Consider the following 288358-nt stretch of genomic DNA (forward strand, 5'->3'; position numbering starts at 1 on the left):
TCCGAAGCTATTTTATGAGTCGATCATCCGAATCATCAAAATGAGTGATTCGGATCGCAAAAAGGGGCGGGGCCAGGAGCGACACGCCCCCTCTCAGCAGGCAGCGGGGCCCTGGAAGCAGAGGTGAGATGGATCGCTCTGTTGGATGGGAGGCAGCCTTGCAGGGGGACAGGTAGATGAGAGAGAGGGGACATCGGTGCCACTGCCAGATATGTGTAGAGCACACAGACTGGCTATAATGTGCTGCCCATTATAGGCTGCCTGTTCCATAGTGCTGCACACTGAACACATGGGAAGCTTTTGGCTCAGCACAGCTCAGTAACTTTGCAGGCACTGTGATTGCTGGGCAATATGATCCTCCTGCACTCTGCACTAACCAGCTGCACTTATCTTCTGGGAATGCTTTGGGAAATGCTTTCTTTCACTGTGAGACGTTTCCATTCAAGGTATACAGATGAACATGTAGGTGAAATATATGTAAAGCATATGATTGCAGCATTGTGGGTATTGTGTGCAAACAAACATTTCTGCTCTCTGCTCGTCCCCCCTCCCCTTCTCTGTCCACTCCCTGCCCTCTGTCCATCTTCTCCCCTTCTCTGTGTGTCCACCCCCCTCCCCTTCTCTGTCCACTCCCTGCCCTCTGTCCATCTTCTCCCCTTCTCTGTGTGTCCACCCCCCTCCCCTTCTCCTGTCCACATACCTGTCCTGCTATTCATTTCACCCCCGAATGCTTCGGTAGTAAAATGATCCGAGATTCGGATCAAAGATCCGGATCTTTTCAATGATCCGATTCGAATCATCCGGATCATTGAAAAGATCCGAACTTCCCATCTCTGCCCATTCTGACATTACACCGCCTCTACGGCGCTCAGTGTGGGCAGATCGTGTATTGCGCCCTCTGTGAGGCAGCGCAGCCTGATAAGCTGCAGCCCATCCTGACAGAACGCTCTGCATACACTCAGCTTCCTTCTCCTCTAGCCACGCCTACCTCACGTGACATGCTGATCAGCTGCGGCCAATAAGCCGCGGCTTCGCATCACAGCGGAATGTACCATTGCCCGAGGGGGAGAAATAAAAGTTGATCGTTAATTATACGTACATACAGTGTCTACTTCACCTCTTTTCTTTACCAGATAGGTACATGTAGGTCACCCCGGTCACTGTGTGTAGCGGAACGGCAGAGCCCGCCCATACTCTGTGGTCTCCATTCCCACCATCCCTTCCCGTAATGCAGAGCGCCCGTCACGTGACACAGCTCAGCTCGCGCTCAAACTTCAGGCGGGAAGAGTGACGTGGCATCGCCTGCGGGGTCTCCTGCCAGCCAGGTATGAGGGGCCCATCCTCTTATAATCACATATGGGGGGAGGGTGGGGCAAGTAGTGCAGGTTCTGCTTCTTCAGTGTCACCAGTAGCAGCTGGGACTACACCTCCCCCTCCTTTTTTTTTCTTTCAGTCTGCTGCCAGTGTAGTAAAACATTTAGCAACTTTGTCAAATGTTGCAACCAGTTGCATTCATTATAGCTATTAGAAAGTGCAACCTAACCATCGACTTAAAGAGAACTCAAGATGGGTTCTAAGAACGCTAATTGCACACAGAGGCTGAGTATTATATGCAGACCTTGTTGCTATCCTGTTCCCCCCCACAGACCCGCCCCTGCGCTCTGCTATGCCTCCATAAATCACACAGTCGTGCTAGCGACGCGCAGCGTGTTACCAGCTGACTGTTTACCTTTGGCAGTGTCACTCTCGCCGCTCCCCCGCCTCCTCCATAGCTCCAGTCCCCGCCTGCATCCCTTCCCTCAAATCAGTGGGGAGGGAAGGGCCGCGGGCATGGACCGGCGCTATGGAGGAGGCGGGGGAGCGGCGAGAGTGACAGTTGCAAGGTAAACAGCCTGCTGCGTGTTGACAGCTCAGCGTATAATTTATGGGGGATAGCAGAGCACAGGGGGGCCTGTGGGGGAAGAAGTATAGCAACAGAGGCTGTGCAGTATAGGCAGACCCAGCCTCTTTGTGCAATTAGCGTTCTTAGAAGAGGCTTATCAAGTTAGAACCCACCTCAGGTTATCTTTAAAGGAAGGATCCGAGCAAAATAATAAAAAAAAAAAGTTTCAATTACCTGGGGCTTTCTGCAGCCCCTGGCAGCCAATATGCCAATATGTCCCTCGCCGCAGCTCCGGTGTCCCGGGATGAATCCATCTGAAAATGGCGCCTGCGAATAATGGTGCACGGTGTTGCCGCTAATCTGTTTGCCGCTTATCGCTATTTAACGTTAAATCCTTGTTGTTATTTAGCGTTAAAGAGACTCTGAAGCGAGAATAAATCTCGCTTCAGAGCTCAGTTAGCTGGGGCACGTGTGCCCCTGCTAAACCGCCGCTATCGCGCCGCGCAAAGGGGGTACCCTTCACCCCCAAACCCACCCCCGCACGACTTGGTCGTGCATTTGGTCGCTCCTGGAGGCAGGGCTAACGGCTGCAGCCCTGCCTTCAGTCGCGTCTATCAGCGGCGCATCGCCGCCTCTCCCCCGCCCCTCTCAGTGAAGGAAGACTGAGAGGGGCGGGGGAGAGGCGGAGATACGCGCTGACAGACGCGCGTGGGGCAGGGCTGCGGCGGTTAGCCCTGCCCCAATGCGGAAGCGCTCCCCCGCATTATGGAGGGGGATTTGGGGGTGAAGGGACCCCCATTAAGCCGCGGGATAGCGGCGTTTTAGCAGGGGCACACAAGCCCCTGCTAACTCTGAGGTCTGAAGCGAGATTTATTCTCGCTTCAGACTCTCTTTAAAGGATATATATATATGCACAAGAAAAAGAGTTGACTCTTGGGTGCATGTGAGGTAGAAAAAATTATTAGTACTTTATTAGAACACTAAATAGTAATGGTAAAAAACATTTAACCACTTCTGTGCCAGGGGGGTATATTGCTGATCGGTGCTGCGTGGGCTCTCCAGCCCGCAGCACCGATCAGCTGGCAGCCAGGGCGATCAGACTTCCCCCCCCCCCCCTTTTTTCCCCACTAGGGGGATGTCCTGCTGGGGGGGTCTGATCGCCGCCGGCTGCATGCGCTTGCGGGGGCTCTCTTCAAAGCCCCCCTCCGCAGTGCTTCCTGGCCTCCTTCCCTCCCTCTCTCTCCCTTTGTGAGCGGCGCAGGACGGAATTCCGTCCTGCGCCGGATAGGATAGGCTTCAGCCTATCAGGTGCCGGCAGTCCCCGGCCAATCAGAGGCCGGGGATCGCCGATCTCTGCCACGGCGCTGCTGCGCAGCAGCGCCGTATATATGTAAACACCGGGGAAGATCTTCCCCGTGTGTTTACATTTACCCTGCGAGCTGTGATCGGCGGCTCGCAGGGTGTTCACAGAGACACGCTCCGTGAACTGACATGGAACGGCTGCTCAAACGAGCGGCCGTTTCCATGGCATCCACTTCAGGATTCAGGGGCGTAGTTATGCGTACGCCGAATCCTGAAGTGGTTAAATCATCAATAAACACATACAATAACATATACCATAAACATGTTAAAAATGGAGGCAAGAAAAGTGCTGTGCAACATGAAGAATATGAATAGAAAAGGGGGCTGCAGTCCCCAAACTCCACAGGACTAAATGACCCAAACAGGCCTGTGTTGACAGAAGACTTGTTGAGACCTGCTTCAATATAGAGTACTAGCTGACCCACGGCGTAGCATACGCCACATAAGAGGGTAGAGGGCAGGAAGGGGGTATTGGCACAGTGGCGGGGAGGGGGGTTGGACCCCCCCTCACCTGGGTCCCCCATGTGTGCTCTACCTCCAGCTTAAGCTCAGCAGGAACCCCCCCTCACCTTGGTCCCCCATGTGTGCTCTACCTCCAGCTTAAGCTCAGCAGGAACCCCCCCTCACCTGGGTCCCCCATGTGCACTCCCCCTCCTGCTTAAACACAGTCGCAGCCGCCACTATTAGTAAGAGGCAGCGGGCGTGGATGACTCACCTCTTCCGTGTTCCATCGTGTGTTCCACTGTCGTCACTTCCCGCAATTCCGCACACTGTGTTGGTGTAATTTGGCTTTTTTAAAACAGAAGGAAATCTGCAATAATTCAGCTATAAGTGAACATTTGTGGTTACCAACAATGTACTGCTACTAAATACGTAAATTACCCCTTTTCCCCCTTGGTAAGCCAAGCAAGCATCTAGAGCTGCTGGTGTATAGCATAGCTTTAAATTTTACACTGTCATATCAAACCCAATGTAGACAGCCTGTTTCAGACTTTTGATCCTCATCAGTACATGGCAGGGACTGATACAGCTGTATGAGATAGGGCTTGGACCAGTACAACAGAGTAACCAAGCAGCTCAGGGTGACCCAAACCACTCGGAATGTATAAGTGGATAAATTGGACCAAAAAGACCTTCTACTAAAAGAATTAAAGCTTGGTGTAATTTGCCTTCTTAAAACAGAAGAAAATCTGCAATAATTCAGCTATAAGTAAACATTTGTGATTACCTACAATGCACCGCTACGAAACATGCAAATTATTACTTTTCACCCTTAGTAAGCCAAGCAAGCCTATAGCTTTACGTTTTACACAGTCATATCAAACCCACATGTGACAGCCTATTTCAGACATTTGGGTCTCATCAGTACATAGCAGGGATTGATATGGCTGTATGAGATAGGGCTTGGACCAGTACAACAGAGTAACCAAGCAGCTCAGGGTGACCCAAACTACTAAGAATGTATAGGGGGATACAAGAGACCAAAAAGCCCTCCTACTAAAAAAAAGCAAAGCTTGGTGTAATTTGTCTTCTTAAAATAGAAGCAAATCTGCAATAAATCAGCTATAAGTGAACATTTGTTGTTACCCACAATGCACTGCTACTGAATATGCAAATTATCCCTCTTTGCCCTTGGTTTGATATGACACTACTACTTCTTCTTGCTTGGACCGGCCCCTTCTTCTTGCTTGGACCGGCCCTGGGGGCAGGGCACTACTTCTTCTTGCTTGGACCGGCCCCTTCTTCTTGCTTGGACCGGCCCTGAGGCAGGGCGCTACTTTTTCTTCTTGCTTGGACCAGCCCCTTATTCTTGCTTGGACCGGCCCTGGGGGCAGGGCGCTACTTCTTCTTCTTGCTTGGACCAGCCCCTTCTTCTTTCCTGGGCCGGCCCTGGGGGCAGGGCGCTACTTCTTCTTCTTGCTTGAAGGTTGAGGCACTTACTCTAATATATATATATATATATATATATATATATATATATATATATATATATATATATATATATATATATATATATATATATATATATAGATGAGTTTCACTTACCTGGGGCTTCTACCAGCCCCATGCAGCCATCCTGTGCCCTCGTAGTCACTCACTGCTGCTCCAGTCCCCCGCTGGCAGCTTGCCGACCTCAGAAGTCGGCGGACCACATTGGCTATCATTCATAAAGCATTTCCGCATGCGGAAATGCTAAAAACAGCTGACTTTACCGACCACTCGGCAAAGTCAGCATTCATAAAGGCTCTTTCCGCATGAAAAAATGACACTAACGAGCAGAGTGATAAATCACCGCCTTGTGCGGTGATTATCGGAACAAATGTAGCAAAATGTTCATTCATGAAGAACACCGCAAGCGGTGTCAGGTCGGGAAGTCCCGCTCCCTCTGATGTGGCGATACCAATGCAAGTGAATGGAGACACACAGACCTCCCAGGCAGCTGCAGCAGAGCGGAACACGGAGAAATGTATCAACTCTGCAGCTTCCGTGTCTCCACCTGCCTACCGCCTGCCTATCGCCAGCCTAGTTCGGGGAATCTCCGCAGTGCTACCGCACATGGATACTTTTCTGTGAATGCCCACCCAGAAGTCTAAAATACCGCCAGCGGTGTTTTCCCGCACTGATTCCCCTTACCGACAGCCTCTTTATGAATGATAGCCATTGCGTACATTTTTACACATTCCTGCTAGTGCAGGAACATTAACACATACATTTTTACGCATTACTGGTTCAGGGTGGCTGCATGGGGCTGGTAGAAGTCCCAGGTAAGTGAAACACATTTTTTTATTTTGCTTGAACCTTCCCTTTAAAACAGAAGAAAATCTGCAATAATTCAGCTATAAGTGAACATTTGTGATTACCCACAATGCACCGCTACTAAATATGCAAATTATTCCTTTTCACTCTTGATAAGTCAAGCAAGCTTATAGCTTTAAGTTTCACACAATTATATCAAACCCACATGTGACAGCCTATTTCAGACACTTGGTCCTCATCAGTACATAGCAGGGATTGATATGGGTGTTTTTAGATAGGGCTTGGACCAGTACAACAGAGTGACCAAGCAGCTCAGTGTGACCCATACTACTGAGAATGTATAGGAGGATAAAAGAGACCAAAAACCCTCCTACTAAAAAAAAAAGCAAAGCTTGGTGTAATTTGCCTTCTTAAAACAGAAGCAAATCTGCAATAATTCAGCTATAACTGAACATTTGTGGTTACCCACAATGCACTGCTACTGAATATGCAAATTATCCCTCTTTGCCCTTGGTTTGATATGACACTACTACTTCTTCTTGCTTGGACCGGCCCCTTCTTCTTGCTTGGACCGGCCCTGGGGGCAGGGCGCTACTTCTTCTTGCTTGAAGGTTGAGGCACTTACTCTATTATATATATAGATAGACCTGATAGCAGGTATACATCTGTCAGATAATGCAATTCAAACAGCCCAGCAGGCTAATGACTCTTTTGAGCTGAACACACGGCTCCCAAACTAGGCAGTTCATAAATGATTCCCACTCGCAGAATCTTCAAAAGTAGCAAGCCAGAAGCCAATGGAAATTAATTCAGTGCAGCATGCTGGAGCCAGCAATAGATTAGCATAATAGCATAGTAGGCAGAAGCAAGTTTGTTATTGAGCCAGCATCTTATAAAGCTTAAACATAGTTCATGGCCTCAGTACAAGTGATTGATATTGCCAGACATAGTTTACCCGTCCTGGAATCTTGAAATAAAGTCAGGTCATATAGTCTGAAGCGATCACACCAAGAGCGTAGAAGGGCACTTTAAAGTCCATCCTTGCACAGCAAAAATCAAACCTCCATGTAGGGGGGGAGGCCTATAGCTCGACATGTTTCGCTGCTATAAACAGAGCAGCCTCATCAGGAGCAAGCGAACCCCAAAGAAAGATAGCGGTGGTGCCTAACCCTAACCACCCCCCTGGTGGTGCCTAACCCTAAGACCCCCTGGTGGTGCCTAACCCTAACCACCCCCCTGGTGGTGCCTAACCCTAAGACCCCCTGGTGGTGCCTAACCCTAACCACCCCCCTGGTGGTGCCTAACCCTAAGACCCCCTGGTGGTGCCTAACCCTAACCACCCCCCTGGTGGTGCCTAACCTTAACCTTGACAGTGTTACATTAAATCCATTCACCGTTTTGCAGTTAAATAACGTCTGCAGTTATATAGGGCGCTATTGATAAATAACGTTACTGTGCGCAATAACGTCTGCTGTTTCGCAAATAAACGGCACTATTGATAAATAACGTTAGTGTGTGCCACTATTGATAAATAACGTTAGTGTGTGCCATTTTTCTTCTTTTTTCCCTGTGCGCCATTATTATGCAGTACTAACGATAACTATGAGCTATGATTAAGGGCCTGAATGGCTCGAAACATGTCAGCTCTCTGATGCTTGTCCTAATGTCTTGCTGATGTATATGTCCGAATAAAGCTTGGAACCTTGGACTGGTGCGGACCTTCTGTTTTTTCTGTATTCCTGTGGGCCTGCTGACCTGGTCGTGCACAGCCTCGGCTCCTGTGGGTGACAGCGGTGTTCACAGACTTTATCACTAACGATAACTAGCGATAAGCGTATTTTTTTAATGCTGCGACTTTTTTAATGCATAGGCGCTGTGAGCCATTATTCACTGATCCGTCCCCGGGTACCCTTTGTTGCAGATGCCGACCATGGCAGATCGGCATCTACTGCGCCTGCGCAGAACACTTTAAACCACGTGAGGGAACAGTCCTCACTGGCTGTAATCCTATGACAGAAATATCTTCAGATTGATAGAAAGCAGAAATATAGCATCAAATAATGTGTCAATAAAACTTTAGCTGTTCCTGTGCCTTGTAAGGGTTTTTTCGCCTTCCTCTGGATCAGCAGGGATATGTGAGGGAGCAGGCTGGTGTTGTGCCTTCCTCTGGATCAGCAGGGATATGTGAGGGTGCAGGCTGGTGTTGTACCTTCCTCTGGATCAGCAGGGATATGTGAGGGAGCAGGCTGGTGCTGTGCCTTCCTCTGGATCAGCAGGGATATGTGAGGGTGCAGGCTGGTGTTGTGCCTTCCTCTGGATCAGCAGGGATATGTGAGGGTGGAGGCTGGTGTTGTGCCTTCCTCTGGATCAGCAGGGATATGTGAGGGAGTAGGCTGGTCTTGTACCTTCCTTTGGATCAGCAGGGATATGTGAGGGTGCAGGCTGGTGTTGTGCCTTCCTCTGGATAAGCAGGGATATGTGAGGGCACAGGCTAGTGTTGTACTTTCCTCTGGATCAGCAGAGATATGTGAGGGAGCAGGCTGGTGTTGTGCCTTCCTCTGGATCAGCAGGGATATGTGAGGGAGCAGGCCGGTGTTGTACCTTCCTCTGGATCAGCAGGGACATGTGAGGGAGCAGGCTGGTGTTGTGCCCTCCTCTGGATCAGCAGGGATATGTGAGGGAGCAGGCCGGTGTTGTACCTTCCTCTGGATCAGCAGGGATATGTGAGGGAGCAGGCTGGTGTTGTGCCCTCCTCTGGATCAGCAGGGATATGTGAGGGAGCAGGCTGGTGTTGTACCTTCCTCTGGATCAGCAGGGATATGTGAGGGAGCAGGCTGGTGCTGTGCCTTCCTCTGGATCAGCAGGGAAGGGATATGTGAGGGAGCAGGCTGGTGTTGTGCCCTCCTCTGGATCAGCAGGGATATGTGAGGGAGCAGGCTGGTGTTGTGCCTTCCTCTGGATCAGCAGGGATATGTGAGGGAGCAGGCTGGTGTTGTACCTTCCTCTGGATCAGCAGGGATATGTGAGGGTACAGGCTGGTGTTGTGCCCTCCTCTGGATCAGCAGGGATATGTGAGGGAGCAGGCTGGTGTTGTGCCTTCCTCTGGATCAGCAGGGATATGTGAGGGAGCAGGCTGGTGTTGTACCTTCCTCTGGATCAGCAGGGATATGTGAGGGAGCAGGCTGGTGTTGTGCCTTCCTCTGGATCAGCAGGGATATGTGAGGGAGCAGGCTGGTGTGCCTTCCTCTGGATCAGCAGTGATATGTGAGGGAGCAGGCTGGTGCTGTACCTTCCTCTGGATCAGCAGGGATATATGAGGGAGCAGGCTGGTGTTGTGCCTTCCTCTGGATCAGCAGGGATATATGAGGCTCCCTCCAGGCTGCTCCAGGCTGGTGTTGTGCCTTCCTCTGGATCAGCAGGGATATGTCAGGGTGCAGGCTGGTGTTGTGTCTTCCTCTGGATCAGCAGGGATATGTGAGGGAGCAGGCTGGTGTTGTACCTTACTCTGGATCAGCAGGGATATATGAGGGAGCAGGCTGGTTTTGTGCCTTCCTCTGGATCAGCAGGGATATGTGAGGAAGCAGGCTGGTGTTGTGCCTTCCTCTGGATCAGTAGGGATATGTGAGGGAGCAGGCTGGTGTTGTGCCTTCCTCTGGATCAGCAGGGATATGTGAGGGAGCAGGCTGGTGCTGTACCTTCCTCTGGATCAGCAGGGATATGTGAGGGCGCAGGCTGGTGCTGTACCCTCCTCTGGATCAGCAGGGATATGTGAGGGAGCAGGCTGGTGTTGTGCCTTCCTCTGGATCAGCAGGGATATGTGAGGGTGCAGGCTGGTGTTGTGTCTTCCTCTGGATCAGCAGGGGTATGTTAGGGAGCAGGCTGGTGTTGTACCTTACTCTGGATCAGCAGGGATATATGAGGGAGCAGGCTGGTGTTGTGCCTTCCTCTGGATCAGCAGGGATATGTGAGGGAGCAGGCTGGTGTTGTGCCTTCCTCTGGATCAGTAGGGATATGTGAGGGAGCAGGCTGGTGTTGTGCCTTCCTCGGGATCAGCAGGGATATGTGAGGGAGCAGGCTGGTGCTGTACCTTCCTCTGGATCAGCAGGGATATGTGAGGGTGCAGGCTGGTGCTGTACCTTCCTCTGGATCAGCAGGGATATGTTAGGGTGCAGGCTGGTGTTGTACCTGCCTCTGGATCAGCAGGGATATGTGAGGGAGCAGGCTGGTGTTGTGCCTTCCTCTGGATCAGCAGGGATATGTGAGGGAGCAGGCTGGTGTTGTGCCTTTCTCTGGATCAGCAGGGATATGTCAGGGAGCAGGCTGGTGTTATGCCTTCCTCTGGGTCAGCAGGAATATGTGAGGGTGCAGGCTGGTGTTGTGTCTTCCTCTGGATCAGCAGGGATATGTGAGGGAGCAGGCTGGTGTTGTGCCTTCCTCTGGATCAGCAGGGATATGTGAGGGAGCAGGCTGGTGTTGTGCCTTCCTCTGGATCAGCAGGGATATGTGAGGGAGCAGGCTGGGGTTGTGCCTTCCTCTGGATCAGCAGGGATATGTGAGGGAGCAGGCTGGTGTTGTGCCTTCCTCTGGATCAGCAGGGATATGTGAGGGAGCAGGCTGGTGCTGTGCCTTCCTCTGGATCAGCAGGGATATGTGAGGGAGCAGGCTGGTGTTGTGCCCTCCTCTGGATCAGCAGGGATATGTGAGGGAGCAGGCTAGTGTTGTACCTTCCTCTGGATCAGCAGGGATATGTGAGGGAGCAGGCTGGTGTTGTGCCTTCCTCTGGATCAGCAGGGATATGTGAGGGAGCAGGCTGGTGTTGTACTTTGTTCTCTGGTTGAACTCGATGGACGTATGTCTTTTTTCAACCAAAATAACTATGTAACTGTGTCTCTCTGCCTTACGCAGTCTAAAGTAAAAAGCTTTTCAAAAGTCTCTGATCACAGCCTGTGTGGAAAAAAAAAAACAACCTTGTGCATCAGCTTGGGTCGGCATCGGGGCTAGAGCTGTACCATATAGAAAGGTTCCACTTCCCTGTCACTATTTACAGAGGAATTACTGTTTTTTTTTCTGCTCTTCTCACACAACCTGCTTTCTCACAGATCATAAGCTGAGAGATTTTTCAGCTACAGAGAAGGCGGAGCAGTGCTTTTCAGCGCTGCTAGATTTGGGCGCAGCCAGCGCCACCATAGACTATAATGAGAATCAGTCTTTAGCGGCGCTCAGTGAGTAACGTCGGCGCCGTCAGAAGACGGAGCCGAGGTTGCTTAAAAATCACAATAATTCGGCCTCCAGCAATCTCTGGAAGCCTAATTATTTCATTCTTCCGCTATCCATGGCGGCCTGGAGGGGGAATAGTAATTAACATGGCCGGTACTTGTGGGGAAGCAGGATAAGCCATATACTTGGCTGTATCCTGCGCCCAAGTCTACCGGCGCCATTTCAAATGTATTCCAGAGAAGGATCTGAAGAGAAGAACCTGTACTTTTTCCTGTACTTGCATGCCTCCCTCTCATTCAGAATGAGCTTTTCCTGGTTGTATACTCTGTTTGTTACTGTTTGAAAGCTCTATAGGTATGTGGGGGTTTACAGAAGCACAGTTTATTTGATGGTTCCTCTTTAAAGCTATTAGTATCAGAAAATGCATCCCAATCTAACCCTTCTCTAACACACAACCCTCCCTTACCGATGCCTAACCTTAACCTCCCTAGCAGTTAAAGGATACCTTAGCCCTGGTTTAATTCAAAATGATGCCCTTTGTTTGTGTGGGGAGGTCTGTATAGGCTTACTGCACCTCCCTTAGCCCGGTGTAATGTCTGATTGTGCTGCCCGGAAGCTCCCTTCCACACTGAGTAGCACGCATGCTCAATGTGAAGTTAATTATGCTGTTGGTGGTAAAATACTAAATATCTTCGCTTCCACACATCCTACAATCCTCAAATTTTCAGGGTAGGGAGAGGATCCCCCGAACGACCTCTATGCCAAATTGCAGCCCCTGAGACCCACTGGTTCAGGAGATAGATTAGAGAAACCTATCTCGGGAACCAGTGGGTCTCGGGGGCTGCAATTTGGCATAGAGGTAGTTCGGGGGTCCCCTCCCTACCATGAAAATTTTGGGAGTGTAGGATGTTTAGTAGCGGAGATATTTAGTATTTTACCATCAGCCGCATAATTCAATAGGAACTGTGGCCGCACAGTCTCCTACTGCGCATGCGGGGCAGCGCAAATCCACAGGCAGCGTAATCAGACACAACACCGGCATCTTCCCCGGTCTTTTATTGCTCCTGTTTTCTATTTCCTGGTCAGCGACCTTTGACCCCGACATACTGTGTTGCCCATGTGTAGTATGTCCTATTGAGCTGCCTGTGACTGCGCTTGCCTGGGACCAGTATACTGTAGAAGGCGCTCACGCACTCCACTGGCGAGCACATTCACAGGCAGCCCAATAGGTGCATGCGCAGCCCAGTATGTCGGGGTCAAAGGGCGCCAACCAGGAAATAGAGAACCGGAGACATAACGCACCTTCCCCCACACAGGGCGTCATTTTGAAATTTAAATCGGGGCTAAAGTATCCGATAAGGACGAGTTAAGCTCATCCAATAATTACATTTACTTACCTGCAGCATTGCTGGTGCGCAGGATCCCTCACCAACACCTTGCATATTCCTGTCATCTTAGCAGCGATCCCCGTCTGCAAACTGATCTGCTTCCTTCTTTATCAGCTTCCTGCCCTCCGGCGTGTCCCTCTTACAATGCTGTATGTGCCCCTTGAGTTGTGCGCATGCAGCATCATCACAAGTTCACATTTTTGGTATTGGATTCCATCAGAGCCGCCTCAGGACAGTGATTTACGGCCCTGACTTTCTTCCTCCAAAAGCAAAGAATTCACAAAGAATACAAAACTGTGTGCCTCCGATTAAAGAGAACCCGAAGTGGGTTCTAAGGATCCTAATTGCACACAGAGGCTGGGTCTGCATATAATGCCCAGCCTCTGTTGCTATACTGTCTACCCTGACCAGATGTCCAGTTTTACCTGGGACACGTCCCAGGTTCAGGGTCCCCTGTCCCAGGCTGCAATGTGTCCCAGGTTATATCCCACTTCTGGCCACCGGGTGTCCCAGCCGTGGGACTCTGTGGCCGCATGAGAAAATGTTTGCCTCATTTACCGTTTGTGGAGTCGTTTTCTGCTACATTCCATGTGTAATGGCAGTGTTGCCAAACTTTCACCTTATTTTTTACTGACAAATACCTAAAAATGTACTGACAAAATTCCCTGCGCCGCGCACAGCGAGGCACGCCGAAAAAATGGGCGTGGCCACGCAACAGAATGTGGGCGTGGTCATGGGTGGGGCCAAATATACATGATTTTAGTATTGCTGTAAAAGGTCTGCCAGGGAAGTTTGAGCTCTGCCATAGTGTCCCCCCCCCCTCCCCCACAATACATGTAATCTTACAGCATTTCACCAAAAATCCACGCAATCTGGCAGAGGTTCTTCCAAAATACAGATAATATGGCAGTGGTTCCCAAAAAATAGATGTAATCTGGCAGCAGTTCCCCCAACATACACATAATCTGACAGCAGTGGTTCCCCAAAAATAGGTAGCCCCAGGTCTATAGGTGTCCCCAGAACAGGTAGCCAGGGGTAGAGATGTCCCCAGAACAGGTAGCCAGGGGTATATGTGCCCAGTATATGTAGTCAGGTGTATATATGCCTAGTATATGTAGCCAGGTGTATATATGCCTAGTATATGTAGTCAGGGGTATATGTGCCCACTATATGTAGTCAGGGGTATATGTGCCTAGTATATGTAGCCAGGGGTATATGTAGCCAGGGGTATATGTAGCCAGGGGTATATGTAGCCAGGGGTATATGTAGCCAGGGGTATATGTAGCCAGGGGTATATGTAGCCAGGGGTATATGTAGCCAGGGGTATATGTAGCCAGGGGTATATGTAGCCAGGGGTATATGTAGCCAGGGGTATATGTAGCCAGGGGTATATGTGCCCAGTATATGTAGTTGGGGGTATATGTGCCCAGTATATGTAGTTGGGGGTATATGTGCCCAGTATATGTAGTTGGGGGTATATGTGCCCAGTATATGTAGTCGGGGGTATATGTGCCCAGTATATGTAGTCGGGGGTATATGTGCCCAGTATATGTAGTCGGGGGTATATGTGCCCAGTATATGTAGTCGGGGGTATATGTGCCCAGTATATGTAGTCGGGGGTATATGTGCCCAGTATATGTAGTCGGGGGTATATGTGCCCACTATATGTAGTCGGGGGTATATGTGCCCAGTATATGTAGTCAGGGGTATATGTGCCCAGTATATGTAGCCAGAGGTATATGTGCCCAGTATATGTAGTCAGGGTTATATGTCCCCAGTATATGTAGGCAGAGGTATATGTGCCCAGTATATGTAGGCAGGTGTATATGTGCCCAGTATATGTAGGCAGGGGTATATGTGCCCAGTATATGTAGGCAGGGGTATATGTCCCCAGTATATGTAGTCAGGGGTATATGTGCCCAGTGTATGTAGGCAGGTGTATATGTCCCCAGTATATATAGGCAGAGCTATACTGTATGTCCCCAGAATAGGTAGCTAGGTGTCCCCCCAGCAGGAGGGGAGCAGCGCAGTGGAGGGAGAGTAGTGGGCAGCGGTGGAGAAGGGGGGCCATCTCCCCCCTCCTTACCTCACCTTAGGGCTCTCCATCCCTCGCTCGCTCTCCCCTCCAGAACTACGTGTTGTGCGGTGGCTGGGCAGCGGGCGGAACTTACCTACGTCTCGTTGCAGGCGTGGGATGGATTTGCCGCTAGTCTGGTCTGGACCAGACCAGAGCGGAGGCACCAGAACTTCCGGCGCTTGGATCGAGACGGAGGTAAGTTCCGCCCGCTGCCAAACGCCACTCAGCACTTAGTTCCGGAGGGGAGAGCGAGGGATGGAGAGCCCTAAGGTGAGGGAAGGGGAAGGGGGGGATGTTCCCCCTTGTCCACTGCTGCCCACTACTCTCCCTCCACTGCGGTGCTGCCCTCCTGCTCACAGGCAGCACTTTACAGAGAATGTAGTAGTCATGTCCTTTACTGAGCTCACAATCTAATCCTACCATAGTCAAAGTCTAATGTCCTGCCATATCATTATAATGTGTTTATGCCAGGGCTGTGGAGTCGGAGTCGTGGAGTCGGAGTCGTGGAGTCGGGCAATTTTGGGTGCCTGGAGTCGGAGTCGGGGAAAAAATGCACCGACTCCGACTCCTAATGAATTTGTAACTGTAATTAAAATAGAAAATATGATAAAATGTTCTATTTCTCAGATAATAGTCATTAAAAATAATGTATATATACAGTAATAGCTGTGCTTAGTCCACAAAAATGAAATAAACCAATCAAAATTAGTTACTTGTGCTGCTTCATTAAAGCAGTCCCCGTATTTTTAAAGTCAGATATACATATCTGATTGTGACTGTATATATGATGTGTACACAGGAATCTCTTATATATACTAAATAACATCTATGCTGTAAGAATAAAGCCTGATGTGTAGCTGTGTCACTAATAGAGATGGTCAACGAGATGGAAATAATTCTGCATTGATGCTGATTTATGCAAATGTATGCACTCCCTTTGCTGATGAAATCAAATAATTTGATATGTTATTAAAATTTGGTTTGGTGACTACAAATTAAAGGGTAACTGAGACGGATGAAAAGTAAAGTTTTATACATACCTGGGGCTTCCTCCAGCCCCCTTCAGGCTAATCAGTCCCTCACTGTCCTCCACCACCCGGATCTTCTGCTATGAGTCCTGGTAATTCAGCCAGTCAGCGATGTCCGGCCGCATGCCGCTCCCACAGCCAGGAACATTCTGCACCTGCGCAATAGTGCTGCACAGGTGTAGTATGCTCCTGGCGGCGGAGTGTGTGCATGCGCACTACACCTGAGTGGCTCAAGTACCTGGACTCATAGCAGAAGATCCAGGTGGTGGAGGAGGACAACGAGGGACTGATTATCCTGAAGGAGGCTGGAGGAAGCCCCAGGTATGTATAAAACTTTAATTTCATCTGTCTCAGGTTTACTTTGTTACACAGTAGTACTATACTCTACATATGCACTCCCCACAGAGCTGCAGGGAATCCACTGAGAATGCTGTGCACATTGAACACAGAGGTGTTGTCTGTTTACAATCTCCTCATTCCCCTGCAGAGTGCCTGCACATCATTCTTACATGTACCCACACTTACATTGCCTAGGGCCTGATAGATGTTCTTTGTTCCGGTTTGTACCTTTTACAAGTACTCTTACCAAGGACTAGTTTTAGTCTAAAGGGAATAAATATAGTAGTCTACATATCCTTCTCACTTCAGTTGTCTTGTAAAATTCCTAAGCGTTGGCAGTTAAGAGACAAATTTCATGTTACATACTTTTAATCAACAAAATTGTAATATGCAAATTAGAGGAGTCGGAGTCGTGGAGTCGGAGTCGGTGGAATCCTAAACTGAGGAGTCGGAGTCGGGAGTCGGAGTCGGTGGATTTTTGGACCGACTCCACAGCCCTGGTTTATGCAGCACTTGCATCTTTTGCAGCACTTTACAGACTACATACACATGTCATGGACTCACATCCATGATGCAAATCTCCCATTTCACTACATCACTGTGGGAACACTGCTTTCTTATGTGTTTGGGGAACATTGCCTAATTAGCTTTAGGGTCACTTTGCCTATCTGTGTTTTGGAAGGAAACTCTGGCCCCCTTACATTACAGTTCAGTCTGTTCACACCATGTACATGGACACGCCCATTTTTCCACCGTGATCATGCACATGCCCGTTTTTTTGGCACCACACTATTCCCTGTCCCAGGTTCAGCAAAGAAAAATCTGGTCAATGTACTACTGTCTACCCCCCTTGCCCCCCTGCGCTCTGCTTTGCCCCCCATAAATAAAACTGCTGTGCTAACGACACGACACGTCGCTAGCAAGCTGTTTACATGTAAACTGTCTCACTCTCCGCCGATCCCCTGCCTCCTCTATAGCGCCGCTTCCCCGCCTCCTCTATTTCTTCGCTCCGCGCCTGCGTCCCTTCCCTCCAATCAGCATGGAGGGAAGGGACGCAGGCGGGGAGCAGTGATTATAGAGGAGGCGGGGGAGCGGCGAGAGTGACAGTGCAGATGTAAACAGCCGGCTAGCGATGTCACTAGCACGGCTGTGTGATTTATGGGGGACAGCAGAGCACGGGGGGGGGGGGGGGGGCCTGGGAGGGAGACGGTACAGCAACAGAGGCTGGGCAGTATATATTTCTTCAAAAAGGATGTAAAGAATGCAGGACACAGCTATAGCACTTGTGCCTGCTAAAGCTAGCCGCTGAAAATCTGCGCATAAGCGGAGAGCTGGTCTCCACAGCGACAGACAACAACCGGTGTCCATGCTTGTGCCGGCTTCTTTGAAGGGGGCTTCAGTGTGCAGCATCTTTTCATCAGAGCCGTAAAACACTTTCCTGAGGCGGCTCTGATGAGCTGTAAAACTGCTTGAGTGTGCCTTTAAAAGTAGCAGGAATCCTCTCCAGGATCATCAAAGGGGGGAAAGATTAACGGAAAAAAAACAAACAGCTGGCCGGGCTGCCTCCTACTCCACAATGATCAGAAGGATAAGAGCGCCTATCGGGCTGATGAGCCCAGCGGTTTCACCCCCTCCGGTGGCGTCAGCATCCTGCTCCTCCACCGCTCCGTGCCCGCTTTCTCGATCTCCATTGCTTTATTATTAATGATATTTAGGTGATATAGCCCAATGGATGCACTTTATTAGGGGGGTTAAATTTTGAGTTGAATGCATGCTGAGAGTTTTGTTGCCTGGACGTACACACTTTTTTTCACTACCACTACATATAGATTTAGGGGTTTAATTAATAAAAAAAAGGGGAGCATAGAGGCCCCAATGGGACAAGGAGTCAATTTTGGGGGCAAACAAAATTCTCCCTCTTTAGGGCACCCCATTTATTGGGGTAGACCATGTAAACAGAGGCATTAGGGGTAATGCATATGATTTGTTATTGTACTACAATGGCCCTGGTGCGATCAACATTAGTGCTCAGAGATCATAGCAACAATATAGTATATGGTTCAAGGCAGACAGCCCAGCGGTTTGTTAAATTATGCTCAGCATGGAAACGTCATTGGCCTCAGTAGGAGTTGAAAATTCCCCATTATACAAAACATGACAAAATTTTTCTATATGGAGTGAGATCTATGTGTGAGCTGTTCTATACATCAAATTGCTATGAGACGCTATCAAATTGTATTTATTGTTTTAACATTCTATTAAGTCCGTTTTATTAGCTTTTTATAAATTTATTTTATTGTTCTTTAAAAGTTGATTTTAGCAGGCAGATATATATGTATGTATGTATGTATGTATGTATTACTTAGCCCCCACAGTTAGCCTAACAACAGCTAGATGGCGCTGACTTGCAGAGTGAGGCTAATGACAGATCCTGCAGAACAGAGAGGCTTGGTTGTGGGTTCCAGCCTCACCACTAATCCTATTGGGCGATTGCGTTCCATCAAGTAACGGTGGTGTGATGATTTGCTCAGCTGCCTGTGCAGGCAGGCAGCTTTTTGACCATTGTTTAGGTTTGCATGCTGCAGGACTCTGGAAAGAAGAGCTTCTGTCAGTTTTGCAGCTTGTGCTTGCTGAGGAATTTGCATACGTTGTCATGCAAATTGCCTGGCCACATTCATTGGAGGCGTGTACTATAAGTACTATGTCTTTCCCACGGTGCTTGGCTGGTCATAAGGATTTCGTCCTGTGAAACACTCTGGAGAGTGTCAGCCATGCTCTTTGTTTGAAGTTCAGCTTAGAGTAATTCCTGGAAACTGTACTAGGCAGATTTCCCTAGTGCAGTTAGGATTGTTTATCTGTTTTGTTTGTCTGTTTGCAATTGTCCTGTCCCAGCGGTGGTCGATAGGAAGTCGTTCTGATCTCTGTTCTTGGAGTATAGCTGGTGCAGCGGTTGCTACCAGCTATCTCTTCTGTTCTGCCTCTCTGGATCGCGCTAGCCACTTTTCGCTAGCGCTGTGGATCCTTCTGTTTCCTGGGATCGCGCTAGCCACTTTTCGCTAGCGCTGTGGATCCTTCTGTTCTGTTTCCTGGGATCGCGCTAGCCACTTTTCGCTGGTGCTGTCAGGGCTGTGGAGTCGGAGTCGTGGAGTCGGAGTCGTGGAGTCGGGCAATTTTGGGTGCCTGGAGTCGGAGTCGGGAAAAAATGCTAATGAATTTGTAGCTGTAATTAAAATAGAAAATATGATAAAATGTTCTATTTCTCAGATAAAAGTCATTAAAAATAATGTATATATACAGTATATATACAGTAATAGCTGTGCTTAGTCTACAAAAATGAAATAAACCAATCAAAATTAGTTACTTGTGCTGCTTCAATAAAGCAGTCCCCGTATTTTTAAAGTCAGATATACATATCTGATTGTGACTGTATATATGATGTGTACACAGGAATCTCTTCTATACACTAAATAACATCTATGCTGTAAGTATAAAGCCTGATGTGTAGCCATGTCACTAATAGAGATGGTCAACGAGATGGAAATAATTCTGCACTGATGCTGATTTATGCAAATGTATGCACTCCCTTTGCTGATGAAATCAAATAATTTGATATGTTATTAAAATTTGGTTTGGTGACTACAAATTAAAGGGAAACTGAGACAGATGAAAAGTAAAGTTTTATACATACCTGGGGCTTCCTCCAGCCCCCTTCAGGCTAATCAGTCCCTCACTGTCTTCCACCACCCGGATCTTCTGCTATGAGTCCTGGTAATTCAGCCAGTCAGCGCTGTCCGGCCGCATGCCGCTCCCACAGCCAGGAACATTCTGCACCTGCGCAATAGTGCTGCACAGGTGTAGTATGCTCCTGGCGGCGGAGTGTGTGCATGCGCACTACGCCTGACTGGCTCAAGTACCTGGACTCATAGCAGAAGATCCAGGTGGTGGAGGAGGACAACGAGGGACTGATTATCCTGAAGGAGGCTGGAGGAAGCCCCAGGTATGTATAAAACTTTAATTTCATCTGTCTCAGGTTTACTTTGTTACACAGTAGTACTATACTCTACATATGCACTCCCCACAGAGCTGCAGGGAATCCACTGAGAATGCTGTGCACATTGAACACAGAGGTGTTGTCTGTTTACAATCTCCTCATTCCCCTGCAGAGTACCTGCACATCATTCTTACATGTACCCACACTTACATTGCCTAGGGCCTGATAGATGTTCTTTGTTCCGGTTTGTACCTTTTACAAGTACTCTTACCAAGGACTAGTTTTAGTCTAAAGGGAATAAATATAGTAGTCTACATATCCTTCTCACTTCAGTTGTCTTGTAAAATTCCTAAGCGTTGGCAGTTAAGAGACGAATTTCATGTTACATACTTTTAATCAACAAAATTGTAATATGCAAATTAGAGGAGTCGGAGTCGTGGAGTCGGAGTCGGTGGAATCCTAAACTGAGGAGTCGGAGTCGGTGGATTTTTGGACCGACTCCACAGCCCTGGGTGCTGTGGATCCTTCTGTTCTGTTTCCTGGGATCGCACTAGCCACTTTTCGCTAGCGCTGTGGATCCTTCTGTTCTGTTTCCTGGGATCGCGCTAGCCACTTTTCGCTAGCGCTGTGGATCCTTCTGTTCTGTCTCCTGGGATCGCACTAGCCACTTTTCGCTGGTGCTGTAGATCCTTCTGTTCTGCTACTCTGTACCTGGATCGCGCTAGCCACTTTTCGCTAGTGCTGTGGATCCTATCTCTCGCTTGTCCCTGTTTTCGTGTGTCTGTCTTGCTGGAGGCTCGGTGAGGTAACCGTTAAGCAAGCGTTCGCGTCCTCTGTTTCATGTTTGTCTGTCGATGGTTAGTTAGGCGTGCTTGTCTCTATTGTGCTTATCACGTGGAGACCGCGCATAACCGCGTGCACTGTTGCGAATGAGTGCGGTGTTCGCGGTTAGCTAGCGTTTGTTATTTTCCGCATCTTCTCATTGTATTATTTGCTGTGCCTTTGCTACCCTCGTATTCTGTTCTGATCTGCCTTGTGTCACGTCTGGCGATCGCACCTCTCGCAATTGTGTTCCTATTTCATATCTGCTGTTGTGTGTGCGCGGTCGCGGAGTGGCGACTGGATTGGCGCACACACACACACAACCTGTCCCTTTGCTCGTTCTCATTCGCAATCGCCTCTCTTGCGATTGCGTTCTGCGCTTCGTACAATTCCTGTCTGGCATTTGTGGAGGTACAGAGGATTGGTTCCTCTGCACTCCCCAGCGCCATCTGCCGACAGGAATTTCCCTCTACAGGTGCGTAGCACCTTTGCTGGGTGCCTGCAATTACACGCTTGTGGAGGATTTCCGCCGTGTCAGCGCACGCGTTGTGCGCTGATCACGGAGAAAGTTCCACAATCGTTACAGGTGGATGCAGAGTTTGGAGCTACATAGGACGTCGGCCGCACCTGTGACGTCAACCCCTGATGAGTCCGCACGGATGAACCGCGTAGGGCGGAGCCAGGTGCGTCTGACGTCACTGGATGCGAAAGTACACGCAGGCCGGCGGGGAAATATCGATCGAGAAAGCGGGCACGGAGCGGTGGAGGAGCGTGACGTCAACGCCACCGTAGGGGGTGAAACCGATGGGCTCATCAGCCCGATAGGCGCTCTTATCCTTCTGATCATGAAAGTGCGCTGGATGGTGCAGGACATGTTGCAGATGCTTTTTAATGTTACGCTATGAGCAATCTTTTATATTTGTGTCTTTTATGGAAACTGGATTAAAACTTTTTGGCTACGAGGAAAAGAAAGAATCAGTGTTGCTTGGTTTACTATTACATTAAGCGTTAGACCCACCTGGATTTGAGGTGGAGACAATCTGGTGAGCAGCTTTTATTGTAAGCACTGTCCTTCCTGGTCAAATAGCCTTACACAGCCTGGAGGTGTGTTTGGGGTCATCGTCCTGTTGAAAAATAAATGATGGTCCAACTAAACGCAAACCGGATGGAATAGCATGCCGCTGCAAGATGCTGTGGTAGCCATGCTGGTTCAGTATGCCTTCAATTTTGAATAAATCCCCAACAGTGTCACCAGCAAAGCACCCGCACACCATCACACCTCCTCCTCCATGCTTCACGGTGGGAACCAGGCATGTAGAGACACCTTTTCTGTGTTGCATAACCAACAATCTCAAATTTGGACTCATCAGACCAAAGCACAGATTTCCACTGGTCTAATGTCCATTCCTTGTGTTCTTTATCCCAAACAAGTCTCTTCTGCTTGTTGCCTGTCCTTAGCAGAGGTTTCCTATCAGATATTCTACCATGAAGTCCTGATTCACACAGTCTCCTCTTAACAGTTGTTCTAGAGATGTGTCTGCTGCTAGAACTCTGTGTGGCATTGGCCTGGTCTCTAATCTGAGCTGCTGTTAATTTGCGATTTCTGAGGCTGGTGACTCGGATGAACTTATCCTCCGCAGCAGAGGTGACTCTTGGTCTTCCTTTCCCGGGGGCAGTCCGTATGCGAGCCAGTTTCTTTGTAGCGTTTGATGGTTTTTGAGACTGCACTTGGGGACACTTTTCAAATTTTTCGACTGACTGACCTTAGAGTGTGAAAAGCAGTAATCAAAGCAAAAGGTGGCTACTTTGAAGAACCTAGAATATGACATATTTTCAGTTGTTTCACATGTTTTGGTTATGTACTATACTTCCACATGTGTTAATTCATAGTTTGGATGCATCCAGTGTGAATCTACAATGTTCATAGTCATGAAAATAAAGAAAACTCTTTGAAACACACACGGTGTGTGTGTGTGTTTCAAAGAGTTTTCTTTATTTTTATTTTTACACACCATACACACACGCACCACATACTCTCTCTCCTCTCTCTCTCTCTCTCTCTCTCTCTCTCTCTCTCCCCCTATTGTATTGCATTCTACTCCACAATGGTGTACTGTATAAGCTAACTCTGTCACTGATTGTGGCTGATGCAATATTGTACAGGTAGTCCCCGGTTAACGATCGAGATAGAGACTGTAGGTTCATTCTTAACCTAAATCTGTTGGAACACTGTGCCATCTCTGTCCCCTGTAGCTACTCTGTGCCCCCCTATGCCTCCAGTGTCCCCCTTTGTGTCACCTCTGCCCTCTGTACCTGCTCATACAAGTTTAAAAGCCATTTTTTCTTTGAATTTTTTTACATCGATTTTCTCAAAAACTGCAAGTTCAATTTGAAAAAAAAAAAAAAAATTTGACTTGTTCCCATAGAATCCATGCCGTTCGTAAGTCGTGGATTTCCTGAAATTGACTTATATTTTTCAAAAATACAAACCTAAAACATTGCTCCACTTAGAAAAATGTTATATTAAACGATCTTATAATAAGTAAATTCGGTACTTATCCGTTAGCCGGGCGCATCCGGCAGGTGGCGCTGTTGTTGCTAATTTCAATGATAATTACTTCACGTAACAAAACTGTGACTGTAAACGCAGCGGGTGGCGCTAATTGCATTCATAGTTAAGATAACAATATGTGTATCAAAAAAAGTGATTTAATTAAATGAGAAATAAGCCGGCGGCAATGTAACAGATCAAGCCGCCGGCTTCGTGTCTCGCTCTCCTCCCCCCTTGCCCTCTCTCGTATACAACACTGGCAGCCCTGGGGGGCTCGTTCGTCGCAATAAAACAGGCAGGATTGCCTGCCGCGACGAACGACTCTGGGGGACACGCATGTCCTCCCCCCCAGGGCTCTATACGAGAGAGGGCAAAGGGGGAGGAGAGCGAGACACGAAGCCGGCGGCTTGATCTGTTACATTGCCGCCGGCTTATTTCTCATTTAATTAAATCACTTTTTTTTGATACACATATTGTTATCTTAAAGGGAATGTCCAAGCAAAATAAAAAAATGAGTTTCACTTACCTGGGGCTTCTACCAGCCCCATGCAGCCATCCTGTACCCTCGTAGTCACTCACTGCTGCTCCAGTCCCCCGCCGCCAGCTAGTTCTGCTTCTACCAGCCCCATGCAGCCATCCTGTGCCCTCGTAGTCACTCACTGCTGCTCCAGTCCCCGCCACCAGCTAGTTCTGCTTCTACCAGCCCCATGCAGCCATCCTGTGCCCTCGTAGTCACTCACTGCTGCTCCAGTCCCCCGCCACCAGCTAGTTCTGCTTCTACCAGCCCCATGCAGCCATCCTGTGCCCTCGTAGTCACTCACTGCTGCTCCAGTCCCCCGCCTCCAGCTAGTTCTGCTTCTACCAGCCCCATGCAGCCATCCTGTGCCCTCGTAGTCACTCACTGCTGCTCCAGTCCCCGCCACCAGCTAGTTCTGCTTCTACCAGCCCCATGCAGCTATCCTGTGCCCTCGTAGTCACTCACTGCTGCTCCAGTCCCCCGCCACCAGCTAGTTCTGCTTCTACCAGCCCCATGCAGCCATCCTGTGCCCTCGTAGTCACTCACTGCTGCTCCAGTCCCCCGCCTCCAGCTAGTTCTGCTTCTACCAGCCCCATGCAGCCATCCTGTGCCCTCGTAGTCACTCACTGCTGCTCCAGTCCCCTTCCACCAGCTAGTTCTGCTTCTACCAGCCCCATGCAGCCATCCTGTACCCTCGTAGTCACTCACTGCTGCTCCAGTCCCCCTCCACCAGCTAGTTCTGCTTCTACCAGCCCCATGCAGCCATCCTGTACCCTCGTAGTCACTCACTGCTGCTCCAGTCCCCCTCCGCCAGCTAGTTCTGCTTCTACCAGCCCCCTGCAGCCATCCTGTGCCCTCGTAGTCACTCACTGCTGCTCCAGTCCCCCGCCTCCAGCTAGTTCTGCTTCTACCAGCCCCATGCAGCCATCCTGTGCCCTCGTAGTCACTCACTGCTGCTCCAGTCCCCTTCCACCAGCTAGTTCTGCTTCTACCAGCCCCATGCAGCCATCCTGTACCCTCGTAGTCACTCACTGCTGCTCCAGTCTCCTCCGCCAGCTAGTTCTGCTTCTACCAGCCCCCTGCAGCCATCCTGTGCCCTCGTAGTCACTCACTGCTGCTCCAGTCCCCCGCCTCCAGCTAGTTCTGCTTCTACCAGCCCCATGCAGCCATCCTGTGCCCTCGTAGTCACTCACTGCTGCTCCAGTCCTCCTCCACCAGCTAGTTCTGCTTCTACCAGCCCCATGCAGCCATCCTGTGCCCTCATAGTCACTCACTGCTGCTCCAGTCCCCCGCCTCCAGCTAGTTCTGCTTCTACCAGCCCCCTGCAGCCATCCTGTGCCCTCGTAGTCACTCACTGCTGCTCCAGTCCCCCGCCTCCAGCTAGTTCTGCTTCTACCAGCCCCATGCAGCCATCCTGTGCCCTCGTAGTCACTCACTGCTGCCCCAGTCCCCCTCCACCAGCTAGTTCTGCTTCTACCAGCCCCATGCAGCCATCCTGTGCCCTCATAGTCACTCACTGCTGCTCCAGTCCCCCGCCACCAGCTAGTTCTGCTTCTACCAGCCCCATGCAGCCATCCTGTGCCCTCGTAGTCACTGCTGCTCCAGTCCCCCTCCGCCAGCTAGTTCTGCTTCTACCAGCCCCATGCAGCCATCCTGTGCCCTCGTAGTCACTCACTGCTGCTCCAGTCCCCCGCCTCCAGCTAGTTCTGCTTCTACCAGCCCCATGCAGCCATCCTGTGCCCTCGTAGTCACTCACTGCTGCCCCAGTCCCCCTCCACCAGCTAGTTCTGCTTCTACCAGCCCCATGCAGCCATCCTGTACCCTCGTAGTCACTGCTGCTCCAGTCCCCCTCCGCCAGCTAGTTCTGCTTCTACCAGCCCCATGCAGCCATCCTGTGCCCTCGTAGTCACTCACTGCTGCTCCAGTCCCCCGCCACCAGCTAGTTCTGCTTCTACCAGCCCCCTGCAGCCATCCTGTGCCCTCGTAGTCACTCACTACTGCTCCAGTCCCCCGCTGCCAGCTAGTTCTGCTTCTACCAGCCCCATGCAGCCATCCTGTGCCCTCGCAGTCACTCACTGCTGCTCCAGTCCCCCGCCACCAGCTGGTTCTGCTTCTACCAGCCTCATGCAGCCATCCTGTGCCCTCGTAGTCACTCACTGCTGCTCCAGTCCCCCGCTGGCAGCTAGTTCTGCTTCTACCAGCCCCATGCAGCCATCCTGTGCCCTCGCAGTCACTCACTGCTGCTCCAGTCCCCCTCCACCAGCTAGTTCTGCTTCTACCAGCCCCGTGCAGCCATCCTGTGCCCTCGCAGTCACTCACTGCTGCTCCAGTCCCCCTCCACCAGCTAGTTCTGCTTCTACCAGCCCCATGCAGCCATCCTGTGCCCTCGTAGTCACTCACTGCTGCTCCAGTCCCCCGCTGGCAGCTTGCCGACCTCGGAGGTCGGCGGGACGCATTGCGTACATTTTTACGCATTCCCGCTAGTGCAGGAACAATAACACATACGTTTTTACGCATTACTGGTTCAATGCATAAAAATGTACGCATTGAACCAGCAATGCTTAAAAAGTATGTGTTAATGTTCCTGCACTAGCGGGAATGTGTAAAAATGTACGCAATGCGTCCCGCCGACCTCCGAGGTCGGCAAGCTGCCAGCGGGGGACTGGAGCGGCAGTGAGTGACTACGAGGGCACAGGATGGCTGCATGGGGCTGGTAGAAGCCCCAGGTAAGTGAAACTCATTTTTTTATTTTGCTTGGACATTCCCTTTAACTATGAATGCAATTAGCGCCACCCGCGGCGTTTACATTCATAGTTTTGTTACGTGAAGTAATTATCATTGAAATTAGCAACAACAGCGCCACCTGCCGGATGCGCCCGGCTAACGGATAAGTACCGTAAATTCACTATAACCTGTGCCCCTTTAACCGCTTACCTCCAGCTGCAAACCTGCCGCCCCCCCCCCCCCCCCCCTCACAAAAAATATCAGTTAGGTGCTGGTAGTTGCAAACAATTACAGCCAGACTTACTGAAAGAAGCAGTGCAGTTATGCACAACGCAGGCAAGTTACAAAATCTGTTGCGTCTCAAAATTTTTCAACACACCAGTTGACCTTTCTTATGTTTGCGGCCACGTTCCCCTCCGTGTATGAGTGTGACCACATTGTGCAGGAGCATGGATCCGCAGAGTTTGAAAGTGGTGTACCAGCGGCTCTGTGCTATTGTGCAGGCACCGGCCATGCTCTGCGTCTACGCAGTGCGGCCACACTTGTGTACTTAGTGGGTCACGGCTGCAATCTATCTTTAACCTCTTGAGTGTTACGCTGCTCAGGAGGTTTTGCAGCCTTTGAGTCCCCCATTATAAAGTTAACAGATCGCACACTTGTAAAAGGTTTAGCTACTAGCACTAGGCTTGCTAGTAAAGGTGTCTGGCACCCTCCGATCTCTGCTGCTCCCCCGTTTATACATTACCCAATCTGGCTCGGACAGCTCCGGTCTTCTCTATGGGGAGGATCGCACATGACCTCATGCGCAAACCCGATCCTCTCCATAGAGAGACCGGAGCTGTGCAGGGAGGCTGCGCCGATCGCTGGATCCAGGCTGGGTAATGTATAAACGGCTGGATCGAGGGCAATCGGGGGGTGCCGGCCATCTGTACTAGCTAAAGGTAAAAGAGTCCCAAAGCAACCTCTCTCCCAGGGCTTACAGCCTGGTCCACCGGTGCTCAATCCCTCTGTGGATCACCACTTCCACACAACGATTCCAAATATAGGTATGAAGGAGGCACTCAACAGGTGATGATTAAACTTGCGTTTAATATAGTAGCTTAACACGACATGTTTCAGGGTTTCCCCTTTCCTCAGGTGTATAAGCACCCTCCAGAACACAGCAAATATATACTCATATGAATGCACCACACCCTCAAGTGAAGACTCCACCCACCAGGTCAGCTGACCATAGAGTCCAAAAAATCCATATTAACCCTTTCAGGTCAGTCCATAGAATCTTACTGGGCACTACACTTCAAGTGTCTACCCACATAACCACCTAGTAAACAATAGTATTAGCAAAACATTATGCAATCCCCACAAGGATATACAATATACATGTTACATGACATCATGACAGCTTAGCCACTACACAGCTTAGACTCACTGCCCCAGGGATACGATTGCTCCCTCTCTTTACCTCCCACCAACTGATGACATGGTATCAAGGCCTAAAAAGGAGAAAGGAGACAATAAACATTGTAAGTTTACAGGAAACATTTTAGACTAAACATATCATTCAGCCCCCGAGTGGTTATACAGTCTAGTTTCCTCATCCACTTGGCTTCTCTCTGAAGCAAAAGTCTGTCCCTGTCACCTCCTCTACTCAAGGGTGGTAAATGGTCCAGTACCATCCACCTGAGTTGTGACACCCCATGTCAAGAGGCAAAAAAGTGTTTGCCTACCGGGGTGTGACTCTCAGGTTTGGATGGATCATAACCACGAATAGACCCTCTATGTTCCTGAATCCTTCTTTTAACTTCTCTGGTTGTTTTCCCTACATACATCAGACCGCAGGGACACTTCAGTGCATAGACTACAAAACTGCTATTACACGTGTACATCGACCGAATCCCGATTTTCGTTCCCGCATGAGGGTGCATCACATGCTCACCCTTCATGATCGATCCGCAGCAGTTGCAGCCTAAGCACGGAAATGTCCCTCGTTTTCTGGTTAATTTGCTCATCTCCACACACCTAGTCGATAAGTCAACATTGCTCACCAGATTCTTTATTGTTTTCCCTCTCTTGTAGGAAAATAACGGAAGCTCTTTAAACAGCATACCATAAGTAGGGTCCTGCTGGAGGACCGGCCAATACCTGCTGACCACTTCTCTTACCAGGCTAGATTGCCTGCAATACGTCTGCACGAATGGTATGCGTTCAGACTTTCCGTCCATTTTAGTTTGTTTACTTAATAGGGTAGACCTCTCGACTACCCCCACTTCAGTTCTCACTTTATTTAGATGTTGAAGATCATATCCCTTTGCTTCAAATTTCTTTACCAGCAGATCGGATGCTGTTAAATAGCCTTGCTCAGTGGACGCTATCCGCCTGGCGCGCAAAAATTGCCCCTTGGGGATAGCTTTAATCACGTTCCTGTTATGGAAACTGTCCACTCTGAGCAAGTTGTTCCGATCCGTTGGTTTCGTATAGAGATCCGTTTTAAACCCATCATCTGTCACTGTGATAGCTACATCTAGGTAATGGATGACTTTATCAGAACACTCCATAGTGAACTTGATGGTCGGATGTGCTAAATTCGCTTCCTCCACCATCAACTCGAGTTCATCTCTCTCCCCTTTCCAGAGGATCAAGATGTCATCCACAAACCTATAATAGTCAACGATATTAGAGCAATATTTAGAATGATTGACAAACATTTTTCTCTCCAACTTGTGCATGAAAAGATTTGCAAATGACGGGGCCACAGGGGACCCCATACTCGTTCCCTGTCTCTGTAAAAAGAAATCGTTTTCAAATTTGAAGTAGTTATTATTCAATACCATTTCTAAACAGTCCAATAGGAAATAAATCAAGTGATGTTCCAATGGGGTGTCCAATAATAGCTCTTCCATATACCTCATTCCCTCCTCATGAGGGATTGAAGTGAACAGACTCTGGACATCTAATGTCACCAACCACAATTTCTATTTAGTCATGGGAACCTTCAGCAACCTTTGGAGTAAATCCGTGGTGTCTTTAAGACATTCTGGGATCCCTTTAACCAGTTCTTGGAGATACGAATCCACATACTTAGACAAGGGGTACATCACAGATCCAATTGCTGACACTATTGGGCGACCTGGAGGGTTAGTCATACTCTTATGTATTTTGGGCAACAAATACAGCAATGGAACCTGTGGATGTACAACCTCTAAAAAGTCAGCAGTACCTTTGTCAATGAGACCTAAAAGTAAGGCCTCATTAACCATATGATCCACTTTAGATTTGATCACCCAGGTGGGATCACTCCTGCACTTTTCGTAATGTCCTGCAACTTGTAGCTGTCTCTGTGCTTCACTCAAGTATTGCATTTTATCCATCACTACTGTCGCCCCACCTTTATCTGCTTTGATAACAACAATATCTTCATTATGCTTAAGGGATTGCACTGCTTTTTTCTCCAGCAACGTAAGATTCGATTTAACAGTATTTCTCTTGTGTCCCCACTGCTTATTCACATCAGCAAACACTAATTTTTTAAACATCTGTAAAGCGGGGCTACTCAAATCTGGCATCCACGTACTCTTTTTCCGTAGCTGGTTAACCCCCCTACTCTCACTGGAGTCTTTAAAGCACATTTTTAATTGTAAATTTCTAATGAATCTCTCAAAATCAATTTCCCAGTCAAACAAATCGTGATCAAAAACTGGTATGAAGCCCAAGCCTTTATCCAACACAGACTGTTCTTCGGCTGTTAATGAATAGCTAGAGATATTGACAACAAGGGTGCTTACCTCTATTTGTTCACTGATTTGTCTCTGCGGGAGGGATACTGGTCCCGAGGCGCCGGTGCTCGTGGATTCCGGCGAGGTTTTGTTGTGCCTATCCCTTTTCCTGCCCCTCCTTTGCCGCTGGGTCCGCCTGTATCCACCGGAGTGTGGTCCCCGTGAAAATCCTGCGGACTGAGCTCCGGTCCCTCCGATGCAGAACTGCTGTAACCCCCAGCACTCCCTCCACTGCCCGCTGAAGGTAACCCTCCGTGCGGCCTGTTCCTCGGCTACTCGATCGTAAATACCCCAAGAAACTACTTAAAGATGCTAGTCATAAAGCCAAAACAATAAAAAATCCCCCAAATACGATTAATACCAAGACCACAGAACCCGTACCAAGATTCATTACAAAATACAGTGCGCAACACCAGAATATACGAAAAATCCTCAATAATAGATGGGAAATCCTCCTACAGGATCCACACCTCCGTTCCATCATTCCCACCGCACCAGCCATCACTTACCGACGAGCACCCAACCTTCGCAACATTCTGGCCCCCAGTCGTTTACACTCCGACACCCACTGCATCAACCCCAGTCCATCAACCGACTCACCAGGTTGCTCGGCCTGCAACCACTCAAGATGCCAAGCCTGCAAGTTTATTACCCCTACCAACACTTTTCAATCTAAAATTACAGAATTGACCTATCCAATAAAGAACACCATCACCTGTGAATCTAAATTTGTCATTTACATCATCACCTGCCCCTGCCAACTTCAGTATGTGGGCAGAACCACCCAATTGGCAAGATGCAGAATCGGTCAACATAAACGCAACATCCTCAATAAATACCCACTGCACAGCGTATCACGACACTTCACCACGATACACAATAGTAATCCAGACCTATTCCGGATAACCCTCATTGAAACCATACCACAAAAATGTTTGAATTCCTTTGACATGCTAAAAAAACGTGAGATGTTCTGGATACAGATGTTGAGAACCCTAGCTCCAGAAGGTCTCAACGAACAACTGGGAAAAATTCATTAATACTCATCCAATATTAGTTTCTTTTAATGGTCCTCTCTTTTAAATTAAACTTCATCTTATACAACCTTTTTTTTTTTTTTTTTTTTTTTATATTTTTCTTTTTATACCTGTACATACTTTTACAACGATTTCATATGTCTTATATTATACCTTTTATATTATATTTATTTTTTTATATGTAGACTTTTATTATATCATTGTATGTTAACAATTAATTATGTCTTCTATGCCTACAGTCTGTTAGGGCGCAATTATGCACCAATATGCACTTTATGTCTGTTAAAATGAATATTTGTTATCTGCACTTTCTTTCCCCAAGCAGTCTATAAAAAATAACCTCTTGGGGACGTGCTCATGAGGCGACCCAGCAATATTAGGGTGTCTTTCCTTTAAACTCCTTACTAAATAGGTACTGGCCCTGGCCAGGATTCGAACCCTGGTCTCCTGTGCCAGAGGCAGAGCCCTTGACCACTACTCTATTCAGCCTCTGAATAGATACACTTTGCACATATTTGTTTATTTTCTGTTCCCTGAACTTATACAACCACATCCCCTCTTGCTATTGGCCCAACATAGGTTACATAACCTGTCCCCTGCTCCTATTGGACCAAAATAGGTTACATAACCTGTCCCCTGCTCCTATTGGCCCACAAACACGCCCCCCATCTTGCCTCCTCCCCACCCATAGAAACACATTACCTGCCCATCACACAGCCTCCACCCCTTATGAACCATGTAATTGGTCCACCTATATACTCTTAGGTATATAAACCTTGATCTTCAGACTCACCAGTACAGAGGCGCTATTCGTGACCTTGAGACTATACTGGTGAGTCTGTTTTACTGCGTTTTTACTGCATTTTACTACATCTGATTGCATTGTGTTTTGCCACCCTTATTTTCTCCCTAACCCTCCCCCCACCTATAGTCCCCCCCCCCCCCCCCACCCCTTTTTTTTTTCTTTCCCACTACGATTTTTACTCTTATAACAATCCCCGCACAGCCCCTCACCCCCTCTTCCAATATACCTCTAACCACAGCATTGTTTACCCATTATTCACGTTAACATAACTATACACCAAAAACCATCAGCACACATATACATTGGTCTAAGGACACGCTATCTGTCTCTGTCTTTACAGTGTACTCCTATCTGTTTATTGCCTGAGGAAGCGGGAACATACCCGTGAAACGCGTTGCACTGTTTGTTTTGGAGTACCGTATATTAATAAACCTGTTGTCATAAAACTGACGGTATCTTGTCTGCTTCGGGAAGGCGAGTCCACCACCACCTCCTGAGGGATTTTAAGCCTTTTAGAACCTTTTATCCTGCTGGCGCCTCTGTTCACTCTTACATTATCAATATCCACCTCTGGTGGAGGGGTGTTGCCCCTTATTTCCTTATCTACAGAGAGCGACTTTTAATCCTGAGTGAGGACAGGTCTAATCTCCTCACCTGCCTATACAGTGGTTACCTAGGAGGTAACCCACGTTTGTGAGTATATACATTATATACTTTTCATTTCCAACCCTTTGTTTTGCATACTACACTATATTGGGCTCTCGGTATTTCTTTTGTCTTTTCAATGCTGTCACTTTTGTTTTTTTTTACAAGTATTTATTTAGGGGTATAGAGTACATAAAAACAACAGTTTTATTGCTTTCATTCAGTTTTCCCGTAAAAAAAAATCACATGACTTAGCCCTCAGTTGTCAAACAACACAAAATCTATTCTCTCACTTGTCACGGTTAAAATGATACCCTATATACATAATCAGATACCTTATTGGGCATACAGCACACTGTTTACCACAAGTACGCATATTTACTCCCCTGAGCTTTAGATGAAGTTTTGTGGGGAGTAGATAAGCGTAGCAAGGGATTCAAAGTGGTTAACCAACCATGGTCATGAATAGTCTGATGTGCTTGTAGCAGGCTATTGTCCCAGTACACATCTGGGCTGTCTGCTGTCTCAAAGGGACTGCAGGAAACTCTGATCGTCGCATGAGAATTAAGCCTGGATGTAACAACCATGATGTCACTTTTTTTATTTTTTTTGGTAGGATGTGAGGAAAGTAGATTAATTTTGGTTAGCTCACAGGGCATATTTTGTCCTATAAGGAAGCAGCTCTCAGGGCCAGTCCTGAAGGTAGCTCTTGAGCTAGAGAAGTCCCTGATTCCTGATCAGAACCCCCTTGTCCTTCCATAAATAAGTTTGGACCTTTATGCTGGTTAAGTTCAATTTCTGTTTTATTCCCTTTTCATTTTGATAAGCAAATTGTCTTGTGTGTCTTTGTACCTTTTTACTTTGTTTTTTTGTAAATATCTTTGTACATTTCCTTTTCCATCGTTACTCCTTTTTTTTTTGGAATATTAAATGTTTATTTAATAATTAGTCTTCTGAGTGCTAAGCAGAGCTTTACATCTCCTAGAGAGAGACTGCAGTGTAATTGTGTAATAAGTTCAGTGCCTGATTGTGTGATTGGATTGTTCATTGCTTCTGTGTGAAATTGCACTATGTGTGTGGCATTCTCGTACTTTGGCCTAAAGCCTGGGGCTGAACCTAAAATATGTGAATGCCAGCCTGAGTGCGAGCAGCTCGACAGCAGTGTATGAAATACTTGTTGCGTCTAGCAAGTATTGTTGCGGACGACTGCTGGTGGTGGCTGAGTCTTGCAGAGTGTGGTTGAGGGGCAACAGCATTATGTTAGCTTGAATAAGGCGGCTCCCCCTCTCGATCAGGTCGAACCCCCCCTGTCTGAAACTGTCTCTGCAGGCTTGCCGTGGGGTTGGTTCCTGACAACAGTGATCACAAGTCAGTTCATATCACTATAGATCAGTGATGGCTAACCTTGGCACTCCAGCTGTGGTGAAACTACAAGTCCCATGAGGCATTGCAATACTTTGACAGCTGTAAGCATAACTCGGGGAGGCAGAGGCATGATGGGATTTGTAGTTTTGTCACAGCTGTGATACAGCTGAGAACACCGCTTTGATGGATTTATCCAGGTGCTCTAAATTAAATGTTAATATCTGTTTCTATGCATGCATTTAGAAACCTTGAATCAAAGAGACACGGAGACCATATCTATTAGATTCATAATTTACAAGTGTCTTTATTGGGACGTAGCCCTTGATTTTATAGATTACATGAAGTAACGATTAATGTTTGTTTATTTGAGGGACGGGTTATGGTTAGTAGAGGGTGTACATAATTAAGTATGATGCTAAATTAATTGCAGCACATTACACAAGAGAATAAGTAGTATGAAACAATATATATATATATATATATATATATATATATATATATATATATATATATATATATATATATATATATATATATATATATATATATTACAGATAGAGAGAGAGAGATATGAGCAGTGACTGTTTGCGGGGGGGGGGGGGGGGGGTCTAAACAACCAATCCTAGATTTAATCAATAACCTATGCGGTAAATAATGTTATTCAATACCCAGTCAATAATATGCCCATGACAGCTGGAGTGCCAAGGTCAGCCATCACTGCTTTAGATTTATATCAAACAAACCAAGGAAAATCAGTGGAAACAAAACGATTGCTGCTGAATAATGATTTGTCCCAATTAATCTATAAGTACATATACATAGAAGGATTCAGCACATGTGTATTACATAAGATTATGTTAAATAGCGCTGCAATGTTCATATAAGTAGTCCCACTTCAGTTCTTATACAAGTCTCTGTGTGTGCACTTCTCTATAGGGTATAGCAAGGCCCTTCTGTAGTCTTTCTGTGTGAAGTAGCGCTCCACATTGGTGAATAAAAGATGAAAGATGATTGTCCCCTTAGCCTTCCTGGCGGTAAGCCGCGCAGGAGGTTTTCTCAGGCCCTGCTGGGCCGATTTGCGCAATTTGTTTTTTTTTTGCTGCACGCAGCTAGCACTTTGCTAGCTGCATGAGCGCACCAATCGCCGCTGCCCTGCGCCGATTCGCCGCTATCCACATCGCTGCACAGCCACCCCCCCTAGACCCCTGCGCTGCCTGGCCTATCAGCGCCAGGCAGCACTGAGGGGCGGAACGGGACTCCCTTAGACGTCATGACGTCGGTGACGTCATCCCGCCCTCCAGGAAATCCCGTTCTTTGAACGGGATTTCCTGATCGCCGATCACCGGAGGCGATCGAAGAGGGTAGGGGATGCCGCTTCCCCAGTGGCTATCATGTAGCGAGCCCTAGGCTCGCTACATGATTTAAAAAAAAAAAAAACCGGCTGCGCTGCCCCCTGGCGGTTTTTAATAGACCGCCAGGAGGATTAGGAACCGCATTCACCCGTCCTGGATGACCAGTATTCGACTGGTCTAGAGGTTCTCCTTCGATCCGTCTAGTTGTCCAGGCTGTGCTGTCCAGATGGGATAACTTCTCCGATGAGGATGTGCTTCACAATGTAAAGCATTCAGAGTATTAACAGGCTCTCCCCCGTGGAGCAAAGCGGCAGTCTCTACAGGCCTTACCCGGGAGGCACAGGGGAGAGCCTGTTAATACTCTGTATGCTGTACCAAACCGCCATGTTTGTGAGTATTTTTATGGAATAAACATTTATATTTTTATACGGAGTCACGCTATGGGATGTTCATTCTTCTCATGAGGTACATTGTGAAGCACATCCTTATCGGAGAAGTTATCCCATCTGGACAGCACAGCCTGGACAACTAGACGGATCGAATAAAGCGAACCTCTAGAGCGCTATTGACCAGTCTAATAGTGGTCATCCAGGATGGGTGGGTGCGGTTCCTAAGGGGACAATCATCTTTCATCTTTTATTCACCAATGTGGAGCGCTACTTCACACAGAAAGATGTGTATTACATAGCCTTACTAACACTAATAAGAATATTAAATCTAAACTACACGTAGATCTTTTGTTATTTATTTATACACTTGTTTATATACATGCTTCATTCAGGTTTATGTGAATTACTACTAATGGACTTGTCTTCTTTATTTCAGAGTCACAAGATGACATCTCAAGAAGAAAGGTGAGGAGGCGTTACCACGTTAGAGATTACATTTATTTGTAATGTTATTTTGGGCTATTTATTACACATCGCTGTACAGTTAATCCATAATAATGTAATTAAATGTTTTACTGTGCTTTATATTTTCAAACACATTGAGAAGGTGTTAGAGCTTCTATCCCATGTGTTGTGCTGCCATTAGAAGGATTATCTGCTCCCCTTCTATCCTGGAGATTCTCAGGCCATCAGTGTGGCATCATTCAGCTATCCAAAGGGATTTATTGGAAATTGTTGCACGTGGTGAGCAAGCAAAGATCTCAGCAGAGCTGTGACCCATGATGGGGAGGGGAAATGTGGTTGCTTACGTCAGTAGTTGGAAGCCTCTAGAGCAGGCATGGGCAAACTCGGCCCTCCAGCTGTTAAGGAACTACAAGTCCCACAATGCATTTGCCTTTATGAGTCATGACTGTGGCTGTCAGACTCCTGCAATGCATTGTGGGACTTGTAGTTCCTAACAGCTGGAGGGCCAAGTTTGCCCATGCCTGCTCTAGATGGTTTGAAGGGTTCCCAGATCCTCCTCAGACCCACCAATCCTCCACAGGATCCTTTTCATATTTTGGCTGCGGTCCTCGCCATGTATGAGCATCGGCATGCATGAGTAAGGTCCTCTTATGCTCAGTAGAACTAAGCGCTCAGGTATGGAGGAAAAAGGCCATACACAAGCTATTTCATTCTACAAGGCATGCCTACTACATGGCGGGAGCATGGCCATGAGAAACAGATTCAACAAGCTCTTGTCAAATAGGTTTAGAGGGAACCTGGGCCTGGAATGGTGAACTGAAGGAGCATCCAGGAAACCTCTGGACTTTCCAGAGGCTTCCCAATGCTGAGGTAACTGAAAAATGTTTTTATGTTTGTTTTTGTTTTGTTTTTTTGCTCTAGGTACGCTTTAAAGGAGGCAAACCATATATACTTACCTGGGGCTTCCTCCAGCCCCCTTCAGGCCATGGGCTCCCTTGCTGTCTCTCCGGGCCGCTCCAGTTGCCTGCTACCCGTCTGCTTATCCCCAGCAGTGTTCTGTGCCTGCACAATACACTCCTGGCCCCGTGCTACACAGAGCAGGCTGATGCGGCTAGCGGATGACTGGAGCTGCCCGGGAGGATGGCGAGGGAGCCCACGGCCCCCCAGGTAAGTATAAATGTTTTGCCTTTTTTTTGTCTCAGGTATACTTTATGTGAAATAAAGGTGATCAGGTTAACTTACCTGACACTTCTTCCTGCCCCTTTCAGTACTTCTGGTCGCCTTTAGTGGTTCAGATCAGCAGCTGTGCCCCTCCGAAAGCTGCATGCGTGGCCTCCTGATCACGCTCCTGTGGAGCATCTACTAAAATTTGCAGCTGCGTAGGGGCGCATGTGCGCCTTGATGCCGTTGCATCTTTTGTGAGCTCCGCTCACGGTCTCAGCCAAACTTACTGCAGTACCCCAACGAGTAGTAAATACTAGTCATCCTAGCTCCCACGCTCTGCCAATCACCCGTGGATGCCAGTAATGTCTTCCTTGCAGCCCCAGAAGAGAGATCTTTCAGCCAAAGCCCTTGACTTTTTCAGGCCTAGGGAAAGCTCTGCATCCAAGATGGTGCCTGGACGGTCCGCGGACAACAAGGCCCAGCCAGAGACAGAGCGAGCTCCTAAACCTGCCTGCCCGCTGAAAAAATCACAGAGCTAGTGGCTGACTTAGGGCTGGTTCACACTTCTTTTAAAAACTTATCCGGGGGATACAGTTTTAAAAACGCAGGAAGCGGATCCTATGTTAAAAATAGGACCCGCTTCCACTCGTGCAGAAACACGGATTGCTCACAGATCCGTGTTGCAAGGAAAGAAAATGTTGCATAGAGTCTGGATTTGACACGTTTTCCCTACTGGATGGGAAAACATGACCAATGCAAGCCTATGAGAACGGACACTGTCCACTCTCAGTAGGCTAGTCGCTGCATCCGTGTCCCCCATTTTCGTCATACGCGTCCCGCCGTCCATCGCTGCCGCTCGGCCCTTCTAAACAGCCCGGAGGCTGACAAAAGCATGGGGATTCTCCATTGAGCTGCAACAGACCAATGGTAATCCTCAGCAACACAGAGAATTTTCATTGGTTCATGTTGAGCCAATGAAAATTCTCCCTGTTGCTAGGCAGAATTGGCCTGTTGCAGCCTATGGAGAGCCATGCTCCTGCTGGCCTCCAGGCTGTGGAAAAAAACGAGCGGTGGGACGTGCCGTGGCGGTGAGAGGTGAGCAGCACAGCATACATACTGACGCGATCGATGCGTGGACCGAAACGTGTCTGCCATCCAGATCAGGTCCCTGTCAACCAAATCCATTTTTCAGAAAAACGGATCAGTTTGAGGCTCCTTGCACATTGCAAATCCGTTTTGCGATTCCGATTCAGTTTCCGATTCCGATTTGTAATTCCGACTTTCCCTGAATACAATCAACAGAAAAAGAGAGGAAAAAACGCAGCATGCAGTAACAATTAAAAATCGGAAATTGGATGTAAAAAACGATTAAAAATCTGTAGCTACCAAGGCCTCAGATATAATCAAGTGATCTAATACAAGAATCTCTTGGGACTTCAGCTACTCATTCACCATTCACCAACTTTTCCACATACTGACCTACGCCTCTTCTCTACTAAAGCTTATAGGATTTACGGGTTTCTAGATGTTATAAAATTGACGCTTTTTGTTTGGTTGTTATTGTTCTTTACTCACTACAAACAGTGTTCTACAGTATTTTGGACTAGCTGATAACCTGGCGTTGCCCAGGTATGTATTTGACTGGTGTTGGCTCCACCCACTTTTTCTAACCCTAACACACAATTACTTAATGACCAAGTTTGTGAGCTTTGTGGTCTTTGTTATCAATAATCTGCATTGAAATGAAACAAATCTGATGGGCTGTGTGTGGCTCCACCCCCTTTTCTGAATTTGAACCCCAGTCACCCAATAACCAACTGTACCAGGTTTGAGGCCTGTGCCATTAACAGTTCAACAATGGCAGCAATTAAATATTCCCCTTGAAAAGCAACAGGTGAAGTTTGATTCACTTTTGTAGGCTCCACCCACTTTTCTGAATATTAATCCCAGTCACCCAGTGACCAACTGGCTGCAGTTTACATTTTCCCAGTGAAATTTGTATTTGTCTCCAGCCACTGATGACCCGGCATTGCCCGTGTATGTATTTGACTGGTGTTGGCTCCGCCCACTTTCTAACCCTAACGCACAAACACTCAATGACCAAGTTTGTGTGCTTTGCGGTCCTTGGCATCCAGTAATTTGTGTATTCCCATAGAAATTAAACAAATCAGATACGCGGTTTGTGGCTCCATGTGAACCCCAGTCACCCAATGACCAACTGTAGCAGGTTTGAGGCATCTGCTATTAACAGTATAAAAATGGCAGCAATTTAAATATTCCACTTGAAAATCAACAGGTGAATTTTTATTGGCTATTATAGGCTCCACCCACTTCCCTGAATATTAATCTCAGTCACCCAGTGACCATCTGGGCAAAGATTGGGAACCCTGAAATAAACAGTGTAAGAAGGGCTGCAGTTTACACTTTCCCAGTGAAATTTGTTTTTGGCTCCGCCCACTTTTTGTAACCTGGACACACAGTCACTCAATGACCAAGTTTGTGAGCTTTGGGGTCCTTGGCATCAATCATTTGTATTTTCCCATGAAATGAAACAAATCTGATTCACTGTTTGTGGCTCTGTCCCCTTTTCTGAATTTGAACCCCAGTGACCCAATTACCAACTGTACCAGGTTTGAGGCTTGTGCCATTAACAGTGTAAGAATGGCAGCAATTTTAATATTCTCCTTGAAAAGCGACATGTGATTTTTGATTGGCATTTTTAGGCTCCACCCACTTTCCTGAATATTAATCCCAGTCACCCAGTAACCAGCTATGCTAAGTTTGAGAACCCTGCCATTAACAGTGAAGAAGGGCTGCAGTTTACAATTTCCCAGAAAAAAACTGTTTTTAACTCCACCCACTTTTTGTAACCTGGACACACAGTCACTACTCAATGACCAAGCCGGATACAGCACATGTAAGCCTGCCTACCAGGGCAAGATTTTTAGCAGCTATGGGGATAAGACTTTTTTTCCATTAACCTCCAGGACAGGTCCACCATGAGAACGACAGGCTCCTCCCAGGAACAGGAAACGTCCAGATAGAGTACTCTATAAATCTTTGTTCAACCCCTCGATCACCAGTTGACGTTTCCTGTTCCAGGGAACAAGGAGTGCTCTAGTCGCTCGCCGGTCCGTCAGACCAGGTGTGTTTGGGACCCGGTTGGCGGCGAATGGTGGACCTGCCTAGAGAGGTGTTGAGGTCTGGTAAGGAGAAGCAAGGGGTACCTTCTCCTATGGCTGTCCTGGCTGCCCAAGTTGTGGTGGATCCGGAGGACACGCGCGGCGTCCATGATTCCCCTAAAGCGGAGGCTAATGGCGCGCCGGAGGTGACGTGGTGGGCATGTGGGTCTCCAGAGGGTAGGCAGCTGATTGCCCTCAATGGCGGCGTACGCATGACGTACTTCCGCCCTTACGTAGCGTCACTTCCGGTCGCGTGGGTGAAGAGACGCCGGAAGCCTGCATGGTTCGGCAGTTCGTTTGCTGAACGGAGCGGGATGGACGCTAAGCAGGAGCCAGGAAAGGTAAGAGTGGCGGAGGCTTGGTGACCTATATGGTATGAGCTGTACGCCTTATGCCGCGTCTGTACTGAGGTCTGTTACTAAATTTTGGACTATGCAGTATAATATAACAGCCTGCTTAGCGTCTGATCTGAGGTCTGTATAAACTATGCATATAGAGGGAACTTATGCTGGTGCAGATTATTCAGGGGGATATGCTGTATGTATGATGTATATATATTTGATATTAATATAATATATATAGATGTGTATATTTGTAAAAGCAACATAGGATTAGTGTGCGGGCAACATGAGAGTTTTTAAACTGTTGTCTTCCTATATGGAATCTTCCCTTGACTACTATATGCAAAGGGGGATTATATATATATATATATATAGTCACAGGAGCCCTCAGTGGCTGACCGCACTTAGCCTTCTAAACGGTGCCAGCGCACAGATCGTGCGAACTCTGGTCGCAGTCAATGCGCAGGAACCGTTAAGAATTAGCCGCAGACAACTCAGAAGGGAGCCTGTGAGACACGGGTGATTACAACGTCACCTACTGGTTCAGAGTAAACTGCCACCACCGCGGTTACTATGGGACCGTGGGGCCCACTAACTGACTGACTAATCCTGCGAATAAAACGGTTAAACACACGATATTCTGTCTAGCCAACAACAAACAAACAGTAGCGTATCTTCAGAGACCCGGGATCATTTCTGTGTGTGCTGATAAGCAGGGTAGCGAAACAGTGAATGACTTGGGGAAGTCGTTTATTCACGCAATATAAATAATTAATATATACAGACAATTATGAAAATCAACAATTATGAAAACAGTAATAGCCAGTATGAAAAATAAAAGAAGGGAGAAAAATACTTAGTTCCTGGAAAGATGTCCTTATTGTGGGAAGAATCATAAAGTCCTTGGTTTCAAAGTCCAGAGTTCAGAGTTCAGACCAGGTGGATGCCAGCATATCCTCAAGCTGGCATCTCATGAGTTCAAGATGGTTCAGTGTGGAGGACTCCAGCCCGCCTGCTGGCTCTGTGCTTTTGATGAAGCTGGTTTGGGGGTGTGGCAGTGCCAGCCCCCTCTGAGCTACCAGCAAATGACAGTTCATTCCCTCTGAGAGATTTTAGAGCTAAACTTATGAATTGCTGTAACTCCTGAACCATACATGTTACATTTAGGGGGGTAACAGCTTCAGACTTGTTGGAAAATACAGATTAATATGACATCAGACACGGCTAAGCCAGCGGGTCAGGCTCCTGAGAAGATTCATATCTCGATAACCGGACGGTCTATCCCAAGGAATTTCATATCAGCACGATGGCCAGATTTTACCGGACAAGACGATATGAATTTTATAGCTGTGCGACATACGGTTTTCGTATGCCGACAGGAAATCATATCACCCATGCTTTCCTTATGGCCCATGCTCGGTGCCGGATCGGCTGGCTTTCTATGGCCCCCCCTGTGGAGACAGTTTCCTGGTCCTTTTCATGGGGACATCTGCTGTAGGGGGAATGAGCTGGGCCCCACAGGGAGTCCAGCCACGTGCGACATTCCGGAGGGTTGAGGGGACTGCTTTGGCTCACAGGGGAACAGATCTCTGGATTTAAAACAACACAAAAATGTCATTTTCGGATCGCTTGCCTGACTACACAGATCCGACAGGGAGCGATCAGGAAAGCGACTGTGAATTCTCTAGATTCACCTGCGTTTCTCACGGCTATTCCGTGACATATATATATATATATATATATATATATATATATATATATATATATATATATATATATATATATATATATATATATATATCAGATGGCTTATATGTATATGATATGCCTATACATGTTCCTTCCCTTCCTGGTCTTAAGGTTGCTTATTACTCGTGAGATTTGTGCACCAGGGTGATTCTTTCTTTATGTTTGGGAAAGAAAGGTGACATTATTTTTGTTTTTCTGATTGTTATAGGGCCCGGAGTCTACAGAGCCGACAAAGCCAAGAAGGCGGTGCTCACTCTGTGATACAAAAATGGCCCATAATTATAATAAGCAGTTTTGCCAACCTTGTCTGGTAAAACTAATACAGGAACAATCAGGGGGGTTAAAAGAAGAATTAATGTCAGCTGTAAAAAGGGAAATGGCTGACACAATTAAGTCATTAAAGGAAGTATTTGCCTCTGCTATCACCCCAGCAACAGAGGCAGTAATTCCAGGTACTAGTACGACCGTGCCGGCCGTGGAGATACCAAATGCAGAGTCTCAACCTATTAAAAATATTGTATCTTCCTCGGAGGAAGAAGATATGGAGGGTGAATATGAGGATAATGATGATGAATCAGACTCTTCTTCTAAAAGTATAGACAGCCAGACTGAAATTAAGAAGATCTCCAGGTTTAGATTTCCGGCTGATGAGACTGAGCAGCTTATCTTAGTTATTAATAAGACTTTAAATATTAAATCCAAGAAGTCTGAGGAGGTATCCATGCATGATAAGTTGTATCAGGGAATGGAGCCAAAAGAATCCTTGACTTTCCCTATACATAGATCTACAAAGAATACCATATTAAGTCAGTGGAAATACCCGGACAGGAAGTTGTTTATGTCAAAGGGATTTATGAAAAGGTTTCCGTTTACAGAAGAAGAGGTCAAAACTTGGGATAGATGTCCCAAGCTTGATGCAGCATTCTCACAGGTTAATAAAGACAACGAATTAGCCTTTGAGGATCTAGGGTATCTAAAAGACCCACAAGATAAGAAAGTAGAATTTGCTCTTAAAGAGGCCTGGACAGCAGCAGGTGCAAATTTTCGACCAGCAGCAGCCACAACAGGTATAGCAAGAGTTCTATCCCTATGGGTTAAAAAAGTAGAAGAAAAGGTGGAGAAGGGAGCTTCTAAGGAGGAGATTCTAGAATCATTAGAAGTAGTTTCCAAAGCTACAGACTATATAACTGATGCAGCAGCCGAGAACATCAGAGTAAACGCAAGAACCTCAGCATTAATTAATACAGCAAGGCGAAATGTATGGCAACACCACAGCAGTGGACTATTTAAATCGGCAAGGGGGTACAAGGTCAAGAAAGCTGATGGACCTGGCCATGGACATATTAATAATAGAAAATGAGGCTGGAGGGTCCAGTGAGAATTCCGCACAGGGAAGTACTAGCTCAGGGGTCAGGAGGAACTGGAAGCTCTATTACCAAATCTAAACCTGTCAGCCTGGCTTCTGAGAGGTCTCCTCTGAGGAGAAGGGGAGTTTCAGAAAGAGTCATAAGTACTTTGCTAGACTGCAGGAAAAAGGTGACAAGGAAAATATACCTAAAATATTGGAAGACTTTCAATATGTGGCAGGAAGAATCTGGATTCAAGGGTGAATTAGTACCGACAGTGTTAGAGTTTCTACAAGATGGTGTAGAAAAGAATATTTCATTAAGTACTTTAAAGGTACAAGTAGCAGCAATATCTACCTTTTTGGATGTAAGGTTAGCAAGGGACCCCCTTATCATCCAATATTTCAAGTCATTAGAAAGAAAAAAGCCTATGGCAAATAGAAAAGTTCCCAGTTGGGATTTATCCTTAGTTTTGAAGGTATTAAAAGGAGAGCCCTTTGAACCCAGATCAGAAATTCCTTACAGACTTCTAACAATGAAAATTGTGTTTCTCATAGCTATTACCTCAGCTAGACGTGTGAGTGAGTTAGAGGCCCTATGTTGCGATGAACCTTTTTGTATAATACTTAAGGATGAAGTAATACTGAAAACCTGTGATGAATTTCTACCTAAAGTAGCTACAAATTTTCATAGATCTCAAGAGATTGTGTTACCATCATTTAAAGAAGAGCCGGGTTTAGATGTCAGAAGATGTCTTATATGCTATTTAGAGAGGGTAGCGGAGTTTAGGAGTTCTAGAGCCCTGCTAATCAACACTTCAGGTGCTACAAAAGGCGGAAAAATGTCAAAAAGAACAATAGCTAAATGGATAAAGCTGTGTATAGAGGAATCCTATAAGATCACAGGAGATACGGTATTAGCTACAGTTAGAGCCCATTCAGCTAGAGCAGCGGCCACTTCATGGGCTTACAGAGCGGGTGCTACGCCAGAAGAGATCTGCAGAGCAGCTACGTGGTCAAGTCTAAGCACCTTCTCTAGACACTACAAAGTAAACCTGATGTCTGCAAGACAGCAATCATTTGGGAGAAAAGTCCTGCAGGCAGTCGGCCCACCCTAATTTGGTAAGATTCTTGCTCATCTTCTCATGGTGGACCTGTCCTGGAGGTTAATGGAAAAAAACAATGTTAGTTACCTGGTAACATCCTTTTTAGTAACCTCCAGGACAGGTCCGTAACCCACCCTATTAAGGGTTTATATGTATATATGTATATGTATAAATATTGAGATGTGTATGTATATGTATATGCAGAATGGATATTAAAACCCCTTTTTTTTAGGTGAACAGTTCTTGGAATTGACTGGTGATCGAGGGGTTGAACAAAGATTTATAGAGTACTCTATCTGGACGTTTCCTGTTCCTGGGAGGAGCCTGTCGTTCTCATGGTGGACCTGTCCTGGAGGTTACTAAAAAGGATGTTACCAGGTAACTAACATTGGTTTTCTGATTTCTGTCATGGACACGGGTCTTCTTCCAGCTTAAGGCTAAGGAAGATGTGTCTAACCATTGTCAACATCCAATGCTAATGCTGTTTACCAGTTGGGTTGATGACTACTAACGCTTATGCTACATGGCTGTTGTATGGAGTAATTGCTAACTATAAATGCTGGTGCTGCTAATGTGTGGATGATCACCAACGCTTATGCTTCATGGCTGTTTAAAGGAACTGTTTGCTCTACTGATTCATATCTACATTTATGCTCCTTTTCTGTTTATGGAACTGCTAGCTGCTTATCTGGCTACTGCTTGCTTGTCCTCCTTTCACATGACTAGCCATTGGAACATTTTGTCACAAACATATGGCTGGCATTGCTAGTTCATGAACTATATTTAAAAGATTACCTTCAATTGTGACTCTATGCTAATATCATTCCTTACGTGAAGCTGCAACACATGCTTCACTGTCACTACATATTTTTTTGTGCTATAGCCATATTTTTTGCCGGCTGTTAGGCAGGTGGGGTTGTGGGGGCTGTCTGGGGGTTGCGGGGGGTGTTCCCGGGGTGGGGGTAGTAGGGTGCTCGGGGTGACGCACACTTTTAATGTACTTTTTTTTTTATATATGATTGTCGAATAAATTATCTTTTTGATTAAAAACAGTTGGCAATTTATTTGTGTTCGATCGGGTCATACCCACCTCCTTCCTAATCTCAACAAATTTTCTGTACATACTCAATGACCAAGTATGTGAGCTTTTGGGATCCTGGCATCAAAATTGTGCTACTGGAAGCAGTTTATACAGCAAAGAAATCTGACTGTTTTTGGCTCCGCCCCTTTACTGAATTTGAACCCCAAACACTTAACAACCGACTGTAGCAGGTTTGAGGCCTCTGCTATTAAGTGTGAGAATGACTGCAGTTTCAATATTCCCCTTGAAAATCAACAGGTGAATTTTGATTGGCTCTTGTAGGCTCCACCTACTTTTCCGAATATTAATCCTAGTCTCCCAGTGACCAACTGTGTGAAGTTTGAGAACCCTGCCATTAACAGTGTAAGAATAGCTGCAGTTTACATTTCCCCATGTAAAAAGTTAGTTGTTTTGGCTCCGCCCACTATTTCTAATCTTGACATACAGTCACTCAATGACCAAGTTTATGAGATGTGGGGTCTTTGGCATCAATAAGTTGCATTTTACCATTGAATTAAACAAATCTGATTGGCTGTTTTTGGCCCGCTCCCTTCAGAATTTAAACCTCAGTCTCCCTGTGACTGACTGTACCAGATTTAAGGCCTCTGCCATTAAGAGTGCATGAATGGCAGCAATGTAAATATTCCCCTTGAAAATCAAAAGATGAATTTTGATTGGCTGCTGTAGGCTCCACCCACTTTTCTGAATATTAGTCCCAGTCACCCAGTGGCCAACTGTGTCACGTTTGAGAACCCTGCCTATAACAGAATGGCTGAAATCAATCTAACAAATCTGATTGGCTGTTTGTGGCTCCACCCCTTTAGTGAATTTGGACCCCAGTCACCCAATGACTGACTGTATCAGGTTTGAGGCCTCTGCCAGTAACAGTGTAAGAATGGTAGCAATGTGAATATTCCCCGTGAAAATCAATAGGTACATTTTGATTGGCTGTTGTAGGCTCCACCCACATTTCTGAATATTCATCCTAGTCACCTAGTGGGCAATTGTGTAAAGTTTGGGAACCCTGCAATGTAAAAAAATGAAGTTGTTGGCACCGCCCACTTTTTCTAACCTTGACATACAGTCACTCAATTATCAAGTTTATCAGCTTTGGGGTCCTTGGTATCAATACTTTGTATATTCCCATTGAAAAATAAACAAATCTGGCTGTTTGTGGCTCCGCCCCCTTCCTGAATTTGGACCCTAGTCAAGCAGTGACCAACTGTACCAGGTTTGAGGCATCTGCTTTTACCAGTATAAGAGAATGGTAGCAGATGAAAAATTCCCTTTGAAAATCAAAAGGTGAATTTTTATTGGCTGTGGTAGGCTCCACCCACCTTCCAAAATCTTAATCTGTCACCCAATGACCAACTGTGCAAAGTTTGAGAACCCTGCCATTAACGGTGTAAGAATGGCTGCAGTTTATATTTTCCCAGTAAAAGTTGTTTTGGCTCTGCCTACTTTTTGTAACCTTGACACACAGTCACTCAATGGCCAAGTGTGTGAGCTGTCAGGTTCCTGGCATCAAAAATGTGTGAATGGAAGCAGTTTATCCACCAAGGAAATCTGATTGGCTGTATGTGGCCCCGCCCCTTTAGTGAATTTGGACCCCAGTCACCCAATGACCGACTGTAGCAAGTTTGAAGCCTCTGCCATTAAAAATATAAGAATAGCAGCAGTTTCAATATTCCCCTTGAAAATCAATAGGTGAATTTTGATTGGCTGTTGTAGGCTCCACCCACTCTCTTGAATCTTAATCACATTCACCCAGTGACCAAGTGTGGCAAGTTTGAGAACCCTGCGATTAACAGTCTAAAGCTACGTACAGACATGCGATAACGATCGTTCGTAAGCAACGACGAACGATCAATTAAGGAGAGAAATGAAAAGGTCGTTAGTAAAGAGGTGTTGAAAGTGGCAAACGATCAGATCGTTTCCGAACGAACGATGCGGAAGTGACGAACGTATGATGCAGCGCATCTATTATGCTAAACGTTATTCAGATCAATGAACCCGGAACGAACGTCATTGTTAATGGCCAGTAGGAAAGAGGAAGTTGCGTACAGACCGTTCGCCCAACGAAAGTTCAGTCAGTAGATTTCAGGAAGTGACGTAAAGCCATCTTATAAAAGGCTTACCAGCAGTATAGAGGTTGCTGCATTTGGTGTGGACGTTCGTTCGTTATTGTCGTGTTTCCTGTTTATTATACACCTTTGAATTAACATTTATTATTATATAGTGAGCACAAAATAACACTTTATCAAATAAATATCACATAGTGTTTACTACACAATCACACACACAAACACATATCTATGTGTATATACATATATACATATATATATATATATATATATATATATATATATATATATATATATATATATATATATATATATATATATATATATACACAGAGAGAGAGAGAGAGATATAGGTAGATATATCTCTATCTATGTCAACATATATCTATATATCTATATACATCTATCTACATCTATATATACATATATATATATATATCTATATACATATATCTATATACATCTCTCTGTCTCTCTCTCTCTGTCTGTGCATGTACGGTACTTAACGAACGATCGTTTTTGTAACGATCAGCATACACACGTACTTTTGCTAACGATCGTCGTTACAAAAAATCCGCCAGGACGGATTTCCAGTTTGCAACGACTTCGGTCGCTGATCGTTACCCTTAACGATCGTTAGCGGTTATTTTGTAACGATCGTCGTTATAAACGATCGTTAGTCGTTCGTTACCAACGACTTTAGTCGCATGTCTGTATGCCCCTTAAGAATGGCTGCAGTTTATTTTCCCATTCAAAATGAACGGCTGAAATTTGATTGGCTGTTTTATGCTCCGCCCACTTTTCCTGGATTTGTATCCTCGGTCACCAAGTGACCAACTGTGCCAAGTGTGGGGACTCTGGCTCGATTACTGGGATCTGTGTACCAAGTTTCGTTCAAATCGGTCAAGCTGTTTTCGTGTGATCGCGGCACATGCATACACACACACACACACACACATACATCCGATTTTATATATATACGGTACATACAATTAAAATCATTTGTGTAAGTGCTTGTTCTGAATATCTCTGCAAAGAGTCCTGCTTTGCTGAAGAGAATGTTACATAACTTTTTTTATTTACATTGTGGTATTTTGCTATTTCTAAAAAGATTGTTAAAATAACCCTTTTCCTACAGGATTTAGCTACAGTTTTGCAGAATTGCATATTCACACGCTAATGCAAATTGGTGGCAGCTACCTGATCTCTATAGATGATCGCAGATTGTACCTAATGCACATGCAATCAAAATTGCATTGTGTGTGAATTCGCCAACCAATCCAAAAGGTTACTTTGCCTGCAGTGCTGACTGCCTTCAGGATTCCCTCAGGGTCTGAGGCTGAATGGTTAACTGCGGCAAAGGGAACAGGAATTGGAGGATGATGTCTCTGTATTGTATTGTCCTTCTTGCTTTTGTTTTTCTTTATTCTTTTTACAAATATCAGCATTCAAAAGGGGTATTCTAATTTTCGATTGTCTTTGTTTTTTAGTTATTTTTGTTCAAATCTGTTCCCCTACCCTGACATCATTTTGGATGCGGGTGAAGCCACCCTTGGTGAACAACAGAGGAACAAAATGAAGGACAAGACAAAGAAGGAGAAACAGAGAGAAGCAATAGCCAGAGCTGTGTGCGCCTTATTAAATTCCGGAGGAGGAATTGTAGTAGTGAGAAGTGACGACCCAGATTACCAGTACATGAAGCATGGGTTAGGGATGGACATTGAAAACGAATTAAAAAAACTGATTTCTTCTTCTAAATGCGAGTACTGTGACTTCCAGCAACACGGGTCATATTTACTGATGTTTATCAAAACCTGGATTGTTCGAAATCACAATCCAAAACTCTGTACTTTAGAGTCTGGAGCGTTCATTAGATTTTTGACCTTAAAAAAGAAGTTGGAGCCGGCAGAAGTTTGCGAACATATGGAGAAGAAAACGAGAGGAGAAGGAAAGAAGCCTCGTCTCTCCGTAGACACCAGCCCCCTGCCTTATATTAAAAAGTTACTAAAAGAACCCTTTCTACTCCTGGATGAGGAACTTGATGTGGGAGAATCAGACGTTGTGGAATTCAAAAATTTTGCATCATTAAAGCTGATAGAGCGAATGAAAGAAATAATTAAAGAGTATGTTTCAGCATTTGCTAACAACAATGGAGGGTTTCTTATTATTGGTGTAGATGACAAAACACATAGAGTTAAAGGCTGTGAAGCGCAATTTACTGAAGAAAAACTTCAATCTGTTATAGAGCATAGCCTTTCAACCTTGACACATGTTCACTTTGATAACTGCAACCCTGACAGATCCAACTCTACTCAAGATTTTTACAACATAACCTTTAAACCTGTCAAAGATGTAAATGATGAAGACAAAGGCTTCGTAATTTTTTTGAAAATCAAGCCTTTTTGCTGCCTCATTTTTGAAACTGACCCTCAGTCTTGGATATTGGATGATAATTGTAATATAAAGAGACTGAGTGCATCTGAATGGACAAAGATGATAACAAAAAGTTCAGGTAAATTATTCTTAATTGTATCTATAGATTACTGTAGCACTCTTTGACCCTTATTTAATTCATTTTAAGTTTCCTCCAAGGTGACTGTTTCGCACTCTATCAATAAAATGCCTTTTAAGCCACCAGTAAGTAGGAAAATCAAGAATGTTTTCAGTACTTTGTCACCTACTTTGTGACCCTTTAGTAATTGCAGAATGCTGAAAAGTTATTTTAAATAGAAGGTAAGAAATTATCTCCTAGGAGAAAACTCAGGGGGAAAAGTTAATTGAATAAGGGTTTTTATGTTTCATCTAATTTCCCAAATATCAGTCACCTCTGACATTTTGTCCACTACCTGCCCAGTGCACAAAGATTCTAGCTCCTGATTCTACCAGGAACCTATAAATCTGTACATAACACAATCTCTTGCTGTCCTAATTTCCGTATGCCAAGCAAATTGTATTATTGTATTAAAGAGGTACTGTAACATCAAAGACAACTTATTGCCAGCAGATAGCCATACCTAATTTATGGGGGAAACCCCAGTATTTCCTCATATAAAGCCAGCATTTTGCTGGAATTTCACCTTTAAATGCTAAGCCACGCCCCCTCCATAAGTTTCCTCCGCGGATGTATAAATTAGTTGTGCGCACTGCCCCCTGGGTAGTGACATCACCAGCAGTAGTTGGGAGAGAAAAAAAAAACTGTTGTCCTCACCGTCATCAAGGAAAGACATGTGCACTAGTTGTGCACGAGGGGAGGCAGAAGCAGCCGATGTTGCAGCCTCAGCTGCTGTGACAGATCTTCCTCCTCTCTGCCCCCCTGAATCTGCGCTGCCACTCTCAGCTCCACGTCCTGCAGATCAGCTGGTATGTGTAAGGAACTTCATTGGAGCTGGAAGCCCTGTGCTTTCAGCACACACTTCCTACAGCTCTCCTGCAATCTCTGTGTTATCTTTGTCCCGTCTGCCTCTGCATCTCAGGTGAACTCACATGGCAGGCAGAGCAGAGATAGAGCTACTGAAATGGAGGGCTGTAGGAAGAGCTGATAAGGGAGGACTTCCAGCTGGGATGAAGTGAGTAAAACAAGCTGATATGGGAGAGGTGGGGGCTGCAAGGCTGCACAGCTACCCATAGTAAACAACACATTGGGCTCTATTCTCAAAGACTTCCCGCATGCGGTAAAGTACATGCGGGAAGTTTGCACCCAAAATACCGGCAAGTTGGAATTCTCAAAATGTTCTGCATGTTTTTTCCGCATGCGGAAAAAGTGTGATAAAAGTGCGGGATTCATGCGGTAAAATTTCCGCAAAAGTCGGTATTTTCCGCAATAAAAGATCAATTCTCAAAGATGTTCAGGCGCATCATTTCTTCGTTAATTACCGAATTTTTATCACCTACAAGTAGTAGGTGATATATTCCGCATCCCATTGACTTTAATGAAGTGTGGAGGCTTAACGGCTGTGCTTGGTGGACTTTAACTTTTTTTTTTTAAACACTTTTTCATGCGACTTTTTTACCGCATGATTCCCGCATGAATAATGCCTGTTTCCGCATCTTTTTTCCCGCATGCGGCAAACATGCGGAAAATGTTAGTGAATGCTGAAAAAATGCGGAGTTTACCGCTGGCGGAAATTTAGCGCTAAAATTTTGCGGTACTTTTGGCTCTTTGAGAATAGAGCCCATTCTGACAAATGCAGGCTTCTGCTTGTTTGTTTCCCCTTCTGCAGTCATTTGTCTGTGGGTGTTGACCTCTCCCTTTGTAAAGACATACCTTTAGCACAATCCTCCTCCTCCCCAACCCCCTACACTACAGGGGGTCCACTCAGCACTGTAAATATTCTGTCCAGAAAAAAAGTATTTTTCTTCAGTCTTGAAAGACTGACAACTAATGCTAGGTACACATGATGCACTTATCTGCCAGATTTACAGTCATCGATTATTTCTGACATGTCTGATCGGATTTCTGATGGATTTCCAATAGAAGTAAATGGGAAATTGATCAGAAATCAGATTGGACATGTTGGAAATAATCGATCCGACAGAAAAATCTGTCAGAAAATTGCAACGTGTGTACCTAGCATTAAGGTAGCCATATCGCTTAGAGAGGGTTTTGTCTCTTGGTCGAATCTGCCCATCATTGCTAGCGATATGGCTACCTTAATGCTAGGTACACATCTGTCAGCTGCCTATACACCACAGACCGATTTCCGATCGATTTCAGCATGAAATCTTGGGAATTGGCCGAGCCCACCTTGTCCACCGCCTCTCCACTGTACATATGTATGTGTGTGTGTAATGTGTAAATGTGCATTTATACATTACCTGTTCTGTGTTGCAGTGCCCGTGCATTTTCCAACACTCTTCTGCTTGCCGCATAGCACGCCAGCGTGGTTTATGCAGCTAATAGAAGAGCAGCAGAAGACAGACGGGCACCCGCAACACAGGACAGGTAATGTGTAAACGCGCACTTACATATTACGTACATACACATTGTGGGAACAGCGCCGGGGTTTCATCGCATTCGTCGCTCTTGCAAAATTTCGTAATTTCATGTCCTATACAGAAACAAAGTTATTTGAATTAACAAAATGGACATAATTTCATTTCTCAGGCCCGGGGCACACCAAAACCCGCTAGCAGATCCGCAAAATGCTAGCAGATTTTTAAACGCTTTTTTTTATTTTTCTGAGGCATTTTGCGGATTGCTGCTGCGGATTTCAGTGTAGTACATTTCATATATTGTTACAGTAAAGCTGTTACTGAACAGCTTCTGTAACAAAACCGCCTGGCAAACTGCTCTGATGTGCTGTTTTACAGAGCGGTTTGCGTTTGTCCTATACTTAACATTGAGGCAGAAACGTCTCCGCAATCCAAAAAATGCCTCACCCCGGGAGAATTAGTTTCTGCAAAACGCCTCCCAGTGTGGTGTGCACACCCCCATTGAAATGCATTACCCTAGCGTATCCGCAGCTGCAAGCGGCTGCAGAAACACTCAAAAAGCCGCTCGGTGTGCCCCAGCCCTAATAGTAATTATGCACATTTAGGTAATGACTAAACTCAGGAAAGTCACTCATCGATTGCAATTAATGATAATGCAAAGGACCCTACATGTGCTGTCGCTTTAAATGTATCAGGAGGCTCTATCTGCAGCCACTTCTAAGACGTGCTCTTTGGCCCAGTGCACACCAAAAACCGCTAGCAGATCCGCAACGCGCTAGATGTTTTTGAAGCAGATTTCAGAGCGATTCTAGGTATGTTTAGAGGTTTTCTAAACATGCCTAGCAATTTTTGGAGGGTTTTTGTGTAGCAGATTACAAATATTGTTACAGTAAAGCTGTTACTGAACAGCTACTGTAACAAAAACGTCTGGAAATCCGCTCTGATCTAGCGTTTTTCAGAGCGGTTTTCCACTCTCCTATACTTTAACATTGAGGCAGACACGCCTCAGAAATCTACAAAATGCTGCAGGACCTGAGTTTGCATTTGTGGAAAAAAACGAGCCGCTCTGGTGTGCACCATCCCATTGAAATACATTACCCAAGCGGTTTTCTATCCCCAAGCATTTTTAAAAACGCTCATGAACCGCTCTGGGGTGCACCAGCCCTTTGTCAAGGTGCATTTAGTGATCATGACACTTGGTTTTGCAATATCTGATGATGCAAAGGTCCCTGCAAGTGCTGTCGCTTTAAATGTATCAGGAGGCTCTGGACTGGAACACAATTTCAAGAACTGAAGGATTTTCGTGTTAAACACAAGATTCTGATTTGCTTGTGTTAAGTAAATGATCCTACTTATGAAAAATCTATTGTAATTACAAAATTCCCCATAGACGCGAAATTTCATGTAATTTTGTGAAATTTGCAAAATTTCTATTATGGCCATAATCTTAATTTCGCGAATTACGCGACATTTCGCGTAAACGTAATTAGGTCATTGCGCTCATCACTATTCTCCATTCATTTACCCTGCTACAATTACTTTACTAAAGCTGCTTTACAACAACCATTCAATTTTGTTTGTATATACAAACTACTTTTAGCCTCCTTCAGCTAGTTCTCTAACTGCACTTCTCTCTCCACACATGCATTGGGCACCTTCAGATGACATCAGTCAGTAAAAAAAAGGTGGTTACAACCTTCACTGTATAACAGTTACAACTACTGGAATAAAGAAAAAAATAACGGTTACTCTGCCAGGAGTAAAAATGGTTCGTCCCAGGCATTTTTACTGGACATTGCTGAGAGGATTTTTTTTCTGTTTACAGTTCCTCTTTAAGGTTGTTGCATTATATTTAAGGGGAGGCAGGTGTATCATATAAGAACAAAAAATGCTATCCATATCCAATATCCATGCTTATTTCTTGATTCACAGTTTTAAACCTTTGCATAATATTTATTCCCACATCACTCTATCGCTTTCATATGAGTTTGTTTATAAGATCTGTTGCCTAAAGATTGCTCAACTGTGTCACTGACTACAGAATTGTGCAATGTTGCATATAAATCCCCTGTCTGACACGAGGACACTAATGCACGTGTTGTGTGGAAAAATTTTGCACTGCTTCCTACCCAAATTTCTGAGCCTATACTTTCAGCCCAGGATAAGATTTACAAGGGTCTGAAATTACAACCATGTAAGTTCTTTCCAGTTCATTCCTCACTGAAAGAAATAGTTTCAGGTCAATTGAAAGAACCAGAGCATATAGGATTCATCCCAAATTCTTTTAAACAACATTTTCCCTTTGGTGAAAAAGACGAGGCGCATTGGGCTAAATGTCCTAAGATTGACATGGCTATTTCTTAATATTTGAAGGATGCAGATCTTTTATTCAAAGACACAAGTTTATTGCAAGATCCCATAAATAGAAAAATCAGATGTTTTGATTAAAAAAAAGCTTGGGCGGAGACTATGTTCTGTTTCAATCCAGAGATTTTGTCTATGTGTAGCCTGCAACCTAATGTCTTGGGTTGAAGCAGTGGAGGTGGATTTAGTCAAAGGATTTCCTTATGAAACTGTATTACAGTCTATTCCTTTGATTTCTAATGCAGTAGCTTTTTTTTATCGGGTGCAGTGGCTGAAGCACCTCGCTACAAGGAGGTCTATTTGGTTGAAGACATCATGCTGTTTGAGGGTGATCTACTTTTTGGCAAAGATTTGGAGTCTGTTTTAACTAGGTCAGCTGAGAAAGGTAAAAAATTGCCAGATAAAAAAAAAAAAAATTATCCCCAGGAAACGGTTTCGTCCAAGGTCAAGTTTTTTTTTTTTTTTTGCCAGGGTGAGGTGCAGTCAGGTGTTAGAGGTAGATGGGCATTTTGCAGGTAGAGGTCCCTCAGGAGTTGGTAGACCAGGGAACCCTAAGCCGCATGAAGATAACTGGCAACCAAGGTTCTGTGGAGGGCAGACTTCAATCATTCTCTGCAGTGGGTTCGTATCGCAGAAAAAAAGTTTATTTTGAGTCTAATAGAAGAAGGTTACCAATTAGAGTTTCACTCCCTGCCCCCAACACAAAATTAATCACGACTCTACCCAGAAATCGGGACAAAGCAGACAAATTATGGGGGGCCATTGCAAAGATGATGGCTAAACAAACAAATATAATAGTGGCATATAGTTACATAGTTATTTGGGTTCTATCGATATGAACCAGAATCAATCAAGTTCAATCAGAAAGCAAAGTATAACACCAGCCTGCTCCCTCACATACCCCTGCTGATCCAGAGGAAGGCACAACACCAGTCTGCTCCCTCACATATCCCTGCTGATCCAGAGGAAGGGACAACACCAGCCTGCACCCTCACATATCCCTGCTGATCCAGAGGAAGGCACAACACCAGTCTGCTCCCTCACATATCCCTGCTCATCCAGAGGAAGGGAAAACACCAGCCTGCACCCTCACATATCCCGGCTGATCCAGAGGAAGACACAACACCAGCCTGCACCCTCACATATCCCTGCTGATCCAGAGGAAGGTACAACACCAGCCTGCACTCTCACATATCTCTGCTGATCCAGAGGAAGGCACAACACCAGCCTGCACCCTCACATATCCCGGCTGATCCAGAGGAAGGCACAACACCAGCCTGCACCCTCACATATCCCTGCTGATCCAGCGGAAGGCACAACACCAGCCTGCACCCTCACATATCCCTGCTGATCCACAGGAAGGCACAACACCAGCCTGCACCCTCACATATCCCTGCTGATCCAGAGGAAGCCACAACACCAGCCTGCACTCTCACATATCCCTGCTGATCCAGAGGAAGGCACAACACCAGCCTGCACCCTCACATATCCCGGCTGATCCAGAGGAAGGCACAACACCAGCCTGCTCCCACACATATCCCTGCTGATCCAGAGGAAGGCACAACACCAGCCTGCACCCTCACATATCCCTGCTGATCCAGAGGAAGCCACAGCACCAGCCTGCTCCCTCACATATCCCTGCTCATCCAGAGGAAGGCACAACACCAGCCTGCACCCTCACATATCCCTGCTGATCCAGAGGAAGCCACAACACCAGCCTCCTCCCTCACATATACCCTGCTGATCCAGAGGAAGGTACAACACCAGCCTGCTCCCTCACATACCCCTGCTGATCCAGAGGGAGGCACAACACCAGCCTGCTCCCTCACATATCCCTGCTGATCCAGAGGAAGGCACAACACCAGTCTGCTCCCTCACATATCCCTGCTCATCCAGAGGAAGGGACAACACCAGCCTGCACCCTCACATATCCCTGCTGATCCAGAGGAAGGCACAACACCAGCCTGCACCCTCACATATCTCTGCTGATCCAGAGGAAGGCACAACACCAGCCTGCTCCCTCACATATCCCTGCTGATCCAGAGGAAGGTACAACACCAGTCTGCTTCCTCACATATCCCTGCTCATCCAGAGGAAGGGACAACACCAGCCTGCACCCTCACATATCCCTGCTGATCCAGAGGAAGGCACAACACCAGTCTGTACCCTCACATATCCCTGCTGATCCAGAGAAAGGCACAACACCAGCCTGCTCCTGCACATATCCCTGCTGATCCAGAGGAAGGCACAACACCAGCCTGCACCCTCACATATCCCTGCTGATCCAGAGGAAGGCACAACACCATCCTGCACCCTCACATATCCCTGCTGATCCAAAGGAAAGCACAACACCAGCTTGCTCCCTCACATATCCCTGCTGATCCAGAGGAAGGCACAACACCAGCCTGCTCCCTCACATATCCCTGCTGATCCAGAGGAAGGCACAACACCAGCCTGCTCCCTCACATATCCCTGCTGATGCAGAGGAAGGCACAACACCAGCCTGCACCCTCACATAGCCCTGCTGATCCAGAGGAAGGCACAACACTAGCCTGCTCCCTCACATACCCCTGCTCGTCCAGAGGAAGGCACAACACCAGCCTGCACCCTCACATATCCCTGCTGATCCAGAGGAAGGCACGACACCAGTCTGTACCCTCACATATCCCTGCTGATCCAGAGAAAGGCACAACACCAGCCTGCTCCTGCACATATCCCTGCTGATCCAGAGGAAGGCACAACACCAGCCTGCACCCTCACATATCCCTGCTGATCCAGAGGAAGGCACAACACCATCCTGCACCCTCACATATCCCTGCTGATCCAAAGGAAGGCACAACACCAGCCTGCTCCCTCACATATCCCTGCTGATCCAGAGGAAGGCACAACACCAGCCTGCTCCCTCACATATCCCTGCTGATCCAGAGGAAGGCACAACACCAGCCTGCTCCCTCACATATCCCTGCTGATCCAGAGGAAGGCACAACACCAGCCTGCACCCTCACATATCCCTGCTGATCCAGAGGAAGGCACAACACTAGCCTGCTCCCTCACATACCCCTGCTGATCCAGAGGAAGGCACAACACCAGCCTGCTCCCTCACATATCCCTGCTGATCCAGAGGAAGACACAACACCAGCCTGCACCCTCACATATCCCTGCTGATCCAGAGGAAGGCACAACACTAGCCTGCTCCCTCACATACCCCTGCTGATCCAGAGGAAGGCACAACACCAGCCTGCTCCATCACATATCCCTGTTGATCCAGAGGAAGGCACAACACCAGCCTGCTCCCTCACATATCCCTGCTGATCCAGAGGAAGGCACAACACCAGCCTGCTCCCTCACGTATCCCTGCTGATCCAGAGGAAGGCACAACACCAGCCTGCTCCCTCACATATCCCTGCTGATCCAGAGGAAGGCACAACACCAGCCTCCTCCCTCACATATCCATGTTGATCCAGAGGAAGGCACAACACCAGCCTGCTCCCTCACATATCCATGTTGATCCAGAGGAAGGCACAACACCAGCCTGCACCCTCACATATCACTGCTGATCCAGAGGAAGATACAACACCAGCCTGCACCCTCACATATCCCTGCTGATCCAGAGGAAGGTACAACACCAGCCTGCATCCTCACATATCCCTGCTGATCCAGAAGAAGGCACAACACCAGCCTGCTCCCTCACATATCCCTTCTGATCCAGTGGAAGGCACAACACCAGCCTGCACCCTCACATATCCCTGCTGATCCAGAGGAAGACACAACAACAGCCTGCTCCCTCACATATCCCTGTTGATCCAGAGGAAGGCACAACACCAGCCTGCTACCTCACATGTCCCTGCTGATCCAGAGGAAGGTACAACACCAGCCTGCACCCTCACATATCCCTGCTGATCCAGAGGAAGGCACAACACCAGCCTGCTCCCTCACATATCCCTGCTGATCCAGAGGAAGGCACAACACCAGCCTGCTCCCTCACATATCCCTGCTGATCCAGAGGAAGGCACAACACCAGCCTGCTCTCTCACATATCCCTGCTGATCCAGAGGAAGGCACAACACCAGCGTGCTCCCTCACATATCCTTGCTGATCCAGAGGAAGGCACAACACCAGCCTCCTCCCTCACATATCCATGTTGATCCAGAGGAAGGCGCAATACCAGCCTGCTCCCTCACATATCCCTGCTGATCCAGAGGAAGGTACAACACTAGCCTGCTCCCTCACATATCCATGTTGATCCAGAGGAAGACACAACACCAGCCTGCACTCTCACATATCCGTGCTGATCCAGAGGAAGATACAACACCAGCCTGCTCCCTCACATATCCCTGCTGATCCAGAGGAAGGCACAACACCAGCCTGCACCCTCACATATCCCTGCTGATCCAGCGGAAGGCACAACACCAGCCTGCACCCTCACATATCCCTGCTGATCCAGAGGAAGGCACAACACCAGCCTGCACCCTCACATATCCCTGCTGATCCAGAGGAAGCCACAACACCAGCCTGCACTCTCACATATCCCTGCTGATCCAGAGGAAGGCACAACACCAGCCTGCACCCTCACATATCCCGGCTGATCCAGAGGAAGGCACAACACCAGCCTGCTCCCTCACATATCCCTGCTGATCCAGAGGAAGGCACAACACCAGCCTGCACCCTCACATATCCCTGCTGATCCAGAGGAAGCCACAGCACCAGCCTGCTCCCTCACATATCCCTACTCATCCAGAGGAAGGCACAACACCAGCCTGCACCCTCACATATCCCTGCGGATCCAGTGGAAGCCACAACACCAGCCTGCTCCCTCACATATCCCTGCTGATCCAGAGAAAGGTACAACACCAGCCTGCTCCCTCACATACCCCTGCTGATCCAGAGGAAGGCACAACACCAGCCTGCTCCCTCACATATCCCTGCTGATCCAGAGGAAGGCACAACACCAGTCTGCTCCCTCACATATCCCTGCTCATCCAGAGGAAGGGACAACACCAGCCTGCACCCTCACATATCCCTGCTGATCCAGAGGAAGGCACAACACCAGTCTGTACCCTCACATATCCCTGCTGATCCAGAGAAAGGCACAACACCAGCCTGCTCCTGCACATATCCCTGCTGATCCAGAGGAAGGCACAACACCAGCCTGCACCCTCACATATCCCTGCTGATCCAGAGGAAGGCACAACACCATCCTGCACCCTCACATATCCCTGCTGATCCAAAGGAAGGCACAACACCAGCCTGCTCCCTCACATATCCCTGCTGATCCAGAGGAAGGCACAACACCAGCCTGCTCCCTCACATATCCCTGCTGATCCAGAGGAAGGCACAACACCAGCCTGCTCCCTCACATATCCCTGCTGATCCAGAGGAAGGCACAACACCAGCCTCCTCCCTCACATATCCATGTTGATCCAGAGGAAGGCACAACACCAGCCTGCTCCCTCACATATCCATGTTGATCCAGAGGAAGGCACAACACCAGCCTGCACCCTCACATATCACTGCTGATCCAGAGGAAGATACAACACCAGCCTGCACCCTCACATATCCCTGCTGATCCAGAGGAAGGTACAACACCAGCCTGCATCCTCACATATCCCTGCTGATCCAGAAGAAGGCACAACACCAGCCTGCTCCCTCACATATACCTTCTGATCCAGTGGAAGGCACAACACCAGCCTGCACCCTCACATATCCCTGCTGATCCAGAGGAAGACACAACAACAGCCTGCTCCCTCACATATCCCTGTTGATCCAGAGGAAGGCACAACACCAGCCTGCTACCTCACATGTCCCTGCTGATCCAGAGGAAGGTACAACACCAGCCTGCACCCTCACATATCCCTGCTGATCCAGAGGAAGGCACAACACCAGCCTGCTCCCTCACATATCCCTGCTGATCCAGAGGAAGGCACAACACCAGCCTGCTCCCTCACATATCCCTGCTGATCCAGAGGAAGGCACAACACCAGCCTGCTCTCTCACATATCCCTGCTGATCCAGAGGAAGGCACAACACCAGCGTGCTCCCTCACATATCCTTGCTGATCCAGAGGAAGGCACAACACCAGCCTCCTCCCTCACATATCCATGTTGATCCAGAGGAAGGCGCAATACCAGCCTGCTCCCTCACATATCCCTGCTGATCCAGAGGAAGGTACAACACTAGCCTGCTCCCTCACATATCCATGTTGATCCAGAGGAAGACACAACACCAGCCTGCACTCTCACATATCCGTGCTGATCCAGAGGAAGATACAACACCAGCCTGCTCCCTCACATATCCCTGCTGATCCAGAGGAAGGCACAACACCAGCCTGCACCCTCACATATCCCTGCTGATCCAGCGGAAGGCACAACACCAGCCTGCACCCTCACATATCCCTGCTGATCCAGAGGAAGGCACAACACCAGCCTGCACCCTCACATATCCCTGCTGATCCAGAGGAAGCCACAACACCAGCCTGCACTCTCACATATCCCTGCTGATCCAGAGGAAGGCACAACACCAGCCTGCACCCTCACATATCCCGGCTGATCCAGAGGAAGGCACAACACCAGCCTGCTCCCTCACATATCCCTGCTGATCCAGAGGAAGGCACAACACCAGCCTGCACCCTCACATATCCCTGCTGATCCAGAGGAAGCCACAGCACCAGCCTGCTCCCTCACATATCCCTACTCATCCAGAGGAAGGCACAACACCAGCCTGCACCCTCACATATCCCTGCGGATCCAGTGGAAGCCACAACACCAGCCTGCTCCCTCACATATCCCTGCTGATCCAGAGAAAGGTACAACACCAGCCTGCTCCCTCACATACCCCTGCTGATCCAGAGGAAGGCACAACACCAGCCTGCTCCCTCACATATCCCTGCTGATCCAGAGGAAGGCACAACACCAGTCTGCTCCCTCACATATCCCTGCTCATCCAGAGGAAGGGACAACACCAGCCTGCACCCTCACATATCCCTGCTGATCCAGAGGAAGGCACAACACCAGTCTGTACCCTCACATATCCCTGCTGATCCAGAGAAAGGCACAACACCAGCCTGCTCCTGCACATATCCCTGCTGATCCAGAGGAAGGCACAACACCAGCCTGCACCCTCACATATCCCTGCTGATCCAGAGGAAGGCACAACACCATCCTGCACCCTCACATATCCCTGCTGATCCAAAGGAAGGCACAACACCAGCCTGCTCCCTCACATATCCCTGCTGATCCAGAGGAAGGCACAACACCAGCCTGCTCCCTCACATATCCCTGCTGATCCAGAGGAAGGCACAACACCAGCCTGCTCCCTCACATATCCCTGCTAATGCAGAGGAAGGCACTGTCACAGGATCCCCACTGGCCGTGAACACGCAAAACCTTCCGATCCGATTCTAGCGCACAGATTGAGAGCTATGGACGCAATCTGCGTAGAATTGGCGGAGTTTGAGCGTCACGACGCAGTAGGGAGCCTGTGAGGTTACGAAAATACACTTTTACTCCAACCCAGGGGTAGTTCTGCCACCATCTCTGTTTTCTATCAGCCCAGAGAAAACTGCTAACTGGCTATAGACCTGTGAAACAAACAAACGGTTAAAACTGTGCAATTCCTATCTATCTATCAAAACAGTAGCGTCCCTTCGGAAGTTTAGGTCTCGTCTGTGTATACTGAATAGAAGGTTTTACTGAGAGGTAAAGACCTTTTAAGAAGCCTTTATTTGTTACAATATAAATAATTAATATATACAGACAATCGTGAACAATTAAACGATGAGAGACAGTGATAACACAGTACATAAAAGAAAAAGGGATAAAAAGAACGAATACTTATGATTCTGTGGAAAGTCCGTTCGGGAAAAGACAAAGTTCCTTTGTTGCAGTTAGTTCGCAATATGGCCGAACCACATGGCCGTTGCTCCGCCTGCAAGATGGCCACTGCTATTTCCCCAAGCAGTGGCAGTCTTTTCGGTATGATGGAAAGTGGGGGAATTGGCTGGGAGTCCTCATGCAATCAGTTTTGAGCACTGACATTTCTGGGCGGAGTCTCAAGCTCAGCCCAGGGGCGTGTCAGGCAGTGAGTTCTCAGGGGAGGAACTTCCAACCATCCACAAAATATGTCCAATTTCATATCCCGCCGGGGTTTTGTCGCACATGCAAACCGATTTCATATTCAGATTGGGCTGAGAATACACGTTCATAGGACATCAAACTTGCAATATTTGGGGCGCACGGGGACCCCATTATTCATATCTCAGCCCCTGCTCGGGTTACCTGGCTATGTCTAGTATCACCATATTCTACAGAATTAGGGAAACGAAATTACGTAATTTTCATATTCCTCCTATGGATGGTATTTGCAAAATGTGACAAGTTATCAACACCATGCATTCCATATCCAGTCTAGTCGGTGCCGTCAAGACTGGGAGAAATGTAGTGGTCAATAGACCTCATGCTGTGCTAGCTTCCCCTGTTGAATAGACTCTGTTGGTATTTCAGCTCTGCCCAATTAGCACATTAGTGTCACCAGAGCTTTTCCGGGAGCCTTAAAAGGACTTCTTGCTAAACCAGGTTGCTTTAGCAATATGCTAACGCAGGCCCATTCAGCCCTCATGGCAAAAGGGGGGGAAGGCAGGAAGGAAAAACTTCTATTTAAAAATAAAGAATGTCAGTTTTCCGATCACGGTTGCGATCGGACAATCGGCCGCGAATCCTCGGACGACTGGGCGTCGCCCGGCGTCACACCTCCCCCTTCCCGAGCTCTGCTCAGGGAGGTGTCAACAGGACGCCTTCCGTAGCAGCTATTGGCGCTGTTGGGTCGGGTTCCCCCTGACACCGCGACAGCCCATCAGCGTTTTGGTGTCGGCTGCCTGCTTTGTGTTGGATCGTAAAGTCGTACTGCTGCAATGACAGGCTCCACCGTAGGAGCTTGCCGTTGGTTCCAGCAGTACGGTTTAGCCAACTCAGGGGATTGTGATCAGTGACGATCGTGAAGGAGCGGCCGTACAGATACGACTGCAGTTTCTGTAGGGCCCACACGATCGCCAGGCACTCCTTTTCAGTTGTGGAGTAGGCTACCTCTCGGGGCAGGAGCTTCCGGCTCAGGTAGAGGATAGGGTGTTCATCCCCCTTTCCATCCACCTGGCTGAGGACTGCGCCGAGACCGTAGTCAGAGGCATCGGTTTGCACCACAAACCGACGACTGAAGTCTGGGGCCTGAAGCACAGGGGCGCTTGCGAGGGCCTGCTTCAAGGCCTGGAAGGCATTCTCGCAAGCGGGGGTCCAGCTAACCACCTTGGGGTGCTTCTTGCTAGTGGCATCGGTCAGGGGCTTCGCCAGTGTACTATAGGCGGGAACAAATTTCCTATAGTAGCCGGCGGTCCCCAGGAACGCCTGGACCTGCTTTTTCGTGATAGGTCGAGGCCATGCCAGGATGGCGTCCACCTTTCCCGTGTCAGGTTTCAGGGTGTTACCCCCCACCCGGTGACCTAAGTACTGCACCTCGGTCATGCCAATCTGACACTTACTCGGTTTAACCGTCAGATTGGCCATGGCCAGCCTCTCTAGTACCTGGGACAGGTGTTTGAGGTGTTCTTCCCAGGTGGGGCTGAACACCGCAATGTCATCCAGATACGCTACAGCGAACCCTTGCATTCCCTCTAGCAGGTCGTTCACGGCCCGCTGAAACGTGGCCGGGGCGTTCTTCATCCCAAAGGGCATCATCGTGAACTCGAAGAGGCCGAAAGGGGTGATGAAGGCCGACTTTTGCCTCGCGTCAGGTGCAAGTGGTATCTGCCAATACCCCCGGCTCAGATCCATGATTGATAGGTACCTGGCTGATGCCAGTGTATCTAGCAGCTCATCAATGCGAGGCATGGGGTAGGCGTCTGTAGTGGTGATGGCGTTCAGTTTCCTGTAGTCTACGCAGAACCGAGTTGTCTGGTCCTTCTTGGGGACCAGGACAACAGGGGCTGCCCAGGCACTACTGGACTTTTGAACCACCCCTAACTCCAGCATCTCCCTCACCTCCTTCTGCATGTCCGCCTGTACCTCGGGAGAGACACGGTAAGCGGATTGCCTGATGGGGGGGATGGGTACCTGTATCTACCCCATGCACCGCCATACTGGTCCGCCCCGGGATACCGGAGAAGGTGTGCTGGTACTGGCCCAGCACCTTCTGTAACCGCTCTTGCTGGGCTGAGGCGAGCTGTGGATTGACGTTTAGGTCGCCGTCCACATCTCGTACGTCAGCCAGCAGGTCTAACAGGGGGTCTGCCTCTCCCTGCTCTAACCGGCTGCACACTGGCAGCGCATACTGGGTCCTGTCATGGTGGGCCTTCAGCATGTTTACATGAAAGCTCTTCTGCTTCCTGCCCCCCATGTTCACTAGATACGTCAGAGGGTTTAACCGCTGCACTACAGTAAAAGGCCCCTCCCAGGCTGCTTGCAGCTTGTTCTGCCTCACGGGAAGAAGGGCATATACCTTGTCACCCACATCAAATGACCGCTCTCCAGCAGTGCGGTCGTACCATGCTTTTTGTTTGGCCTGAGCCTGGGCCAGGTTGTTGGTCACTACTGCGGACAGGGACTCCATTTTGTCCCTGAACTTGAGGACGTAATCGACCACGGAGACATCAGTGGGGTCGCCCTTGCCCTCCCATGTCTCCCGCATCAATTGTAAGGGTCCTCGGACATTCCTCCCATACAGGAGTTCAAACGGGGAAAACCCGGTTGACTCCTGCGGCACCTCCCTGTACGCAAACAACAGATGAGGCAGGTATCGTTCCCAGTCCCCACCTTGCGACTCAACAAACGTGGTCAGCATTTGCTTCAGCGTCCCGTTGAACCGTTCACACAGTCCATTGGTCTGCGGGTGGTAGGGACTGGAGACAATGTGCGTCATGTGTATCTTTTTGCACAGGGCCTCCATGAGTTCGGACATAAACTGGGATCCCTGATCGGAGAGCATCTCCGCAGGGAACCCGACTCGGGAGAAAATGTTAAGTAGCGCGTCTGCTACCTTGTCCGCCCTCAGGGAGGAAAGCGCCATGGCCTCAGGATAGCGGGTGGCGTAATCCACCACCGTCAGGATGTACCTTTTGCCACTGCTGCTGGGAGTGGGCAATGGTCCAATTATGTCGACTGCCACTCTGTGAAAGGGCTCACCTATGATTGGCAGTGGACACAAGGGAGCCTTGCGGGGGTTCCCAGCCCGTTTTACCTTTTGGCAAACAGTACATGAGCGGCAATAGTTGGTCACATCGATCCGCATCCTGGGCCAGTAGAAATGACCCTGGATACGGTCAAGTGTCTTGTGGATTCCCAAGTGCCCTGCCAGGGGAATGTCATGTGCGGACTTCAGCACATGCCCCCGGAAGGCACTGGGTACCACAAGCAACTTGGTACCCACACTTGTTTCACCTTCGGTGGGCTGTACAGGCTCGCTGTACAGCTTACCACCTTCCCAATATACCTTGAAGGTATCTCCATTCGTGAGGGGCTCAGAAGCCTGTCTTCTGAGTGCCTCGAGGCTAGGGTCAGTCTGGAGTGCTTGCACAAATGCAGCACTCTCGCTCTCAGCCAGCTGGCCCGTGGCATATGCAGTTAGTGGCTGAAGGCTACCATCCCTGTGGTCAGAGGAGGGGGAGGAGGCCGGAACCTCTTCCACCTGCTCTGAGCCCAGGTTCTGAGCAGCGCGGCTGCGTGTTACTGCCAGTACAGGTACACCTTCAGACTGGCACATACTGGCATTACTCACATCCTGGCTGCATGCATGAATTACAGTGACAGGTACAACAACATTTTCATCACAAACAATCGGTATATCAAACACAGGTACCTGTGACACAGGTACTATTGGACTCGGTACCCCTGGACTGGGCACACTCAACCCACCTCCCCCCTGTTCTTGCCCCTTGGTGCAAAGTACCTTAGTGTGGGCGGAGAGTCCGTCTCCCTCCTGGCAGTCTGAGGGGCTTGGGGCAGGTTCATAATAGGACACAAGCTTGCCCAGGTCGGTCCCCAACAAAACTGGGACCGGCAGTTGGTCCAGGACCCCAACAACCTTCTCTTGAACCCCCACCCCCCAATCGATGGACACCCGAGCCTGGGGAATGCGAGAAAGAGTGCCCCCCACTCCAGTGAGGGTAAGGTATTTGTCAGGGAGGATATTTTCCGTCGGGACCAGGTGCGCACGCACCAGGGTGACATCCGCTCCAGTGTCGCGGAAACCGGTAACAAGCTGGTCGTTCACTGTAACCAGCTGGTGGTTGCTCGTAGCGGAGTGGATCCCTCTCCCACCTGCGAACATGACGTTGTTGGGTGCTCCCGGCTGGGGTGCGCTGGCTGGCGGCAGTTGCCGTGGGCGAGGTGTAGGTGGTGCAGGAGCTGGTGCTGTCTGCCTCCGCTCCGGGCAGTTAAACTTCATGTGTCCGGGCTTGCGGCAAAAGTGACAGGTGATGCCCTCTGCTACTGCAGGCCTGGACGCAGCAGCTGCGCTGGATGGCCTCTGGGGCGCACGGCTCACAGAGGTAGGAGAGTCTGCAAAATTGTGGGACTGACCTCCTCTCCAGCTAGATGGGGCAGTCCTGCGGGTCTCCGGCACCCTGGTCGTTGCAAAGGTCTCAGCGAGGTCTGCAGCGACCGTCGCTGACGCCGGTCGGCGCTCCAGCACAAACTGGCGTACATCAGCCGGGCAAATGTTCAGAAACTGCTCCAGGACGATTAAGTCCTCCAGGACACCGTAAGACCCTTTAGTGAGGCCTAGCGTCCACTGGCGGAGGGTGGTGAGCAGACTGCTGACCACATCTTGATAAGAATCAGTAGATTTTTTCTGCCAGGACCTGAACCTTTTCCGGTAGGCTTCTGGCGTCAGCTGGTACTTAGTGATTATAGCCTCCTTTATAGCGGTATAATCATTGTCCTTTTCCACAGGCAGCTCTGAGAAAGCATCAAGCGCTTTGTAGCGCAGCAAGGGTGTCAGATGTCTGGCCCACTGGTCTTGGGACAGACGATACTGACGGCAGGCCTTTTCAAAAGACCTCAAAAACAAGTCAATGTCAGTGTCTTTTTCGATAATAGCAAATTTAAATTTTGCACTTACTGGAGCGGCAGTCCCTTCAGCAGGGAGGCTGGGCGTTGAACTCCGGCTGGCTGGCTGCACTTTCGCCATGTTCAGCTCATGCTGTCGCTGGAGCTCCCTTTCTGCAGCAGCCGCTTGCCGCTCCTCCCGCTCCCGCTCTGCGGAAGCCTGACGCATGCGCTCCTCACGCATGTACTGCAGGTACTTGTCCACATCAGTTTCCATCAGCTTTTTCAATGCCTGCTGCATTACTGGATCAACATAACTGGACAGTCCAGTACTGGCCGGTTCCAGGCGAGTACTTTCAGGGGTTCTGGGGTCGGGGATCACACTGACAGCCTCCTGCGTATCTGTTGCCGCATTGCCCGCGGGTTGCTCAACCTCGGTACGCACAGGATCTTCAGTCTCTGGTTCCCCTCGACTTGCGTTAGATGAGCCGGTGTCCTCCACAGTGGACACCTCCAGCGTCCGCAGATTCTGGCTATCCCATCGGTACAAGTCCGTTATCAGGTCCTGCTGTTTCTTGCTGCGGATGTCCATGCCTCTCGCCTCGCACAGACTCTGCAGGTCGGATAGGACCATGACCTTGTAATTCCCGGACATTTCCATGCCAAATAAAAGAAAACTTAGGGGAGGGGTACTGGTTACACAGTCTCTCTGTATATATGAAAAATATATTGCACTCAGTCACTACCAACGAATTAGTTCGTTTCTCGATAGGGCTAATTCGATAGCCCTACCTGAGATACTATCAGCACACACAGATCCCAAACGCTGCCGACCACTGTCACAGGATCCCCACTGGCCGTGAACACGCAAAACCTTCCGATCCGATTCTAGCGCACAGATTGAGAGCTATGGACGCAATCTGCGTAGAATTGGCGGAGTTTGAGCGTCACGACGCAGTAGGGAGCCTGTGAGGTTACGAAAATACACTTTTACTCCAACCCAGGGGTAGTTCTGCCACCATCTCTGTTTTCTATCAGCCCAGAGAAAACTGCTAACTGGCTATAGACCTGTGAAACAAACAAACGGTTAAAACTGTGCAATTCCTATCTATCTATCAAAACAGTAGCGTCCCTTCGGAAGTTTAGGTCTCGTCTGTGTATACTGAATAGAAGGTTTTACTGAGAGGTAAAGACCTTTTAAGAAGCCTTTATTTGTTACAATATAAATAATTAATATATACAGACAATCGTGAACAATTAAACGATGAGAGACAGTGATAACACAGTACATAAAAGAAAAAGGGATAAAAAGAACGAATACTTATGATTCTGTGGAAAGTCCGTTCGGGAAAAGACAAAGTTCCTTTGTTGCAGTTAGTTCGCAATATGGCCGAACCACATGGCCGTTGCTCCGCCTGCAAGATGGCCACTGCTATTTCCCCAAGCAGTGGCAGTCTTTTCGGTATGATGGAAAGTGGGGGAATTGGCTGGGAGTCCTCATGCAATCAGTTTTGAGCACTGACATTTCTGGGCGGAGTCTCAAGCTCAGCCCAGGGGCGTGTCAGGCAGTGAGTTCTCAGGGGAGGAACTTCCAACCATCCACAAAATATGTCCAATTTCATATCCCGCCGGGGTTTTGTCGCACATGCAAACCGATTTCATATTCAGATTGGGCTGAGAATACACGTTCATAGGACATCAAACTTGCAATATTTGGGGCGCACGGGGACCCCATTATTCATATCTCAGCCCCTGCTCGGGTTACCTGGCTATGTCTAGTATCACCATATTCTACAGAATTAGGGAAACGAAATTACGTAATTTTCATATTCCTCCTATGGATGGTATTTGCAAAATGTGACAAGTTATCAACACCATGCATTCCATATCCAGTCTAGTCGGTGCCGTCAAGACTGGGAGAAATGTAGTGGTCAATAGACCTCATGCTGTGCTAGCTTCCCCTGTTGAATAGACTCTGTTGGTATTTCAGCTCTGCCCAATTAGCACATTAGTGTCACCAGAGCTTTTCCGGGAGCCTTAAAAGGACTTCTTGCTAAACCAGGTTGCTTTAGCAATATGCTAACGCAGGCCCATTCAGCCCTCATGGCAAAAGGGGGGGAAGGCAGGAAGGAAAAACTTCTATTTAAAAATAAAGAATGTCAGTTTTCCGATCACGGTTGCGATCGGACAATCGGCCGCGAATCCTCGGACGACTGGGCGTCGCCCGGCGTCACAGGCACAACACCAGCCTGCACCCTCACATATCCCTGCTGATCCAGAGGAAGGCACAACACTAGCCTGCTCCCTCACATACCCCTGCTCATCCAGAGGAAGGGACAACACCAGCCTGCACCCTCACATACCCCTGCTGATCCAGAGGAAGGCACGACACCAGTCTGTACCCTCACATATCCCTGCTGATCCAGAGAAAGGCACAACACCAGCCTGCTCCTGCACATATCCCTGCTGATCCAGAGGAAGGCACAACACCAGCCTGCACCCTCACATATCCCTGCTGATCCAGAGGAAGGCACAACACCATCCTGCACCCTCACATATTCCTGCTGATCCAAAGGAAGGCACAACACCAGCCTGCTCCCTCACATATCCCTGCTGATCCAGAGGAAGGCACAACACTAGCCTCCTCCCTCACATACCCCTGCTGATCCAGAGGAAGGCACAACACCAGCCTGCTCCATCACATATCCCTGTTGATCCAGAGGAAGGCACAACACCAGCCTGCTCCCTCACTGTAACGATCGGTGAAGCACAGAGAGGATCTGATTACCGGTGATCTGCAGTATCACTGGGAATACAGATATATACCAGATTATAAGTGATCTGCAGTCTCACCGATAATCCGATATACTAGCTAACCTCTGTTCACCTGAGTAGAGTGTAGTGTTTGGTGTAACAGTAACACTTTGAGGACTAGGCCTCAGTGCAGCAAGGAGTACTGAACAGATTCCTTCTGCAGACCTGAGCTCTCCAAGACGGGAGGAGACAGACTGACAGTAGGAAGGATGTCTGGAAGTGACCCTCAGGAGGAAGGGTCGCTAACAGAGCGAGGAACCGCCTCTAACGGTAAGGTCGGTTCTCGAGGTCGGACAAGCCAGGTCGTACACACACGGACAGATAAAGTACAAGATCAGGAGGCAAAGGCGGAGTCTAAGTACAGACAGTGTTCGGTAACGGGGTATCAGAAATATCAAGGTACAAGATCAGAGTTCAGAAGGGTAGTCGAGGCAGGCAAAAGTCATAACAAATAATCACAATCAAACTAGTATTTTAAGCTATCAACAAAATCTAGCTAAGTGTAGGATTACAGCTCCAGCTGGTCCCGGCACACTTGCGGATCTGACTACGGATCTGGGTGCTTCCACATATGTGATCGCACGCCAGACAAAGAGCAAGTGAACAACCAGCAGTATATATACTCTAGGACCTTTCCAGGACCTCCCTAATTGCTGGTCCAATGAGAGCAGTGGAATTTGTCAGCTGACCCAGCTGGTCAGCCGACACCCTTCTAACTGCTATTTAAACTCTGCCTCTGTGCTCGCGCGCGTGTAAGTCTGAATCTTGGTGGACTATCAGTCCCAGCCACACCAGTACTGTCTTGCAATGTATCCAGTGAACTGAGTGCGGGAGCCGCCTCCGATGCGGATTCCGCCGCTCTGCCAAAGCGGCATGCGGCGTTTTTTCCGCTTTGTGACGCCATGCTGGACGCGGAAACAGCCGCCTCGCCTTGAGAGACAGCGGCTTTTCCGCGTTTCATCACACTCACATATCCCTGCTGATCCAAAGGAAGGTACAACACCAGCCTGCACCCTCAGATATCCCTGCTGATCCAGAGGAAGGCACAATACCAGCCTGCACCCTCACATATCCCTGTTGATCCAGAGGAAGGCACAACACCAGCCTGCACCCTCACATATCCCTGCTGATCCAGAGGAAGGTACAACACCAGCCTGCTCCCTCACATACCCCTGCTGATCCAGAGGAAGGCACAACACCAGCCTGCTCCCTCACATATCCCTGCTGATCCAGAGGAAGGCACAACACCAGCCTGCTCCCTCACATATCCCTGCTGATCCAGAGGAAGGCACAACACCAGCCTGCTCCCTCACATATCCCTGCTGATCCAGAGGAAGGCACAACACCAGCCGGCACCCTCACATATCCCTGCTGATCCAGAGGAAGGCACAACACCAGCCTCCTCCCTCACATATCCATGTTGATCCAGAGGAAGGCGCAATACCAGCCTGCTCCCTCACATATCCCTGCTGATCCAGAGGAAGGTACAACACTAGCCTGCTCCCTCACATATCCATGTTGATCCAGAGGAAGGCACAACACCAGCCTGCTACCTCACATGTCCCTGCTGATCCAGAGGAAGGTACAACACCAGCCTGCACCCTCACATATCCCTGCTGATCCAGAAGAAGGCACAACACCAGCCTGCTCCCTCACATATCCCTGCTGATCCAGAGGAAGGCACAACACCAGCCTGCTCCCTCACATATCCCTGCTGAGCCAGAGGAAGGCACAACACCAGCCTGCTCTCACATATCCCTGCTGATCCAGAGGAAGGCAGAACACCAGCGTGCTCCCTCACATATCCTTGCTGATCCAGAGGAAGGCACAACACCAGCCTCCTCCCTCACATATCCATGTTGATCCAGAGGAAGGCGCAATTCCAGCCTGCTTCCTCACATATTCCTGCTGATCCAGAGGAAGGTACAACACTAGCCTGCTCCCTCACATATCCATGTTGATCCAGAGGAAGGCACAACACCAGCCTGCACCCTCACATATCCGTGCTGATCCAGAGGAAGATACAACACCAGCCTGCACCCTCACATATCCCTGCTGATCCAGAGGAAGGTACAACACCAGCCTGCATCCTCACATATCCCTGCTGATCCAGAAGAAGGCACAACACCAGCCTGTTCCCTCACATATCCCTGCTGATCCAGAGGAAGGTGCAACACCAGCCTGCACCCTCACATATCCCTGCTGATCCAGAAGAAGGCACAACACTAGCCTGCTCCCTCACATATCCCTGTTGATCCAGAGGAAGGCACAACACCAGCCTGCTCCCTCATATATCCATGTTGATCCAGAAGAAGGCACAACACCAGCCTGCACCCTCACATATCCCTGCTGATCCAGAGGAAGGCACAACACCAGCCTGCTCCCTCACATATCCCTGTTGATCCAGAGGAAGGCACAACACCAGTCTGCTCCCTCACATATCCCTGCTGATCCAGAGGAAGGTACAACACCAGCCTGCACCCTCACATATCCCTGCTGATCCAGAGGAAGGCACAACACCAGCCTGCACCCTCACATATCCCTGTTGATCTAGAGGAAGGCACAACACCAGCCTGCACCCTCACATATCCCTGCTGATCCAGAGGAAGGTACAACACCAGCCTGCTCCCTCACATATCCCTGCTGATTCAGAGGAAGGTACAACACCAGCCTGCTCCCTCACATACCCCTGCTGATCCAGAGGAAGGCACAACACCAGCCTGCTCCCTCACATATCCCTGCTTATCCAGAGGAAGGCACAACACCAGCCTGCTCCCTCACATATCCCTGCTGATCCAGAGGAAGGCACAACACCAGCCTGCACCCTCACATATCCCTGTTGATCCAGAGGAAGGCACAACACCAGCCTGCTCCTTCACATATCCCTGCTTATCCAGAGGAAGGTACAACACCAGCCTGCTCCCTCACATATCCCTGCTGATCCAGAGGAAGGCACAACACCAGACTGCTCCCTCACATATCCCTGCTGATCCAGAGGAAGGCACTACACCAGCCTGCTCCCTCACATATCCCTGCTGATCCAGAGGAAGGCACACCAGCCTGCTCCCTCACATATCCCTGCTGATCCAGAGGAAGGCACAACACCAGCCTGCTCCCTCACATATCCCTGCTGATCCAGAGGAAGGCACAACACCAGCCTGCTCCCTCACATATCCCTGCTGATCCAGAGGAATGCACAACACGAGCCTCCTCCCTCACATATCCATGTTGATCCAGAGGAAGGCACAACACCAGCCTGCTCCCTCACATATCCCTGCTGATCCCGAGGAAGGTACAACACCAGCCTGCTCCCTCACATACCCCTGCTGATCCAGAGGAAGGCACAACACCAGCCTGCTCCCTCACATATCCCTGCTGATCCAGAGGAAGGCACAACACCAGCCCGCTCCCTCACATATCCCTGCTGATCCAGAGGAATGCACAACACCAACCTCCTCCCTCACATATCCATGTTGATCCAGAGGAAGGCACAACACCAGCCTGCTCCCTCACATATCCCTGCTGATCCAGAGGAAGGCACAACACCAGCCTGCTCCCTCACATATCCCTGCTGATCCAGAGGAATGCACAACACCAGCCTCCTCCCTCACATATCCATGTTGATCCAGAGGAAGGCACAACACCAGCCTGCTCCCTCACATATCCCTGCTGATCCAGAGGAAGGCACAACACCAGACTGCTCCCTCACATATCCCTGCTGATCCAGAGGAAGGTACAACACCAGCCTGCTTCCTCACATACCCCTGCTGATCCAGAGGAAGGCACAACACCAGCCTGCTCTCTCACATATCCCTGCTGATCCAGAGGAAGGCACAACACCAGCCTGCTCCCTCACATATCCCTGCTGATCCAGAGGAAGGTACAACACCAGCCTGCACCCTCACATATCCCTGCTGATCCAGAGGAAGGCACAACACCAGCCTCCTCCCTCACATATCCATGTTGATCCAGAGGAAGGCGCAATTCCAGCCTGCTCCCTCACATATCCCTGCTGATCCAGAGGAAGGTACAGTACAACACTAGCCTGCTCCCTCACATATCCATGTTGATCCAGAGGAAGGCACAACACCAGCCTGCTACCTCACATGTCCCTGCTGATCCAGAGGAAGGTACAACACCAGCCTGCACCCTCACATATCCCTGCTGATCCAGAGGAAGGCACAACACCAGCCTGCTCCCTCACATATCCCTGCTGATCCAGAGGAAGGCACAACACCAGCCTGCTCCCTCACATATCCCTGCTGATCCAGAGGAAGGCACAACACCAGCCTGCTCTCTCACATATCCCTGCTGATCCAGAGGAAGGCACAACACCAGCGTGCTCCCTCACATATCCTTGCTGATCCAGAGGAAGGCACAACACCAGCCTCCTCCCTCACATATCCATGTTGATCCAGAGGAAGGCACAACACCAGCCTGCTCCCTCACATATCCCTGCTGATCCCGAGGAAGGTACAACACCAGCCTGCTCCCTCACATACCCCTGCTGATCCAGAGGAATGCACAACACCAACCTCCTCCCTCACATATCCATGTTGATCCAGAGGAAGGCACAACACCAGCCTGCTCCCTCACATATCCCTGCTGATCCAGAGGAAGGCACAACACCAGCCCGCTCCCTCACATATCCCTGCTGATCCAGAGGAATGCACAACACCAACCTCCTCCCTCACATATCCATGTTGATCCAGAGGAAGGCACAACACCAGCCTGCTCCCTCACATATCCCTGCTGATCCAGAGGAAGGCACAACACCAGCCTGCTCCCTCACATATCCCTGCTGATCCAGAGGAATGCACAACACCAGCCTCCTCCCTCACATATCCATGTTGATCCAGAGGAAGGCACAACACCAGCCTGCTCCCTCACATATCCCTGCTGATCCAGAGGAAGGCACAACACCAGACTGCTCCCTCACATATCCCTGCTGATCCAGAGGAAGGTACAACACCAGCCTGCTTCCTCACATACCCCTGCTGATCCAGAGGAAGGCACAACACCAGCCTGCTCTCTCACATATCCCTGCTGATCCAGAGGAAGGCACAACACCAGCCTGCTCCCTCACATATCCCTGCTGATCCAGAGGAAGGTACAACACCAGCCTGCACCCTCACATATCCCTGCTGATCCAGAGGAAGGCACAACACCAGCCTCCTCCCTCACATATCCATGTTGATCCAGAGGAAGGCGCAATTCCAGCCTGCTCCCTCACATATCCCTGCTGATCCAGAGGAAGGTACAGTACAACACTAGCCTGCTCCCTCACATATCCATGTTGATCCAGAGGAAGGCACAACACCAGCCTGCTACCTCACATGTCCCTGCTGATCCAGAGGAAGGTACAACACCAGCCTGCACCCTCACATATCCCTGCTGATCCAGAGGAAGGCACAACACCAGCCTGCTCCCTCACATATCCCTGCTGATCCAGAGGAAGGCACAACACCAGCCTGCTCCCTCACATATCCCTGCTGATCCAGAGGAAGGCACAACACCAGCCTGCTCTCTCACATATCCCTGCTGATCCAGAGGAAGGCACAACACCAGCGTGCTCCCTCACATATCCTTGCTGATCCAGAGGAAGGCACAACACCAGCCTCCTCCCTCACATATCCATGTTGATCCAGAGGAAGGCGCAATACCAGCCTGCTCCCTCACATATCCCTGCTGATCCAGAGGAAGGTACAACACTAGCCTGCTCCCTCACATATCCATGTTGATCCAGAGGAAGGCACAACACCAGCCTGCACCCTCACATATCCGTGCTGATCCAGAGGAAGATACAACACCAGCCTGCACCCTCACATATCCCTGCTGATCCAGAGGAAGGTACAACACCAGCCTGCATCCTCACATATCCCTGCTGATCCAGAAGAAGGCACAACACCAGCCTGTTCCCTCACATATCCCTGCTGATCCAGAGGAAGGTACAACACCAGCCTGCACCCTCACATATCCCTGCTGATCCAGAGGAAGGCACAACACTAGCCTGCTCCCTCACATATCCCTGTTGATCCAGAGGAAGGCACAATACCAGCCTGCTCCCTCATATATCCATGTTGATCCAGAGGAAGGCACAACACCAGCCTGCACCCTCACATATCCCTGCTGATCCAGAGGAAGGCACAACACCAGCCTGCTCCCTCACATATCCCTGCTGATCCAGAGGAAGGCACAACACCAGCCTGCACCCTCACATATCCCTGTTGATCCAGAGGAAGGCACAATACCAGCCTGCTCCCTCATATATCCATGTTGATCCAGAGGAAGGCACAACACCAGCCTGCACCCTCACATATCCCTGCTGATCCAGAGGAAGGCACAACACCAGCCTGCTCCCTCACATATCCCTGCTGATCCAGAGGAAGGCACAACACCAGCCTGCACCCTCACATATCCCTGTTGATCTAGAGGAAGGCACAACACCAGCCTGCACCCTCACATATCCCTGCTGATCCAGAGGAAGGTACAACACCAGCCTGTTCCCTTACATATCCCTGCTTATCCAGAGGAAGGCACAACACCAGCCTGCTCCCTCACATATCCCTGCTGATCCAGAGGAAGGCACAACACCAGCCTGCACCCTCACATATCCCTGTTGATCCAGAGGAAGGCACAACACCAGCCTGCTCCTTCACATATCCCTGCTTATCCAGAGAAAGGCACAACACCAGCCTGCTCCCTCACATATCCCTGCTGATCCAGAGGAAGGCACAACACCAGCCCGCTCCCTCACATATCCCTGCTGATCCAGAGGAATGCACAACACCAACCTCCTCCCTCACATATCCATGTTGATCCAGAGGAAGGCACAACACCAGCCTGCTCCCTCACATATCCCTGCTGATCCAGAGGAAGGCACAACACCAGCCTGCTCCCTCACATATCCCTGCCGATCCAGAGGAATGCACAACACCAGCCTCCTCCCTCACATATCCATGTTGATCCAGAGGAAGGCACAACACCAGCCTGCTCCCTCACATATCCCTGCTGATCCAGAGGAAGGCACAACACTAGCCTGCTCCCTCACATATCCCTGTTGATCCAGAGGAAGGCACAACACCAGCCTGCTCCCTCATATATCCATGTTGATCCAGAGGAAGGCACAACACCAGCCTGCACCCTCACATATCCCTGCTGATCCAGAGGAAGGCACAACACCAGTCTGCTCCCTCACATATCCCTGCTGATCCAGAGGAAGGTACAACACCAGCCTGCACCCTCACATATCCCTGCTGATCCAGAGGAAGGCACAACACCAGCCTGCACCCTCACATATCCCTGTTGATCTAGAGGAAGGCACAACACCAGCCTGCACCCTCACATATCCCTGCTGATCCAGAGGAAGGTACAACACCAGCCTGCTCCCTCACATATCCCTGCTGATTCAGAGGAAGGTACAACACCAGCCTGCTCCCTCACATACCCCTGCTGATCCAGAGGAAGGCACAACACCAGCCTGCTCCCTCACATATCCCTGCTTATCCAGAGGAAGGCACAACACCAGCCTGCTCCCTCACATATTCCTGCTGATCCAGAGGAAGGCACAACACCAGCCTGCACCCTCACATATCCCTGTTGATCCAGAGGAAGGCACAACACCAGCCTGCACCTTCACATATCCCTGCTTATCCAGAGGAAGGGACAACACCAGCCTGCTCCCTCACATATCCCTGCTGATCCAGAGGAAGGCACAACACCAGCCTCCTCCCTCACATATCCATGTTGATCCAGAGGAAGGCACACCAGCCTGCTCCCTCACATATCCCTGCTGATCCAGAGGAAGGCACAACACCAGCCTGCTCCCTCACATATCCCTGCTGATCCAGAGGAAGGCACACCAGCCTGCTCCCTCACATATCCCTGCTGATCCAGAGGAAGGCACAACACCAGCCTGCTCCCTCACATATCCCTGCTGATCCAGAGGAAGGCACAACACCAGCCTGCTCCCTCACATATCCCTGCTGATCCAGAGGAATGCACAACACCAGCCTCCTCCCTCACATATCCATGTTGATCCAGAGGAAGGCACAACACCAGCCTGCTCCCTCACATATCCCTGCTGATCCCGAGGAAGGCACAACACCAGCCTGCACCCTCACATATCCCTGCTGATCCAGAGGAAGGTACAACACCAGCCTGCTCCCTCACATACCCCTGCTGATCCAGAGGAAGGCACAACACCAGCCTGCTCCCTCACATATCCCTGCTGATCCAGAGGAAGGCACAACACCAGCCCGCTCCCTCACATATCCCTGCTGATCCAGAGGAATGCACAACACCAACCTCCTCCCTCACATATCCATGTTGATCCAGAGGAAGGCACAACACCAGCCTGCTCCCTCACATATCCCTGCTGATCCAGAGGAAGGCACAACACCAGCCTGCTCCCTCACATATCCCTGCTGATCCAGAGGAATGCACAACACCAGCCTCCTCCCTCACATATCCATGTTGATCCAGAGGAAGGCACAACACCAGCCTGCTCCCTCACATATCCCTGCTGATCCAGAGGAAGGCACAACACCAGCCTGCACCCTCACATATCCCTGCTGATCCAGAGGAAGGCACAACACCAGACTGCTCCCTCACATATCCCTGCTGATCCAGAGGAAGGCACAACACCAGCCTGCTCCCTCACATATCCCTGCTGATCCAGAGGAAGGTACAACACCAGCCTGCTTCCTTACATACCCCTGCTGATCCAGAGGAAGGCACAACACCAGCCTGCTCTCTCACATATCCCTGCTGATCCAGAGAAAGGCACAACACCAGCCTGCTCCCTCACATATCCCTGCTGATCCAGAGGAAGGCACAACACCAGCCTGCACCCTCACATATCCCTGCTGATCCAGAGGAAGGCACAACACCAGCCTGCTCCCTCACAAATCCCTGCTGATCCAGAGGAAGGCACAAAACCAGCCTGCTCCCTCACATATCCATGTTGAGCCAGAGGAAGGCACAACACCAGCCTGCTCCCTCACATATCCCTGCTGATCCAGAGGATGGCACAACACCAGCCTGCTCCTTCACATATCCCTGCTGATCCAGAGGAAGGTACAACACCAACCTGCACCCTCACATATCCCTGCTGATCCAGAGGAAGGCACAACACCAGCCTGCTCCCTCACAAATCCCTGCTGATCCAGAGGAAGGCACAAAACCAGCCTGCTCCCTCACATATCCCTGCTGATCCAGAGGATGGCACAACACCAGCCTGCTCCCTCACATACCCCTGCTGATCCAGAGGAAGGCACAACACCAGCCTGCACCCTCACATATCCCTGCTGATCCAGAGGAAGGTACAACACCTGCCTGCATCCTCACATATCCCTGCTGATCCAGAGGAAGGTACAACACCAGCCTGCATCCTCACATATCCCTGCTGATCCAGAGGAAGGCACAACACCAGCCTGCTCCCTCACATATCCCTGCTGATCCAGAGGAAGGTACAACACCAGCCTGCTCCCTCACATATCCCTGTTGATCTAGAGGAAGGCACAACACCAGCCTACTCCCTCACATATCCCTGTTGATCCAGAGGAAGGCGAAAAAACCCTTACAAGGCATGATCCAATTAGCCCCAAAAGGGAAAAAATTCCTTCCCGACTCCAGATGGCAATCGGATAAAATCCATGGATCAACATCACTGGGCATTACCTAGTTATTGTAGCCATGGATGTTTTTCAATGCAAGGAAAGCTTCTAAGCCCCCCTTTATATGCAGATCTAGAATTTGCCATAACAACTTCCTGTGGCAATGCATTCCACATCTTAATCACTCTTACTGTAAAGGACCCTTTCCTAAATTCCCTAACCACTCACCTATCAACTGCATCCTGGAAGCTGCAAAAATAAATTTAAAACCACAAACACTGGTTCACACGACAGTCGGGGCCCCTATAACCACCATGCGATACCTGAAGGAAAGTGCAGGTGTGCCCTGGAACTCTCACCACCAGGGAATTCACCCCCACTGCCTCTAAACTGAATGCTAACTGCAACACGCACAAAAGCAAATGCACACTCCTAGCTCTAGCAATTTCTTACCTTTATTTAGTCAGCAAGCACCTGTCAGCCAATCAGGTGCACAGTTATACACTCCTTGCCTGCCATACCAAATCTAGCAGGAATTGCAAAAATTGGGCGGCATTGAGGTGGGAGGCTTTGGTTGGACATAATCGTAAATTATGTCACTAGCAGGAATGACGCATTATTTATTTATATAGCGCCGACATATTCCGTAGCGCTGTACAGAGTATATTGTCTTGTCACTAACTGTCCCTCAGAGGAGCTCACAATCTAGCCCAGGCATGGGCAAACTTGGCTCTCCAGCTGTTACGGAACTACAAATCCCACAATGCATTTGCCTTTATGAGTCATGACTGTGGCTGTCAGACTCCTGCAATGCATTGTGGAACTTGTAGTTCCTCAACAGCTGGAGGGCCAAGTTTGCCCATGCCTTATCTAGTCCATACCATAGTCATATAGTGCATGTATCAAAGTCTAGGGCCAATTTTTTAGGGGGAAGCCAATTGACTTATCTGTATGTTTTTGGGATGTGGGAGGAAACCGGAGTGCCCGGAGGAAACCCACACAGACACGAGGAGAACATACAGACTCCTTGCAGATGTTGACCTGGCTGGGATACGAACCAGGAACCCAGCGCTGTAAGGCGAGAGCGCTAACCACTACGCCACTGTGCTGCCCGTGCAGGCACTGCTCCCACTAGGTAATGTATTTCATTACCTAGGACCATATGTGTCCTAAGGTGGTTTTGGAACAAAGATTTTTAGTTAAGAAGTATTTAGTTGTTTGGAATGAAACCAAATGTTAAAAACACTTGGAATTTTGATGATTTTAATGCATGTAACTGCACAATACTGATTTCCTCACCACACCAAATTGTTTGGATTATTTTATTAAGTCTTCATTTCTGAATAGTAACAGCATGGGATCTTAACAGCAACTCTCCAAAGATCTGAAAGCAATGATTGTAATAATCTAAATGAATATAAATAACCTCTCTATGTCAGTGATGAGAAAGAAGCTCCACAAACAGAGTTGCTTGCTGTATGCAAATGCTCATTTAGACATGTCAGATTTATTTTAGAACAAAGTGCTTTGGACTGATGAGGCAAAAATTGAGTTTTAGAACACTGCATTTAAAAAAATAAAATAACCTGCTACCTAATGTCAAATTTGGTGGGTGTTCTGTCATGCTGTGAGGCTAGTTCAGGGATTGGGCTACATGTTAAAGTTGGGGAGCTGATGAATTAAAACCAATATTAACAAATTATGCAGCATAATGTTCAAGCATCAGTGAAAAAGTTGAATTTATGCAGGGGTTGAATATTCCAGCAAGACAACAGGCCTGATGCAGTAACTTGCTATAATATTACCATGCACAGACAGCGCACCGTAATATTACCGTTACTTCTGGCAGCAAGTACAGCAAGTTATACTATTAGCGCGACCTGTGGTACTCGAGTAGCATGACCGTTCCTACATGAGTTACTAACGGGATTAGCAGTGATAGCAGCGCTCATTATCATGGTAACAGTCAAAATACTCAAGACCCAAAACAGGACAAAATCTACAAAGGCATTCATGTAGCGGTGTCAAACTCAAATACAAAGTGGCTGTAATTGTACACTGGGACCTAGTCGCGGGCCAACCTCAATGTCTACAGGTCACCATCCTCCCTTATAATGATCCCTGGTGTCTAATGGCTCCCCTCCAACCCCTATACAGTTCCCTGGTGTCTAGTGGTCCTCCCTCCCCTATACAGTTCCCTGGTGTTTAGTGCTTTCCCCTACCTCCCTGTCAGGAACCGGCCCGCGGCACGCCTGCGTATACGGTTCCCGACTGCGGGTTTGACCAGATTAAGCGGGGAACAGCCTTATTTAAGCTACAAACAAGGCTGGGACCCCTCAAACACTTCCCACTGCCACCACTAGCGTTGCTAGACACGTCCCCTCAGCGGTCGAGGGCTCAACTCGCAAACTGCGTTTTCGTATTTGGGTCAGCTTTGCGCTTAGGCCGAATACGAGAACGCCACGCACCCACACACACAGTACAGTTGTACAGTAACACAGCACAATCAGACACTGACTTGTAATGCAAGTTACACTGTCGTGCAGCAAAACCACTAACAGTCGTTCCGAACGATACTGTTAGCTACTCACACTGGCGTTTCGTACGTTGGGTCAGCTGCGCGCTTTAGGCCAACATATGACAAACGCCCCCACACACAATGCAATTACAATTTCATATGGTAGTGTTGCTCATCCATACAAATAGGCATGGACTATACACAGTTGCACTTCAATCTCTTCTAGGCCATGAGTGTTAGTTTAGCACAGCAGAAGTCAAGCTTATTAAATAATGATTTAATATTCCATAAAAACGTGGAACAATGCAGAACTTAATATATACAAAAGATGTACAAAAACAAAGTAAAAAAGTTGCAAAGTAAAAGTTACAAAAATTAAGCGTTACAAAGATACACACAAAAGCGATTTGCTTACCAAATACAGGGATCCAGATAGAAGAATCTTGGACTTTTGTGGACGGACACAGTTCTGGCTTTGACCAGGAGCCCCTTAGCTTGGGCTGGGAGTCCAGCTGCTGCTACCATCAGAAGAGAACTGATTTGAGGTAGCTGTCCCCTGGTTTTTATAATGAAATATTCGCCTCGAGGCTGTAAGCCTGTGTGGACGGGGGGGAGCTAGATTTAATTACATCCTCAGTCATAATTGGATTTCCAGAGATCTAACATCCACATACATGAAAAGATTTCCCTAGTCCAAGTTACAGGTGACAACCCCATTGTTGACCGTATTCCCTAGCTGATCAAAGATAAGGATATAGTTTGCACCTCCACCAATAATTTAATTTCCTCACAATGAAATAGTGTTTCTTCACCAAAAGTTGACATGTGTGTTAGACTCTTCCTGACTAATCTTGCTTTGTGTATTGAGACAATGGGCCGTCTCCTGAGTTCAAAAAGCCAGGCAGATAATCCCATTAGCAGGGAACCACTTTCAGAGGAACTGCATACAGAAACTCAAAGTACTTCATATGGTCAAGACAATACCCACTTCCTTGCCCCAAGCAATCAAAGGCAACAGCTCCCTTCTAGCAGACCTACATGGAACACAGGCAGAAAAATGAAAGAATATGTTCCTGTTATCCTTATATCATAAGCACCCCAGTATATTCCTGACACGCCCCCTCTTCCAGACGGCGCTGGCAGATGATTCTAACGAATCGTCCTGCCAAAGCCGACACTGACGGCCGGGCCTGGGGGGGTAACTCCTTAGCTCCAAGCTATACGAATGGAAAGCTAGGTCAGGTTGCTGCAATGTGTCGTTGCCCTTGGCAACCTGACGTAACCAACCAGGGGCATGTGAGTCAGTGACAACCGTGAATTCGCGACCATAGAGACAGTGCTGCAGCTGGGGGAGGGTTCCAACCGTCGCTACACGCACTTTCTCTATAGTGGCAGGAGCTATCTCTCGGTCCCTTTGGGGAACGATTATCTGCCGGTCTGCCTCCTCCACTTCGGACAGCTCAGAGGGAATAACTTCCCAGAACCCTCTCAGCCCGCCCCTCCCAGCTGGTGACCTGCTGGCTAGACCCCTGAGCTGTTCCAGGCTGCTGTCAAATCGAACAGCCCCAGAGAGCTCAGTGCTGCCTGTCACACATTCTAGGAAGGCTGCAGACGGAGAGGCTCCTGGGCCCTCAGGGCCAGGTTCCGAATTGGATGTGGCTGACCCAGCAGCATTTGCCACTTCGGTGTACAGTCCCTGTGCTGTAGACCCGCTAGAGCTGCGGGTTACCACGGCAGCTGAGGGAGCGCCCCCATTACCCATATCATACCCCACATCACCTTTGGTCTTAAAAACATCTGAAGGGGGAAGACCTGGCCTGGTGCCGTCTGCCCCTTCAGTGGGCAATCCATCGGCTGCAGCCCTGCGACCACCGCTGGTTACTCCTGCAGCCGACGGAGTGTCCACAGGACAAGCATCATTATGTAGCACAACACATATGATATCAACATTTTCCGCCTTACATATATTGACATTTAGAACATCACATAAAATATCCACATTATCCGTTTTATTACACACATTGCTACTCAGTACTTCACAAGTAGCATCAACAGTTCCTGCATCGATCGCCTCGATAGTCCGTGCGTCATAAATGACATCATCAGTTTCTGCATTCTCTGTATCAACAGGCCCCACTCCAGGCCTAGGCACTGGAGACCCACTAGGGCTGGCTCCTAGTATACAGTCCGTAGCCCCTGGGGCCACCAGCACTCCCCACTTGCACTGCGTTATCAAATAGTACCTTGCAAGAGTCCTGAACTTCTGCTGGGGATGCAGGCTCCACAGGGTTTGGAGTAGGCTCATACCGGGCTACTAACCGTCCCAGGTCAGTACCCAGCAAAACGTTGGTGGGGATTTTGTCAGTTACCTTAACTTCTTTCATTCCGCTGCCGGCCCCCCAATTCAGGTGGACCAAGGCGGTGGGTATGGCTGGGGTGACACCCCCAATTCCTCGGACAGCAATCATTTTCCCAGGTATGTACTGCTCCGGGTTCACAAGCTGGGGATGTATGAGAGTCACTTCTGCTCCAGTGTCTCTGTCCAGTGGCAATTGTACCCCCAACTGTAACAAGCTGCAGATTCTCTGCATAGCCAGTGGCATTCCTGGTAGCACACAAAGCCGTTGGGACTTCACTGGGGTTTGAGGCCTCACTGGATTTTGGGGCCTCCCTCTTCCTCTCTGGGCAAGTCATGCTGATATGACCCACCCTGTCACATACAAAGCATTTCCGAGTGTCAGTGGTTGGTTGCCTGAATCCAGGAGACAGCGGTGCTTGCCTCCTCTGGGTGCTGGGTGACACAGGTTTAGCAATCTGTTCTCCCCTCCAGCTGGGGGGCGTAGTAGTCCTCCGGGACTCAGGTGCTCTATGGGCCGTGTAGGAATCGGCCATTTCCGCAGCCTCATCCACTATCTTTGGTTCTCGATCCAGCACAAACAGCCGGACCTCAACAGGACAGGTGTGTAGGAACTGGTCTTTTATCATCAGCTCCTGCAGGGCATCCAAGGTTTTGACTGACAGTCCTTTTAACCACTGCTGGAAGGCAGTGCGCAGGTTGCAAGCATGATCCAGGTAACTGTCATTAGGACATCGCTGCACTGTCCTGAAATGTTTGCGATACACCTCTGGCGTGAGGTGGTATCGCGCAATAATGACTTTCTTAATTGCCTCAAAGTCTGTTTCTTCCTCCTGGGGGAGACTCACAAACGCCTCCAGGGCCTTGCCTCTCAGCCCTGGTGTGAGATATCTTGCCCACTGCTCACGGGGCACCCCATACTGCCGACAAGTCCTTTCGAACCCCTGTAGGAAAGTGTCTATGTCAGAGTCCTTGTCCATAGCGGGGAACTTATCCAGGGGGATTCTGTGGACTCGCTCACCTTCGCGTTCTGCAGGTCCAGCAGACCGGTTCTGCTGCTGAAGTTTAGCCAGCTCCAGCTGGTGTCGCTGTGCAACTTGTTCCCTCTCGGCCTGGAGTCTTTCCCTCTCGGCCTGGAGTCGCTGGGATTGTCGTATTTCCCTCTCTGCTTGCCGATGTTCCAGAATCAGCTTTAGGCGCAGTTCGGGCTCAGCCGAACCTAGTAGCTGTAGGTCGGCTTCCAGAGATGTCATCTCCGTGTTCGGCGGATCGTCCAGGACATCGTCTCCACTCGCATTCTGTGGCGGGAGCGATTCCTCCTCTGGTGTGTCGTGAGCTGCATCCGCTGACGTTGAAGCACGGGCTCGCTCTGCCTCATCATACTCCTCGAGCGCACGAACTAACTGCTCCTTCGTCTGGCCGCTCACCGTCTCGATGCCTTTGTGCTCACACAGGTTGAGTAGCATCTCTTTGTTTTGCCTTGCATAGCTGGATGCTTTCTGAGCCATCGTGTTGCAAAAAGAAAAAGAAAAAAAGGGGGAAGGGAAAGCAAAATACCAAGTGTGTATCCTTGAACAAAAAAAAAGTTTATAGATTCTGCACTGAGTAGACTTCTGTAGGCTAGTTGCTTCTAGCAAGCTTCCAGCCTTTAGTACTCAGAATAGCGAGCTAAACTGCGTACTAATGTACTAAACGTTCCCACCACTGCCAGCCAATTATGTCAGGAACCGGCCCACGGCACGCCTGCGTATACGGTTCCCGACTGCGGGTTTGACCAGATTAAGCGGGGAACAGCCTTATTTAAGCTACAAACAAGGCTGGGACCCCTCAAACACTTCCCACTGCCACCACTAGCGTTGCTAGACACATCCCCTCAGCGGTCGAGGGCTCAACGCGCAAACTGCGTTTTCGTATTTGGGTCAGCTTTGCGCTTAGGCCGAATACGAGAACGCCACGCACCCACACACACAGTACAGTTGTACAGTAACACAGCACAATCAGACACTGACTTGTAATGCAAGTTACACTGTCGTGCAGCAAAACCACTAACAGTCGTTCCGAACGATACTGTTAGCTACTCGCACTGGCGTTTCGTACGTTGGCTCAGCTGCGCGCTTTAGGCCAACGTATGACAAACGCCCCCACACACAATGCAATTACAATTTCATACGGTAGTGTTGCTCAAGCGTACAATTAGGCATGAACTTATACACGGTTACACTTCAGTCTCTTCTAGGCTATGAGTGTTAGTTTAGTACAGCAGAAGTCAAGCTTATTAAATAATGATTTCATATTCCATAAAAACATAGAACAATGCAGAACTTAATATATACAAAAGATGTACAAAAACAAAGTAAAACATTTACAAAGTAAAAGTTACAAAAATTAAGAGTTACAAAGGTACACACAAAAGCGATTTGCTTACCAAATACAGGGATCCAGATAGAAGAATCTTGGACTTTTGTGGACGGACACAGTTCTGGCTTTGACCAGGAGCCCCTTAGCTTGGGCTGGGAGTCCAGCTGCCGCTACCATCAGAAGAGAACTGATTTGAGGTAGCTGTCCCCTGGTTTTTATAATGAAGTAAGCCTGTGTGGACGGGGGGGGGAGCTAGATTTAATTACATCCTCAGTCATAATTGGATTTCCAGAGATCTAACATCCACATACATGAAAAGATTTCCCTAGTCCAAGTTACAGGTGACAACCCCATTGTTGACCGTATTCCCTAGCTGATCAAAGATAAGGATATAGTTTGCACCTCCACCAATAATTTAATTTCCTCACAATGAAATAGTGTTTCTTCACCAAAAGTTGACATGTGTGTTAGACTCTTCCTGACTAATCTTGCTTTGTGTATTGAGACAATGGGCCGTCTCCTGAGTTCAAAAAGCCAGGCAGATAATCCCATTAGCAGGGAACCACTTTCAGAGGAACTGCATACAGAAACTCAAAGTACTTCATATGGTCAAGACAATACCCACTTCCTTGCCCCAAGCAATCAAAGGCAACACAGCTCCCTTCTAGCAGACCTACATGGAACACAGGCAGAAAAATGAAAGAATATGTTCCTGTTATCCTTATATCATAAACACCCCAGTATATTCCTGACACTCCCCATATGGCTTCCCTGGTGATCTAGGGCTGCACCTCCAATACAGCTTCCCTGGTGGTCTACAGTGCAAGAAACATAATGCAAAGTGGGGAAACCACTTGAGGACCAAATTTAATGGATCTGAAGGCCAGATTTGGCCCACGGGCCGGAGTTTGACATGTATGATGTAGAGGGAGAAGTACAAAGTTCTGCAATGGCCGTCAGTCTCCTGACTTGAATACCATGGGAAATATATGTGATGATTTGAAGTCGGGTGTCCATGCTGGCAGCCATCACTTTTAGATTAACTGGAGAGAGAGATATTTTATGGCAGAATGGTAAAAAAATACTCATTAAAGGCAGTAGGAGGCATCTACAGGCCATTATATTATGTTAGATGTCATGGTTAGATGTTAGATGTGTACTTGTTGTTGCCTTCTCATTGTCTTTTTGTTTTGTTTTTGCTGCTGAGTTCTCTGTCTGTGCCCAACCCAATTCCGGGTATGACCCAGTCATGCTTTGCGAAATAAACTTGATTCTGATTATATTTACAAAAAGTGGCTCCGCTATGTATTGATATAATATCTCTGTTGGGGAGCCCACATTTATGCACCTGTCTAATTGTGTTACGATGCATACTGCATAGTATTTTCTGTTAATACGCTAAATTTAATTTCACTGCAGAAATACTGTTTCTATACACTAGGACATATATTAAAAGGAAGTTGCTACAGTACTTTGAAAGTTGAGCTAATCATACACACACAAAAACAAAGAACGTAAAGTGGTCTAAAACTCTGACATAACATTCAATAAAAATGTGTTTTCCTACTTTGTATTACTCATACAGTTATCATATTTGCTTTTGTGCATAAGTAATATTGTCTGTTTACAAATTACAAGTTTCCATAGTGTAGTTTTTCTTACCCTGAAAGCTGCCATTGCATTTTATTATTGTTCTATTATAATTTAATTTTATTATATACTAGCTGATTGCCCAGGTATGTATTTGGCTGGTGTTGGCTCCACCCACTTTTTCTAACCCTAACACACAAATACTCACTGACCAAATTTGTGAGCTTTGTGGTCTTTGGTATCAATAATCTGCATTGAAATGAAACAAATCTGATTGGTTGTGTGTGGCTCCACCCCCTTTTCTGAATTTGAACTACAGTCACCCAATAACCAACTGTACCAGGTTTGAGACCTGTGCCATTAACAGTTCCAGAAATTAAATCTTCCCCTTGAAAAGCAACAGGTAAAGTTTGATTCACTTTTGTAGGCTCCACCCACTTTTCTGAATATTAATCCCAGTCACCCAGTGACCAACTGGCTGCAGTTTACATTTTCCCAGTGAAATTTGTATTTGTCTCCACCCACTGATGACCCGGCGTTGCCCGGGTAGGTATTTGACTGGTGTTGGCTCCGCCCACTTTCTAACCCTAACGCACAAACACTCAATGACCAAGTTTGTGAGCTTTGGGGTCCTTGGCATCAATAATTTGTATATTCCCATAGAAATTAAACAAATCAGATACGCTGTTTGTGGCTCCACCCCCTCTCCAGCATTTGAACCCCAGTCACCCAATGACCAACTGTAGCAGGTTTGAGGCATCTGCTATTAACAGTGTAAAAATGGCAGCAATTTAAATATTCCACTTGAAAATCAACAGGTGAATTTTAATTGGCTATTATAGGCTCCACCCACTTCCCTGAATATTAATCTCAGTCACTCAGTGACCATCTGGGCAAAGATTGGGAACCCTGAAATAAACAGTGTAAGAAGGGCTGCAGTTTACACTTTCCCAGTGAAATTTGTTTTCGGCTCCGCCCACTTTTTGTAACCTGGACACAAAGTCACTCAATGACCAAGTTTGTGAGCTGTGGGGTCCTTGGCATCAATAATTTGTATTTTCCCATGAAATGAAACAAATCTGATTCACTGTTTGTGGCTCTGTCCCCTTTTCTGAATTTGAACCCCAATTACCAACTGTACCAGGTTTGAGGCTTGTGCCATTAACAGTGCAAGAATGGCAGCAATTTTAATATTCTCCTTGAAAAGTGACATGTGATTTTTTTTTATTGCCATTTTTAGGCTCCACCCACCTTTCTGAATATTAATCCCAGTCACCCAGTAACCAGCTATGCTAAGTTTGAGAACCCTGCCATTAACAGTGAAGAAGGGCTGCGGTTTACAATTTCCCAGAAAAATCAGTTTTTAACTCCACCCACTTTTTGTAACCTGGACACACAGTCACTACTCAATGACCAAGTTTGTGAGCTTTTGGGTTCCTGGCATCAAAATTGTGCTAATGGAAGCAGTTTATCCAGCAAAGAAATCTGACTGTTTTTGGCTCCGCCCCTTTACTGAATTTGAACCCCAAACACTTAACGACCGACTGTAGCAGGTTTGAGAGAGCTTCCTGCGGCGCTAATTACTCTGCGTCTGAGGAGGGAGCACGGTGGGTGGCCCAGGGAGAGGTCGGGCTGCCCTCCCCGCGGCTCCGGCTCCCCCCTCCTTTACAGCGCCCCCCCCCCTCCCAACAGCACCCAGGGTGCCCGCACGGCCCTACAAACGGGCATATAGGCCTCCCAGATTACTGGATTCATAGACACATAGGGCTCAACTCACAAAACTTCTCATACATGACTTATTTATCACTTAATTAATAAAAATAATCTTCCAGCACATTTACAAGCAAAACCATCACTCAAAGTAAGTTGTTCCTGATTAACTTCATTTTAATATTCCGTTTCCTACTTTAATTATACTATATTTTTGATATTTGGGAGCTTAAAAAAGTAACATAGATAAGGTGAAAACAGAGGAAAACCGGTGAAAAAGCTTTGGGAATCATGCTCATTGGCCTCAATTCACTAAGCTCATCTCCTGTCTGTAATAACGTTTCTGAGCTGGTTTTATTGTTATCTCCATGGTGATGAGGCATGTAGTAGTCACTAAACAATTTACCTCAGAGAAACCTAAAGTTAACTCTTCTGTGTTTAAGCTAAGGAGAGATTACTAAAGTTAAAGGACTACTATCACGGTAGAAAAAGTAAAATACATGCAAACACATACAAATAAGAAGTACATTTCTTCCTCAGTAAAATGAGCCATAAATTACTTCTCTCCTATGTTGCTGTCACTTACAGTAGGGAGTAGAAATCTGATATTACCGACAGGTTTTGGACCAGCTCATTTCCTCATGGGGGATTCTCAGCAAGGCCTTTATTCTTTATAAAGACACTCCTTGAAAAATAATTTTACAGATATGCTGGCCAGCCTCCCTGCTCGCTGCACAGTTTTTGGGCAGTCCGATGGAGCAACTGCCATTTACTAAGTGCTTTTGAAAATAAAGAAAACACCAAGATCCCCTCATGAGGCGATGGGCTGGTCTAAAACCTGTTGATTATCACCTCACCTGAGCTGTTGTTAAAGAGAATCTATATTGTTAAAATCGCACAAAAGTAAACATACCAGTGCGTTAGGGGACATCTCCTATTACCCTCTGTCACAATTTCGCTGCTCCCCGCCGCATTAAAAGTGGTTAAAAACAGTTTTAAAAAGTTTGTTTATAAACAAACAAAATGGCCACCAAAACAGGAAGTAGGTTGATGTACAGTATGTCCACACATAGAAAATACATCCATACACAAGCAGGCTGTATACAGCCTTCCTTTTGAATCTCAAGAGATCATTTGTGTGTTTACCTTCTGTCCCCTGCAGCTCTCATGCACTGAAGTGTCAGGCTGCTCGTTTCCTCCTGCAAACAGCTCTGCCCTTGTCTGTAATTCTTCAGTACGTGAAAGCCCAGCCAGCTCAGAGGAGGATTTATCCAGTTTGTAAAAGATAAGAGAGAAGCTGCCGTAATCTAAATAACACACACAGGCAGTGTGCATAGAGGGGACTGGAGGGGGGAGTGCATAGCAGAACCACAACACTGAAGAACTTGGCAGCCTTCCAGACACAGGGCGACAAGTCCGACAGGGGAGAGATACGCTGATTTATTACAGAGATGGTGATAGTAGAAAGTGCTGCAGTAATCCAGAGCACATTAGGTTTTGGAACTTGTAGGATGATAAAAAACAGGATGCAATTTTTGTTACAGAGTCTCTTTAAGTGGAGAGTTTCTACAGACTGCAATGTAAAGTGAAGCATTCTGAGCTGTCTACTTTATTTTTTACTAGTTTGTGCAGAAGAAGACCGCCTAGAGAGAAATATACACAAAAGGGACCCACAGAGAAGGGAGGGAGGGACACATCAAGCATGTATACACAGAGCAACACAAACTCACAGAAATTTACACAATAGAGACACACACACACACACACACACGCACTCACACACCCTCTCTCTCTCCTTTCCTGGCTGTCTACTCAGGCTAGTTGTAATCGTCCTGGCAGCAGGAGGGTGGAGCTACATCCTGCCTGTGCTCCTCCTCTCCCTATATTCTGCATGTGGAAATAACTACAGAGGTGATAACTTAAGGACAGAAGTGATAATATACCACTTTTACTGTGAGAATGTATCACTGTACCTTAAAGGGAACCTGAACTGAGTAAAATTATTTAAAATACACACATGATGTAGCTGCAAAATGAATATTACATACTTACCTCACCTCAGTTCCTCTCAGAGGCTCACCATTTTCTTATTGCAGTGATCCCTTCCAGCTCTCACAATACTTTGTCAGAACTGAATTATACCAGTTGCTGTCAGTTATATATCAGCAGCTGTCAGTTACAACTGAATGTGCAAGGTAATGTGCATGTTTCCCTATGGCTGAAGTGGGTGATATTACAGTGTAACAGTGTGCTGACCAGGAAGCTGTTATGGGGTAATGGCCATTTTTAAAATGGAGGACGGAGAATTCCATTGATCACAGTAGACAAATGGGCCGCAGGAGAGGAGAAAGAGATTGCGTAGTAGACTACACGGGAGGTAAGTATCACGTGTTTATGTTTATTTTGACTTTTAATTTTCAGTTCAGGTTCTCTTTAAAGGACCACTATCGCAAAAAAGTAGACGGTTAAAATCAAACAGAACCGATAGGATTTGTGCCAGTCCATCTCCTCATGGGGGATTTTCAGGGTTTCCTTCGTTTTCAACGGGATTTCATAAACAGCAGTTTAACTGCCAAAATGGTAAGATGCCAGCCCTCCATACTCACTTGCACATGCCTATGTATGTATTGTATAGTGTGTATATAGTTGTGTAGGTCCAATTTAGGGGAGATATAAAAAGTGTTCAAATTTTGCGCTTCTCTTTTTTTTTTTTTTATTTACAAAAAAAAAAAAAAATGGCAGCAGTAATCAGAGGCCACCAAAAAACGCTCTGTTGGTGGGAAGAAAAGGAGGTAAAATTAATATGGGTGCTAAGTTGTATGACTACGCAATAAACCATTAAAGCTGTGCAGTGCTGAATTGTAAAAAAAAATTGCCTGGTCACTGGGAAGTGTAAACCTGTGGTCCTAGAATGGTTAAACCCCTGTTCTATTGGATTAAATGGATCTCACTCATAATTGCACACTTCTATTTTGGTTCATGCACTTCATCTATTAACCATTCCTGCCGCCTGGACGTGATTGTCACGTCCAGGTGACAGCTGCTGGACTACTGCATGCTCCCGTGCGCAATCGGGCTCGTGCTCCCGCCACGGGCTCCTGTTAGCCCAGAGATCAATGAATGGGAATGTAGTTCCCATTCAATCGATCTAAGTTCCCGGCAGAAAAACCGATGGCTTCTTATAAGAGGCCGTGGTCTTTCTGAAAAAAAAGAAAAAAATCCCATCCTCCTAATGCTTCCTGGAAGTGAGTTCTCGCTTCCTGGATGAAAAAAAAACCGCACTGTGGCCATCTTGTTGCCAAATAGTAAAACTACATCTACATACATTTTTTTATAAAATAAACCCACATTTTTACATTTAAAATTAACTGTAACTCCCACAACAAAAATTACCCAAATAAAACATTTTAATGGTAAAAAAAAAAATACAATTTAAAAGAAAACAAAACCCACAAATAGTTACCTAAGGGTCTGAACTTTTTTAATATGCGTGTGAAGAGGGTATTGTCACGGACGGTTGCGGGGCCGCAGACGCGTCCTAGAACCACCCGTGAAGAAAATGCGATCGCAATCGATTCTCTGCATCGATTGCGATTCAGATCAATAGAATCTGGATTGGTTGTGTAGGGGCTACCTGTAGCAGAAAAAACAGGTAGGAAGGAATGGAGACGGTGAATGGTACACACCAATGAATAGAATTACTCAAAAATCTTTTTTATAAAAAGCATATAAATCTTTATTGTATCAAAAAAACAGTATCTATTAAAATACCTGGCCTCATATCCCAACCACCACCCCTACAGACCCCAGCAACTCATACGGCAAACTCAACATTCAACCTCATATGCACTGTAATGTAAGTGGAGCGCCAATGGCAGCAATGCATTAGTATGCCTCTTTAGGTTGCAACCTTATTAATCACGTGTGCAGATCCGGACCGCCATTAATAGCAAGATGGTAATTGTAGCCTGCAAGCAGCAGTAGTAATGTAACACAACGGTATTATATATGCACAGTCTTAGTGAAGATTCCAAATAGCAGCAAGTAGTCTGTTTATCACAGTAGAGGATACAGCTGTAGATAATGCATAGCCAAACAGGAATCAGTGTAGCATCAATAGCATAGACAGCAGCAGCATGCAGTTAAAGTCAGCAGCATAGGTTAGCAGCATAGGTTAGATGGCAGAACCATCATATGTAAGCTTTCTGTCACGGTAAACACAGCGTGTTGCACACAGCAGGTTGAAGCATCAAAGCAATGTTCATCAAAAAAAAAAAAGTCCAGACAAGCAAAGCGGTTCAGAGGCACAAGTTATCCAAATACAATTCCAGTGTGTGCTGGCATGCACTGGGAGGCTGCTCACCAAACTTGCTATGGATGTCCTTTTGCAGGCTGCCAAACAGACCAAGTGCTTCCTTCTGTGCATAAGAGCGGAGACATGCTCGAGTGGTACCGGATCCAATAAGGTAAGGTAGTCGGAGGGCCAGGCAGACAGACGGTAATGCCTCTCACAGCCCCGACATGTTTCACGAGCTACTGCTCGTTTCCTCAGGAGGCGTGGCTCACCGTCATCAGCTGTCAGCTGCTTTTAACAGCCATCCTGCCCTATCGGGAACAGCCTGCTGTTGACTCCGCCCCTCCGTGCGTCGTCAGCCCAGCGCCGGCCAACGCGAGCTCCCCCACCACGCCCCACATCCGCCCACAGCACTACGGCGGGCGGAGGGAGCGCCAGGGAGCACGCACGGCCGAACGCTCCACGCCAGACTACGCGAGCCGCCCATCACACGCCACACATCCGCCCACAAACCGCGGCAAGCGGGAGGGAGAGCGACAGGAGCCACGCATCGCCGGCGTCAGAGGCGTCCCGCCCCCAGGTCTCCACGGCAACCCAGTGCTCAATGGAAAACGACAGGGCGGACGCCTCAATGGCCAACGACGACACAGGGAGGTAACAGAGCCACAGCCTCAATTTAAACATACATAACAACACGCGTACATGCATACTAAAAACAGTCCAACAGCTTACTACAAACCTATTTTATAGATTCTGCAATTATAACCCCAGATAGAAATAGACCTGTTATTAAAGAAAAGCTATCAACACCATAGCTCATCAAGAATCGGCACAACTGCCGGACATACCCATTATTAATGTAGGGTGTTTGGAGAAAAAGCTGCACGATCAGACACAGCGAGAAGTCAGCACAGCCAGAGAAGAGACAAGGTGAGTCCCGCACACAGTATGAAAGCAGGTGAGCAGCCAACTGCCCAGTCACAGGCGAACCTGTGATCTATCTATAGCAGAAGAAAGGGGGCAAAACCCTCCACTTCATTCAGCCCCGGGGGAGAAGTAGCTCTCAAATTGAAAATCCATCGGCATTCCCTTTGGCATAGCAGTCTATCAAGATTGCCTCCTCTTATTGAACCATGGACCCGATCAATGCCCACAAATCTAAGTCCCCTAGGGTCACCACTGTGGTGCTGTCTGAAGTGCACCCCGACAGGCGCAGTGGAGTTCACATTCCTTATGCTTTGCACGTGCTCCGAGATACGCTCTCTAAGTTCACGTGTTGTTTTTCCAACATAAAACGCCCCACAGGGGCATAGAAGCAAATAAACCACAAATTTAGTGGTGCAATTAACGAAATGTGAAAGTCTCCACTGCCTACCGTCCGGGAGCACCACAGATGCCCCCACATACATAAATCTACAAAAACTACAACCTCCACAGGTATAAGTACCAAAGACCCGACAATGTGGTCTTGAGGTGTCCTCAAAGTGGCTGTTAACCAACGTATCCCTCAAAGAAGGGGCCCTCCTGAATGTAATATTGGGTCGGGGTGGAACAAAAGGAGACAACCGCGAATCGTTACACAACATATACCAGTATTTGTCCAAAATCCGTGTAATTTCCCCATGCTGCATACAGAAGCGGGTGCAGAATCTGGTCTGCTGTTGTCCAGACCCCGCCACCCTGTTTGAATTAAGTAATTTATCTCTATTACTACTCAGTGCTCTTTGATAGGCCCTTTTAAGGGTTCCATCCTCATAACCCCGCGCCTGAAAGCGCGTACATAACCGGCCAGCCTCTTGTTTAAAGGATTCAACACTAGTACAATTCCGGCGAACCCTTAGATATTGGCCCACAGGGATACCCTGTAGCAACCTAGAGTTGGCCCACAGGGATACCCTGTAGCAACCTGGAGTTTCTCTTTCTCCCAGCTGTCACGGAACAGCCGTGAGGAACGTAGGCGAATCTGGAAGATTCGCCGTCGGTTTCTCCGATTTCTTGGTCGGATCTGCTAGTCATTGCAGCGATCAGAAACTGACATCCCTGGTTTTTTAAAATACAAGTTTTTCTCCTCTGCCCCTAATTTAGGTGCAGGACGTCTTTTGATTTGTTAATTAGCTTAGACATATTCCCTGGGGAAGGCAGAATAACATGGAGGCATTCATTCCCTTTTCTGTTCTGGGAACCAAGTGACACCTAGCTGATCTCACATAGATGTTAATTAGCCAAAGGCACCAAAAGTTTGTTCAGCTAGAGGAAGCTGCCCCAGGAGCCAGCAAAGAGCTCACTCTGCCTTTTGGGAAAAGACAGGATGAGCTCACAGCAGGAGATCAGACTACCCAGCCAAACTGTCTCCAGGGGTTAAAATGATGAAGCATGTGCATTATGATTTTTGCTTATTAAAGGAAAACCGAGTATCACCCAGAGGTGGGAGGAGTGTATTTGGATCCGTTGAAATTGGACCAACGTCTCGGTATACAAATCATAATCATACCTCGTTCGGTTAAGGAGTTATGGGCCCCTCGGTAACCATACGCCCTAGCACCCGCATCCAAGGTATCATATTAATCTGTAGGTTCTGGGGATCGATAATATGTAATTATTATTTGCAAGCCGGCCGCGTAGGTCGGCCTAGAGAAATGTCAGGGTTATGGGGCTGGTGAAAGGCCCTGCCCAGATGTGATTACCATAATCCGGCCCAGGGGCCGACTCTGGAAGTCCGCTTCTGAACTCAGCTCCATTAAAAGTAAATGAGCTGCCCGGGCAAGTCAGTCCTCCAAATTCCATCTGTATGAGAACGGTCTGCGGCCAGCCAGAGGACACATGGTTGGCGGCCATCTTTGAACTTTGAATTTTGCTCTAAAACAAAGAACTTTGCGGAACTTGAAACCATTTTGCTATGATTCTTCCCACAAAAGGACATCTTTCCATGAAACTAAGTATTTTTTCTCCCTTTCTTTTATTTTTCATACTGGCTATTAATGTTTCAATAATTGTTGATTTTAATAATTGTCTGTATATATTAATTATTTATATTGCCCGTGAATAAAGACTTCATCAAAGTCATTCACTGTTCCGCTACCCTATTATTCAGCATACACAGAAACCGAACTCAGACTTCTGAAGAGATGCTACTGTTGTTACTAGCCAGACAGAATAGAGTGTGTTTAACCGTTTTTATTTGCAGGACCAGTCAGTCGGGTCCACTGGCCCATACCAGTGGTGGTGGCAAATACCCTGAAATAGTGTGTAAGTTGTACCGTACCTCACAGGCTCCCTTCTGGTCAGGCTGCTGCCCAAATTTTGGTCGGTTTCTGCGCAAAGATCACGCCCACAGCTTGCATGGTCTGTGTGCTGAAACCGATTGGAAGGCAATTTGCTGTCTGACCACTAGGGCTCTTGTGACAGGTATATTACGAACATGTTTTAAATTACAAGCTTGTAAATAGTGATGAACACAAAACTGAAAAAAATGCACCTTTATTTCCAAATAAAATATTGGTGCCATACATTGTGATAGGGACATAATTTAAATGGTGTAATAACTGAGACAAATGGGCAAATAAAATACGTGGGTTTTAATTATGGTAGCATGTATTATTTTAAAGCTATAATGGCTGAAACTGAAAAAAATGAATTTTTTTTTCTTACTATTCCTGTGCAAATGCATTTAGAAAAAAATAATTCCTAGCAAAATGTATCACCCAAAGAAAGCCTAATTGGTGGTGGAAAAAACAAGATATAGATCAATTCATTGTGATTAGTAGTGATAAAGTTATTGGTGAATGAATAGGAGGTGAAAATTGCTCTGTTACATAAGGTGAAAAATCCCAGTGGGCTGAAATGGTTAATGTATCCTACATTTGCCTCACACTTACTCTAGAATTGAGCATAATCATATCAGGATGATCTATTTCCTCTTTCAGTTGAAGGTATTGATTATTCATTTATGCTGCAGTTCTTCATTGTGCAAAAAATATTTATTTTTTTTTATTATTTTTTTTTTTTGTCTAGACTGATTAAAAGACTAAGTTCCATTCTATACATGGTAACTATACTGTTGTATTAAGTAATCTACAGTGGCACACGGAATTTGGTTGGAATTGGTAGCAAGATTTGACATTTCGATTTATGCACTTTATTTTTTAACTTAAAGAGGAACTCCAGTGAACATTTGAACCTACTGCTGGCAGGTGATGTAGCTGCTGCATGCTTTTCTTGGCTGTTGGAAACAGCTGTAAACAGCTATTTCCCACAATGCAGCAAGGTTCACAGACAGGAAACTGTCAGGAGTACCACGATCCTCAGTTTCTTGTGGGAGGGGTTTCACCACAATATCAGTCATACAGCGCCCCCTGATGGTCTGTTTGAGAAAAGGAATAGATTTCTCATGTAAAAGGGGGTATCAGCTACTGATTGAGATAAAGTTTAATTCTTGGTTGGTGTTTCTCTTTAAAGGGTACATCAGCTGAATGCAGCAAGTTGTGCTTACCTGGGGCTTCTTCCAACCCCTAGAAGTCTCTGTGTCCCTGAATGCAGTTCTGCTGTTATCTAATCATCTTCTGTCCTTTGCATAATGGCCAGCAGCTTCTATGCATGTGCAGGTGCACACAGGTGCTGCTCAAGGTCGCTCCCCAGCTCGTGTATCCTTTAAGCTCCATGTAGATTTGTATTGTTGAACATACGTTAAAGTTTTGTTTTGCTTTTATAGAACTGACTCTTGAAGAACAGTTTGAAAGACTCACAATTGGAGAAGAACCACCGCAGGCAAAAGGAGTATACAGAAAGAAAGGCTTGGAGACTTTTGAGCAGCAACAATATAATTTATATGGCAGTATGTATTCTTTTGTCATCAATTTGCACTTACTGTAGATAGCATTTATGTTTTTCATGTCACTTGCTTTCCCTTAGAGGAGTTCATAATCTAATGAACCTACCATAGTTTACAAGTCATTTTGGTGGAAGTGAGATAACCTTTTAGTTTGTTTTTCGGGATATGGTAGAACACTTGGAGGAAACTGCAGATTGGTGTATGAGATGCTAATCATGCCTTTTGAATAGCATTTGATTTTTTTTTTCTTAACAAAAAATGTTAACCTCTCCTCCCGGCTTGATTATTATTATTATTATTTATTGTATTTATAAGGCGCCAACATATTACACAGCGCTGCACAATAGATAAATGGGTTAACATTAGTGTTGGGCGAACAGTGTTCGCCACTGTTCGGGTTCTGCAGAACATCACCCTGTTCGGGTGATGTTCGAGTTCGGCCGAACACCTGACGGTGCTCGGCCAAACCGTTCGGCCATATGGCCGAACTAAGAGCGCATGGCCGAACGTTCCCCGAACGTTCGGCTAGCGCTGTGATTGGCCGAACGGGTCACGTGGTTCGGACCCGAACGCGCTCTGATTGGCCGAACTGTCACGTGGTTCGGGTAAATAAATACCCGAACCACGTCATATCTCCGCCATTTGTCTGTGGGTTTAGCTTTGGGTAGGCAGGCAGGGTAGTTCGCGCTCCAGCCACGCTAGCCAGGGTCCCCCCCAGTCATTGTGTGTCGCTGCTGGGAACAGTAGTACACCGCTCGTTCAGCCACACTATATAGCATTCTGTGTACTGTTCTGTGTCTGCTGGGAACAGTAGTACACCGCTCGTTCAGCCACACTATATAGCATTCTGTGTACTGTTCTGTGTCTGCTGGGAACAGTAGTACACCGCTCGTTCAGCCACACTATATAGCATTCTGTGTACTGTTCTGTGTCTGCTGGGAACAGTAGTACACCGCTCGTTCAGCCACACTATATAGCATTCTGTGTACTGTTCTGTGTCTGCTGGGAACAGTAGTACACCGCTCGTTCAGCCACACTATATAGCATTCTGTGTACTGTTCTGTGTCTGCTGGGAACAGTAGTACACCGCTCGTTCAGCCACACTATATAGCATTCTGTGTACTGTTCTGTGTCTGCTGGGAACAGTAGTACACCGCTCGTTCAGCCACACTATATAGCATTCTGTGTACTGTTCTGTGTCTGCTGGGAACAGTAGTACACCGCTCGTTCAGCCACACTATATAGCATTCTGTGTACTGTTCTGTGTCTGCTGGGAACAGTGGTACACCGCTCGTTCAGCCACACTATATAGCATTCTGTGTACTGTTCTGTGTCTGCTGGGAATAGTGGTACACCGCTCACCCGTCACTGTATAGCATTGTGCTCTGTGTCGCTGCTGGGAATAGTGGTACTGTATAGCATTTCTGTACTGCCACTGTACTGCTGCCAGTCAGCGTGTACTGTAAGGATAAGTGAAATGAGGAAGAAATCCGGTGAAAGAGGGAGGGGCAAGGGAAGAGGTGTTTCCCCTGACGGTTCACGTACAGGCCACAGGGGAGCACCCAAGAAAACCCACTCAATACCGCCCATGTTGTCCAGGACAACAACCCTCACAAATCCAAAAGAACAGGACCAGATAATTACTTGGATGACCTCTCAAGCGTCCAGCAGTGGGTTAAGCAGCACCAGCACATCACGCACGAGGTCCGAGTCCTCAGCCAGTTACAAGGAGCCAGTGGGCACAAAGCTGACACAACCGGCAGCGACACCACGCACACAACTGCCAGATAACCAGTCCGATGAATTACCTCAGGACACAATGGGGTATTCGCAGGAGCTATTCCCAGCCCAACAAACTTCCACCTTTCAAAGGTCAATGGAGGAACAGCCAGAAATGTTGTGCCTGGATTCACAACCGTTAACTGTGGGAAATGCACCGCGCACTGAAATACGAGGCGAGTCCGAAGAGGACTCGGAAACCCAAATCCCAGAGCAATTTGGGCAGGAGGGGTTGCAATTGCAGGAGGTCGGCCGACAAGATCTGGAAGACGACGTTGGAGTGTGCTGCGCAGAGGTTGTTGTGGGGAGCTCTACTCCACGGCGGTGGCCCACAATGACATATGACGAGTTTGAGGAGATGGAAGAGGAGGGTATGGACAATGTGGACAGAGACCCAGATTTTGTTTGTGAACGAGAACATCGCCGTCGTAGCAGCAGCACAGATGAGTCTGTTGAAGAACACACTGCTGCACGAGTTCGCCTTGTGCCACAAGGTAGGCGGCGCGCAATTTCAGGCACCACAAGCGTGGAAGTTCAAGTGAGAGGCAAAAGAGGAGCAAACAGAAATCGCCAGCAAGGAGGCAGGTGCTCCAAAGTCTGGGCTTTCTTTGAAGACTGCACTGAGGATGTTACCATGGCGATTTGCAAGGTGTGCAAGACCCGCCTGAGCAGGGGGAAAAATATTAACAACCTCTCCACCACCAGCATGAGCCGTCACATGCTATCCAAACATCCCACTCTTTGGGCAAACGCGTCAGGACAGGGTACCAGAAACAACACTGCCTCCCTTGGGTTCACCAGACCCGCCTCAGCAGCAGCAGTAGCCCAGCCATTGCGTGGTTCACAACATTCACAAACATCAGACGACGCTGACACTGTCACTTTCCGGAGTAGTGCTCTTGAGGTCTCCCAGTGTTCATCAAACACAACAACCAACAGCCCTTCCGTGTGCAGCGCTACGGTTCAGTTGTCTGTGTCGGAGATGTTTGAGCGCAAGAGGAAATTGCCAGCAAATGACCCCCGGGCCGTGGCAGTAACAGCCAGCATAGCCAAGCTTCTGGCCTGCGAAATGCTGCCATATCGATTGGTGGAGACAAACAGCTTCAAGGGCATGATGTCAGTGGCCATCCCACGTTACGTGGTTCCCAGCCGCTACCACTTTGCACGCTCTGCAGTGCCTGAGTTGCATGAGCACGTGGTCAGCAAAATAACCCGAAGCTTGAAGAATGCCGTTGCCTGCAAGGTTCACCTCACCACTGACACCTGGACGAGTGCGTTCGGCCAGGGTCGATACATCTCCCTTACCGCGCACTGGGTGAACCTTGTGGAGCCTGGCAGCGATTCCTCACCTGCTACGGCACGGGTGTTGCCCACGCCACAAACAGCTGCACCGCCGTCCCTCCCACTGGATAACAGCAGCACCTACCTCTCTGACTCCTTCTCCTCCAACGCATCTCAAAGCTGTACCTCATCCGGAAACGCTAACCCAGCAGCAGTAGGATCGTGGAAGCAGTGCAGCACAGCTGTTGGCATGCGTCAGCAAGCGTTGCTGAAGCTAATCTGCCTTGGGGATAAGCAGCACACAGGGGAGGAAATTTGGAGGGGAATAAAGGAACAGACGGATTTGTGGCTGGCACCGCTGGACCTGAAACCGGGCATGGTTGTGTGTGATAATGGGAGTAATCTCATTCGCGCTTTAAGGTTGGCTAAGCTGACACACATCCCTTGCCTGGCGCACGTGATGAACCTAGTAGTTCAGCGGTTCCTGAGGACATACCCAGGCGTGCCCGATCTGCTGTTGAAGGTGCGTCGAGTGTCCAAACATTGTAGAAATTCCAGTACTGCTTCGGGGGCACTCGCCAAGATGCAGGAGCGCTTCAATCTCCCCCACCATCGCTTGCTGTGTGATGTCCCTACGCGCTGGAATTCTACGCTGCACATGCTAGCCCGCTTTTGCGAGCAGAAGAGTGCAGTGGTCCAGTACATGACGGCGCAGTACCGAGGCGCATCCGGCCAGCTGCCAAGCTTCTGTGGATCCGATTGGGCCAACATGTTGGACCTCTGCCAAGTCCTCCAAAATTTTGAGCAATCCACGTTGCTTGTGAGCAGTGACAACTCTTCAGTCAGCATTACCATACCACTGCTGTGTTTACTGAAGAGGTCGATGTTAAAAATCAAGGAAACAGCTGTCATGATGCAACTGGGGGAATCTGAAGGAGAAAACGATCAGCGTGATGGTACCAACATCAGGCCATCCGCCTCAGGGAACGCTGGCCCCAGCAGCTATGACGAAGAAGAGGAGGAGGAACAGCTGGAGTTGGAGCAGGAATTTCATGCCACCACTGACGAGGGCCAGAGCGGTGCACGTTGGACTTCCACAATTCAACGCGAATGGTCAGCAGAAGCAGACCAGGAGGAAGGTGACGACTATGATGCATCACAACAACTATCACAACGCTCACAAGAGGATGATGAGGATTCTGGTAGGACTCTGGCACACATGGCTCAATTCATGCTAGACTGCATTGAACGTGACCCACGCATTGTGCGCATTCTGGACAACACCAATTACTGGGTTTATACCCTTCTGGATCCACGGTACAAACACAATGTTCCAAAACTGCTTGAAGAAAGAGTCAGACAGGTCAAAATGGAAGAATACCAGCAGGCCCTTGTGGAGACTTTAGAGAGGAGATTGACATCCTCCCCCTCCTCTAGCCAGTTGTACGCAGACAGACTGACTTCCGCAAACCCAGGACGACCAGGAGGGCAGCAAACAACGCAAGCCGCAGCTAGTACCCAAAAGGGAATGGTATCGGCAGTGTCCTTGGAGTGGGAAAATTTTCTGACACCCATGCAGCCGCAGCCCACTGAACAGCAAGCGTGCAGATCCACCTCCAACACCGATCGCCTGGAGAAGATGGTCAAGGACTACATGTCAGATGGCGTAGCTGTGTCGAACCATCCATCTGCACCCTTCAACTATTGGGTATCGAAGCTAGACACCTGGCACGAACTGGCAATGTACGCAATAGAGGTGCTGGCTTGCCCGGCAGCCAGCGTTATGTCGGAACGCTGTTTCAGTGCTGCCGGAGGCATCGTCACAGATCGGCGTATCCGCCTCTCTACAGAAAATGCAGACCGTCTGACTCAAATTAAAATGAATCAATCCTGGATTGGAAATGACTACGCAACACTCCAGGACCCCAACCAAGTAACATGACCAATGAACATCTGGGATGGTGTTGCGTTTCCGGGCCCTGTTTATTGAACCTCTCATCTGTATTACATTTATGACTGCATGGCGGCAAAAAGCATTGCTGCTATATCCGCACGCTTTTTGTCCACATGCAAGGCCTGGGTTGTTGTGTCTCACAAAGCGTGGCCTTCTCCTCCTGCGCCTGCTCCTGTTCCATCACGTCTGCTGCTGCTGGGTTAGCGTTGCCGCGTGGTCCCTGTTTATTGAACCACTTATCTTTATTACATTTATGACTGCATGGCGGTACAAAGCCTGCTATCCGCACGCTTCTTGCCCTCATGCAAGGCCTGGGTTGTTGTGTCTCACAAAGCGTGGCCTTCTCCTCCTGCGCCTGCTCCTGTTCCATCACGTCTGCTGCTGCTGGGTTAGCGTTGCCGCGTGGTCCCTGTTTATTGAACCACTTATCTTTATTACATTTATGACTGCATGGCGGTACAAAGCCTGCTATCCGCACGCTTCTTGCCCTCATGCAAGGCCTGGGTTGTTGTGTCTCACAAAGCGTGGCCTTCTCCTCCTGCGCCTGCTCCTGTTCCATCACGTCTGCTGCTGCTGGGTTAGCGTTGCCGCGTGGTCCCTGTTTATTGAACCACTTATCTTTATTACATTTATGACTGCATGGCGGTACAAAGCCTGCTATCCGCACGCTTCTTGCCCTCATGCAAGGCCTGGGTTGTTGTGTCTCACAAAGCGTGGCCTTCTCCTCCTGCGCCTGCTCCTGTTCCATCACGTCTGCTGCTGCTGGGTTAGCGTTGCCGCGTGGTCCCTGTTTATTGAACCACTTATCTTTATTACATTTATGACTGCATGGCGGTACAAAGCATGCTATCCGCACGCTTCTTGCCCTCATGCAAGGCCTGGGTTGTTGTGTCTCACAAAGCGTGGCCTTCTCCTCCTGCGCCTCCTCCTGTTCCATCACGTCTGCTGCTGCTGGGTTAGCGTTGCCGCGTGGTCCCTGTTTATTGAACCACTTATCTTTATTACATTTATGACTGCATGGCGGTACAAAGCCTGCTATCCGCACGCTTCTTGCCCTCATGCAAGGCCGGGGTTGTTGTGTCTCACAAAGCGTGGCCTTCTTCTCCTCCTGCGCCACCCTCCTCCTGTTCCATCACGTGTGCTGCTGCTGGGTTAGCGTTACCGGTCCCTTTTCCTGGAACCTCTTATATGTATTACATTTATGACTGCATGCCGACAAAAAACATGTTACCTGTGCAAAGAAAACAGACATTTCCCGCATTTAAAAGACAGTTTTCCCTTTGAAACTTTAAAATCGATTTTCTCAAAAACTATAAGCTCTTTTTGCTAATTTTTTTTCCTCTTGTACCCACTCCCAAGGTGCACATACCCTGCAAATTTGGGGTATGTAGCATGTAAGGAGGCTTTACAAACCACAAAAGTTCGGGTCCCCATTGACTTCCATTATGTTCGGAGTTCGGGTCGAACACCCGAACATCGCGGCCATGTTCGGCCTGTTCGGCCCGAACCCGAACATCTAGATGTTCGCCCAACACTACTGGTAGAACATACGGAAACTCACAACAAAACATGATCATGCAAATGATTTGATAACAGTACACTGTCATAGGTCAAGATAGAGACTGTTCTAGTCTACAAGAAGGGTGGTTGTGAGTAAGATTGCATAATCAAGCTGGAAACACTAGGGAGGAGGGCCCTGCCAGAGGCTTACAATCTAAAGGGTGGGGTGGAGACAATAGGTGCATCTTTTGAGAGGGGGTCTAACAGAACATATTATGGTGCTGGTGTAGGGGGGTATGCGAGCGTAAAGAGGTGAGTCTTGAGAGCTTGTTTGAAGGTATTAAAGGTGGGGGCGAGTCTGACGGCTGGTGGGAGAGAGTTCCAGAGAGTAGGGGCAGCCCTGGTGAAGTCCTGCAATCGTGCGTATGACTGAGTTATGCGAGGTGCGACTAGGTGCAGGTCATTGGAGGATTGGAGGGGGCGGGCTGGTATGTGCCTGTGGACCAGATCAGAGATGTAGGTCGGGCAGGTCTTGTGCACTGATTTGTAGGCCAAGCACAGGATTTTGATGGCTTGATGACTTTTTCAGCTGGGTTCCAGTTTATGTAGATACAAGGATCAGTGAGCAAGAGAGGAGGAGAGAGCTGATCAGAGCTTGAGCCAGGAGGATAAATATATGCTTATTCACAACACTTTCTGCTGCAATCTCTGCAAGGCAGATTCCAGGGGGCCACCAGGGATATGAGGCATACCACTAGACACCAGGGAATCTTTTTTTTTTTTTTTTTTTTTTTTTTAAATTATTAGTTAGTATTTATATAGCACCAGCATCTTCTGCATCAATGTACAGCGTACCATTTCATGTCACTGATAGAGATGACCTGAACTGTTTGCTGGCGGAAAGTTCCCAGGGAAGAATGCATGTCCGCAGATGAACATATGGCATGTTCGACCCGCACCCTACACATCATCTAAGGAGCCAAACTTTGACCCCTCATTCCAGAGTCAGCAGGCACATGACAGCCAATCAGCTAGCAAGCCCTTCTGGACCACCCCCTCCCCCCATAAAACCGCCTGCATGTCAGCCATTTTACAGTCTGCCTGTAGTTGGTGTGAAGGAGACTAGGGAGAGAGCTGTGCTAGTGATAGCTAAAGCGTAATTAGGCCCCTGTTCTGAGGAGTGCCCTCTGAGTTTCTTGCTGTTAGTACAGTGTCCTGAGCACCCAAAGAGCCCTTGTAAGGGCTGGTACATAGTTTCATTTTCTATTGTGATATTGCAGTTCTGTGTGTCTGACTCTCCAACGGTGCACTGACACAGGTGAGCACTGTGCACAATGCTGCTATTGGTACAGTAGCTTGCACAATCCTCCTCGTAAGAGCTTCTTCTTTTTTTGTTCTTTCTTGATATTGTTATATTGCAGTTCTCTGTGTCCAGTGACTGTCCAGTGCAATGACTTAAGCTAGTAGACACAGGTGTGCAAACTGCTGCTATTGGTACAGTACCTTGCAAAATACCCCTCATCATAAGTGCTTTTTTTTTCTCCATTGATATTGTTATTTTGCAATTCTTTGTGCCCAGTGCACACAATAGTGGTTAAGACCGGTCTGCTCATGGTCATAGTAGTGCACTGAAAACATAACCCAATAATCCTTCACCACTACTACTGGCGCATCATCTAGTATCTGACCACTACTGCCCCCTGTATATTGGGCCTGTATTGTGAGTGATTGTTGCAGATAGCATTATATAAACCCTGTCAGTCACCCGACCTGTGTGAGGTGAACCAGTTTGATATTTTAATATTGTAAATTAAAAAAAACAGACAGAGACCGGCCACATCTCAAGGGTTGTAGGGGTTGTGCCGCTGTGATTTCCTGTGGCCCTAGAATAATGCCCAGTGTTAAGGGGGCACGTATCCTGAACTCACAAAATTCTGAGGAAGTAAACCCCATCTTCTACCACTTACTCTTGGAACGTTGCCGCACCATCCTCCTCCTGCTCTGATTTGGGCACCCCACGACTTACCACTCGCCCCACCACCACTACCACTACAGCCACTTCATTTGTTGTGTTGGAGTTATTTACACATCAGTTTGTGGAAATTAGTAATACACAAGCATTTTTGTCAGAGGATGGAGATAAGGATGTTACACCTGATATGTCTCAGTCAGGCGTCATTACACAGATGGATGTGAAGTGTGATAATGATGATATACCCGCTGCTATTTGTGAGTTGTCAGGTACAAGTAAAGCAGCTGATGCTGACAATGTATCCATGGATGTCACGTGGGTGCCCACAGGAAGAGATGAAGAGGAGGACAGTTCAGATGGGGCGACAGCAAGGAGGACGAGACTAGTTGGATGTCGGGGGAGCTTTCAAGGAGCTAGTGGCAAACAGCATGTATCGGCACCCTGGGTCAGCCAGCCAACACGCCCGCCAACTTCTGCTTTTACCACCACCAGAATGCCATCATCACAATGCTCAGCAGTGTGACAATTTTATTTGTGCATGCCTCTGACAACAGCAATGCCATTTGCAACTTGTGCCATAAGAAACTAAGTTGTGGGAAGTCAAACACCTACCTAGGTACAACTGCTTTACAAAGACACCTGAGCTCCCATCACAAACAACAATGGGAGCAACACATGAGGATAAGTAGTACACAAACTTAAAGCCACCCTCCTCCTGGTCCAGCTTCTTCAGCGACGTCAACCTCTGCTCTCCTTGTCCCTTCTCAACCGCCCTCTACTCCGCCTCTTACCTTGACCAGTTCCTGCTCATCTATCAACAGTCATGTTTCTGTATATGACATTTTAGCGTAAGAAGCCAATGTCTGAGTCACCCCCTGGCCTGGCGTCTGACAGCTGGCTTGTTAGAACTCTTAGCCCGCTAGCTGTTACCATACAAGCTGGTGGACTCTGAGGCATTTAAAAAAATTGTTGCAGTTGGGACACCGTAGTGGAAGGTATCCAGCAGAAATCTTTTCACAAACAAGGCCATACCAAACCTGTACCATAATGTGCACAGCCAAGTCACCGAATCTCTGGCACACAGTGTTGGGGCAAGTGTACATATGACCACTGATACCTGGTCTTCAAAACATGGTCAGTGCAGGTATATCACCTACACTGCACATAAGGTAAACCTGCTGACGGCTGGGAAGCATGGAATGCATGGCTCTGCAGTGGAGTTGGTGACTTCGCCACAAATTGCATGCAGGCCTGCTGCCACCTCCTCTTCTCCCCCTACTCCTCCTCCATCCTCTTCAATTTTGTCCTTGGCTGAGGCCTCCTCTTCTGCTGCGCCCTCCTCTACTACAACTGCACACACCCAGCTCCCCAGAGCCTATTCCACATCCCAGGTATGACGGTTTCACGCCATCTTGGTGATGAGTTGCCTGAAATTTGAGAGTCACACCGGACAAGCACTCCTGTCTGCTCTGAAGTCACAGTTCGATCAGTGGCTGACCCCGCACCAACTGGAGATTAGAAAAGTGGTGTGTGACAACTGAAGCAATTTTCTGGCAGTATTGCATTTGTACAAGTGGCATGGCACATGTTCTCAATCTTATTGTCCAATGCTTTGTATCTAAGTACCCAGGGTTTCAGGATGTCCTCAGGCAGTCCAGGAAGGTGTGTGCCTATATCAGATGTTCATACACGGCCACGGTGCGACTTACTGAGATTTAGCAGCGAAACATGCCAGTGTGGTGCTGCATGACCTGGGTGCTAGGACAGGCTCTGCCGAGCTGGGTATTTTTTGTCCGTGTTACTGGGCGCTCATACATCCTTTTGAGGAGGTGACAAACCTGGTAAGTCGTACCAAATGGCACCATCAGTGACCTCATTTCATATGCTTTCTTCCTGGAGCATGCCCTGTGAAGAATGCTGGATCAGGCTTTAGAACAGTGGCTGGATAGTGTACTGGTTAAGGGCTCTGCCTTTGACATGGCAGACCAGGGTTTGAATCCTGTCTAGGGTCAGTACCTATTCAGTAAGAATCCTTGGGCAAGACTTTCTAATGCTGCAGGTTGCCCCCTTGAGCGTACTCTTAGTGGTTGCAGCTCTTGAGCACTTTGAGTCCAACAGGAGAAAAGCGCTATACAAATGTCCTGATTATTATTAACAGCATGACCAGGAAACGGAAGAGTTTTTGTCACCACCACCAGGAGCCTTGTCGTCACCTGCGGCAACGCAGAGAGAGGAGTCCGAAGAATAATTGTACGTTGCTGGGGAGGAGAACATCACTGAGGATGAGGAACGGGAGATGGCTCCCTCGGCATCCAACCTTGTCAAAATGGGGTCTTTCATACTGTACTGCCTGCTGAAGGACCCCCATGTAAAAAGGCTAAAGGAGAAGGACCTGTACTGGGTGGCAACTCTACTAGACCCTCGGTATAAGCGCAAAGTGGCAGAGATGTTACCAATTTACCAGAAATCAGAAAGGATGCAGCATTTGCAAAACAGCCTACAAAAGTATGCTATACACTGCATTTAAGGGTGATGTGTAACGATTGTTGTCAGAAAGTAACAGAATTCTGATTATTAGGTGATCTGCAGTATCACCTATAATGCAGATATATACCTGATTATATGATGATCTGCAGAATCACCAATAATACAAGTATACAAACAGCGAATGAGATAGTAAGGTATAGGGCTTGGTGCAACAGTAGTACTGATAGGTTTAGCTATGCCACACCAGAGGAGCTGGTGGGCACTAACAGTAGAAAAACCCCTCACCAGAGACTAGGGCCCTCTGGTGAGAGTAGAGTGGTCAGACTAAACGAGTTGGCAACAGACTGGCAGATACGGTACAAAGTCAGAAGGCAAAGGCAAGAAGGTTTAAACAGGCAGAGTCAGCAACAAGATCAGATGGGCAGAAGTACAGAATCACTAAGAGTAAGAATAGTCAGAACGAGCAAGAGTCATACACAGATAATACAATATTCAATTATGATTATGGCTATCAAACAATCTTATCACTGTGTGAAATCCCCGGTTTCCTCCCGGATCAAAGCACACCGGATCTATCTAAGGTCTGAGCGCTAACACGAAGTATTCGCAACAGCAGACAAAGAGCAACTGACAGCTCTCTGCCTTTATGCTGACAGGGACTCCCTGAGCCCTGCCCAACTAGCCAGACCAATCAGCGTCGAGAAGCGCTCCCTGTGACGTCAGCCGACCCGCAGGTCAGCTGACACGCCTTCGGGAAGCGTAAAGGTCACGCCGCTGGGCGCGCGCACGCGTAGCTCTGAGCCTGTGTGCTGATGAGAGCCCTGTGTGTGGTGTGCGACCCAGCTGAGCGGCAGGGATGGCGGCGGCAGTCACGCTGCTTTCCGTGATCGCCGCTTCCCTGCCGCTCGTTACATGATGTCACAGCAGGGTGGGGATGTAACAGGAGAAGAGTTGCCAGTAATCCTCCTCTCACGGCCTTGCCGGCAAGGACAGGGAGCTTTACCTATGTGTTTGTGACGTCAGACATGCAGAGTTTTTTTTTTTTTTTTAGTCCAAAGCATCACCACAACCTTTCGGGATCCACCCTCAGAGAATGCCTTTTATCAACAGGTAGCGGACTACCTGGCGTTAACTTCTGATAACGACACTCTGAGGAGTGATGAACCCCTGGACTACTGGGTGTGCAGGCTTGACCTGTGGCCAAAGCTTTCACAGTTTGCCGTTGAACTTTTGGCTTGCCCTGCCTCAAGCGCCCTGTCAGAAAGGACTTTCAGTGCAGCAGGAGGGATTGTCACTGAGTTGCCTAGGTCAGTGATCTGCAAACTTAGCTCTTCAGCTGTTAAGGAACTACAAGTCCCACAGTGCATTGTGGGAGTCTGATAGCCACAGTCATCTATATATATATATATATATATATATATATAAAATTGGAATGTGTGTGTATGTGCCGCAATCACGCGAAAACGCCTTGACCGATTTGAACGAAACTTGGTATACAGATCCCTTACTACCTGGGATGATATGTTCTGGGGGTCTCACGCGCTCCCCCCCCCCCCCCCCCCCCTGCACACCTGGGCAGAGCTACGTACAGCAAATCAGATTCCACCCATTCAAGTCATTGGAAAAAATGTAAAAGGCTGCCATTCTCACAGTAATCAAGCCAGAGTCCCCACACTTGGCACAGTTGGTCACCTGGTGACCGAGGTTGCAAATCCAGGAAAAGTGGGCGGAGCATAAGCAGCCAATCAAATTTCAGCCATTCATTTTAAATGGGAAAATGTAAACTGCAGCCATTCTTCGACTGTTAATTGCAGGGTTTTCAAACTTGGCACACTTGGTCACTGGGTGAATGAGATTAAGATTCAGAAAAGTGGGTGGAGCCTACAACAGCCAATCAAAATTCACCTACTGATTTTCAAGGGGAATATTGAAACTGCTGGCATTCTTAGGGCCCGTTCAGATCAGAAATGCGGATGGCCATGCGTGCGGAAACGCGTGCGGACCGCAACGCGTACGAACGCATGGCCATCCGCGTTTGTGTGCGTTGCGTGGCTGACCCCATCACTGAAAGTGAATGGGACAGCCACGCGTTTTTGCAAAATCTGCGTGCAGCATGCGTCCCCGGACCGCACAGGTCCGGAACGCATGCAGTGTGAACATCAGACATTGCACTCTATGCAATGTCTGATGTCGTGCGTTTTGGCCACCTGCACGCGTTTCCAAAACGCGGCTGGAAACGCGTGCAGTGTGAACGGGCCCTTTTATGGCAGAGGCTTCAAACCTGCTACAGTCAGTCATTGGGGTCCAAATTCACCAAAAAGGGGCGGAGCCACAAACAGCCAATCAAATTTCCTTGCTGGATAAATGGCTTCCATTCACACATTTTTGATGCCAGGAACCTGAAAGCTCACAAACTTGGTCATTGAGTGACTGTGTGTCAAGGTTACAAAAAGTGAGTGGAGCCCAAACCAAATTTCACTGGACAAATATAAACTGCAGCCATTCTTACACTGTTAATGGCAGGGTTCTCAAAGTTTGCACAGTTGGTCACTGGGTGACTGGGATTAATATTCAGAAAATGGGTGGAGCCTACAACAGCCAATCAAAATTCACCGGTTGATTTTTATGGGGAATATTTAAATTGCTGCCATTCTTACACTGTTAATAGCAGATGCCTCAAACCTGCTACAGTTGGTCACGGGGTGACTAGGGTTCAAATTCAGAAAGGGGATGGAGCCACAAGCAGCCATTCAAATTTGCTTAATTTCAGTGAGAATATACAAATTATCGATACCAAGGACCCCAAAGCTCATAAACTTGGTAATGTAGTGATTGTATGTCAAGGTTAGAAAAAGCGGGCGGCACCAACAACTACATTTTTTACATGGGAAAATGTAAACTGCAACCATTCACACTGTTAATGGCAGGGTTCCCAAACTTGACACAGTTGGCAACTGGGTGATTGGGATTAATATTTAGAAAGTGGGAGGAACCTGCAGCAGCCAATCAAAATTCACCTATTCATTTACATTGCTACCATTCTTACACTGTTAATGCCAGAGGCCTCAAACCTGATACAGTCAGTCACTGGGTGACTGGGGTCCAAATTCACTAAAGGGGGTGGAGCCACAAACAGCCAATCAGATTTTGTTAGATTGATTTCAGCCATTCTGTCATTGGCAGGGTTCTCAAACTTGACACAGTTGTGTGAGAGAATGCGGAAAAGCCGCCGCGTGTGCTGACAGCAAAGCGGCTGATTCCGCGTCCAATGCGGCGGTTTGCACGCAGAAGCATGCGTCTGGTAACATGGCAGAACGCGGAAAAGCCGCCGCATGTATTGACAGCAAGGCGGCTGGTTCCGCGTCCAGCGCGGCGGTTTGCACGCAGCAGCGTGTGTCTGGTGTGGCTGAGTCTGTTAGTTCACACAGGCTTAGGAATACGCGCGCGCGCTGAGAGGCAGAACTTTTATGGTGGGCAAGGGGGGATCAGCTGACCAAGCTGATCACTTAGGGGTGGTGCCAGAGAGCACTACTCCATATATAGTTACTGCTGGAAGTGATCAGCTTGGTCAGCTGACAAGTTGTCTGCCGTTGCGAACACTACGTGGAAGCACTCAGACCTTAGTCAGATCCAACAGTGTGTTTGAACCAGGAGGACCTGGGAATTCACACTGAGCCAGATTACTTGTATTATCATTCTGTTATTCTTCAGACTAGTTCCAGGCTGTAGAGACCACGGACCTCACACCCAAGACTAGGGAACTTGTGTATCATTCTGTTATACATCAGACTAGTTCCAGGGTGTAGAGACCACGGACCTCACACCCAAGACTAGGGAACTTGTGTTATCATTCTGTTATATATCAGACTAGTTCCAGGGTTTAGAGACCACGGACCTCACACCCAGACTAGGGAACTTGTGTTATTCTGTTAATCATCAGACTAGTTCCAGGGTGTAGAGACCACGGACCTCACACCCAAGATTAGGGAACTTGTGTATCATTCTGTTATACATCAGACTAGTTCCAGGGTGTAGAGACCACGGACCTCACACCCAAGATTAGGGAACTTGTGTATCATTCTGTTATACATCAGACTAGTTCCAGGGTGTAGAGACCACGGACCTCACACCCAAGATTAGAGAACTTGTGTTATCATTCTGTTATGTGTTAGACTAGTTCCAGGGAGTAGAGACCACGGACCTCACACCCAGACTAGGGAACTTGTGTTACCATTCTGTTATACATCAGACTAGTTCCAGGGTGTAGAGACCACGGACCTCACACCCAGACTAGGGAACTTGTTATACATCAGACTAGTTCCAGGGTGCAGAGACCAAGGACCTCACACCCAGACTAGGCATTGTTGATATCTGTTATGACTTACTGCTTTCCTGACTATCCCTCTGATCTCTGATTCGGTACCTCGCAAATCTGATATTCCGTTGCCAGACCCGGCCTGCCTTGGATACCGAATCAGCCTTCTGTCTTTGTACTTTATCTGTCAGTGTGTTGCCAACCAGGCTTGCCCGACCTCGAGAGCTATCTCTCCCCTTAAGAGATAGTCTCCGGATCAGATAGAGACATCCACCTTCAGGTGTCACTCACTCTCTGGTCCTTCCTACCACCAGCCTGACTCCACCCCTTGGAGAGTCTCAGGCTGCTGGAAGGTTCCTGTATTCTCTAAAAGCAGTATTGCCTTTACTGCCAAAGATCACCTACTCATCAGGTGTGTTTCTCAGAGTATTACTGTTACACCAAACACTCTTATATACATAGGTGTCCAGAGGTTAGTAATATATCTGTATTATCTGTGATTCTGCAGATCATCAATAATCAGGTATATATCTGTATTCTTGGTGATACTGCAGATCACCAATAATCAGATTCTCTCTGCGTGCTGACACCAATCGTTGCAAGTTGGTCACTGGATGATTGGGATTAATATTCAGGAAACTGGGTGGGGCCTACAACAGCCAATCAAAATTCACCTTATAATTTTCAAGGGGAATATTTACATTGCTGCAAATCTTACACTCTTAATGGCAGATGCCTCAAATCTGGTACAGTCAGTCACTGGGAGACTGGGGCTTACATTCTGTAAAGGGGGCGGGCCACAAACAGCCAATCAGATTTATTTAATTTCAATGGAAAAGTAAAACTTATTTATGCCAAGGACCCCAAAGCTCATAAACTTGGTCATTGAGTGACTGTCAAGGTTACAAACAGTGGGCGGAGCCTAAAACAACTAACGTTTTACATGGGAAAATATAAATTGCAGACATTCTTACGCTGTTAATGGCAGGGTTCTCAAACTTGTCACAGTTGGCCACTGGGTGACTGGGATTAATATTCATAAAAGCAGGTGAAGCCTACAACAAGCAATCAAAATTCACCTATTGATTTTCAAGGCGAATATTGAAACTGCTGCCATTCTTACACTGTTAATGGCAGAAGCCTCAAACCTGCTACAGTGAGTCATTAAGTGACTGAGGTTAAAATTCATTAAAGGGGTGGAGTCACAAACAGCCAATCAGATTTATTTGCTGGATAAACTGCTTCCATTCACACAATTTTAATGGCAGGAATCCGAAAGCTTTCAAACTTGGTCATTGAGTTACTGTGTGTTAAAGGGAAGGTTCAGGGAGGTAGGTAAAAAAATAAAAATCAATATCCACTTACCTGGGGCTTCCTCCAGCCCGTGGCAGGCAGGAGGTGCCCTTGCCGCCGCTCCGCAGGCTCCCGGTGGCCGACCTGGCCAGGCAGGCTGCCAGGTCGGGCTCTGCTGCGCTCCATGGCCTGGCACTTCTGCGTCCCACGCGGGCGCGCTGACGTCATCGGACGTCCGCCGGGCTGTACTGCGCAGGCGCAGAACTACTGCGCCTGCGCAGTACAGCCCGGCGGACGTCCGATGACGTCAGCGCGCCCGCGTGGGACGCAGAAGTGCCAGGCCTTGGAGCGCAGCAGAGCCCGACCTGGCAGCCGGCCTGGCCAGGTCGGGTCGGCCACCGGAGACCACCGGGAGCCTGCGGAGCGGCGGCGAGGGCACCTCCTGCCTGCCACGGGCTGGAGGAAGCCCCAGGTAAGTGGATATTGATTTTTATTTTTTTACCTCCCTCCCTGAACCTTCACTTTAAGGTTACAAAAACTGAGTGGAATCAAAACCAGGGGAAAATATAAACTGCAGGCCTTCTTACACTGTTAATGGCAGGGCTCTCAAACTTTGCCCAGATGGTCACTGGATTCATATTCAGGGAAGTGGGTGGAGCCTGTAATAGCCAATCAAAATTCACCTGTTGATTTTCAAGGGGAATATTTAAATTGCTGCAATTTTTTCACTGTTAATAGCAGTATACTAGAGGCCGATGAGGCAAAACAGCGCTGAAAATGATTGTGGAAGTATTTGGGGCTAGAGGTTTTGGTAAAATGAGTCTCCTGGAGACAGATAATATCCGGAGAACACTTTTGGTAATCTATTAATGCTTTCCTCCGTTTAATGGGCAAGTTAAGGCCTTTCACGTTGTGTGATAATATTTTAAAGGAAGACATTAGATTTATGGTAGTTTGGACTCATTGTCAGCGCTGATGTATCTCCTCGACCTAGGACAGATGTGCAAAAATTAGTTGGGTTTTGTAGCTCTTGTAAATTCCCATAGTACACAAGACATTTAACAGAATATTTTGTAGTCCCGGGCAAATAACAATAACAAAGAGAGAAAAATAAATGATAAACAGTATAAGTAGTCAAGATCTCATTGGTCTCGGGATTAGGCAAATCGCCTTCAGGTATGGATTGCAGAGACAGAGCTATTATGACTCTGAGTGTGCATTCCATCATGTGGGAGTCAGCACTAAGTATTTCAGGCTACCACTCTAATCCAGTTATAAGTTGTAAATGCATTCTAATTAACTGCTATTATATCAAATGGAGTGCAACCGCACCACCTAGTGGGCAAAATAGCCAATTCTTATAACAGAAGGAAAATGTAAACATTATTAGTTGTTAAACAGATGGCCCAAGGGGTCTGCAATATGAGTATGTTCACCGTATAGAAAAGGATAAGGCAGATCACAAAAATAAAGCAGGTGAAATCCCACAGTGATTTGTCTATTATTGAACAAGTAGGGATTACGTGTGCAGGCTGTAGTGGCCTCCTGGATCCCCGTGGCAGTGAGAGGCATGGTTCCTATGTCACCTTTCCTTGCCGGTGGACCCCCTCAGACGTTAGGGATAGAAGCGCTAAGGTAGACGCTGTTTTTCTTGCTTAGTTCGCAAGGTGCAGCGCGCGACTTGGGTTAGCACTAGTGAAGAGTCTGCGAGGTGGGGGTTCATGTACTGAGTCAAAGCAGAATTATTAGCGTGGGGGTGATCAATCAGGAATCCAGGAAGGCCATTAGTCAGCTATGTGTGGGGTCAGTGTCACCTCGGAGGACAGGTGCTTCTTACATATGTGATACTGCAAAGTGTTCCTTGGCGTTATGAATCATACTCACACCGAGGCAGCGTCGATAACTTCAGAAGCGTGGGCTCTTTTGTGGCTAGGTCCCGGATGAGGAGGCTTGTGATGACCGTTTCCTCGAGGTGTGGGTAGACCAGACACGGGTAGGCCTTGAGGCTTTTTGCGGCAGTGGGTCTTGGGCTATAGGCTCAATCGGAATCCCCGCGGTCTCCAAGTGCCTGCGGGCTTCTTCTAGGTTACGTGCAGTGTAGGCCTTCTCCCTGTGGGTGAAGTTGATCGAGAAGGGGAATCCCCATCGATATTTAACAAAGGCCTTCTGAAGGGATGTGGTGATTGGCCTGAGTGCTGAAAATTCTTTTTAAAGGCAATTAGAAACCCTTTTCAGGTGAGCAGAAATAAAGATAGCAGTAGGGTAGTGGTAATTAAAATATTTAGGACAGGTAGGCTGATCTAGCCTAGTCTCTTGTAGGCATACTATGTCTTCCTGGCAAGCTTTGTAATAGGCGAATGCTTTGGAGCGTTTATAAGGGGAACCGAATCCGTGGACGTTGTGAGAGAAAATTTTAAAAATTGAGGAAATCATGGAGGGTTATTGTTGAGACGTGGATTGGTACTGAGAGCTGCAAGGTGGAAATCCCTAAGGGCCCATTTCCACTACAGCGAATCTGCGTGCGTTTTCTGCATGCAGATTCACATAACCAATGTAAATAAATGGGCCTGTTTCCACTTGTCAGGATTTCTGAGCGTTTTTCTGTGCAGAAAAAAAATCTGCACGGCAGAGCCATCAGAATTTGCATACCGCTATGCGAATCGCATACAGTGTATTTAATAGGAAAAACGCATGCATTTTTTTCTATGCATTTTCGCATGCGTTTTTGTGTTAAAAACAATGTAAAAAGCACACCAGCATTGACATGGTTAAAAACGCTTGTCCACAAAACGCATGCGAAATCGCATGGAAAAACTCAACCGCATGCAAAATCGCACATGCGGTTTCCGCACTGGAATCGCAATGCTCAAGTGGAAACGGGCCCTAAAGGTAAAGAAAGACAGCAGAAAAGCAAAAGGGAAGAGTTTGAGAACAGTCTCAAGGACAGGAAAGAGTAAAGAAACAACTCAGGAACTGAGATAAGTTGAGGGAGTGACCACATGTTGGTCAAGATCGAGGGAACCTCAAGGGCGGGGGAGTCCCAGTAATTAAGGGGCTCCAACCGAGTCATCGGGGGGACATGTGTTGGCCGACTGCTCTGCTGGCTTAATTCTTAGTTAGACAATTTGAGGTGGAGGTCCCAGTCTTTAGGGAACAGATTAACCACTTGCCGACCGCCTTAAGCCGATGGGCGGCGGCAAGGGCTGGTCCCAAACGACCGCAATACGCCCATCGGCGGTGGTGGCGGCGGCGGGCGTGGTTATGCGGCGATCGCGTAATTCGTGACACGATCAGCCGTCGGCGACTGGCTCCGCCATCCCCCTCCCCCCCCCCCCCCCCCCCCCGCGCTGTAACCCGCCGGCAGTTCGGAAGCGCCGGCGGGTTACTTGCACCCGCATCGCCGCACGGATAGTGTATAATAGGCTTTGTAATGTATATGTTACGGCCAGAACCCGGAGTGTGGCCACTTCTAGTTCTGGCCGGCCAGTTCGGGTTCTGGCCGGCCAACGTGCAAAGTGGCCGCAGCGCAGCGGCCAATGTTAGAAATGGCATGATGACACATAAGTTACAATGTATTTTATGGCCGTCTCGCTGCGGCCAAATGTATTAGAAGTCTCGCACTGCCTCCTCTTCTCCTCCTCCTCCGCTCCCCCTCCCCCCCCCCCCCCCCCCGCCTCTCTCCTCTCCTTGCCTCCTATACCACATACGGAGCAGCCAGCGGGGACACGCGTGTCCTCGAGAGTCGTTCGTCGCGGCAGGGGAATCCTGCCTTTCCTGCAGAGCGGGTGCTGGCAGAAGCAATGTCTGCAGCCTCCCCGCTCTGCTTCCCCTGCCGCGACGAACGACTCACCGCCTCCGGGACACGCGTGTCCCCGCCGGCTGTTCCGTATGTGGTATAGGAGGCAGGGAGAGGAGAGAGGCGGGGGGGGGGGTGGGGTGGGGGGGGGAGGAGAGGAGGCAGTGCGAGACTTCTAATACATTTGGCCGCAGCGAGACGGCCATAAAATACATTGTAACTTATGTGTCATCATGCCATTTCTAACATTGGCCGCTGCGCTGCGGCCACTTCGCACATTGGCCGGCCAGAACTAGAAGTGGCCACACTCCGGGTTCTGGCCGTAACATATACAAAGCCTATTATACTGGCTGCCTCCTGCCCTGGTGGTCCCAGTGTCCGAGGGACCACCAGGGCAGGCTGCAGCCACCCTAGTCTGCACCAAGCACACTGATCCTGCCCCCCCTTCCCTCTGATCTCCCACAGCACCCCTCAGACCCCCCCCCCCCTGCCCACCCCCCAGACCTCTGTTTGCACCCAATCACCCCCCTAATCACCCATCAATCACTCCCTGTCACGATCTAAAAACACTATTTTTTTTTAACCCTAAACTGCCCCCTGCTCCCTCCTGATCACCCCCACCCCTCAGATTCTCCCCAGACCCCCCCCCCCCTGTGTACTGTATGCATCTATCCCCCCTGATCACCTGTCAATCACCCCCTGTCACTGCCACCCATCAATCAGCCCCTAACCTGCTCCTTGCAGGCAATCTGATCACCCACCCACACCAATAGATCGCCCGCAGATCCGACATCAGATCACCTCCCAAGTGCAGTGTTTACATCTGTTCTCTCCTCTAAACACCCATTAATTACCCATCAATCACCCCCTATCACCACCTGTCACTGTTACCCATCAGATCAGACCCTAATCGGCCCCTTGCGGGCACCCAATCACCCGCCTACACGCTCAGATTGCCCTCAGACCCCCCCTTATCAATTCGCCAGTGCAATATTTACATCTCTTCTTCCCTGTAATAACCCACTGATCACCTGTCAATCACCTGTCAATCACCCATCAATCACCCCCTGTCACTGCCACCCATCAATCACCCCCTGTCACTGCCACCCATCAATCACCCCCTGTCACTGCCACCCATCAATCAGCCCCTAACCTGCCCCTTGCGGGCAATCTGATCACCCACCCACACCAATAGATCGCCCGCAGATCCGACATCAGATCACCTCCCAAGTGCAGTGTTTACATCTGTTCTCTCCTCTAAACACCCACTAATTACCCATCAATCACCCCCTGTCACTGATACCCATTAGATTAGACCCTAATCTGCCCCTAGGGCACCCAATCACCCGCCCACACCCTCAGAACGCCCTTAGACCCCAGCCCTGATCACCTCGCCAGGGCATTGCTTGCATCTATTTCCCCCCTCTAATCACACCTTGAGACACCCATCAATCACCTCCTGTCACCACCTGTCACCCCCTAGCACACCTACCCATCAGATCAGGCCCTAATTTGCCCCGTGTGGGCTCTTGATCACTCGGCCAAACCCTCAGACCCCCTTCCGATCACCTCCCCAGTGCATTGATTGTATCTATTTTTCCCTCTAACCACCCCCCGAGACACCCATCAATCACCTCCTGTCACCCCCCTAGCACTCCTATCCATCAGATCAGGCCCAATACAACCTGTCATCTAAGAGGCCACCCTGCTTATGGCCGGTTCCACAAAATTTGCCTCTCATAGACCACCTGTCATCAAAATTTGCAGATGCTTATACCCCTGAACAGTCATTTTGAGAAATTTGGTTTCCCGACTACTCACGGTTTTGGGCCCGTAAAATGCCAGGGCAGTATAGGAACCCCACAAGTGACCCCATTTTAGAAAAAAGACACCCCAAGGTATTCTGTTAAGTGTATGACGAGTTCATAGAAGATTTTATTTTTTGTCAACAGTTAGCGGAAATTGATTTTTATTGTTTTTTTCACAAAGTGTCATTTTTCACTAACTTGTGACAAAAAATAAAATCTTCTATGAACTCACCATACACCTAACGGATTACCTTGGGGTGTCTTCTTTCTAAAATGGGGTCACTTGTGGGGTTCCTATACTGCCCTGGCATTTTAGGGGCCCAAAACCGTGAGGAGTAGTCTAGAAAACAAATACCTCAAAATGACCTGTGAATAGGACATTGGGCCCCTTAGCGCACCTAGGCTGAAAAAAAGTGTCAAACGTGGTATCGCCGTACTCAGGAGAAGTAGTATAATGTGTTTTGTGGTGTATTTTTACACATACCCATGCTGGGTGGAAGAAATCTCTCTGTAAATGGACAATTGTGTTTAAAAAAAATCAAAAATGTGTCATTTACAGAGATATTTCTCCCACCCAGCATGGTTATATGTAAAAATACACCACAAAACACATTATACTACTTCTCCTGAGTACGGCGATACCACATGTGTGACACTTTTTTGCACCCTAACTGCGCTAAGGGGCCCAAAGTCCAATGAGTACCTTTAGGATTTCAAGGGTCATTTTGCGGCATTTGGTTTCCAGACTACTCCTCCTGGTTTAGGGCCCCTAAAATGCCAGGGCAGTATAGGAACCCCACAAGTGACCCCATTTTAGAAAGAAGACACCCCAAGGTATTCCGTTAGGAGTATGGTGAGTTCATAGAAGATTTTATTTTTTGTCACAAGTTAGCGGAAATTGATTTGTATTGTTTTTTTTTCACAAAGTGTCATTTTCCGCTAACTTGTGACAAAAAAAATCTTCTATGAACTCACCATACTCCTAACGGAATACCTTGGGGTGTCTTCTTTCTAAAATGGGGTCACTTGTAGGGTTCCTATACTGCCCTGGCATTTTAGGGGCCCTAAACCGTAAGGAGTAGTCTAGAATCCAAATGCCTCAAAATGACCTGTGAATAGGACGTTAGGCCCCTTAGCGCACCTAGGTTGCAAAAACGTGTCACACATGTGGTATCGCCGTACTCAGAAGAAGTAGTATAATGTGTTTTGGGGTGTATTTTTATACATTCCCATGCTGGGTGGGAGAAATCTCTCTGTAAATGGACAATTGTGTGTAAAAAAAAATCAAACCATTGTCATTTACAGAGATATTTCTCCCACTCAGCATGGGTATGTGTAAAAATACACCACAAAACACATTATACTACTTCTCCTGAGTACGGTTGTACCACATGTGTGGCATTTTTTTGCACCCTAAGTGCGCTAAGGGGCCCAAAGTCCAATGAGTACCTTTAGGATTTCACAGGTCATTTTGCGACATTTGGTTTCAAGACTACTCCTAACGGTTTAGGGCCCCTAAAATGCCAGGGCAGTATAGGAACCCCACAAATGACCCCATTCTAGAAAGAAGACACCCAAAGGTATTCCGTTAGGAGTATGGTGAGTTCATAGAAGATTTTATTTTTTGTCACAAGTTAGCGGAATATGACACTTTGTGAAAAAACACAATTAAAATCAATTTCCGCTAACTTGTGTCAAAAAAAAAAAAATCTTCTATGAACTCACCATACTCCTAACGGAATACCTTGGGGTGTCTTCTTTCTAAAATGGGGTCATTTGTGGGGTTCCTATACTGCCCTGGCATTTTAGGGGCCCTAAACCGTGAGGAGTAGTCTTGAAACCAAATGTCGCAAAATGACCTGTGAAATCCTAAAGGTACTCATTGGACTTTGGGCCCCTTAGCGCACTTAGGGTGCAAAAAAGTGCCACACGTGGTATCGCCGTACTCAGGAGAAGTAGTATAATGTGTTTTGGGGTGTATTTTTACACATACCCATGCTGAGTGGGAGAAATATCTCTGTAAATAGACCATTGTGTGTAAAAAAAAAAAATCAAAAAATTGTCATTTACGGAGATATTTCTCCCACCCAGCATGGGTATGTGTAAAAATACACCCCAAAACACATTATACTACTTCTCCTGAGTACGGCAATACCACATGTGTGGCACTTTTTTGCAGCCTAACTGCGCTAAGGGGCCCAAAGTCCAATGAGCATCTTTAGGTTTTACAGGGGTGCTTACAATTAGGCACCCCCCAAAATGCCAGGACAGTGAACACACCCCACAAATGACCCCATTTTGGAAAGTAGACCCTTCAAGGTATTCAGAGAGGAGCATAGTGAGTCCGTGGCAGATTTCATTTTTTTTTTTTGCAAGTTAGAAGAAATGGAAACTTTTTTTTTTTTTTTTTTAGTCACAAAGTGTCATTTTCCGCTAACTTGTGACAAAAAATGAAATCTTCTATGAACTCACCATGCCTCTCAGTGAATACTTTGTGATGTCTTCTTTCCAAAATGGGGTCATTTGGGGGGGGGGTATTTATACTATCCTGGAATTTTAGCCCCTCATGAAACCTGACAGGTGCGCAGAAAAGTCAGAGATGCTTGAAAATGGGAAAATTCACTTTTGGCACCATAGTTTGTAAACGCTATAACTTTTACCCAATCCAATAAATATACACTGAATGGATTTTTTTTTTTTATCAAAGACATGTAGCAGAATAACTTTCGCGCTGCATGTATACATAAATTTTACTTTATTTGAAAAATGTCAGCACAGAAAGTTAAATAAGTCATTTTTTTGCCAAAATTCATGTCTTTTTTGATGAATATAATAAAAAGTAAAACTCGCAGCAGCAATCAAATAGCAGCAAAAGAAAGCTGTATTAGTGACAAGAAAAGGAGGTAGAATTCATTTAGGTGGTAGGTTGTATGTCCGAGCAATAAACCGTGAAAGCTGCAGTGGTCTGAATGGAGAAAAAGGCTCTGGTCCTTAAGGGGCGAAAAGACTGTGGTCCTTAAGTGGTTAATTATGGGGGGGGGGGGTAAGGTTGTGGGTGGAGGGACTGAGTACCGTTAATCTTTGGATTGAAGATGATTGGGTAAGGTACATGAGGCCATAGGGCACACGGCTCACTGTAAAAGAAACGACTGGACAGCAGAGAAATCAGCTCAAGACATTATAAAGAAAGTAGAGCAGAACCTTATCTCATTCAGTCTGTAAGCTGTGAAGAGCACAATATAACTATAAAAGAGCCGAGCTGATAGACATTTCCCTGTTATATACATCACAAGTGCTAAGCAGCACAAGAGGATATTGTGGGAGAGAGGGATAATATGTTGTTTCTAAGTTTGGGTACTAAGGAGGGTCTGGATGCTTTGCCTATGTATGCATTTCATCATATGGGTCTTGTAATAGGACCAGTCTGTATCTATAGTGAGAGTGTGCAGGATGCTAAATCTCGCAGGCAAAGGAGGTTGATACATTGTAGGAGCATAGTGCCCTCTGGTGGGAAGAGTTTGCCAGAACTCAGTTGAAAATGAAGGAGCATTCTACTATATGTATCAATAGTCAGGGCTCGTTTCCACTATCGCGAATCTGCATGCGTCTAACGCATGCAGATTCGCACATGTAATGCAAGTGGGTGGGCCTGTTTCCACTGTAGCGTTGTTGAGGTGCGTTTTTTTCAGCGTTTAAAAAACGCACAAAAGAGCCAACGAATTCGCCTGCGAGTGGAATGCATGCGAATCGCCGCTAATGTATTTAATAGGGAATTTGCATGCGGCTATGGTATGCGAATTTTCATGCGAATTCGCATGCGAATTCACATAGGTACCAATGTAACTTCAAACAGGCAGTGACATGGTTAAATTCGCATATACCCTCACCTATGGCAAAAAACGAGAAAAAAATCGCATCCGCATGCTATTTCATCAGCGGTGGAATCCAGGCGATTCTGCACCGCAATAGTGGAAACGAGCCCTCAACCGAAGTAGAAAGTAATTTCGCAATCAGTAAGCAGGAGTCTGGGGGACTAGCATGCAGTTTGGTGTATATAGAGGAGCCGTCAGCTCAGTCAACAGACCAAATCTAAACCAGTAATTAACTATTTCAACAGGCTTATAATCTAAGAGTAGTAAGTCAAAGCATGAAGAAGATTGAAGAGTGGAGGAAACTGTGCTCTCGTTAAAAGAGACATTAACATCATAGACAAGTGATGGTCAGTGTATTCAGTAATTCCCGATGTGATTGACTGAGGGGTGCACCGAGATAACCCAAACCATATAAACATGAAAATTCAAGAAAGCGAGGGTTACCCCATGAGCAGCACCATGTTAGATTATGTTAGTTCACATTGTACAAATTGTCTGCAACAAGATGCTCAGTAAAACGTTTGGTCTATTAGTAATCAGTGAGTATACCCGGCTTCAAATAACTTATAAATTCATAATCAGGATAGGCGGGGGGGGGGTGGGGGTGGGGGAGGGAGGGAAGGCTTTGGTATTGAAGTGACCGTTAGAGTAAGGGCGGGAAAGGGCACAGGAGGGGGAGGGAGGCAGTATATGCTATATACTATATACAGTGGCTTGCAAAAGTATTCAGCCCCCTTGAAGTTTTCCACATTTAGTCACAAACATGCATCAATTTTATTGGAATTCCACGTGAAAGACCAATACAAAGTGGTGTACATGTGAGAAGTGGATCGAAAATCATACATGATTCCAAACATTTTTTACAAATAATTAACTGCAAAGTGGGGTGTGTGTAATTATTCAGCCCCCCTGAGTCAATACTTTGTAGAACCACCTTTTGCTGCAATTACAGCTGCCAGTCTTTTAGGGTATGTCTCTACCAGCTTTGCACATCTAGAGACTGAAATCCTTGCCCATTCTTCTTTGCAAAACAGCTCCAGCTCAGTCAGATTAGATGGACAGCGTTTGTGAACAGCAGTTTTCAGATCTTGCCACAGATTCTCGATTGGATTTAGATCTGGACTTTGACTGGGCCATTCTAACACATGGATATGTTTTGTTTTAAACCATTCCATTGTCGCCTTGGCTTTATGTTTATGGTCATTGTCCTGCTGGAAGGTGAACCTCCGCCCCAGTCTCAAGTCTTTTGCAGTCTCCAAGAGGTTTTCTTCCAAGATTGCCCTGTATTTGGCTCCATCCATCTTCCCATCAACTCTGACCAGCTTCCCTGTCCCTGCTGAAGAGAAGCAACCCCAAAACATGATCCTGCCACCACCATATTTCACAGTGGGGATGGTGTGTTCAGAATGATGTGCAGTGTTAGTTTTCCGCCACACATATCGTTTTGCATTTTGGCAAAAAAGTTCCATTTTGGTCTCATCTGACCAGAGCACCTTCTTCCACATGGTTGCTGTGTCCCCCTCATGGCTTGTGGCAAACTGCAAACGGGACTTCTTATGCTTTCTGTTAACAATGCCTTTCTTCTTGCCACTCTTCCATAAAGGCCAACTTTGTACAGTGTGCATGACTAATAGTTGTCCTATGGACAGATTCCCCCACCTGAGCTGTAGATCTCTGCAGCTGGTCCAGATTCACCATGGGCCTCTTCACTGTATTTCTGATCAGCGCTCTCCTTGTTCGGCCTGTGAGTTTAGGTGGACGGCCTAGTCTTGGTAGGTTTACAGTTGTGCCATACTCCTTCCATTTCTGAATGATCGCTTGAACAGTGCTCCGTGGGACGTTCAAAGCTTTGGAAATCTTTTTTAGCCTGCTTTAAATTTCTCAATAACTTTATCCCTGACCTGTCTTGTGTGTTCTTTGGACTTCACGGTGTTGTTGCTCCCAATATTCTCTTAGACAACCTCTGAGGCCGTCACAGAGCAGCTGTATTTGTACTGACATTAGATTACACACAGGTGCACTCTATTTAGTCATTAGCACTCATCAGGCAATGTCAATAGGCAACTGACTGCACTCAGATCAAAGGGGGCCGAATAATTACGCACACCCCACTTTGCAGTTATTTATTTGTAAAAAAAAAATTGGAATAATGTATGATTTTCGTTCCACTTCTCATGTGTACACCACTTTGTATTGGTCTTTTATGTGGAATTCCAATAAAATTGACTCATGTTTGTGGCAGTAGAGATATGGAGCCGGCACCATCCAGTTGTATCATGCTCTTTTAATGAAGATTCATAGCAATCACAAAAACGACGTTTCGGGGCACAGCCCCTTTCTCAAGTTGGTGACAGCCTGACTGAATGAAACAAATGTGCATAATATATACCCCCTCTCAGATTCAAACTACCCAATCCTGGGCTGAGTAGACTCTCAGCCAATCAGGTGTATTAGGCCACAAAGCGGACCTGATAGGAAACATGTACAATCTGGGGAGCCAATAGAAAATAGAGTGACCCACCTGTGTGTACATACTGGCAAGGAACGGATTCCTCCGCTCTCCGCGATGGACGCCGCCATATTGGCACGCCCCCTCTCCCAGCAGGCAAAGGAAACGCGCACATTGGCCAGCCGCGGTGGGCGGCGTCCCGCGGTCAGATGACCACGCAGTCGAAGGGGACATGACGCCTAGACCAGCGTGAGGCGCAGATGTAACAGCGCACTATACACGCTGGGACGTCAGTCCCCTCCGGCATAACCCCGCCCACCACAGCGTAGCCATGGAAACAGCCACCACGGGAGCAGGATCCTCCCCTCCAGCCAACATGTAAACAAAGCCACGAGCTGTGTCAAACAAACCAGGAACTGGGCAGCAAACACTGTAAACATATGAATAGAGATACTCTAAATACATATAAAGGTATGACCTGAATAAATACATATATGAGCTATGTTAACACGCCAGGGTGTCCAGGCACAAGGGAGCATTCCTTAAAATGACAATTAAATGTATAAATCCGAACATTCAATAAATAAAGTGACGACACATGTGGACACAGAAACACAGGATCACAGCAGCGGTGTCAGATCATATTCTCTGTTTAGGCCTCTAGGCTCTAAACAGTCAAGAGTTTTAACCACTTCAGGACCACAGTCTTTTCGCCCCTTAAGGACCAGAGCCTTTTTCTCCATTCAGACCACTGCAGCTTTCACGGTTTATTGCTCGCTCATACAACCTACCACCTAAAGGAATTTTACCTCCTTTTCTTGTCACTAATACAGCTTTCTTTTGCTGCTATTTGATTGCTGCTGCGAGTTTTAGTTTTTATTATATTCATCAAAAAATACATGAATTTTGTCAAAAAAATGACTTTTTTAACTTTCTGTGCTGACATTTTTCAAATAAAGTAAAATTTCCTATACATTTGAGCGCGAAAGTTATTCTGCTACATGTCTTTGATAAAAAAAAAACATTCAGTGTATATTTATTGGATTGGGTAAAAGTTATAGCGTTTACAAACTATGGTGCCAAAAGTGAATTTTCCCATTTTCAAGCATCTCTGACTTTTCTGCGCACCTGTCATGTTTCATGAGGGGCTAAAATTCCAGGATAGTACAAATACCCCCCAAATGACCCCATTTTGGAAAGAAGACATCCCAAAGTATTCAGTGAGAGGCATGGTGAGTTCATAGAAGATTTTATTTTTTGTCACAAGTTAGCGGAAAATGACAGTTTGTGACAAAAAAAAAAAAAAAGTTTCCATTTCTTCTAACTTGCGACAAAAAAAAATGAAATCTGCCACGGACTCACTATGCTCCTCTCTGAATACCTTGAAGTGTCTACTTTCCAGAATGGGGTCATTTGTGGGGTGTGTTTACTGTCCTGGCATTTGGGGGGTGCTAAATTGTAAGCACCCCTGTAAAGCCTAAAGATGCTCATTGGACTTTGGGCCCCTTAGCGCAGTTAGGCTGCAAAAAAGTGCCACACATGTGGTATTGCCGTACTCAGGAAAAGTAGTATAATGTGTTTTGGGGTGTATTTTTACACATACCCATGCTGGGTGGGAGAAATATCTCTGTAAATGACAAATTTTTTATTTTTTTTACACACAATTGTCTATTTATAGAGATATTTCTCCCACTCAGCATGGGTATGTGGAAAAATACACCCCAAAACACATTATACTACTTCTCCTGAGTACGGCGATACCACATGTGTGGCACTTTTTTGCACCCTAACTGCGCTAAGGGGCCCAAAGTCCAATGAGTACCTTTAGGATTTCACAGGTCATTTTGAGAAATTTCGTTTCAAGACTACTCCTCACGGTTTAGGGCCCCTAAAATGCCAGGACAGTATAGGAACCCCACAAATTACCCCATTTTAGAAAGAAGACACCCCAAGGTATTCCGTTAGATGTATGGTGAGTTCATAGAAGATTTTTTTTTTTGTCACAAGTTAGCGGAAATTGATTTTAATTGTTTTTTTTCACAAAGTGTCATTTTCCGCTAACTTGTGACAAAAAATAAAATCTTCTATGAACTCGCCATTCTCCTAACGGAATACCTTGGGGTGTCTTCTTTCTAAAATGGAGTCATTTGTGGGGTTCCTATACTGCCCTGGCATTTTAGGGGCCCTAAACCGTGAGGAGTAGTCTTGAAACCAAATGTGGCAAAATGACCTGTGAAATCCTAAAGGTACTCATTGGACTTTGGGCCCCTTAGCGCACTTAGGGTGCAAAAAAGTGCCACACATGTGGTACCGCCGTACTCAGGAGAAGTAGTATAATGTGTTTTGGGGTGTATTTTTACACATACCCATGCTGGGTGGGAGAAATATCTCTGTAAATGACAATTATTTGATTTTTTTTACACACAATTGTCCATTTACAGAGAGATTTCTCCCACCCAGCATGGGTATGTATAAAAATACACCCCAAAACACATTATACTACTTCTTCTGAGTACGGCGATACCACATGTGTGACACTTTTTGCAACCTAGGTGCGCTAAGGGGCCTAACGTCCTATTCACAGGTCATTTTGAGGCATTTGTTTTCTAGACTACTCCTCACGGTTTAGGGCCCCTAAAATGCCAGGGCAGTATAGGAACCCCACAAGTGACCCCATTTTAGAAAGAAGACACCCCAAGGTATTCCGTTAGGGGTATGGTGAGTTCATAGAAGATTTTATTTTTTCTCACAAGTTAGTGAAAAATGACACTTTGTGAAAAAAACAATAACAATCCAATTTCCGCTAACTTTTGACAAAAAATAAAATATTCTATGAACTCATCATACACCTAACAGAATACCTTGGGGTGTCTTCTTTCTAAAATGGGGTCACTTGTGGGGTTCCTATACTGCCCTGGCATTTTACGGGCCCAAAACTGTGAGTAGTCTGGAAACCAAATTTCTCAAAATGACTGTTCAGGGGTATAAGCATCTGCAAATTTTGATGACAGGTGGTCTATGAGGGGGCAAATTTTGTGGAATCGGTCATAAGCAGGGTGGCCTCTTAGATGACAGGATGTATTGGGCCTGATCTGATGGATAGGAGTGCTAGGGGGGTGACAGGAGGTGATTGATGGGTGTCTCAGGGGGCGGTTAGAGGGGAAAATAGATGCAATCAATGCACTGGGGAGGTGATCGGAAGGGGGTCTGAGGGGGATCTGAGGGTTTGGCCGAGTGATCAGGAGCCCACACGGGGCAAATTAGGGCCTGATCTGATGGGTAGGTGTGCTAGGGGGTGACAGGAGGTGATTGATGGGTGTCTCAAGGTGTGATTAGAGGGGGGAAATAGATGCAAGCAATGCACTGGCGAGGTGATCAGGGCTATGGTCTGAGGGCGTTCTGAGGTGTGGGCGGGTGATTGGGTGCCCGCAAGGGGCAGATTAGGGTCTAATCTGATGGGTAACAGTGACAGGTGGTGATAGGGGGTGATTGATGGGTAATTAGTGGGTGTTTAGAGGAGAGAATAGATGTAAACAATGGATTTGGGAGGTGATCTGATGTCGGATCTGCGGGCGATCTATTGGTGTGGGTGGGTGATCAGATTGCCCGCAAGGGGCAGGTTAGGGGCTGATTGATGGGTGGCAGTGACAGGGGGTGATTGATGGGTGGCAGTGACAGGGGGTGATTGATGGGTGATTGACAGGTGATCAGTGGGTTATTACCCGGAATAACAGATGTAAATATTGCACGGGCAAATTGATAAGGGGGGGGGTCTGAGGGCAATCTGAGCGTGTGGGCGGGTGATTGGGTGCCCGCAAGGGGCAGATTAGGGTCTAATCTGATGGGTAACAGTGACAGGTGGTGATAGGGGGTGATTGATGGGTAATTAGTGGGTGTTTAGAGGAGAGAATAGATGTAAACAATGGATTTGGGAGGTGATCTGATGTCGGATCTGCGGGCGATCTATTGGTGTGGGTGGGTGATCAGATTGCCCGCAAGGGGCAGGTTAGGGGCTGATTGATGGGTGGCAGTGACAGGGGGTGATTGATGGGTGGCAGTGACAGGGGGTGATTGATGGGTGATTGACAGGTGATCAGTGGGTTATTACCCAGAATAACAGATGTAAATATTGCACGGGCGAATTGATAAGGGGGGGGTCTGAGGGCAATCTGAGCGTGTGGGCAGGTGATTGGGTGCCCGCAAGGGGCAGATTAGGGTCTAATCTGATGGGTAACAGTGACAGGTGGTGATAGGGGGTGATTGATGGGTAATTAGTGGGTGTTTAGAGGAGAGAATAGATGTAAACAATGGATTTGGGAGGTGATCTGATGTCGGATCTGCGGGCGATCTATTGGTGTGGGGGGGTGATCAGATTGCCCGCAAGGGGCAGATCAGGGGCTGATTGATGGGTGGCAATGACAGGGGGTGATTGACGGGTGATTGACAGGTGATTGACAGGTGATTGACAGGTGATCAGGGGGGATAGATGCATACAGTACACGGGGGGGGGGGGGTCTGGGGAGAATCTGAGGGGTGGGGGGGTGATCAGGAGGGAGTAGGGGGCAGATTAGGGACTTAAAAAAAAAATAGCGTTGACAGATAGTGACAGGGAGTGATTGATGGGTGATTAGGAGGGTGACTGGGTGCAAACAGTGGTCTGGGGGGTGGGCAGGGGGGGGTCTGAGGGGTGCTGTGGGCGATCAGGGGGCAGGGGGGGGGAAATCAGTGTGCTTGGGTGCAGACTAGGGTGGCTGCAGCCTGCCCTGGTGGTCCCTCGGACACTGGGACCACCAGGGCAGGAGGCAGCCAGTATAATAGGCTTTGTATACATTACAAAGCCTATTATACACTGTTGCAGCGGCGATCCGGATGCCAGTAACCCGCCGGCGCTTCCGAACGGCCGGCGGGTTACGGCGAACGGGGGGCGGAGCCAGTCCCCGGCGGCTGATCGCGTCACGAATGACGCGATCGCCGCATAGCCACTCCCGCAGCCGCCCCCGCCGATGGGCGTATTGCGGTCGTTTGGGCCCGGACTTTGCCGCCGCCCATCGGCTGGGGGCGGTCCTCAAGTGGTTAATCCAAAACGCCTCTCGGTAGAGAAGCTTCTTAAGTCTACTGCCACCTCTCTTCATAGGGGGGATACCCTCAATGATCTGACATCGCAGCTGGCTAACCTGGTGTCCACACTGAACAAAATGTGCTGCCACTGACTGCTCAGTGTAACGGTTGCGGATCGCAGACTTGTGCGCAGACAGCCTGACTTTAAACTTACTGGTGGTCTGCCCAATATAGATAAGTCCACAAGGACATTTAAGTAGATATACTACATATTGAGAGTCACAGTTAAAACAACCGCGTATAGGGTATCTTTTTCCCGTATGTGGATGTGTAAAAGTGGGACTTCTAATGACAGAGTGACAGTGCACACAGTTAAGGCATGGAAACATACCCGTCCTGGTCAAATTATCAGGTGGTCGTACTAAGGTCCTCATCTCCGCATGAACCAATCTGTCACGTAGAGTGGGAGCTCGCTTGTAAGAAAGAAGTGGCGGTCTCTGAAATTCACCTATGGATGGAAAAGAGTCAGACAATATGTGCCAATGTTTTTTAATACTTTTACCAATGTGGTGTGACCACACATTATATTGAGACACAAAAGGCAAACGATTGTCACTGACCCTCCTCCCCTTTGAGTGAACAGGCTGTTCACACGCCTCCCTACGCGCACTGTCAACCAAGTTTGAAGGATATTGTCTTGCCAAGAATTTGTTGGCCATCTCGTTAAATCTCATTTCTCTCACACCTTCATCTCTCACTATCCTACCAATGCGTAGAAATTGACTCTTGGGGATTGCTTGTCTAGTCCTAATCGGGTGAAAACTATCATATGTAAGGACAGCATTACGGTCTGTGGGCTTGACATACAAATCAGTATGTAGTTTACCCTCCCTCAGGAAAACCATGGTGTCCAGAAAACTGATTCTGGCCTCATCACAATGGACCGTAAGTCTGATAGCATCACACTGTCGGTGTAGATGAGCTACAAACTCATCAAGGGTCGAACGTGGCCCCGCCCACACGCAAAACACATCATCTATGTATCTAAGCCAAATCTTGGCATGTTTTTGAAAAATACAGTTAGTGTAAACAAAACTTTCCTCATATACATTCATATATATGTTTGCGTAGGACGGAGCCACGTTCGACCCCATCGCAGTGCCCCGTACCTGTAAGAAAAATTGATCGTTAAAAACAAAATAGTTGCACTTTAGGACCACATTAAGAATATCAACAAGAAACTGTATCTGAACATCGGAATAGTCCGATGCAATGAACAGTGTATGTCGAACCGCCTCTACACCCCCATCATGTGGGATGGAGGTGTAGAGGCTCTCCACATCCATTGACACAAGGAAGCAATCCTCTGGCAATTGAGATAATTGTGAAATATTCTCCAGGAACATGGCAGTGTCTCTCAAATATGATTTTTGAGCAAAGACAAACGGTCTAAGTAAATAATCCAGGTATTTTGCTAAGGGGGATAGCACAGAGTCAATACCCGACACTATAGGACGGCCTGGTGGTTGTTGTTTTACGCAAACCCAAGATGGAGCCGATAGATATTGGATCTCTCACCTTCTCATTTACATCTGATGAGACAGCACGTGCTGTGTCATCTGTCACTGCTGAGACAGCCTTTCTCAATACTTCAGATGTAAAGACTTTACGGAAACAAATTGAAAGATTAGAGAAAACAAAGCTATCCATGGAACTTCATGCATCCACACTGGCGGAGTACTTGAAGGTGGGCAGAATACCTAGGGGAATCAGAGCTCATGTCAGTCCTATCATGTTTCCTCAAGATACAAATTTTTGCCATACATGGTCACTTATATGGAACAAGGCATCTTTTGACGCTATGGTGCTCACAATTAATTGCATTCAAACTGAAGTCCCTAAAGTGACCAAGCAACTTGATGAGCTGACATCTAAACTCCAAGAGCTGTTGCCCGAGGAGGAATTCCAAAAGGCTGGTCATGAAATCGATGACTTCAGGAAGATAACTAAGAGCAAAATAGAAGCCACCAAAAGACAAAAGTTTCAGCGTGATGCCGCGGACTATTCCACTGGCTATGTCTATGTTTGGCAACAACCATATAAGCGACCTGCTCGACCTAGAGATCCAAAACCGGGTCCACGACCGGTGAAACCCGGTAAACCGAAGCCTTCAGCCCCTATACCATCTGGGGATGGATCTTCTGATTTTTTACCCACCAGTACTCCAGAGGAATCTACGGATCAATCAAGCCAGGACGAACGCGCCGCGGCGGGCGCCGAAGGAAGTATTCGAGACAGGCTGCGGCAGCGGCAGAAACCCAGGACATAGAGGCAGAGAACATTGTGGTTAACATCTCTACAATGGAATTGACAGAGTTACAGATACGAGTTTTGAATAAGGGACTTTCTTTCGCACCTACTCACTGGCCAGACCCTTTGCAGCTTGATATTGAACTACAACGGTTCTTTAGGCGAATTAAGTTGAAGCATTATTTCAATCAACCTAGATTCATACCAACTCAACAGGAAGACACATCTCAACTTACTCTGGGCAATACTAACTTACGGTTGAAGAGTACATTCAATCCACCTTCATGTCAAGCGATTGACAATTATACCACTAAGGTTATGGCAGATGTCGAAGCTATGATGCGTAGGGGTATGATTCAGGTTAGACACAACTTGTCTAGGGAGGAACGCCAGGCAATTGCAGAATTAGAACAGAGCAATGCTATCACTATTAAACCAGCTGATAAGGGGGGAGCAGTGGTAGTGATGAATACTTCTGAGTATTTGTCTGAAGCATACAGACAACTACATGATACTAATACTTATACAGTACTACCCTGCGACCCCCTATCAGACATTCAGAAACAGATTAATACCATTCTAGATGGGGCAATCAGTCAGAATATTATAGATGATAGGTTGGCTAAATATCTGCGCATGGAACATCCAAGGACACCGACACTGTATCTCTGCCCTAAGATCCATAAGAGACTGCAACAACCACCAGGCCGTCCTATAGTGTCGGGTATTGACTCTGTGCTATCCCCCTTAGCAAAATACCTGGATTATTTACTTAGACCGTTTGTCTTTGCTCAAAAATCATATTTGAGAGACACTGCCATGTTCCTGGAGAATATTTCACAATTATCTCAATTGCCAGAGGATTGCTTCCTTGTGTCAATGGATGTGGAGAGCCTCTACACCTCCATCCCACATGATGGGGGTGTAGAGGCGGTTTCGACATACACTGTTCATTGCATCGGACTATTCCGATGTTCAGATACAGTTTCTTGTTGATATTCTTAATGTGGTCCTAAAGTGCAACTATTTTGTTTTTAACGATCAATTTTTCTTACAGGTACGGGGCACTGCGATGGGGTCGAACGTGGCTCCGTCCTACGCAAACATATATATGAATGTATATGAGGAAAGTTTTGTTTACACTAACTGTATTTTTCAAAAACATGCCAAGATTTGGCTTAGATACATAGATGATGTGTTTTGCGTGTGGGCGGGGCCACGTTCGACCCTTGATGAGTTTGTAGCTCATCTACACCGACAGTGTGATGCTATCAGACTTACGGTCCATTGTGATGAGGCCAGAATCAGTTTTCTGGACACCATGGTTTTCCTGAGGGAGGGTAAACTACATACTGATTTGTATGTCAAGCCCACAGACCGTAATGCTGTCCTTACATATGATAGTTTTCACCCGATTAGGACTAGACAAGCAATCCCCAAGAGTCAATTTCTACGCATTGGTAGGATAGTGAGAGATGAAGGTGTGAGAGAAATGAGATTTAACGAGATGGCCAACAAATTCTTGGCAAGACAATATTCTTCAAACTTGGTTGACAGTGCGCGTAGGGAGGCGTGTGAACAGCCTGTTCACTCAAAGGGGAGGAGGGTCAGTGACAATCGTTTGCCTTTTGTGTCTCAATATAATGTGTGGTCACACCACATTGGTAAAAGTATTAAAAAACATTGGCACATATTGTCTGACTCTTTTCCATCCATAGGTGAATTTCAGAGACCGCCACTTCTTTCTTACAAGCGAGCTCCCACTCTACGTGACAGATTGGTTCATGCGGAGATGAGGACCTTAGTACGACCACCTGATAATTTGACCAGGACGGGTATGTTTCCATGCCTTAACTGTGTGCACTGTCACTCTGTCATTAGAAGTCCCACTTTTACACATCCACATACGGGAAAAAGATACCCTATACGCGGTTGTTTTAACTGTGACTCTCAATATGTAGTATATCTACTTAAATGTCCTTGTGTACTTATCTATATTGGGCAGACCACCAGTAAGTTTAAAGTCAGGCTGTCTGCGCACAAGTCTGCGATCCGCAACCGTTACACTGAGCAGTCAGTGGCAGCACATTTTGTTCAGTGTGGACACCAGGTTAGCCAGCTGCGATGTCAGATCATTGAGGGTATCCCCCCTATGAAGAGAGGTGGCAGTAGACTTAAGAAGCTTCTCTACCGAGAGGCGTTTTGGATTAAAACTCTTGACTGTTTAGAGCCTAGAGGCCTAAACAGAGAATATGATCTGACACCGCTGCTGTGATCCTGTGTTTCTGTGTCCACATGTGTCGTCACTTTATTTATTGAATGTTCGGATTTATACATTTAATTGTCATTTTAAGGAATGCTCCCTTGTGCCTGGACACCCTGGCGTGTTAACATAGCTCATATATGTATTTATTCAGGTCATACCTTTATATGTATTTAGAGTATCTCTATTCATATGTTTACAGTGTTTGCTGCCCAGTTCCTGGTTTGTTTGACACAGCTCGTGGCTTTGTTTACATGTTGGCTGGAGGGGAGGATCCTGCTCCCGTGGTGGCTGTTTCCATGTCTACGCTGTGGTGGGCGGGGTTATGCCGGAGGGGACTGACGTCCCAGCGTGTATAGTGCGCTGTTACATCTGCGCCTCACGCTGGTCTAGGCGTCATGTCCCCTTCGACTGCGTGGTCATCTGACCGCGGGACGCCGCCCACCGCGGCTGGCCAATGTGCGCGTTTCCTTTGCCTGCTGGGAGAGGGGGCGTGCCAATATGGCGGCGTCCATCGCGGAGAGCGGAGGAATCCGTTCCTTGCCAGTATGTACACACAGGTGGGTCACTCTATTTTCTATTGGCTCCCCAGATTGTACATGTTTCCTATCAGGTCCGCTTTGTGGCCTAATACACCTGATTGGCTGAGAGTCTACTCAGCCCAGGATTGGGTAGTTTGAATCTGAGAGGGGGTATATATTATGCACATTTGTTTCATTCAGTCAGGCTGTCACCAACTTGAGAAAGGGGCTGTGCCCCGAAACGTCGTTTTTGTGATTGCTATGAATCTTCATTAAAAGAGCATGATACAACTGGATGGTGCCGGCTCCATATCTCTACTTTAAGTATCCGACTGGTTTACCGGATAGCCTTGGCACATCCTTCTTGTTACTACTGACGGTGTGCTGCCTTCTGCTACATTACATGTTTGTGGCAGTAATGTGGAAATCTTCAAGGGGGCCGAATACTTTTGCAAACCACTGTACTTCTCGAAACAGTCTAATATGGAACAGTGTACAAGCATAATAACATTCAACAATGCTATTAGACAGAAATTTCCCAAACAATGTAGTTAATGGTGAGTGCTCCACGGATGATTTAGTGCAAACAAGATTAATGGGGGCCAAAATATAATTAAAGGATGCAGTAGCATTGATCTAAAATCTGTCCTCTGGGGAGTTCAATGATTTGGAGAAAGCCACTAAGGGGTCATATCAGCGTCTGGTGGAGAAAGGATCATGGGGCAACTGTTAAGAAAGACATAAGGAGAACATATTGTCTTACCCAACCTTTGTGGCAGATGATAAGGTAAAAAGGTGTCCGTCAGCGGGTCTGCGGTGAAATGTTGAGCTCTCTAGGAACCGTGAGCCCGGATTAAATCGGAACAGGGTTTAACTGTAAACATTTTAATGGTGGAGTGAACAACGCTTCATAAGAAAGTGTCCACTGGTACATCCAGTGCTTGTAACAAAACACATGTGCAGGTGGGGGAAAGACGCTAATGAAGGGTCTTCAGGTAGGGGAGACATCCCGGACAACCGGAGCTGATTGAGTGTATTTCCTGGACGGCCTGTTGGTATCTGAAGGTAGGAGCAATTGTAGGCGCTCGAACAGCTCTTGTGCTTCATCAGGAGAGGTAACGGTATGCAACTTCCCGGACAGCAAGAAGATCAATTTAAACAGGAACCCCTATTTATACTTAATGTTTTGTGCCCGCAGTGCTGCTGTATAGGTCTTCATGGATCTCCGTTTCTGAATAGTTACAGGAGCCAGCTCCACAAAGATTTGGTAGGGGTGGTCTTGGAAACTTAACGGCTCCTTTTCCCTGGCAGCCTGCAGGATCGCTTCTTTGGTACGGTAAAATGTAAACTTGATGACGACATCCCGGGGGGAGCCATCTGCTCTTTTTGGACCTAGGGCACCATGAATTCTGTCGAACTCCAGGCGATCGACGGTTATATTCGGGATAAGCTCCTGGAATATTGCAGTGGCAGTGGAGTTCTGGTCCAAGATGGATTTTGGCAGCCCGCATATCTTTAGGTTTCCACGACAGGAATGATTTTCTGAATCCTCTAGTCGCAATTTTGCATCTGCCAGCTCGGCTTTAACTTCTGCTAGTTCCTTGTCATGATCATCAACCACCGTTGCAGTTTTCTCATAGCGGTCTTCAAACTCCGCCATGTGGGAGGTGAGATCTCTGATCTCTTTTTTAAGTTGGTGGGCTAGTTTGGTAGCCACAGTGTCCAGCTCTTTATGGAGAAGTGCCTTGAATTTCTCAAGAAGGGCGTCCTTCGGGGTACAGTCTAATGTAGGGTCCGAGGAGGAGTACTCCGATCTCCTGGCTCTGGTGTGGGGCAGTGATGCTACTGTCGCATCTGAGTGCGAGGAGAAGGCCGAAGACGCCATGCTTGCCGGGCCTCTGGCGCCGGGAAGAGGAAGCCTGAGAGTGAGGCAATCCCTCTCTGGATCCCTTTGAGGTTCGACCCATCGGTGCACCAGTGTCTCAGAGTGTCGTTGAGGGGGAAAAGAGGTGAGAGGAATTGCTGAGTAAGCTGGGGCAATTAGCTTAGCAGTCAGCCACGCTGAGCGAGTCTAGAAAGTAGCCATCTCTCTAGCGCGCCAGCCACGCCCCCAATAATTATTACCTTCTGACAAATTGCCTGATTGTATTGTGAAATGTCCCTATGTATGCATTAAGGGCATCTGTCAGTTGCAGTTGGTTAACTATTTTCAGCTTAAAGGATACCTGTAATAGGGAAAAAAACAAAGTCTCTAAGGGATCCAGAGCCCCTTTTCTTAGGTGAATACAGTGTTCTCCCCAGGCTCTTTTAGCCAGGTGCTCCACCCGGCTAGTTTTGGTGAGCACCCGGCTGTCATCGGCTCACCTCCTCCTATGCTGCAAGCAGAGTTGCTCACAGGAGCACCGACCCTGCATTCTCTTATCTCACCCCACCCAGCTACTTTTTCATGCCACCTGGCTGGAAAAAAAATGCTGGGGAGAACACTGGAGTATGTACCTTTTTGTTCCTCCACTACAGGTATCCTTGAATGAAATGGCCTAATTAAATACTTCTGAATGAATGAAATAGCCTAATTAAATACTTCATTCTTTACATAGTTGAATGTGCTGACAACAAAATCACACAAAAATGATTAATGAAAATCAAATTTATCTACCTATGGAGGTCTGGATTTGGAGTCGCACTCAAATTAAAGTGGAAAAAAACACCACAGGCTGATCCAACAAGACAAGATGAGGCTCAGTAGTGTGTGTGGCCTCCACGTGCTTGTGTGACCTCCCTACAACGCCTGGGCATCCTTCTGATGAGGTGGCAGATGGTCTCTTGAGGGATCTCCTCCCAGACCTGGACTAAAGCATCCACCAACTCCTGGGCAGTCTGTGGTGTAATGTGGTGTTGGTGGATGGAGCGAGACATGATGTCCCAGATGTGCTCAATTGAATTCAGGTCTGTGGAGCAGGCAGGCCAGTCCATAGCATCAATGCCTTCGTCTTGCAGGAACTGCTGACACACTCCAGTCACATGAGGTCTAGCATTGTCTTGCATTAGGCGGAACCCAGGGCCAACCGCACCAGCATATGGTCTCACAAAGGGTCTGAGGATCTTATCTTAGTACTTAGTGGCAGTCATGCTACCTCTGACGAGCACATGGAGGGCTGTGCGGCCCCCCAAAGAAGTGCCACCTTACACCCTTACTGACCCACTGCCAAACCAGTCATGCTGGAGGATGTTGCAGGCAGCAGAATATTCTCCACGGTGTCTCCAGACTCTCACGTCTGTCACATGTGCTCAGTGTGAACCTGCTTTCATCTGTGAAGAGCAAAGGGGGCCAGTGGCAAATTTCCCAATCTTGGTGTTCTATGGCAAGTGCCAAACATCCTGCATTGTGTTGGGTTGTAAGCACAACCCCCACCTGTGGACGTCTGGCCCTCATACCACCCTCATGGAGTCTGTTTCTGACCATTTGAGCAGACACATGCACATTTGTGGCCTGCTGGAGGTCACTTTGCAGTGTTCTGGCAGTGTTCTTCTTGTTCCTCCTAGCAAAAAATGCAGAGGTAATGTTCTTTCTGCTGGGTTGTTGCCCTCCTACGGCCTCCTCTACGTCTCCTGATGTACTGGCCTGTCTCCTGGTAGCACCTCCATGTCTCCTGATGTACTGGCCTGTCTCCTGGTAGCGCCTCCATGCTCTGGACACTACGCTGACAGACACAGCAAACCATCTTGACACACCTCACATTGATGTGCCATCCTGTATGAGCTGCACTACCTGAGCCACTTGTGTGGGTTGTAGACTCCGTCTCATGCTACCACTAGAGTGAAAGCACTGCCAGCATTCAGAAGTGACCAAAACATCAGCCAGAAAGCTCAGGAACTGAGCAGTGGTCTGTGGTCACCACCTGCAGAACCATTCCTTTATTGGGGGTGTCTTGCTAATTGCTTATAATTCCCATCTGTTGTCTATTCCATTTGCACAGTAGCATGTGACATTGATTGTCAGTCAGTGTTGCTACCTAAGTGGACAGTTTGGTTTCACAGAAGAGTGATAGACTTGGAGTTTAAGTGTGTTGTTTAAGAGTTCCCTTTATTTTTTAGAGCAGTGTAATTTTTTTTCTCTAGCTGAGACAGCAATCACCAGTTGTAGGCTGGCTTCACAGCTTCCAGCAACTCTTTGCTTCACATCCCACACTGCCACGCAAACTGGAATGAGGCAGCCAATCGCAACCGCAGTGATAACTCACCTCGCAAAGCAGGATCGGAAAGATTTGCCACTCCTATGCAGAAGATGGCGCAATCCACAAGGCAAAGCAAAGCAAGAAACAGAAGCAAAATAATAAACTCGCTAGCATGCGCATATATCGGTGTAACCGATATAAGGTGCAAGTGCTAACAAAACAAGCGCTAACTAAACGCGGTCACCGCACGTTATGCGCAGCAGTGACTAAACACGTTGGGCGTACGGTCACCGCACGTGAAGCGCAACAGCAACAAAGCGTACTATCTGTCTAACCAGGAACACAAACAAACATAACAAGCACACTTGCCAATCGGTTGCCTACCTCAGGCAACAGCAAGCGTTGCTCAGACAGACAGACAAACAGATAGCAGGAACAAGCCAGGTAGGGTCCACTGCTCTACTGCAAGAGCCAGCGCGACCCACACGAGGAACAGGTCAGATAGGGTCCGCTGCTCTACCGCAAGAGCCAGCGCGACCCACACGAGAAACACGGAACCAGGATCAGAGGCCCAGTAGCTGCAGCCAGGCGAGCTGTATCTGAAGCTATGTCGGAGCAAGGAACACAGCAGGAGGCAACTCTTTATGCTGCGGTCATTCAGAGGCAAATCCCCTCCGTACAGCCGGGGAGCGCTTCCGCATTGGGGCAGGGCTAACCACCGCAGCCCTGCCTCATGCGCGTCTATCAGACGAGTACCTCCGCCTCTCCCCTGCTCCTCTCAGTCTTCCTTCACTGAGAGGGGCGGGGGAGAGGCGGCGATGCGCGTCTAATAGACTTGCTGAGAGGCAGGGCTACAGCCGTTAGCCCTGCCTCCAGGAAGAGAAAATTTTACGACCAAGTTTTGCGGGGGTAGGTTTGGGGGTGAAGGGACCCCCGTTTAGCCGCGGATAGCAGCGTTTTAGAAGGGGCACACATGCCCCTGCTAACTATGAGCTCTGAAGCGAGATTTATTCTCGCTTCAGAGTCTCTTTAAAGCTTTTAAACTAAGACTGCGATTACACTGCTACTCCCACAATCCCAATTAGATCAGATAGGCACAATTACTTTACTTAATTACTTACTTAAGGGAGAAAATACTTAATTTCATGGAAATATGTCCATTCTGGGAAAACTCGTAAAGTTCCTTTGTTTCCGTTCAGGAGCAAAGTTCAGACAAGATGGCCGCTAACCACATGATCCTCTGGCTAGCAGCATGCTCCCGTAACAATGGAATTTGGAGGACTGAGGTCCGCCTGCTGGCAATGTGCTTTTGATGAAGCTGGTTTGGGAGTGTGGCAACGCCTGCCCCCTCTGAATTACAAATTATTCCCAGTTCATTCCCTCTGAGAGAGATTTAGGTTTAAACTTATAAAACACTGTAATTCAAAGCCGATAAATGCCACATTTGCGCTGATAACAGATTAATATTCCTCAGATGATAATTCCTATGACATTAGACTTGATTAGGGTAGAGGGTCCAGTTCCTGAGAAGTTTAATAACTTGGTTGTAGAGGACCCCTTGCCCCTCTAGACTGGTATCAAAAGATTCAGCAAAACTCTACAAACCCAATGATACAGCTCTCATAATTGTCCTAGATATTATATTCCGTAGAGAGGCAAAAAATCATATACAACATTCATTTACTCTCTCCTTCTGATGGAGTCAGGCAGTCTGGCCTCATGCTGAGTTTACCCTTTCTCTTCAAAAGGCAATAACACTTGCCATTTGATTGCTGCTGGGAGAGCTTTTACACCTGGTGTCCCTGACAGGAAAGGGACTCCTTTGATCCAGTTAATTAACCACACAGTTCTTATCAGAAAGCATACTTTGCTCTCATGAAAAGAACTCTGCTAACACCTATGAAGACAACAGAGACCCCCAGGCTTGACTGCCTGGTATCCACAAACGTAAGATTCGGATCTGGCACGTCAACTGCAATCGGTGCAGCAAACCGATTGCGATTGCGTTCTCTTTTCTCACGGCTCTTCCGTGACACCTCCCCCCCCCCCTCCCCCCCCAAGGAAAAAGGCTTCAGCCAGGCATCCACAAGATGTGTGGCGTTAACGCTGATCTGGCTGACGGGTCTCGAGCTGCTGGTGTGGCGGGATAACCCCTTGGAGCCTGCGGCTCGGCTCACCTGGACAGGTCGCTGTCCGCTACCCGACATGGACCTTCCTGGACAGGGCGTTTGCGCCACTGCGTTTGGATGTGGCGTCTGTCAGGACTGCTGACAACGGGTAGTAGGTTGGGTAGGTGAACAGCCAGCCCACGCAGAGGTTCCTTGCTAAGTGGCCGTGGACCTAAGGGAACCCCGCGGGAATCCCTGGACCTTCCCAGCTCCTGACAAGACGGCACATGCTTTGCAGTATCTTGCTACATCCCTGGTCATCCTGGGCCAATAAAACTGTTTCCGAATACAGGCAAGTGTCTTGCGGACACCTGAGTGCCCTGTCAGAGGATTACCATGTGTGGATTTCAGCACATGTCCCCTGAACGCACTCGGGACCACAAGCCATTTGGTATTCGCATGTGATCTACCGGTAGTGGGCTGTACAGACTCGCTGTACAGTCTCCCACCTTCCCAGTACACCTTTAAAGCGGCCCCGTCTGCAAGGGGCTCAGAGGCTTGCTGCCTGAGCACTTCCAGGCTTGGGTCACTTTGTAGTGCGGCTGTGAGTACAGCGCTGTCAGTTTCAACCAGCCGGCCCATGACACATGAAATCAGCGGCTGAAAGTTCGCACTTCTGGGGTCAGCACTGAACGAGGAGTTCGGCACTGAGCTCACAACCCTTGCAGCACTCTGGGTGACTGCTAGTACAGGCACACTATTAGCATTACAATAAGTGACATTCTTCACAACATTGACACATGCCTTAATGACAGTGACAGACATAGACACATTTTCATTACAGACAGTTTGTACATTAAACACAGGTACCTTTGACTCAGGCACTATTGAACCCGGTACCCTTGAACTGGGCACATTCAACCCACCCTCCCCCTGGTCCTCCCCTCAGTGTGTAAAGTACCTAGTGGTGGGCAGAGTCCATCTCCATCCGTGAGCATCGAGGCGGTTGTGGCAGGTTCGTAATAGGACACAAGCTTGCCCAAATCAGTCCCCAACAACACAGGGACCAGGAGATCATCCACAACCCCAACAACCCTTTCTTGAACCCCCCAGTCGAGCTTCACTCTCGCTTTGGCTATGTGTAAAAGGGTGCCCTCTACTCCAGTAAGGGCAAGGGATCGGCTGGAGCTGATGCTCTCCTCTGGCACAAGGTGTGAGTGAACAAACGTGATGTCTGCTCCGGTGTCTCGGAATCCGGTGACAACCTTGTCGTTCACTCTAACAGGCTGCTGCTGGTAGGTTTGGTCGCAGATTTCCTTTTCGCAGGCAAATAGAACAAAATCTGATGATCCAGGCTGTGGTTCACTGGCTGGTTGCATCTGCTGTGGGTGAGGTACAGGTGATCCAGGTGCTGGTGGTGTCTGCCTCTGCTCAGGACGGTCGAATTTCATGTGTCCGAACTTGCAGCAGTAGTGACAGGTGACTCCCTCAGGTGCTGCAGGCCTGGGCGCCGCAGCTGCAGTGGGTGGCCTCTGTGACAGACGGCTCACAGGTGCAGTAGGGTCTGCCAGGGTATTGAGCTGTCCTCCTCTCCAGCTGGAGAGCAGTAGTTCTGCGTGTGTCAGGCACCCGGGTAGTCACAAAGGTTTCAGCGAGGTCTGCAACGACAGCGTCTGCTGACCACATCTCGATAAGAGTCAGTAGATTTTTTTCTGCCAGGACCTGAACTTTTTGCGATAAGCTTCTGGGGTCAGCTGATACTTAGCAATGATAGCGTCTTTTATAGCGGCATAATCATTATCTTTTTCCGCAGGTAACTGCGAAAGCATCAAACGCTTTGTAGCGCAGCAAAGGTGTCAGATGTCTGGCCCACTGGATCACAAAAACAAGTCAATATCGGTGTCTTTTTCAATAGTAGCAAATTTAAATTTTGCACTCACGGGTGATGCGGCTCCTTCAGCAGGAAGGCTGGGCGATGAACTCCGGCTGGCCTATTGAACCTTGGCCATGTTCAGTTCATGCTGTCGTTGGCGCTCCCGTTCTGTAGCAGCAGCCTGGCTCTCCTCATGTGCTTGGCGTTCTGCAGCCTGGCGCTCCTCATGCGCTTCTGCAGCCTGGTGCTCCTCACGCATGTACTGTAGGTACTTTTCCAGGTCAGTGTCCATCAGCTTTTGTAGTGCCTGCTGCATTACCGGGTCAGCACAAATGGACAGTCCAGTACTGGCCAGTTCCAGGCTCTTCCGTGACAGTACTGAACATTGCAAAGTAGTCCAGGTATGCTACTGCACATTCTTGTATCCCATCCAGCAGGTCGTTCACAGCCCGCTGAAAGGTAGTGGGTGCATTTTGATCTCCTACGTATAAGGTGTGAAAGAAATTTATCACTATACCTTGCTCATATTCATTATGTTTAGATGACAGCCACCAGCTTATCTAACAGCTAATCAATCCAAGGCATGGGATATATGTCAGTGGTGGTGATACCATTTAACTTCCTGTAGTCCACACAGAGTTGGGTTGTCTTGTCTTTTTTGGGGAATGGAACTACGGGGGTGGCGGATGCATAGTGTTACTTCTGAATGACCACTAGTGCGAACATCTCCTCAATCTCTCTTTTCATATCTACCTGCACCTCAAGAGATATGCAATAGGCAGATTGTCTGATGGATTTATGTGTGCCTGTGTCAGATTGGTCTGTCTAGGTTTTCCTGTGTATGCCTAGCACTTCCAGCAGCTTAACCTTCTGTGAGGGGGAAAGTTATGGGTTGATGTTTAGGTTACATTACAATTCCAGTGTGTCAGCTAACAATTCCAAGATTGGATCTGTCTCCTGTTATGGCTGTCTACAAACTGGAAAAACATACCGTGTCCGTGTCTTTTTGGGCCTTCAGGATGTTCATGTGGAAACTCTTTTGTCTCTTACCTCCCAGGCTTACTGGGTAAGTGACCAGATTCAAAGATTTTACAATGGTATAAGGGCCCTCCCATGCTGACTGCAACTTATTTTACTTCACCACAAGTAAGTCATACACTTGCTGACCCACCTTGTATGGCCAATCTCTGGCAGTGTGGTCATACCACTGCTTTTGTTTGTGCCTCAGTCATGTTCTTTGTCACTACCTCCGCCAGTGACTCCATTTTGTCCGTGAACCTGAGGACATAATTAATCACTGAGACTTTGTTAGGGTCGCTCTTGCCTACCAGGTCTCATGAATCAACTGTAAGGGTCCTCTTACATCTCGCTCATAAAGGAGTTTGAAGGGTGACAAAGTAGAAGTGGTAGCATTAGGTTGGCACTACAGCGTAAAGCGAGACGATAAATAGTGCAATAGTGGCTTGAATGTGTGTCCTCTCCTGTTTAGTGCGCGTAGCACGCTCTAGCATGCATGGTTTAGCAGCATAGCAAAGAGAATAGGGGATGCTGGCACTGCTACAAAACACTTTTGTTTATTCAAAATTCTTTGTTACATGATGAGTGCAATACATGCAAAATCCACAGCAGATAAAAGGTGAACATACCAGTGAATGGAGAGTGGCACATGTGGTGGCAGTGGGTGCTGGGTACAGATGCCTGACAGCCGTTTTGCGCACTGCTGCTCTTCTACGTAGGCTGCGAATTGGGGGTCTGGAGGCTTCCGGTATTTGTGTCAGGGAAACCTGCGTGTGATGTCACAACGCTGATAGTACCACCCTCCTAATCCCTCCTAGGACGCATGCATGCTTGGAGTGCACTTGCGCTGCAGCGTCATAGACGCCTATTGAAATACGTGCTACGCTTGCCCAGCCCTATTAAATTACTGAGCCTACATTATTATGCATGACGAAAACCTGTATACAATACAATTGGATGCTATAGGGACAAGAGTAGCTCAATCTAGCGTTCAAAATGTATAAGGCAGTTTAATGCAGGAGGGTGCAGTGGGGAACTAAAGACTAAGCAGAAGCTTGGAAAGATAAACAAATAGGACAGAAAATAGTGTCCATTGTGCTCAACACTGGGAACTGTCTTGAAAAAGTACAAATTGTCAAACCACTAAATCACATTGGTGTGGTACAAGATAAATAATTTGTACACAAGGGCAGAGTGGGGGATAAAACTAAAATAGGGACCCAAAAGAAAAGAAAGGGTTTTTTTTTTCTAATCTTATTGGGTACCCTTAGGAGGAGGGGCTGAGCAATACGGGGAGGAAGCAAAACCCATTTAAAAGACATCTAACATGAAAACCGTTAGCATACCAAACTTTGAGACTTAAGCAACAGGGAATAACGAATAGATGGCATTAAGATGTGGATCTAGGGGTCCAGGAAACAAGAAAGGTTGGTGTAATCACTTAAGCCCAATGGCCCCATAGTTTTTTTTTTGAAAGAGTATGTTTGAGTTTTACATTTTAAACATCAACAATAACAACAGCAGTGTCAGATAACTTTACTGACACTGTAACAGTCAGACAGTCTTGTCCCGTTTTAACAGCATAAAATAATGATTTGAGGTGCATCAAAGAATATATTATTATTATTATAGTCCTGGCTTGGTTACAATCCCCCCTGGAGAGCTTTGAGGCTGTTGAGGACACCTTGACTACATTAGTTTAATCATCAAACTTAAGTTTGAAGTGCGAGATCCAGCTAAACCAGACCTTTTGGAACTTTTTGGGGCATTTGCGCTTAAAGGGATACTGTAGGGGGTCGGGGGAAAATGAGCTGAACTTACCCGGGGCTTCTAATGGTCCCCCGCAGACATCCTGTGCCCGCGCAGCCGCTCACCGATGCTCCGGCCCCGCCTCCAGTTCACTTCTGGAATTTCTGACTTTAAAGTCAGAAAACCACTGCGCCTGCTTTGCCGTGACCTCGATCCCGCTGATGTCATCAAGAGCGCACAGCGCAGGCCCAGTATGGTCTGTGTCTGCGCAGTACACTCCTGGTGACATCAGCGGGAGCGAGGACATGGCAACGCAGGCGCAGTGGTTTTCTGACTTTAAAGTCAGAAATTCCAGAAGTGAACCGGAGGCGGGGCCGGAGCATTGGGGAGTGGCTGCGCCAACACAGGATGTCTGCGGGGGACCATTAGAAGCCCCGGGTAAGTTCAGCTCATTTTCTCCCGACCCCCCTACAGTATCCCTTTAAGATATACCTTTCGTAATAGCACCAGCTCCTTATGCACGTACGCAATCCAGTCCTTTCTCTTGGGACCCATAGGTTGTTTCCATTTGATGGCTATGAGCTTTCTGGCATAGGAGATAAGTGATCTAAAAGCTAACATTTTATGTACTGATAATAGGTCATCTGGTATGTTTCCTAGCAACATCTGTTCTGGAGCAAATTCAATTGCAATCCCAAATATGCGTTGCAATTCTGCATGGACCTGGTGCCAGAAGGAAAGGGCAAATGGGCAAAGCCAAACCATGTGAAAGAAGTCAGCCTCAGGCTGCCTACACCTGCCACATCTCCCAGTGTTATTAGGATCAATTTTCTGTAATCTCTTTGGAGATAGATAGCTCCTATGCAAGAATTTCAGGGCAACCAGCCTGTCGCGTGCTGATACATTAGTAGTAATGAAGTTGCTTAGGATCGAAGACCAGGTTTCGGGAGATAGGTCTGGTATGTCTGTTTGCCATGCCAAAAAGAGTGTATTCATTTTTGCTTGACCCTTTGCAGGAAGAGTCTTGTACAGGACCGAAACGACATGCTCCACATCTTTTTTTATTATTTCGCCCTCGGCGGTATGGGACTGTACCAACACTGATCTATTTCTAGATAGAAATTGCGCTTTAAAAGCGTGATTTACCTGCATGTATCTAAAGAACATATGATTGGGGAGATTATATTCACGTTTTAAAGATGTGTATGATTTTAACTTATCCCCCTCAACTATATCTTTTAGCTTAAAGATTCCATAGTCTGCCCAAGCCTTTGGATCTGGGAACGTTAAAAATTCAGGCAGAGAGGGGTTCATCCAAAGTGGCGTATATGGAGAAATTTGGCCTGGTTTGCACAAAGTTGAGTTGACTTTCTCCCAGACTTGAACCGACATTAGCATGTTTGGTGTAGCTCTGGGGATATTCTTACTACCTCTAAATGGGAGACTTGAAAGAGCAGTTAGGGAGCCCATGACTTCTGCCTCTAATGCTGTGGCTGGGTTGTATAGCGATTGGTCGAACCACCATCGTATTGTGACCAGGGCAGATGCCCAATAATAATGCTCGAAGTCGGGTAAACCTATCCCTCCACTATGCTGATCAAGCTGCAAAGTTGTAAGTGCAATACGTGGGCCTTTAGGATACCATAACAATGAAGTAATGGCCTTGTTTATTTCTTTAAAATATTTAGTTGGGATAAGCAGAGGACTATTTCTGAAATAGTATAAGAATTTTGGCAGCATGTTCATTTTTATGGCATTGGCACGCCCCATCAGGGATAGAGGGAGAGTTTGCCACACTTTACATTTTTGCTTGAGTTTGAGTAGCGCCGGTTCTAAGTTTAGGCGGTAATAATCTTTGATATTTTTTGTGATCTTGATGCCTAGGTAAGTGAACTCCGATACCCATTGTAGTGGGGTCGGTGCTGGGAGTGCAGGTATTTGTGCATCTAGAGGCAGGAGAATTGATTTATCCCAGTTCACCCTAAACCCAGAGTACTTCCCATATTCTTTAATGAGGGTTAGCGCAGCAATTAAGGAGGGGCCTGAGTCCGACAGGTATAAGAGGAGGTCGTCTGCGTATAACGATACTTTTTCCTCCCTTGTGCCATAAAGCAGTCCTTTAATTAAGCTGTTGTTGCGCAGTAATATGGCTAAGGGTTCTACCGCTAGTGCAAATAAAGTTGGGGATAGGGGACATCCCTGCCGAGTTCCTCTAGAAAGGGTAAAAGGTGCGGATATTGATAGACCCGTGCGTACTCGTGCTCTTGGTGCTGTATACAGGATCTTAAGCCAGCTTACAAATCTATTGCCCAGTCCGAACCGGAGTAACACTTCCCAAAGAAAATTCCAGTCTACCACATCAAAGGCCTTTTCGGCATCCAGTGATACAATTGTGCGGTCTCCTATTTGGGCATGTGCAATAGATAGATTAGTCATTAGTCGTCGTAGATTTATATCTGTCCCTTTCCCCGGGATAAACCCCGATTGGTCTGGGTGGATAATTTTAGTTAATAATGTATTAAGTCTAGTGGACAGAATTTTAGCTAGGATTTTGTAATCTTGGTTCAATAGTGAAATTGGCCTATATGACTTGCAGAGCGTAAGATCTTTTCCCTTTTTAGGGAGAACCGTGATGAGTGCTTCACTCATGGTTTCCGGCAGCTTATTATTTTCTAATGCAAATTTAAAAGTGCGTCGTAAACGTGGGACCAAGGTCTTGCTATATTGTTTATAGAACTCGGCAGGGAATCCATCTGATCCTGGGGCTTTGGCATTTGGGAGATCCTTAATTACCCCTCTGATTTCCTCCTCGGTGATGTCTGCTTCCAGGAAAACTCTGTCATCAGCAGACACCACCGGGAAACATATCATGTCAAGGAAACCATCAAGTTGTTCTTTAGTATATTCAGTGTCAGATGTGTATAGTGTTCGATAGTAATTGAAGAACTCTGTATTGATGGACTCCGCTTCTACCAGGGTATCTCCAGAGGAATTATGAATTGCTCCTATATGGTATATTTGCTTTTCCTCCCCTATTAGATATGCTAAAAGTTTCCCTGTTCTGTCACCCTGTTCATAAATTCGAGTTTGGCGTGCAGATTCTACCCTGGATGTTGCCACATGTTGTTTATCAGAGAGGCGCGTCAATGCCACTTGCCAGGTGTTATATGCTTGTTTGGTCCTATTGGCTATATAAGTTTGTTCAGCGGTGCTTGCAGCCTGTTCAGCATTGAACAAGATCACCCTATCCTGAAATCTGGCTTCAGTTATGGTTTTGATATAATTCCCTCTAGTGACAGCTTTGTAGGCATCCCATACCACCGAGGGGGAAGCAGAGCGTTCATTTCGGCCCCAGTAGTCATTTAAGGGTTGTTGCATTCCCATTTTTACAAAATCATGCGCTATCCAGCCTGGTGAGAGTTTCCATGGTAATTTTGATGTGACAGGTGACAACAGCAAGGCGGCTTCAATAGGAGCGTGATCTGAAATCCCCCTTGGTAAAAGTTTTACCTGACCCACCTGCATGGCCATAAATGGGGAAGCTAAAAGTAGGTCAATCCTAGATAAGGATTGGTAGGAGGTAGAGTGGCATGTAAACCCTGGCTGACCAGGATTACGCATTCCCCAAAGATCTAGTAGGTTGAATGATTGTGCCCAGTTATGTAATAGAGGTGTATCCCTTGGGTTGGGGGTTAATCTGTCTGCAAGTGGGTTAAGGACCATATTGAAATCGCCACATAATAAGATTTTGGATGTGGGTAGCTGGGCGACTTTATGCATGACCTCATTTAGCATTGATATAGACGCTGGCGGGGGTATATATAGTCCCACTATAACAAGTTCCTCAGAATATATACGGGCATGTAAAATAACAAATCTGCCTAGATTATCAATGTGTATATTAATAAGTTGGAAGGGCAACGCTTTGTGCACTAGAATGGCAACTCCCCGGGAGTATGTTGAGTATGTAGCATTATAATAATGGCCTACCCAGGGCTTCTTGAGGGCGAGGATTCTACTGCCATGCAGATGGGTTTCTGTTAGAATACATATCTGAGGATTATGGGCCTTCAAGTAGTTAAAAACAAGCGACCTTTTGATTTTGGAGTTAAGACCCCTGACATTCCATAATATCAATTTAACCATGATCTAAGGTGTAGACATCAGATGCAGTATTTGAATAGCCATTAAGAATTGTTAAAAGGGATATCTTACCAGAACTCCAGAGAGCAATAAGCTGGGCATTTAACCAAGTCAGGACAACCATAATGTGACGAGACAAGACTTTGAAGTGAACAGAAGAACAATCATTAACACATAACACATGTGTGGGCCACGAGTCCTGTGGACCCACCAACCTAACTAAATCCATCCCTATAATTCCCCCCACCTTGCTACGCCCTAACAACAACAATAACCTGGTGTAGCTTGGATCCCTGAACGTGGTCCCTTCCTAACTATCCGCTAGGACTGGGGCCTAAAAGAGGTGTGCGCGCCTGTAGATGCGGCTTTCCGTAGAGGAAAGGGTGTCTCCGCTGCCTGACAGCACCCAGCAGTGCTGGGGGATAAAACTTGTAGTTATGAATGTAGCTTATGTAAAATTCCCATAAACCTATTGCTAATGGTCATATGACCAGCGGTTGTATTTTTAATAACAGATACTTCCGTCATTTAGATATATAAAGCTGACACTATTCGGAAATGTATGTTGGAGTGTTCAGTTCCCCCCCCCCCCCCCCCCAAATCATCAACAGTAATGTAGGGATTTCCTAATAAATCTTCTAGCATTTTATAGATTATTAGTCACTTACCCCGCTAGCAGGGACTTGTGGATTATAGGTGTGATAGTGTGTGAGAGGAATTCCACAGAATAAAAGAAACTCCTAGACTATTCCCCATACCCTTACTGAAAAGCTCCTGCACATATAATAGGACGTTATCAAACCATCATATATGTGTATATTACATTAGTGTATATGACAAGAGGGCATTGAAGACGTGATATAACAACAGTCTAAAATGGTAACTTATCCAAGCTTTATGGGTAAGGGCCAGTTAGTGAGTCACGTAGTTGAAGGGTACACAGCTAGACTGTTGGCATGCCAGAGTCCTCATGTATATGCTACTGAAAACACATTATTTCTGCATTCAGAAAGGAAAAAGACCTGATATTTCATGGTGTTCAGGAGTTCTTTGCTGGTAAAAGTGTAGAAAGCAGATGGTTAAGGATGTGCTGTGTCCGTGAATGTTGTCTCTGCCTGTGGCGCAGTTTACAAAATCTTCGTGAATGTACACGGGCCTTTTCAGAAAAGCGTCTCTTTGCTGTAGGACGGAAGGCATAGAGTAAAAATGCACGGTCTTGTATCACATCAAGGTTTTGGGAGAGTGTCCAGCCACTTTGATACATCGCCTGGTTTTTCAAAGAACCTGACGGTTTCTCCATCTTCCACTCGCAGTTTTGCAGGGAATAGCATTGCGTATTTGAGGTTACGCTCTCTAAGCTTAGCTTTGACGTGGACAAAAGACTGCCGTTGTTTTTGAGTCTCAATAGTATAGTCAGGGAACAGCATAAGTTTAGTATTTCCATAGTGCAGATCCCCCACAGACCTGGCCGCGCTGATAATGGCGTCCCTGTCCTTAAAGTTGAGCAGCTTGAAAATGACTGGACGCGGGGTGGCACCCGGAGGGCCTACCTTGGCTGGTATTCTGTGCGCCCGCTCGATAACAAAGTGCGAGGAGAATGTGTCCTCGGGCAGTAGCTCCTTGAGTAATGATTCAATAAAAGCTGGAACGGTCTTACCTTCAGCTCCTTCGGGGAGCCCCAGGAGCCGCAGGTTGTTTCGCCTGTTTCTGTTTTCTGCGTCCACTGCTCGGTATTCCAAGGCGTCTAGGCGCTTGTTAATAACAGGAATGGCGGCATCATGCTCGTGGGTGAGGTCCTCATTAGCGGAGGTGCGTCTTTCTAATTCCACAGTGCGTTCTCTGATCGCGGCAAGGTCTTGGTGCAGCAGGCTGAATTTAGAGTCAAGATGGTCAAACTTTATCGTAAGGGTGGATTGACAGGTTTGTATTGCTGCGAGTATCTCAGCCGAGCTGGGAGTAGTGGGATCTGTATCCACCGCCTCTGTGTTTCCAGTGTCGCCATCTTTATCTGCAGCAGTGCGGGCCGCGTGCTTTGGCGGGGCTGGGGTGTATAGATGTTCGTCTTGCACGTTGTTTTTGTCCCCCTTCGTTTTGTCCTTCTGTGTTTTAGTGCCTCTCTGCGACATGGCTGTGGGATAAGGAGAAGTGCGGTAGGAGGCGTGAGTCAGGCGGGAAGGCCCTGGAAGCGAGTACCGGTCGCTCTCTGTTGCGGGATGGTAAGCTCCCAGCGTGTCTTGGTCTCGCTCCTCGTCCTCAGAAGTGTGCATAAGTGCTCTCGGGTGGCGTAGGAAATAATTTGTGCCCCAAAGTGAGCCTGTGGACAAGCTAGTAGCCGTTAAATAAGGCGCCAGGCAGCGGAGCTCTCGGAGTAGCGTCTTCTCACTCCACCATCTTGGCCACGCCCCCGGCCCCATAGTTTTAGTCTGTAAGATCAACAGAGTGTATTCCCTTTTACGTCTCTTTTCCCTGTCTCCTCCCCTACATAGGGGAGGTGTAATGATCAGTATTAGCTCTAACAGCACAGTAGTCAGTATTTTATTCAGAGTGTGATCACACATGTTTTGTGCACAGTATAACACAGGAGTACTCCTATGTGATAGCCCTTGGCTGTAGGGACTATCACTAAATAGAGTGGTCGTACAGGCAATCTCGGTAACAGGTCAGTCAGGCAGGGGTACAATATCGTCAGGCAAATACGTAGTGAGTAAACAAGCCGAGGTCGGTAACGGGTCAGATGAGCGAAGGTACAGAATCAGGAGGCAATATCAGAGTCGGGGTCGGGCCGAGGTCGGCAGCAATCAGATAGGCAGAGTACAGAATTAGAAGGCAGAAGAATAGTCGAGAGTTTAGGCAAGGTTCATCCTACTAATATAATAAGTTTGGATGTTTGTTACTTGATCACGCAAAAACGGCTGAACGGATTTGAATGAAATTTGGCACACACATAGTACATTACCTGGAATAAAGTATAGGATACTTTTTATTCCCATAACCAAAAAGAGACAAATACAAATTTCACTGGAAAATGTAAACTGCAGCCATACAAAAAAAAAAAAAAAAAAAAAAAAAAACCTTCAAACAATATTGTGGTTTTTTGCATTGGTTAGAATGTGCTAGGCACGTTGTGGTGTAGTCTTTAAATTTTGAGGACTCCACCCCAACTTCACTCACTCCACCTCCACTCCTCCCCCCCTCCCGCCCCTCCTCCTCCCCCTCCTCCCCTCCCCCCCCCCCTCCTCCCCCCCCCCTCTTCACTCACTCCCCAACTCCACTTACTCTCCCTTTCCTCCTCCCCAGCTACACTCACTCTCCCATTTCATCTTTTACCACCACAGTTTACTTTAAATAATTTTTCCCCACACAAAAGTCATCATGTTGGACTATGCTGTACAGTGTACATCCTGCAACATGTATGCATGCCTTGATCAGCGGATTGAGGGTGTTTACTGTTGCCCTGGGTGTGTGCGTGTTGCTCAGTTAGAGGCGGAAGTCGCAGAGCTGAATAAGCATCTCGCAACACTGAGAAGCATACACAACATGGAGAAGAGCTTGGATCTCACGATCCAGACACTGGATGGAACCGTTGAAGATGAGGAGGGTGGAGTACAGCCGGACCAAGAAGCAGAGGCAGCCGCTAGTTGGGTCACAGTTAGAAGGGGTAGGGGAAAAAGTGGCAGGGAGGCTAGTCCCGAGTTGTCCCTCACTAATAAGTATGCTTGTTTGCGTAATATTGGGGAGGATGATTCAGGAGTAGCAATGCTGCAGCAGGATGTGCTCCTTAGCAACCAAGGGGCAGACTGCTGTAACGAGAAAGGGAATAGGAGTGCAGCTAAGGCTAGACAGGTACTGGTGGTAGGGGATTCAATTATTAGGCGCACAGATAGGGTAATCTGTCGAAGAAACCGTGAATGCCGTACAGTTTGTTGCCTCCCGGGTGCTCGGGTTCGGCATGTAGCGGAAAGAATTGACAGATTACTGGGTGGGGCTGGGGAAGACCCGGCTGTCATGGTACACATTGGCACCAATGACAAAGTTAGTGGGAGATGGAAGGTCCTCAAAAATGATTTTCAGGTACTTGGAGATAAACTTAAAGCAAGGACCTCCAAGGTGGTGTTTTCTGAAATACTGCCAGTGCCACGTGCTACATCTGAGAGACAGAGGGAGCTTAGGGAGTTAAATAAGTGGCTGAGAAATTGGTGTAGGAAGGAAGGGTTTGGGTTCCTGGAGAACTGGGCAGACTTTGCAGTCGGCTACAGGTTCTACAGCAGGGATGGGCTGCACCTTAATGGGGAGGGTGCAGCTGCATTGGGGGAAACGGTTGGAGGAGATTTTAAACTAGGATCTGGGGGGAGGCGGGAGGATAAAGTCTCAATACATAGACAAGATGAGGTAAAAAGACAGTGGGAACCTATCATTATGGAGGGTGGAGAGGGGGGTGGGGACAGTGTAAAGATTAAGGAGGTTGGTAAAAATTCAAGTAGCCAATTTCATGTAAACAAAATTGGTAAATGTGGTGGTAAAAATATAAAGTGCATGGTAACCAATGCTCGGAGCCTTGCAAATAAAATAGACGAACTAGAGTTCATTCTGAATGACAAAGGCTATGACATTGTGGGAATAACCGAGACATGGATGGATGAAAGCCATGACTGGATAGCTAATTTAAAAGGATACAATGTGTTTAGGAGGGATAGAACAGGGAAAAAAGGTGGAGGGGTTTGTCTCTTTGTTAAGAATTCTCTTACAGCTGTCCTCAACGATGAGATGGAGGAAGATTGTGAAGATGTGGAGTCCGTTTGGGTAAATATTCATGGTGGAAATAAAAGTTGCCAATTGCTTATTGGGGTATGCTACAGGCCACCTCTTATTAATGAAGCTGCAGAACTGCGATTACGACAGCAGATTGAAAAAGCTGCAGGTAAAAATGAGGTCATAATTATGGGCGACTTCAACTTTCCAGACATTGACTGGAGTATTGAGGCTACCCATTCTGGTAAAAGCAGCAGATTTCTGGCAGCACTACAGGACAATTACTTGACGCAAATGGTAACTGAACCAACTAGGGGGAATGCGTTACTGGATCTGATCATTTCTAATAGACCAGATAATGTATCAAATGTGCAGGTTCAAGAACATTTGGGAAATAGTGATCACAACATGATAACGTTTGAGCTGGTGACTGATAGGCCACGGGGCAACGGGACCACTAAAACTATGAACTTTAGAAAAGCAAAGTTCACTCAAATTAGGCAGGCACTAAGTTTGGTGAACTGGGATAATGTACTACAAGGGGAAGACACTGAAGGGAAATGGCAAGCTTTTAAACTTATACTCAATCAATACTGTAGTATGTATATCCCATATGGAAACAAAATGTCTAGGAATAAAAAAAGGCCTCTATGGATGAATAGAAAGGTTAAAGATAAAATGAAGAGGAAAAAGAATGCCTATAAGGTCTTAAAACAGGAGGGGACAGAGGCTGCACTAAGCAATTATAAGGAGTGCAATAAAAATTGTAAAAAAGAAATTAGGCAGGCAAAGATTGAAGCTGAAAAACAAATCGCTAAGGATATCAAATCTAACCCAAAAAAGTTTTACAAGTACATTAAAGAGACTCTGAAGCGAGAATAAATCTCGCTTCAGAGCTCATAAATAGCAGGGGCACGTGTGCCCCTGCTAAAACGCCGCTATCCCGCGGCTAAACGGGGGTCCCTTCACCCCCAACCCACCCCCCGCAAAAGTGTGTCGGGAAAAGGTCGCAGAATTTCCCTTCCTGGAGGCAGGGCTAACGGCTGCAGCCCTGCCTCCAGTCGCGTCTGTCAGCGGCGCATCGCCGCCTCTCCCCCGCCCCTCTCAGTGAAGGAAGACTGAGAGGGGCGGGGGAGAGGCGGAGATACGCGCTGACAGACGCGCGTGGGGCAGGGCTGCGGCGGTTAGCCCTGCCCCAACCAGCAAGCGCTCCCCGGCTGTATCGAGGGGGATTTGGGGGTGAAGGGACCCCCGTTAAGCCGCGCTATAGCGGCATTTTAGCAGGGGCACACATGCCCCTGCTATTTATGAGGTCTGATGCGAGATTTATTCTCGCTTCAGACTCTTTAACTCTAAAAAAAGAAAGGTTGACTGTATAGGACTCCTAAAGGATGAGGATGGGAACTCAATGGTGGATGACCAAGGTAAGGCAGAGTTATTAAATGCTTTCTTTGCTTCTGTCTTCACAAAAGAAACAGCACTGTTGCAAACTACAGAGGCGGAAGAGTCTCAATCTTCTAACTGTAATATTAAATACTTATCGCAGGAAGAAGTGAAGGCAAGACTAAATAAATTAAAAATAGACAAGGCACCTGGCCCGGATGGCATGCATCCTCGGGTCCTAAGGGAATTAAGTTCAGTTATAGATAAACCCCTTTATCTTATCTTTTGTGACTCTCTTGCAACTGGCAGAGTCCCAGTGGATTGGCGTACAGCCCACGTTTTCCCATTATTTAAGAAGGGCAAAAAATCTGATCCAGGAAATTATAGACCTGTAAGTTTAACATCCGTTGTATGCAAACTATTTGAGGGGTTACTAAGAGATACTATACATGACTTCATAGTAGAAAATAATCTTATTTCTCAGCATCAACATGGGTTTACTAAAGACAGGTCCTGTTTGACTAACATGCTCAGCTTTTATGAGGTAGTGAATGCTAATATGGATATTGGGAATGCTGTAGATGTGATATACTTGGACTTTGCAAAGGCCTTCGACACTGTTCCCCACAAAAGTCTGGTGCAAAAGTTGAGGATGCAAGGACTGGGGAAGAGTCTGTGTTCATGGATAGGGAACTGGCTAATGGACAGAAAACAAAGAGTTGTGGTCAATGGATCATACTCAAAATGGGAGACTGTTAGCAGTGGGGTCCCACAGGGGTCTGTTCTGGGTCCAGTGCTCTTCAATTTATTTATTAATGACCTAGTAGATGCAGTAGTGAGCAATGTTGCTATTTTTGCAGATGATACAAAATTGTGCAGAATCATTAACTCTTAGGAAGATAGTGTCATATTGCAACAGGATCTGGATAGGATGGCTATATGGGCACATACATGGCAGATGAAATTCAATGTTGACATATGTAAGGTCATGCATTTTGGACGTACTAATGGTCTAGCACCGTACAAAATAAATGGGATACAGTTGGGGACATCAAACTTGGAGAAGGACTTAGGAGTACTCATTGACAACAAGTTAAATAATCGTACTCAATGCCAAGCAGCTGCAGCTAAAGCTAACAAAATTTTGGGATGCATTAAAAGGGAGATAAAAACTCGTGATGCTAGCATAATATTGCCCCTGTTTAACTCTCTAGTAAGGGCACATCTGGAATATGGAATTCAGTTCTGGGCACCACATTACAAAAAAGATATTGCAGTTTTAGAGCAGGTGCAGAGACGAGCAACAAAATTGATGCGTGGGATGGAAGGTCTCACTTATCGAGAAAGGTTAGATAAACTGGGTTTATTTAGTCTAGAGAAAAGACGCCTTAGAGGGGATCTAATTAACATGTATAAATACATCAGAGGGCAATATAATACCTTGGCGGATGAGCTTTTTGTCCCTAGGCCTTCTCAAAGGACTAGAGGACATGATCTGCGCATGGAGGAAAAACGTTTTAGCCATTTATTTAGGAAAGGGTTCTTTACAGTAAGAGTGATTAAGATGTGGAATGCATTGCCACAGGAAGTCGTTATGGCAAACTCTATACCTGCATTTAAAGGGGGCTTAGATGCTTTCCTTGCGTTGAAAGACATCCATGGCTACAATTACTAGGTAATGCCTAATGATGTTGATCCAGGGATTTTATCTGATTGCCATCTGGAGTCGGGAAGGAATTTTTCCCTTTAGGGGCTAATTGGACCATGCCTTGTAAGGGTTTTTTCGCCTTCCTCTGGATCAACAGGGATATGTGAGGGAGCAGGCTGGAGTTGTACTTTATACTGGTTGAACTCGATGGACGTATGTCTTTTTTCAACCAAAATAACTATGTAACTATGTAACTGTTACACTGGAGGTGTGTTTAGCTTCTAAGGGTAGAATGGTTAATTTGCATATATTCAGCAGTGATGCACTGGGAGACATCTCAAGCTCACTCCAACCTGAATTATCGCAAATTCTTTCTGTTTTAAGAAAGCAAACGTTTGTTTTTCTTAACATCTTAGTAAGGGGGCTTTTAGGACCATTGTAGTCCCTTACACACTCCAATGAGTTCTAGGTCACCATGAGCTTGCTGGGTAGCATGTCCCTCTCGGTGTTACAAGCCCTACTACATAGTGCCAAATTAATCCATGCCATGCACTGATAAGGATCAAACAATTCAAAACAGTCTGTATGCATGTTGGATTATTATGGCTCTGTACAATTTAACAAGCTGACACATCATTGCATTCCAGCGGTTCTGGAGGTGTGTTCAGCTTCTAAGGGTAACAATGGTTAATTTGCATATATTCAGCAGTGATGCACTGGGAGACATCTCAAGCTCACTCCAACCTAAATTATTGCAAATTCTTTCTGTTTTAAGAAAGCAAACTTGTTTTTCTTACATTGTTAATGGTAGGGTTCTCAAACTTTGCACGGTTGGTCGTTGGGTGACTAGGGTTATTATTATTCAGAAAAGTGGTTGGAGCCTATAAAAGCCAATCAAAATTCACCTATTGATTTTCAAGGGGAATATTTACATTTCTGCCATTCTTGCACTGTTAATGGCACAAGCCTCAAACCTGGTATAGTTGATCATTGGGTGACTGGGGTACAATTTAAGAAAGGGGGTGGAGCCACAAATAGCCAATCAGATTTGTTTCATTCCAATGCAAATTATTGTTGCCAAACACCGCAAAGCTCACAAACTTGGTAATTGAGTAATTGATTAATTGAGTGTTAGGGTTAGGAAAGTGGGCACAGCCAACACCAGCCAAATACATAAGCGGGCAACGCAGGGTCATAAGTGGCCGGAGACAAATACAAATTTTACTGGGAAAATGTAAACAGCAGCCATTCTTACACTGTGAATGGTAGAGTTCTCAAACTTTGCACAGTTGGTTACTGGGTGACTGGGGTTAATATTCAGAAAAGTGGGTGGAGCCTACAAAAGCCAAAATCAAAAATGACCTATTGAATTTTCAGGGGAATATTTAATTGCTGCCATTCTTGCACTATTAATGGCACAAGCCTCAAACCTGGTACATATAGTTTGATCATTGCGTGACTGAGGTTTACATTTATATAAGGGAGTGGAGCCCCAAACAGCCAATCTGATTTGTTTCATTTTAATGCAGGTTATTGATGCCAAATACCGCAAAGCTCACAAACTTGGTCATTGAGTAATTGAGTAATTGTGTGTTAGGGTTAGGAAAAGTGGGTGCAGCCAACACCAGCCAAATACATAATTGGGCAATGCTGGGTCATCAGTAGGCGGAGACAAATACAAATTTCACTGAGAAAATGTAAACTGCAGCAATTCTTACACTATTAATGGTAGGGTTCTCAAACTTTGCACAGTTGGTCACTGGGTGACTGAGATTAATATATTCAGAAAAGTGGGTGGAGCCTACAAAAGCCAATCAAAATCCACCTATTAATCTTTGAGGGGAATATTTAATTGATGCCATTCTTGCACTGTTAATCACCTGTACCTGGTACAGTTGGCCATTGGGTGATTGGGGTTCAAATTCAGAAAAGGGGTGGAGCCACAGCCAATCAGACTTATTTTATTTCAATGCAAATTATTGATGCCAAAGACCGCAAAGCTCACAAACTTAGTCATTAAGTAATTTTGTGTTAGGGTTAGAAAAAGTGGGCGGAGCCAGCACCAGCCAAATACATACCTGGGCAATGCCGAGTCTTCAGTGGGCGGAGACAAACACAAATTTCACTGGGAAAATGTAAACTGCAGCCATTCTTACACTATTAATTGTAGGGTTCTAAAACTTTGCACAGTTGGTCACTGGGTGACTGGGATTAATATTCAGAAAAGTGGGTGGAGCCTACAAAAACCAATCACAATTCACCTATTGATTTTCAAGGCAAATATTCAATTGCTGCCATTTTTGCACTGTTAATGGCACAAGCCTCAAACCTGGTACAGTTGATCTTTGGGTGACTGGGGTTAAATATTTAGAAAAGGGGTGGAGCCACAAACAGCGAATCAGATGTGTTTCATTTCAATGAAAATTATTCATGCCAAAGACCACAAATCTCACAAACTTGGTCATTGACTATTGACAATTGTGTGTTAGGGTTAGAAAAAGTGGTCACAGCCAACAGCAGCCAAATACATACCCGGGAAACATTAGGACATCAGTGGGTGGAGAAAAATACAAATTTCACTGCCAGAATGTAAACTGCAGCCATTCTTACACTGTCTGTCAATGGCAGGGTTCTTAAACTTTGCACAGTTGGTCACTGGGTGACTGGGATTAATATTCAGAAAAGTGGGTGGAGCCTACAAAAGCTAATCAAAATTCACCTATTGATTTTCAAAGGAGTGGAGCCACAGCCAATTAGATTTATTGCATTTCAATGCCAATTATTGACGCCAAAGACCGCAAAGCTCACAAACTAGGTCATCATTGAGTAATTGTGTGTTAGGATTAGAAAAAGTGGGCAGAGCTAACACTAGCCAAATACATACCCGGGCAACGCCGGGCGACCAGCTTGTAGCCAATAAAAAGAAGTATTTTGAATGGCTGCAGACTCTCTTTAAAGGAAACATTTGAATTAACCCTTTTACACCTAGACCTGTTTTCCCCTTATGAACCATTGCAGTTTTGACATTTTAGATGTGTTCCTATTTAATCCTACTAATATAATAAATGGGAACGTTCGGATGTTTGGATGTTTGTTACTCGATCACGCAAAAACGGCTGAACGGATTTGAATGAAATTTGGCACACACATAGTACATTACCTGGAATAAAGTATAGGATACTTTTTATTCCCATAACCAAAAAGAGACAAATACAAATGTTACTGGAAAATGTAAACTGCAGCCATTCTTACACTGTTACACTGGAGGTGTGTTTAGCTTCTAAGGGTAGAATGGTTAATTTGCATATATTCAGCAGTGATGCACTGGGAGACATCTCAAGCTCACTCCCACCTGAATTATCGCAAATTCTTTCTGTTTTAAGAAAGCAAACTTTTGTTTTTCTTAACATCTTAGTAAGGGGGCTTTTAGGACCATTGTAGTCCCTTACACACTCCAATGAGTTCTGGGTCACCATGAGCTCGCTGGTTAGTCTGTAGCTCTCGGTGTTACAAGCCCTACTGCATAGAGCCAAATTAATCTATGCCATGCACTGATGAGGATCAAACAATCCAAAACAGTCTGTATGCATGTTGAATTATTATGGCTCTGTACAAATTAACAAGCTGACACATCATTGCATTCCAGCGGATCTGGAGGTGTGTTTAGCTTCTAAGGGTAACAATGGTTAATTTGCAGATATTCAGCAGTGATGCACTGGGAGACATCTCAAGCTCACTCCAACCTGAATTATTGCAAATTCTTTCTGTTTTAAGAAAGTAAACTTTTTTCTTACATTGTTAATGGTAGGGTTCTCAAACTTTGCACGGTTGGTCGTTGGGTGACTAGGGTTATTATTCAGAAAAGTGGTTGGAGCCTATAAAAGCCAATCAAAATTCACCTATTGATTTTCAAGGGGAATATTTACATTTCTGCCATTCTTGCACTGTTAATGGCACAAGCCTCAAACCTGGTATAGTTGATCATTGGGTGACTGGGGTACAGTTTCAGAAAGGGGGTGGAGCCACAAATAGCCAATCAGATTTGTTTCATTCCAATGCAAATTATTGTTGCCAAACACCGCAAAGCTCACAAACTTGGTAATTGAGTAATTGATTAATTGTGTGTTAGGGTTAGGAAAGTGGGCACAGCCAACACCAGCCAAATACATAAGCGGGCAACGCAGGGTTATAAGTGGGCGGAGACAAATACAAATTTTACTGGGAAAATGTAAGCAGCAGCCATTCTTACACTGTTAATGGTAGGGTTCTCTAACTGTGCACAGTTGGTTACTAGGTGACTGGGATTAATATTCAGAAAAGTGGGTGGAGCCTACAAAAGCCAAAATCAAAAATGACCTATTGATTTTTCAGGGGAATATTTACATTTCTGCCATTCTTGCACTGTTAATGGCACAAGCCTCAAACCTGGTACAGTTGATCATTGCGTGACTGGGGTTTAAATTTATATAAGGGGGTGGAGCCCCAAACAGCCAATCTGATTTGTTTCATTTTAATGCAGGTTATTGATGCCAAATACCGCAAAGCTCACAAACTTGGTCATTGAGTAATTGAGTAATTGTGTGTTAGGGTTAGGAAAAGTGGGCGAAGCCAACACCAGCCAAATACATAATTGGGCAATGCTGGGTCATCAGTAGGCGGAGACAAATACAAATTTCACTGAGAAAATGTAAACTGCAGCAATTCTTACACTATTAATGGTAGGGTTCTCAAACTTTGCACAGTTTAATATACAGAAAAGTGGATGGAGCTTACAAAAGCCAATCAAAATCTACCTATTAATCTTTAAGGGGAATATTTAATTGATGCCATTCTTGCACTGTTAATGGCACAAGCCTCTTGCACTGTTAATCACCTGTACCTGGTACAGTTGGCCATTGGGTGATTGGGGTTCAAATTCAGAAAAGGGGTGGAGCCACAGCCAATCAGATTTATTTTATTTCAATGCAAATTATTGATGCCAAAGACCGCAAAGCTCACAAACTTGGTCATTAAGTAATTTTGTGTTAGGGTTAGAAAAAGTGGGCGGAGCCAACACCAGCCAAATACATAATCGGGCAATGCTGAGTCTTCAGTGGGCGGAGACAAACACAAATTTCACTGGGAAAATGTAAACTGCAGCCATTCTTACACTATTAATTGTAGGGTTCTAAAACTTTGCACTGTTGGTCACTGGGTGACTGGGATTAATATTCAGAAAAGTGGGTGGAGCCTACAAAAACCAATCACAATTCACCTATTGATTTTCAAGGCAAATATTTAATTGCTGCCATTTTTGCACTGTTAATGGCACAAGCCTCAAAACTGGTACAGTTGATCATTGGGTGACTGGGGTTAAATATTTAGAAAAGGGGTGGGGCCACAAACAGCGAATCAGATGTGTTTAATTTCAATGAAAATTATTCATGTCAAAGACCACAAATCTCACAAACTTGGTCATTGACTATTGACAATTGTGTGTTAGGGTTCGAAAAAGTGGCCACAGCCAACAGCAGCCAAATACATACCCGGGAAACATCAGGACATCAGTGGGTGGAGAAAAATACAAATTTCACTGCCAGAATGTAAACTGCAGCCATTCTTACACTGTCTGTCAATGGCAGGGTTCTTAAACTTTGCACACTGGGTGACTGGGATTAATATTCAGAAAAGTGGGTGGAGCCTACAAATGCTAATCAAAATTCACCTATTTCATTTCAATGCCAATTATTGATGCCAAAGACCGCAAAGCTCACAAACTAGGTCATCATTGAGTAATTGTGTGTTAGGATTAGAAAAAGTGGGCAGAGTTAACACTAGCCAATTACATACCCGGGCAACGCCGGGGGCGACCAGCTAGTATATTATAATAATAATCCTAAACTATGTGTGAATCCCCGGGGTCCTGCCGGATCAAACACACCAGGAACTGACTAAGGTCTGAGAGCTTAACCGCAAAGTATCAGCAACAGCTGACAATGAGCCACTGACAGGTCAGGTCTTAAATACAGGCAGGTAATCCAGAAGTTCCGCCCAGCTAACTTCAGCCAATCAGCGGCGATAGTCAGCTCAGCACTGTCAGCTGACCAGCAGGTCAGCTGACCCGCCTCCTTAATGCATAAAGGTCCTGTCTCCTGGTGCGCGTGTGCGCTATTCTGTCCTGATGCACCCTGGAGAGACCTGTTCTGCCTGAAAGAGATGAGCGAGAGGACGCGGCGGGATCCGCCGTGACGTCAGACGCGGGAGCGCCGCTCCCCGCTGCAGAGGAAACAATATTCCTAACATTACCCCCCCCCCCCCCCCCCCGAGGCGTGGCCTCCGGACACGCCCCCGAAGCGCTCTCAGGGTGTGAAGAATGAAACTGCTGTTTTAATTCCTCAGCATGAAGATGATGAGCTGGGACCCATGACCTCTCCTCAGTACCATACCCTTTCCAGTGGACCAAATACTGTACAGAGTTCCGTACCCTGCGAGAATCCAAGATCTTCTCCACTTCATATTCTGACTCTCCATCAATAATCACGGGGGGGGGGGGGAGGGAGAGGAATCCGCATATACAGCCGGTTTAAGTAAGGACACACAGAAAGATTTTACACCTCTCATGGTAGCTGGGAGAGCAACCCTGTAAGCCATCTCATTAATTTTTTCTGTAATGGGGTATGGACCGATATATTTTGGTCCCAACTTGGCTGAAGGCTATCTCAAGGCTATGTGACGTGTGGAGACCCATACCATATCTCCTGGGGAAAAATCCCACTCAGGTGAACGCTTTCTATCTACCTTCCTCTTTTGCACATTAAACGCTTTCTCCAAATTAACTTTTACAACGACCAAATTCTCTTACATGAGTTCTGCCAGCCTTCCAATGCAGGAAAAAGAGAATTAGTTGTTGGTAAGGGGCAAAATTTTGGTGACTTCCCTGTGACCACCTGAAATGGAGAAAAGCAAACTCCGCAAAGGAAAGAAACTTTACCCACTCATGTTGCGAATCAGCCACACAGCAACGAAGAAATTGTTCCAGTGACTGGTTCATCCTTTCAGTCTGACCATTAGTTTGGGGGTGGTACCCTGAGGAGAAGGACAGGGTTAGGCCCAGATGCTGGCAAAATGCCCGCCAAAACTTAGATACAAATTGTACTCCCCTATCCGAGACTATGTTGATAGGTATCCCATGCAAGCGGAAGATGTGAGTAATGAAAACATCCGCTAGCTCCTGGGCCGAGGGGAGTTTTTTCAAGGGGACAAAATGGACCATTTTACTAAAGCGATCCACGATCACCCAAATCACAGTATACCCTTCTGAACTAGGAAGTTCTCCCACACAATCCATGGATATGTGGGTCCATGGTTCTGTGGGTGTAGGCAAAGGCTGCAGTGTTCCCACAGGAGCCTGTCTGGATGGCTTGCTGCGGGCACAGACTGTACATGAGATCACAAATTCCCTGCAATCACTTCTCAAAGATGGCCACCACACACTGCGGGACAGAAGCTCCTCTGTTCTGCCTATACCAGGATGCCCAGCATTTTTATGGTTATGAAACATCTGCAAAACTTGAAGACGCAAGTGCAATGGGACAAACAGTACCTCATCTGGCTTTCCCATTGGGGCGTCAATCTGATATGGCTGCAGAGTGACTGTCAGATCCTCCATGGGCTCTGTAGCTGCTACCACTATGTGATCCGGCAAAATATTGACAGGGAGTGAGGGCTGGACTGTCTCGGGCTCAAAACAATGGGACAGTACATCGGCCGAAATTTTCTTATTACCAGGCTTGTATGTGATTATGAATCGGAATCGAGAGAAAAAGAGCACCCACCGAGCTTGTCTCGGGTTGAGCCTCTTCGCGCCTTCAATATATTCCAGATTCTTGTGATCTGTGTAATCACATGCTCTGCCCCTTCCAACCAATGTCGCCACTCTTCAAAGGCCATCTTTATGGCCAAAAGTTCCCTGTTGCCGATGTCATAATTATTTTCCACTGGTGAAAACTTGCGGGAAAAGAACGCACATGGATGCAATCATCCCTGAGTTCCAGAATATTGAGACAGTACAGCCCCCACTCCTACCTCGGAGGCGTCTACTTCCACAATAAATGGACATGTAACAGCCACATGATATAAAATGGGAGCAGCACAGAATAATGTCTTAAGTTGTGTAAAAGCCTTACAGGCTTCCTCAGACCAATTATAGGTATCAGCCCCTTTTTTTGTCAAATTGGTGAGGGGTGAAACCACAGAGGAGAATCCCTTAATACATTTCCTATAATAGTTTGCAAAACCTAAAAATCGTTGAAGGGCCTTCAAACCCGCGGGTTGCGGCCACTCCAACACTGCGGAAACTTTCTTGGGGTCCATTGACAGGCCATCAGTAGAAATGATGTACCCCAAGAATGCAACTTCTGACACTTCAAACAACATTTTTCTAGTTTTGCATAAAGACGATTTTCTCTAAGTTTCTGCAGAACAAATTTTACATGTTCCCTGTGTTCCCTGAGGCTCCGGGAAAAAATCAGAATGTCATCTAAATAGACAACAACGAAACGTCCCAAAACGTCTCTAAAAATTTCGTTCATGAATTCCTGAAATACTGCGGGGGCATTGCACAACCCGAAGGGCATCAACAGGTACTCGTAATGCCCATGGGGTGTGTTGAAGGCCGTCTTCCATTCTTCCCCCTGTCTAATACGAATCAAATTGTATGCCCCTCTCAGGTCCAGCTTGGAAAACACTTGCGCCCCAGAGATTTGAGAAAACAAATCATCAATCAATGGTAGAGGATAGCGGTTGGGAATAGTCATTTTGTTCAATGCTCTATAATCAATGCATGGACGAAGTCCACCGTCTTTCTTTTGAACAAAGAAAAAACCCGCCCCTGTTGGTGACTTGGAAGGACGGATGAAACCTTTCTCAAGGTTCTCCTTTATGTACTCCTTCATGGCTAACTGCTCTGGACCTGAGAGGTTGTATTAATGTCCCCTGGGAGGTATGGAACCTGGTCTTAAATCAATAGGACAGTCAAATTCCCTGTGGGGGGGAAGCTTATCAGCAGCTTGAGGACAGAAGAGGTCAGAAAAGGCTATATATGGGGGAGGAACACCTTCCACATGAACCTCAGTAGAACACAGGGTAACTTTTTCCAAACAAGAAGCCTGACAAGCTGGAGACCAGGCCAGCAATTGCCCAGTGTTCCAGTCAATCTGAGGTGAATGTTGACGTAACCATGGGAGCCCCAGAACAATCATAGCAGATGACATTTTAAACACATAAAATTGTAACTCCTCTCTATGCAGGACTCCCACATGACAAGTGAGAGGAGGAGTCTGAGAGAGAGGTTGCTTGTTCTGCAGTGGAGAATTATCAGTAGCGGTAACATGTATCTGTCTCTCCATGGGAAGAATGGGAACTCCCCACTTTAAGGCCAGATCCGAGTCAATAAAATTTGCTGCAGAGCCTGAGTCAATGAAGGCCTGAGTGCAGAAAACTTGACCCCTCCACGTAATAGAACACGGCAACAATAACTTAGACATTTTTGGAGGTAGAACAGGTTCGCCTAGGGTAGTACCTCCAACTACACCTAGGCGGAGGAGTTTTCCGCCTTCTTACTGCAATTCTGAATGATATGCCCTTTCTCCTTGCAGTACAAACAGAGGCCCTCTCTCCTCCTTCTGGTCTTTTCAAATTCTGACAACTTTGAATGACCGATCTGCATTGGTTCACCTGAAGTAGTCGCGACCGAAGGGGTGGACAAAACTGTTCTGGGAGTACCACATGACCTGCCCTGTTTATGATAGCATACCCGGTGATTAATTTTGATAGCTAAAGCAATGGCTTCATCTAGGGTTTTAGGCTCAGGGTGGCTGATCATGATGTCTGAAACTGAATCTGATAACCCTGAGAGAAAACAGTCAAGCAATGCGTAGTGTTCCCATCTGGAGGAGACTGCCCATTTTCTAAATTGTGAGGCATAGTTTTCCACAGTACCATGGCCCTGGCGAAGCCTTTTTAAATTTCTTTCTGCCGTGGCTACAATGTCTGTGTCATCGTATATGAACGCCATGGCATCAAAGAAAGCCTGAACAGATCCCAAAGCCTCATGACCCTCAGGTAGATTATAGGCCCAAGTTTGCGAATCCCCGCTTAACAGTGTTTTAATCAGTTACCCGCTGCAATTCAGAGCCAGACGAAATGGGCCTCATTTCAAAATACGACTTGCACCTGTTTCTGAAATTTCTAAAATCTGACTTATGACCTGAGAATTTCTCAGGAAGTGCCATCTTAGGTTCACGGATAAGAGAGGGAGGCGATGATGACGCAGATCTATGTGAGCGGTTCACAGACTCAGTCAAAAGATTCAACTGAGCCTGGTGTGATGCCACAGTGGCAGTTAACTGCTCAACAGCTACAGTTAACGCCTGAACCTGAGCCTCCATTGATTTTTTTGGTCTGTTGTTATGTAATGATCAGTATTAGCTCTAACAGCACAGTTGTAACGATTGGTGCTGCACACAGACGTCTGATTATTATGTGATCTGCAGTATCACCAATAATGCAAGTATAGCTAACAAGGTAATGCAAGTGTACAGTGCTTGGTGCAACAGTAATACTGATTAGTTTGGCAGAACCTCACCAGAGGAGCTGGTGGGTACTATCAGTAAGGAACCTCACCAGTGACAAGGGCTCACTGGTGAGTGGAGTGCTCAGACAGATCGGTTCGGCAACAGACAGGAAGATACAGTACAAAATCGGCAGGCAAAGGATAAAGATATTTCAGGCAGAGTCAGCAACAGGATCAGATGGGTTAAAGTATAGAATCGTTTAGCGTAGGGAAAGTCAGAAGAGAGCTAGAGTCATACACAGGTATCAAGTAATAACAACAATAGTAATAATAATTCCTAGTCTGTGTGAAATCCCTGGTTTCCTCCCAGATCAAAACACACCGGATCTATCTAAGGTCTGAGTGCTCACACGAAGCATTCGCAACAGCAGACAGTTTGCAAGTGATTCTCGGTGGCTTAAGAAGCGGAGGAGACCCCTCGGCCACGCCCCTGTCATTCAGCCAATCAGGATTGCCGAGAGTCACCCCTGACGTCAGCCAACCGGCAGGTCAGCTGACGCGCCTTCTCCCCGCATAAAGATCCTGTCTGTGCGCGGGCGCGTGACAAAGCCCCTCTATGCGCCACAGACAAACCTCTCCTCGGCGTGCTAGACGCCGAGGGGACAGAGGAAGCACCCGACAGGGAAAATGAAGCAGCTGCAGGGGTATCCTGACTGCCCGCAGCTGCGTCCACCGTGACTGTTACAGTACCCACCCCTTGAGGCGTGGACTCCGGACACGGTCCACCTGGTTTCTCGGGATGTAACTCATGGAACTTTTCACTAAGTTCCTCCGCATGCATACGATGCCTTGGTACCCAAGATCTCTCCTCAGGCCCATACCCCTTCCAGTGAACAAGGTACTGTATGGAGTTCTGCACCCATCGAGAGTCCAAAATTTGTTCTATCTCAAATTCAGGTTCTCCATCAATCACCACAGGGGGGGGGGGGGGAGAGGAATCCACATGCACAGCAGGCTTCAACAGAGACTCATGGAATGACTTCACACCTTGCATACTGGACGGTAGAGAAATTACATATGTGACACTATTAATCTTTTTGGACACGGGGTATGGACCTATGAACCTAGGACCCAATTTCGCAGAGGGCTGTTTTAACGCCAAATGCCTGGTAGAAACCCACACCAAATCACCTGGTGAAAAATCCCACTCTACAGAGCGTCTCTTATCTGCCTGTTTTTTTCTGGGTCTGAAAGGCCTTTCCTAGGTTTCTTTTTACCAAATCTCCTTCAAAGCGCCCTGCCACTCTTCCAGGGCAGGAAAAGGAGATGACACTACTGGCAGTGGGGAGAACTTGGGCGATCTCCCAGTTACCACCTGGAACGGGGAGAAACCTGAAGAGGTGCTCTTTAAGTTATTATTGGCAAACTCTGCGAATGCCAAAAATTTCACCCAGTCCAACTGAGCATCTGCCACATAGCACCTGAGGAACTGCTCTAGGGACTGGTTAACCCTTTCCGTTTGCCCATTAGTCTGTGGGTGGTAACCGGAAGAAAATGATAGGTTCATTCCCAAATGATGACAGAATGCCTTCCAGAACTTGGAAACGAACTGCACTCCCCTGTCTGACACCACATTCTCCGGGATCCCATGCAACCTGAAAATGTGGTGGATGAAGAGTTCTGCCAGTTCTTGAGCAGAGGGGAGTCCGTTCAGCGGGATAAAATGGGCCATCTTACTGAACCTGTCGACTACCACCCATATGACTGTTTTCCCCTCAGATCTAGGCAACTCGCCCACATAGTCCATGGACAGATGGGTCCATGGTTGTTCAGGCACTGGTAGCGACTGCAGAGTCCCCACAGGAGCACGTCTGGATGGTTTACTCCTGGCACACACAGAGCATTCTCCGACAAAGTCCTTACAATCAGACACAATGGACGGCCACCACACACATCTGTCTAGCAGCTCCTGCATTCTGGCTACCCCTGGATGCCCTGCATTCTTATGAGAAGGAAAAACATGCAGAATTTGTAATCAGAACTGTAGAGGTACAAAGAGAACCCCATCTGGTTTCCCTTCGGGAACCTCCTGCTGATAAGGTCTCAGAGTAGATGCCCAATCCTCCCAAGTCTCAGTAGCAGCGAGAACCACTTTCTCATGGAGTATACTTTCAGGAGTTGAGGGCTGTATTGTCTCAGGCTCAAAACATCTGGATAACGCATCAGCCTTGACATTCTTACTACCAGGTTTGTAGGTAATAATGAATCTGAACCTCGTAAAAAACAAAGACCAACGGGCTTGTCTGGGACTGAGACGTTTGGCCCCTTCAATATACTCTAAGTTTTTGTGGTCAGTATAGACTGTGATCGTATGTTCAGCCCCCTCGAATCAGTGTCGCCATTCCTCAAACGCAAGTTTGATGGCCAACAGTTCTCGATTCCCAATATCATAATTTCTCTCGGCAGGGGAAAACTTCCTAGAGAAAAATGCACAAGGGTGTAATCTGCCCTGCAGACCGGAGTGCTGAGACAATACAGCCCCAACTCCGATCTCTGACGCATCCACCTCAACAATGAATGGGAGAGTAATGTGCACATGTCTCAAAATGGGAACGGAGCAGAACAATTTCTTAAGTGATGAAAATGCACACTGTGCTTCTGCTGACCAATTGTAGGTATCTGCCCCCTTTTTGGTCAACTCAGTGAGGGGTGAGACCACAGAAGAAAATCCTTTGATAAACTTTTTATAATAGTTGGCGAAGCCAAGGAATCGTTGGAGCGCCTTCAACCCTAAAGGTTGAGGCCACTCCAAGACAGCAGAAACCTTCCTGGGGTCCATGGAGAGTCCTGCTGTGGAGATTATGTACCCCAGGAAGGAAACTTCAGACACCTCGAAAAGACACTTCTCGAGTTTCGCATACAAGGAATTCTGTCGAAGTTTCTTTAAAACATACTTCACATGTTCCCTGTGTTCAGTAATATTAGATGAAAAAATTAGTATGTCATCCAAATAGACTAGGACGAACCGCCCCAGAACCTCCCTGAAAACTTCATTAATCAACTCCTGGAAGACGGTGGCACCCACCGTTGCACAACCCGAAGGGCATCACCAGGTACTCGTAGTGACCATCGGGTGTGTTGAACGCCGTCTTCCACTCGTCACCCTCTCTTTTGCGGATCAGGTTGTATGCCCCCCTGAGATCGATTTTTGTAAAGACACCCCCATTGGTAATCTGAGCGAACAAGTCATCAATCAGAGAAAGAGGGTAACGATTTTTTACCGTAATCTTGTTCAAACCTCTATAATCAATGCATGGCCGAAAGCCACCGTCCTTTTTCTTTACAAAAAAGAAACCTGCCCCGGCCGGGGACCTAGATGAACGGATGAAACCTTTGGCTAAATTTTCCTTAATCTACTCCTGCATGGCAATTTTCTCAGGCCCCGAAAGGTTATACAAGTGGCCTCTAGGAGGCATACAACCCGATTTTAACTCGATGGGGCAGTCGAAACTTCGATGAGGAGGAAGTTTGTCTGCCGCCTTGGGACAGAAAACGTCAGCAAAATCAGAATACTGACTAAGCAACCCATTGTAACGATTGTGGAACTTTCTCCGTGATCAGCGCACAATGCGTGCGCTGACACGGCGGAAATCCTCCACAAGCGTATATTTGCAGGCACCCAGCAAAAGGTGCTACGCACCCGTAGAGGGAAAATTCCTGTCGGCAGATGGCGCTGGGGAGTGCAGAGGAACCAATCCTCTGTACCTCCACAAATACCAGACAGGAATTGTACGAAGCGCAGAACGCAATCGCAAGAGAGGCGATTGCGAATGAGACGAGCAAAGGGACAGGTTGTATGTGTGTGCACCAACCTAGTCGCCACCCCGCGACAGTGCACACACAACAGCAGATATGAAACAGGAACGTGATCGCGAGAGGTGCAATCGCCAGACGTGACACAAGGCAGATCAGAACAGAATACGAGGTTAGCAAAGGCACAGCAAATAATACAATGGGGAGATACGGAAAATAACAAACGCTAGCTAACCGCGAACACCGCACTCATTCGCAACAGTGCACGCGGTTATGCGCGGTCTCCAGGTGATAAGCACAATAGAGACAAGCACGCCTAACTAACCATTGACAGACAAACATGAAACAGAGGACGCGAGCGCTTGCTTAACGGTTACCTCACCGAGCCTCCAGCAAGCGTTCGTAGCAGACAAGACAGATACACGAAAACAGGAACAAGCGAGAGATAGGATCCACAGCACTAGCGAAAGTGGCTAGCGCGATCCAGGTACAGAGTAGCAGAACAGAAGGATCCACAGCACTAGCGGAAAGTGGCTAGCGCGATCCCGGTAGACAGAACAGAAGGATCCACAGCGCTAGCGAAAAGTGGCTAGTGCGATCCAGCGAGGCAGAACAGAAGAGATAGCTGGTAGCAACCGCTGCACCAGCTATACTCCAAGAACAGAGATCAGAACCATTTCCTGTCGACCACCGTTGGGACAGGACAATGGCAACAGAACAAACAAACAGATAAGCAATCCTAACTGCACTAAGGAAACCTGCCTAGTGCAGTTTTCCAGGAATTACTCTAAGCTGATCTTCAAACAGAGAGTAAGGCTGACACTACTCCTGGAGTGTTACATAGTACAAAATCCTTATGAACAGCCAAGCATTGTGGGAAACACATAGTACTTATAGTACACGCCTCCAATGAATGTGGCCAGGCAATTTGCATGACAACGTATGCAAATTCTTCTGCAAGCACAAGCTGCAAAACTGACAGAAGGTCTCCTTTCCAGAGTCCTGCAGCATGCAAACCTACACAATGGTCAAAAAGCTGCCTGCCTGCACAGGCAGCTGAGCAGATCATCACACCCATCCACTTGAACCCTGGTAGCACACACCGTGACTTTCTCCATACAATGATGATGGCAATAGGAGGACCAGCTCAACAATTGCCTGGAACTCCAGTCGATCTGAGGGGAATGTTTTTGAAGCCACGGCATACCAAGGATCACTGTGGAGGTAGCCATCTTAAGTACAAAGAACTGAATCTGTTCTTTATGCAAGGTCCCTATTTGGCACAACAGAACAGGAGTATTAGTCTGAGGCTGTTTGCTCTGCAGTGGTGAATCGTCCACTGCAGTAACCACAATCTGACGTCCCAAGGATAGGAGAGGAAAACCAAACTTAATCGCAAAATCATAATCCATAAAATTTGCTGCAGAACCCGAGTCTATAAAGGCCTGGGTAGATTGGACTTGATCTTCCCAGGTGATAGAACACGGGAGAAGTAAACGACTATTCTTTAGAGGTAACACAGAATCGCCTCGGGTAGTACCTCCAGCTACACCTAGGCGATAGAGTTTTCCGCCTTCCTGGGACAGTTTTGTACCACATGACCCTTTTCTGCACAGTATAGGCAGAGTCTCTCGGTACGTCTTCTGTTTCTCTCAACCTCAGAGATTTTAGACTGTCCGATTTGCATCGGTTCGTCCTGAGGAGGAGAGGAAGGCACAGAAGCGGAGAAAGGAACAGAAGAGGATCTTACTGACGCTCTACCTCGAGTTTGCCTTTGATAACGAACTCGACGGTCAATCTTGACAGCTAAAGAGATTGCCTCGTCCACCGTTTTAGGTTCTGGGTGGCTTAACATCAGATCAGCAACAGCATCGGATAACTCTGATAAAAACAGTCTAATAAAGCATACTGCCCCCATCTGGCTGACACCACCCACTTTCTAAACTCAGCAGCGTATGTTTCAACTGTGTTCTGACCTTGTCGGAGAGTTTTGAGTCTCCTCTCTGACGTCATAGCTAAATCTGGATCATCATATATAATAGCCATTGCTTTGAAAAATCCTGAACTGAAGTCAAAGCCTCGTGACCGGTGGGAAGACTGTAAGCCCAAGTCTGCGAGTCACCAGACAAGAAAGTTTTTATAAAAGTAACTCGCTAAGTTTCCGAACCCGAAGATACCGGGCGTAACTCAAAATATGATAGACAGCGATGCATAAAATTCCGAAAAATCAGATCGGTGCCCTGAAAATCTCTCAGGATGAGGCATCCTGAGCTCACTAACAATAGGGGATGACACTGGTGCATTGGTCTTTTGAAGTCGGGTCACTACCTCAGACAATAGGTTAACTTGTGTCTGTTGTGTGTTGACCGTATTGGTAAGATCGTTCACGGCTGTAGTCAACAGTTTGACCTGAGTGCACAGTGTCTCCATAGACATTTTGGTCTGCTGTTCTGTAACGATTGGTGCTGCACACAGACATCTGATTATTATGTGATCTGCAGTATCAACAATAATCACACTATACCTGATTATATGGTGATCTGCAGAATCACCAAAAATGCAAGTATAGCTAACAAGGTAATTGCAAGTGTATAGTGCTTGGTGCAACAGTAATACTGATAGTTTTGGCAGAACCTCACCAGAGGAGCCGGTGGGCACTATCAGTAATTAACCTCACCAGTGACAAGGGCTCACTGGTGAGTGGAGTGGTCAGACAGATCAGTTCGGCAACAGAGAGGAAGATACAGTACAAAATCGGCAGGCAAGAGGATAAAGATATATCGGGCAGAGTCAGCAACAGGATCAGATGGGTTAAAGTACAGAATTGTTTAGCGTAGGGAAAGTCAGAAGAGAGCCAGAGTCATACACAGGTATCAAGTAATAACAACAATAGTAATAATAATTCCTAGTCTGTGTGAAATCCCTGGTTTCCTCCCAGATCAAAACACACCGGATCTATCTAAGGTCTGAGTGCTCACACGAAGCATTCGCAACAGCAGACAGTTTGCAAGTGATCTCTGCGGCTTAAGAAGCGGAGGAGACCCCTCGGCCACACCCTTGTCATTCAGCCAATCAGGATTGCCGAGAGTCACCTCTGACGTCAGCCAATCGGCAGGTCAGCTGACGCGCCTTCTCCCTGCATAAAGATCCTGTCTGTGCGCGCGCGCGCGCATGACAAAGCCCCTCTATGCGCCACAGACAAACCTCTCCTCGGCGTGCTAGACGCCGAGGGGACAGAGGAAGCACCCGACAGGGAAAATGAAGCAGCTGCAGGGGTATCCTGACTGCCCGCAGCTGCGTCCACTGTGACTGTTACAACAGTAGTCAGTATTTTATTCAGAGTGTGATCACACAAGTTTTGTGCACAGTATAACACAGGAGTACTCCTATGTGATAGCCCTTGGCTGTAGGGACTATCACTAAATAGAGTGGTCGTACAGGCAATGTCGGTAACAGGTCGGTCAGGCAGCGGTACAATATCGTTAGGCAAATACGTAGTGAGTAAACAAGCCGAGGTCGGTAACAGATCAGATGAGCGAAGGTACAGAATCAGGAGGCAATGTCGGGGTCGTTCCGAGGTCGGCAGCAAACAGGCAGAGTACAGAATCAGAAGGCAGAAGAATAGTCGAGAGTTCAGGCAAGGTTCATACACAGTAAGGATATACAATATGTAATTACAATTACGATAAAATATATTATAATGATAATCCTAAGATATGTGTGAATCCCCTGGGTCCTGCCGGATCAAGCACACACGGAACTGACTAAAGTCTGAGAGCTTAACCGCAAAGTATCAGCAACAGCAGACAATGAGCCACTGACAGGTCAGGTCTTAAATACAGGCAGGTAATCCAGAAGTTCCGCCCAGCGAACTTCAGCCAATCAGCGGCGATAGTCAGCTCAGCACTGTCAGCTGACCAGCAGGTCAGCTGACCGGCCTCCTCAATGCATAAAGGTCCTGTCTCCTGGTGCGCGCGTGCGCTATTCTGTCCTGATGCACCCTGGAGAGACCTGTTCTGCCAGAAAGAGATAAGCGAGAGGACGCGGCGGGATCCGCCGTGACGTAAGACGCGGGAGCGGTGGCCGCGCCGCTGCAGAGGTAACACTATTCCTAACAGGAGGGACATGTGTGGCGAACATTACGGAAGTCGTGTGCGTAATCGCCAACGATTTTCGTATGGTCCAGCACCATTACTGTCAGTGCTGTGTAACTGTACAATAAATGTCTTTCCTTTCTCTTTTCCTCCCCCCCCCCCCTCCTCTGAGAGCATTGCAGAGTACAGTACCTTCCCCCCATGTCCTGATAACATGGAAAGGAATTTCACACGTGGCTGACCTCCTAGGCAGAGCCATTTGCTGCAGAGCTCATGTCCCAGAAACTAGATCCAACCAGTAAGATAAGGGATTCCCTTCAAACTCATAGACTTAAACAAAGGAAACTTTAATTTATTAATGATTCAAAATAGGTTTGGCACAGAAAGACAAAAATTACATTTTCGGATACCCATAAAGCAGTTATATCATTCACCTGAATTACAATTTTCTAACTGTAAGGAATCAGTAGAGAACGGCTTTATCCGGCCTGCGTAGAGCGAATGCGATAGAATAGGCATGTGTAACCTCGTTTGATACAGGGTCACAGGCCGCTTATGAATATAGCCTCGGATTTGCGATGTGCCAATCTGGGGCGGAGTCACACAGAGAATTCATAAATGTTACATTTTTTGCTCTGAGTCTGGGGGCGGCAACCTGCTGATTAGGAGGTAACCCCGCCTTAAACACACCTACTTTCCAGGTAGTGACAGCCCAAAACTCAGGTCCTATAAAAGTGGGGCGGGACCAAACCCGCCCAGTTCTCCAAATTCCATCGACCAGGAAAGTCCATGCAGGCGTTCAAGGAGAACCAACGCCTGCTGTGTGCAAGGACTCTTAACCTTAATGCCTACTTTTAAACTGGACTCTGTTTCTTCATTCTCCAAATGGACTATCAGCCATACTAAGTGAGAACTTTCTAATTTTACCCCTTTATTTTGAAGCTTTGTGATATATGTTAATTGGTGTATATAACTGTATGTAATGCATTTTGTTATTAAACGTTTTAAAAATCGTTTAGCGGTTATGACCTGTTGCTGAACATACACAATCGTACCTATTCTCCTGAAATCGCTACCCTGTGTTTAACAGAAGTGTGCCTTTATAACCCGTATGCGAGAACCCGGCCCAGATATAACGATCTGGCCCAGGTTCCTGCATACTGCTAAGGGTTAATAGAGCGTTCTTGAAGTCCTAGTATAATCACAGTAGCGGGCTGTGTAACCCGCTTGGTGGCAGATCTTTGAATTGTATGTGTGAGGTGAGTCCTTTGACGTCTGAATGCTCCCTCGGCGAGTCAGTTCATCAAATTGCGAAGTCGGGTTACCCTTCGTGATGAGCAAAATGACCGTGTGAGAGGATTTCTGACACTGATCGATTGACCCCATCCGCAGACCGGCCTTGCGGTCTGTGACAACATGTATTAGTCCTGCAAATGTAAGCTTTGTTGGGTCTCCATGATGGACCTCCATCATATGCTGTATGATGCATGGGGACCCTTTACCCGATTTCAAAAAGTTGAAATGTTCTCTGAAATGGTCATTGTTAGATCTCGTGGTTTCCCCTATGTAGAACCTTCCACGGGGCCCCACAATGCGTACACTGCAAATTTGGTTTGCGATGTAAGCAGGGTGTGTACGTGACATCGTTGAGGGCCCACTTGAAAATCTGTGCCTGTAGCCATCTGTTTACAAGACAATTTTTATGAATGGTTTCCTTCACTTTGTCTGCCATAACAGTATAGCCAAAAGAAAAGGGAGTCCGCTGTGCTCCTTGAGAAGTGATCATCATTCCCGTTTTTCCTTTTAAAAGGGCTGTCCTTTCCTGTGCACTTGCTCTTCTATAGGCCTCCTGAATATCACACGCATTGTAACCTCTGGCCACCAACCTAGAGGCCAGTGCCTCAGACTAGCAACGGTACTCCGTATCACTCACATTGTTACAGCGTAGCCTGAGGAACTGGCTATAGGGTATCATCCGGGTCACGTGTTTGAGACAGAAACTTGAATGATGCAGTAGGGCATTTGATATCGTATGGTTTCCGATAGCCTTTTGGGATACGTTTATTGTCCTTAATTTCCAATTTGAGGTCAAGGAAAGCAATTTTTACAGAATCCACCATAGCTGTAAAGGCCATATTGATGGGGTTCTCATTAATTTGAGACAAAAAAATGAAAAAAGTTTCACAAGTCCCAGACCAAAAGACAAGAATGTTGTTACACATGCCTGAACCACATCCTGAGGTGACCCCTAAAAGGATTGGCTCCCGAATGAATATATAGTTCCTTGCACCATGCAAGGAAGGTGTTGGCATACGGGCAAGAAACTGCTGCTCCGATGGCAGTACCCGACACTTGCCAATACCATTTTCTGTCAAAGAGAAATGCATTGTGGGTTAGTATGAAACTGAGACATTCACAAATAAACTCTTTGTACATTTCGGTTTTATCAAGAAAGAAACTAACTGCTCTAACCCAATTCGTGGGGTATGCAGCTGTAGAGGCTGTCTACGTCTATGGCAGCTAAGAGATCCCTTGTTTCTTAGGTTCTCCAGCCCTCTTAGGACTTCCATTGAGTCAGAAAGGTATGAAGATATTGCCTCCAAAAGAGGCCTCACGACATGGTCCAAGTACCTGGAGAGCCCCTCCTTGCTGTTGTTTTTGGATATGTCTCTGCTTTTAGATCTATCTCTACAACTTTTCGAAATATGTCCAGACTAGACGGGGAAAGGTGCCACAGATTACATCTAATATTCTTATATAAATCTACCTTGAATTGTGCAAAGTCGGTAGCCAATGAAAAGTTTAGGCCTTTTTGAAATAAGGAAACCGTGCCCTCTGGAAGGTTTCTAAAGATAGACTTAGTGTCTCTTCCATTTCGAATTCCTGGGGGACCTCCTGTCTTCCCAGGACAACTACTTCCTTTTCCTTGTTTGTTTTTATTTTACTCCTTCCCCTCCTTGTGCTCTTCCTAAAGGGTGAGCAGATTTACCAGATCTGTTGTTTTTTGTTTTTTTTTAGGGGAAAAACCCTTGAAGGTGAAGTGCTTAAAGTCCATGCCTCCTGCAAAATAAATTCAGGGGTTCCTAAAGATCAAAAAGTTGTTTGCAGGGGTTCCTTGAGATACAAAAGTCATTTGCAGGGTTCCTCCAGGGCAAAAAAGGTTGAGAAAGGCTATTATAGACAATATTAACCTCCTCCCGACTGCCTATCGCTGATGGGCAGTGGGAGAGTGGTGCTGCTAGGACTGCCTAATGCCAATTGGCTTCAGGAACTGGAGGCGTAGATTAGCAGGGAACGCATGTGCACATGCGCATGCATTCCCTGCATTGACGTCAGTGGCCATCAGTGAATTGTTAGAAAAAGAAACAACGATCCAATACGATTTCAGAAAAAAGTAACGCTATACTTAATGATAATATTAAAACCTTCCCCTAGGATCCGGTCCCCATAGATAGCCACTCTTTCTGCTACAGGCTTAAATTACACCATTACCATACTCTGTATTCAAGTAATCATGTGATGATATATACGATTTCAATACATAGTCTATCATATACTTTGCGATAATGATTGATTGTGCTTAATAAGCGATGTCGACCAATGTTTATAGAGGCTGTCTATGTGTTATGTCAGCCTACTGTTATGTTATTTTTGTTAATTTCTCTTTTTTGCTTCTATATGCATGATGTATAAATATCTGGCATATGCATTTGCTTAAATGTATGTATAGTTTGATTTTTCCTAATAAAAACTATTTGGAACTAGAAAAAGAAACTGCATTTTGATTTGTACAGCGCTGTGATCTAACGCAGCAATGTACAGGGGACAGCTCTGTCACTTAGCTGTCCCCAGGGGTGGCCTGCAATCTAATCCCTCTCATAGGCTGATGCCTATAAGAGGTGATTGATGTGGTGGGATCTCGGGGGGAGGGAGAAAAGAACAAAAAAAAAATTATTTGACCACTTCAACCTACAGTGTTGTTCACTTTATGCATCCGAGCAACTTTCACCTCCCATTTATTCGCCAATAACTATCACTACTTATCACAATGAAATGATCTATATCTTGTTTTTCTGCCACCATTAAAGCTTTCTTTGGGTGGTACATTTTGCTAAGAATTATTTTATTCTAAATCCATTTTAACAGGAAGATTAAGAAAGAAATGGAAAAAAATCATTATTTCTCAGTTTTTGGCCATTATAGTTTGATATTAATACATGCTACCATAATTAAAACTCATGTATTTTATTTGCCCATTTGTCCCGGTTATTACACCGTTTAAATGATGTCCCTATCACAATTTATGGTTCCGATATTTTATTTTTTTCAATTTGCGTCCATCAGTATTTACAAGCTTTACAAGCTTATAATTTAAAAAATTATATTAATATACTCTCTTGACATGCATATTTAAAAAGTTCAGACCCTTAGCTAACTATTTATGTTTTTTATTAAAAATTTTATTTGGGTAATTTTTGGTGTGGGAGGCAAACAGCTAATTTTAAATGTAATGTATTTGTATATTAAAAAATGTATGTGGGTGTAGTTTTACTATTTGGCCACAAGATGGCCACAGTCAAAGTCCTGGATGTAAACGATCACACTTCCAAGAACTAGAAAGAGGAAGGGAAACTTTTTTTATGCAGAAAGACCGCAGCCTCTGAAAGGAGCCCGCTGTTTTTTTTCTGTGGGGGATGTAGATCTGTGAATGGGAACTATATTCCCATTCATTGATCGGGGGACTAATGGCAGGCGGCGGGAGCGCGCATGACTCAGGTAGCAGCACAATCTATCTGGATGGATATATTCGTCCAGATAGGCTTAAGTGGTTATAAAAAAAAATAATAATAATAAAAAAAAACATTGCAGCAGTAATCCGATCCCACCAACAGAAAGCTCTGTTGTTGGGAAGAAAAGGAGGTTAGATTCATTTGGGTGGTAAGTTGTATGGCTGAGTAATAAACTGTTAAAGCTGCAGTGTGCTGAATTATGAAAAAATCGCCTGGCCACTAGGGGGGTATAAGCCTGTGGTCAAGCTATGGTAATCTAGCTACGGAGCTAAACAGCATTGCCCTTTGGGTAATAAACCCAACAGTGTAATATAAATACATGTATGTGATTTGTAAATAGTGAATGTGTCATTAGGGTTATAATTATACTGCTGCCCTAAAGTAGTAAAGTGTAGTACACAAACTTTAATACTATTGCCCGTAACTATGGTAAATTGATCATTTGGGGGGCAGTGCTGTACAGACTCACCGCTTGATTATAGCCGTGTCCTGTTCTTCAGAAAGGTGTCGCTATGGGCAACAAAAAAGTAAGCGGTGTCTTGTGTCACAAGGCAGAAAAGAGCACAAGGTTCTCATTGATCGTTTTATGATCACTAAATGACACCATGAGGTAGCAGTATATGTACTCCGATCTCCGCATAGAAACCCCAATACAATCCTTAGATAGGGATTAAATCTTGTGTGTGAGAATTAAGTGAATGTACTTATTTAGGTCAAACTGATATTTGTATGATGGATGCAAGAAGCAGATTTACAAATGACCTTGTATGACACATTTCTGGGCTGAAAGTGTGGGTGATAGGCTTGCGTGTGGGGACCCTTGTATACAGAGCTAGAATTGGAATCATACTTAAAATCATTTCTTCCAGTCTTCCAGCCGTTAGAGCTCCAGGCTCACTGTGGTCACATGACACATCACCTAATACTCTAGCGGCCAGTTACAGAGCTGCCAGGGGCACAAGGACCAAAGCAAGGACAGATAGCTATGCTTTCGCCAGTATGATTCCAACGGGCACTCTGCATATGAGGGCTTGGTCACAAAGTGGGTTGGCCTATTGGAGGATCACTGCATTTGGTTTGTTTTTTTTAAACCGGGAAGGGGGGGGGCATATTCTTGAGTATATACAGTATGCCTTACTTAAATATTTGTGCTACTATAAGTGTTAAAATGGCTGAAATATGTTTTGTGTTTAGAGGCTGATTCTTTTTCAACTGTGCAGGTTTGGATGGAGGTGTGACTGTCGTACCAGACGGTTTGTACTTGGACCTCAAAGAGGAACACCCAGAGCTGGAGGGCTTACTACAACCTCTGATATCAGATGCAGAAGGCATAGTTATTGTGTCCAGAAGCTGGGCTGTGGATCTCGAGTTACCCAGTAACCCAGATGTTGTATGTGATGCTCTGGTACTGATCTCTGGAGAACATCCCAAACTGTACTCTGTGTTTAAAGGTGACATCTCTGAGAAGGAGTTTGATTACTCACAAGGTACAGCTCTTGCCTTGAGACAGAAACTGGTTAAGATGGGAAGTTACACCGGAAAACTCTGTGTTATACCTGCTGCACTGCGACTGAATTCTACAAATAAAAGTTCTCAGTTTTCATGGCCTGAAATTATATATCCTGAGACATACCGGATGCCAGATTTAGACACCATAAAAAAGTTACTGTGGTCTCTTGCAATCGTCCTGCTCCATTTCAGATCCTTTTTGAGTGACAAGGTTGGAACGGATTATTTTAATTTACTAACCACAGAACAGTATGAAATACTGTCGAGGAAGTTGTTTAAGGGTCCTTATTTTGTACACGGACCACCAGGAACTGGTAAGACTGTTCTCGCTGTGATGATGATCAAGAAGATCAAAAACACTTACAACTGCTCCTTTGAGGAAATACTCTACATCTGTGAAAATGCACCTTTACGTGATTTTGTGCGGTGAGTTTTTTTCTTTTTTTTTTTATAAACTATGTGTGTGAAATACTCACCGAGCCTCGAGCAACGCCATGGAGCTCCTGGCGGCTTTCTGTGACCCGACACGGGACAGATGACACATTGGGAGCCGTACAGGGAGGATCCTGGAAATGTGCTAGTAGCTACAGGGCATCACTGGAGGCTCTCCAAGTGATCCCTGATGGTGCTGGATTCTGGGGACTCTGCTATATGTATATCCTGTAGTACTATATAAAGGAGAGGAACAAATAGGAGGGGTATGGAAGGAAAGGGATGGTGATAACAGAAGGAGTGGCACTGGTGAAGGGATAAATCTCGCCTCTCACTAAGGCCCATCCTCTGGGTGTGCTTCCATTCCACAGACCCAACATTGGGTGTTTGCTCTCCACCCACAAAGGGGGAGAGCAAGTACAAGTAGCACAGCCAAGAGTAACATCTCCACCCTGAAATGGGCAATCAAATACAGTTGTAGCATCTCTCTCACCCTCCCTGCCATGCAAAATAAGCACCCCAATTCAGCAGCAATGCATTACCCACGTACACCACACTGTAAACATTAGCCCCCCACCATGCAACCGATATACAGACAAAATAATCAACCCCAACCGGCAATGCAGCTCACACGTCTACCTCCCCATGCAGCTCCACACTGGGCATATCTTCTTTAGTCCTTTATATGGAGTAGAATGCACAGGGCAGATCCACTCACAGGAGCTACAAATACTACACCCAAGCCAGTGCACATGGTCAATGAGATGCATATAATTCTGGCTCCACACAGAATTAAGCAATATTGTATGCAAGACAAACAGTCCAAAGCTCACCTCCCTGGCCGTCACACAGCAATGTTTATTTCCAAAACACACAAGGGCTCATTCACACTATGGGTGGTGCAGTCAGTTCTGACACATTGCACATGGCATGCAATTTGCAAGGAAACATGAAAATCAATAGGTTTTTCATACACACACACACTGTACACACTGTACACACACACACACCATACACACACACACCATACACACACACACCATACACACACACACACACCATACACACACACACCATACACACACACACCATACACACACACACCATACACACACACACCACGCACACCACACACACATACATACACACACACACCATACACACACACACACACCATACACACACACACCATACACACACACACCATACACACACACACCATACACACACACACCACGCACACCACACACACATACATACACACACACACACACTACACACACACACACACCATACACACATACACAGACACACACTGTACACACACCGTACACACACCATACACACACACACACACATACACGCGCGCACACACAGAAACACACACACACACACACTCCATACACACACACTGTACACACATACACATACACATACACACACACACACACCATACGCACGCACACACACACACAGACACATACTCACACACACACACCATACACACACACTGTACACACACACACTGCACACACACCATACACACACACACCATACACACACACACACTGCACACACCATACACACACACACACCATACACACACACATCATACACACACACACACACTGTACACACATACACATACACACACACACACACCATACGCACGCACACACACACACAGACACATACTCACACACACACACCATACACACACACTGTACACACACACACTGCACACACACCATACACACACACACCATACACACACACACACTGCACACACCATACACACACACACACCATACACACACACATCATACACAAACACACACACACACACACCATACACACACACACACACACACACACACACACTCACTATACACACACACACACTGTACACACACACACCATACACACACACACTGCACACACCACACACACACACACACCATACACACACACATCATACACACACACCATACACACACACACACACACACTCACTATACACACACACACACACTGTACACACACACCATACACACACACACACCATACACCCACACACACACACACCACACACACATACACAGTGTTATAACTTGTTTTGGAGCATTTCTGTGGACAGCGCATGCATTTTCCTTTCCACTGTATTATATTGCAGCTGGAAACACATCTATTAAAAGGCGTACACAAACATATAAAGCAGTGTGAATGAGGCCTAACACATCGCTCACAGTGTGCATCAGTCCTTTTTGTTTGTTGTCTCTCTCTCTCTCTCTCTCTCTCTCTCTCTCTATACTTTACATGACACTCCCACATGCTCCACCCCTTTGTACATAGTTACTCCTTCACCCTCCCACAATTCATGCCTACTAATTATGTATTTGTGCTTTTTCTAACTGAGCAGATCATGTGTATTGCCTAAACTAATCAAATCAGTGACGCCACCATCTTAGTGTTTATCCTCTGTCCTCCATGTCTGTCCTTTACTTATGAGGTCAGCAGCTTCAAACATGATGATTGGCTGTTGTGTGCACATGTGACTACTGCCAAAGCACTGCATGTTGGGTAGTAGAGGCTTGCTAGGGGCTTGATAGTGAGACAGATGCTAAGGGAAGTGCTTAATTAACATGCAGACAATTATTAACCCCCTTGCAACCAAACATGCATTCAACAAACTGGAACACTGAGGGTACGTTTCCACTTGTGATAGAATCGCCGCAGTAAAAATTTGCATGCGGATGCGAATTTCGCATGCGGGTGTATGCGAATTTTCGTGCGAATTCGCATGGATGACGATGTATGCAAATTTAACCATGGCAGTGCTTTTCCATTGAATTCGCATGAAAATTCGCATACCAAAACCGCATGCGAATTCCCCATTAAATACATTGTATGCGAATCGCATAGCGGTATGCGAATTCTGATGGCTCTGCCGTGCAGATTTTTTTTCTGCACAGAAAAACGCTCAGAAATCCTGACAAGTGGAAACAGGCCCATTTATTTACATTGGTTATGTGAAGCTGCATGCAGGAAACACGTGCAGATTCGCTCTAGTGGAAAAGGGCCCTGACTGCAATACAAGTCACAGTTTTGGTCTCTTTGCATAATGGGAGATGTGGTTTTACCACAAAGAGATTTATAAATTCCATCAGAATTATTTGCCTCTCATTGACAATCCCTACTCAGGTGTGGTTCATAGCCAACTTTCAGCTGCTCTAATTGCACTCCTCTTCCACACTGCATTCTTTAACATAATGAACTCGCCTTGTATATGACAGCAACTGTTTCACCTATAAAGACCTGGGTGAGAGATAACACTCTTTAGGTTTACCATTGCTGTATGCATGCTCTATATATACATTCTACTCTATATACACACATATACATATAGACTGTAATAATATATGTGTGTGTATACTAGAAGGGGGTAGGTTATTACAATAAAAATAGAATACACACCAATAATTATCAGTTATTTGACTTTATGTGCGGCAAATACAGTCAGGTCTATAAATATTGGGACATCAACACAATTCTAACATTTTTGGCTCTATACACAACCACAATGGATTTGAACTGAAACAACCATGATGTGCTTTAACTGCAGGCTGCGAGTTTTGATTTGAGGGTATTTACATCTAAATCAGGTGAAGCATTTGGCTGAATGTGAGCAGATAATATTGCCGAAACACTACTGAATTATTCCTGCTGCTTTTGTCAGCAGTCACATCAGTAAATACAAGAGAACCAGTTCCATTGTCAGCCATATATGCCCAATGCCATGACACTACCACCACCATGCTTCACTGATGAGGTGGTGTGCTTAGGATCACAAGCAGTTCCTTTGCTTCTCCATACTCTACTCTTCCCAACACTCTGGTACACGTTGATGTTGGTCTAATCTGTCCATAGGATGTTGTTCCAGAACTGTGAAGGCTTGTTTAAATGTCGTTTGGCAAACTCTAATCTGGCCTTCCTATTTTAAAGGCTCACTGGTTTACATCTTGTGGTGAACCCTCTGTAGTTACTCTGGTGAAGTCTTCTTTTAATTGTTGACTTTGAGAAAAGCAGCAGGATGAATGCAGAAGAGTTTAGGGCAATATTATCTGCTCATATTCAGCCAAATGCTTCAGAACTCATTGGAAGGCACTTCACAGTGCAGATGGACAATGACCCAAAGCACACTGCAAAAGCAACCAGAGAGTTTTTGAAGAAGTGGAATGTTGGCCAAGCCAATTACCTGACCTGAATCGGACTGAGCATGCATTTCACTTGCTGAAGACAAAACTGAAGGGAAAATGCCCCAAGAACAAGCAGGAACTGAAGTCAGTTGCAGTAGCGGCTGGCAGAGCATCATCAGAGATGAAACCAGCGTCTGGTGATGTCTGTGTGTTCCAGACTTCAGGCTGTAACTGACTGCAAAGGATTTGCAACCAAGTATTACAAAGTGAAAGTTAGATGTATGGTTATTATTCTGTCCCGTTACTGTTGGTCCCCTAACAAGTGGGAGGCACATATGCAAACTGTTGTAATTCCTACGCTGTTCACCTCAATTGGGATGTAAATACCCTCAAATTAAAACTCACAGCCTGCAGTTAAAACACATTGGGCTTGATTCACAAAGCGGTGATAACTCAGTTATCACGCCTAAAAGACTTTAGGCGTGATAAGCGGTGCAAAGCTGAGTTATCACCGATTTGTGCTGCTCTTCGCGCGAAGCTCCCGCGCGCAAAGTTTTGCGCGCGTAGCGCACCGCGCTGCGCGCGCAAAGTCCCATAGGGCTCAATGGACGCTGCGCGCGAAGCACGGCACACTGCGCGCGCAGCGCGGTGCGCTACGCGCGCAAAACTTTGCGCGCGGGAGATCGCGCGAGTTTCTTCTTATCACTCCTAAACTGAGTTTAGGCGTGATAAAGGGCTTTTCACAGGCGTGCAAACACTTTGCACCGCTTTGTGAATCAAGCCCATTGTGTTAGTTTCATTTCAGATCCATTGTGGTTGTGTATAGAGCCAAAAATGTTAGAACTGTGTCAATGTCCCAATATTTATGGACCTGACTAATAAATCACACCACTTGTTAAAGCAAACCCGTGGTGGACATTTTTGTAAGAAAAAAAAATGCTACCTGATCCTTGGGGCTAGCTGGATCAGGTGGCTGAATGGTGTGCTGGGTAAGGGCTCTGCCTCTGACACAGGCGACCGGGGTTAAAATCTCGGCTCTGCCTGTTCAGTAAGCCAGCACCTATTCAGTAGGAGACCTTAGGCAAGACTCCCTAACACTGCTACTGCCTATAGAGCGCCCCCTAGTGGCTGCAGCTCTGGCGCTTTGAGTCCGTCAGGAGAAAAGCGCAATATAAATGTTATTTGTCTAATGTCAGTTACCACCGCTCCTACGTTCCGCAATCGCAGACTTTTGATTACAAAACTGGCAGTGACCCCTGGCTCTGTGTGTCTCAGAGCAGGCAGGTGGTGGGGACTGGTGCCAGAAGCATAGAAGGGGCAGAGGAGAGGCAGAGCCAGCCAATTAGAGCTGGGGAAGGTGCATTCCCAAGCCAGAGTTGGCGATTTGCAGGAGTGCTTCTGCAAGGGATGCCCCTTACCCTCGTAGACTGCTGACAAGCTGCTTGTTACCAAATTTGGGGGTGACAGCACGGCTCAGGGGGTCTGAGAGCAGTGTGAAGGGGACACAGAGGCATGTCATGGACCAGGGAACATGCCTCTGCGTCCCATATGCCCCCTCTCCATGCACCAACCTAGGTACACTTGAGCGCCCGAAGCACGTAAGGGCAGATTGTGTACAATATGAATATCTACTCTCCTGGATGTGTTGGAGCCCAAAGCAGTTATTGTGCATTGGGCGTAGTTTGTTCTTGAGCCTTCTGTAGTAACACATAGTCCCACATTCATGGGCTTTGTTTTATGCCTGAACAGTAAAAATAACACTATATTTAAAGGTAAGATTACATATAATGGAGATGTGTAAATATTTAATTTATGACAGTTATTTATGTATTTTACTTTATTTTTTATAATGACTGTTTAATATTTCAGGAGACAAGACATTTGTGAAGCTGTGACACGATACTGGTTTCTGAAAGATGACTATTCCAACATTAAACATATTGTTGCTGATGAGGCACAAAATTTCCAGTGCGGAAATGGCAATTGGTTTTCAAAGGCAAAAAGAATTGTTGGCACAAGAGGCAGTTTTTACATTTTTGCAGACCATTTCCAATCATGCCATGGAAGGGCTACTGGACTTCCACCAGTAGAGGAACAAAACATGGAAGTTCTGACTAAAGTCATAAGAAGCCCAGTAAACATCTATAGACACATACGTTACTTGATGAACAGAATTGCTTCAACATCTAAACTAGATTTTTTGAAAGATATCATGAAAGGCAGTGAGTGTAGTCACGAAGTAGCAGGATCCTGGGAATTGCGTCCCAACGTTGCACAGGAGGAAATAGTGAAGTATGTTGCAGAAACCTGTGACAAATACCTTTCTAAGGGATATTCACTAAAAGATATTGCGATCTTGTGTAGCACAAAAGAAGTAGTAGACGGTTTCAGACCACTTCTTACACAAGAGATGAAGAAACTATCAAACAAATATAAAAAAAAAGTGAGTTTTGTCGACGCTGGTAATATCTTTGGGGATCACATTGTTCTTGACAGTGTTCGTCGCTTTTCTGGCCTAGAACGCCAGATTGTGTTTGCAATCAATCCAGTTTGTGCAAATCCTACTGTTGATGATAATGTATTGCTCTGTGCTGCCTCTCGGGCTACAGCAAAGATACATGTACTTTATGAGCCACATTGCAGAGTCCCCTCTTATTAGCTCTACTAACATGTCATCATTATTTCAAGGAAAGATGAAGGTCCAATTTAAGGGAAATATGAATTAAACTGTAAAGGCGAGAAATTTTAAATGACTGTATTTTTGGGAATATAAGACACACTTTTTCTCAGCTGAAATGGGGAGAAAAAGTCCCTGTATCCTATATTCCAAAGACAGGGAGTCCCCGACTTACGATCACCTCTGCAACGACAGGGACTCCCTGCCTTGTCCCCTCCTAGACCACCCCAACCCCTGGACCACCTGCACCTCGCCTGCGGCAGACACCCCCCGCCAGTGTACCCCAACCAGGAGCCGCATCCAACATGATGTTTGCCAAGGGGGCCAGGAACTCCCCCATCACCAGCAATCACCAGCTGGTTACTGTGAATGACCAGCTTGTCACGGGTTTCCGTGACACGGGAGCAGATGTCACTCTGGTGCGTGCACACCTTGTCCACGCAGAGGACATCATTCCTGACCAGTACCTCACCCTCACTGGAGTGGGGGGCACTCTTTCTCACATTCCCCAAGCTCGGGTGTCCATTGACTGGGGGGTGGGAGTTCAAGAGAAGGTTGTTGGGATCCTGGACCAACTGCCGGTCCCTGTTTTGCTGGGGACCGACTTGGGCACGCTGGTGTCGTACTATGAACCTGCACCAAGCCCTGTGGAATGCCAGGACGGAGACGGACTCTCTGCCCACACCCAGGTACTTTGCACCCAGGGGCAAGAACAGGGGGGAGGTGGGTTGAATGTGCCCAGTTCAAGGGTACCTGTGTTTGATGTGCAAACTGTCTGTGATGAAAATGTTCCTGTTACTGTTATTAATGCTTGTAACAATGATGTAGGTAATGCCAATATGGGCCATTCTGAAGGTATACCCCGTGCTAGCGGTAACACGCAGCCGTACTGCTCAGAACCTGGGCTCAGAACAGGTGGAGGAGATTCCGGCCTCCTCCCCCTCCTCTGACCACAGGGATGGTACCCTTCAGCCACTAACCTCATATGCCACGGGCCAGCTGGCTGAGAGTGAGAGTGCTGCATTTGGGCAAGCACTTCAGACTGACCCTAGCCTCGAGGCCCTCAGAAGACAGGCTTCTGAGCCCCTCACAGACGAGGCTACGTTCAAGGTATACTGGGAAGGTGGGAAGTTGTACAGTGAGCCTGTACACCCCACCGAAGGTGAAATGAGGATGGGTACCAAGTTGCTTGTGGTACCTAGTGCCTTCCGGGGGCATGTGCTGAAGTCCGCACATGACATTCCCCTGGCCGGGCACTTGGGGATCCACACGACACTTGATCGTATCCGGGGACATTTCTACTGGCCTCAAATGCGGATAGATGTGACGAACTACTGCCGCTCATGTACCATTTGCCAAAAGGTAAAAAGGGCTGGGAATCCCCGCAAAGCTCCCTTGTGTCCACTGCCAATCATAGGTGAGCCCTTTCACAGAGTGGCAGTCGACATAATTGGACCGTTGCCCACTCCCAGCAGCAGTGGCAAGAGGTACATCCTGACGGTGGTGGATTACGCCACCCGCTATCCTGAGGCCATGGCACTTTCCTCCCTGAGGGCGGACAAGGTAGCCGACGCGCTACTTAACATTTTCTCCCGAGTCGGGTTCCCTGCGGAGATGCTCTCTGATCAGGGAACCCAGTTTATGTCCGGACTCATTGAGGCCCTGTGCAAAAAGATACAGATGACGCACATTGTCTCCAGTCCCTACCACCCTCAGACCAATGGACTGTGTGAAAGGTTCAACGGGTCGCTGAAGCAAATGCTGACCACGTTTGTTGAGTCGCAAGGTGGGGACTGGGAACGATACCTGCCTCATCTGTTGTTTGCATACAGGGAGGTGCCGCAGGAATCTACCGGGTTCTCCTCGTTTGAGCTCCTGTATGGTAGGAATGTCCGAGGACCCCTACAATTGATGCGGGAGACGTGGGAGGGCAAGGGGGACCCCACAGATGTCTCTGTAGTTGATTATGTTCTCAAGTTCAGGGACAAGATGGAGTCCCTCACGGAAATGGTAACGGAAAACATGGCCCAGGCTCAGGCCAAACAAAAACTCTGGTATGACCGCACTGCTGGAGAGAGGTCATTTGAAGTAGGTGACAAAGTGTATGCCCTTCTTCCATTGAGGCAGAACAAGCTGCAAGCGGCCTGGGAGGGACCCTACACTATAGTGCAACGGTTAAACCCTCTGACATATCTGGTGAACATGGGAGGCAGGAAACAGAAAAGCTTTCATGTCAACATGCTGAAGGCCCACCATGACAGGACCAAGTATGTGCTGCCAGTGTGCAGCCGGTTAGAGCAGGGAGAGGCAGACCCCCTGTTAGACCTGCTGGCTGACATACGAGATGTGGACAGCGACCTAAGCGTCAACCCACAACTCTCCTCGTCCCAGCAAGAGCAGTTGCAGGAGGTACTGGGTCCGTACCAGCACACCTTCTCCGGTGTCCCGGGGCGGACCAGTCCGGCAGTGCATAGGGTAGATACGGGCACCCATCCCCCCATCAGGCAATCCGCTTACCGCGTCTCCCCAGAGGTGCAAGCGGACATGCAGAAAGAGGTGAGGGAGATGCTGGAGCTAGGGGTGGTTCAAAAGTCCTGTAGTGCCTGGGCAGCCCCTGTTGTCCTGGTCCCCAAGAAGAACCAGACAACTCGGTTCTGCGTGGACTACAGGAAGTTGAACGCCATCACCACTACAGACGCCTACCCCATGCCTCACATCGATGAATTGTTGGATACGCTGGCGTCCGCCAGGTACCTATCAATCATGGATCTGAGCCGGGGGTACTGGCAGATACCACTTGCACCTGACGCGAGGCAGAAGTCGGCCTTCATCACCCCTTTTGGCCTCTTCGAGTTCACGATGATGCCCTTTGGGATGAAGAACGCTCCTGCCACGTTTCAGCGGGCCGTAAACGACCTGCTGGAGGGACTGCAAGGGTTCGCTGTAGCGTACTTGGATGACATTGCGGTGTTCAGCCCCACCTGGGAGGAACACCTCAAACACCTGTCCCAGGTACTAGATAGGCTGGCGGCAGCCAATCTGACAGTTAAGCCGAGTAAGTGTCAGATTGGTATGACCGAGGTGCAGTACTTAGGTCACCGGGTGGGGGGTAACACCCTGAAACCTGACACGGGAAAGGTTGACGCCATCCTGGCATGGCCTCGGCCTATCACGAAAAAGCAGGTCCAGGCATTCCTGGGGACCGCCGGCTACTATAGGAAATTTGTTCCAGCCTATAAGTACCCTGGCGAAGCCCCTGACCGATGCCACTAGCAAGAAACACCCCAAGGTTGTTAGCTGGACCCCCGCTTGCGAGAACGCCTTCCAAGCCTTGAAGCAGGCACTCGCAAGCGCCCCGGTGCTTCAAGCCCCAGATTTCAGTCGTCGGTTTGTTGTGCTAACCGATGCCTCTGACTACGGTCTCGGCGCAGTCCTCAGCCAGGTGGATGGAAAGGGAGATGAACACCCTATCCTCTACCTGAGCCGGAAGCTCCTGCCCCGAGAGGTAGCCTACTCCACAACTGAAAAGGAGTGTCTCGCGATCGTGTGGGCCCTACAGAAACTGCAATCGTATCTGTACGGCCGCTCTTTCACGATCATTACCGACCATAACCCCCTCAGTTGGCTAAACCGTACTGCTGGGACCAATGGCAAGCTCCTACGGTGGAGCCTGTCATTGCAACAGTACGACTTTACGATCCAACACAAAGCGGGCAGCCGACACCAAAACGCCGATGGGCTGTCCCGGTGTCAGGGGGAACTAGACCCAACAGCGCCAATGGCTGCTACGGAGGATGTCTTGGTGACACCCCCCTACACAGCGTCAGGAGGGGGAGGTGTGATGCCGGGCGACGCTTTGCGACACAAATCGTTAAACCAAGATTTGATGTGTAGTATCCCTCTGCCTAGGAACAGCTGGGGGATCTGTCTTAGCTGAGTAAAAGCCTGGGGGGAGGTGTTAATTAGCTTGGACATATTCCCTGTGGAAGGCACAATTCCCCTTTCTGTTCTGGGAACCAGGTGACACCTAGCTGATCTCATGTAGATGTTAATTAACCAAAGGATGATAAGGATGCCTAGGTGCAGCCAGGCAGGCTACGAATCCCCGGGAGGTCTTGACACCTTGCTCCCTGGTAAAGATCAAAGGGAAGTCAGCTGTTAGCAGCTAGCACACATCCTGAATAACCTGAGTCTCATAGCATAATCCATAACTTCCCAGATCTGTCATATTTCTGGGGTTCCTGAGATGGCAGCTTTGCCAAACGTGGGGGAAGTGTAGCATGAGTCCCGGTGCTGGTTCTGAGGAAGTTTCAGAACATTCTGAGGTAAAGACTGCCAGTTAGGCAGTTTGAAAGTGCCCTGATGATACCACAGGGGTCCCACCCCTCATGTCTGGTATCAGGGCGCTGGGTAAATCGAGACAGACCTGAAAATGTTAATAAATCTGCCCTGACCTGTACGGTTCTGTGAGATAGAGCCCATATATGGGTAGATATGATTTCTGGTCCCCAGGACAAGGGGAGGGCTCATCTTCTAAGGGGGTGTGTGGCTCCCCGCCCTCACTCCCTCCTACTGAATCAGGGGCATAAGAATGGCAGAGGACCCAAACTCAGTGTCCTCCACCCTGAAACATCTTGAACATTCTGCTGCCAGCCAGAGGACACATGGCTGGTGGCCATTTTGCTGAACTTTGAATCAAGCTCTGAAACAAAGGACACATGGGCTAGCGGCCATCTTGATTGGCCATCTTCTGTAACCTGGAACAAAGAATTCTGCTGAACTTTGATTGAAACCAAGAGCTTTAAGAACTTGAAACCGTTTTGCTTGGACTTGATGATTTTCCCACGAAAGGACATATTGCAACAAACCCTAAGTATTTTTCTCCCTTTTTATTTTATACTGCTATTACTGTTTTAATAATTATTGATTTTAATAATTGTCTGTATATATTAATTATTTATATTGCTGTGAATAAACGACTTTATCCAAGTCATTCACTGTCCGCTACCCTGCTTATCAGCACACACAGAACTGATCCCGGGTCTCTGAAGAGACGCTACTGTTTGTTTGTTGTTGGCTAGACAGAATACAGCGTGTTTTAACCATTTTTATTCGCAGGACCAATCAGTCAGTAAATCGGGTCCACTGGCCCATACCAGTGGTGGTGGCAGATACCCTGGAATCGTGTGTACGTTGTAATTACCCATATCTCACAGGCTCCCTTCTGGTTTGTCTGTGGCTAATTCTTAGCGGTTCCTGCGCATTGACTGCAACCAGAGTTCGCACGATCTGTGCGCTGGCACCGTTTAGAAGGCCAATTGCGGTCAGCCACTAAGGGCTCTTGTGACAGCATAGTTGGGTTCCTTTCATATAGTTTATAGGGCATTCCTCAAGCCAAATACTTTGTTGTTGTTTTAATACTCTAATTCCCTATAAACTAAACAAGCCTCACCCACAGCTTCTCCAGTGCCTTGGCACTCAGACCCATGTAGCAAAGACTTATGGGAGCTCAGTCTGGGCCGGAGGAGGAGGAGGTGTTACTAGCGAGAGATTTCAGAGGCAGAGGGGAGGAGGGAGGAGAAGAGGGGAGTGAAGTTTTCACAGGCTGAGGGGAGGAGATGCAGAGCAGCTTTGCCTGTGTGTAATGACTTGAGACATGACTTTAGATAAGATACATAGACAAGTTACTTGTTATAGTTAGTTTTCCATCTTTATCCACTTAAGCCCAACTGGACGAATATTCTCGTCCAGTTGGGCTGCGCGCACTCTCGCGGGCCACGCGTGCTCCTGCGGGGTCTCCTGTGCGTGCTCCCGCTGCCGGCCGTTAGCTCAGCGATCAATGAAAGGGATTATAGATCCCTTTCATTGATCAAAGCCCCCCGCAGAAAAGCCGACAGCGTCTCATCAGACGCTGCGGTTTTTCTGAGTTCAAAAAGTTCCCCGTCTTCATTCATCTCGCTCCCAGGACTTTTTGACTGTGGCCATCTTGTGGCAAAATAGTAAAACTACACCCCCATCCACTTTTTATTAAAAAAAATATATTTTTAACATTTAAAATTAGCTGTTTACCTCCCACATCAAAAAATACCCAAATAAAATTTTTAATTAAAAAAAACAAAACAAAACAGTTACAATAATAAAATAAAAAAAAACATAAATAGTTACCTAAGGGTCTGAACTTTTTAAATATGCATGTCAAAGGAGTATATTAATATATATTTTTAAATTATGGGCTTGTAAATAGTGATGGACGCAAATTGAAAAAATGCACCTTTATTTCCAAATAAAATATCGGTGCCATACATTGTGATAGGGACACAATTTAAATGGTGTAATAACCTGGACAAATGGGAAAATAAAATACATGAATTTTAATTATGGTAGCATGTATTAATTTCAAACTATAATGGGCAAAATCTGAGTAATAATGATTTTTTAAAGAATTAGAAAAAAATGGGTTCTCTCAATTTTGCATCTAAGGATCCATACAGTTCGTCGGGTGTCGCACACCTCTGACCACCGTATGTTAGTCTCAGATTGGGTATCCAACTAGTAATATGAACTAAATTAAGTAGTAAAGAAGGTGACATGAGACCTCAAATCAAAAAATTACAAAAACTTTAATGAGAAACCTTCAAAACATACAACTAGTCACACAAATTAAAACCATTTAAAATCAGGGAATAAAGGCTCATCCGGACATCCACCAACAATCACACTCAGAACTCCCTTTCACTCCTTCACACCCCAGCATGCATATCCTGAGATCTGCTCACAAAAGTGAGGTACAAATCACCCTATTAACACAGCTTCACTGCATGTAATCACTGCTTGAAAATGCTTACTACTAATGGAGGACTGTGGACTGGCTTGCTATGTCCAATTAACACACATGCTGAGAGTTGCACTTCTGACCTGACCCTCAAAGTTACACTAACTCACTGACTGTTGAATTAGTTGGATTGTGCACATCCATAATTCTTCTATGTATAGTGATTGCATGCAGTGAAGCTGTGTTAATAGGGTGATTTGTACCTCACTTGTGTGAACAGATATCAGGATATGCATGCTGGGGTGTGAAGGAGTGAAAGGGAGTTCTGAGTGTGATTGTTGGTGGATGTCCGGATGAGCCTTTATTCCCTGATTTTAAATGGTTTTAATTTGTGTGACTAGTTGTATGTTTTGAAGGTTTCTCATTAAAGTTTTTGTAATTTTTTGATTTGAGGTCTCATGTCACCTTCTTTACTACTTAATTTAGTTAAATAATGATTTTTTTTCAATTTCTTTCTTAATATTCCTGTTAAAATGGATTTAGAATAAATTAATTCTCAGCAAAACGTATCACCCAAAGAAAGCCTAATTGGTGACGGAAAAAACAAGCTATAGACCAATTCATTGTGATGAGTAATGATAAAGTTATTGGCAAATGAATGGGAGGTGAAAGTTGCTCAGACACAAAAAATAAACAACCCTTCAGGCTTTAGTGGTTAAAGCGGAATATAACCCTGCATTTCAACTTTGCTCTAAAACATTATTTACAGCATATATGCAACCAGCATTTTTTTTTTACTAGACCAGCATTGGAAAGGTTAAACACAGAGGTTTAAAGTTCGTGGAGAGATATGCAGAAGTTCAGATAGATACATTTAACTACATAGAATGTAACAAGTGATAAATAGTTACACACTCTTTGGCTGTACTCCAGCTACTTCTCAGTCAGAGAGAGTGAGTCACATGCCACACTTAGATACATTTATGTAAACAAAATGTATCTATGTCAGCTTCGGATGCGTCTGCAGTTCTGTCCAGGAACTTTAACGCTCTGTGTAACCCTTCCAATGCTGGTCTAGTAAAAAAAAATGCTGGTTGCATATAATATGCTGTAAATAATGTTTTAGAGCAAAGTTGAAATGCAGGGTTATATTCCGCTTTAAGAATGCTTTTGCTTTTCCCTGAACCCCCTCACATATTTACTATTTAGGGATGAAATTAACTTCCCATAACTCCTCATTATTTAAATGTAACTATTTATGCTATGAAAACTCAGATTACTAAACCGCTAATGAAATGGTTGAATCTTCAGGTCCCATGGCTAGGTCCTATTAACACAATAAAAATATTCTTAATTCAAAAATATTGTATCTCTTTAGACTTTTTCCAGTAAAAGTTCCAACATATTTTCTCTGAATGCACCAATCAAAAGTTTTTACTTTAATTTGGGATAAATCTCATGAAAGTGTTACAAAATCTATTTTATACTTACATAAGAGGTCAGGTGGATTAGGTGTTGCACATTTACTTACATGCTATCAAGTATCACAGATGTAGCCTCTAGCATCCATCTTTAAAGGACTTACGAGGCCAGTTTAAAAAAAAAAAAAAGTTAGATACCTGCATCCGTTTGTAAGGCACGGAGGACGCCGTCCGCGCCCTCCGTGCCATTTCGCCGGGTCCCCGCCGCTCAGTAGCCCCCCGAACCGCCCCCGTTTTAAACATATCCTTACTATGTTTACTTGTTCTAATATAATTTAATGAACTTCATTGTTTGTCTTTACTTATATCTGAACGATTTAATAAAACATATTTGGAAAAGAGCTCTGAAACTCCCGCTCATGACACAATGACCTCAATTCACTAAGATCATGCTGGTGATAATAAAGCAAGTGAAAACTTATCACCACATCGATCAGTATTGTAAGTATTAATTCACTAAAGAAGCTTGCCTTATTAAGGTGTAGTGATAAGTTTTCAAAGTGAGAGTGTTGTCTTATTACTCCAGTCCTTAACTTCTCATCTCTGTAGTTATTCTCAAAGGCAGTAGATAGAGAGGGGAAGAGAATAGGCAGGCAGGGTCATCATTTCTACTTTGTTTCATAGCTTAAAAGACAGAGGCCCATATTATTATTATTATTATTTATTTATAAAGCGCCAACATATTCCGTGGCGCTGTACAATCTAAGAAAACAAACAAGGGATACATAATGATACAGGCAATGATATACATCAAATATGAACACTGATACAAGATACAGCACTGCTGATTACAATTTGATTTAACATGATGACTAAAATGTATAGATCTCTAACAGTGTGCAAGCAATTAAATTAATAACATTCCATGACACAAAAGGGTGAGAGCCCTGCCCTTGCAAGCTTACAATCTAAAGGAATGGGGTGGAATCAAAAGGTGGGGATGTATACAGTATATGTACAGGCAGTGCGTAATTAGGTTATTTAGTGGGTGCATGGCCTAAGCTAGAGAACATGCTTGTCGGAAAAGGTGGGTTTTGAGGGAGCGTTTAAAGGTTTCAAAGGTGGGAGAGTGGCGGATGTGCTGTGGAAGGGCACTACAGAGGAGGGGTGAGGCACGTGAGAAGTCTTGTATATGTGAATGTGAGGAGGTAATTATAGAAGAGGATAAAAGAAGCTCGTGTGCAGATCTGAGATTGCGGTTGGGTTGGTATCTGGAGACTAGTGAGGAGATGTATGGGGAGATTGTGGAGAGCTTTGTAGGTTAGGGTTAAGAGTTTGAACTGAATCCTCTCGTTAATTGGTAGCCAGTGAAGAGCTTGACAGAGAGGGTCAGCAGAGGAAGAGCGAGAGGAGAGATTAATGAGTCGAGAAGCAGAGTTCAGTACAGAATTGAGCGGTGCTAGTCTGTTAGTTGGAAGTCCACCAAGCAATATATTGCAATAGTCCAATCGAGATATAATAAGAGCATGTACTAACATTTTGGTTGTGTCATGGGAGAGAAAAGTTCAGATACGTGCTATGTTTTTGAGTTGGAGATGGCAGGAGCTGGTTAGGGAGTTAATGTGAGGAGTAAATGAGAGAGAAGAATCAAATATTACCCCTAAGCACCGTGCTTTGGGAACTGATGTTATAGACGTGTTGTTAACATTTATTGTAATATCAGGCAAAGAGGTGGACAGGGATGGTGGAAAGACTATTAGTTCATTTTTATTCATATTAAGTTTTAAGAAGCGAGAGGACATGAAAGAGGAAATAGCAGCCAGGCAGTCGGGAACCTGTGTGAGGAGGGAGTTAAGGTCTGGGGCCGAGAGGTACAGTTGTGTATCATCTGCATATAGGTGGTATTGAAAACCAAATGAGTTGATTAAGTTACCAAGACCGTGCATGTAGATGGAGAAGAGGAGGGGACCGAGGACAGAGCCTTGAGGTACCCCTACAGACAAAGGATGTGAAGAGGAGGCCTGATCTGAATAAGAAACCATGAAAGACCTTCCAGAGAGGTAGGAAGATATCCAGGAGAGAGCGAGGTCCTTTATTCCTATAGATGAAAGGATCTATAGGAGTAGAGTGTGGTCGACTGTGTCGAATGCTGATGACAGATCTAGAAGGATGAGTATGGAATAATAGCCTTTGGATTTAGCTGTGAGGAGATCATTAGCTACTTTGGTGAGGGCTGTTTCTGTGGAGTGGTTTGGCCAGAAGCCAGACTGGAACTGATCAAGCAAGGAATTTGCAGATAAATACTGACTTAGTTCAGCATGAATGTGGCGTTCAAGTAATTTAGATGCAAATGGGAGAAGTGACACTGGGCGGTAGTTAGCAAGTTCGGTGGGGTCTACAGATGGTTTTTTAAGTAGTGGTGTTAGAACAGCCTTCTTGAGTGAGGATGGAAAAATTCCAGTGGAGAGGGATAGGTTAAACAGCAATGTTAGGGCAGGGATGAGGGATGTGGATAGCTGTGGAATGAGATGTGATGGGATAGGATCCAAAGAACAGGTGATTAGATGGGATTTGGAGATAAGAGAGGAGAGAGAATGTTCGGAGAGTGGAGAGAAACTGGAAAGAGAGCAGTCAACAAGAGGAGTGGAGATGGAGTTTGATGTCTGCATGGAAAACACACTACGGATTTTTGCAATTTTATCTGTAAAGCAAATTCTTCAGCTGAGAAGCATGAAGAAGGAGGAGGAGGGGGTGGACGGAGAAGGGAGTTGAAAGTACTGAACAGGCGCTTTGGATTGTGCAAGTGGGAGGATATGAGGGAGGAAAAGTATGATTGTTTTGCAGAAGAGAGAGCAGTTTTAAACTTGTTCAACTCTTTTTTATAAGTAATGAAATCCTCGTTAGTATTAGTTTTTCTCCAACGGCGTTCAGCTACCCTAGAGCACCCCTTTAGCTGTTTAGTAGCTTTGGTCAGCCAGGGTTGGCGACTGACACGGTGTGGGCGGACATTGGTGATTGCGATTGCATCCATGACTTGCGTGATTGAGCTGTGATAGTGTGCAGCTGCTGAGTCAGGGTCAGTGAATGGTTGTGTGAGGAGAGGTGCCAAGGCATCAGAGACAGATTGCATGTCTATGTTAAGGTAGTTCCTGCGTGTATATGAGCGTGCTTGAGGCAGGGTGGTAGGAAGAGAGGAGGAGAGAGAGAAGTTTAGTAAGTTATGATCAGAGAGCGGGAGAGGAGTATTAGTGAAATCAGTGATAGAACAGAGACGAGTGAATATGAGGACAAGTCTATTCCCATTAGAGTGAGTTGGAGCAGTGGACCACTGAGACAGGACGTAGGAGGAAGTAAGTGACAGAAGTTTAGTGGCAGCAGAATTGTTGGTGTCAACATGAATGTTAAAGTCGCCCATAATGATGGTAGGGATATGCAGAGAAGTGATCTAGGAAGCAGGAAGCAGGGCCAGGAGGGCGGTAGATTATTGCGATCAGGAGGTTAGAGGGAGAATACGGACTGCATGGACTTCAAAGGAAGGTAGAGAAAGAGAAGGAATGGGGGTGAGTGGCTTGAAGGAGCATCTATCAGAGAAAAGAATGCCCACACCACCGCCATGTTTATTCCCACTTCTAGGCGTGTGACTAAAGTGGAATCCCCCATAAGAAAGGGCGGCAGGTGAGACCGTGTCAGAAGGAGTCAGCCATGTTTCTGTGACCCCAAAGAAAGTGAAGGCGTTGGAATTGAAAAGGTCATGGATGAAAGGAAGTTTGTTGCAGACTGAGCGGGCATTCCAGAGAGCAGCCGAGGTAGGTGGGGGAGGAGGGGGGAGAAGAGGAATATTAATAAGGTTGTGGCAGTTTCGGTGTGCATGTGGTTGGCTGTTAGCAGGCATGGTCGGAATAGCCCATTTCCGTTTCCGGCACAATTCCGCATTCCGTCATATAGAAATTCCGTTACCGTTCCATTCCGACGGTATACCGGGGCAGTTCGGCGGAATTCCGACTTATACGGAATTCCGTCAGAAAAATATTCTCTCTCTCTCTCTCTCTCTCTCTCTCTCTCTCTCTCTCTCTCTCTCTCTCTCTCTCTCTCTCTCTCTCTCATCCTCTTTCATCCTCTTATATCATGCAGTAGGGAATTGCAGATTTTCAAAACAGCTTATATAGGTATCTGTCTTAACCTCTAGACCATGACCCACACTACATGCTAAAGCTGGCCTAGCATAAGCCATACTTCCATTATGATCAATTCGATAGAAAAAGTTGCATGATTAAGGATTTGTACTTTTTGAAAAGCATACTTATATACCATAGCTGGGATTTGAACCCAGGACACAGTGTGTAGTAGGTATCTGTCTTAACCTCTAGACCATGACCCACACTACATGCTAAAGCTGGCCTAGCATAAACCATACTTCCATTATGATCAATTCGATAGAAAAAGTTGCATGATTAAGGATTTGTACTTTTTGAAAAGCATGCTTATATACCATAGCTGGGATTTGAACCCAGGACATAGTGTGTAGTAGGTATCTGTCTTAACCTCTAGACCATGACTCACACTACATGCTAAAGCTGGCCTAGCATAAACCATACTACCATTATGATCAATTCGATAGAAAAAGTAGCATGATTAAAGATTTGTACTTTTTGAAAAGCATACTTATATACCATAGCTGGGATTTGAACCCAGGACACAGTGTGTAGTAGGTATCTGTCTTACCCTCTAGACCATGAACCACACTGCATGGTAGTAGGTATTTGTCTTACCCACTAGTAAGGCTGAGGCTGGAGAGGCTGCAGCCTCAGGGCGCAGTGTAGGAGGGGGGTGCACAATTCATTCAGCTGTCATTCCCAATTGTGTTTGAAGCTTCTAAGGGTACAATGGTTAATTTGCATATATTCAGCAGTGGTGCCTGGGAGACATCTCGAGCTCACTCCAACCTGAATTATCGCAAATTCTTTCTGTTTTAGGAAAGCAAACTTTTGTTTTTCTTAACATCTTAGTAAGGGGGCTTTTAGGACCATTGTAGTCCCTTACACACCCCAATGAGTTCTGGGTCACCATGAGCTTACTGGTTGGTCTGTGCCTCTTGGATTTACAAGCCCTACTCCATAGAGCCAAATTAATCCATGCCATGCACTGATGAGGATCAAACAATCCGAAACAGTCTGTATGCATGTTGGATTATTATGCCTCTGTACATATTAACAAGCTGACACATCATTGCATTCCAGCGGTTCTGGAGGTGTGTTTAGCTTCTAAGGGTACAATGGTTAATTTGCATATATTCAGCAGTGGTGCCTGGGAGACATCTCGAGCTCACTCCAACCTGAATTATCGCAAATTCTTTCTGTTTTAGGAAAGCAAACTTTTGTTTTTCTTAACATCTTAGTAAGGGGGCTTTTAGGACCATTGTAGTCCCTTACACACCCCAATGAGTTCTGGGTCACCATGAGCTTACTGGTTGGTCTGTGCCTCTCGGATTTACAAGCCCTACTCCATAGAGCCAAATTAATCCATGCCATGCACTGATGAGGATCAAACAATCCGAAACAGTCTGTATGCATGTTGGATTATTATGGCTCTGTACATATTAACAAGCTGACACATCATTGCATTCCAGCGGTTCTGGAGGTGTGTTTAGCTTCTAAGGGTACAATGGTTAATTTGCATATATTCAGCAGTGGTGCCTGGGAGACATCTCGAGCTCACTCCAACCTGAATTATCGCAAATTCTTTCTGTTTTAGGAAAGCAAACTTTTGTGTTTGAAGCAGAAAGAAATAAGAAAAGGTGATACATGGCAGCGACTGCAAGCCAGATAAGTAGAGATTAAGGTGTTGGGGGGGGGGGGGGGGGGGGAGGCCTGGGGCACCTCTTAGTGTAATAGCAATCAGTGTGTGACAGCTGGGGTGGGAGGGATGGGGGGGCGCACTTTGCTGTCTCAGCCTTGGGTGCTGAAGGACCTTGTCCCACCTCTGACCACACTACATGCTAAAGCCTGGCCCTGAGTGTGGTTGATGGTCTAGAGCAGTGGTCCTCAAACTAAGGCCTGCGGGCCGAATGTGGCCCCCTAAGGCTTTCTTACCGGCCCCCCACACAGAAAATGTATTGCTTATAAATGCAGTCAGCTACATCTTTAAATATTGGTGGTCCACATATGGAATAGCAGTGCAGCACCCCCCATCCACATGGAAGCCAGAAAGCAGAAATTTTGCTGGTTTCCAATCAAATTCCACATCAGGTGACACTGCTGTCCAATTGGCTTGCAGATTGTCACCTGGGTATGCTTCACTGTCTGGCCCGCAAAGACTTCTACATCATTTTATGTTTACTCCGGCCCCCCAGCGGTCTGAAGTATGTTGACCCGGCCCTTGACCCAAAATGTTTGGGGACCCCTGGTCTAGAGGGTAAGACAGATACCTACTACACACTGTGTCCTGGGTTCAAATCCCAGCTATGGTATATAAGCTGTTTTGAAAATCTGCAATTCCCTACTGCATGATATAAGAGGATGGATGGATGGAGGAGGAGAGAGGGAGAGAGAGAGGGAGAGAGAGAGAGAGGGAGAGAGAGAGTTTTTGTGCTATTCCGGAAAATTCCGTCGGAATTATAAAATTTCCTCGGAATTCCGTTTGAGAGGTATAGGAATTCCGATTTGACTATCGGAATTAACCTAATTCCGGCCGGAATCATGGAATTCATAATTCCGCGGAATTTTCCGAGCATCCCTAGCTGTTAGCAGTGCGATTAGTGTGCAAGAGTGAGGAGCGAGCCGGCAGAGAGGGTCCGGGGTTTGGTGAAATGTCACCTGCAGCAAGGAGTAGTAGGAGGCAGAGAGAGCGGAGGATAGGGTGGGATTTAGAATTATGCAGGGGTCGAGTCCTGCGTGGACGCGGGTGGACGGCGTCCACTTACTTTTTCCAGAGAGTGGACAGCCGTCCACCCTGGCTTGTGTGGAGGAGAGCAGCGCAGAGAAGGAGAGCTGTGGGGACAGTGGGGAAGGGCGGACGTCTTCCCCCCCCCCCCCCCCCCCTTCCCTCACCTTCGTGCTCCCCTTCCTGCCTCTCCCCTCCGGTGTTTTCAAATGTCGGGCCAGCGGCGAAAGTGGGCGGAGACTTACCGCCTTCTTCCAGCCGCAAGGGACGCTCCGCTCTGTGTGCGGATAGTCTGGTCTTCTAGTCGCACCCTTGCGGCTGGAAAAAGGCGGTAAGTCTCCGCCCACTTTCGCCGCCGGCCCGACATTTGAAAAAACCGGAGGGGAGAGGCAGGAAGGGGAACACGAAGGTGAGGGAAGGGGGGGGGGAGACGTCCGCCCTTCCCCGCTGTCCCCACAGCTCTCCTTCTCAGCGCTGCTCCCCTCCTGCTGGGGGCACACCTGGCTACCTGGGGACATATACCCCTGCCTATATATACTGGGCACATATCCCACTGGCTACATATACTGGGCACATATACCTCTGCCTATATATACTGGGCACATATACCCCTGCCTATATATACTGGGCACATATCCCACTGGCTACATATACTGGGCACATATACCTCTGCCTATATATACTGTGCACATATACCTCTGCCTATATATACTGGGCACATATCCCACTGGCTATATATAATGGGCACATATACCCCTGGCTATATATACTGGGCAAATATACCCCTGCCTATATATACTGGGCACATATCCCACTGGCTACATATACTGGGCACATATACCTCTGCCTATATATACTGGGCACATATCCCACTGGCTATATATACTGGGCACATATCCCACTGGCTATATATACTGGGCACATATACCCCTGGCTATATATACTGGGCACATATACCCATGCCTATATATACTGGGCACATATCCCACTGGCTACATATACTTGGCACATATACCTCTGCCTATATATACTGGGCACATATCCCACTGGCTATATATACTGGGCACATATCCCACTGGCTATATATACTGGGCACATATCCCACTGGCTATATATACTGGGCACATATCCCACTGGCTATATATACTGAGCACATATACCCCTGCCTATATATACTGGGCACATATCCCACTGGCTACATATACTGGGCACATATACCTCTGCCTATATATACTGGACACATATCCCACTGGCTATATATACTGGACACATATCCCACTGGCTATATATACTGGGCACATATACCCCTGGCTACATATACTTGGCACATATACCTCTGGCTACATATACTGGGACATATACCCCTGCCTATATATACTGGGCACATATCCCACTGGCTATACTGGGCACATATACCCCTGACTACATATACTGGGCACATATACCCCTGGCTATATATACTGGGCACATACAGTATACCCCTGGTTATATATACTGGGCACATATACCCCTGGCTATAAATACTGGGCATATATATACTGGGCACATATACCTCTAGCTACATATACTGGGCACATATACCCCTGGCTATATATACTGGGCACATATACCCCTGGCTACATATACTGGGCACATATACCCCTGGCGACATATACTGGGGGCATATACCCCTGGCTACAAATACTGGGCACATTTACCCCTGGCGACATATACTGGGGACATATACCCCTGGCTACATATACTGGGCACATATACCACTGGCTACATATACTGGGCACATACACCCCTGGCTACATATACTGGGGACATATACCCCCTGCCTACATATACTGGGGACATATACCCCCTGCCTACATATACTGGGGACATATACCCCCTGCCTACATATACTGGGCACATATACTCCTGGCTACATAAACTGGGCACATATACCCCTGCCTACATATACTGGGCACATATACCCCTGCCTATATATACTGGGCACATATACCCCTGCCTACATATACTGGGCACATATACCCCTGGCTACATATACTAGGCAACTATACCTCTGGCTACATATACTGGGGACTACTATACACATGGCTACTTATACTGGGGACACCTATAGACCTGGCTACCTATGCTGGGGGTACCTATTTTGGGGGAACTGCTGTCAGATTATCTGCATTTTTGTGGAATCGCTGTTATGTATTTTAGGTAACAGCTGCCAGATTATGTGTATGTTAGGGGACTGGCTGCTGCCAGATTACGTTTATTTTGGGGAACTGCTGCCAGATTGTGTATGTTTGGGGGGCCACTGCTGCCAGATTACATGTCCTTTGGGTGTTACATGTATTTTGGGTGTTCCGCTGCCAGGTTTCGTATATTTTGGGGAACTGCTTCCAAATTATGTGTATGTTGGGGGAACTGCTGCTGCCACATTGTCTATTTTGGGGAAACCACTGCCATATTATCTGTATTTTGGAGGAACTTCTACCAGATTATGTGTCTTTTTGGTGAAATGCTGTCAGATTACATCTATTTTTGGGGGATACACTACGGCAGAGCTCAAACTTCCCCGGCAGACCTTTTACATCCAGGGCTGTGGAGTCGGTCCAAAAATCCACCGACTCCTCAGTTTAGGATTCCACCGACTCCTCTAATTTGCATATTACAATTTTGTTGATTAAAAGTATGTAACATGAAATTCGTCTCATAACTGCCAACGCTTAGGAATTTTACAAGACAACTGAAGTGAGAAGGATATGTAGACTACTATATTTATTCCCTTTAGACTAAAACTAGTCCTTGGTAAGAGTACTTGTAAAAGGTACAAACCGGAACAAAGAATATCTATCAGGCCCTAGGCAATGTAAGTGTGGGTACATGAAAGAATGATGTGCAGGTACTCTGAAGGGGAATGAGGAGATTCTTCCTCTATTACACATTCTTCATGCACAATCTGAACAAGGTTTATGGGTGACAGACAACACCTCTGTGTTCAATGTGCACAGCATTCTCAGTGGATTCCCTGCAGCTCTGTGGGGAGTGCATATGTAGAGTATAGTACTACTGTGTAACAAAGTAAACCTGAGACAGATGAAATTAAAGTTTTATACATACCTGGGGCTTCCTCCAGCCGCCTTCAGGATAATCAGTCCCTCGTTGTCCTCCTCCACCACCTGGATCTTCTGCTATGAGTCCAGGTACTTGAGCCAGTCGGGCGTAGTGCGCATGCACACACTCCGCCGCCAGGAGCATACTACACCTGTGCAGCACTATTGCGCAGGTGCAGAATGTTCCTGGCTGTGGGAGCGGCATGCGGCCGGACAGCGCTGACTGGCTGAATTACCAGGACTCATAGCAGAAGATCCGGGTGGTGGAGGACAGCGAGGGACTGATTAGCCTGAAGGGGGCTGGAGGAAGCCCCAGGTATGTATAAAACTTTACTTTTCATCCGTCTCAGGTACCCTTTAATTCGTAGTCACCAAACCAAATTTTAACAACATATCAAATTATTTGATTTCATCAGCAAAGGGAGTGCATACATTTGCATAAATCATATTGGTAGGTGAACAGAGGCGCCAGAAGGATAAAAGTACATAAAATTTTTAAAAAATTGCTGGGAGGAAGTGGTGGACTCGCCTCCGTTAAAGCAGACACCAAGGACTGTAAATATATAGATATACACATTTATTGAAAATACCCCAAAGATGCAACGCGTTTCGCGGGCACAGCCCACTTCTTCAGGCAATAAGCAGGGGATAAACAACAGCAATTCAGTTATAGCAAGCAGAGCACCTCTGTTTGCATAAATCAGCATCAGTGCAGAATTATTTCCATCTCATTGACCATCTCTATTAGTGACACGGCTACACATCAGGCTTTATTCTTACAGCATAGATGTTATTTAGTATATATAAGAGATTCCTGTGTATACATCATATATACAGTCACAATCAGATATGTATATCTGACCTTAAAAATACGGGGACTGCTTTATTGAAGCAGCACAAGTAACTAATTTTGATTGGTTTATTTCATTTGTGTGGACTAAGCACAGCTATTACTGTATATATACTGTAAATATACATTATTTTTAATGACTATTATCTGAGAAATAGAACATTTTATCATATTTTCTATTTTAATTACAGTTACAAATTCATTAGGAGTCGGTGCATTTTTTCCCGACTCCGACTCCAGGCACCCAAAATTGCACGACTCCGACTCTGACTCCACAGCCCTGTTTACATCACTGCTAAGGTCATGTATATTTGGCCCCACCCATGACCACGCCCACGTTATGCTTGGCCACACCCATTTTGGCGCCCCTCGCTAGGCGCGGCGCAGGGGTTTTCCAAGGGAGTCCACTCACTTCTTTTCCCAGGACTAGACCCCTGGATTTATAGGTAGTTGGAGCATGAAATGTATAGCGAGGTTGTATGAATAAGAAAGTATTTGTGAGAAGAAACCTGTGGAGATGATAACAGAGAGAGAGAAATGTAGAGCATGTTGCTGACAGCAGGAGGATGCAGTGAGTGTACAGATTTGAGAATAGCAGGGGAAAGCAGGCTAATTATGAAGAGCAGAGACAACATTATTGCACTAACCGTGAATCAGAGTGCTAAAGTCTTGTGTCTGCTCCTTCTGGTCTCTTCTGGCTTAATTCTGGTCTAATTCGGTCGTTCTCTTTGTACTTAGAAACCGGTGTACTTTGAAATACCGGTGCATAAATCGACCAAGGTCTAATCAACTTAGAGCTGCATTTATATAGTAAGTGTAACGATTGGTGTCAGCAATAACAGATTTTCTGATTATTGGTGATCTGCAGTATCGCCAATAATACTAGTATAACTAGACACAGGACTACCAAATGTAAGGATAGGTGTTTGGTGCAACAGTAATACACGTGGAATTGATCACCCGAGGAGCAGGTGATTCAGACTGTACTGCAGCTAAGAGTCACCTGAGGAGCAGGTGATAAAGACTGTGCTGCAGCTACTGATCACCTGAGGAGCAGGTGATTAAGACTGTACTGCAGTTACTGATCACCTGAGGAGCAGGCGATTAAGACTGTACTGCAGCTACTGATCACCTGAGGAGCAGGTGATTAAGACTGTACTGCAACTACTGGTCACCTGAGGAGCAGGCGACCAAGACTGTACTGCAACTACTGATCACCTGAGGAGCAGGTGATTAAGACTGTACTGCAGCTACTGATCACCTGAGGAGCAGGTGATTAAACTGTATAGAGAATCCCTCACCAGAGACTAGCTCCCCGGTAAGGGCAGAAGAGTCAGGCAAGCAGATTCGGCAACAGACGGTCAGATGCAGTACAGAGACAGAAGGCTAAATCAGAGTGATAGACAGGCTGAGGTTGGCAACAGGATCAGATAGGCAAAAGTACAGAATCAGAAAGCAGAAGAGTAATCAGGAGGACTAGCAGAAGGTCATAACAAATAATACAATGCAATTAGTACTTTAAGCTATCAACAAAGTCTAATTGTGGATCCCCAGCTCCTGCCGGTTCTAGCACACTTTGGGATCTGACTAAGGTCTGAGTGCTAACACGTAGCATTTGCAACAGCAGACACCGAGCAACTGACAGGCAGGTCCTATATATACTGAGAGCGCCCCACAGCGCCGCCCCAGTCACTCAGCCAATCAGAAGTACTGTTGGAGTCAGCTGACCGGGCGATCAGCTGACTCCCCTTCTATTCGCATAAAGGTCCTGTCGCCTGGCGCGCGCGTGCGTAGCCCTCAGTCTATGTGCAACTGAAGGGCCAGGCAAAACTCCAACATGTAACTGCGCGGCAGAGGCCGCCGGCTGAGACGCGGAGATAGCCGCCATGCCACTCCCTGTTGCGGCGGCATCTCCGCTCTCCATTACAGTAAGCCTATGCTTAGCAGGCCTGAGTGTAGACTGACTGATGCAGGTGAGGAACTGAGCACTCAGCCTGTAGCAGATCACAGTACAACTCAGGTAATTAAGCAGTAAGCAGCTCAATTGTCTATAGGTGTTAGCCAAATTAGCATGGAGCCAGAGATATGAGCCAGTGGAGAGCAGACTAATTCATGGAATATACAAAGCCAGCCACTCAGATATACAAAAAATGTAAAGTATTACAGCACTTCACAATATTCACAGAAGGATTGCAGTAAAATTGAAAGTTCATATAAGCGCAGATCATACCATAAGAGTTAGATTGCGTTCACAGAAGGATTGCAGTAAAATCGAAAGTTCACATAAGCGCAGATCATACCATAAGAGTTAGATTGCGTTCACAGAAGGATTGCAGTAAAATCGAAAGTTCACATAAGCGCAGATCATGCCATAAGAGTTAGATTGCATTCACAGAAGGATTGCAGTAAAAACGAAAGTTCACATAAGCGCAGATCATACCATAAGAGTTAGATTGCGTTCACAGAAGGATTGCAGTAAAATCGAAAGTTCACATAAGCGCAGATCATACCATAAGAGTTAGATTGCGTTCACAGAAGGATTGCAGTAAAAACGAAAGTTCACATAAGCGCAGATCATACCATAAGAGTTAGATTGCGTTCACAGAAGGATTGCAGTAAAATCGAAAGTTCACATAAGCGCAGATCATACCATAAGAGTTAGATTGCGTTCACAGAAGGATTGCAGTAAAATCGAAAGTTCACATAAGCGCAGATCATACCATAAGAGTTAGATTGCGTTCACAGAAGGATTGCAGTAAAATCGAAAGTTCACATAAGCGCAGATCATGCCATAAGAGTTAGATTGCGTTCACAGAAGGATTGCAGTAAAAACGAAAGTTCACATAAGCGCAGATCATACCATAAGAGTTAGATTGCGTTCACAGAAGGATTGCAGTAAAATCGAAAGTTCACAGAAGTGCAGATCATACCATAAGAGTTAGATTGCGTTCACAGAAGGATTGCAGTAAAAACGAAAGTTCACATAAGCGCAGATCATGCCATAAGAGTTAGATTGCGTTCACAGAAGGATTGCAGTAAAATCGAAAGTTCACAGAAGTGCAGATCATACCATAAGAGTTAGATTGCGTTCACAGAAGGATTGCAGTAAAAACGAAAGTTCACATAAGCGCAGATCATACCATAAGAGTTAGATTGCGTTCACAGAAGGATTGCAGTAAAATCGAAAGTTCACAGAAGTGCAGATCATACCATAAGAGTTAGATTGCGTTCACAGAAGGATTGCAGTAAAAACGAAAGTTCACATAAGCGCAGATCATGCCATAAGAGTTAGATTGCGTTCACAGAAGGATTGCAGTAAAAACGAAAGTTCACATAAGCGCAGATCATGCCATAAGAGTTAGATTGCGTTCACAGAAGGATTGCAGTAAAAACGAAAGTTCACAGAAGCGCAGATCATGCCATAAGAGTTAGATTGCGTTCACAGAAGGATTGCAGTAAAAACGAAAGTTCACATAAGCGCAGATCATGCCATAAGAGTTAGATTGCGTTCACAGAAGGATTGCAGTAAAAACGAAAGTTCACATAAGCGCAGATCATGCCATAAGAGTTAGATTGCGTTCACAGAAGGATTGCAGTAAAAACGAAAGTTCACATAAGCGCAGATCATACCATAAGAGTTAGATTGCGTTCACAGAAGGATTGCAGTAAAATCGAAAGTTCACATAAGCGCAGATCATGCCATAAGAGTTAGATTGCGTTCACAGAAGGATTGCAGTAAAATCGAAAGTTCACATAAGCGCAGATCATGCCATAAGAGTTAGATTGCGTTCACAGAAGGATTGCAGTAAAAACGAAAGTTCACATAAGCGCAGATCATACCATAAGAGTTAGATTGCGTTCACAGAAGGATTGCAGTAAAAACGAAAGTTCACATAAGCGCAGATCATGCCATAAGAGTTAGATTGCGTTCACAGAAGGATTGCAGTAAAAACGAAAGTTCACAGAAGCGCAGATCATACCATAAGAGTTAGATTGCGTTCACAGAAGGATTGCAGTAAAATCGAAAGTTCACAGAAGTGCAGATCATACCATAAGAGTTAGATTGCGTTCACAGAAGGATTGCAGTAAAAACGAAAGTTCACATAAGCGCAGATCATACCATAAGAGTTAGATTGCGTTCACAGAAGGATTGCAGTAAAATCGAAAGTTCACATAAGCGCAGATCATGCCATAAGAGTTAGATTGCGTTCACAGAAGGATTGCAGTAAAATCGAAAGTTCACATATGCGCAGATCATGCCATAAGAGTTAGATTGCGTTCACAGAAGGATTGCAGTAAAATCGAAAGTTCACATATGCGCAGATCATACCATAAGAGTTAGATTGCGTTCACAGAAGGATTGCAGTAAAATCGAAAGTTTACATAAGCGCAGATCATGCCATAAGAGTTAGATTGCGTTCACAGAAGGATTGCAGTAAAATCGAAAGTTCACATAAGCGCAGATCATACCATAAGAGTTAGATTGCGTTCACAGAAGGATTGCAGTAAAATCGAAAGTTCACATATGCGCAGATCATGCCATAAGAGTTAGATTGCGTTCACAGAAGGATTGCAGTAAAATCGAAAGTTCACAGAAGCGCAGATCATACCATAAGAGTTAGATTGCGTTCACAGAAGGATTGCAGTATAATCGAAAGTTCACAGAAGCGCAGATCATACCATAAGAGTTAGATTGCGTTCACAGAAGGATTGCAGTAAAATCGAAAGTTCACATAAGCGCAGATCATACCATAAGAGTTAGATTGCATTCACAGAAGGATTGCAGTAAAATCGAAAGTTCACATAAGCGCAGATCATGCCATAAGAGTTAGATTGCGTTCACAGAAGGATTGCAGTAAAATCGAAAGTTCACATAAGCGCAGATCATGCCATAAGAGTTAGATTGCGTTCACAGAAGGATTGCAGTAAAAACGAAAGTTCACATAAGCGCAGATCATGCCATAAGAGTTAGATTGCGTTCACAGAAGGATTGCAGTAAAAACGAAAGTTCACATAAGCGCAGATCATGCCATAAGAGTTAGATTGCGTTCACAGAAGGATTGCAGTAAAAACGAAAGTTCACATAAGCGCAGATCATACCATAAGAGTTAGATTGCGTTCACAGAAGGATTGCAGTAAAATCGAAAGTTCACATAAGCGCAGATCATGCCATAAGAGTTAGATTGCGTTCACAGAAGGATTGCAGTAAAATCGAAAGTTCACATATGCGCAGATCATGCCATAAGAGTTAGATTGCGTTCACAGAAGGATTGCAGTAAAAACGAAAGTTCACATAAGCGCAGATCATACCATAAGAGTTAGATTGCGTTCACAGAAGGATTGCAGTAAAATCGAAAGTTCACATAAGCGCAGATCATGCCATAAGAGTTAGATTGCGTTCACAGAAGGATTGCAGTAAAATCGAAAGTTCACATATGCGCAGATCATACCATAAGAGTTAGATTGCGTTCACAGAAGGATTGCAGTAAAATCGAAAGTTCACATAAGCGCAGATCATGCCATAAGAGTTAGATTGCGTTCACAGAAGGATTGCAGTAAAAACGAAAGTTCACATAAGCGCAGATCATGCCATAAGAGTTAGATTGCGTTCACAGAAGGATTGCAGTAAAAACGAAAGTTCACATAAGCGCAGATCATGCCATAAGAGTTAGATTGCGTTCACAGAAGGATTGCAGTAAAAACGAAAGTTCACATAAGCGCAGATCATACCATAAGAGTTAGATTGCGTTCACAGAAGGATTGCAGTAAAATCGAAAGTTCACATAAGCGCAGATCATGCCATAAGAGTTAGATTGCGTTCACAGAAGGATTGCAGTAAAATCGAAAGTTCACATATGCGCAGATCATACCATAAGAGTTAGATTGCGTTCACAGAAGGATTGCAGTAAAATCGAAAGTTCACATAAGCGCAGATCATGCCATAAGAGTTAGATTGCGTTCACAGAAGGATTGCAGTAAAATCGAAAGTTCACATAAGCGCAGATCATGCCATAAGAGTTAGATTGCGTTCACAGAAGGATTGCAGTAAAATCGAAAGTTCACATATGCGCAGATCATGCCATAAGAGTTAGACTGCGTTCACGGAAGGATTGCAGTAAAAACGAAAGTTCACATAAGCGCAGATCATACCATAAGAGTTAGATTGCATTCACAGAAGGATTGCAGTAAAAACGAAAGTTCACATATGCGCAGATCATGCCATAAGAGTTAGACTGCGTTCACGGAAGGATTGCAGTAAAAACGAAAGTTCACAGAAGCGCAGATCATACCATAAGAGTTAGATTGCGTTCACAGAAGGATTGCAGTAAAATCGAAAGTTCACATAAGCGCAGATCATACCATAAGAGTTAGATTGCGTTCACAGAAGGATTGCAGTAAAATCGAAAGTTCACATAAGCGCAGATCATACCATAAGAGTTAGATTGCGTTCACAGAAGGATTGCAGTAAAATCGAAAGTTCACATAAGCGCAGATCATGCCATAAGAGTTAGATTGCGTTCACAGAAGGATTGCAGTAAAAACGAAAGTTCACATAAGCGCAGATCATACCATAAGAGTTAGATTGCGTTCACAGAAGGATTGCAGTAAAATCGAAAGTTCACAGAAGTGCAGATCATACCATAAGAGTTAGATTGCGTTCACAGAAGGATTGCAGTAAAAACGAAAGTTCACATAAGCGCAGATCATGCCATAAGAGTTAGATTGCGTTCACAGAAGGATTGCAGTAAAAACGAAAGTTCACATAAGCGCAGATCATGCCATAAGAGTTAGATTGCGTTCACAGAAGGATTGCAGTAAAAACGAAAGTTCACATAAGCGCAGATCATACCATAAGAGTTAGATTGCGTTCACAGAAGGATTGCAGTAAAATCGAAAGTTCACATAAGCGCAGATCATGCCATAAGAGTTAGATTGCGTTCACAGAAGGATTGCAGTAAAATCGAAAGTTCACATATGCGCAGATCATACCATAAGAGTTAGATTGCATTCACAGAAGGATTGCAGTAAAAACGAAAGTTCACATAAGCGCAGATCATGCCATAAGAGTTAGATTGCGTTCACAGAAGGATTGCAGTAAAAACGAAAGTTCACATAAGCGCAGATCATGCCATAAGAGTTAGATTGCGTTCACAGAAGGATTGCAGTAAAAACGAAAGTTCACATAAGCGCAGATCATACCATAAGAGTTAGATTGCGTTCACAGAAGGATTGCAGTAAAATCGAAAGTTCACATAAGCGCAGATCATGCCATAAGAGTTAGATTGCGTTCACAGAAGGATTGCAGTAAAATCGAAAGTTCACATATGCGCAGATCATACCATAAGAGTTAGATTGCGTTCACAGAAGGATTGCAGTAAAAACGAAAGTTCATAGAAGCGCAGATCATACCATAAGAGTTAGATTGCGTTCACAGAAGGATTGCAGTAAAATCGAAAGTTCACATAAGCGCAGATCATACCATAAGAGTTAGATTGCGTTCACAGAAGGATTGCAGTAAAAACGAAAGTTTATAGAAGCGCAGATCATGCCATAAGAGTTAGATTGCGTTCACAGAAGGATTGCAGTAAAATCGAAAGTTCACATAAGCGCAGATCATACCATAAGAGTTAGATTGCGTTCACAGAAGGATTGCAGTAAAAACGAAAGTTCACAGAAGTGCAGATCATGCCATAAGAGTTAGATTGCGTTCACAGAAGGATTGCAGTAAAAACGAAAGTTCACAGAAGCGCAGATCATGCCATAAGAGTTAGATTGCGTTCACAGAAGGATTGCAGTAAAAACGAAAGTTCACATAAGCGCAGATCATACCATAAGAGTTAGATTGCATTCACAGAAGGATTGCAGTAAAAACGAAAGTTCACATAAGCGCAGATCATACCATAAGAGTTAGATTGCGTTCACAGAAGGATTGCAGTAAAATCGAAAGTTCACATAAGCGCAGATCATACCATAAGAGTTAGATTGCGTTCACAGAAGGATTGCAGTAAAAACGAAAGTTCATAGAAGCGCAGATCATACCATAAGAGTTAGATTGCGTTCACAGAAGGATTGCAGTAAAATCGAAAGTTCACATAAGCGCAGATCATACCATAAGAGTTAGATTGCGTTCACAGAAGGATTGCAGTAAAAACGAAAGTTCACAGAAGTGCAGATCATGCCATAAGAGTTAGATTGCGTTCACAGAAGGATTGCAGTAAAAACGAAAGTTCACAGAAGCGCAGATCATGCCATAAGAGTTAGATTGCGTTCACAGAAGGATTGCAGTAAAAACGAAAGTTCACAGAAGCGCAGATCATACCATAAGAGTTAGATTGCGTTCACAGAAGGATTGCAGTAAAAACGAAAGTTCATAGAAGCGCAGATCATACCATAAGAGTTAGATTGCGTTCACAGAAGGATTGCAGTAAAATCGAAAGTTCACATAAGCGCAGATCATACCATAAGAGTTAGATTGCGTTCACAGAAGGATTGCAGTAAAAACGAAAGTTCACAGAAGTGCAGATCATGCCATAAGAGTTAGATTGCGTTCACAGAAGGATTGCAGTAAAAACGAAAGTTCACAGAAGCGCAGATCATGCCATAAGAGTTAGATTGCGTTCACAGAAGGATTGCAGTAAAAACGAAAGTTCACAGAAGCGCAGATCATACCATAAGAGTTAGATTGCGTTCACAGAAGGATTGCAGTAAAATTGAAAGTTCACAGAAGCGCAGATCATACCTGAAACACAAAAACATTGTAACGATCGGTGTAACACAGAGAGGATCTGATTACCGGTGATCTGCAGTATCACCGAGAATACAGATATATACCCGATTATTGATGATCTGCAGTATCACCGATAATCAGATATATCTCTAACCTCTGGACACCTAAGAGATGAGAGTGTTTGGTGCAACTGTAATACTTTGAGGACAGCACCCTTAAGATAGGTGCTAGACAGTACCAGATACTGTTTAGGATCTGAATCCTTCCCCAGGCCTGATGCTCCCCAAAGGGCGGAGTCAGACTGAGAGAGTGGGAAGGACAGAACGTGAGTGACACCAATGTGCAGTGTCACTAACAGATCTTGTGAACTATCTCCTAACAGGAGAGATAGTTCTCGAGGTCGGACAGGCCAGGTCGTAAACACACGGACAGATACAGTACAAAGACAAGAGACAGATGCAGATTCCTGGAACAAGCAGAGTTTGGCAACAAGGTATCAGAAAGACAAAGGTACAGAATCAGAGATCAGAAGAATGGTCAGGAAGGCAGAAGGTCATAACAAATAATCAACAATGCCTAAGCTTAAGTGCGAGCTCCAAGATTCTCACACTCCAGGAACTATACTGGATAATATAAATAATACAGATGGTACAGAATTCCTAGACTAAGGTGTGAGTTCCTTGGCCATCAACACCTTGGAAACTGGTCTAGATAACAATACAGATAATAACAGAATTCCTAGGCTAAGGTGTGAGCTCCGTGATCATCAACACCTACGAAACTGTCTAATAAACACAGATACTGACAAGGTCTGAGTGCTACCACGTAGTGATCGCAACGCCAGACACCAGATGAATGACCAGCATCCAGTATATATACACTGGCGCTCTCCAGCGCCACCCCTAAGTGCTGGACCAATGAAAGTTGCTGCAATAGTCAGCTGACCGGCTCGGTCAGCTGACCCTCTTCTGACTGCAATAAAGGCCCTGCCTCTCTGCGCGCGCGTCCTCCTAAACCAGTGTGGACTATCAGTCCCAGCCACACCAGTCATGTGTTGTAATGTTTCTGCTGTGTTGGATGCGGAATCCACCGCACCGCTGTCTGTGCGTGTGGCGTTTTCTCCGCATTCCGCATTAATGAGAGGAGCAGGCCTATGCATGCAACTTGCCGCATTGGACGCGGAATCCGCCGCCCTGTTGTTAGAGCATGCGGCGGTTTCTCCGCGCTCCGACTGTGCGCCAGCTGCCATGTTGAACGCGGAGTCAGCCGCCTCACCTTGAGTATTAGCGGCGGCTTTTCCGCGTTTTCTCACACACATGATGTCAGATTGAGGGTCTAATTCGGTCGGGTCTGGTCTAATTCGGTCGTTCTCTTTGTACTTAGAAACCGGTGTACTTTGAAATACCAGTGCATAAATCAACCAAGGTCTAATCAACTTAGAGTTGCATTTATGTAGTAAGCCTGATAAGCCTATGCTGAGCAGGCGTGAGTGTAGACCCATATGCAATTAACCCTTACTCCTTAATTTTCTCCTAGGTAGAGTTGGGCCGAACGGTTCGCCTGCGAACGGTTCCATGCGAACTTCCGTGGTTCGCGTTCGCGTCCCGCAGGCGAAGTATTGCGGAAGTTCGGTTCACCCCATAATGCACCATGAGGGTCAACTTTGACCCTCTACATCACAGTCAGCAGGCCCAGTGTAGCCAATTAGGCTACACTAGCCCCTGGAGCCACTCCCCCCCTTATAAAAGGCAGGCAGCGGCGGCCATTACGCTCACTCGTGTGCCTGCATTAGTGAGAGTAGGGCGAGCTGCTGCAGACTGTCTCTCATAGGGAAAGATTAGTTAGGCTTAGCTTGTTCCTGGCTGCATACCTGTTCTGTTCAGTGAACCTGCCACTGCATACCTGTTCTGTGAACCCACCACTGCATACCTGTACTGTGAACCCACCACTGCATACCTGTTCAGTGAACCCACCACTGCATACCTGTTCAGTGAACCCACCACTGCATACCTGTTCAGTGAACCCACCACTGCATACCTGTTCAGTGAACCCACCACTGCATACCTGTTCAGTGAACCCGCCACTGCATACCTGTTCAGTGAACCTGCCACTGCATACCTGTACTGTTCTGTGAACCCGCCACTGCATACCTGTTCTGTTCAGTGAACCCGCCACTGTATTCCTGTTCAGTGAACCTGCCACTGCATACCTGTTCTGTGAACCCACCACTGCATACCTGTTCTGTTCAGTGAACCCGCCACTGTATACCTGTTCTGTTCAGTGAACCCGCCACTGTATACCTGTTCAGTGAACCTGCCACTGCATACCTGTTCAGTGAACCCACCACTGCATACCTGTTCAGTGAACCTGCCACTGCATACCTGTTCAGTGAACCTGCCACTGCATACCTGTACTGTTCTGTGAACCTGCCACTGCATACCTGTTCTGTTCAGTGAACCCGCCACTGTATTCCTGTTCAGTGAACCTGCCACTGCATACCTGTTCTGTGAACCCGCCACTGCATACCTGTTCTGTTCAGTGAACCCGCCACTGTATACCTGTTCAGTGAACCCGCCACTGCATACCTGTTGTGTTCAGTGAACCCGCCACTGTATACCTGTTCTGTTCAGTGAACCCGCCACTGCATACCTGTTGTGTTCAGTGAACCCGCCACTGCATACCTGTTCTGTTCAGTGAACCCGCCACTGTATACCTGTTCAGTGAACCCGCCACTGCATACCTGTTGTGTTCAGTGAACCCGCCACTGTATACCTGTTCTGTTCAGTGAACCCGCCACTATATACCTGTTCTGTTCAGTGAACCCGCCACTGTATACCTGTTCAGTGAACCTGCCACTGCATACCTGTTCTGTGAACCCACCACTGCATACCTGTTGTGTTCAGTGAACCCGCCACTGTATACCTGTTCTGTTCAGTGAACCTGCCACTGTATACCTGTTCAGTGAACCCGCCACTGCATACCTGTTGTGTTCAGTGAACCCGCCACTGTATACCTGTTCTGTTCAGTGAACCTGCCACTGTATACCTGTTCTGTTCAGTGAACCCACCACTGCATACCTGTTCAGTGAACCCACCACTGCATACCTGTTCAGTGAACCCACCACTGCATACCTGTTCAGTGAACCCGCCACTGCATACCTGTTCAGTGAACCTGCCACTGCATACCTGTACTGTTCTGTGAACCCGCCACTGCATACCTGTTCTGTTCAGTGAACCCGCCACTGTATTCCTGTTCAGTGAACCTGCCACTGCATACCTGTTCTGTGAACCCGCCACTGTATACCTGTTCTGTTCAGTGAACCCGCCACTGTATACCTGTTCAGTGAACCCGCCACTGCATACCTGTTCTGTTCAGTGAACCCGCCACTGTATACCTGTTCTATTCAGTGAACCCGCCACTGTATACCTGTTCAGTGAACCCGCCACTGTATACCTGTTCTGTTCAGTGAACCCGCCACTGTATACCTGTTCAGTGAACCTGCCACTGCATACCTGTTCTGTGAACCCACCACTGCATACCTCTTGTGTTCAGTGAACCCGCCACTGTAATCCTGTTCTGTTCAGTGAACCTGCCACTGTATACCTGTTCTGTTCAGTGAACCCGCCACTGCATACCTGTTCTGTTCAGTGAACCCGCCACTGTATACCTGTTCAGTGAACCCGCCACTGCATACCTGTTGTGTTCAGTGAACCCGCCACTGTATACCTGTTCTGTTCAGTGAACCCACCGCATCAGTGCGCATACCTGTGCGCATACCTGTGAACCCACCTACCTACGTGAGTGCACGCAGTGTGATATACCACTCCGTGCATACCCGATATGGACAAAACAGGTAGAGGAAGAGGTAGTGCCAGAGCCAGAGGAAGGCCACCCGGCAGGTCTGTGCGAGGTCGTGTAAATGTAATTTCGTGTGGACCTGGCCCACAGTACAGTGCTCGGAAGAAGGCACGTCCCATCACCTCCCAAGATTGTCAGGACGTGGTTGAGTATTTAGCGACACAGAACACCTCATCTTGCTCAGCCACCAGCGCTACTACTAGCACCACTTCCGCTGCATTTGACACTTCGCAAGAATTATTTAGTGGTGAAATCACTGATGCACAGCCATTGTTGTTACAGCCAGATGAATTTTCACCAGCTCATATGTCTGAGTTACGCGCCAACACTATGGATGTAACGTGTGAGGAGGATGAAGGACCTACTGATGGTGCATGTTTGGATTTTTCTGAGGCAAGCGAAGCTGGTCAGGATGATTACGATGATGACGATGATACGGATCCTCTGTATGTTCCCAATAGAGGAGATGAAGAGGGGGACAGTTCAGAGGGGGAGTCAGAGAGTAGTAGGAGGAGAGAAGTTGCTGAAAGAAGCTGGGGCAGCTCTTCGTCAGAAACAGCTGGTGGCAGTGTCCGGCACCATGTATCGCCACCTATGTACAGCCAGCCAACTTGCCCTTCAGCATCAGCTGCTGAGGTCCCCATAGTGCCCACATCCCAGGGTGGCTCAACGGTGTGGAAATTTTTTAATGTGTGTGCCTCAGATCGGAGCAAAGCCATCTGTTCGCTCTGCCAACAAAAATTGAGCCGTGGAAAGGCCAACACTCACGTAAGGACAAGTGCCTTACGAAAGCACCTGGAGAAAAGGCACAAACAGCAATGGGATGGCCACCTGAGCAAAAGCAGCAGCAGCACACAAAAGAAAAGTCACCCTCCTTCTCCTCTTCCTCCTTCAGGTGCATCATCTGCTTCTGCCGCTTTCTCCCTTGCACCTTCACAGGCACCCTCCTCCACTCCGCCTCTGCCCTTGAGCGGTTCCTGCTCCTCTGCCCACAGCAGCAGTCAGGTGTCCGTGAAGGAAATGTTTGAGCGTAAGAAGCCAATTTCGGCCAGTCACCCCCTTGCCCGGCGTCTGACAGCTGGCGTGGCAGAACTGTTAGCTCGCCAGCTGTTACCATACCGGCTGGTGGACTCTGAGGCCTTCCGTAAATTTGTGGCCATCGGAACACCGCAGTGGAAGATGCCAGGCCGCACTTATTTTTCTAGAAAGGCCATACCCCAACTGCACCGTGAAGTTGAGAGGCAAGTGGTTTCATCTCTTGCGAAGAGCGTTGGGTCAAGGGTACACCTGACCACGGATGCCTGGTCCGCCAAGCACGGGCAGGGCCGCTACATTACGTACACAGCCCATTGGGTCAACCTGGTGGTGAACGATGGCAAGCAGGGCGCAGCGGACCAAATTGTGACACCTCCACGGCTTGCAGGCAGGCCTCCTGCCACCTCCTCTCCTCCTGCTACATGCTCTTCGCTGTCCTCCTCCTCCTTGGCTGAGTGGCAGTTCTCCTCTCCAGCTACACAGCCCCAGCTCCGCAGGGCCTATGCTGCATGCCAGGTACGACGGTGTCACGCCATCTTAGACATGTCTTGTCTCAAAGCGGAGAGTCACATTGGAGCAGCTCTCCTGGCTGCTCTTAAGAAACAGGTGGATGAGTGGCTGACCCCGCACCACCTGGAGATAGGCAACGTGGTGTGCGACAACGGCAGCAATCTGCTTGCCGCTTTGCATATGGGGAAGCTGACACACATACCCTGCATGGCACATGTCATGAATCTAGTTGTTCAAAGATTTGTGTCAAAGTACCCTGGCTTAGCGGATGTCCTGAAGCAGGCCAGGAAGTTCTGTGGGCATTTGAGGCGGTCTTACACAGCCATGGCACTCTTTGCGGAAATTCAGCGGAAAAACAACATGCCGGTGAGACGCCTCATTTGCGATAGCCCGACTCGCTGGAATTCGACCCTGCTCATGTTCTCCCGCCTGCTAGAACAGAAGAAAGCCGTCACCCAGTACCTCTACAACTACAGTAGAATGAAACAGTCTGGGAAGATGGGGATGATCTGGCCCGACAACTGGACACTGATGAAAAATGCATGCAGGCTCATGCGGCCGTTTGAGGAGGTGACCAACCTGGTGAGCCGCAGTGAAGGCACCATCAGCGACTTAATTCCCTACGCTTACTTCTTGGAGCGTGCTGTGTGTAGAGTGGCGGATGAAGCTGCGAATGAGCGTGACCAGGAACCGTTATGGCAGGAACAGGCATGGGACCAATTTTCATCAGACCCAGCTGTTTCCTCAACACCTGCGGCAGCACAGAGGGGGGAGGTGGAGGAGGAAGAAGAGAAGTCGTGTGCAGAAGACGAGTCAGACTCAGAGGATGATGAGCAAGGTGTTTCTTTGGGGGAGGAGGAGGAGGGAACGGCGGCAGGAGAACAACCGCAGCAGGCGTCGCAGGGGGCTTGTGCTGCTCAACTTTCCCATGGTATTGTTCGCGGCTGGGGGGAGGAGGTTGACTTACGTGACGTCACTGAGGAAGAGCAAGAGGAGATGGATGGTACATCTGCATCCGACTTTGTGCAGATGTCATCTTTTATGCTGTCCTGCCTGTTGAGGGACCCCCGTATAAAAAACCTCAAGGGGAATGACCTGTACTGGGTGGCCACACTACTAGACCCTCGGTACAGGCACAAAGTGGCGGACCTGTTACCAACTCACCTGAAGGTGGAAAGGATGCAGCACATGCAGAACAAGCTGTCAACTATGCTTTACAATGCCTTTAAGGGTGATGTGACAGCACAACGCCAGCAAGGTACCACTGCCACTAATCCTCCTCCCGTGTCCACGCAGTCAAAGACAGGATGCTCCAGCGATCTCATCGTGATGTCGGACATGCGGACGTTCTTTAGTCCAACGCCTCGCCGTAGCCCGTCTGGATCCACCCTCCACCAACGCCTGGAACGGCAGGTAGCCGACTACCTGGCCTTAAGTGTGGATGTAGACACTGCTGTGAACAGCGATGAGGAACCCTTGAACTACTGGGTGCGCAGGCTTGACCTGTGGCCAGAGCTGTCCCAATTTGCCATCCAACTTCTCTCCTGCCCTGCCGCAAGCGTCCTGTCAGAAAGGACCTTTAGCGCAGCTGGAGGCATTGTCACTGATAAGAGAAGTTGCCTAAGTCACAAAAGTGTTAAGTATCTCACCTTTATCAAAATGAATGAGGCATGGATCCCGGAGGGCTGCTGCCCGCCCCAAGACTAAGTCAGTCCCCGCACACACAGCATCTCTGCCTGCACGCCGTGTGACTGGCTGCCTGGCCTGCCCCAAGAAGACTAAGTCGCTCCCAGTCCCTCCACACAGCATGTCTGCCTGCAGGCCGCTTGACTACCTTCTCCGCCACCACCAACAGGGTCCGGGACTCCAGGCGGATTGCTGAATTAATAATTTTTCTGGTGCGTGTACATGACTGCCTAATTTTTCTGGCTGCACTGCGGGCAGCTGCAACAACAAAAGAAAAGGCATGTACATGCGCCCATTCCCCTTCGTGATCATTACCTTGCCGTGGTGAAGGGGCTTGCGTATCACAATGAAGCAATGACCGGTGCCTAGATGAGTGTCTCGGGGGGCACACAAAAGATAATAAGATCGTTGCTTCATTGTGGTCAGACCAAATTTGATCAGCTGGACGGTCACTGTTCTGTCATTCAGCTACATCAGCCAGGCGACCATATGGGCTGTAAAGCCACCAAAACCTGCACTCTCGCCATGGTGCGCACCAGTCCAGCACGGCCGTCACTACACAAACAGCTGTTTGCGGTGCATTAAACGGTGAGTTTGGTGTGTCAGTGTGAAGCAGTACCTTAATTACACTACCTGATTGATGTATACACATGCAAGATGTTTTAAAGCACTTTAGGCCTGTCATTTAGCATTCAATGTGATTTCTGCCCTTAAAACGCTGCTTTGCGTCAAATCCAGATTTTTCCTGGGGACTTTTGGCGTGTATCCCACTCCGCCATGCCCCCCTCCAGGTGTTAGACCCCTTGAAACATCTTTTCCATCACTTTTGTGGCCAGCATAATTTTTTTTTTTTTTCAAAGTTTGCATCCCCATTGAAGTCTATTGCAGTTCGCGAACTTTAACGCGAACCGAACCTTCCGCGGAAGTTCACGAACCCGGTTCGCGAACCTAAAATCGGAGGATCGGCCCAACTCTACTCCTAGGTGATATTTTTAAAATTGTCAATAAAATGCCTTTTACAACCACCAGCAAAGCAAGAAAATACTCAAAATAATTTTGATCGTACTTTTCCACCTTTTTTTTTTTTTTCCAATCCTTTGGCAGTTGAAAAGTGCTGAAAGGGTATTTTAAAAAGAAGATGAAAAAATATCTACTTGGAGAAAACTCAGGGGAAAAAGTTAATTGCATATGGGCCAGAGTGTGGTTTTAAAACGGCAACTGTGACTCTATGATGCAATGCTTTAAAAAAAGCTATCTAACAGAAAATAAAAATATGAGACTATTTTCTTTGCTACTAATGTTCTATTCATTATCTGTACTACACATACAATTCATTATATCATAGGTTTATTTATCGCTTCAGAGTTGCTTTGACAAGAATGGTGGGTCTAAGAGACTTTGTCACGCGGGACATTATTGGGGGATATTGGTGTGAGATCGATAATTAAAGGTAAGTATTTTTTTAAGATTCTTTTATTTTTAAAAAATGAAAATGATAGAAGAGGAGAACAAAGGGCTTGATTCACAAAGTGGTGCTAACTGTTAGCACGCCTGTGAAAACCCCCTTAGCACGTCTAAACCAGCTTTTCGCGCGCAAAACTTTACGCGCGCACTGCACAGAGCACAGCACGCACCGCGTGAAGTGCCCATTAAAGCCTATGGGACTTAGCGCGCGCATAGGACTTTGCGCGCGCAAAACTTTGCGCGCGGTTCTTAGCGCGCGATCTGATTGAGAAATCCGGTGCTAACCTACTTAGCACTCTGGTTAGCGCTATTAATATATATGTAGACAGCGCTCCTCTTCTTACATCACAACCTGCAGGATTAAAACCTGAACATAGTGCATTACTGTTATACTATTACACTGACACCCCAGTGATTTGTAGTGCTCCACACGTGCTCCACACTTAGTGCAAAGATCCACACGATCCCTTTAGAAATACAGGCTCACCAGATATAATCCACCTCGCTTTTCAGGTGGGTCTCTCACATGAATCAATGAGCCAGTGGACTAGCAGCTTCAGATCTCCAAAAAGAGTTTAATCCAGATTCCTCTTAAAATCACAAAAAAAACAACAAGACCAACATAGCGTAAAACCATAAAAACATTAACTGCCAATGCCCTGCGCTAAGATGCACTCACGCCATAAGGATGAATTCTATGCATATCAAGCAGCGGAGACGGGATGCCGAATTCGCACTGGAGGTGACACCGCGAGGCATATGTTTGGGCTTGATATGCGCAGAATTCATCCTTATGGCGTGAGTGCATCTTAGCGCAGGGCATTGGCAGTTAATGTTTTTATGGTTTTACGCTATGTTGGTCTTGTTGTTTTTTTTGTGATTTTAAGAGGAATCTGGATTAAACTCTTTTTGGAGATCTGAAGCTGCTAGTCCACTGGCTCATTGATTCATGTGAGAGACCCACCTGAAAAGCGAGGTGGATTATATCTGGTGAGCCTGTATTTCTAAAGGGATCGTGTGGATCTTTGCACTAAGTGTGGAGCACTACAAATCACTGGGGTGTCAGTGTAATAGTATAACAGTAATGCACTATGTTCAGGTTTTAATCCTGCAGGTTGTGATGTAAGAAGAGGAGCGCTGTCTACATATATATTAATAGACTGATCTGTGGATTGATGATAGCGAAGACTCTGAACTTTGTGGACATTTATACATATATATAAAGATCTGACCAATTCTAGGAAAGCTAAGTGGGTGGGCGCATTCTGCACTATCATAAACTCTGGTTAGCGCGCCTAAAGACTTTAGACGTGCTAAGTAGGTTAGCACCGCTTTGTGAATCAAGCCCAATGTGGTACAGTATTTACAATCATACAAAATAAGATATACATAAGACATACATAAGATCTGACGCAACAGACATATCACAACAACATCCAAATTGAATATGGCTATATATAAAAAATAATAATTTTCCAGAATACGGGCTGCAAACCAGCACAGCCTCAATAAAAAGAAGCAATTAAAGGTAAGTATTTATTGTAATTAAAACTATTTCTTTGTTGCTTTTTATTTCTCATGTAACTTTTTGTGGAACTACACTCACAGGCATGGAGGTAGTAAACTAAACCTTCCCCTGGGCTCAAGAGATTAGGATGAAGGCTAGGTCCACACTTGTCCTCTACAGAACGGATTTGTTTTTGCAAACAACTTTTTTCCCTGCATTTTGAGAGAAATTCCTTTTTTTGCTAGGACGTTTCCAGTCCGTGGAAACGTCCCTGGCCGTGGGTGAGGGGGCCTCCATGCTGGAGGGGTATAGCAGGCAGGACGGGGTGGCAGCGGTGGGGAGGGGGGTCGTCCCCCCCTTCCTCACCTGGGTCCCCTTTGCCCCGCTCCCCCTCCAGCTAGTTTCAATAATTTAAAAATCATTTAAAATCAATATACTGTAGCAGGCAGCGAGCAGGGGACTTACTTCCTTGCGCTCCACCGCTTGCCGTGTCACTTCCTGTAAGGGCCAGCCAATGAACATCAGAGGACGGCATTACAGGAAGTGACGCGGCAGCGGTGGGACGCAAGGAAGTAAGTTCCCTGCTCGCCGCCTGCTACATTATATTGCTTTTAAACCATTTTTAAATGTGAAACTAGCAGGAGGGGGAGTGGGGGTGGGGGACCCAGGTGAGGGAGGGGGGTCATGCTGCCCGCTGCCACCCCCGTCCTGCCTGCTATACCCCTCCAGCATGGCGGCCCCCTTTCACCCACAGCCTGTGAGACAGAAATGGATCAGTTTCTGTGTCCAAAACTGCCTGTGTAGAGGGGGATCTGATTTCCCATTGCTTTTCACTACCCCTCTGTGTATCCGGGGCCCGTGAAAATGCAGCAAATCTGGACCCTGCGTTGAGGTTTTGAAAATGGGTCCCGCAAACACAGACAGATCCATTTTTTCTTAGTTGAAGACGGCTGATATTTTTAACATTGCTATCCTTGGCTCCGGTTTTGATCCAGGCTGAAAAACTGAGCCACGGATACGTTTCCGGACCTAGTGTGAACTAGGACTTTCGTGGTTTGTACTATGGAGAGTATGGTCTTTGGGGAAGAGGGGCGGGCATCACCTTTCTTCCAGATCCCCCCCATATCATTGACCATGCAGGCTAAGCTTTCTCCTATTATCCCACCTTTATGAAGCCAACATGATCATTATTTATTAGATTTACTGAAATAGGATTTAAAGCATTGGCCATAGTTATAATTGTTAGATCTAAATTCATGAGTGAAATTGGCCTGTAGCTTTGAGGGATCTGTAGGTCTCTCCCCTTTTTGGGAAACATAGTTATTATCATAGCTATATAGGATCTAAATAAGGCAAGAGTTAAAGAGAGTCTGAAGCGAGAATAAATCTCGCTTCAGACTTCATAGATAGCAGGGGCATGTGTGCCCCTGCTAAAACGCCGCTATCCCGCAGCTTAACGGGGGTCCCTTCACCCCCAAATCCCCCTCCATAATGCGGGGGAGTGCTTCCGCATTGGGGCAGGGCTAACCGCCGCAGCCCTGCCCCACGCGCGTCTGTCAGACGCGTATTTCCGCCTCTCCCCCGCCCCTCTCAGTCTTCCTTCACTGAGAGGGGCGGGGGAGAGGCGGCGATGCGCGTCTGATAGACACGACTGGAGGCAGGGCTGCAGCCGTTAGCCCTGCCTCCAGGAAATGAAGATTTAAGACCAAGACTACGACCAAGTCTTGGAGGGGTGGGTTTGGGGGTGAAGGGACCCCCGTTTAGCGGCGCGATAGCGGCGGTTTAGCAGGGGCACACATGCCCCTGCTAAGTATGAGCTCTGAAGCGAGATTTATTCTCGCTTCAGAGTCTCTTTAAGCAGCACATCATGCATACCTCCCAACTTTTTGAGATCAGAAAGAGGAACAATTAAGCCACACCCCTGCCACACCTCTAACCACACCTCTGACATTCCCCTTGTCGCACATGCCATAGATTTCATAAGAAAATTATGATGTTTCATAATTCAAGCCACACTGGTTCTTTCCATCCTGATTCATTTCCTTCCTATTTGAAAATAAGAAATATATTAATTTAAAAGATGGGAATAAAGTTTAGAGTCAATTAAACACGTTTTCAGTAGAAAAATACATATATTTACATAGATATGTGCATCAGTCCTGAAAGAGGGACACATGAGGAGGAAAGAGGGACTGAGGGACAGGGTTCCCAAAGAGGGACTGTCCCTCCAAAATGTCCTCTTACATGTTTTATGATTGGTCATCATTCTTTGTGTCTGGTACCACTAGTGCTCCTATGGTGGTCCCAGGGACAGAAACGGAAGAAACTGGGGCAAAACCTTCTCAATAGAGACACAGACATTACAATTTCCAAAAAGGAGGGTACTCCCCTTCCATGATATCCAAAAGTAAAAGTAACAAAAAACATTTACATGAAAAAAACTCTAGGAAAAGTTGGACTAGAAGTAAAAGGTTTTGCATAGTTGCCAAGTTGTGCTTCTTTAACTCTCAACAGTCCTCCACCCATGAGACACTCATCCATAGAAAGCAGTGAGACAGTCCAGTAGGACACAGAATATCATCCAGAGGAGGACTTGAGGGTCACGAGGGTCACTTTGTGTGTCTGGTGTGGTTACTCTCTGATGATTGCTAGATGGTGCCTGTAATGAGCAGACCTGGGACAGATGGAGATGTTGGTCTGTTGGGTTCTGCTGCTGGTGTGGTTACTCTCTGATGATTGCTGGATGGTGCCTGTAATGAGCAGACCTGGGACAGATGGAGATGTTGGGTTTTTCCAGGTGACACAGTCCTGGGGGAAGCTATGTTGCTCCTCATTCCCTATTAATACGAGGCTCCTGCAGACAGTGCTGGGGGGGACAGAGAGTGATACACAGGTGAGGATCTGATATAAAGAATATCTCCGGAACATAAAGAACTCTGTCTAGTCTTCCCAGTTATTCTGCTGGATGAGCATCAGGGAGGCACAGAATTCAGTAGAAATAAACAGTTGGTTTCCTGTTGTGATTTGTCTTTAAACTGTAAGAATATTTCCCACAGATGCCCCATAGCTGTCACTTACCAGCAGGTACACTCAGCAGACAGCAGCCTCCCGGTAGCACCGGCTGATCTTAGTTGTGTTTGACATCTCAGCAGTGTGGTGGTGGAATCCATCCCCATGTAGCTTCTCACAGGTGGTGACTCCACTTACAGACTTACATGAGGACTACTGAGGTCTAGGGGCCATAGAAACAGTAAGTGGCTCCTTCTTACACACTTACCTCCTAACCAGCTCCTGCTGGACACGTTTAACAAAATAACAGCTGGAGGAATTATATGACCAACTGGACTCGAGGCTATTGGTGGCAGTTAAAAGGAACCTGAAGTGAGAGGGATATGGAGGCTGACATATTTGTTTTCTTTTAAACAATGCCTGGCAGCCCTGTTGATCCTCTGCCTCTAATACATTTATTTATAGGCCCTGAAGAAGCATGCAGCAGATCAGGTGCACTGACTAAAGTGTGACTGGATTAGCTGCATACTTGTTCATAGCTCCCAACTGTCCCTCTTTTGGAGGGACAGTCCCTGTTTGAGTGTGGCGACAGGGTATAATGCATAGCTCCACCCCGCTTAGTGACGCACTCCCAGCAGCAGAGTGTGGCGACAGGGTATAATGCATAGCTCCACCCCGCTTAGTGACGCACTCCCAGCAGCAGAGTGTGGCGACAGGGTATAATGCATAGCTCCACCCCGCTTAGTGACGCACTCCCTGCGGCAGAGTGTGGCGACAGGGTGTAATGCATAGCTCCACCCCGCTTAGTGACGCACTCCCTGCGGCAGAGTGTGGCGACAGGGTATAATGCATAGCTCTACCCCGCTTAGTGACGCACTCCCTGCGGCAGAGTGTGGCGACAGGGTGTAATGCATAGCTCCACCCGGCTTAGTGACGCACTCCCTGCGGCAGAGTGTGGCGACAGGGTATAATGCATAGCTCCACCCCGCTTAGTGACACACTCCCTGCGGCAGAGTGTGGCGACAGGGTGTAATGCATAGCTCCACCCCGCTTAGTGACGCACTCCCTGCGGCAGAGTGTGGCGACAGGGTGTAATGCATAGCTCCACCCCGCTTAGTGACGCACTCCCTGCGGCAGAGTGTGGCGACAGGGTATAATGCATAGCTCCACCCCGCTTAGTGACGCACTCCCTGCGGCAGAGTGTGGCGACAGGGTATAATGCATAGCTCCACCCCGCTTAGTGACGCACTCCCTGCAGCAGAGTGTGGCGACAGGGTATAATGCATAGCTCCACCCCGCTTAGTGACGCACTCCCTGCGGCAGAGTGTGGCGACAGGGTATAATGCATAGCTCCACCCCGCTTAGTGACGCACTCCCTGCGGCAGAGTGTGGCGACAGGGTATAATGCATAGCTCCACCCCGCTTAGTGACGCACTCCCTGCGGCAGAGTGTGGCGACAGGGTATAATGCATAGTTCCACCCCGCTTAGTGACGCACTCCCTGCGGCAGAGTGTGGCGACAGGGTATAATTCATAGCTCCACCCCGCTTAGTGACGCACTCCCTGCGGCAGAGTGTGGCGACAGGGTATAATGCATAGCTCCACCCTGCTTAGTAACGTACTCCCTGCGGCAGTGTGGCGACAGGGTAATATGCATAGCCCAGCCCCACTCAGTGACGTACTCTGTGTAGCAGAGTCTGCCGATAGGGTAGTATGTATAGCATCACCCCCCACTCTGTGACATAACCCCTGCTGGCAGAGTGCACTGACAGGGTAATATACATAGCTCCACCCTGCTCAGTGATTTACTCCCTGCGGCAGAATGTGCCAACAGGATAATATGCATAGCACCGCCCCCTACTCTGTGACATAACCCCTGCTGGCAGAGTGCACTGACAGGATAATATGCATAGCTCCACCCACTCTGTGACGTAAGCCCTGCTGGCAGAGTGCACTGACAGGATAATATGCATAGCTCCACCCTGCTCAGTGATGTACTCCCTGTGGCAGTGTGCAGACAGGATAATATGCATAGCACCGCCCCCCACTCTGTGACATAACCCCTGCTGGCAGAGTGCACTGACAGGATAATATGCATAGCTCCACCCACTCTGTGACATAAGCTCTGCTGGCAGAGTGCACTGACAGGATAATATGCATAGCTCCACCCTGCTTAGTGATGTACTCCCTGCAGCAGAGTGTGCCGACAGGATAATATGCATAGCCCCGCCCCACTCAGTGACGTACTCTGTGTGGCAGAGTCTGCTGATAGGGTAATATGCATAGCTCCATCCTGCTCAGTGACGTAGTGTGCCGATAGGATAATGTGTATAGCACCACCCCCCACTCTGTGACATAGCCCCTGCTGGCAGAGTGCACTGACAGGGTAATATGCATAGCTCCACCCTGCTTAGTGATGTACTCCCTGCGGCAGAGTGTGCCGACAGGATAATATGCATAGCTGCACCCACTCTGTGACATAAGCCCTGCTGGCAGAGTGCACTGACAGGGTAATATGCATAGCTCCACCCTGCTCAGTGATGTACTCCCTGCGGCAGAGTGTGCCGATAGGATAATATGCATAGCTCCACCCACTCTGTGACATAACCCCTGCTGGCAGAGTGCACTGACAGGGTAATATGCATAGCTCCACCCTGCTTAGTGATGTACTCCCTGCGGCAGAGTGTGCCGACAGGATAATATGCATAGCTGCACCCACTCTGTGACATAAGCCCTGCTGGCAGAGTGCACTGACAGGGTAATATGCATAGCTCCACCCTGCTCAGTGATGTACTCCCTGCGGCAGAGTGTGCCGATAGGATAATATGCATAGCACCGCCCCCTACTCTGTGACATAACCCCTGCTGGCAGAGTGCACTGACAGGGTAATATGCATAGCTCCACCCTGCTCAATGATGTACTCCCTGTGGCAGAGTGTGCCGATAGGGTAATATGCATAGCTCCACCCACTCTGTGACATAAGCCCTGCTGGCAGAGTGCACTGACAGGGTAATATGCATAGCTCCACCCCGCTTAATGACGTACACCCTGCTGGCAGAGTGCACTGACAGGGTAATAGGTATAGCTCCACCCTGCTCAGTGATGTACTCCCTGTGGCAGAGTGTGCCTCCATCTCTTCAGTGCTGCTGAGTAGATTTTTAATGTGGTTCACATTTAAGGACCACAGACTTACACCCCCCCTAGTGACCAGGCTATTTTTTACAATTCAGTGCTCTGCAGCTTTAAAAGGGCCATACAACTGAGCAAACCAATGAATATCTTCCCCTTTTATTGCCACCAACAGACCTTTCTATTGGTGGCATCTGATCACTGCTGCCAGGTTTATTTATTTTTTTATTAATTTATAAATATTTTTTTTTATTAAATGTATGTATTTTTTAATTATTATTTTAATTTTAATATTATTTAAATTCACCACCCCCCACCCCCTCGCAATCCAATCAGTGATCACCTCTCATAGGCATCAGTCTATGAGTAAAGATCACATTGTGGGCAACTCGAGGCGACAGCTTTGTCACAAAGCTGTACCCTTACAGCGCTGCACAATGACCGCAGCACTGTTTACTAAAAAAAAGCCTGTTTTTTTCTTTTGACAGCCAGCTAGCCATGATCGCGGGCTGGGAGGCTGTTTACAGAGTTTAGCTCCATAACTAAAGCGGGGATACGGGCACATTGGCATGCGCGATCCCCTGCAATCTTCTCCCCAGGACTTGACGCCAATCAGCATTACGCGGCCCTGGGCGATCAACCTTGCGGCCGCCGATCGGCGTTAGGCAGTCGTAAGGTGGTTAAAGGGCCACTATCAAGAAAAATTGTTACGTTTAAAATAAATGAAAAAAACACGTACATATAAAAATACATTTCTTGAGCCAAAAATTACTTTTTTTGTCACTTACAGTTAGTAGAAATCTTACAGAACTGACAGGGTTTTGACTAGTTCATCTCTTCTCGCGTGCACACATGAGAGCCTGCATGTGCATGCGGTTGCATATGGGAGCGTGTATAATATTTATTATCATTTTCTAGACAATGCACTATTTCTTTGAGGTCTGATAACCTTTCAGGAGAGGAGGACACAATGATGACTCTGTAAGCTGCTGACCTGCTCTGTCCCATCAACAGCCTGGGGGAGGGGCCGTGCCTAAGCCAGTTGATCAGCTGCAGACAGAAAAAAGGAGAGGGCACAGAGCTGGTAATTCTAGATTCTAAAAATCTAGTGTGTGTAAGTGTAAAGCAATATTTTTAGTGATCGCTAAACCACACGCAACAAAAGCCCACATTTTACTTCCCTGACCTTCACATTTCAGATTTCTTTGGTTAAATTACAGAAAAAAAAAATTAATTGTTTTAAATTAAGAAATAAATAAAAAGAAAACAAAATCACTATACATCTTTCAGTAACTTAATTGTGTCTGTGGAAGTTTTAATTGTCTGGAGTCGTTTTAGTTGTTAATTTTTTAATGTTTGTGATTTTAGGCCGATGATGAGTTTAGCTCTTCTGGTCAGTAATAGATGATGCTTCCCGTTCCCAACAATAGCCACTACATGCCACCCACATTTTTCTTGATTGGCATCCCCGGACTGAATGATGGAACAGTCCTCAGTACATCTATTGTCTTCTGTGCCCTCTACATTTTGGGTATCCTAGGAAATGGGACCATATTGTATGTTATCAAAGTCGAGAGGACTCTTCACACCCCCATGTTCTTCTTTCTCTCCATGTTGGCAATTAATGACATAGTCTTCTCTAGTTCCACTGTGCCTAAGACACTGGGGATCTTCTGGCTGAACGATGGTGTTATTGATGCTACCAGCTGCCTCATACAAATGTTCTTTGTCCATTGTCTTTCTGCCATTGAGTCGGGGATCCTCGCCTCTATGGCCTACGACCGTTTGATGGCAATTTGTTCCCCTCTCCGATACCACTCTGTCCTCACTGCCTCATTGCTCAAAAAGATTGCATTTGCTATTCTACTCAGGGCCACCGTGGTCATTTTCCCAATTCCTTTTTTGGTGGTAAATTTACAGTACTGTGATAACAATTTTGTGGAACATTCATACTGTGACCACATGGCTGTGGTCAATGTGGCCTGCAGTGACAAACAAATAGACAGCTTATATGGATTAGTGGTGTCCCTGTCTGTCAGTGGTTTTGACTTATCCTTCATTGTTTTATCCTACACCATGATCTTGAGATCCATCTTCAGGATGCCCTCTAAGGACTCACGGCAAAAAGCTGTGGGGACATGTGGCTCTCACATCTGCGTGATCATCAGTGCCTACTTGCCATCAATCTTCTCTTTTGTTGTCTACAGGTTTGGAAGAAAGACAGTTCCCCATAATGTCCATATATTCCTGGGCAACATTTACATCTTGGTCCCCGCGTTCCTGAACCCCATTATCTACGGGGTGAAGACAAAGCAAATCCGGCAACATGTTCTGCACATTCTTATTGACAATCCAAAAGTCCTTTGCTTATCTAACCGATGACTCAAATATTTTTATTGTTTTGTTTTAAAGAAAGGAACAACACTATTTCTAACCTTGACATACAGTCACTGAATGACCAAGTTTATGAGCTTTGGGGTCCTTGGCATCAATAAGTTGCAATTTCCCATTGAAATAACACAAATCTGATTGGCTGTTTGTGTCCTGCTCCCTTTTCAGAATTTAACCACTTTGTCCTCCTTGACGTATAAAAATGTCAAGGAGGACAGGCGCGCTCCTGCGCGCTCCCGAGGCCGATCACGCGCACTCCCGGCCGCGGATTCGGTAGCCACGGAATCAGTGTTTCGGGCTATGGAGCCCGATCACTGATTCCGAGAGAAGCGACAGCTTCTCTAGGAACCTTCGCTCTTTCTGAAGCTATGTCCCTCTAAGCGTACATTGTACTCTTAGAGTGACGTCATGTAAACAAACTCGAGATTGCCATCTTGTGGCCAAAAAGTAAAAATTAGTAAAAGTAAAAAAACATTACAATACACAAATATTTCCCCAAATAAAACACTTTTATATCCCACCCTCCCAAAAATGCCCACATAAAATGTTTAATAAAAAAAAACAAAAAAACATTACTATAAAAAAAAAACAACACATAAATATTTACCTAAGGGTCTAAACTATTTAAATATCTATGTAAAGATGAAATATTTCTCTCTATTTTTTTTTTTAATAAGCTTGTAAATAGTGATGGATGCAAAACGGAAAAAATGCTCTTTTATTTCCAAATAAAATATTGTCGCGATACATTGTGATAGGGACATCATTTAAATGGTGAAATAACCGGGACATATGGGCAATTACAATACGTGGGTTTTAATTATGGAGGCATGTATTATTTTAAAACTATAATGGCCGAAAACTGACAAATAATGATTTTTTTCATTTTTTTCTTATTCTTCCTGTTAAAATGCATTTACAGTAAAGTGGCTCTTAGCAAAATGTACCCCCCAAAGAAAGCCTAATTGGTGGTGGAAAAAACAAGATATAGATCATTTCATTGTGATAAGTAGTGATAAAGTTATAGGCTAATGAATGGGAGGTGAACATTGCTCGGATGCATAAACTGAAAACGACTGAGAGCTTAAGTGGTTAAACCCCAGTCTCTCAGTAACGGACTGTACGATATTTGAGGCCTCTGCCATTAAGAGTGTATGAAGGGCAGCAATGTAAATATCCCCCTTGAAAATCAATAGTTTTTGATTGGCTGTTGTAGGCTCCACCCACTTTACTGAGTATTAATCCCAGTCATCCAGTGACCAACTGTGCCAAGTTTGAGAGCCCTGCCAATAACAGAATGGCTGAAATCAATCTCAAAAATCTGATTGGCTGTTTATGGCTCCACCCCTTTAGTGAATTTGGACCCCAGTCACCCAATGACTGTTTTAGGTTTGAGGCCTCTGCCATTAACAGTGTAAGAATGGCAGCAATGTATATATTCCCCTTGAAAATCAATAGATGAATTTTGATTGGCTGTTGTAGACTCCACCCACATTTATGAATATCAATCTCAGTCACCCAGTGACCAACTGTGTCAAGTTTGAGAACCCTACCATTACAGTGTAAGAATGGCTGCAGTTTTTATTTTCCCAGTAAAATGTTAGTTGTTTTTGGCTCCGCCCACTATTTCTAACCTTGTCATACAGTCACTGATTGACCAAGTTTATGAGCTTTGGGGTCTTTGGCATCAATAATTTGCATATTCCCATTGAAATTAAACAAATCTGATACGCTGTTTGTGGCTTTGCCCCTTTCTGAAGTTGAACCCCAGTCACCCAGTGACCAACTGTACTAGGTTTGAGGCACCCCCTATTAACAGTGTAAGAATGGCAGCAATTTAAATATTCTCCTTGAAAATCAACAGGTGAATTTTGATTGGTTGTTGTAGGCTCCACCCATTTTCCTGAATATTAATTACAGTCACCCAGTGAGCAACTGTGCAAAGTTTGAGAACCCTGCCATTAACTGTGTAAGAATGGCTGCAGTTTATATTTTCCAGTGAAATTTGTTTTTGGCTCCGCCCACTTTTTGTAATCTTGACACACAGTCACTCAATGGCCAAGTTTTTGAGCTTTCAGGTTCCTAGCATCAAAAATGTGTGAATGGAAGCAGTTTATCCAGCAAAGAAATCTGATTGGCTGTTTGTGGCCCCGCCCCTTTAGTGAATTTGGACCCCAGTCACTCAATGACCGACTGTAGCAAATTTGAAGCCTCTGCCATTAACAGTGTATGAATAGCAGCAGTTTAAATATTCCCCTTAAAGGATACCCCAACTGACATGTGGCATGATGAGATAGACATGGGTATGTACAGTGCCTAGCACACAAATAACTATGCTGTGTTCCTTTTTTTCTTTCTCTGCCTGAAAGAGTTAAATATCAGGTATGAAAGTGGCTGACTCAGTCCTGACTCAGACAGGAAGTGACTACAGTGTGACCTTCACTGATAAGAAATTCCAACTATAAAACACTTTCCTAGCAGAAAATGGCTTCTGAGAGCAAGAAAGAGGTAAAAAAGGGGAATTTCTTATCAGTGAAGGTCACACTGTAGTCACTTCCTGTGTGAGTCAGGGCTGAGTCAGCCACTTACATACCTGATATTTAACTCTTTCAGGCAGAGAAAGAAAAAAAGGAACACAGCATAGTTATCTGTGTGCTAGGCACTGTACATACACATGTCTATCTCATTATGCCACATTTCAGTTGGGGTATCCTTTAAAAATCACTAGGTGAATTTTAATTGGCTGTTGTAGGCTCCAGCCACTGTGCTGAATCTTAATCTCATTCACCCAGTGACCAAGTGTGTCAAGTTAGAGAACCCTGCGATTAACAGTTTAAGAATGGCTGCAGTTTACATTTTCCTGTTAAAAATTAATGGCTTTGTAACCTCGTTCACCAAGTGACCAACTGTGCGAAGTGTGGGGACTCTGGCTTGACGCACGCACGCACACACACACACAAAGAATGAAAAAGGCTGCCATTTTCACAGAAATAAAGCCCCCACACTTGGCACAGTTGGTCACTTGGTGACCATGTTCCCAAACCCAAGAAAAGTGGGCGGAGCATAAAACAGCCAATCAAATTGCAGCAATTTATTTTAATTGGGAAAATGTGAACTGCAGCCAATCTTACACTGTTAATCGCAGGGTTTTTAAACTTGGCACACTTGGTCACTGGGTGGATGAGATTAAGATTCAGGAAAGTGGGTGGAGCCTACAACAGCCAATTCAAATTCACCTATTGATTTTCAAGTGGAATATTTAAACTGCTGCCATTCTTACACTGTTAATGGCAGAGGCTTCAAACTTGCTACAGTCAGTCATTGGGTGACTGGGGTCCAAATTCACTAAAGGGGTGGAGCCACAAACAGCCAATCAGATTTCCTTGGTGGATAAACTGCTTCCATTCACATATTTTTGACGCCAGGAACCTGAAAGCTCACAAACTTGGTCATTGAGTGACTGTGTGTCAAGGTTACAAAAAGTGGGTGGAGCCAAAAACACATTTTATGGGGAAAATATAATCTGCAGCCATTCTTACACCATTAATGCCAGGGTTGTCAAACTTTGCACAGTTGGTCACTGGGTGAATGAGATTAAGATTTTGGAAGGTGGGTGGAGCTTACAACAGCCAATAAAAAATCACCTTTTGATTTTCAAAGGGAATATTTAAATGGCTACCATTCTCTTATACTGTTAATAGCAGATGCCTCAAACCTGGTACAGTTGGTCACTGGGGTTCAAATTTGGAAAGGCGGTGCAGTCACAAACAGCCAATCAGATATACAAAGTATTGATACCATGGACCCCAAAGCTAATTAACTTGGTAATTGAATGACTGTGTTCCAAAGTTAGAAAAAGTGGGCGGCGCCAGCAACTTAATTTTTCACATGGCAGGGCTCCCAAACTTGACACAATTGGCCACTGGGTGACTGGGATTATTATTCAGAAATGTGGGTGGAGCCTACAACAGCCAATCAAAATTCACCTATTGATTTTCACGGGGAATATTTACATTGCTACCATTCAAGGGGAATATTTACATTGCTACACTGTTAATTGCAGAGGCCTCAAACCTGATACAATCAATAATTGGCTGACTGGGGTCCAAATTCACTAAAGGGGTGGAGCCACAAACAGCCAATCAGATTTGTTAGATTGATTTCAGCCATTCTGTTATTGGCAGGGCTCTCAAACTTGACGCAGTTGGCCACTGGGTGACTGGGATTAATATTCAGGAAAGTGGGTGGAGCCTACAGCAGCCAATCAAAATTCACCTTCTGATTTTCAAGGGGAATATTTACATTGGACAGCACGGTGGCGTAGTGGTTAGCGCCCTCGCCTTGCAGCGCTGGGTCCCTGGTTCGAATCTCAGCCAGGTCAACATCTGCAAGGAGTTTGTATGTTCTCCCCGTGTCTGTGTGGGTTTCCTCCGGGCACTCTGGTTTCCTCCCACATCCCCCCCCAAAAAAACCATACAGTTAAGTTAATTGGCTTCCCCCTAACATTGGCCCTATACTATGATACATGCACTACACGATACATACATAGACATACGATTATGGTAGGGATTAGATTGTGAGCTCCTCTGAGGGACAGTTAGTGACAAGACTATATTCTCTGTACAGTGCTGCGTAAGATGTCGGTGCTATATAAATACTAAATAATAATAATAATAATAATTGCTGCCATTCATACACTCTTAATGGCAGAGGCCTCAAATCTGGTACTGGGAGACTGGGATGCTTAAAAGGGCGTGGGCCAAAAACAGATTTGTTTAATTGCAATGGGAAAATGCAACTTATTGATGCCAAAGACCCCACATCTCATAAACTTGGTCATTGAGTGACTGCATGTGAAGGTTAGACACAGCCAAATACAACTAACTTTTTACATGGGAAAATATAAACTGCAGCTATTCTTACACTGTTAGTAGCAGGGTTCTCAAACTTGGCACAGTTGGTCACTGAGTGACTGGGATTAATATTCAGAAAAGTAGGTGGAGCCTACAATTCCAATCAAAATTCACCTATTGATTTTCAAGGGGAATATTGAAACTGCTGCCATTCTTACACGGTTAATGGCAGAGGCCTCAAACCTGCTACAGTCAGTCATTAAATGACTGGGGTTCAAATTCACTAAATGGGTTGAGCCACAAACAGTCACATTTCTTTTCTGGATAAACTGCTTCCATTAGCACAATTTTGATGCCAGGAACCCGAAAGCTCACAAACTTGGTCATTGAGTAGTGACTGTGTGTCAAAGTTACAAAAACTGGGTGGAGTCAAAAACAGATTTCCCCGGGAAAATATAAACTGCAGCCCTTCTTCACTGTTAATGGCAGGGTTCTCAAACTTTGCACAGCTGATTACTGGGTGACTCGGATTACTATTCAGAAAAGTGGGTGGAGCCTAAAGGGGAATATTAAAATTGCTGCCATTCTTGCACTGTTGGTCATTGGGTTACTGGGGTTCAAATTCAGAAAAGTGGACAGAGCCACAAACAGCCAACCAGATTTGTTTAATTTCACTGGGAAAATACTAATTATTGATGCCAAGGACCCAAAGTTCGCAAACAAGGTCATTGAGTGACTGTGTCCAGGTTACAAAAAGCAGACGGAGCAAAAAACAAATTTCACTGGGAAAATATAAACTGCAGCCATTCTTACACCGTTAATGGCAGGGTCATTAACTGGGAAAATGTAAACTGCAGCCCTTCTTCACTGTTAATGGCAGGGATCTCAAACTTTGCCCAGATGGTCACTGGGTGACTGAGATTAATATTCAGGGAAGTGGATGGAGCCTATAATAGCCAATCAAAATTCACCTGTTGATTTTCAAGGGGAATATTTAAATTGCTGCCATTTTTACACTGGTAATAGCAGATGCATCAAACCTGCTATAGTTGGTCATTGGGTGACTGGGGTTCAAACGCTGCAGAGGGGCGCAACCACAAACAGCCAATCTGATTTGTTTAATTTCTATCTGAATATACAAATTATTGATGCCAAGGACCCCAAAGCTCACAAACTTGGTCATTGAGTGTTTGTGCGTTAGGGTTAGAAAAATGGTCCCCCGCAGGTATCCTGTGCCACGCAGCCACTCACCGATGCTCCGGCCCCGCCTCCGGTTCACTTCTGGAATTTCAGACTTTAAAGTCCGAAAACCACTGCGCCTGCGTTGCCGTGTCCTCGCTCCCGCTGATGTCACCAGGAGCGTACTGCGCAGGCCCAGTATGGTCTGTGCCTGCACCATGCGCTCCTGGTGACATCAGGGGTTGCGAGGACACGGCAATGCAGGCGCAGTGGTTTTCGGACTTTAAAGTCTGAAATTCCAGAAGTGAACCGGAGGCGGGGCCAGAGCATTGGTGAGTGGCTGCGCAGCACAGGATGCCTGCGGGGGACCATTTGAAGCCCCGGGTAACTTCAACTCATTTTCCCCCGACCCCCCTACAGTATCCCTTTAAGTGAATGAAGGTTTTATATTGCATGAACCCCACAGATTCTTACAGACAGTGGATGACAATGGGAGATCTAAAGGAAAAAATGCAATGCTTTTCCTAAAACATACATAGTGTCACTCTGATATGGTGTAAACTCGGCCAAAACTCGCATACTGGCTACAATTCACTAACACACCCTGAGTAAGAAATAAAGATTTTTACATATGCAGTATTAGTTTGGTAATTTTCAACAAATCTATATTTTTAACTTATGCAGTATTTTATTTGGTACTGTAAGGAATCATGTGGTATTTCATTTGGTGTTCGATGGATTATTGCAGTTCACAGGGAGAATGGATGTAAACTGTGATACAGACAGCATTGTTTATTATACTGAAAAGTAGAGAGCAAGTCCAGGCTGCATGAAATTAACTTAAAAATTGTATCAACTCAAAACCATTAGTATTTTATTAAAGCTAATTTATAGGGATAAAATAAAAAATGTCAGATTCTCACATATGGCTATGACAGGCTCTAGATCTTATAGAAACTTCACAATCCCGTCTCGGTCCCCTCATTCCAGCGCTGTGTCTTGGTGGAGATCCGCAGCCTCCGGGAGCTCTCAGAAGGCTTAGGGAACTCTTGTGTCTGAGTGCTCCTGAGACGGGCTGAAGCTTTCTGAAGGTCCTAAAGGCATATTGGACCAGTGGGCCAAATACATGCAACAATGTAGCAATGTAATGAGTAGAGATGTAGCGAACGGTTCGCCGGCGAACGGTTCTAGGCGAACTTAGGGGGTTCGCGTTTGCCTGCACCAGGCGAACTTTTGAGGAAGTTCGATTCGCCCCATAATGCACTATGAGGGTCAACTTTGACCCTCTGCATCACAGTCAGCAGGCACATTGTAGCCATTCAGGCTACACTAAGCCCTGGAGCCCCCACCCCCCCTTATATAAGGCAGGGTCCGGCGGCCATTACACTCACTCGTGTGCCTGCTAGAGAGAGGAAAGGGACAGCTGCTGCAGACTTTTTCTCCTAGGGACAGATTAGTTAGGTTCTAGGCTGCTTTGCTTGCTCCTGTCTGATTATTATTGCTTTTAAAGCACCCATCAACAGCAACAGCTCTTTTCAGAGCTCATCCTGTACATATTTTTTTTTTCTGTGTGTCAAACTGACACTTTTGTTGCATGCACAGCCTTGCTAATTGATAGTGTGTGTGCCACTGCCAGCAGCCCAGTACATTCAGTGACTACCTGTGTGTGTGACAGCGAGCTGCACATTGTACTACCCAGTACTGCATATACCCCAGTACCTGTTGTGTTTACTTAACCCACCTCATCACTGCATATCACTGCATATTTTGGGCAGCACGGTGGCGTAGTGGTTAGCGCTCTCGCCTTGCAGCGCTGGGTCCCCGGTTCGAATGCTCACTGCATATACCTAGCATCCCCCCGAGATGGACAAAATGGACAAATCAGGTAGAGGAAGAGGCAGACCCAGAGGAAGGCCACCAGGCACCGGCAGGTCTGTGGCTGTGCAAGGTGGTGGTGCTGTGATTTCGTGCTGACCTGCCCCAAAATACAGTGCTCAGAAGAAGGCACGTGCCATCACTTCCCAAAATCGTGAGGAGGTGATTGAGTATTTAACACAGAACACCTCATCTCCCGCAGCCACCAGCGCTACAACAAGCACCACATGCGCTGCATTTGACACTTCGCAGGAGTTATTTGGTGGTGGTGAAATCACTGATTCCCAGCCACTACTGCAACAACAACAAGAAGGCGCAGGTACACCACCTCATACGTCTGAGTTAGGTGGCGATAGTATGGACGTAACGTGTGTGGATGGGGATGATGGACCAACTGAAGTTGGTGCAGTTGAGGAGGTGTCTGAGGAAAGCGCAGCTGGCCAGGAGGATTATGATGACGATTATACGGATACCACATATGTTCCCGGTAGAGGAGATGACCAGGGGGACAGTTCAGAGGAGGAGTCAGAGAGGAGTAGGAGGAGACGACTCCATGATAGAAGCAGAGGGAGCTCGTCCTCAGAAACAGCTGGGGGCAGTGTCCGGCGCCATGTATAGCCAGCTATGGCCAGCCAGCCAACATGCCCTTCAACGTCAGCTGCTGATGCCACCGTAGCGCCATCACCCCAGGGGGGCTCAGCGGTTTGGAAATTTTTTCACGTGTGTGTCTCAGATTGGAGCAAAGCCATCTGTTGTCTCTGCCAGAAAAAATTGAGCCTTGGAAAGGCCAACTCTCACGTAGGAACAAGTGCCTTACGAAGGCACCTGGAGAGAAGGCACAAACAGCTATGGCAAGAACACCTGAGTAAAAGCAGCACCCCTCAAAAGACAAGCCACCCTCCTTCTCCTCTTCCTCCTTCAGGTGCATCATCTTCATCCACTTTCTCCCTTGCACCTTCACAGCCACCCTCCTCCACACCGCCTCTTCCCTTCAGCGGTTCCTTCTCCTCTGCCCACAGCAGTACCCAGCTGTCAGTGAAGGAAGTATTTGAGCGTAAGAAGCAAATGTCTGCCAGTCACCCTCTTGCCCGGCGTCTGACAGCTGGCGTGGCGGAACTATTAGCTCGCCAGCTATTACCATACAAGCTGGTGGAGTTGGAGGCTTTCCGTAAGTTTGTGGCCATTGGTACACCGCAGTGGAAGATACCAGGCCGCAATTATTTTTCACAAAAGGCCATACCCAAACTCTACCGTGCAGTTGAGAGGCAAGTGGTGTCATCTCTGGCACACAGCGTTGGGTCAACGGTCCACCTGACCACGGATGCCTGGTCTGCCAAACACGGGCAGGGCCACTACATTACATACACAGCCCATTGGGTCAACCTGGTGACCGATGGCAGCAAGCAGGGAGTACGTGGCTGCACAGCGGACCGACTTGTCACACCTCCACGGCTTGCAGGCAGGCCTCCAGCCACCTCCTCTCCACCTGCTATCACTGCTTCGCTGTCATCCTCCTCCTCCTCCTCCTCCTTGGCTGGTGCCGCGATCTCCTCTCCAGCTACACAGCCCTAGCACCCCAGGGCCTATGCTGCATGCCAGGTACGACGGTGTCACGCAGTGTTAGACATGTCTTGCCTGAAAGCAGAGAGTCACACTGGAGCAGCTCTCCTGGCTGCTCTTAACAAACAGGTGGAGCAATGGCTGACCCCGCACAAGCTTGAGATCGGCAACGTGGTGTGTGACAACGGCAGCAATCTCATTGCTGCGTTGAATTTGGGAAAGCTGACACACATACCCTGCATGGCACATGTGCTGAATCTGGTCGTGCAAAGATTTGTGTCCAAGTACCCAGGCTTAGAGGACGTCCTGAAGCAGGCCAGGAAGTTGTGTGGGCATTTTGGGCGCTCTTACAAGGCCATGGCACGCTTTGCGGACATTCAGCGTAGAAACAACTTGCCGGTGAGATGCCTGATTTGCGATAGCACGACTCGCTGGAATTCCACCCTGCTGATGTTCTCTCGCCTGCTAGACCAGGAGAATGCCGTCACCCAGTACCTGTATCATTACAGTACAAGGACACAATCTGGGAGGATGGGGATGTTGTGGCCCAACAACTGGACACTGATGCGAAATGCATGCAGGGTCATGGAGCCCTTTGAGGAGGTGACCAAACTGGTGAGTCGTGATGAGGGCATCATCAGCGACTTGATCCCCTACGCCTACTTCCTGGAGCATGCCGTGCGTAGAGTGGTGGATACAGCTGTGGAGGAGCGTGAACGAGAAAAGTTACGGCAGCAGGAGTCGTGGGAGCCATTTACACCCGAACCCGATGTTCCCACAACACCTGTGGCAGCACAGAGGGGGGAGGAGGAGGAGGAAGAAGAGGAGTCGTGTGGGGAAGGAGAGGAGTCCGACTCTGATGATGGTGATGATGAGGAAGGTGTTTCTGTGAAGGAGGAAGAGGCGGCGGAAGAAGAACAACCGCGTCAGCCGTCATAGGGGGCTTCTGCTGCTCCACGTTCCCGTGGTATTGTTCATGGCTGGGGGGAGGAAGAGGAGTTGCGTCCCGTCACTGAGGAAGAGCAAGAGGAGATAGAGAGTACGTCTGCATCCAGCTTTGTGCAGATGTCCTCTTTCATGTTGTCCAGCCTGTTGAGGGACCCCCGTATCAAAAAACTCAAGTCAAATGACCTGTACTGGGTGGCCACGCTACTAGACCCTCGGTACAGGCACAAAGTGGCTGACCTCTTACCAACTCAACAAAAGGCGGAAAGGATGCAGCACTTGCAGAACAAGCTGTCGATGATGCTTTACAATGCGTTTAAGGGTGATGTGGCTGCACAACGCACTCAAGGTACCACTGGCAGTAACCCTCCTCCTCCCAAGTCCACGCAGGCAAGGACAGGACGCTCCAGCGATCTCAGGGTGATGTCGGATATGCGGACGTTCTTTAGTCCAACTCCTCGCCATAGTCCTTCCGGATCCACCCTCCACCAACGCCTGGACCGGCAGGTTGCCGACTACCTGGCCTTGAGTGTGGATGTAGACACTGCGAAAAGCGACGATGAACCCTTGGACTACTGGTTGCGCAGGCTTGACCTGTGGCCAGAGCTGTCCCAATTTGCCATACAACTTCTCTCTTGCCCTGCCGCAAGCGTCCTGTCAGAAAGGACCTTCAGTGCAGCTGGAGGCATAGTTACTGAGAAGAGAAGTCGCCTAAGTCACGACAGTGTTCAGTACCTGACCTTTATCAAAATGAATGAGGAATGGATCCCGGAGGGCTACTGCACGACCGAAGACTAAGTCAGTCCCCACACACAGCATCTCTGCCTGTAGGCCGCTTGCCTTCTCCGCCACCACCAACAGGGTCCAGGACTCTAGGCGGATTCCTGAATTTGCGGCCGCTACACTAATTTTTCTGGTGCGTGTACATGCCTGCCTAATTTTTCTGGCTGCACTGCGGGCGGCTGCAACAAAAAAACAAAAGGCATGTACATGTGCCCATCCCCCTTCGTGATCATTACTTTGCCGCGGTGAAGGGGCTTGCGTATCACAATGAAGCAATGACCGCCGGCTATTTGAGTGTCTTGGGTGGGGGTGGCACACAAAAGATAATAAGGTCGTTGCTTCATTGTGGTCAGACCAAATTTGATCAGCTGGACAGTCACTGTTGTTCTATCATTGAGCTACCACATCCCAGCGACCATATGGGCTTGAAAAACGCCACGGCCTACACTCTGGCCACGGTACGCACCACTCCAGCACGGCCGTCACTACGCAAACAGCTGTTTGCGGTGCGTTACACAGTGAGTTTAGTGTGTCAGTGTGAAGCAGAACTCTAATTACACTCCCTGATTGATGTATACCCATGCAAGATGTTTGAAAGCACGTTAGGCCTGCAATTTAGCATTCAATGTGATTTCTGCCCTTAAAACGCTGCTTTGCGTCAAATCCAGATTTTTACCCGGGACTTTGGGCATGTATCCCACTCCGCCATGCCCCCTCCAGGTGTTAGACCCCTTGAAACATCTTTTCCATCACTTTTGTGGCCAGCGTAATTTTTTTCTATTTTTCAAAGTTCGCCTCCCCATTGAAGTCTATTGCGGTTCGTGAACTTTTCCGCGAACCGAACCTTCCGTGAAGGTTCGCGAACGGGGTTCGCGAGCCGAAAATCGGAGGTTCGCCACATCTCTAGTAATGAAGGGACCGATATGGGACTAGGATGGATCAATAGGATCCAGTGCCTTCTCTCTAAATAGGTGGGTATCTGACTGTTTTTTCCTCGACTCAGTTCTACTTTAACAATTTTTAATGTGTGCATAATAATATTGTGAAATCAGGGAAAATGTTTTTATAATTAACTTTAGTATTTTCTTGAATAGTCATTAGTTTTCCCCTTTTCTCTGCACTGTGTTCTCCCTTCTATAACCTTTTGCATGGCTATTTAAAGCGGACCCAAACCAAACATTTTTTTAATTCAAAATATTTAGTTGCTCCACTCGGACACATACAAAGATAAATAAACACTCCTTCAAGCCTATGAGCATTTCAGTTCATGCTTTTCCCCCTTCTCTTTTCATAACTAGGGTTATACAGGTGGCAGCCATTAGCAATTCCTCCTTTGCTGGACAGCATCTACTCCACCAGTCTGCCGGATTCTGTCCCGGCAATATGAAAGGAAGGGAGGGGTTCCTCCAATAAATGTAAAATATTTTATATTTGTCATCATGCAGCTGAAAAAAGGCTGCTATTTATTATTATAATTTAGAAAATAGATTTTATTTCTGAAATCTTGTATTTTTAATTTGGGCCCACTGACAGGGTGGAGACACCGAACATCTCACTGGTGTTATCTCATGCTCTAATCTTTCTGAAGACATTATTCTTTCTGAAGTCATTTTCCTCACAAGTCAGTAGTTTACCTCACTTGTCACTTTTTTCATGTGGTTACAGCCTTGGTGAATTGAAATTTCACAAATTGTTTAACCACTTTACATTCCTGAGTTTTTACCCCTTAAAGTGAATATTAAGTTAAAATAAAAAAAATATTTTAACTTCCATTGGGGGTTCTTGCAGCCCCCTGGAGTCTTCCTGTGACCACGAAACCAGTCCAAGTCCCTCTGCCCAGCAGCAGCGACCCCCGCTAAGCTGGCTGGCCATGCGCCTCCTCATCATGCTCCCGCTGGCTGGGAGCATTCTGCACATGTGCAGTACATTAACCTCACTACTGCGCATGTGCAGAGCACTCCCAACCACGGGAGCGCGATCAGGGTGCGCTCTGCTCGGGGCCACGCATGCGCAGTAGCCGCCGACTGGCGGCGACAGGTCAGCTTTGCCCCAAGAAGCCCCGGGTAAGTTAAAACTATTTTTTTTTAGTTTGACTTGAGTGTCCCTTTGAGGTTACAGCAATAACTATTATAACTACAGATGGTCACTGAGAGGTTAATAGTTTTGAGTTGATGAAGAGTGTATGATAGTTTTATACAAAATGTATGTACTATATTCTCTGGTTGAACTTCATTGACTGATTTTTCAAACCAACTATGTAACTAATAAGTGTGGCGCTTGGAATTAGACCAATCAAAATCCTCAGCCCTTGCATTTCACTGGTTCCCAGCTACGTAGCATTCCATAAAATCCACATACGATTTGGATGAAGCATAAATTATTTGCATCCTGACTATCTTTTCATGTATGATTATAGCAGCAAGATTGTGTATAGATTTACTGGTGCTACAATTAATGGAAATAAAATCATACAGGCTGTTGGACACAATAATATTCCAGACAGCTGATGTGTTACTTTAAATACAAGAGAATATAGTACATATAGATCCATGAGCCCAGTGGCGTAGCTACAAACCTCTGGGCCCCGATGCGGAATCTGGATGTGGGCCCCCCCCCCCCCCCGGCAACAACAGCCCCCCCTCCCCCGACAACACCCGACGGATGCACACACATATCAAAATCCCTGTAGCCAGCTATAGGTACCCCCAGTATAGGTAGTCAGGCATAGGTAAGCCAGTATAGTTGCCCCCGGTATAGGTGAGATAGGCAGGCGCCGCCGGTATAAGTTAGATAGATAGGTGCCCCCAGTACAGGTTAGCTAGGTGGGTGCCTCTAATATAAGTAGCCAGAATAGTTGCCCTCAGCGTAGGTTAGATAGGTAGGTGCCCCCAGTATAGGTTAGTTAGGTAGGTGCCTCCAATATAGGTAGCCAGTTTAGTTGCCACCTGTATAGGCTAGCTAGGTGCCCCCAATACAGGTTAGATAAGTAAGTGCCCCCAGTATAGGTTAGATAGGTAGGTGCCCCCAGTATAAATTAGATTAGGTCGGTGCCCCCTAGTATAGGTTAGATTAGGTAGCTGCCCCCCAGTATAGGTTAGATTAGGTAGCTGCCCCCCAGGATAGATTAGGTAGCTGCCCCCCAGGATAGATTAGGTAGGTGCCCCCCAGTATAGGTTAGATGAGGTAGCTGCCCCCAGGATAGATTAGGTAGCTTCCCCCCAGGATAGATTAGGTAGCTGCCCCCCAGGATAGATTAGATAGCTGCCCCCCAGGATAGATTAGATAGCTGCCCCCCAGGATTAGGTTAGAATAGGTAGGTGCCCCCCAGGATAGATTAGGTAGCTGCCCCCCAGGATTAGGTTAGATTAGGTAGCTGCCCCCCAGGATAGATTAGGTAGCTGCCCCCCAGGATTAGGTTAGATTAGGTAGCTGCCCCCCAGGATAGATTAGGTAGCTGCCCCCAGGATAGATTAGGTAGGTGCCTCCCAGTATAGGTTAGATTAGGTAGCTGCCCCCCAGAATAGATTAGGTAGCTGCCCCCCAGGATAGATTAGGTAGGTGCCCCCCAGTATAGGTTAGATTAGGTAGCTGCCCCCCAGGATTAGGTTAGATTAGGTAGGTGCCCCCCAGGATAGATTAGGTAGCTGCCCCCAGGATAGATTAGGTAGGTGCCCCCCAGTATAGGTTAGATTAGGTAGCTGCCCCCCAGGATTAGGTTAGATTAGGTAGCTGCCCCCCAGGATTAGGTTAGATTAGGTAGCTGCCCCCCAGGATAGATTAGGTAGCTGCCCCCCAGGATTAGGTTAGATTAGGTAGCTGCCCCCCAGGATAGATTAGGTAGCTGCCCCCCAGGATTAGGTTAGATTAGGTAGCTGCCCCCCAGGATAGATTAGGTAGGTGCCTCCCAGTATAGGTTAGATTAGGTAGCTGCCCCCCAGAATAGATTAGGTAGCTGCCCCCCAGGATAGATTAGGTAGGTGCCCCCCAGTATAGGTTAGATTAGGTAGCTGCCCCCCAGGATTAGGTTAGATTAGGTAGGTGCCCCCCAGGATAGATTAGGTAGCTGCCCCCAGGATAGATTAGGTAGGTGCCCCCCAGTATAGGTTAGATTAGGTAGCTGCCCCCCAGGATTAGGTTAGATTAGGTAGCTGCCCCCCAGGATTAGGTTAGATTAGGTAGCTGCCCCCCAGGATAGATTAGGTAGGTGCCTCCCAGTATAGGTTAGATTAGGTAGGTGCCCCCCAGGATAGATTAGGTAGCTGCCCCCCAGGATAGATTAGGTAGCTGCCCGTCCCCATAATGGAGGGGGGGGGCCGCAGCCGCGGGGAGGGCAGCCCGACCTCTCCCTCCCTTCCTCTCCCCGGGGCCCCCCCCTCAGATGCAGAGTGAGCGGCTAACGGAAGCGCTATAGGCAGAACTCACCTCCGTCCCTGGTTCCAAACGCCGCTGATCTCCTCTCTGGCTGGCTCTGCATAGATGCTGTTACACACGCAGCTTCCTGTTTAGCCGGAAGCTGCGTGTGTAACAACATCTATGCAGAGCCAGCCAGAGAGGAGATCAGCGGCGAGTGGAACGCAGGGAGGTGAGTTCTGCCTACAGCGCTTCCGTTAGCCGCTCACTCTGCATCTGAGGGGGGGGGGCCCCGGGGAGAGGAAGGGAGGGAGAGGTCGGGCTGCCCTCCCCGCGGCTGCGGCTCCCTCCTACCAGCGCGAACGGGCGCATGGCCCTCCAAACGGAGATGGGCCCCCCGGGCCCCTCCCCCGCCTCCTCAGGAGCCGGGCCCGGTCGCCAAGGCGACCGCTGCGACCACGGGCCCTACGCCCTTGCATGAGCCGTCTTACCCTCAACACTGCTTCTATGGCTTCTGAGAGCAGCAGGTCAGAGGAACACCCTTCTAGTTTTATCTTGTGAAGGGGCGGATCTTGCCTTCACCTGCCCTGATCTGCCCAGGATAGCCCGCATAGGTGGACTGACATGGATTTCGGGTTGGAGTTATCAGATCACAGAGGATAAATCCATAGAAATCCATATACATTTGAATTCTGAAAGTTGAATTAGGGTCGCATGACCAGTATTGAGGGATATAAAAGTGTTTGTGTGGTATTATCCTGTACAGTATATATATATATATATATATATATATATATACTCTGAGTGAAGATTTTGGAGGGGACAGGATTAGTGTTGGGCGAACACCTAGATGTTCGGGTTCGCGAACGTTCGCCGAACATTGCCGTGATGTTCGGGTGTTCGCGCCGAACTCCGAACATAATGGAAGTCAATGGGGACCCGAACTTTCGTGCTTTGTAAAGCTTCCTTACATGCTACATACCCCAAATTAGCAGGGTATGTGCACCTTGGGAGTGGGTACAAGGGGGAAAAAATATTTGAAAAAGAGCTCATAGTTTTTAAAAAAATTGATTGTAAAGTTTCAAAGGAAAAACTGTCTTTTAAATGTGGAAAATGTCATGTTTCTTTGCACAGGTAACATGCTTTTTTTCGCCATGCAGTCATAAATGTAATACAGAGAAGAGGTTCCAGGAAAAGGGTCCGGTAACGCTAACCCAGCACCAGCAGCAGCACACGTGATGGAACAGGAGGAGGCGCAGGAGGAGAAGGCCACACTTTGAGACACAACAACCCAGGCCTTGCATGAGGACAAGAAGCGTGCGGATAGCATGCTTTGTACCGCCATGCAGTCATAAATGTAATAAAGATAAGTGGTTCAATAAACAGGGACCGGCAACGCTACCCCAGCAGCAGCAGACGTGATGGAACAGGAGGAGGCGCAGGAGGAGAAGGCCACGCTTTGTGAGACACAACAACCCAGGCCTTGCATGAGGACAAAAAGCGTGCGGATAGCATGCTTTGTACCGCCATGCAGTAATAAATGTAATAAAGATAAGAGGTTCCATAAACAGGGACCGGCAACGCTAACCCAGCAGCAGCAGACGTGATGGAACAGGCGCAGGAGGAGAAGGCCATGCTTTTTGAGACACAACAACCCAGGCCTTGCATGAGGACAAAAAGCGTGCGGATATAGCAGCAATGCTTTTTGCCGCCATGCAGTCATAAATGTAATACAGATGAGAGGTTCAATAAACAGGGACCGGAAACGCTAAACCATCCCAGATGTTCATTGGTCATGTTACTTGGTTGGGGTCCTGGAGTGTTGCGTAGTCGTTTCCAATCCAGGATTGATTCATTTTAATTTGAGTCAGACGGTCTGCATTTTCTGTGGAGAGGCGGATACGCCGATCTGTGACGATGCCTCCGGCAGCAATGAAACAGCGTTCCGACATAACGCTGGCTGCCGGGCAAGCCAGCACCTCTATTGCGTACATTGCCAGTTCGTGCCAGGTGTCTAGCTTCGATACCCAATAGTTGAAGGGTGCAGATGGATTGTTCGACAAAGCTACGTCATCTGACATGTAGTCCTTGACCATCTTCTCCAGGCGATCGGTGTTGGAGGTAGATCTGCACGCTTGCTGTTCAGTGGGCTGCTGCTGCATGGGTGTCAGAAAATTTTCCCACTCCAAAGACACTGCCGATACCATTCCCTTTTGGGCACTAGCTGCGGCTTGCGTTGTTTGCTGCCCTCCTGGTCGCCCTGGGTTTGCGGAAGTCAGTCTGTCGGCGTACAACTGGCTAGAGGAGGGGGAGGATGTCAATTTCTTCAAGCAGTTTTGGAACATTGTGTTTGTACCGTGGATCCAGAAGAGTATAAACCCAGTAATTGGTGTTGTCCAGAATGCGCACAATGCGTGGGTCGCGTTCAATGCACTCTAGCATGAATTGAGCCATGTGTGCCAGAGTCCTACCAGAATCCTCATCATCCTCTTGTGAGCGTTGTGATAGTTGTTGTGATGCATCATAGTCGTCACCTTCCTCCTGGTCTGCTTCTGCTGACCATTTGCGCTGAATTGTGGAAGTCCAACGTGCACCGCTCTGGCCCTCGTCAGTGGTGGCATGAAATTCCTGCTCCAACTCCAGCTGTTCCTCCTCCTCTTCTTCGTCATAGCTGCTGGGGCCAGCGTTCCCTGAGGCGGATGGCCTGATGTTGGTACCATCACGCTGATCGTTTTCTCCTTCAGATTCCCCCAGTTGCATCATGACAGCTGTTTCCTTGATTTTCAACATTGACCTCTTCAGTAAACACAGCAGTGGTATGGTAATGCTGACTGAAGAGTTGTCACTGCTCACAAGCAACGTGGATTGCTCAAAATTTTGGAGGACTTGGCAGAGGTCCAACATGTTGGCCCAATCGGATCCACAGAAGCTTGGCAGCTGTCCGGATGCGCCTTGGTACTGCGCCGTCATGTACTGGACCACTGCACTCTTCTGCTCACAAAAGCGGGCTAGCATGTGCAGCGTAGAATTCCAGCGCGTAGGGACATCACACAGCAAGCGATGGTGGGGGAGATTGAAGCGCTCCTGCATCTTGGCGAGTGCCCCCGAAGCAGTACTGGAATTTCTACAATGTTTGGCCACTCGACGCACCTTCAACAGAAGATCGGCCACGCCTGGGTATGTCCTCAGGAACCGCTGAACTACTAGGTTCATCACTTGCGCCAGGCAAGGGATGTGTGTCAGCTTAGCCAACCTTAAAGCGCGAATGAGATTACTCCCATTATCACACACAACCATGCCCGGTTTCAGGTCCAGCGGTGCCAGCCACAAATCCGTCTGTTCCTTTATTCCCTTCCAAATTTCCTCCCCTGTGTGCTGCTTATCCCCAAGGCAGATCAGCTTCAGCAACGCTTGCTGACGCATGCCAACAGCTGTGCTGCACTGCTTCCACGATCCTACTGCTGCTGGTGCTGGGTTAGTGTTTCCGGATGAGGTACAGCTTTGAGATGCGTTGGAGGAGAAGGAGTCAGAGAGGTAGGTGCTGCTGTTGTTATCCAGTGGGAGGGACGGCGGTGCAGCTGTTTGCGGCGTGGGCAACACCCGCGCCGTAGCAGGTGAGGAATCGCTGCCAGGCTCCACAAGGTTCACCCAGTGCGCGGTAAGGGAGATGTATCGACCCTGTCCGAACGCACTCGTCCAGGTGTCAGTGGTGAGGTGAACCTTGCAGGCAACGGCATTCTTCAAGCTTCGGGTTATTTTGCTGACCACGTGTTCATGCAACTCAGGCACTGCAGAGCGCGCAAAGTGGTAGCGGCTGGGAACCACGTAGCGTGGGATGGCCACTGACATCATGCCCTGCCTTGAAGCTGTTTGTCTCCACCACTCGATATGGCAGCATTTCGCAGGCCAGAAGCTTGGCTATGCTGGCTGTTACTGCCACGGCCCGGGGGTCATTTGCTGGCAATTTCCTCTTGCGCTCAAACATCTCCGACACAGACAACTGAACCATAGCGCTGCACACGGAAGGGCTGTTGGTTGTTGTGTTTGATGAACACTGGGAGACCTCAAGAGCACTACTCCGGAAAGTGACAGTGTCAGCGTCGTCTGATGTTTGTGAACGTTGTGAACCACGCAATGGCTGGGCTACTGCTGCTGCTGAGGCGGGTCTGGTGGTGAGTCTGGTGAACCCAAGGGAGGCAGTGTTGCTGGTACCCTGTCCTGCTGCGTTTGCCCACAGAGTGGGATGTTTGGATAGCATGTGGCGGCTCATGCTGGTGGTGGAGAGGTTGTTAATACTTTTCCCCCTGCTCAGGCGGGTCTTGCACACCTTGCAAATCGCCATGGTAACATCCTCAGTGCAGTCTTCAAAGAAAGCCCAGACTTTGGAGCACCTGCCTTGCTGGCGATTTCTGTTTGCTCCTCTTTTGCCTCTCACTTGAACTTCCACGCTTGTGGTGCCTGAAATTGCGCGCCGCCTACCTTGTGGCACAAGGCGAACTCGTGCAGCAGTGGGTTCTTCAACAGACTCATCTGTGCTGCTGCTACGACGGCGATGTTCTCGTTCACAAACAAAATCTGGGTCTATGTCCACATTGTCCATACCCTCCTCTTCCATCTCCTCAAACTCGTCATATGTCATTGTGGGGGGCCGCCGCCGTGGAGGAGAGCTCCCCAGAACAACCTCTGCGCAGCTCACTCCAACGTCGTCTTCCAGATCTTGTCGGCCGACCTCCTGCAATTGCAACCCCTCCTGCCCAACTTGCTCTGGGATTTGGGTTTCCGAGTCCTCCTCGGACTCGCCTTGCATTTCAGTGCGCGGTGCATTTCCCACAGTTAATGGTTGTGAATCCGGGCACAACATTTCTGGCTGTTCCTCCATTGACCTTTGAAAGGTGGAAGTTTGTTGGGCTGGGAATAGCTCCTGTGAATACCCCATTGTGTCCTGAGGTAATTCATCGGACTGGTTATCTGGCAGTTGTGTGCGTGGTGTCGCTGCCGGTTGTGTCAGCTTTGTGCCCACTGGCTCCTTGTAACTGGCTGAGGACTCGGACCTCGTGCGTGATGTGCTGGTGCTGCTTAACCCACTGCTGGACGCTTGAGAGGTCATCCAAGTAATTATCTGGTCCTGTTCTTTTGGATCTGTGAGGGTTGTTGTCCTGGACAACATGGGCGGTATTGAGTGGGTTTTCTTGGGTGCTCCCCTGTGGCCTGTACGTGAACCGTCAGGGGAAACACCTCTTCCCTTGCCCCTCCCTCTTTCACCGGATTTCTTCCTCATTTCACTTATCCTTAAAGTACACGCTGACTGGCAGCAGTACAGTGGCAGTACAGAAATGCTATACAGTGGTGGGTGAGCGGTGTACCACTATTGCCAGCAGCGACACAGAGCACAATGATATACAGTGGCGGGTGAGCGGTGTACTACTGTTCCCAGCAGACACAGAGTGGCAGTAAACAATGCTATATAGTCTGGCTGAGCGGTGTACACAGAGTGGCAGTACACACAATGCTATATAGTCTGGCTGAGCGGTGTACACAGAGTGGCAGTACACACAATGCTATATAGTCTGGCTGAGCCGTGTACACAGAGTGGCAGTAAACAATGCTATATAGTCTGGCTGAGCGGTGTACACAGAGTGGCAGTACACACAATGCTATATAGTCTGGCTGAGCCGTGTACACAGAGTGGCAGTACACAAAATGCTATATAGTCTGGCTGAGCGGTGTACACAGAGTGGCAGTACACACAATGCTATATAGTCTGGCTGAGCGGTGTACACAGAGTGGCAGTACACACAATGCTATATAGTCTGGCTGAGCGGTGTACACAGAGTGGCAGTACACACAATGCTATATAGTCTGGCTGAGCGGTGTACACAGAGTGGCAGTACACACAATGCTATATAGTCTGGCTGAGCCGTGTACACAGAGTGGCAGTAAACAATGCTATATAGTCTGGCTGAGCGGTGTACACAGAGTGGCAGTACACACAATGCTATATAGTCTGGCTGAGCCATGTACACAGAGTGGCAGTACACACAATGCTATATAGTCTGGCTGAGCGGTGTACACAGAGTGGCAGTAAACAATGCTATATAGTGTGGCTGAGCCGTGTACACAGAGTGGCAGTAAACAATGCTATATAGTCTGGCTGAGCGGTGTACACAGAGTGGCAGTACACACAATGCTATATAGTCTGGCTGAGCGGTGTACACAGAGTGGCAGTACACACAATGATATATAGTCTGGTCTGACTGAGCCGTGTACACAGAGTGGCAGTAAACAATGCTATATGGTCTGGCTGAGCGGTGTACACAGAGTGGCAGTACACACAATGCTATATAGTCTGGCTGAGCGGTGTACACAGAGTGGCAGTACACACAATGCTATATAGTCTGGCTGAGCGGTGTACACAGAGTGGCAGTAAACAATGCTATATAGTCTGGCTGAGCGGTGTACACAGAGTTGCAGTACACACAATGCTATATAGTCTGGCTGAGCGGTGTACACAGAGTGGCAGTACACACAATGCTATATAGTCTGGCTGAGCCGTGTACACAGAGTGGCAGTAAACAATGCTATATAGTCTGGCTGAGCGGTGTACACAGAGTGGCAGTACACACAATGCTATATAGTCTGGCTGAGCGGTGTACACAGAGTGGCAGTACACACAATGCTATATAGTCTGGCTGAGCGGTGTACACAGAGTGGCAGTAAGCACAATGCTATATATAGCGTGGCTGAGCGAGGTACACAGTGGCAGTACACACAATGCTATATAGTCTGGCTGAGCGGTGTACACAGAGTGGCAGTAAACAATGCTATATATAGTGTGGCTGAGCGAGGTACACAGTGTCAGTAAACAATGCTATATACAGTGTGGCTGAGCGAGCGGTGTACTACTGTTCCCAGCAGCGACACACAATGACTGGGGGGGGACCCTGGCTAGCGTGGCTGGAAAGCGAACTACCCTGCCTGCCAACCGAAAGCTAAACCCACAGAGAAATGGCGGAGATATGACGTGGTTCGGGTATTTATTTACCCGAACCACGTGACCGTTCGGCCAATCAGAGCGCGTTCGGGTCCGAACCACGTGACCCGTTCGGCCAATCACAGCGCTAGCCGAACGTTCGGGGAACGTTCGGCCATGCGCTCTTAGTTCGGCCATGCGGCCGAACGGTTTGGCCCAGCACCATCAGGTGTTCGGCCGAACTCGAACATCACCTGAACAGGGTGATGTTCTGCAGAACCCGAACAGTGGCGAACACTGTTCGCCCAACACTAGACAGGATTTATATTGGGGTAACTACTGGGGAAGCAGCCCAGGGTCCCTGGACCTGAACTCATGCGCAGGACACAAGGACAACACAGATCAATCCACCCTTTTTGTGTTTAGAGTGAAGAGCCTGTCCAATTCCCCCTCAGCTACAAGTAATCACAATTGTAATTTGATCTCTCAGCTGTGTCAGCTCAGGAATATCAGCAGGCTTGGCAGAGCATTTAATTTGCAAACACAGGATGTTAACTCTTTGTCTGCTTCCATGAAAGCAGGAAGTAGACACGCTGCAGATTTATTGCAGGTGTTCTGTGGGCTGCAACAAATACATGCTTTTCTTCAAAGTTTATTATGCTGATGCTTATCTTTTATTGCAGAGAGGAAGTTCTGAGTTCAGGTCCACTTTCACATTTTTCCTATAAATAGCCCCCATCCAGAGAAGATGCTGTTTTCATCACACTTCTTAAAGGTGAGTTGGGGGGAGTTACGGTGGTCTTTATTCTTATGGGGTTAATGGTGGCCATACTTCTATGACGCAGGGCAAATGGGCCTTCAGGCTGTAGAGGTCACCAAGGTGGGATGAGAAGAAGGACCTGAATGTTATGGGGGCCACCACTTCCTGTCATGAAAGTCAATGTGCAAAACTCTTCTACAGAAAAAGTGGCTCCATCTAATAGCATCAATGTGTGTAGAATGAGGAAGTGCCAGAACCTCCATCACGTTTCACAGCCGTCCCTCGAACCACCAGAGTTCATATGAAGTTTATGAAGTTCCCAGGTTCCAAGGGCATAGCTAAAAATCATGAGGATCCCCAACAAAATTTTGATGAGGACCCCAACATCCCCACCCCATACCATGCCTCCCCCTGGTGACCCTCACAGCCTGGCGGCCCATCTCACAAGGGTTATAAAACAAGTGTGGTCATCATGATGGTCACACACCCATAACAAACGTACACAAAAATACACCTGATCTGGAAGATGGACCCCGGTATCAGAGATAGGCAAGGTCTACAGTTCTAACCCAACCCCACCCTCTGAAGTCAAATGTCCTGGTCCCCTATAGTTACACCTCTGCAAGGGACAGAGAATTGGAAAATTGCAGACACATTTCTCAACAGAGACAAAGCTGGCATTCAAAGAGCAAAAGAGGTGTTTTGCTATCCAATAACATCAAAGTGCAGAGTATTTATCCTTCAACTTCTTTCCACACTAAAAAGTAAAATAAAATAAAAACTCCAAAAGTTGGACTGTACCACGTTGTGTTCTTTCGGCCCTCTACAGTCCTCCACCCCTGAGACACTCATCCACAGAAACCAGCCAGGCTGTCCAGGAGGACACAGTGTCCAGAGGAAGACATGAGGGTCACTTTGTGTGTCTGGTGTGGGTACTCTCTGATGATTGCTAGATGGTGCCTGTAATGAGCAGACCTGGGACAGCTCAGTGATGATGATGATGTTGGTGGAGATGTTGGTCTGTTGGGTTCTGCCGCTGGTGTGGTTACTCTCTGATGATTACTGGATGTTACCTGTAATGAGCAGACCTGGGACAGCTCAGTGATAATGATGACGATGTTGGTGGAGATGTTGGTCTGTTGGGTTCTGCCGTTGGTGTGGTTACTCTCTGATGATTACTGGATGTTACTTGTAATGAGCAGAACTGGGACAGGTGGAGATGTTGGTCTGTTGGGTTCTGCCGCCGGTGTGGTTACTCTCTGATGATTACTGGATGTTACTTGTAATGAGTAGACCTGGGACAGGTGGAGATGTTGGTCTGTTGGGTTCTGCCGCTGGTGAAGTTACTCTCTGATGATTGCTGGATGGTGCCTGTAATGAGCAGACCTGGGACAGCTCAGTGATAATGATGACGATGTTGGTGGAGATGTTGGTCTGTTGGGTTCTGCCGCTGGTGTGGTTACTCTCTGATGATTACTGGATGTTACTTGTAATGAGCAGAACTGGGACAGGTGGAGATGTTGGTCTGTTGGGTTCTGCAGCTGGTGAAGTTACTCTCTGATGATTGCTGGATGTTGCCTGTAATGAGCAGACCTGGGACAGGTGGAGATGTTGGGTTTTGCCAGGAGACACAGTCCTGGGGGAAGCTCTGTGGCCTCTCATTCTCTATTAATACGAGACTTTGCAGATTAATGCAGACTGTGCTGGGGAAACAGAGAGTGATACACACAGGTGAGGATCTGATCTAGAGAATATCTCCACTAAGAACTCTGTCTAGTCTTTCCAGTTATTCTGCTGGTCGGGCCCAGATTTACCTAACAGACGCCTATAGGCACAAATGTCCTAGCACCTTAGATTTCACCCTCCATGAACCTACAAACCCCCACCAAACTGCACCACAAGCATGCTGACTGTCCTAGCTGTCACTTTCTCCCTTACTTCCATTGCCCTCCATAGGTAGCTACAGGTGCTTCTTTGTATTAGGTAGCCAGTAGTACCCTCAGTATTAAGTAGCTAGAGGTGCCCCCGACTGAAGGGAGATCTCGTTAGTGGACAGCCGAGACACTCTCATCAGGACTCTGCATAGGGAAAGAAGGAGGGAGGTGCTCAGGGACAGGAAGAAGCCGCCTTTCCATCATCAGCCGCCTGTAGGCACGTACCTACAGTGCCTTACGGTAAATCCGGCCCTGCTGCTGGTTGAGCATTAGGGAGGCACAGAATTCAGTTGAAATAAGCACTTTGTTTCCTGTTGTGATATTTCTTTAAACGGTAAGAATATTTCCCACAGATGCCACGTAGCTGTCACTTACCAGCAGGTGCAATCTGCAGACAGCAGCCTCCCGGCAGTATTAGCTGATCTTAGCTGTGTTTGGCATCTCAGCAGTGTGATGGTGGATTCCATCCTCATGTAGCTTCTCACAGGTGGTGACTCCACTTACAGACTTACATGAGGACACGTCATACCAGAGCATTTTTCATGGCACCAGAACTTCTCGGGCACAACAGAAGTAGTAAGTGGGCTCTCCTAACACACTTACCTCCTGACAAGCATTCTCTGGATATAAGGAACTTTACTTACGTACACTCAGATACTCAGTTTTTTCCATCACAGAGGACTCATCACACACATAATGCCCCTGGAGATTGAATACTTGCATAGTGCATATACATTTTAAAGTATGTTTTCTGCGTCCCGCACTATAATGCTCTTTAGTGAGCTGAAATAATATTAAAAACAAAAATGTAAGTACATCTAGTGAGGCACTGAGAGGATAAGTGATGTATGGTGCTGAAGAAATCTCATCAGATGCAGCAGAAATCACCCAGAAATATGACTAGGGCCAGCTTTCTGTGTATGATATTTGGGAGAGGAGTTTTCAACAACTTATTATTGAAAGAAATATTCTCATTCGTGTAGTCCACCATGCTCGGATCAGAACATAGGTAAGTTTAGGAGGATAAATATTTGGAGAAACCACCATAAAATATTCGTAAAATAGCAGGGACAAAATGTATATACATTGGTTCAAATCTGTAGATAAAACATTCAACAAGGATACCAATGTCTTCAACTGGTATGAGGTTGATGACGATATTTAATGTCATAATACTTTTTCAGCCTAGACAAACTACATCCATTCTGCTTGTAACTAACTCTTGGACTCAGTTATGGGTGAAAACAAATGGTCTTATCTATTTGTCATAAATCAGCTAACATCCTCTCAAGACCCTATGTGGATGTTTTGTTTCAATTAAAGTACCACTACAGCGTGACTGTGCGTCAGTGACTGTGCGGCGGTGCCGGCGGTCCCGGGAGAATGAGAAGGGAGGAGAGGGGAGGGGGACCGGGTTTAAACACAGACCTAGAGCCCCTAATGAGTCCGAACAGACGAAACGCATAGGGCGGAGTCAGGTGCGTCTGACGTCACGAGGTTTGCGGAAGTGCTTGCCGGCCGACCGGGAACTGTGGAGTAAATTAGCGGACACGGCGCGGTGGAGGGACGGGACGCCGACGCCACCAGAGGGGGTGCAACCGCTGGGATTAACAGCCCGATAGGCGCAATACTCATTGAGATCACGTAAGTGCACTATCCTGCTGTTCTTATAAGTTATGCTATGAGCGTTTTTACTGTTTATTTTACATGGCTGTTGGATTAAAATTTTACTACTCTTGATGGAAGCAGCTGCAGCCTGGTTATTGATTAACAAATGCTAGACCCACCTGGATCTGAGGTGGACAGAATCTGGTGAGCGGATATTATTGTGGGAGAGCCTGCTGTGTGCACATCTGAAGTTTGAATCACGTGTGCATCACTGGTCACCTGGGGAGTGTAACCACTGGCAGTAGTCACAGTAACGCACTATGTGCAGTCTGTTTACTTTTTTTACAGATCCAAGGAAGGTGTGAAGAGGAGCGCTGTCTCTTATCATTGTGTAATAAATGATCTCACCTTGATTCAAAACTTCTTGCTTTTAGTTAGTGGTGCCCGTTAGGGCTCTTTCACATTAGGGCAGATTTTGTGCGTTAACGCAAACGGCAGCCGTTTGCGTTAACCAAGGTAAGATGAAATTCCATAGACTTTCATTTTACCTTTCACACCCGACGCTGCGTTTCGATGCGTTGCGGTTCCGACGCACCCGGGCGCAGTTTTTCATCCAACGCACCCGCGAGCTGGCGTTTTCCGTCGGGTTTAATTACCAGCTACCGCCGCTGATTGCGTCGCACCGCAGATACCCGACGACACGCCGCAGGCAGACAACGCGTGCAGGAGAAAGGCTCCTGCACGCATTGTCTAATGTGAAAGAGCTCTAATGAGTCAATTACAATTACACAAATATTTGCGTAATTTTTGCATTTATGTATTGCGTAATTGTGATTACGCTACGTACAGCATACAACGTTTGTGAATTATAATTATGCCTGTAATCACGCAATTACACGTAAAAAAAAATCGCATCGATTTGACAGTGTACTGTGCATGTGCAGCTATTAAATATTCATTGCGAAAAATGCATTTGTATGTGAAAAAATGAACTTTTGCATGAATTGAATTATGCTTACATGTTTAACTACAGTTGGCGATTACGTTTCCATGCAAATTAGCATCCGCACATTTTGCATTATGATTACAATGCGTAATTGCAAATTACGATGCGTAAATAGGCATAGGTGTAATTTCTGCCCATCATCACTACTTTTAGGCCTCTCTCACAGTGGGACGTTAAAGTCGCACGTTAGAAAATGCTTTAACGCAGACTAACGCACAGCAATACTAAGGCCTCAATTCACTAAGCTTATCTCCTGTCTTTAATAACGTTTCTAGAGTTATCACCATGGTGATGAGGCATGTTGTATTCAGGAAACATTTTACCTCAGGCAAACCTAAAGTTAACTCTTCTGTCTTTAAGTTAACTCTTCAATCCTTAAAGAGAATCTGTATTGTTAAAATCGCACAAAAGTAAACATACCAGTGCGTTAGGGGACATCTCCTATTCCCCTCTGTCACAATTTTGCCGCTCCTCGCCGCATTAAAAGTGGTTAAAAACAGTTTTAAATAGTTTGTTTATAAACAAACAAAATGGCCACCAAAACAGGAAGTAGGTTGATGCACAGTATGTCCACACATAGAAAATACATCCATACACAATCAGGCTGTATACAGCCTTCCTTTTGAATCTCAAGAGATCATTTGTGTGTTTCTTTCCCTCTGCAGCTATCTTCCACTGAAGTGTCAGGCTGTTTCTTCCTGCAGAATGCAGACAGCTCTGCCTGTATAATTCCTCAGTATGTGAAAGTCCAGCCAGCTCAGAGGAGGATTTATCCAGCTTGTAAAAGATAATAGAGCAGAGAGAAGCTGCACTAATCTAAATAACACACAGGCAGTGTGTAGAGAGGGGCCTGGAGGGGGGAGATGCATCACAGAATCACAACACTGAAGAACTTGGCAGCCTTCCAGACACAGGCTGACAAGTGTGACAAGAGAGAGATAAGTTGATTTATTACAGAGATGGTGATAGTAGAACGTGCTGCAGTAAGCCAGAACACATTAGAATAGCTTTTGGAACTTGTAGGATGATAAAAAACAGGATGCAATTTTTGTTACGGAGTCTCTTTAAAATAACTCCAGAGTTAAAGACAGACTGTTTATTAACTGCGTGTGAAAATAACTACAGAGGAGGTAAATTAACTACAGAGGAGGTAAATTAACTGCAGAGGAGGTAACTTAACCACTTAAGCCCGAAGGGTTGAAATTTTTTTACATCCGAACAACTTTCACCCCCCATTCATTTGCCAATAACTTTATCACTACTCATCACAATTAATTGATCTATATCTTGTTTTTTCCGCCACCAATTAGGCTTTCTGTGGGTGGTATATTTTGCTAAGAGCCACTTTACTGTAAATGCATTTTAACAGGAAGAATAAGAAAAAAATGGAAAAAATTCATTATTTCTCAGTTTTCAGCCATTATAGTTTTAAAATAATACATGCCTCCATAATTAAAACTCACGTATTGTATTTGCCCATATGCCCCAGGTATTTCACCGTTAAAATTATGTCTCTATCACAATGTATGGCGACAATATTCTATTTGGAAATAAAGGTGCATTTTTTCCGTTTTGCGTCCATCACTGTTTAGAAGCCCATAATTTATTAAATCATATTGATATACTCCTTTGACATGCATATTTAAAAAGTTCAGACCCTTAGGCAGTGGTGCTCAAATACCCCTTTTTAAAATTCGAGTTTGGTCGAATTCGAATAGTAAATTATTCGAGGTCAGTCGAATATTCGAGTCGAATAATTTTTACTATTCGATTCGACCTCGGACTTCGAGCTGACTATTCGAGTCGGTATTCGAGCTCATTATTCGAGCTGACTATTCGAATTGGCCTTAAATAGCTTCCAACACTTGTTTTGAGGGTGAATGATGCAAGAAACATCTTTTTTTCCAAGTAACAACAGCAAGTGATTATGTGGGGCTGTTCCTTTAAAAAAAAAAGGGTGGAAAGAGAAGTTGTGTCCAGAATTTTGTTCAGTACTGTATATACTTCTTCTTCTTCTTCTTCTTCTTTATCTTCTATATCTTCTTCTATATCTTCTTCTATATCTTCTTCTTCTTCTTCTATATTGTCTTCTTCTTTTTCTTCTTCTTCATCTTCTTCTTCTTCATCTTCTAATCTTCATCTTCTTCTTCTTCTTCTTCTTCATCTTCTTCATCTTCTTCTTCATCTTCTTCTTCTTCTTCTTCTTCTTCTTCATCTTCATCTTCTTCTTCATCTTCTTCTTCATCTTCTTCTTCTTCTTCTTCATCTTCTTCATCTTCTTCTTCTTCTTCTTCTTTTTCTTCATCATCTTCTTCTTCTTCTTCTTCTTCTTCTCCTTCTCCTATATCGTCTTCTTCTTCTTCACTTATTTCTCTTTCAATTTTTTTTTTAAAGAAATGCAGCTATTTTTGAGCGTAACAAATAGCTGGTGGGCGCACGCATGTTGGAAGCGCCATTGTATGTGCTCCCTGGCAGTGGAAACACACAGACAGCAGGAGGTAAATTCAGCAGCAGGAGAAGGAGGATGAGTGTGTGGCAGCAGGCAGTCAATGAGGCAGGCAGCGTGACATAATAGCCCTGGTACCTAGCGGTGATACCAGGGCTGTAAATAAACACAACAGGAGGTCCCAGACAGCGGTCGTGCAGCCCACATCGTGTCCAATACACAACTGGGACAACACAGTTTTCAACCCGGGCACCTCAGAAAAATTAAACCTTTTTTTTTTAATGGTTTTTTGGTTTTGGTTTTACAACCAATTACACAGATATAGCTATTTTTTGACGTAATAGCTGGTGGCAGAGTGGCAGCAGAAGGTAATTCTGTGTACCCTGGCAGTGGGAAACACAGACAGACAGCAGCAGCAGCAGGAGGAATGGAGGAGTAATTATGTGAGCAGCTATTGTTTGACGTAATAGCTGGTGGCATAGTGGCAGCAGAAGGTAATTCTGTGTACCCTGGCAGTGGGAAACACAGACAGACAGCAGCAGCAGGAGGAATGGAGGAGTAGTGTGAGTGTGGCAGCAGGTAGGCAGTGTGACATAATAGCCCTGGTACCTAGCGGTGATACCAGGGCTGTAAATAAACACAACAGGAGGTCCCAGACAGCGGTCGTGCAGCCCACATCGTGTCCAATACACAACTGGGACAACACAGTTTTCAACCCGGGCACCTCAGAAAAATTAAACCTTTTTTTTTTTAATGGTTTTTTGGTTTTGGTTTTATAACCCATTACACAGATATAGCTATTTTTTTACGTAATAGCTGGTGGCAGAGTGGCAGCAGAAGGTAATTCTGTGTACCCTGGCAGTGGGAAACACAGACAGGCAGCAGCAGGAGGAATGGAGGAGTAATTATGTGAGCAGCTATTGTTTGACGTAATAGCTGGTGGCATAGTGGCAGCAGAAGGTAATTCTGTGTACCCTGGCAGTGGGAAACACAGACAGACAGCAGCAGCAGCAGGAGGAGGAATGGAGGAGGAGCAGTGTGAGTGTGGCAGCAGGTAGGCAGCGTGACATAATAGCCCTGGTACCTAGCGGTGATACCAGGGCTGTAAATAAACACAACAGGAGGTTGTGGAAAGAATTTTATAATTAAATCTGTTAATCTTTATGTATACCCTGTATATCATGTATATCCTGTGTAATCTATGCAGACCACATGCACAAGATTAGATTATTGTGTTAGAATGACACTTTAAGTTAACCAAGGAGTTATCACAATAACACTGAATATATGTTTTGAACCATTCACTGTGTATAGCTTTCTATATTCCTTCACAGTAAGCCAGAACGACCTTCAGATCTCCCAGTGTCACTCTGTACCAAGCACGGGGCAGTGAGTTGAAAAGAACAGCCTAAAACCAGTTCTCTGAAAGTATGGGTGATTTTGAAGGACATAAGACAAGGAACTGATGTCAGAGGATTTCTTCTTCCTGTTGACTTTCACTTATTCATGAGGGACACACAGGAAGAACGACCCCACCTAAAAGGAGGAACTGGACATGATGATTGGACTTTTAACAGAAAGAACTGCCCAAAGGGAGGAATATTTTATTATATTCATTAGGTTTAAAAGCCTCTGCGCACAGGAAGAGTTTGCTTTTTCTTGCTATGCAGGACCTGTGTAGTCATAGTGTCCATACTCATGCTGGCTGAGAAAACGCCCTTGTACAAGTAAATAAAGATTTCTAAGGTTTTGGCAAATGAATGAAGAGTGTCTCATGAGTAAGTTAATTTTCCTTTAACATCTGGTCTGCATCGAACCGGAAAACCTATAGTCACAGAAACGTGAGACCCAGGAGCGCGTTTGCGACTGGCGAATCTGATAACAAGCTGGTGAAAGCCCACCGGGACGACGTTTCCTTCAAACACAGGTGGCCAAACGCAACTGGAGCTCACGTCTTTGTGACGTACGGTTTATTTCGAACCGTGAGACTTCTTCAGCCAAGGTCGGTGAAATCGCCTGCTTAGGACTCTAAAACAAACTTCTCGGGTGTCCTGAAAGCTTCTTAATTGTAAGTACTACCTTTTATTTCTGTAACTTCTCATACGCAGGGCTGCGCAAAATTAAAGTATAAGTATTGATGTGTTGTCATATTGTTTTGCATGACACAATCTGTGGTCAGTTTCCTAAGCTACTGTGTGCCTCAGCGGAATTGTAAGTTTTTGTAATAAGAACACAGCCGCGTAACAGGCAGTAATATCAGGAGTGGATATACTACCACCGATTGTGTCAGTACCTTAGTTGGAGGTGCCTCTCCTTAGAAGTTCAACGCACGGAAGTTGTGTCAGGTACCCCGTGCCCTAGTTAGAGGGCGGACAGGGGCTCCAGGTGACTACCAATCCTTCCATTAACAGGTGCGTGGACGGGGAGGTAAAGAGTGTGTCAAGGTACAAGCAAAATTATGGCCACTAATGATGAAGGTGTGTTTTTTAGGGTATCTGTATTCTGACAGCTGTAAAGAAACTTGTTTCTCAAATTAAAAGTGATGCACAGGGAAATGTGGTTTTAGAGAAGCAATATGGTTTACCAGAAGCTCAAAGATGGCTACTAGAAGCATGTACAAGGAGGGGCCAAGTCTTAGCACATTGGTTAGGGATAGAGAACAAAGACTTGGAGGAGGTACCATCTACTGTATGCCAAGTTCCCCGGGACTTTCCCCAAAACCAAACTCAGCCCCTCCTACAAAAGGTGAATGGGACCTCCCAGACATATGAGGCGGAATATAGTATTAATGCATCAGACATAGATGAGCTATTGGATACAGTGATGAAGGTTTTTAGTAAATATAGAGGTATAGCTCCCCCTGCTGTTGAAACAACAGATTCACCTTATGAACGGTGTAGGATTGCTGCACGTGAGGTTTTGACTGAAGGATTGTGCAAGTGTGTCACACAATATGTTGTGGATCATAGAATCTGCGGACCGAGTGATTTTCTAGAAAGCACCCGGCACCCTGTATGTGTGAAAGGGAAGAAAGTTGCTGCATATGTTTCTGATGGCAACAAGGAAAGTAATTGTTATGAGAATGGTGGTAACAGCCACACGCGCTCACAAAAGCGCAGATTTAAGGATTATGAAGGTTGCAGAGAACGCAGACAATGTTTTGAATGTGGGAAGGAGGGTCATCTGGTCCGACAGTGTCCTGAGAGACACCGAGGTCCGCAGTGACAAAGTATGGTTAAGGGTACTAATTCTGCCCTAGTTGAAGGCAAATGAGAAAGTGAATATATTGATGAAAATAGAATGTTACGTTGTGGTGTGTAAAATGTGAAGCTGGGAATTCTGAGCTCTGAAATCTAAACCACCAGAGCTCCCCTGGAAGTATCCAGCAGAGGGGGAGGAGGAGGGGGGGCTACAGGGGAAAATCCACAAGTTATGAGCTGCTGTCTGTCTGTTTGTTGTTTGTTGTTTGTGTAGTTGGTACAGTATACAAATGTCTGTACAAGTTTTATACTCTGTTTGTCCGATGTTCGTCTGAAGATTGAAAGTTTAAAAGTGATTTTAACTATTGCAGTTGTCTGTCTGTGAATGCTAGTTGGGATGTGTTTGTACTGTTGAATTCTGTGAAATTTGAGTGGAGTTTCTGTCTGGAATCTGTGAGAAGGTATGAGTTACGCCCACATTTCTGAGGAGGGGGCAAGAGGCTTCATGGACTACTAGTCCCAGCCTAGATGTGTGTTGGAGCAGAACGGAGTGATTTGAGAGAATGCATGCAGCAAGATGAAAGGTTTGTTTGCAAGAAGTTAATGTATATATTTTGTGAAACCCAGAATGCGGGATAGAAAAAAAAAATAATAATAAATAAAAAAAGAAAAAGAGAAACCCCGCAAATATTACTTTCAATTATAAGAGTAAATATGATGATTTTTGTTTTTGTTTCTGGGAACAATTGATTGCTGTATTGCTGTAGTATGTGGGTCATTGTCATCGACTGATTGACTGTTTTGATTGACATCTGATTAAATTTTTATAAATTGTGGGTATGTTAGAAGAAGTTCAGTAAAATGACTTTGATAGAGATATTTTGACCACAATGCCTTGTCTAATGGCGGACTGCAGAGAGGGATGCATGATTGTAGTTCTCTGCCAAGAGCCCAACCCCACCCCCACCAGCCACACCCCCCCCCCACCGCACCCCCACCAGCCCAATCCCACCAGCTCCATCCATCCACCCCCCCCCCCCCCCCCCCCGCCTATGCTGCACAGCCAGTTTGCTTGGGCATTTACGTCTTCATTGTCCAAAAAAGCTGCACCACCCTGGCCCCCTGTACTTTTGTTTTCTGTGTTGTTTATTGACCAGAGGATGTTTCTCCCGTCCGCATCTGCGCGCAGTGACTTGTCCGCAAGGCAATTAACAAATCTTTGTGGATCAGTTCTATGTGCATAGGAGGGAATACACCAATGATTGTCCTGGTCTTACAGTAGTGAGCTGAAGAACATCGTGGAATAGATAAGCTTCTTTCTGCGTCTCTGCTCAAGCTGTGTGTTTATTACTTACCCTGTTATATGGGATTCCGTCCCCCACTGTTTTCACTACCAGCCTGTATGCTTTCCCATCATGCATATGTTTGCGGCTTAGTGGTGTCCGCAGGGTTAGATGCCAGCAACTGACGAGCCCACCTGTCCTACGTACCATGGATGTTATGCGGGTTCCCGCAGCACTAGCCATCCACTTGTGTGCAACTTCCCCGTCCCCTCATCTCCCGTGGCAACGAAATGGCAGTTCTAACGTCTACAACTACAGCTCCCTCTGCAGCTTTGCTGTCTCAGGCTTCAGGTCACCCTTTTAGGTCACCCTGTATACTGCTGACCTACTAACTTTCCCTTGACCGATGTGATGTTTAACTGACTTGCAGTAATGACACATGGTTTTCTACATGTGTCAACAGGAGGGATGGTGTGGTAACTAAGCTAGAAAAACACCACATGAAAGAAATTATGACGCTTTGAGATGTTGTCCGCAGTTGTGAAACAAACAGATATCTTTTTTTCAATACACAGGAATAGTTCCATTTACCCAGGCCCAATACCCACAGAAAAGGACAGGACAAGGTAACAAAGAAGGAGCATTGTCCTTTCCCAGGGTGGGAGGGCCCTTACCAAGTTCCTGAAGCCTGGGTCCATCTGATTCACTATAAAAGGGTGCCCCCTACCTGTCTCCAGGGAAGGAACATTTGCCTGAACTGGTCAAGAGGGGCCGAGGGTGAGAAATATATTAGCAGGTTGCTTCTCACCTATACGGCTGTTCTTGTTTAAAGCAGGATGAAGGAGGTAGAGGAGGGAAAGAGGGCACCCCCGCATATGAGTATAATGGATGTGGGTTTCTTTAAAACTCCAGTGGGAAAAGGAACCATAGTTGCTATGGTAACATTGGCCCTGATTGTGATCATAGTTGAAGGAATCACCTGGTTACAACTCCCTACCGACGAGACTTTAACTAGACAAGTTAGAAAACTAATCACACAAAGAACGTCCAAATATACTAACCACGGGTATGGGACAGGGGTGATCGACTTGAATGCAACCATCTCACCTGGTATGGACAATGTAGTGTTTAGGCTAAAGCCCGCTGAAATATTTGTGGATAAGTATGGAACTAACTACAATTTTTATTTGGGAGCAAGGGACAGACTACCCATATTGAGCTGGAAAGATGTGTGGAAGACTACTGACCCATCCCCATTGAACAGTGTTAACAGGATGGATGTGACTAGTAACAAGGTTTTAGTAAAGGGAGAGCAGCTACCCCCTAAGCTACTCCATCTATTAAACGAGGTAGAATACAGGGGGAATCTTTGGACCACTTTGGCAACTTTTACTGCAAATCAAATGAATGCGTCTGACTGTATTGTGTGTGCAGCGGCCAGACCGCAGATTGCTCTGGTACCAGTAGTGGCGAGTGGGTCTGAATTAGAATGTATGATACAAAGTATGATAAGTGTGAATCAACCACGGAACTGTACTATAGAGAAGAGTCCGTATGAAGGTACCAGGCACGCCACAGCGTGCATTTGCTACAGCCAGCAATCTTACGTGCTATAATAGATCTGCCCCCAGTAACCATCCAATGATCAAGTATTGTGGAGAAATAGTGGAGATAACCAATGATAAAGGGTTAAGCCTAGGAACAAAATGGCAGTTAGAAGATACTTGGTGGACTTGTGAACCCAACAAAGCAGAATCATCATTGCCACCAGAATGGAAAGGGTTGTGTGCCCCTGTCTGGATGATAGAACATGTCACTATATTGCCCTATGAGTCCTTTAAAATTTTGGTGGATAAAGAGGTACACCGGAGTAAAAGGGAGGCACCAAAAGGGAGTTTGGACCCATATGTATATATTGATGCAATAGGGGTCCCCAGAGGGGTGCCAGACGAGTTCAAGGCTAGGAACCAAATTGCTGCAGGGTTTGAGTCCATTTTCCTATGGCCAACAGTTAACAAAAATGTAGATTGGATTAATTACATTTATTACAATCAGCAAAGATTTGTTAATTATACTAGAGATGCTATCGAAGGTTTGGCAGAACAACTGAAAGCAACATCATTAACAGCACTGCAGAATAGAATTGCATTAGATATGCTGTTGGCAGAGAAGGGGGGTGTATGTGAATTTTTTGGGGAACAATGTTGTACCTATATTCCAGATAATACATCCCCTGATGGAAAAGTGACAGTGGCTCTTCAGCAGTTAAAAGACCTATCCGAAGAGCTGAAACGAAACTCAGGTGTTTCAAACCCAATAACAGACTGGTTACAGAACTGGTTTGGAAGCTGGACTTCATTTTTTCAGAGTTTTTGGTATCGCATTCCTAACTGTTCTTATGGTTCTGTTCCTACTAGCCTGCTGTATTTTTCCAATGCTGAGAACATTTTTTGCAAGGTTGATAGATAAGCATATGAGTATTACTATGTATGCAGCCTTAGCACAGCATGATGAAGAAGCATACGGTGATTTGGGAGGAGATTATGATGGTATGCTGGAGGGAGATGGCCAGGCCAACGTGTGAGGCAATAATTCCAGCTCACGGCCAGAGCCTGATTTTTGTTTTTGAGCATTTCACTTCTATGCCTTGACTTGCTGTAGTGCATACCCATTTGCAGCAAAGGGGAGTAGAAGGCTGTGTTTGCTTGAATCTCTAACCCCTGTAGTGGAGACACATTTGCAGATACCTGAGGTTTAAGTAAACGTAAGCACAGAAATGTGAATGTAAATATTACTTTTATACACATATGTAATCAAGCCACAACCCACAGTATTAATTATAAACAGGAGGGAAATGTGGAAAGAATTTTATAATTAAATCTGTTAATCTTTATGTATACCCTGTATATCATGTATATCCTGTGTAATCTATGTGACTATACAGACCACATGCACAAGATTAGATTATTGTGTTAGAATGACACTTTAAGTTAACCAAGGAGTTATCACAATAACACTGAATATATGTTTTGAACCATTCACTGTGTATAGCTTTCTATATTCCTTCACAGTAAGCCAGAACGACCTTCAGATCTCCCAGTGTCACTCTGTACCAAGCACGGGGCAGTGAGTTGAAAAGAACAGCCTAAAACCAGTTCTCTGAAAGTATGGGTGATTTTGAAGGACATAAGACAAGGAACTGATGTCAGAGGATTTCTTCTTCCTGTTGACTTTCACTTATTCATGAGGGACACACAGGAAGAACGACCCCACCTAAAAGGAGGAACTGGACATGATGATTGGACTTTTAACAGAAAGAACTGCCCAAAGGGAGGAATATTTTATTATATTCATTAGGTTTAAAAGCCTCTGCGCACAGGAAGAGTTTGCTTTTTCTTGCTATGCAGGACCTGTGTAGTCATAGTGTCCATACTCATGCTGGCTGAGAAAACGCCCTTGTACAAGTAAATAAAGATTTCTAAGGTTTTGGCAAATGAATGAAGAGTGTCTCATGAGTAAGTTAATTTTCCTTTAACAAGGTCCCAGACAGCGGTCGTGCAGCCCACATCGTGTCCAATACACAACTGGGACAACACAGTTTTCAACCCGGGCACCTCAGAAAAATTAAACCTTTTTTTTTTATGGTTTTTTGGTTTTGGTTTTACAACCAATTACACAGATATAGCTATTTTTTGACGTAATAGCTGGTGGCAGAGTGGCAGCAGAAGGTAATTCTGTGTACCCTGGCAGTGGGAAACACAGACAGGCAGCAGCAGGAGGAATGGAGGAGTAATTATGTGAGCAGCTATTGTTTGACGTAATAGCTGGTGGCATAGTGGCAGCAGAAGGTAATTCTGTGTACCCTGGCAGTGGGAAACACAGACAGACAGCAGCAGCAGCAGTAGGAGGAATGGAGGAGAAGCAGTGTGAGTGTGGCAGCAGGTAGGCAGCGTGACATAATAGCCCTGGTACCTAGCGGTGATACCAGGGCTGTAAATAAACACAACAGGAGGTCCCAGACAGCGGTCGTGCAGCCCACATCGTGTCCAATACACAACTGGGACAACACAGTTTTCAACCCGGGCACCTCAGAAAAATTAAACCTTTTTTTTTTTTTTAATGGTTTTTTGGTTTTGGTTTTACAACCAATTACACAGATATAGCTATTTTTTGACGTAATAGCTGGTGGCAGAGTGGCAGCAGAAGGTAATTCTGTGTACCCTGGCAGTGGGAAACACAGACAGACAGCAGCAGCAGCAGCAGGAGGAATGGAGGAGTAATTATGTGAGCAGCTATTGTTTGACGTAATAGCTGGTGGCATAGTGGCAGCAGAAGGTAATTCTGTGTACCCTGGCAGTGGGAAACACAGACAGACAGCAGCAGCAGCAGGAGGAGGAATGGAGGAGGAGTAGTGTGAGTGTGGCAGCAGGTAGGCAGCGTGACATAATAGCCCTGGTACCTAGCGGTGATACCAGGCCGTAAATAAACACAACAGGAGGTCCCAGACAGCGGTCGTGCAGCCCACATCGTGTCCAATACACAACTGGGACAACACAGTTTTCAACCCGGGCACCTCAGAAAAATTAAACCTTTTTTTTTGTAATGGTTTTGTAGTGTTGGTTTTACAACCAATTACACAGATATAGCTATTTTTTGACGTAATAGCTGGTGGCAGAGTGGCAGCAGAAGGTAAATCTGTGTACCCTGGCAGTGGGAAACACAGACAGACAGCAGCAGCAGCAGGAGGAATGGAGGAGTAATTATGTGAGCAGCTATTGTTTGACGTAATAGCTGGTGGCATAGTGGCAGCAGAAGGTAATTCTGTGTACCCTGGCAGTGGGAAACACAGACAGACAGCAGCATCAGCAGGAGGAATGGAGGAGTAGTGTGAGTGTGGCAGCAGGTAGGCAGCGTGACATAATAGCCCTGGTACCTAGCGGTGATACCAGGCCGTAAATAAACACAACAGGAGGTCCCAGACAGCGGTCGTGCAGCCCACATCGTGTCCAATACACAACTGGGACAACACAGTTTTCAACCCGGGCACCTCAGAAAAATTAAACCTTTTTTTTTGTAATGGTTTTGTAGTGTTGGTTTTACAACCAATTACACAGATATAGCTATTTTTTGACGTAATAGCTGGTGGCAGAGTGGCAGCAGAAGGTAAATCTGTGTACCCTGGCAGTGGGAAACACAGACAGACAGCAGCAGCAGCAGGAGGAATGGAGGAGTAATGTGAGCAGCTATTGTTTGACGTAATAGCTGGTGGCATAGTGGCAGCAGAAGGTAATTCTGTGTACCCTGGCAGTGGGAAACACAGACAGACAGCAGCATCAGCAGGAGGAATGGAGGAGTAGTGTGAGTGTGGCAGCAGGTAGGCAGCGTGACATAATAGCCCTGGTACCTAGCGGTGATACCAGGCCGTAAATAAACACAACAGGAGGTCCCAGACAGCGGTCGTGCAGCCCACATCGTGTCCAATACACAACTGGGACAACACAGTTTTCAACCCGGGCACCTCAGAAAAATTAAACCTTTTTTTTGTAATGGTTTTGTAGTTTTGGTTTTACAACCAATTACACAGATATAGCTATTTTTTGACGTAATAGCTGGTGGCAGAGTGGCAGCAGAAGGTAAATCTGTGTACCCTGGCAGTGGGAAACACAGACAGACAGCAGAAGGGCAGTACACAGCAGCCCACTGTAGGTGTAAAATGTGTGGCTGCAGGCGACGTAATAGTCAAAGTGAACCAGGCTGGCTTAGTGAGCAGGAGCCAGGAGGTGGTAAAGGGTGGTAAGGCACATTAACGATGGTTCTTAGCCAGTTCATGTCCCCCTCTCGCCGACAACAGGGGCCAGGAACTCGCCTTCCACCCACGCCTGGTTCATCTTTAGAAACGTCAGTCTGTCCACAGACTTGTGAGTCAGACGTGAGCGTTTCTCGGTGACCACGCCACCAGCTGCACTGAAGCAGCGCTCGGACAGCACGCTGGAAGGGGGGCAGGACAGCACTTCCAGGGCGTACTGCGCCAGCTCGCTCCAGATCTCCAGGCGCTTGACCCAATACTCCATGGGATCAACAGGGGCATCGCTGTCAAGCCCGCTGTAGGACCCCATGTAGTCAGCCACCATGCGGGTCAGGCGCTGGCTGTGACCGGAGGAGGATGCTGCTGCATGCACCTCCTCTCTAGTCACTGCTGCCGGAGCCTCTACAGTCCTGTAGAGCTCGTGGCTGAGAGACAGCAGGTCTGTGGGGCGCTTGCTGCTGGATGCAGGCACCTGCTGCTGCCTCTGTGCTGGCTGCTGGACAGTGGGGGTGGAAGGCTGGGGGAAGGCTTCCTCCAAGCGCTCAACAAGGGCCTGCTGCAAGCTCCTTATTTGTTGCGCTGGGTCTCCTCCTGCAGGCGGCAGGAACTGGCTCAACTTCCCCTTGAGGCGTGGGTCCAACATCATGCTGATCCAGATGTCCTCCCTCTGCTTCATCTGGATCACCCTGGAGGTCCCTGCGCAGGCACCTCAGCATGTGCGCTGCCATTGGGAAGAGGCGGGCCACGTCTGCTGGCACATCGACGGCAGTGCTGCTGTCCTCATCCTCCTCCTCCTCCTCTGCCTCGTCAGCCTCATCCTCTCTCCACCCCCGCACCAACTCAGCTGCACTGTGCTGCTCCCCCTCATCAGCAGCAAGGTCAGGGACCTCCACCAAGTCCTCCTCCTCCTCCCCCTCAGAGGTGGACTGTGCAGCTGCTTGCCGCTCCTGCTGGTCCAAGGCTGCCGCTCCCTGTTCCAGCAAAGCATCGAGGGCCCTGTTCAGCAGACAAACCAGGGGCACCCACTCGCAGACCATAGCATGGTCCCTGCTCACCATGTTAGTGGCCTGCAGAAAGGGAGCCAGCACTAAGCACACCTGCTGCATGTGCCTCCAGTCATCATCGGGGACGATGGACGGGATGTTGCTGGTCTTGTCCCTTCTCTGAGCGGCGGAAACAGTGGCCAGGGCAAGGTACTGGTTGACAGCGTGCTTCTGTTCAACCAGACGCTCCAACATCGCCAGGGTGGAGTTCCAGCGAGTCGGAACGTCAAGGATCAGCCGATGGCGTGGCAGCTCCAGCTCCTTTTGCACGTCTTCCAGGCTCGCACAGGCTGCAGCCGAGCGCCGGAAGTGACGCACAACGTTCCTTGCCGTTTCCAGCAGTTCGCCCATCCCCTGGTAGGTGCGCAAGAACTTCTGCACCACCAGGTTCAGCACGTGGGCAAGACAGGGGATGTGGGTCAGGTTTCCCCTGTCTATTGCGGCAACCAGATTGGCCCCATTGTCGGCCACCACCTCTCCGACTCTGAGGCCTCTGGGGGTCAGCCAAATCCTCTCCTGCTCCTGGAGTTTGGCCAACACATGGGTTGCCGTCAGCTTGGTCTTCCCAAGGCTGACCAAGTGCAGCAGCGCTTGGCAGTGGCGGGCCTTCACGCTGCTAATGAGGCGGTGGGTTTGGCCAGGTGTGCCGGAGGATGGCAGAGGATCGGAGGAACCTGCTGCAGTTCCCCTGACCCTGCGGGGTGGCACCACCCACTGTGTTGCTGCTGCTGCTGTGCCCGCTGCTGCTCTCCCATCCTCACCCCCTTCCACCAAGCTGACCCAGTGGACAGTGAAGGACAGGTAGCGGCCTGTCCCGAAGCGGCTGCTCCAGGAGTCCATGGTGACGTGGACCCTTTCACCAACCGCGTGCTCCAGCCCTCGCTCCACATTGGCCATCACAAAGCGGTGCAGTGCAGGAATGGCCTTGCGGGAGAAAAAGTGTCTGCTGGGGAGCTGCCAGTCTGGGGCTGCGCAAGCAAGCAGCGCACGAATGTCGCTCCCCTCCTGCACGAGCGTGTACGGCAGGAGTTGGGAGCACATGGCCCGTGCCAGCAAGCCGTTCAGCTGCCGCACGCGACGGCTGCTGGGAGGCAGAGCCCTATCCACCCCCTGGAAGGACTCGCTCAAAAGGCTCTGGCGTGGCCTTTTGCTGGCACGGGAATCAGCAGACACAGCGGAGGAGGCCACTGAGGACTGGCTGCCAGAACAGGCCTCAGTGTCGGCGGGAGGAGTTGCAGAGGGGGGAGGAGCAGTGCGTTTCCGCACTCCTGCTGGTGCTGCTGGAGGAGCAGGAGGGCGGGTGGCTGCTGTTGCTGCTGCTGCTGCTGCTGAAGGCTGTGCAGTGATGGGTGTGGTGCCACTGCCAGCACCAGATGCCTTCAGCCTCTGGAACTCCTCATGCTGGTGGAAATGTTTCGCAGCAAGGTGGTTGATGAGCGAGCTGGTGCTGAACTTTAAGGGGTCTGCACCTCTGCTCAACTTCCGCTGACAGTGGTTGCAAGTAGCGTACTTGCTGTCCACAGTGGGCATGGTGAAATATCGCCAGATTGGTGACAGAAACATCCCCCTACGGCATGGAAGCGCTGCTGCCTGTCTCCCTGTGGTGGTTGGGGGGGGGGCTTGGGTGCGGCTGGTGGTGGTACTGGCAGATGCTGCTGCTGCTGAGCCTGAGACACCAGCAGGCTGTCGGACCTGCCTACTGCTGCCAATGCTTGCAATGATGCGCCTCCTTGCAAGGCCCACAAGAGCATCCTCCTCCTCAGAGCTGCTGAGGACGACATCCCCTGGAGGTGGTGGCACCCAGTCTCTGTCTGTCACCGGGTCATCATCATCCTCCCCCTCCTGAAACATGTCCTGCTGGGATGATGACCCCCCAAACTCCTCTCCTGATGCATGGATGGGCTGCTTGACTGTCGCCACAGTCTTGCTGTCCAATCCCTCATCCCCCAAAGTGCCCATCAGCATCTCCTCCTCAAAATCGCCAACAACAGCAGACAATACCCTGATGGTGCCTGGGGTAAAAATACTGCTGAGTGACAGGTCGCCAACTTGTGACGGTGAACTGGCCTCCTCCCCAGACCCTGCTGGGCGGCTGCTGCGAACAGGGGTGGTGGTGGTGGTGGTGAGGGTGGAGGCCTCGGATGCAGAGCTGATGGCGGGCTGCTCATCCTCCGTCATGAGTTGCACCACAGTGTCTGCATGCTTTTCCTCAATGGGACGTTTCCGACCCGGCTGGAGGAAAATCGGAGCAGGTGCTACACGCTGCTGCTGCTGTGTCTCTGCAGCGTGAGTTGCAGATGCTCCTGCTGGGCGGCGCCCAAGGCGTCCACGGCCAGTGGCTATGGGAGGAATGTTAGCCACTGACGCTGCTGCTGCTGCTGCGGAACTGTGCATGGTGGCGCGGCCGCGGCCTGCCACAATGCTGCTCCCTCTCCTCCTGATTCCCTTGCCCAAACCGCGCTGGCTGCCACTTCCAGACATCTTCGATGTTTTGGGCGTATAGACAAAAGTTTTTTAAAAGGGCGGGTGAAAAGTGAGGTACTTTAATGGAGTGGGTTGGTGGGTGAGGTGACTGAGTGAGTGTCCCTAGTACAGTAAGTAAGTAGTAACAGTCAGTAAGTACAACTAACTAATTACAATAATCAATCAGTAATCAGAAGGAAATAGAGTGTGTGTAGTGTGTGTACACAGACAGTGAGTGCACACACGCAGGAGCTAGTAGCCTATGAACAGTGACTGAGTGTCCTAGACTCCTAGTACAGTAAGAGTAAGTAGTAACAGTAAGTACAACTAACTAATTACAATAATCAATCAGTTATCAGAAGGAAATAGAGTGTGTGTAGTGTGTGTACACAGACAGTGAGTGCACACACGCAGGAGCTAGTAGCCTATGAACAGTGACTGAGTGTCCTAGACTCCTAGTACAGTAAGAGTAAGTAGTAACAGTAAGTACAACTAACTAATTACAATAATCAATCAGTTATCAGAAGGAAATAGAGTGTGTGTAGTGTGTGTACACAGACAGTGAGTGCACACACGCAGGAGCTAGTAGCCTATGAACAGTGACTGAGTGTCCTAGACTCCTAGTACAGTAAGAGTAAGTAGTAACAGTAAGTACTGTACAACTAACTAATTACAATAATCAATCAGTTATCAGAAGGAAATAGAGTGTGTGTACACAGACAGTGAGTGCACACACGCAGGAGCTAGTAGCCTATGAACAGTGACTGAGTGTCCTAGACTCCTAGTACAGTAAGAGTAAGTAGTAACAGTAAGTACAACTAACTAATTACAATAATCAATCAGTTATCAGAAGTAAATAGAGTGTGTGTAGTGTGTGTACACAGACAGTGAGTGCACACACGCAGGAGCTAGTAGCCTATGAACAGTGACTGAGTGTCCTAGACTCCTAGTACAGTAAGAGTAAGTAGTAACAGTAAGTACAACTAACTAATTACAATAATCAATCAGTTATCAGAAGGAAATAGAGTGTGTGTAGTGTGTGTACACAGACAGTGAGTGCACACACGCAGGAGCTAGTAGCCTATGAACAGTGACTGAGTGTCCTAGACTCCTAGTACAGTAAGAGTAAGTAGTAACAGTAAGTACAACTAACTAATTACAATAATCAATCAGTAATCAGAAGGAAATAGAGTGTGTGTAGTGTGTGTACACAGACAGTGAGTGCACACACGCAGGAGCTAGTAGCCTATGAACAGTGACTGAGTGTCCTAGACTCCTAGTACAGTAAGAGTAAGTAGTAACAGTAAGTACAACTAACTAATTACAATAAGCAATCAGTTATCAGAAGGAAATAGAGTGTGTGTAGTGTGTGTACACAGACAGTGAGTGCACACACGCAGGAGCTAGTAGCCTATGAACAGTGACTGAGTGTCCTAGACTCCTAGTACAGTAAGTAGTAACAGTAAGTACAACTAACTAATTACAATAAGCAATCAGTTATCAGAAGGAAATAGAGTGTGTGTAGTGTGTACACAGACAGTGAGTGCACACACGCAGGAGCTAGTAGCCTATGAACAGTGACTGAGTGTCCTAGACTCCTAGTACAGTAAGAGTAAGTAGTAACAGTAAGTACAACTAACTAATTACAATAATCAATCAGTTATCAGAAGGAAATAGAGTGTGTGTAGTGTGTGTACACAGACAGTGAGTGCACACACGCAGGAGCTAGTAGCCTATGAACAGTGACTGAGTGTCCTAGACTCCTAGTACAGTAAGAGTAAGTAGTAACAGTAAGTACAACTAACTAATTACAATAAGCAATCAGTTATCAGAAGGAAATAGAGTGTGTGTAGTGTGTGTACACAGACAGTGAGTGCACACACGCAGGAGCTAGTAGCCTATGAACAGTGACTGAGTGTCCTAGACTCCTAGTACAGTAAGTAGTAACAGTAAGTACAACTAACTAATTACAATAAGCAATCAGTTATCAGAAGGAAATAGAGTGTGTGTAGTGTGTACACAGACAGTGAGTGCACACACGCAGGAGCTAGTAGCCTATGAACAGTGACTGAGTGTCCTAGACTCCTAGTACAGTAAGAGTAAGTAGTAACAGTAAGTACAACTAACTAATTACAATAAGCAATCAGTTATCAGAAGGAAATAGAGTGTGTGTAGTGTGTACACAGACAGTGAGTGCACACACGCAGGAGCAGCTAGTAGCCTATGAACAGTGACAGTGAGTGTCCTAGTACAGTTACAGTATATAACTACAATACTAATACAATCAGTAGTAAAGGACAGCAGAAATACTGGTATAGATGAGAGAAATAAACAGAGGACAGGAGAGAACAGCTTCCCACACAGGCACGCCCTGAGGCCTAAAGCTGTAAGCTTGCATCAGCTGTCTCTGTCTAGTATGTAACACAAAAGCTACTAACTAAAATACAATGTCTAACTAACTAACAACAATATAGGTGTGTATAGGAGGTGTATGTGAGCAAAAACGCTAGGTAAATGACCACAATAGAGCTCTTGCTAAGCCAAAGCACAAAGGAGCAACTCTCTCTCTGTACAAGTCTCAGGCAAGCACGGAGAAACCTAACATGGCGGCCGCTATTTATAGGGTAGGGGCTGGCCAGGGTCCCCCTCTGTGATTGGCTACCGTCAGAGGGCCTGGGAGCCCTCTGATTGGCTCTAAGGACATCAATCTGGGCTATGACGCTATTCGAGCTCGGTACCGAGCTCGAATAGCGCCGGTTTGCTCGAATAGCTCGAATAGTGAATGGGCTATTCGAGTGTACTCGAATAGCCCATTCGAATAGCTACAGCTATTCGGAGCTTGAATACCGAGCTCGAATAGCTGAAAAAGAGCTCGAATATTCGAGCTACTCGAATATTCGAGCTCTGCTGAGCACCACTGCCCTTAGGTAACTATTTATGTTTTTATGTTTTTTTTTATTATTGTAATTTTTTTTTTTATTTTTAATTTAAACTTGTATGTGGGTATTTTTTGGTGTGGGAGGTAAACAGGGTTTTTTTAAATATATTTATATGTTTAGTTTGAAAATATTTTTTTTTAGGTGTAATTTGCTATTTGGCCACAAGATGGCCAGAATCAAAAAGTCCTGGGAGCGATCGATCTCGCTCCCAGGCAGAAGAAAGGAGACCAGAGCTCAAAAAAGCCGCAGCATCTGAAGAGACGCTGTCGGCTTTTCTCCGGGGGGGTCCGATCAGCGAAAGGGATTTATAATCCCTTTCACTGATCGGTGGGCTAGCGGCCAGCAGCGGGGGCGCGCACGGGGGGGCCCGCGGGAGCGCGCGCAGCCCAACTGGACGAGAAATCTCGTCCAGTTGGGCTTAAGTGGTTAAGGAATGAAGAGCTAAAATAACTCTCTCACTGTGTGGAGGTATGTTATCTCTTGCCTTATTATCTCCAGCATGATCT

At 46.9% G+C, this 288358-nt stretch overlaps 2 protein-coding genes across 3 annotated transcripts; both read left to right on the forward strand.

The window, feature by feature from the left end:
- Positions 1–1207: 1207 nt before the first annotated feature.
- LOC137545353 (schlafen family member 11-like) lies at positions 1208–195277 on the forward strand. 2 transcript variants are annotated; one of them, XM_068266485.1, is made up of 7 exons: positions 1208–1325; positions 28732–28852; positions 36458–36486; positions 50029–51050; positions 100828–100950; positions 186920–187634; positions 193706–195277. In XM_068266485.1, exons 2-7 carry the CDS (start codon positions 28850–28852, stop codon positions 194493–194495), a joined length of 2682 nt encoding a protein of 893 aa, XP_068122586.1. In that variant the 5' UTR covers positions 1208–1325; positions 28732–28849; the 3' UTR covers positions 194496–195277. The 2 variants fall into 2 exon arrangements, with proteins under 2 accessions (XP_068122586.1, XP_068122587.1); XM_068266486.1 differs by lacking the exon at positions 28732–28852.
- Positions 195278–239865: 44588 nt separating this feature from the next.
- Positions 239866–240840, forward strand: LOC137544582 (olfactory receptor 52E4-like). Its single transcript, XM_068265680.1, has one exon. It carries the CDS (start codon positions 239866–239868, stop codon positions 240838–240840), a length of 975 nt encoding a protein of 324 aa, XP_068121781.1.
- Positions 240841–288358: the final 47518 nt, after the last annotated feature.

Source organism: Hyperolius riggenbachi, chromosome 2 (genome assembly GCF_040937935.1).
Source record: "Hyperolius riggenbachi isolate aHypRig1 chromosome 2, aHypRig1.pri, whole genome shotgun sequence".
Classification (NCBI taxonomy): Eukaryota; Metazoa; Chordata; class Amphibia; order Anura; family Hyperoliidae; genus Hyperolius; species Hyperolius riggenbachi.

Bases quoted from the DNA above. Each gene is read 5' to 3' on its own strand.
- LOC137545353 (XM_068266485.1), top strand. The intron at 36,487-50,028 runs GTGAGGAGGCGT...TTTGTTTTTTAG, and splicing joins ATGACATCTCAAGAAGAAAG to TTATTTTTGTTCAAATCTGT. The intron at 100,951-186,919 runs GTATGTATTCTT...TCAACTGTGCAG, and splicing joins ACAATATAATTTATATGGCA to GTTTGGATGGAGGTGTGACT.
- LOC137544582 (XM_068265680.1), top strand. From the start codon at position 239,866: ATGCTTCCCGTTCCCAACAATAGCCACTACATGCCACCCACATTTTTC.